The following is a 288,358-nucleotide window of genomic DNA, read 5'->3' as shown; positions in this document are numbered from 1 at the left end:
AAATTAGCAAGTAAGAACATATCAAATTTAAGTATAGGAGCAATTGCAGAATTCTTCATTTTGAAAGCACAACGGGGACAATGAAATTGATTTCTAATAGAGCATAGAATTATCATTAAAATTCTTTTATATTTAATTTACACGAATAAAAATTGGTGCAATCTATTCAAAGGATAAGATGCTATTAGTTCAGTTAGTGGTTATGATAAGTTTCAAATTGGGTAGTAGGCACCCGAAGGCAGAACACCATAACAAAGAAATCCCTGAGGCTACTTATGTGCAGACGCAGATATGATCATTATTAGCCCTTCAGCCATTAGATAATTGTTGGGTAAACAGTGAAATTATGATACAAGGGAATCCCAAATCTATGCTCTTCAATAATAGAAAACTAGGGAAGCATTAATAGCTATTTGTATTAAATGAGTTTAACAAATGACTAATTTTGAGTAAAAACATCTACCTAGTCACTCACCTGCTTTTTCATTCCCCTTAGTGCTACAGTGTGAGTAATACTTTATATTTTATAGAACCCAAGGGAGACTATGCAGGCTACATTCTCAATAGATCATTAGAGGAACCAATATCAGAAAGCACATTGAACTATTCAGCCTCCGAAAGAATTCAAGAGCTTGCTAAACCAAAGATCTACACTGCAGCAGCCAAGATTGAAAATCCATTCATAATTTCCGAAGCAGCAAAAAACGCAGTCGCTTCACCTAGACTGGAAAAGCTTGCCATTCCGATTCCTAGAAAAGTGACGCACAAGAAAACTGGATAAATTCATTCCAAGCTGAAAAACTTCCCCATGTTTCATTTGTCTTTGTACCATTTTGCAACATTTACTGGCTTTTGCTTTCCCCTCCTAGTGGATTGAACTGAAGGTTTGGGTGATATTTTTGAAGAAGCCTTGTTGAGATGTATGGATAGGGTGGTGAAGAAAGCTTTTGGTATGCTGGCTTTTATTAATCAGAGCATTGAGTATAGGAGTTGGGATGTAATGCTGAAATTGTATAGGGCATTGGTAAGGCCGAATTTGGAGTACTGTGTACAGTTCTGGTCACCAAATTATAGGAAAGATGTCACTAAAATTGAGAGAGTACAGAGGAGGTTTACTAAAATGTTGCCTGGGTTTCATCTCCTAAGTTACAGAGAAAGGTTGAACAAGTTAGGTCTTTATTCTTTGGAGCGTAGAAGGTTGAGGGGGGACTTGATAGAGGTGTTTAAAATTATGAGGGGGATAGGCTTTTTCCATTGACAGTGGGGAAGATTCAAACAAGAGGACATGAGTTAAGAGTTAAAGGACAGAAGTTTAGGGGTAACATGAGGGGGAACTTCTTTACTCAGAGAGTGGTAGCTGTGTGGAACGAGCTTCCAGCAGAAGTGGTTGAGGCAGGTTCGATGTTGTCGTTTAAAGTTAAATTGGATAGACATATGGACAGGAAAGGAATGGAGGGTTATGGGCTGAGTGCAGGTCGGTGGGACTAGGTGAGAGTAGGAGTTCGGCACAGACTAGAAGGGCCGAGATGGCCCGTTTCTGTGCTGTAATTGTTTTATGGTTATACAATTATATGTTGCAGTGAATATATACTGAGTGAACTGTAGCCATAACAAGCTGGTGGTGGAGCAGAAGAAAAAGAGGTAAGATTAAGCTATTCAGCCCCTCAAACCAGCATTGCCATTCAATAACAACACACACAAAGTACTGGAGGAAATCAGCAGGTCAGATAGCATCTAAGGAAATGAACAAACAGTCGACATCTTGAGCCAGGACCTTCTTCAGGACTGAGTAGGAAGAGGGAAGACACCAGAATAAAAAAAAGAGGAGAGCTAGAAGGTGATAGGTGAAGTCAGGTGGGTGGGAGAGATAAAGGGCTGGAGAGGAAGAAATATGAGAGGAGAGGAAAGTGGGCCATAAGAGAAAGGGAAGGAGGAGGAGCAGCAGGGGCAGGTGAATAGAGCGAAGGGACCAGAGTGGGGGAACAGAAGAAGAAGGAAGGGGGAGGGAAAAAAATTACCAGAAGGAGAAATCAATATTTATGCCATCAGGTTGGAAGGTACCCAGACGGAATATAAGCTCCTCCACCCTAAAGGTGGCCTCATCTTGGCACAAGAGGGAGCCATGGACCAACACGTTGGAATGACAGTGGGAATCGGAATTAAAATGTTTGGCCACCAGGAAGTTCAGCTTTTGGCAGATGGAGCAGAGGTGCTCAAAGAAGTGGTTCCCCCCCCCCCCCAACTTTATGACAGGTCTCACCAATATAGAGGAGTCCTCATCAGGAACACTAGACTCGATAGACGACCCCAACAGATTTGCAGCTGAAGTGTTGTCTCACCTGGAAGGACTGTTTGGGGCCCTGAATTGAAGTGAGGGAGGAGGTGAATAGACAGGTGTAGCACTTTGACCACTTGCAGGGATAAATGCCAGGAGGGAGATTAGTGGGGAGGAATGAATGGATAAGGGAATCATGGAGGGACTGATCCCTGTGGAAAGTGGAGAGATGGGAGGAGGTAAAAGGTATATTTAGTGGTAGAATCCTTTTGGATATGGTGGAAGTTACAGAGGCTGATGGGGTGGTGGGTAGGGACAAGAGGAACTCTATCATCGTTAAGGCAGCGGGAAGATGGGGTGACTGTGGATGTTTGGGAAATGGAGGAGATGCAGATGAGGGCAGCATCCGTGGTGGAAGAAGGGAAACACTGTTCCTTGAAGAAAGACGACATTTCTGATGTCCTAGAAAGGAAAGTCTCATCCCGGGAACACATGTGGCGGAAGCAAAGAAACTGAGAAAAGGGAGTATTATTTTTACTCAAGACAGGATAGGAAGAAGTATAATCAAGATAACTGTAGGAATCGGCAGGCTTATAAAAGATGTCAGTCGACAGTTTGACTCCAGAGATGGACAAAGAGCGATCGAGAAAGGGGAGGAAGGTGTCAGAAATGCCATTCAATAAGGTCTGGGCTGATCCTTTACCTGAGAAACACTTATGTGCATTAACCCCATCATCTTTGCTTTCCTGAATATCAAAAAGGTATTTTGTCCCCATCTGGAATTTAGCTGGTGACTGAGCTTCCACAACGATTGGGTAAAGAATTTCATTCCCTCAGTCTGGATTGGCTTATCCTTTGATTTTTATATAATTATTAATATATTACTATATTTTATATATTATCATAATTAATAATTTTTTGGGGATAGTGAGCTCTTGGCACTAGATAACACAACCAGCAAAAGTGTCATTGTCGTATCTGCATTGTAAACCTACACAAAAATTTTGTACATTTCAATGAGATCACCTTTCTTTCCTTTAAAGTAAAGAGCTTATGAGGCTAGTCTGTTTATTCTCTTCTCACACGGCTAATCCACTACTCCAGAAATCAATGTCAAGAAGCTTCACCTATCACAAGTTTCCATTTCTTTACATAAAAAAACCTGTATGTGATATCATAGATGAGGTCTCTCCACTGTAATCCAAGCGTGACTTCTCTGCTGTTGTAATAAGGGCCAACTTGCTGCTTAGAAACATAGAAGAAAACATAGAAGACCTACAGCACAATACTGGCCCTTCAGCCCACCATGCTGTGCCAAACATGTACTTACTTTAGAAATTACCTAGGGTTACCCATAGTCCTCTATTTTTCTAAGCTCCATGTACCTATCCAGGAGTCTCTTTAAAGATTCTCCACCTCCACCACCGTTGCCGGCAGCTCATTTCATGCACTCACCACTCTCTGTGTAAAAAACTTACTCCTAACATCTCCTCTGTACCTACTTCAAGCACCTTAAAACTGTGCCCTCTCTTGTTAGTCATTTCAGCCTTGGGAAAAAGCCTTTGGTTATCCACACGATCAATGCTTCTCTTTGCCATTGCTCCAAGGAGAAAAGACCAAGTTCATTTAACCTATTCTCATGAAGGATGCTCCCCAATCCAGGCAACGTCCTTGTAAATAGTCATAGTCATAGTCATACTTTATTGATCCCGGGGGAAACTCGTTTTCGTTACAGTTGCACCATAAATAATTAAATAGTAATAAAACCATAAATAATTAAATAGTAATATGTAAATTATGCCAGGAAATGAGTCCAGGACCAGCCTATTGACTCAGGGTGTCTGACCCTCCAAGGGAGGAGTTGTAAAGTTTGATGGCCACAGGCAGGAATGACTTCCTATGACGCTCTGTGCTGCATCTCGGTGGAATGAGTCTCTGGCTGAATGTACTCCTGTGCCCAACCAGTACATTATGTAGCGGATGGTAGACATTGTCCAAGATGGCATGCAACTTAGACAGCATCCTCTTTTCAGACACCACCATCAGAGAGTCCAGTTCCATCCCCACAACATCACTGGCCTTACGAATGAGTTTGTTGATCCTGTTGGTGTCTGCTACCCTCAGCCTGCTGCCCCAGCACACAACAGCAAACATGATCACACTGGCCACCACAGACTCGTAGAACATCCTCAGCATCGTCCGGCAGATGTTAAAGGACCTCAGTCTCCTCAGGAAATAGAGACGGCTCTGACCCTTCTTGTAGACAGCCTCAGTGTTCCTTAACCAGTCCAGTTTATTGTCAATTCATATCCCCAGGTATTTGTAATCCTCCACCATGCCCACACTGACCCCCTGGATGGAAACAGGGGTCACCAGTACCTTAGCTCTCCTCAGGTCTACCACCAGCTCCTTAGTCTTTTTCACATTAAGCTGCAGATAATTCTGCTCACACCATGTGACAAAGTTTCCAACCATAGCCCTGTACTCAGCCTCATCTCCCTTGCTGATGCATCCAACTATGGCAGAGTCATCATAAAACTTATGAAGATGACAAGACTCTTGCAGTAGTTGAAGTCCGAGGTGTAAATGGTGAAGAGAAAGGGAGACAAGACAGTACCCTGTGGAGCCCCAGTGCTGCTGATCACTCTGTCGGACACACAGTGTTGCAAGCACATGTACTGTGGTCTGCCAGTCAGGTAATCAAGAATCAATGACACCAGGGAAGCATCCACCTGCATTGCTGTCAGCTTCTCCCCCAGCAGAGCAGGGCAGATGGTGTTGAATGCACTAGAGAAGTCAAAAAACATGACCCTCACAGTGCTCACTGGCTTGTCCAGGTGGGTGTAGACACAGTTCAGCAGGTAGACGATGGCATCCTCAACTCCTAGTCAGGGCTGGTAGGCGAACTGGAGGGGATCTAAGAGTGGCCTGACCATAGGCCGGAGCAGCTCCAGAACAAGTCTCTCCAGGGTCTTCATGATGTGGGAGGTCAATGCCACCGGTCTGTAGTCATTGAGGCCGCTGGGGCATGGCGTCTTCGGCACAGGGACAAGGCAGGACGTCTTCCACAGCACAGGAACCCTCCAGAGCCTCAGGCTCAGGTTGAAGACATGGTGAAGTATTCCACATAGCTGAGGGGCACAGGCTTTGAGCACCTTCGTACTGACACCATCCGGCCCAGCAGCCTTGCTTGGGTTGAGACATTTCAGCTTTCTTCTCACCTGTTTAGCTGTGAATCTCCTCTGCACTCTTTCTATAGTTTCCACATCCTTCCTGCAGTGAGGTGACCAGAACTAAGCGCGGTACTCCAAGTAGGGTCTGACCAGGGTCCTATATAGCTGTAACATTACCTCTCGGCACTTGAACTCAATCCCATGGTTAACGAAGGCCAATACACCATATGCCTTCTTAACCACACAGTCAACCTGCTTGTCTTCCTGATGATTGCATGTTAGCTGTCTGTGATTCTAATTACTAATATCTTTCAGTCTCTCATTATTTTAAAAATACTCCATTTATCTATTATTTCTACCACATACTTTTGCACTTTATATCCTATCTGTGCAATCTTACCCATTCAATTAAGCTGTCTACATCCCTTTGAAGCTTTTCTTAATTCTCATAGTCAAGTAAATTCTGATTTGTTGAAGAGTTTGGTCCCAACATATCGGTGCAGCTATAAAGAAGGCAAGACAACGGCTATGTTTCATTTGGAGTTTGAGGAGATTTGGTTTGTCATCTTAAACACTTGAAAACTTCTATAGGTGTACCATGGGGAGCATCTGACAGGCTGCATCACTCTCTGGTATGGGGGCAGATGGCTACTGCACAGAATGGAAAGAAGCTACAGAAATTTATAAACTTAGCCAGCTCCATCTTGGGAACTAGCCTCAATAGTAACCAAGACAACTTCAATGAGCGGTGCCTCAGAAAGGCAGTGTCCATTATTAAGGAATCTCATTACCCAGACACGCTCTTTCCTCATTATTATCACCAAGAAGGGGGTGCAGAAGGCACACGCTTTGCGATTCAAGAAGAGCTTCTTCCCTTCTACCATCAGATTCCTAAATGGGCATTGAACCAATGAATACTACCTCACTTATTTTATATTATTTGTTTTTGCACTATTTTTAATGTAACTATCTGATATACATATATATACTTCCTGTATTTGATGTATATTTTTTCTATATTATCAGGTATTGCATTGTGCTGTTGACACTAAGTTATCAAATTTCACAACATACTGTATGCCAGTGATATTAAACCTGAGTTTTCTCTCCAAAGAAATGTTCTGAGAGGCAGCATATGGACAGTTTTTAAATTATAAATTGTGTTATAGGGTAACTGCTGGTATTTTCAAATTCCATAAGACCATAAGATATAGGAGCAGAACTAGGCCATTCAGCCCATCGAGTCTGCTCCACCATTCGATCATGGACTGATTCAATTCTTCCAGTCATTCCCACTCCCTTGCCTTCTCCCCATACCCTTTGATGCCCTGGCTAATCAAGAACCTACCTATCTCTGCCTTAAATACACCCAATGACTTGGGCTCCACAGTCATTCGTGTCAACAAATTCCAAAGATTTATCGTGCTCTAACTAAGGTAATTATTCCTCATCTCTGTTCTAAATGGACATCCTTCAATCCTGAAGTCGTGCCATCTTGTCCAAGAATCCCCTACCATGGGAAATAACTTTGCCGTATCTAATCTGTTCAGGCCTTTTAACATTTGGAATGTTTCTATGAGATCCTCCCCTCATTCTCCTGAACGCCAGGGAATACAGCCTAAGAGCTGCCAGACGTTCCTCATATGGTAACCCTTTCATTCCTGGAATCATTCTCGTAAATCTTCACTGAACCCTCTCCAATGTCAGTATATCCTTTCTAAAATAAGGAGCCCAAAACTGCACACGATACTCCAAGTGTGGTCTCTTGAGTGCCCTATAGAGCCTCAACATCATATCCCTGCTTTTATATTCTATACCTCTAGAAATGAATGCCAACATTGCATTCGCCTTCTTCACAACCGACTCAACCTGGAGGTTAACCTTTAGGGTATCTTGCACAATGACTCCCAAGTCCTTTTGCATCCCTGCACTTTGAATTCTCTCCCCATCTAAATAACAGTATGCCATTTATTTCTTCCACCAAAAGCATGACCATATACTTTCCAACATTGTATTTCATTTGCCACTTCTTTGCCCATTCTCCTAAACTATCTAAGTATCTCTGCAGGCTCTCTGTTTCCTCAACACGATCCGCTCCTCCACCTATCTTTGTATCATTCGCAAATTTAGCCACAAATCCATTAATCCCATAGTCCAAACCATTGACATATATCGTAAAAAGCATTAATCCCAACACTGACCCCGTGGAACTCCACTGGTCACCGGCAGTCAGTCAGAATAGGATCCCTTTATTCCCACTCTCTGTTTTCTGCTGATCAGTCAATGCTCCACCATGCTAGTAACTTCCTTGTAATTCTATGATCTCTTACCTTGCTGAGCAGCCTCATGTGCAGCACCTTGTCAAAGGCCTTCTGGAAATCCAAGTAGACGCCAAGTACACTACGTCTACTACATCTCCTTTGTCTACCCTGCTTGTAATTTCCTCAAAAAATTGCAGTAGGTTAGTCAGACAGGATTTTCTTTTCAGGAAACCATGCTGGCTTTGGCCTATCTTGTCTTGTGCTTCCAGGTACTCTGCAATCTCATCCCTAACAATCCATTCCAACAACTTCCCAACCACTGATTGTCAGGCTAACAGGTCTATAGTTTCCTTTCTGCTGCCTCCCACCCTGCTTTAATAGCAGAGTAACATTTGCAATTTTGCAGTCATCCCGTACAATGCCAGAATCTATCGATTCTTGAAAGATCATTGTTAATGCTTCCGCAATCTCTCCAGCTACTTCCTTCAGAACCCAAGGGTGCATTCCATCAGGTCCAGGAGATTTGGCCACCCTCAGACCATTAAGCTTCCTAAGCACCTTCTCAATCGTAATTTTCACTGCATAAACTTCACTTCCCTGACACTCTTGAATGTGTGGTATACTGCAGATGTCTTCCACTGTGAAGACTGATGCAAAATACACATTCAGTTCCTCTGCCATCTCTGCATCACTCATTACAATATCTTCAGTGTTATTTTTTATTGGTCCTATATCCACCCTTGACTCTCTTTTACCCTTTATATACATCAAAAAGCTATTAGTATGTTCTTTGATATTAATCACCAGCTTCCTTTCATAATTCATCTTTTCCTTCCTAATGACCTTCTTAGTTTCCTTCTACAAGTTTTTAAAAGCTTCCTATTCCTCTATCTTCCCACCAGCTTTGGCTTCCTTGTATGCCCTCTCTTTTGCTTTTACTTTGGTTCTGACTTCACTTGTCAGCCATGGTAGTGTCCTTCTTCCATTCAAAAATTTCTTCTTATTTGGAATATATCTGTCTTGCACTTCCCTCATTTTTTTCAGAAACTCCAGCCATTTCTGTTCTGCTGTCCGTCCTGCTAGTGTCCCTTTCCAGTCAACTTTGGCCCGTTCTCCTCTCATGCCATGGTAATTTCCTTTATTGCACTGAAATACCCATTCTCCTTCTCAAATTTCAAAGTGAACTCGATCATATTGTGATCCCGAAGGGTTCCTTAACCTTAAGCTCTCTTATTGCCTCCAGATCATTGTACAACACCCAATTCATCCAGCACAGCCATTCCCCTAGTGGGCTAAACACAAACTGTTCTAAAAAGCAATCCCTTAGACATTCTACAAATTCTCTCCCTTGAGGTCCAGTACTAACGTGGTTTCCCCAATCCACTTTCATGTTAAAATCCCCAACGATTATCATGACACTGCCCTTCTGACACTCATTTTCTATCTCCTGCTGTAATTTGTAATCCACATTCCGGCTGCTGTTTGGAGACCTGATTACAACTGCCATTGGGGTCCTTTTACCCTTGCCATTTTTTAACTCAACCCATAGAAACTCTACATCTTCCGATCCTATGTCATCCCTTTCTAATGATTTAATATTATTTCTTATACACAGGGCCACACCACCCCCTCTGCCTACTAACCTATCTTTTCCTGAAAATTCCAAAGGCCACCATTCCTTGGAATCTTCTTGGACTTCTTGCTAACACCCTGTAGCTTCACAAAATAACATTCCTCTGAAACTAATGTGCAAGAGACAATACATACATATATATATAGCTAGGGTGCCTAACACTTTTGCACACTACTGTAGAAGTTTATGTATTGCACTGCATTGCTGCCACAAAAAAAAACTAATTTCATGACACATGTGAGTGATTATAAACCTGATTCTGATATGGGTCTCTGCTGTGGAGTGAGAGTGGGAAGGAGGCTGGGAGATGGGAATCATGGTTGGGAAGAGGGAATGGGAGAGGGGAGGGAGTGGGAAGCACCAGAGAGTCATTCTGTAATGATCAATAAACCAGTTGTTTGGAATCAAATAACCTTACCTGGTATCTTAGGGCTGGGTGTGCTCGTATCTGCACCACCCAGCTCCCCCGTACTCCTTCTCTGCTGTCTGTCCCACACTCCTCCCACAGTGGTCCACCCTTGCCATTTCCAACATCCTTTGCTCCTGCTAGATTTACAAATTTTCTCTCCACTCCACATTGTCAAGCACAATACTGTATATTACATAGAGCATATAAAATGATGTTAATATAATAATATTCATCATCATCATCATTATTATGTGCTGAGTCAAATGATGTAGGCGATCATGGTCTAATGATCATGATTGTTCTTGGCAAATCTTTCTACAGAAGACCTTCGCTATTGCTTTCCTCTGGGCAGTATCTTTACAAGATGGGTGACCCCAGTCATTATCAGTGTTCTTCAGAGATTGTCTGCCTGGTGTCAGTGGTGGCATAACCAGGACTTGTGATATGTACCAGCTACTCATAGGACCATCTGCCACCCGCTTATGTTGCTTCGTGTGACCTGGATCAGTGGGGGGTGGGGAGGCGCTAAGCTGCTGTTAAACCTTGCTCAAAGGTGACCTGCAGACTAGCAGAAGGAAGGAGAATCCTACACCTCCTTTGGTAGAAACATATCTCCACCCCAACATCGAAAAATAATATTAACATTAAAAAATTATTCTGTAGATGTACAAGTTGACATAAAGTGCATATACAACATATAATTAAATATATAACAGTATACTGCCATTGGCACTCTAATAGATAATGTGGTTCAGAAGTTTCACAACCTGGTGGAAGAAGCTGTTACCCAGCCGAGCAGTCCTTGTTCTTATACTGCAGTGTCTTCTGCCAGACAGTAGGAGGACAAAGAGATTGTGGGATAGATCCCACAGATATGTGGGATTAGTGCTGGGGAACCTGTCTTCTTAAACAGCATCACAAGACAAGATCACAAGACAAAGAAGCAGAAGTAGGCCATTCGGCCCATCGAGTCTGCTCCACCACTCCACCATGAGCTAAACTATTCTCCCATCTAGTTCCAATTTCCGGCTTTCTCCCCATATCGCTTGATACCCTGACTAATTAGATACCTATCAATCTCCTCCTTAAACACCCTCAGTGATTGGGCCTCCACAGCTGTATGTGGCAACAAATTCCATAAATCCACGACCCTCTGGCTAAAAAAAATTTCTCCTCATCTCCGTTTTAAATGGGTACCCTCTAATTCTAAGACTGTGGCCTCTTGTCCTGGACTCACCCACCAAGGGAAACAGCCTTTCCACATCTACGCAATATAATTTAAGTCCAATAATTCATTCAGTGTCAAGAAGAGGAACAGCTATGAGGTAGATTTGCAAGTTTCAAAATGACACAAGAGACCGCAGATGCTGAGATCTACAACGAAAAAGAAAACTATTTTTTAAAAGTCTGAGAATTCTTCAGAAAGTCGAGCTAAGACACTAGAAATCTCCCAAAAAATTTTAGATCAACAAATAAACTATCTGCTAGGGGAACTCAGCAGGTCAGGTGGTATCTGTGAAGGTAGATGAATTGTCGAAGTTTTGAGTCAAGATTTTCAACAGGGCTCTGCCTCGACCCAAAAACGCGATCCATTCCTCTGCCTCTACAGAAGCTGCCTGAACTGTTGAGTTTCTCCAGTCACAAACAAGAGAAAATCCGCAGATACTGGAAATCCAAGCAACACACACTAGGTGTTGGAGGAACTCAGCAGGCCAGGCAGCATTTATGGGAAAGAGTACAGTTGACATTTCAGGCCAAAAACCCTTCAGCAGGATCCCTTCAGTTTTTTTTGTTTCAACTGTTTTTTTGGTGATAAGTTTACTTTGAATAGCTCCCAAATGTTTTAACAGCATACGTTTTTTAAAATTACTTCTGAGTGATTTTTAATATTTGTGAAATCACACCTTTATTCAAGCTGTTTGGTGATTGTGGCAGCCATTTCAACTTGAGGACAAAGCTTTCCCTCAAACTCAGCAAAACAAAAGAGCTAGTTATTGACTTCAGGAAGGGTGTGGTATACATGCTCCTGTTTACATCAATGGTGCCAAAGTTGAGAGGGTTGAGAGCCTCATATTCCTCGGCATAAACATCACCAATAGCTTGCCCTAGTTCAACTACACTGTTGCAACTAGTTCCTCAGGAGACTGAAGAATTTCAGCATGTCTCCTTTGACCTGCACCTATTTTTATAGGTGCACCATATAATGCATCCTGACTGGATGCATGATGGCTTACAGACAAAGATTAGGTGTATTTTTCCCATGTATATCAAAATATACAGTAAAGTGAGTCATTTTGCATCAATGACCTACACAGTCCAAAAATAGCACTGGGGGCAGCCTGCAAGTATTGCAATGCTTCCATTGCCAGCTTGGTATGCACACAACACATTAACTCTAACCCATACGTCTTTGCAATAGAACATAGAACATAGAATAGTACAGCGCATTACAGGCCCTTCAGCCCACAGTGTTGTGCCGACCCTCAAACCCTGCCTCCCATATAACCCTCCCCACACCATAATTCCTCCATATACCTGTCTAGTAGTCTCTTAAATTTCACGAGTGTATCTGCCTCCACCACTGACTCATGCAGTGCATTCCACGCACCAACCACTCTCTGAGTAAAAAACCTTCCTCTAATATCCCCCTTGAACTTCCCACCCCTTACCTTAAAGCCATATCCTCTTGTATTGAGCAGTGGTGCCCTAGGGAAGAGGCACTGGCTGTCCACTCTATCTATTCCTCTTATTATCTTGTACACCTCTATCATGTCTCCTCTCATCCTCCTTCTCTTCAAAGAGTAAGGCCCCAGCTCCCTTAATCTCTGATCATAGTCCATACTCTCTAAACCAGGCAGCATCCTGGTAAATCTCCTCTGTACCCTTTCCAATGCTTCCACATCCTTCCTATAGTGAGGCTACCAGAACTGGACACAGTACTCCAAGTGTGGCCTAACCAGAGTTTTATAGAGCTGCATCAGTATATCGCGACTCTTAAACTCTATCCCTCGACTTATGAAAGCTAACACCCCATAAGCTTTCTTAACTACCCCATCTACCTGTGAGGCAACTTTCAGGGATCTGTGGACATGTACCCCAGATCCCTCTGCTCCTCCACACTACCAAGTATCCTGCCACTTACTTTGTACTCTGCCTTGGAGTTTGTCCTTCCAAAGTGTACCACCTCACACTTCTCCGGGTTGAACTCCATCTGCCACTTCTCAGCCCACTTTTGCATTCTATCAAAGTCTCTCTGCAATCTTTGACAATCCTCTACACTATTTACAACACCACCAACCTTTGTGTCGTCTGCAAACTTGCGAACCCTCCCTTCTACCCCCACATCCAGGTCGTTAATAAAAATCACAAAAAGTAGAGGTTCCAGAACAGATCCTTGTGGGACACCACTAGTCACAATCCTCCGATCTGAATGTACTCCCTCCACCACAACCCTCTGCCTTCTGCAGACAAGCCAATTCTGAATCCACCTGGCCAAATTTCCCTGGATCCCATGTGTTCTGACTTTCTGAATAAGCCTACCGTGTGGAACCTTATCAAATGCCTTACTAAAATCCACATAGATCACATCCACTGCACTACCCTCATCTATATGCCTGGTCACCTCCTCAAAAAACTCTATCAGGCTTGTTAGACACGATCTGCCCTTCACAAAGCCATGCTGACTGTCCCTGATCAGACCATGATTCTCTAAATTCCCATAGATCCTATCTCTAAGAATCTTTTCCAACAGCTTTCCCACCACAGACGTAAGGCTCACTGGTCTATAATTACCCGGACTATCCATACTACCTTTTTTGAACAAGGAGACAACATTCGCCTCCCTCCAATCCTTCGGTACCATTCCCGTGGACAACAAGGACATAAAGATCCTAGCCAGAGGCTCAGCAATCTCTTCCCTCGCCTCGTGAAGCAGCCTGGGGAATATTCCGCCAGGCCCTGGGGACTTATCCGTCCTAATGTATTTTAACAACTCCAACACCTCCTCTCCCTTAATATCAACATGCTCCAGAACATCAACCTCACTCATATTGTCCTCACTATCATCAAGTTCCCTCTCATTGGTGAATACCGAAGAGAAGTATTCATTGAGGACCTCGCTCACTTCCACAGCCTCCAGGCACATCTTCCCATCTTTATCTCTAATCGGTCCTACCTTCACTCCTGTCATCCTTTTGTTCTTCACATAATTGAAGAATGCCTTGGAGTTTTCCTTTACCCTACTCGCTAAGGCCTTCTCATGCCCCCTTCTTGCTCTTCTCAGCCCCTTCTTATGCTCCTTTCTTGCTTCCCTGTATTCCTCAATAGACCCATCTGATCCTTGCTTCCTAAACCTCATGTATGTTGCCTTCTTCCACCTGACTAGATCTTCCACCTCACTTGTCACCCATGGTTCCTTCACGCTACCATTCTTTATCTTCCTCGCTGGGACAAATGTATCCTTAACATCTTGCAAGAGATCTCTAAACATCAACCACATGTCCATAGTACATTTCCCTGCAAAAACATCATCCCAATTCACCCCTGCCAGTTCTAGCCTTTTAGCCTCATAATTTGTCCTTCCCCAATTAAAAATTTTCCTGTCCTCTCTGATTCTATCTTTTTCCATGATAATGCTAAAGGCCAGGGAGTGGAGGTCACTGTCCCCCAGATGCTCACCCACTGAGAGATCTGTGGCCTGACCCGGTTCATTACCTAGTACTAGATCTAGTATGGCATTCCCCCTAGTCGACCTGTCCACATACTGTGACAGGAATCCTTAACAACTTAACAAACTCTGGACATACTTAACAAACTCTGCCCCATCTAAACCCTTGGACCTAATCAGGTGTCAATCAATATTAGGGAAATTAAAGTCACCCATGATAACAACCCTGTTATTTTTGCACCTTTCCAAAATCTGCCTCCCAATCTGCTCCTCTGTATGTCTGCTGCTACCAATGTGGGAGAAAACCAGAGCACCTGGATGAATCCAATGCGGTCACAGGGAGAACATACAAGCTCCTTACAGACAGCGGTGGGAATCGAATCCCGATTGATGGTCACTGGCACTGTGGAGTGATTGCATTAATCGCCACACTACCAAGCAGCCTGGTACCCTACTTGGTATGGCATCTGCTCTGCTCGTTATCGCAACAAAGTGCTGAGAGTTATGACATGGTGCAGGGCATCACAAAACCCAACCACCCCTCCATTGATTCTGTCTGCACTTCTCACTGCCTCAGTAAAGCAGCCAGCATAATCAAAGACCCTACCTACGCTACACATTCTCCCTTCTTCCCTCTCCTGTTGGGTAAGTGATACAAAAACTGAAAGCATGTACTACCAGGCTGAAGGACAGCTTTCTATCCTGCTGTTATAAAACTATTGAATAGATCACTAGCATAATAAGATGGACTCTTGACCTCACAGTCCACCAAATGGTGACTTTGCATTTTATTGACTACCTGCGCTACACTTTCTCTCTAATGTCAATACTTTATTCTGTACTCTGTTATATTGTTTTACCTTGTACTACCTCAATGCACTGTTGTAATGAATTGATATGTATGAACAGTATGCAAGACAATATTTTTGCAGTAGCTTGGTACATGTGACAATAGTAAATTACTTTACAAATTTTCCTGGTTGCTTACGGAATCTGCAAATGGAAGATCTTCCACTGTATCTCATCGATCAAGTCAAAGGTGGCTACGGAGAGTGTGTTGCTGTCAGATCAGCTGCTTCAGGCAAATTGTAGCTAGAGAGCAAAGAGCTCAGGAAATATGCTGTTCCCAGGAGATCCTCAGCGAAGGTGTTTCCACCTTTGCAGGAATCTAAAATTAGGGCTCAGCTCTTATTTGTAATGGAATTTAGAATGGATAAAATGTCAAACTTTCTACCATGTGGATTAGTTAAAGCAAATTGAGAAGGTGTATTTAAGGAAAAGCGAAATAAATCCAGGAAAAAGGAACAGAGAGGTACTGATTTATTTAGAGATACAGTGCAGAACACATACTTCCGGCCCAATAAGTGTCCTGTGGGGGCGTGGCTTATTCTGCTTGTTAAAAGCTGCGTCCATCGTGATTGGTTAGCTTAGAAACTGCATCTGTTCTTCCCATTGGTTGGCAGTATAGCATCCAGTTTCAAATATCCTGGGTTTAAAGAGTGCACATGTGGGAGCTACTCTCTTTGTGGTAATGCACTATCCAGCTGGGTGCCAACCACCGTAAAACAAGAAGAAGAAGAAGCTTCTCTCTCTCTTCCTTTGTCTAAGGCATGCTGTGCAGAACCCTTGCAGGCATACTTCATGAGCACTTTTAACTAAGTATCTGTTTATTGAATATTCAGCTTTGTAGGTTGTGTAACTTGGGGGAACATGAATGGTCAATCAAATCTTTACTGTTTGTAAATAAATATAATTATTCACAGTTGGTGTTTCTGTCTCACTCACCAAACCTGTGATCCCGCTTCAATGTTATAACAAGCTGCACTACCCAGAAACCCACCCATTTAACAGTAGCCTAATCATAGGACAGTTTATAATGACCAATTAACCAGTACATTTTTGTGGGAGGAATCTGAAACTGCCGGAGGAAACCTACAAGCTTGCGGGAAGGATGTATCGACCTCTTGCAGATGGTGTCGGAATTGAACTCTGAACTCCGACGTCCTGAGCTATAGTAGTGTCACGTGTGCTGATGGGGTGACATGGGGTGACCAAAGTACAAAAGGAGCAGCAATCACTCAACCAGATCTTTCAGACCAAATCAATAGTTTCTTCATTGTAGATTCAATGTAAAATGAGCATGGCCTTGGGCATTTTCTCCACAGTGATCATGTACTGCATCCTATTTTAATGAAGCTACAAAAAGCCTCATGTACTGCTGTGATTTTTTCTCTGCTTTTTTTTTTGACCTCTTGCTCCTTTTCTCTGATGCTTTCCCAAGGACTCGATGTGGACAATGTTTTATTTTTTTTTTGAGAAGATGAATTTCATCAGCTAGTATGGATTAGGGACTCTCAACCTTACTCAGATCCCAGGATATGGCATTGAACGTTGTTCCAAAAATTATTTATTTATTTCATTTAGTTAGAGCAGGGTTTCCCAACCTTTTTAATACCATGGACCAATACCATTAAGCAAGGGATTCATGGACCCCAGGCTGGGAACCCCTGATTTAGAGATACAAATTGGTAACAGACTCTTCTAGCCCAACAAGCCCATGCCACCCAATTACACCCATGTGACCAGTTAACCTACTCACCTATACACCTTTGAGATGTGTTCTTGCCATATTCTTGCCATAGAGGGAGTACAAAGAAGGTTCACCAGATTGATTCCTGGGATGGCAGGACTTTCATATGATGAAAGACTGGATCGACTAGGCTTATACTCGTTGGAATTTAGAAGATTGAGGGGGAATCTTATTGAAACCTATAAAATCCTAAAGGGATTGGACAGGCTAGATGCAGGAAGATTGTTCCCGATGTTGGGGAAGTCCAGAACAAGGGGTCACAGTTCGAGGATAAAGGTGAAGCCTTTTAGGACCGAGATTAGGAAAAACTTTTTCACACAGACAGTGGTGAATCTGTGGAATTCTCTGCCACAGGAAACAGTTGAGACCAGTTCATTGGCTTTATTTAAGAGGGAGTTAGATATGGCCCTTGTGGCTAAAGGGATCGGGGGTATGGAGAAAAGGCTGGTACAGGGTTCTGAGTTGGATGATCAGCCATGATCATATTGAATGGCGGTGCAGGCTCGAGGGGCCGAATGGCCTACTCCTGCACCTCTTTTCTATGTTTCTATGTAGGAGGAAAATGGAGCACTCAGAGGAAATCCACGTGGACACAGGGAGAAGGTACAAACTCCTTACAGACAGTGGTGGGAATTGAACCCAAGTCACTGGCACTGTAAAGCATTGTACTAACCAACACGCTGCTGCACCACTCCACTTGAATACATTTGAATTTTTTGGGAACAACCAAAGAATGCTTTTATCCTTTAAAAAAGAATTGTCTAGTTTTTTTTTTTGCTCAGGTAGTACTGTGTCTGTGATTAGTTAGGAATGCAATTTCATGTTCAAATTTATGAGTTTCCTTTTGTCTGGAATTGCAAGCTGTTAACATTGCAGTGTGAGCAAAAGGCATCCATGAAATCAGCTTGTATCTGCTTAACCAATCAGATTAATGGACCGTGAAATTAACAGCACAGGAATCAAGAACGAAGAAATATCAAATCAGATACAGAAAGAAATATTAAGAAAGGAAATATCAACATAAGAGAGAATTAAAAAGAGGTGGATAGGAAGAATTAGAAATGAGAGGATAGATTAGGGAGGAATTGGTCTCCACAGGGACCAGAAAGACAATGGAGCTAGGTGATATGAGATCCCAAATAAATACAACTCATTTATACAAACGTGTATTTACCAGGATGAAGACATGAAGGCCAGAGGGAGATAAGGGAGGTCTTTATTAACTTTCTGGAGTATGTCAGTATCAAGTAAAGGGAAGTGTTAGTTTATATTCTGGAGCATGTCAGTATCAGGAACAAGACATGCTCAAAATATTGAAGCACGTTAGGGAGGATATATACCCAATGATCTAAAGATGATGTTTTTATCTATGTTAGCAATGTGTGAGGTACCAATGTTTGTAGTTCAAAGTAAACTTATAATCAAGGTACATCTATTTCACCATATACAATCGTGAGATTCATTTTCTTGCAAGCGTTCTCAGTAAAGCCAAGCACCACAATTGAATCAATGAAAGACTGCACCCAACAGGGTGGACAAATAACTAATGAGCAAATGACAACAAACTGCAAATACAAAAGCAAAGAAGTAATAATAATAATAAATAAGTAAACAATAAATATCAAAAACATGAGACGAAGAGCCCTTGAAAGTGAGGCCATGGGTTGTGGGAACCAGAAGATTGGAGGGTAGCTAATATTGTTCCTTTGTTCTAAAAGGGAAGTATGGATAAGTCTGGATACTCCCAAGTCTGAATGGACTATACATCATTGGTAGAGAAATTGTTGGAGAAAATATTGGGAGAAAGGGTTGATGTTCACTTGGAAAAGCAGGGTCTGATTTTAGGAGTCTACCAATGCATTGTGCAAGGTAGATGCTGACTCACATATCTGTTTAAGGCATTTATTGAAGAGGGGAGAAAGAAATTGATGAGAGCCAGGTGGTTGATGTAGATTACTCGACCTTAGTAAGGCTTTTGACAAGTCCACAGGTAGGTTTGTCCATAAGGCTAAGACACAAGGATGTGTAGAGTGTTGGCAAACTGGATCCAAAATTGGCTGGGCAATAGGAGAGAGACAGCAGTGATGGATGGGTGTTTTTCAGACTAGATGTATGTAACTAGTGGTATAACATCAGGATCAATACTTGGACCTTTGTTGTTTCTAATATATACTGTATAGATAACTTAAATAAGAATGTAGGAGGTATGATAAGTAAATTTGCAGATGACACCAAATTCGCTTGAGCTATAGAAAGCAAAGAAGGTTGTCTAAGGATATAGATCAGCTGGAAGAGCAAGTAGGGCAGTTGCCGATGATGTTTAATCCAGATAAATGTGGGGAAATGCACTTTTGGAGGTCTCATTCTGGCAGAACATATAGAGTAAATGGGACCTTGAGAGTGTTGATGTACAGAGTGTCTTTGGGGTTCTAGTTCATTGCTTCCTGAAAGTCGTTAAGCTAGTGAAAAAGGTATTTGGCATGATTCTCTTCATAGGTTAGTGCATGGAATATAGGATTGGGATGTGATGTTGAAGTTGTACTGCACTTAAGAGTATTGTACAGAGTTCTAGTCACTGCACTACAGGAAGGATGTGGTAGCTATTGAAAGAGTGCACAAGAGATTTACCACTGCATTGCTTGGAATGTAGTTATGAGGACAGATTGAATAGGTTGTGGGCATGCTACGTTGACGCCAGAATATGTGCAGCACTCTGGGCTGCCGCCAGCCCATCTTTAGGAGTGTAGTTTGTTTCCACTACAACACATTTTGCTAAATGTTTCGATGTACATGTGATAAATAAATCTGGGTTTTAATAGAGATCTGAATCTGAATCTCATTCTCACTGGAGCACAGGAGGGTGAGATGTGACCTTTACGGATTTATAACATTTTGAAAGGCATAGATAGTATCATGTCGTGCACTGCCAATGACTAAAACCAGGTGCGGAGGAGTGACAGACTCCCACATAGAGACGGAAACAAGAGTTTATTCATAGGAATTCCAACAGAGTATCGGTGGCTTGACTGAGCAACACTGTGAGACGAATCATTCTCTGAAAACAAGGACCCCTAAGCGCTAATTTAGAGTTCCCTTTAAATAATTACAGTACGTGGAAAACCCATGCCAATCAAAATAAACTTAACAAGATTAAACAGAAAGCGCAAGAGCTTATCGGCTCTAACAAATACAGATGCACAGGCCTGCAGGGCTGATGACAGGTAGGACAGGTATTTTCCTGAGTATTTTACCCAGGGCAAAGGAATCTAGAACTAACAGGCGCACATTTAAAGGAAGAGGGGAGAAGCTTGAAGGAGGTCTGAGGGGGTAAGGTTTTCACACAAAGGATGGAGAATATCTAGAACAAGCTGCCAGAGGAGGTAATGGGGGCAGAAACAATTACAATAGTTAAAAGGTGCTTGAACAGGTGCTTAGATAGGAAAGACAGAGAGGGATTAGCACCTAATGTGGGAGAATGGGATTAGCATAGATAGGCATCATGGTCAACATGAACAAAATTGGCCGGACCATCCGCCGCAAGCGGGACTTTCCCACAAGTGGCCAAACTGTTTAATTCTAATTCCCATTCGTGTTTCGACATGTCGCTCCATGGCCTCCTCTTGAGCTAAGATGAGACCACCCTCAGGGTGGAGGAGCAACACCTTATATTCCGTCTGGCTAGCCTCCAACCTGATGGCATGAATATCGATTTCTCCTTTTGGTAAACAAATTCCACTCCCCTCCTTCCTCTATTCCCCACACTGAACTCTTGCCTCTTCTCACCTGCCTAATAATTCCCCCGGGTCCTCTCCTCCTTCCTTTTCTCCTTTGGTCCACTCTCCTCTCCTACCAGATTCCTTCTTCTCCAGCCCTTGACCTTTCCCACCCACCTAACTTCACCTATCACCTTCCAACTAGCCTCCTTCCCCTCCCAATACCTTTTGATTCTGGCAGCTTCCCCCTTCCTTTTCGGTCCTGAAGAAGGGTCTCAGCCAAAACATTGACTATTTCCATAGATGCCGTCTAACCTGCTGTGTTCCTCCAGCATCTTATGCGAGTTGGTTTGGATTTCCAGCATCTGCAGACTTTCTCATTTTTACGAGTTACTTCTGTGATCTACAGTTCTATGCTTAATGGATGAACTTTAAAAATGAAATTAAAAGTTCATATTTTCAGATTCTCATGCAACAATTAAAATCTGAAAGTGATCCACGTAATGGTAGTTAATTTATATGCTAGAGTTTATTAACAACATCTACTATATCATAAAGTGTACATAGCATTTGTTTCTGATACGGAGTGTTTCATAGCTAGTCCAACACAGGTATGTCAGGCTGCTCAGTGAATTTTCATAGTGAAGCAGATTTTTGGCTATCACTGAGTACACATCTGCCTCTCTCTTGTAGTTGCGTTAGTATTTATGGCCAAACAACAGGAGCACCATTTCCCCTCCTCAAATACTGATTCCAAATTCTGACCATTAAGGGTGTGAGTTATGTCGATGCTAATGTCAGAAATGCCTAAGTGTTGGATCTCTTTAAATCACAGCAGTCATAAATTTAAATAATGTTTTTCTTTTTTTTTCTCTCTGCAAGTTCAAGTGACTGAGGCCAAGAATTAAAATGAACAGCTACAATTTTTTTGTGTGTGTGTGCTTCATGTAAATGCTGAAGGATAGCCACAGAATGGGTTGACGTCATTTCTGACTAACTGCTGACTTGGTTTCTATGGTGAGACTACATGTGGGTGTTACTTTGCTGCAGCGAATCATTTGAACTAGTTTTCACTAAAAATGAAATAATACATCGTGCATAACGAGCTGATGTAGTCTGACTGTCAGCTGAGGAAGAAAGGCAAAGCATTGTGGTGGTGACGACCAGGAAGATGATATGGATCATGATTTGAAGATTTTGGTGAAGCAGAGGGTTTTTTCTCACAGTCAAAATAAATGGCAGGTTTCAAGGATCATCTTCATGAGTTTTTGGAAAGGAATACTTTTTGATTTAGATTATTTATTATCTTTTTTCCCAGACTACCTAATGAGAAGGAGAAAGAGGGGGCAGGGGATTGATTCTCGTACCTCTTTACTCCTCTGAAGAAAGATGCGGTGATGTCCTTCTCCAATGTTATATGAACTGAACCAAACTCACAAGAATCAGAAGTACAACCCTTGACCCTCTGAGAAATGTCCATGGGTGACATTCCGGCTCCTCCTCTTACCACTTCTCTTCTCTTCCCCTGCCTATCACCCTCAGCTTTGGTGCCCCTCCTTCTTCCATTTATCCTATGGTCCACTCTCCTCCCCAATCAGATTCCTCCTTCAACCCTTTATCTTTCCACCTACCACCTTCATGCCTCTCACTTCATCTTCCCTCCCACACCCACCTACTGACCTCCCTCCTCACTTGGCTTCATGTTTCCTTCCCCCCCCCCCACCCCCACCTGCTTATTCTGGCTTCTTCCTCCTCCTTTCCGGTCCTGCTGAAGAGTCCCAGCCCAAAACGTGGCCTCTTTATTCCTCTCCATAGATGCTGCCCGACCTGCCGAGTTCCTCCAGCATTTTGTGTGTGGGTGTTCCTCTGGATTTCCACCATCTGCAGAGACACTTGTGTTTATGATTTTCAGTACAATGGAGATGCAGGAGTCATTGTGTATGAAGCAAGTTCACACAAAGAGCTCTGAAATTTGGAGGTGACGTCTAAAGGAGGAATATTGGTAAGGCACTCAGAAAGCTTGCTGCTTAAATGACATGTTTAGCATTCTCATGAATTGACCTTTCAGTTAATGTATCCTCTGAAGAATAACACTCCCAGACAAAACTACATTAAAAAACCAGAGAATGACAGAAAATCCTGATACAAATTGAATAATGCACTCTATGGCAACCCAACAAATTGTGTTAGTGAGCTGTGTGGGTGGCAATATCACTTTAAGAATGAGAATTTTCTTGCATAGTCATTTAAAGATATTGTTCAGTCCCTGTTTCTGAATGGTAAATACTCATTTAAATGGTTCAGTAATCCCACCTGCACCTCAATTCTCCCTTCTTGAAGTCTGTGTTTGATGGTTATTTTGAAAGAAACTATGTGCCATCTGTTTAACATTATGCCAATCATGATTCAAGTACAGGTAGTAATCGAGTCAGCTATTTCAGAGTGTTTACTCTTAATCTAGTCCATTAATCATGGCATACAGTATGGAAGCAACAAATAATAGTCCTGCTGAAGGGTCTCGGCCTGAAACATTGACTGTACTCTTTTCCATAGATACCATATTGCCTGTCCAGCTGAATTCCTCAAGCATTTTGTGTGTTACTTAAAAAATAGGAAAACGAGTCTGCATTACCATTCAATGAGATCTTGGCACTATGATCTTGGCCTTATACACCTCATACCCCATGCACCTTAATTTCCTTGAACTTTAAAAATCTATCCCTGCCTTGAATATATTAAAAAATATCATGACTTTGACAATTCTGTGGCAGAGAGTATTCACAATCCACACTGCTGTCCCACACAGGTGCCCACCACCATGAGAGGGAACATTCTTTCTGTTTTTACCCTGGCAAGCCAACCCCACCCCCTCAGAAATGTTGAGTGACACACAGAAAATGTAGAAGGAACCCAGCAGGTCAGGTAACATCTATGGAGGAAATTGGCAGTTAATGTTTCACATCTTCATTAGGAATTACTGAGCTCCCACAGCACTTTATGCCTGTTACTCAAGATTTCAAGCATCTGCAGAATCTCTTGTACTCATGAGGACCATGCATGTTTCAATAAAATCACCTTGATGCTTCTAGAATTCAGAGGATAGAAGTTGATTTGCTTCAGGGGTCTGCAGGAATAACAACAACGCTTCAGGTATCTGAAGCAACATCACAATTAGTTTGCCAGATTCTCACATTACTGAAACCAAAATGATACAAAATGCAATGTACCTGTGACAGATAATGCCAATCTTTATCTTTAAAAGTTGTAAGCTGACCATTGCTTTGCAATGATTCTTGAGTGAGGAGATGTCCAGCACTCTCATCCGGACCTGCAGCAGTCCATCGGGGCATTAAAATGAAGGTTTCTTCCACAACTGACTGGAACTTTTCCACAGTTTAAGTTGTTACATCGATAAGTTGTTAATGTTTTACTGCACCAGCTGTGAGATTGGGGTTCAATTCTCTCTGCTGTCTGTAAGAAGTTTGTACATGTTCCCCATGACTGTGTGGATTTTCTCTAGTTGCTCCATATGTCCCATATTCCGAGATGTACCGGTTAGGGGTAGTGAGTTGTGGCATGCGACACTCGTGAGCTACCCATCACAATCCTCACTGATTTGATTTAACGCAAACAATGCATTTGGGAGGCATGGTAGTGTAGAGGTGAGCACAATCACCTTAGAGTACCGGTGATCACCAGCTGGAGTTCGATTTCTGTCACTGTCTGTCTGGCGATTTTATAATCTCCCCATGACCATGTGGGTATCCTCCAAATGCTCTGGTTTCCTCCCACAGTCCAAAGTCATACGGTTAGAATTAGGTTTAGTAAGTCGTGGGCATACTACCTTGGCAACAGAAGTGTGGCGACAATCCTCGCTAATTTGATTTGATACAACACATTTTATCGTATGTTTCGATGTACATGTGACAAGTAAAGCTAACCTTTATCTTTAAAATCATAAACATGAGAAAGTCTGCAGATGCTGGAAATCCAAAGCAACACACACAAAATAACAGAGGAACTCAGCAGGTCAGGCAGCATCTACGGAAGTGAAGAAATATTCAACATTTTGGGCCAAGACCCTTCTTCAGTCCTGTGAACTCATAGTGAACATAAAATTCTTTGTGATTCTGCTGCTTGTTCAACTGAGATTGAATAACTTGTGCCGAATGCCAGCTGTTTTCGACCCAGTGGCACAGGTAGATCGCGCCGATCCCCAGCAACACTTCCTGCTCCCGCCCAGTCCTAATGAAGAGTCTCAGCCCGAAATGTCGTCTGTTTATTTGTTTTTGAAAAACTAGAAGTTTTGTGCATTAAGTAAAACTCTAGCAATGTGAATGGCATTCTAACATGTTATATTGAAGCTTAAATAATTCCAGTGTGTTGATCTTTGGCCTCCTCTTGCGACAAGATGAGGCCATCCTCAGGGTGGAGATGCAGCACCTTATTGGAGAGTACACTCCAACCTGATGGCATGGAATTCGATTTCTCCTTCCAGTAAATAATTCCACCTCCACTCCCCACCCCACTTTCCTCTATTCCCCACTATGACCTTTTAATTCTTCTCACCTACCCATTACTTCTCCTCGGTCCCCTCCTCCTTCCCTTTCTCTGATATTCCACTCTCCTCATATCAGATTCCTTCTTCTCCAACCCTCAATCTTTCCTACCCACCCGACTTCACCTACCACCTTCCAGCTAGCCTCCTTCCCTTCCCCCCACATCTTCCCCCTTCTTTCTCAGTGCTGAAGAAGGGTCTCGACCCAAAAGGTGGACTGTTTATTCTTTTCCATAGATGCTGCCTGATCTGCTGATTTCCTCCAGTGTTGTGTGTGTAATGCTTTCAAAGTTTTATTCACACAAAGAAATGAAAACTTACATTTATAGAGTCAGTGGCTGCTTTTTTAGGTACCTTGATCCTAATAAAGTGACCACAGATTGTGTATTTGAGGACTCCTGCTGCTGTAGCCCATCGGATTAGTAAATTTGCTGATGACACAAAGGTTGGGGGTGTTGTGAATAGTATGGAGGGCTGTCAGAGGTTACAGCGGGACATTGATAGGATGCAAAACTGGGCTGAGAAGTGGCAGATGGAGTTCAACCCAGGTTAGTGTGAGGTGGTCCATTTTTGTAGGTCAAATATGATGGCAGAATATAGCATTAATGGTAAGACTCTTGGCAGTGTGGAGGATCAGAGGGATCTTGGGGTCCGAGTCCATAGGACACTCAAAGCTGCTATGCAGGTCGACTCTGTGGTTAAGAAGGCATATGGTGCATTGGCCTTCATCAACCGTGGGATTGAGTTTAAGAGCCGAGAGGTAATGTTGCAGATATATAAGACCCTGGTCAGACCCCACTTAGAGTACTGTGCTCAGTTCTGGTCGCCTCTCTACAGGAAGTACATGGAAGCCATAGAAAGGGTGCAGAGGAGATTTACAAGGATGTTGCCTGGATTGGGGAGCATGTCTTATGAGAATAGGTTAAGTGAACTCGGCCTTTTCTCCTTGGAGCGATGGAGGATGAGAGGTAACCTGATAGAAGTGTACAAGATAATGAGAGGCATTGATCATGTGGATACTCAGAGGCTTTTTCCCAGGGCTGAAATGGCTAGCATGAGAGGGCATAGTTTTAAGGTGCTTGGAAGTAGGTACAGAGGAGATGTCGGGGGTAAGTTTTTTATGCAGAGAGTGGTGTGTGTGCGGAACGGGCTGCTGGCGGCAGTGGTGGGGGCGGAAACGATAGGGTCTTTTAAGAAACTCCTGGATGGGTACATGGAGCTTAGGAAAATAGAGGGCTGTGGGTAAGCCTAGGTAGTTCTAAGGTAAGGACATGTTCGGCACAACTTTGTGGCCCGAAGTGCCTGTATTGTGCTGTAGGTTTTCTATGTTTCTATGTTTCACTTCAAGGTTTGTCATGTGCATTCAGAGACGTTCTTTTGCACACCATTGTTGTAATGATTGGTTATTAAAGTTACTATCGCCTTCCTGTCAGTTTGAAACAGCCTGACCACTCTCTCTGACCTCTCTCATTAACAAGGCATGTTTTCCCACAGAACTGCTGCTCACTGGATTTCTTCTTTTGCTTCTTGCACTGTTTTCGGTAAATTCTACATACTATTGTGCATGAAACTCTCAGGAGATCAGCAGTTTCTGAGATACTCAAACCATCCTGTATGGAACCAACATTCACTCCATGGTCAAAGTCATTCAGATCACATTTGATTCTTCACTCCGATGCTTGGTCTAACATACATCTGAACCTCTTGACCATGACTGCATGCTTTTATGCATTGAGTTGCTACCACATGACAGACTGACAAGATACTTGCATTAATGAGCAAGAGTACAAGTGTACCACCGATTAACATTCCTTTCGGGATATCCAGAATGCTTTAGAAACATGGGATTATTCCTGAAGAGTTGTTTTTACCATGGTGTAGGAAACATGACAGCAAGCTCTCCTGTAATCATGTAATGGTAGCAATTGTGTGATCACCTGACTTGAGTATAATGTTCTCCCAAGGGATTGTCTATTAGTGGGTCCTCAGCTAGTTGCAGAGACCAATCCCAAATCCACATATTCTGGTGCAGTGAGGGCAAAAATAAGCAGTGGCTATGGTTAATGGCTGGGTCTGCTGGTTCCTCACTCTCTCCTTGCACAACTGTCACCTGTTCTCTGTGGCACAGCAAAGATCATTCTCACATGGCCCATCTCCCTCTTGAGCAGATTTCCTCCAGGTGTATCTATTGAGTGCAATGACTTCCCAGTTTGTAGATGTACAGTAATGTTGAATTTCTTGAGGTTGATTTTGATGTTATATTTGAAGTGTTTCCTTTGCCCACCTGGGGCTCACTGGCCTTTCTTCAAGTGGGAGTAGAAGATCTGTTTGGGGAGATGTGGGTTTGGCATCCAGATGACGTGACCAATGCATTGAAGTTGGTACTTCCCTAACATGGTGGAGATGCTGTTCACATTGACATCCTTCAGTACGCTGGTGTTGGTGTGTCTGTCCTTCCAGCTGATGTAATGATGATAAAATAACCAACCTTAACAATGTGAAATGGAGGATAAATATTGACCAGCAGAAGCTTCCCCTGTTCTTCAAAATTGTGTCATATGATCAAAATGGTCCTTCACTGGATGTCCAATCTGAACGAGACCTGCACTGCATTGAAGTGTCAGCTGAGATTTTTGGATCCGGATTCTCGATATTCAAATTTCAAAATAAAGTTTATTATCACCATATAAAACCCTGACATTCATTATTCACGGGCATACTCAATAAATCTATAGAATAATAACTATAACAGAATCAATGAAAGACCACACTAACTAGGTTCAATCATCCTGCAGAAGACAGCAAACTGTGCAAATACAACAAGAAAAAGTAATAATAATAAATAAATAAACAATAAATATCAAGAACATGAGATGAAGAGTCCCTAAAAGTGAATAGGTTGGTCGTGGGAACTTTTCAATAATGGGACAAATGAAGTTGAGTGAAGTTATCTACTTTGGTTCAAGAGCCTGATGGCTGAGGGGTAATAACTGTTCTTGAATCTGGTGGTGTGGGTTAACATAGAAACATAGAAAACCTACAGCGCAATACAGGCCCTTCGGCCCACAATGCTGCGTCGAACATGTACTTACTTTAGAAATGACCTAGGGTTACCCATAGCCCTCTGTTTTTCTAAGCTCCCTGTACCTATCCAGGAGCCTCTTAAAAGACTCCGTTGTATCCACTTGTACCTCTTGTACCTTCTTCCTGGTGGCAGCAGTGAGAACAGAGCATGTCCTGGGTGGTAGGGGTCTCTGATGATGGATGCTGCTTTCCTGCAACTGTGTTTCATGTAGATGTCTAGTTGAAGCTACAACCATTTGACCTGGAAGCAAAAACATTACACACAGGGCAGCAAGGTAGTACAGCTAGAAAAGCCGCTAAACACAGTCCTGGAGATCCGTGTTCAATCCTCACTCTGTGGAGTTTGCACATTCTCCCTGTAAGGGTGTGGGGTTATCCGCAGGTTCTCTCTTTATTCTCCCATGTCCCTGAGACACTAAGGTTGGTAGGTTAATTGGCTTCTGTAGATCGCCTCTAATTTAGTAGATGAGTGATTGAGTCTAGAGGGAGTTGAACAAAAATACTGAGATAACATAGTGTTTTTGTAACTAACCGTTTAATAGCCAGTGTGTACTTGGTAAGCCACAGGGTTTGTTTCCATGTTCTATTTATGAGCCTATGAATCTATTTGCCTAAGTGCAGTGACTATCTTTTCCTGAATTGAGGATTTGATTAGAGCTGCCGCTAGCTTTTCTACCTCACTTTAAACATCTTTATTGCAAGTGGATAGATTTTCACCTCTTCTCAACCATTTATTGAATTTCACAAACTTCTTTTTAATTTCATGCTATATATAGAGGATATACTTGATCTCTAATGTAGCTCTGGCTCAATAACTCTCCTGTACATCATAGAGGGCTGGAGGAAGAAGTTGCTACCAACATGTCATTACAATGTTGGTAAGGTAATCCGAAGTACGCAGTCAAGGTCAGTACCAGTGAAATTTACACTTCAAGCCTGGGAGCAAAAAAGCTTATATCTAAAGCATGGTCTGAGAGCTCAGCTTCATAAATTAATGTATACTTTTAAATAAAAGCAAAGTTTGCAGGATTTCGTTCAAAAAGGGAAATTAGTTACTTCAGTATAAATGAAAAATAAAACTCCAAAATACAGATTTTAAAAAAAGATAGTGTTTCCTTTATCTTCATTATTCTTTTTAAGAGTTATTAACATTTGGAAAAAGTGAGTATCTGTTTTCTATGTACTCCTCTCCTGAGAGAATTGACACTTTGCTGGAGCATTGTTTGTGTTTTCTAGTTGTATGCAACTACAGGTTGAGCACCTCTTACCTAAAATGCATGAGGCTGGAACTGTTTTGGATTTTGGATTTTTTTCAAATTTTGGAATATATAATGAGATAGCTTGCGATTGGCATTAATTCCAACTCTGAATTGATGTGCTACTGGTAAGCAGTCTTTGTCTTACACTTGTTCGTCACTGATTTGTACTTAACAGTAAAAATTGTATATACCATTATAATGAAAATATAATAGAAACATAGAAACATAGAAAACCTACAGCACAATACAGGCCCTTCAGCCCACAATGCTGTACTGAACATGTACTTACTTTAGAAATCACCTAGTGTTACCCATAGTCCTCTATTTTTCTAAGCTCCATGTACCTATCCAAGAGCCTCTTAAAAGACCCTATTGTAACCGACTCCACCACCATTGCCAGCAGCCCATTCCATGTACTCACCACTCTCTGAGTATAAAACTTACCCCTGACATCTCCTCTATACCTACTTCCAAGCACCTTAAAACTGTGCCCTCTGACTAGCCACATGATCAATGTCTCTCATCATCTCATACACCTCTATCAGGTCACCTCTCATCCTCCGTCACTCCAAGGAGAAAAGGCCAAGTTCACTCAACCTATTCTCATAAGGCATGCTCCCCAATCCAGGCAACACCCTTGTAAGTCTCCTCTGCGCTCTCTATAGTTTCCGCATCCTTCCTATAGTGAGGTGCCCAGAACTGAGCACAGTACTCCAAGTGGAGTCCGACCAGGGTCCTATATAGCTGTAACATTACCTCTCTGCTCTTCAACTCAATCGGTTGATGAAGGTCGATACACCGTATGCCTTCTTAACCACACAGTCAACCTGTGCAGCAGCTTTTAGTGTCCTATTGTCTGGGACCCCAAGATCCCTCTGATCCTCTGCATTGTCATTAATACTATATTCTGCCACCATAATGTGTGCAGGGTATCAAAAGCAGCACATCGGCATCGGAAGAATAACTGAAACAATAAATAAAGGTAGATTTCTGTCTCCAGCAACAATACCATGTTTTGATCAAAAAGTTACAGAACAATGTGATTGTATTTTACTTTTTTTTTAGGTTATAAGGAAGAAAAACAATCAGCAGTGTAGATTTGTTCTGGTGTTAGATTTTCATCAGAGACGATCTTGGCAAACTCATCAATGAATTTCTCTGCTGCTTTGTGAACAGCAGACACTTGATCACTACAAATCTCTGAAAATCTAATTCCGTGCCTTTTCTTAAGATTGTTGCAACTAGCCTGCAGAACATTCACAAGTACCTTCAACTTCATCGTGATAGATCTTTGCTTGTTTCATAACGTTAAGTGGCACATATTGACTCCGGCACTCAATAACTCTCTTGTACATCATAGAGGGCTGGAGGAAGAAGTTGCTACCCACATGTCATTTCAATGTTGGTAAGATAATCCGAACTACAGAGTCAACATCAGTACCAGTGAAACTTAAGCACTTCACTCCACTCTTTCAATACACATTCAAGATCTTCATTTTTCGTTTCATGCAATGTTTTTCTATTTTTCATTAACTTCTGTTCATTACTGATGTGTGGTCACTTCTCAAAACTGACGTGCGCATTGCCTGGGAACCTTCCAAGGGCCTTGTGGAATTTTCCATTTGGGACATCATGTCAGCACTCAAAAAAAATTGGATTTCAGAAGTTTGAGGATTTTCAGATAAGGAGTACTCAACACACATTATGCACATGTGAGACTTGACACTGAATCACAGATTTTCCAGCAACACACATAAAAGTTGCTGGTGGCAGGCCAGGCAGCATCTCTAAGAAGAGGTACAGTTGAGGTTTCAGGCTGAGACCCTTCGTCAAGGCTAACTGAAAGAAGAGCTAGTAAGAGATTTGAAAGTGGGAGGGGGAGGGGAAGATCCGAAATGATAGGAGAAGACAGGAGGGGGAGGACTGGAGCCAAGAGCAGGACAGTTGATTGGCAAAAGGGATATGAGAGGATCATGGGACAGGAGGCCTAGGGAGAAAGAAAAGGGAGAGGGGGAGAAAAGCCCAGAGGATGGGCAAGGGGTATAGTGAGAAGGACAGAGGGAGAAAAAGAAGAGATGAAAAGAATGTGTCTATATAAATAAATAACGGATGGGGTACGAGGGGGAGGTGGGGCCTTAGCGGAAGTTTGAGAAGTCAATGTTCATGCCATCAGGTTGGAGGCTACCCAGATGGAATAAAAGGTGTTGTTCCTCCAAACTGAGTGTGGCTTCATCTTTACAGTGTAGGAGGCTGTGGATAGACATATCAGAATGGGAATGGGACGTGGAATTAAAATGTGTGGCCAGTGGGAGATCCTGCTTTCTCTGGCGAACAGAGCGTAGGAGTTCAGTGAAACAATCTCCCAGTCTGCGTCGGGTCTCGCTCCTGTCCCGTGATCCTCTCATATCCCTTTTGCCAATCAACTGTCCAGCTCTTGGCTCCATCCCTCCCCCTCCTGTCTTCTCCTATCATTTCAGATCTCCCCCTTCCCCTCCCACTTTCAAATCTCTTACTAGTTCTTCTTTCAGTTAGTCCTGAAGAAGGGTCTCGGCCGGAAACGTTGACTGTACCTCTTCCTAGAGATGCTGCCTGGCCTGCTGCGTTCACCAGCAACTTTTACGTGTGTTGCTTGAAGTTCCAGCATCTGCAGATTTCTCCGTTTTTGTCATAGTCATAGTCATACTTTATTGATCCTGAGGGAAATTAGTTTTCGTTACAGTTGCACCATAAATAATTAAATAGTAATAAAACCATAAATAATTAAATAGTATTACATAAATTATGCCAGGAAATAAGTCCAGGACCAGCCTATTGGCTCAGGGTGTCTGACCCTCCAAGGGAGGAGTTGTTAAGCTTGATGGCCAAAGGCAGGAATGACTTCCTATGACGCTCAGTGTTGCATCTCGGTGGAATGAGTCTCTGGCTGAATGTACTCCTGTGCCCAACCAGTCCATTTTGTAGTGGATGGGAGACATTGTCCAAGATGACATGCAACTTGGACAGCATCCTCTTTTCAGACACCACCGTCAGAGAGTCCAGTTCCATTCCCACAACATCACTGGCCTTATGAATGAGTTTGTTGATTCTGTTGGTGTCTGCCCCAGCACACAACAGCAAACATGATAGTACTGGCCACCACAGACTCGTAGAACATCCTCAGCATTGTCCGGCAGATGTTAAAGGACCTTAGTCTCCTCAGGAAATAGAGACGGCTCTGACCCTTCTTGTAGACAGCCTCAGTGTTCTTTGACCAGTCCAGTTTATTGTCAATTCATATCCCCAGGTATTTGTAATCCTCCACCATGTCCACACTGACCCCCTGGATGGAAACAGGGGTCACCAGTACCTTAGCTCTCCTCAGGTCTACCACCAGCTCTTTAGTCTTTTTCACATTAAGCTGCAGATAATTCTGCTCACACCATGTGACAAAGTTTCCTACCATAGCCCTGTGCTCAGCCTCATCTCCCTTGCTGATGCATCCAACTATGGCAGAGTCATCAGAAAACTTCTGAAGATGACAAGACTCTGTGCAGTAGTTGAAGTCCGAGGTGTAAATGGTGAAGAGAAAGGGAGACAAGACAAGAATTTTTAAATTCACAGATTTTCCAGTGGGATTGCTAGATATACAGTACTATGCAAAAGTCTTAGGCAGATACTGTGTATATAATGTGTGTATCTGTGTGTGTATGTATATATATATATATATATATATAGATAGATAGATAGGGTGCCTAAGACTTTTGTACAGTACTGCACATGCATATCGAAGTGGGAAGATGCCCTGTGATCCATGGCTTGTTCATCCATTTTACATTCACTTGAATTTTGTGTGAATAGAGCAAGCCTTCTTCTCAGCTAACTCAACCAGGTAGACGTTGATGTTTAATATTAATCTGAGGACAGCAACATTCTGCACAACATCTCCGCATGTTGAACGATCAAAATAACAAACCAGAAATGTGTCTTGTTTCCCAATTCAGTAGCCACTTTATCAGGTACACATGTACATTTGCTCATAAGTGCCCATATCTAATCAGCCAATCGTGTTGCAGCAACAATGCATTTGTTGTTCAGACCAAACACCAGAATGGGGAAGAAATAGGAACTAAGTGACTTTGACTGTTTGTGCCAGATGGGGTGGTTTATGTATCTCGGAAACTTCAGTTCCCCTGGGATTTTCATGCATAACAGTCTCTTGAATTTATAGAAAATGGTACAACAAAACAAAATATCATCCAGCAAGCAGCAGTACTGTAGGCAAAAGTGCCTTGTTAATGAGAGAGGTCAGACAAGAATAGCCAGACATAAGTAACCACACGTTACAACAGTGGAACATCCCTGAAAGTACAACGTGTTGAACCTTTAAGTGGATGGACTACGGCTGTAGAAGTCCACAAACACTACTTTATTAGGCAGTGGCCACTGAGTGCATGTTTCATCCAGACTTTTCTTTGGCACATCCATCAATGTCCATCTTCTTGGAATTACTAATCCAATCCTCACAGTCAAGACATTCCACATATTAATGCCATAATGCAAAGAGGTGTGGATGAACTCTACTGAAATAGTTCCTGAAAATTGTTTAATTTAGAACATTCAGAAATAATCAAGAAAAAAAAAGCAAATCTATCAAGCTCGAGTTGATTTTTTTTAGAAAGAAAAGTTTAAATATTTCAAAAATGGCAAGTAACTAAAAACCTTGACCTGAGACCTTCACAGATGTTGCTCTGTATTCAAGGAAATGGTGACTATATAACATGTACTGGGAAGGGATTCCCCAGGTGAAGAAACTACTTCAGATTCACAATCCACTGCATTTCTGTTGGAGAAATCCAAAGCTGGAGCACTCAAGAAAACTATGAAGAAAAAAGTCATAAATTTCGAGACTTTGATGCTTTTAGAAATATGCAGTGATTCCATATGTCATGCATTTCCCCATGAAATCTGGACCAATATTATTTCTAACACACCCCCATTTGGTTAATTAAACAATTCCGGTGGTAGAATGCAAGCATAAACACCATGATGATTGCATGCCTAACACAGGACTAAGGATGAATTTCTACCTCTGATGAAGATTTTATTAGGAAGAGGTCACTGCAATCTGCCATCTACCAGAAGGCTGCTCCAACCACAGAAATGTGACTGGACAAATCTGTCTGTACCACTGAAGGTGAAAGAGGCCCTCAACATAATGCCAGAACAATTTTTAAATGTAACCGGGTGACCTTCGAATCTTATTCATTATCGTTAAAAGTGTACTTAGGCATCCATCTGGGTAATGCCAGAATAGTTGCCTATGCCTTTAAGTGAAAATGGTGATGTCATTACGCACGCACGGGATAGTAAGGAGACCATTTTTGTTTTCGCAGAAGAAGCTGGTGGGCTTTTGGGATTAAGTTCCTCCCAGAGATACTGGGCATGGTGAGGAAAGGTAAGTATTAATTGACGATATCCGTGTGAATTCGTTTATGCTTGTTGGCGAATCGAGAATATCGGTAATTTGACATGTTTTACATGTGGATGCTTTAGATTTTCACGAGTGAAGGCATCGGCACTGGATAGCGTGGCTTGTGCAAAGTTCCTTACCAGCCAAGTAGGTCAGTCTTCCTGTAATTTAATTACCAGGCAATAACTTGTAAAAGTTGTGCTAAAGTGTACCTTTTGTCTAACTTCATTGAATCATGACTGACTGTGAATGCAACAGCATAACGTGAATGTTTAGTCTCTGTTTGGAAGCTTAGCAAGTGTGTACTAAAAGGGAGTAGACGTCTTAGATGAGATGTGTTAGCTTACATTTTAACTGCTATGTATAAGGTACAGAGTTGGTGGGATTCTAATGTTGTTTGTATTGTGTTCTTTTAGAATTGCCACTACTGTATTAGTACTGTATTAGTTTTGTGCGGTTTGCTTTATGTATTTTTATACTGCATAAGCAATTTGTCGATACACAAGGGTGTGGATCGAAAGTTAAACTGAGATTGTAATGGCAGGAACTGGTTGTAAATTCGTTTGTTTTGTTTTGAGACCATCTTCCAGCACTAAAACATCTAAAACAGATAAAGGAATTAAAACCCTAAAAAGTATTTGTTGTCCTGAGTGTGTATTTTTCCCCTGGCTACAAAATTTGGTACCAGGAGTGGGGTTAATTCCAAGCCAGGTTAGAGGCTCTCTGATTGTTGTATGCAGTATAATATACAATACCTAATACGGTAGTGGTGAAGACCAGGACCACTGTTCCCGTCGGGCAGAAGGAGGGAGCACCTGTTGCTATGTGGAGAGCGCGGTAGAGCCTTGGGACTGGGCTGGGACGTCAGCGACTGCTGTCAGGACACAGAACAGAGTCGTGGATCCAGGGAATTGCAAGCCGTGAAGCCATTGCGTTTGCAGCAAAGGACGGCAGCAACTCCTTTTGCAGGCTTGTTGTGAAAACTTTAAAGACTTAAGCTTTTATTATGTTACACTCAGAGGACACATCAGTTGAACTTGATTTGAATGAACGAATTAGGGAATTGCATAGTAGATATGATGAAGCCATGGCAAGCATAGATAAATTAAGTAAAAGGTCCTATGTATATGTCCCAAGGGAAAGACACATTGTTCCATTTACGGGGGATGTTGAGTAAGATGGGAGGCCTGTTGATGACTTTATTGAAGAAGTACAACATGCACTTCATAGTAGAAATCAGTCTGATCAGGATCAGTATGACTTTGTTATGTCCCTGCTCAGGGGTGCAGCCTTAGAGGAAGCACATATATGCAGTGATCCTGAGGAAGACCGGGCTGATGACTTGTTCACCTATCTCAGGGAAGCTTTTAGAGACAAGCATAGAACACCCCAGCTGTTACGTAGCTTCTACAGTCGCAAACAGCTTGAGGGTGAAGATGTAAGAGAGTTTTCACATGCCCCAGCCTAAGCTCTTAACTTGCTACTGAAGCACTCCCCTGATGCCGTGACCGATAAGAGGGTGGTGATAAGAGATCAATTTATAGAGGGGATCAGGGATCCTTCCCTCAGAAGGGAGCGTTACAGATTCGTGCGGGGCCACCATGAGTCCTCAATGATAGAAGTGCGAGAGGAAGCTCGTCTGTGGCTCATAGAAGAGCCCCTGGGAAATACAAAGTCTGGAAAGTCGAAGTGTAGCAGTAGCCAGGCACAGTGCTCGATTCTTAAAGCTCGAGAATCTGAGTCTGTCACACTTGGTTCCGTCCTTAAAGTAGTCGCAGAGCAGGGCAAAACCCTTTGTGAATTGACTCAAGCAGTGAAAGATCTCACTGTACAGAGGGATTTTACACACGCTGCTAGCAGTAAGAACGTAAGCTACAGCCTAGGTTCACAGAAGATGGGCAACCAATATGTTTCAAGTGTCAGGTGGGAGGGCATTTGGCCAAGAATTGCCCATGGAAGCAACAGTAATTCCAGATGCAGAGGGATTTATGTGTCTTAGAATATAATTTTCAAAAAGGCAAATGTAAAGGTAAAGGTTCTAAGGTTCAAAGGTTCGTTTTATTGTCAAAGTATGCATGTACAATACAACTTGGATATTCATCTTCACCAGATAGCCATTAAATACAGAAAAAGTATGGGTGTTGATGAAAGAAAAGACATTAGCTCCCCAAATGGTATGAAAGAATAGAGAAACAAAACTTGCAAATCTCTAGATCCTCCATCACCCGCAGCAAAAAACAGCCACAAAATCAATCAGCAATCCTTTACACATAACAATCCCCGACCCCCTCACTCACAGAAAAGAACAGCAACAGTAGCACCAAATACACCCCCCCCCCGCCTTACACACATAAAATTATCAGGTCATCCACCTGCCAATCGACCACAAGAAGGAAAACACTGGAAGGCATCAAACTGAAAGCTCCCGCGTACAAACTCGCCTTGAGTGGTGGGAAACTGGAAGATTGGGAAAACTTTAAAAAACAACAAAGAACCACTAAATGAGCAATAAAGAAAGGGAAGATAAACTATGAAAATAAACTAGCACAAAATATGGAAAAGGATAGTAAAAGTTTTATAATTATATAAAGTGCAAAAGGTGGCTAAAATGAATGTAGGTCCCTTGAAGGACAAGAAGGGGGAATTGATATTGGGTAAAGAGGAATGGCCAAGGCTTGGAATAACTATTTTGTGTCGGTCTTTTGCACGTCTAATGTGCCAAAGTAAGATGATATGGATGCGATGGGAGGTGAGAACCTTGATACAATAGCTATCACTAAAGAGGTAGTCCTGAGCAAACTTATGGGCCCAAAGGTAGACAAGTCCCTTGGTCCTGATGGAATGCATCCCAGGGTACTGAAAGAAATGCCAGCAGTTATAGTAGAGGCTTTGGTGATAATTTACCAAAATTCTCTGGACTCTGGGAAGGTCCCGGTGGATTGGAAGAAGGCAAATGTCATGCCACTATTCAAAAAAGGATGTAGGGCAAAGAGCAGGTAATTTAGCATCTGTAGTTGGGAAAATGCTTGAAGCTATCATTAAAGAAGAAATAGTGAGGCATTTGAAAGAAATGGATCCATCAGGCAGATGCAGCATGGATTCAGCAAAGGCAGGTACTGTTTGACAAACTTACTGGAGTTGTTTGAGAACATAATGAATGCAGTGGATAGAGGGGAACTGCTGGACGTTGTTTACTTGGATTTCCAGAGGGTGTTCAATAGGGTGCTCGATAAAAGACTTATCCATAAGGTAAGGATACATACAGTTGGGGGTGATGTTTTAGCATAGACAGAGGATTGTTTAACCAATAGAAAGCAGAGAGTTGGGTTACATGGGTGTTTCTCTGGTTGGCAATCATTGGTGAACATTGTGTCGCAGGGGTCTGTGCTGGGCCCACTACTGTTTGCAATATACATTAACGATCTGGAAGAGGGGACTGAGTGTAATATATCTAAGATGCTGATGACACCAAATTCAGTGGAAATGCAAATTGTGTGGAGGATATGGAGGGTCTACAGAGAGATATAGATAGGTTAAGTGAGTGGACAAGGGCCTGACAGGTGGAGTACAATGTTGGTAAATGTGAGATCATCCACTTTGGAAGGAAAAATGGAAGATCAGATTATTATTTAAATGGTAAAATATTGCAGCGTGATGCTGTGCAGAAGGAATTGGGAGTGCTTGTGCATGAATCACAAAAGGTTGGTTTGCAGGTGCAGCAGGCTATCCAGAAGGCAAATGGAATGATGGCCTTCATTACTAGAGAGATTGAATTTAAGATCAGGGAGGTTATGCTACAACTGTACTGGGTACTGGTGAGGCTGCATTTGGAGCACTGCATGCAGTTCTGGTCTCCTTACTTGAGAAAGAATATATTGGCTTTGAAGGTGTTACAGAGGAGGTTCACTAAGTCGAGTCCAGGGATGAGGGGGTTAGACTATGATGAGAAATTGAGTTGCCTGGGACAGTATTCACTGGAATTCAAAAGAATGAGAGGAGATCTTATAGAAACATATAAAATTATGAAAGGGATAGTTAAGATAGATAAGCAGGAAAGTTGTTCCCACTGGTAGGTGAGAATAGAACCAGGGGACATAGCCTCAAGATTTGGAGGAGTAAACTTAGGACGGAGATGAGGGGGAACTGCTTTTCCCAAAGAATGGTGAATCTGTGGAATTCTCTGCCCAATGAAGCAGTTGAAGCTACCTCAGCAAATATATTCAAGACAAGGTTGGACAGATTTTTGCATAGTAGGGGAATTAAGGGTTATGGGGAAAAGGCAAGTAGGTGGAGATGAGTCCATGGTCAGATCAGCCATGATCTTGTTGAATGGCAGGGCAGGCTCGACGGGCCAGATGGCCCACTCCTGTTTCTGTTTCTTATGAAAAACTGAAGGAAACCAATATGAAGTACAATCCAATAATCACATAAATCTCAGAATAGGGAAATGTCTTTTTGCTGTATACGAGAAGATCAGCCGCACGAACTCAAACCTGTCATAAAAAGTGACTGCCGACCCAGGTCCTAATGCTGCCAATCCGGAGCAGAATGCCGCACACCCTGGACCAAACGTGCTGAACCGGGTCTGAACGCCGACTCGGGGCCGAATACGCCGATCCGGATGCCGACCATCTCGTGCTGAACCGTCGCTGACCCCTCCGTATTCACTCCACATTCATTTAATGTTAGCATTTACTGCATATAAAAATAGGGAGATCAAGCTTCAGTGATGCGGGGCATTGGTTTATCCACATTTGGAGTTTTATGTAGAGCATTGGCCTCCTTATTTAAGGAAGAATGTGAATCGATTGGAAACAGTTCAGAAAAGCCTTACTAGAGTAATACTTGAAATGGCCGTGTTTTTCAAGGGGAAAAGACTGGATAGGCTATCATTGCGTATGCTGAAGTGTATGAGACTGAGGGAAGGGGTGGTATGACATTAGAATATAACATGCTGAGAGCTCTCGATAGGGTGAATTTGAGGACAATGATTCCTCTTGTGGGAGAATCTAAAGCTGAAGGTCACTATTTAAAAAGAAGAGATTGCTCAGGATTATGAGTCTTTGGAACCCTCAAACGCAGTGGAAATTGTATATTTTAATGTAGAGGTAGGCACTTAGTACGCAGTGGTTGAAAGTTCATTGCAGATAGACAGGAAAACTGAGACAAGGAGACAATCAGATTAAGCTATGATGTTATTAAAAGGCAGAGCAGGATTGGGAGAATGGTCTAATCAGATTCGCAAATCCTAATCATCTGGGCCATGTCAGATTCACATTGTTACCATCAGGGAGGAGGTACAGGAGCCTGAAGACCCACAGTTAACATGTTAGGGACGGCTTCTTCCCCTCCGCCATCAGATTTCTCAATGGTTCACAAACCCATGAACACTGCTGGGCACATCGTCCTGCTCTGCATTTCACAATTCCCATATCCTTTTCTTCTTTTGTGTCACTCCCAATTGCTTCCACTCACTCATTGACCAGATACCTCATTTACAGTTTATTTCCATGGTCACCCTGGTTTTAATTTTAACCTATCAGAGACATACCTCGCACCACACACCCTGAAGCTTGACAAGCTTCCTTTGTCTCCTTCCCCGTTCTTACAGAGTCTTCGACCTAAAACATTTTATTTCTCTTCTCACAGATGTGTTCTGTCCTGCTGAGTATTTCCAGCATTTTATGTTTTTTATATGAAGTACTGCTGCTTTGATCTGTCAACTCATGGTGACTTCGATTAGAGCAGTGAGCGAGAGGTCAGGTGGGTCAGGTGGGGGGGGTGAATGTTACAATAGACGAAGGTACAAAAGTCTGTGAAAGATGTTCGAGCCTACGTTGCCAGCTTTGAAAGCAACCCTGCTAGACTGGTTGACTGATGGGCAGCACTTTAATTATTTAGAAGGTTCTGAAGAAATAAAGTTTCCTTAACACCTTTTGTTTAGCTTTGTGGGCTGGAGAACCAAATAGCAGTCATAATGCAGGAGGTGTTCTGGCTCACTCGGAGACTCAAGCACAGATGCATGCATCCTGAAGTAAACAGAGTTCACTAATAAATGACTAGCAGATGCAAAAAAAAACTATCTGGTGTATCTATCTGGTGTATCTATGCTGCACTTTCTCCAACCTTGATGTACGGTCAGTGGCCATATTATTAGGTACAGGAGTGGAACGCTGTGTGGCCTTCTGCTGCTGTAGCCAATTCACTTCAAGATTCAACATGCTGTGTGTTCATAAATGCTTGTCTGCACACCAATGTAGCAGACAATGTACATGCTACAATGTACAATGTACGTACAACCAATGTAGCAACGTGTGGTTGTTTGAGTCACAGCCGCCTTCCTGTCAGCTTGAATCAGTCTGGCCATTCTCCTCTGACTTCCCTCACTAGCAAGGCGTTCTTCCCCCTCCCCAACAGAACTACTGCTTACTGGATGTTTTTTGCATCATTCTCTGTAAACTCTAGAGACTGTTGTGCGTGGAAAAATCCAGGAGATCAGCAGTTTCTGAATTACTCAAACCACCCCGTCTGGCACCAACAAGCATTCTACAGTCAAAGTCACTTAGATCACATTTCTGTCCCATTCTGATGTTTGGTCTGAACAACTGAACCTCTTGACCATGTCTGCATGCTTTTATGTACTGAGTTTCCGCCACATGATTGGCTGATTAGATATTTACATTAACAGTCAGGAGTACAGGCGTATCTAATAAAGTGGCCATTGAGTGCACTTATCCAGGGGTGACCTGGCTGGAAATGAACACACTACTTCAAGCAGAAAAAAATTCAAATCCCCCATGTGTTCCAGTCTTTTGGATTGTATAAAGACCATCATTTACTGTACCTACTCAATATATCATAATGATTTATCTACACGGGATCTCAAGTCTGTTTGAGCATACACTTTGCCTAGGTTTTTACCATTTAGCAATTCACTATTCAGTTTATAATGTATTCAAAATAAATAACCCATATTTACCTGCATTGAATGCATATGCCACAGTTTTGTCAATTTCTTTAATCTATAAATGGTTCTTTTTAATTTAATACTTCCACCCACGTTGTTCACAAGTGGCTTAATTTTGTGTCACTAGCAAATTTCAATAGTTAAAGTTCAAAGTATATTATGTATAAATTAAACCTTGAGATTAGTCTCCTTACAGGCAGCTGCAAAACAAGAAACCCGAAAGAACCCATTAAAAAAGACAACAAACACTCAATGTGCAGAGAGAGAAAAAAAACGCAAATTGTGCAAACAGCAAAAGCAAGCAACAGCATTCAGAATGAAAGCGGGTCCAGTCACGAAGCTCAGAGCAGCTGGAGCAGGCCCACAGCCTCAGCTTCAGTTCATCACACAGTGGAGCAGAACGTCACAGAGCTCGCAGACACGAAGCTTGGAGCAGGCGGAGCAAGCCCACAGCCTCATCGCCGTGGAGAGCAGTGTAAACGTCGGTCTTGCCTCCGGTCCTGACACCCTGCCTTTTCAATCCATTTATCCTGCCATTTAAATCCTGTCCTCCCATAACCCAAAATCATTTATAACTGTTCCATAGAGTTGTATTGCCGATACAAATCATGTAAGATGCCATATCATGCCACTTTAAATAGCTGCCCTCTCCACATTCTGAATCCTACTGTTTTGAGAGTTTTAATCATAGACAATAACATAGAATAGTACAGCACAGTACAGGCCCGTTGGCCCACAATGCTGTGCCGATCCTTAAACCCTGCCTCCCATATAACCCCCCACTTTAAATTCCTCCATATACCTGTCTAGTAGTCCCTTAAATTTCACTAGTGTTTCTGACTCAGGCAGTGTATTCCAGGCACCAACCACTCTCTGAGTAAAAAAAACCTTCCTCTAATATCCCCCTTGAACTTCCCACCCCTTACCTTAAAGCCATGTCCTCTTGTATTGAGCAGTGGTGCCCTGGGGAAGAGGGGCTGGCTGTCCACTCTATCTATTCCTCTTAATATCTTGTATACCTCTATTATGTCTCCTCTCATCTTCCTTCTCTCAAAGAGTAAAGCCCTAGCTCCCTTAATCTCTGATCATAATCCATACTCGGTAAACCAGGCAGCATCCTGGTAAATCTCCTCTGTACCCTTTCCAGTGCTTCCTCATCCTTCCTATAGTGAGACAACCAGAACTGGACACAGTACTCCAAGTGTGGCCTAACCAGAGTTTTACAGAGCTGCAATATTACCTCACGACTCTTAAACTCTATCCCTAGCTAGTTTTCTAGCTAGTTAATAATTATTCTTCAGATTCATGAGCTTTAATAAGCGTCTAAAGAGCCTTTTATTAAAAACATAACATTACCATTTATTAAAGCCTTTTTAATTTATTTGAAGCCTTTTTATTTAATGCTGTTAAATAAATAGTATTCATAAATCTGTTACTATCCACCACTTTAGTCACGTCAATGGAATCAATTACGTTCAGTAGGCTTGACCCATCCTTTACAAACTTTGCCATCAAGAAATCCTCAATTATAAAGGGATTAGGGTAACTGATTATAAATCCCTCATATCCAATTGTCCTAATGTCTTTGTAATTAAGGATTTTCAGCTGACTAAGTCTGTAAACAAGATTGGTGCAGTGGCAGACGACATTCAGAGAGACCATTGCATCATCACTTTTAAAAGTGGGTGCTATCCCTTCAGACTTTTTCTCAAAGAAATGTAGACACCAAAAATAAATCCCGTCTCCTGTTTGGAAGTTATTTTTTTCCTTAATATAATGATATATACAAAATTTTATGCATGGCAGCAGTTTTTATTCTTGTAAATGATGTTAGTCATGCAACACTGAATGTCAAAGCAGTATTTCAGTATATTTCAGAGCACAGTTTCCAATCACTGATACTGTACTTATTACCACTCCTCTGTATCTTGCATTCGGGACCCTACACCTCCACGGTAGTTCATACACCCTGGATGGATTCATAACGTTACCAAGACTTGGATGTACTGTGGATATCAATTCAACATACTTACAACTCCTTGGTCTTTTACGCCGGCACATTTATATTTGCTTCTCTGCAGATTCAAATAGAGGAAATTCCAGACTTTGAAGTGGAATTCATTGGAGGCTTGGCTCCATGTGACTTTAGTTATGTCACCAGCAGGGTTTTATTACCCTTATTAAGATTGAAAGTCAGCAGAGGAGATCAGCCGGAAACCTAAAGAGAGCTCTAACTTATAATTGCTACCAATCCTCCACTTCTAATGGTCTCCACGGAAGGAAGGGGCCACGTGGGCAATTTTATTTGTTTGTGTTTAAAAAATGATAAACAGAAAAGCAAATTAAATCTGAAAGATGTTCTAGCAAGGTTTACACATGCCAAAGGACAATTAACATCCAATTGACTACATAAAACTATTCACAATAATGGAGGTTTGCTGTTTTAATGAGGTGGAACATGTCAGATACACTTACACCTGAATGACAGAATAATTTATGGTCCAGAATAAACATTAAGGATTAACTTTATTTGGCACATGGAACGCCAGAGGGCAGGACCAGATTTAGGCCATTTGGCCCAACGACTATGCTCCACCATTTTATCATTTCCTTCTCAACTCCGTTCTCCTGCTTTCTCCCTATTACATTTCAAGAACCTGCCAACATCCACCTTAAGTACATCCTATGACCTGGCCTCCACAGCCACCTGTGGCAACAAATTCCACAGATTCTCCACACTCTGGCTGAAAAAATTCCCTCTCATCTGTTCTAAATGGACATCCCTCTATTCTGAGGCTGTGCCTCTCTGGTACCAGACTCCACCACCTCTCAACATACACGCTATATAGGCCTTTCAACATTCGAAATGTTTCAATGAGATCCCCTCTCATTCTTCTAAGTTCCAGCGAGTACAGGCCCAGAGCCATCTGTCACTCCTCATACGATAAGCCTTTCATTCCCAGAACCGTTCTCATGAACCTCCTCTGAATACTCTCCAATATCAACATATCCTTTCTTAAATAAGGGGCCTAAAACTCCTCACCAGTGCCTTATAAAGCCTCAGCATTATATCCTTGCTTTTATATTCTCGTCCTCTCAAAGTGAATGCTAACATTGCATTTGCCTTCCTCAGCCTCGACTTAACCTGCAAATTAACCTTAAACGAAGCCTCCATGAGGACCACCCCAAGATCCTTATCACCTCAGATTTTTGAATTTTCTCCCCATTTAGGAAATGTTTTTATTCCTTCTACCAAAGTGAATGATCATATACTTCCTGACAACATATTCTATCTGCCACATCTTTGCTCATTTTCCTAGTCTGGCCAAGTCCTCCTTGCTTCCTCAACATTATCTAATTTAGCTACAAAGCCAAAAAATTCTGTCATCCAAATCATTTACATACAATGTAAAAAGCAGTCTCAACTCAGACCCCTGTGGAACACAACTAGTCACGAGCAGCCAACCAGAAAAGGCTCCCTTATTTCCCACTCTTTGCCTCCTGCCAATCAGTCAATGCTCTATCCATGCTAGTATCTTTCCTGTAATACCCTGGGCTCTCATTTTGTTAAGCAACCTCATGTGCAGCACTTTGTCAAAGCCCTTCCGAAAATCCAAGTACACAACATCCACCAAATTTCCTTTGTCTATCCACCTTGTAATTTCCTCAAAGAATTCTTAGAGGTTTGTTAAGGTAGAATTTTCCCTTAAGGAATCCATGTGTAACAAGAGAGCTATGGATGGTGACGAACCCAGGTGCAGAGAAAGGTTCAGACTCAGAATAGCCACAGCAACACAAACAAAATCCAAAGGCAAAATCACAAGCAGTAATAGTAGAAATGGAACTCCCACAATTGAGCGCTGGGTGCTCAGCATGAGGCCTTTGAGTACAAACTTCCCATGAAGGACTGTGGCAGGAAACGATTAGCAGACTGAGTCTTAAAAGGGACAGTGGCAACTAACTATACTCCGGGGAATTGGAATACCGAAACTTGGATGCCTGCCGCTGTTCAATTACGACCATGGCAGAACAGCAAACCCCCCCCCCCACCCCTCACTTCTATGGCCAGCTCCTGATGGCCCAGGGTGATCTGGATAATGTGATCAAAGTCCTAGATCAAGGTAGGGTCCAGAATGTCCTGTGACATAGAACATAGAACGCAGAAATTACAGACCCTTCGGCCCACAATGTTGTGCCAATCAGGTAAGCTACTCTAGAAACTGCCTAGAATTTCCCTACTGTATAGCCCTCTATTTTTTTCTAAGCTCCATGTACCTATCTAAGAGTCTCTTAAAAGACCCCATTGTATCCGCCTCCACCACTGTCACTGGCAGTGCATTCCATGCATCCACCACTCTTTGGGTGAAAAACTTACTTCTGACATCCCCCTTGTACCTACTTCTAAGCACCAAGCATCTGTGAAAGAATCCATCTTCTTTCTTCTGGGCCATATTCTTCCCAATCCACAAAATACTGCCTTTTATATCAAAAAATGCGGGTGTCCAAAAGTTGCCGGACTGTGAGGGCGGGCTGAACCTCAACAATTCTGGCAGGCGGAGAAGGTTTGGGAGCCAGACCCAAGGGGTTGGCACTCAAGGGCTTGCAATGGGATACATGGAATGTGGGCTGAATTCGCATAAGACCATAAGACATAGGAGCAAAATTAGGCTATTCAGCCGATCGAGTCTGCTTCGCCATTCCATCATGGCTGATCCCGGATCCCACTCAACCCCATATACCTGCCCTCTTGCCATATCCATTGATGTCTTGATGGATCAGGAACAATCAACTTCCACCTTAAATATACGCACAGACTTGGTCTCCACCGCAGTCTGTGGTAGAGCACTCCACAGATTTATTACTCTCTGGCTAAAAAAATTCCTCCTTACCTCTGTTCTAAAGGGTTGCCCCCTCAATTTTGAAGTTGTGCCCTCTAGTTTTGGATACCTCCACCATAGGAAAGATCCCCTCCACATCAACTCTATCTAGTCCTTTCAGCATTCGGTAGGTTTCAATAAGATCTTCCCACGTTCTTCTAAATTCCAGTGAGTACAGGCCCAAAGCTACCAAACACTCCTCATACATTAACCCCTTCATGCCTGGAATCACCTTGTGAACCTGTCCTGGACTCTCTCCAATGACAACACATCCTTTCTGAGATATGGGGCCCAAAACTGTTGACAATACTCCAGGTGCGGCCCGACTAGTGTCTTATAAAGACTCAGCATTATCTCCTTGCTTATATATTCTATTTGCCTTGAACTAAATGCCAATATTGCATTTGCCTTCTTTACCACAGACTCATCCTGTAAATCAACTTTCTGGGAGTCTTACAAGAGGATTCCTAAGTCCCTCAGCACTCTGATTTTGAACCATCACCCCATTTAGATAATAGTCCACACTATTGTTCCTTTTAAACGTATCATCATACATTACCCAACACTGTATTCCATCTGCCACTTTTTACCTATTCTTCCAATTTGTTTAAGCCCTGCTGTAATTGCAGTGGTTCCTCAGCACTACCTACCCCTCTTTGCATCATGTGAAAACTTTGCCACAAAGCCACCATTTCTATTATCTAAATCATTGACAAACAATATAAAAAGCAGTGGTCCCAATACTGACCCCTGAGGAATGCCACTAGTCACTGGCAACCAACCAGACAAAGCCCCCTTTATTCCCACTTGCTGCCACCTGCCTGTCAGCCATTCTGCTAGCCATCCCAGTATCTTTCCTGTAACATCATAAGATTTTATCTTATTAAGCAGCCTCATGTGTGGTACCTAATCAAACGCCTTATAAAAATCCAAGTAAATGACATCCACTGCCTCTCCTTTGTCCACCCTGCTTGTTACTTCCTCAAAGAACTCTAACAGATTTGTCAGGTAAAATTTCTCTTTACAGAAATCATGGTGACTTTGACTTATTTTGTCATTAGTTTCCACAGTGCTCGGGAGTTGGAGACAATAGGTAACTAGGTTGATATGACACAGGATTTTGAATGGATTGATGTAAAGAGGGGCCAATTGTCTGGATTCAACCAGCATTGGGAGATCTCTAGTCAAGAGCCAGACCTGCTGACTGGAAATTAGTGCTGGACCCTGTCTTCTCCGGCGTTTGTTGGTCTAGTTGTTGCCACAAATTGGCCAGCAACTTCTCTCTCACCTTAACCCATTTCTGGTGACATCTCCAGTTGAGTTAGTCCGCTGATGGAAGCCCCAATCCCATTTCTTTATCCAGGAACAACAGAGGATACTGCCCAAATTAGCATTTGAAAGGGAAATCCTGGGGGAAACTATGAGTCCTGAAGAGGTGCTGTGACATGAACTTGGTGGTCTCTGAAGCTGATGGTAGTTTGGGAAGGGTACAAAGTGGCAGGCCTTGGAGAATCAGTCTATAGCCACCATGATTACCTCAAGATGCTGGAAGACCAGTGACAAAGTCCACAAAAATATGGGACTAAGGGCGAGTAGGAATGGGGAGAGGCTGAAACAGACCTTGAGATGTGCTTGGAGTTCTTTATTTTGTGTGCAGACATCACACGCTAAGACATATAACTGGACGTCTATAGTCATGCCTGGCTTCTTGATGAACTTTAGGGTGCGGGCCAGCCCTGGATGCACAGCCAGGTTTAAAGCATGTCCCTGGTTGAGTATCTCCAAATGAAGAGGTTGGGGAACAAAGATACATCCGGATGGACCGTTGCCCAGCTCTGCCCCATGTTGCTCTTGGACTTGGTACACTACCAAGTCTATGTTCCAGCAGATGTGCACCACCACTCTAGAGCTGGAAATTATAGTTGAAGGGTTATTTTCTCTGCTAGGTGCTTCAAACTGTTGAGAGAATGTGCCTGCTTTTTATTTTTTGATCCTGGGTGGCAAGTAATCAGAAAGTTGAAACTATTAAAGAATAGGGACCAGCGTATCGGCCTAGAATTCAAAATCTTCACTTCCTGGATGTAGGCTAGGCTTTTATGGATTGTCCAGGCACAAACAGATATTTAAACTTCTCCATCTCATGCCTCCATTCCTACAGTACCATTTTAATGGCCAACAATTTCCAATTCCCTCTGTCATAGTTGCCTATGCAGGAGAAAGACTTCTTGACGAGAAGGCACAGGGATGCAGTTTGTTGCCTGAGGCAGGTCATTTGAACAAGATGGCCCCTACACCCATGTCCAACGCATTGACCTCCTCCAGAAAAGGTAAGTCCGGGTTCGGTGGAACCAGTATGGGTGAAGGTGTGAACCTTTGTTTTAACAACTCAAAAGTTGCCTTGTCCTCCAGGGTCCAAATGAAGAGCCCAGCAGATTTCTTGTTGACATTGGTGAGCGGTGTTGCCACTGAACTGAAATTGTGGATGAACTGCTTATAAAAGTTGGCAAAACCTAGAAACTGCTGCAATTGTTTCATGAGGGTGGGTTACGACCAGCTCCACATGGACTGGGTCTTTGTGGGGTCCATTTGTAGGTTGACATTAGATATAACAAATCCAAGGAAGGAGACTGTATATCCATTGAATTTGCTCTTCTTGAGCTTCATGAATAGTTGATTCTCAGGAAGCCATTGTAGAACCTGCTGGACGTGCTGGACATATTCTTGAGTGGACTGGGAGAAAATGAGTATATTGTCCAGGCAAACAAAGATGAAATGGTGTAGCATCTCCCAGAGCATGTCATTGATGAAGGCTTGAAATACCCCTGGAGCGTTTGACAACCTGAAAGGCATGACCCGGTATTCGTAGTGACCCATAGGTGTAGCCCATCTGCCCACAAATGCAGACTAGGTTGGAGGCACTACCGAGGTTCAATTTGGTAAATATTTTAGCTCTCTGGAGAATCACAAAGGCCATGTTCACGAGAGGGAGACAGTACCAGTTTTTAAACAGTGACCTTATTTAGCCCCCAGTAGTCTGTGCAGGAACTTGGTCCACCATCCTTCTTGGTGACAAAGAAAAATCCAGTCCCATTGGGAGATGTGGATGGTTGAATAAACCTAGACACCAAAGCTTCTTGGATGTAGTTCTTCATGGCCTTTCTCTCTGGGACTGATAAAGAGTAGAGCCGTCCTGAATGAGGAGAAGGATCTGTTAGCAGATCGATGACGCAGTCATCGTCCCTGTGAGGTGGTCGTGTGGTGGCCTTTTTCTTGCTGAAAATCTCCAGTAGGTCCGAATATTCTGGAGGTACTCTAGACAAATCAGATACACTGAGGTTAGAGGTGGAAGGTTCAACAGGTAATTTGGGAGGCATGTCTCAGAGGAGATCTCGGAGTTAGTTCTGGAAGTAGTTGGAGAAGACATATTTTGCTCAGGTTCACTGTTTCAGTGGAAAAAGCAGTGACTTGCAGTAGTTTGGAGCTTTGAGCAGTGGCCAATCAGCATTCGGGACTGATTGTAAAGAACAAGTTAAAGAAAGACAAGGGCAAGTGGAACGGCCATTGTCAGTGTGGTCATCATCGGAATGGTCAGTATTATTGTTAGAACAGAACACAGAACAGTACAGCACAGTAACAGGCCATGTTAGAATGGAGATTTTAAGGCTTTAGCTCTTCGACGCTTCAGCAAGGAGAGGGTTGATTGAAAGAAGGCAAAAAAAGCTGTAGGGGGAGTTTTTTCTCTACCACAGTTTATTGTTTTTCCTTCTTTATAATTGCTCAGTTAGCAACAGTAGAGATGCCAAGCAGGGTAGTGAAATGCTCCTCTTGTGGGCTATAGGAAGGCAGGGAGACCTATCCAACTGGAACTTCTTACTCTACATGTTAAGGAGTTGGAGCTGGTACTAGATGAACTCTGGATCATTCGGGAGGCTGAAGGGGTGAAAGGTAAGACAAATAAAGAAGTAGTTACACTCAAGGCGCAGGACACAGGAAATTGAGTGACAGTCAGGAAGGGGAAAGGGGTTAAACAGCTTGTACAGAGAACCGCTGTGGCCATCCCCCTCAACAACAGGTATATCACTTGGAATACAGCTGTGGGGGGGGGGGGTAATCTAGCAGAGGGAAGCCACAGCAGTCAGATCTCTGGCACTGAGTCTGGTAATCCATACATGGATCCAAAAGAGATGGGAAGATCTTAAATGCATTTTTGCATGTATATTTACTCAGGAGATGGACACAGAGACAATAGAAAGCAAAGCAGCATCAGGTTCATCGACTCTATACAGGTTACAGAGCAGGAGATGTTTGCTGTCTTGAGATAAATGGGGGTGGATAAATTATCCAGGGCCTGACAAGGTGTTCCCTTGGACCCTACGGGAGGCAAGTGCAGAAATAGCCAGGGCCCTAGCAGAGATACTTAAATCATCCTTAGTAATAGGTTAGCTGCCGGAGGATTGGAGGATAGTCAATGTTTTTCTATTGTTTAAGAAAGGCTCTAAAAATAATCCAGGAAATTATAGGCCAGTGAGGCTGACATCAGTAGTTGGAAAGTGATTGGAAGGTATTCTAAGGGACTGGATATATGAGTATTTGGATAGACACGGGCTGATTAAGGACAGTCAGCATGAGTTTTTTGAGGAAGTTACCAGGAAAGTTGATAAAGTCAAGGCAGTAGATGTTGTTTATATGGACTTTAGCAAGGCATTTGACAAGGTTCCACACGGGAGGTAGGTAAAGAAGGTTCAATTACTTGGCGTTCATTTGAGGTAGTAAATTGGACGAGACATTGGCTTTATGAAAAAGGCCAGAGAGTGATAGTAGATGGTTGCCTCTCTGACTGGAGGCCTGTGACCAGCAGAGTGCTGCAGGGATTGGTGTTGGGTCCATTATTGTTTGACATCTATATAAACAATCTGGATCATTATGTGGTTAACAAGACCAACAAATTAGTGGATGATGCCAATATTGGGAGTGTATTGGACAGCGAGGAAGACTATCATGGCTTGCAGCAGGATCTGGGCTAGCTGAGAAAATGGACTGAAAAGTGGAAGTTGATGCAAACAAGTGCAAGGTGTTGCAGTTCAGTAGGACCAACAAGGATAGGTCTTACACAGTGAATGGTAGGGCACTGTGGAGGGTGGTAGAAGAAAAAAATTTGGGAATACAGGCCCATAATGCATCGACAGTGGTGTCACAGGTTGAGAGGGTCGTAAGGAAAGCTTTTGGCACACTGGTCTTCATAAATCAAAGTATAGCATACAGGAGATGGGACGTTATGTTGAAGTTGTGAAGGATGTTGCTGAGGCTGAATTTGGAGTATTGTGTGCAGCTTTGATCACCTACCTACAAGAAAGCTGTAAATAACGTTGAAAGAGTACAGAGAAAATTTGCAACAATGTTGCCGGGTCAGGAGGACCTGAGTTATATGGAACAACTGAATGAGATAGGTGTTTACTCCTTGGAACATAGAAGGACAAAAGGTGATTTGATAGAGGTATACAAAATTATGAGGGGTATAGACAGGATAAATGCAAGCAGGCTATTTCCACTGAGGTTGGGTGGGAATACAACTAGAGGTCATGGGTTAAGGGTGAAAGGTGAGAAGCGTAAGGGGAATATGAGGGGAAACTTCTTCACTCAAAGGGCCATGAGAGTGTGGAACAAGCTGCCAGCATAAGTGGTGCATGTGAGCTTGATTTCAACATTTAAGTGAAGTTTGGGGTGGTACATGGATGATAGGGGTATGGAGGGCTATGGTCCAGGTGCGAGTCAATGGGAGTAGGCAGTTTAAATGGCTCAGCATGGACTAGATGGGCCAAAGGGTCTGCTTCTGTGCTGTACTTTCCTATGACTCTATAAGTAAGCTCAGGAGGTATTTCAAGAGGTAACTCTGAAGGTATCTTGGGCCCCTTTCTGAAGCACTTCTGTTTGCACTCATTTGACCAGCCCAGAATGATGCCAGAAGTCCAAATTACTCTCAGGTCGTGGGATGACAGACAGGGATGACCCACAATGAGTGGTATTTCTGGGGAATGAGAAGGAGCTGGATTGATTCCACATGCTGACCATTCTTGAGCTTGAGTGGGATGTTTGGTGGTTGACCTGCCCCGGGACCAAAGGTCTTCCATCCAGGACCATGACAATGACCCACTAATTGAGATGTTAAAAGGGGATCCAAAAATTTCCTGGATGCATCAGAATCAATAAAGGTGTCTAGGCAATAATTTTGGTCTACCCACAAAAGTGACACAAGGAGCACCACTCTGGAGGGAGCTGAACTAGGATTGAGGCTAACAATGGCCACAGCCCAGCCTTTCCTGGGCATTTCCAGGCTTTTCCCAGCAGCTTGGGACAAGTGGTCCAATAATATCTCTTAAGTGACTCTAAAGGCTGTCAGTTTGTATGTGTCCTGAATAAAGACTTTTATATCTACCAGCTGCATCTCCCTGGTGATTGCATTCACAGTCATCACATTTGGGGGCTCGTCTGGGATATGTTCAAAACCCATTGTGTGGTGGACAGTGATCTCAGCAGTCTAAGTGGGTGAGTATTTTTAAGATGAGTACTCACGCTTGGATCTGTTCAGGTCAATGACCATGGGATCACAAAGTATCACAAAGTCACCAGAGAGACGCAGCTGCGGGAGAGATAGAGAGATAGAGAGGGGAAGAGAGAGAGAGAGAGAGAGAGAGAGAGAGAGAGAGAGAGAGAGAGAGAGAGAGAGAGAGAGAGAGAGAGAGAGAGAGAGAGAGAGAGAGGGAGATAAACCTGCAGTGCTTGAAATTTTAGTACAGAAGCTTAGAGTACAGGACTAGGTGTTAATCGGAGAGTGGAGAACTCCACCATTAACTAAAGGGCCCATCCTTACTGGGGCTGCTGTTCACAGCGAGGAGGAGATTTTATTTATCTCTTATGATTGGAATCATTCTGCTTTAATATAAGTAAGTTCTTTCATCCAATTACAGAATCATTACAACAAAGGAAGAGGCCAATTTGGCCAGTTAAGCCTATGTACTTCAAATAGAACATCCTCCACTTTGTCCCCAGTGCCATACAAATTATTTTCTCTTGCCCCTATCTAACTCCCTTCTGAGAGTCCTGATTGACAATATTTCCACCTGTATTATAGAATGAGTTCAGGATCTTAAATACTCTCTGAATAAAAGCAAAATCCTCACATCCTTCCTTCATCTTAAGCCCAAAATTTGAATTCTGTGCTTCTTGGCCCTTGAATAACCAAATTATGGGATTGCAAATCCAGCTGTAAACTGGTTTGATTGTGTATCTGACTGTACATACATGGGTACAAAACAACTATATATACAATTTTAGTCTTTGGGCAATATCCTCCCACATTTCCCCTCTTTGTTGCTTGTGCATTGCTATGGAGATGCAACTTAATGATTTTTACTCCCTTGGATGTAAGTAATAAATAAACAAACAAACAAATAAATGCAAACAACAGGAATTCTGCAGATGCTGGAAATTCAAGCAACATACATCAAAGTTGCTGGTGAACGCAGCAGGCCAAGCAGCATCTATAGGAAGAGGTGCAGTCGACGTTTCAGGCCGAGACCCTTCGTCAGGACTAACTGAAGGAAGAGTGAGTAAGGGATTTGAAAGTTGGAGGGGGAGGGGGAGATCCAAAATGATAGGAGAAGACAGGAGGGGGAGGGATAGAGCCGAGAGCTGGACAGGTGATAGGCAAAAGGGGATACGAGAGGATCATGGGACAGGAGGTCCGGGAAGAAAGACAAGGGGGGGTGACCCAGAGGATGGGCAAGAGGTATATTCAGAGGGACAGAGGGAGAAAAAGGAGAGTGAGAGAAAGAATGTGTGCATAAAAATGAGTAACAGATGGGGTACGAGGGGGAGGTGGGGCCTTAGCGGAAGTTAGAGAAGTCGATGTTCATGCCATCAGGTTGAAGGCTACCCAGACGGAATATAAGGTGTTGTTCCTCCAACCTGAGTGTGGCTTCATCTCCACAGTAGAGGAGGCCGTGGACAGACATGTCAGAATGGGAATGGGATGTGGAATTAAAATGTGTGGCCACTGGGAGATCCTGCTTTCTCTGGCGGACAGAGCGTAGATGTTCAGCAAAGCGGTCTCCCAGTCTGCGTCGGGTCTCACCAATATATAAAAGGCCACATCGGCAGCACCGGACGTAGTATATCACCCCAGTCGACTCACAGGTGAAGTGATGCCTCACCTGGAAGGACTGTTTGGGGCCCTGAATGGTGGTAAGGGAGGAAGTGTAAGGGCATGTGTAGCACTTGTTCCGCTTACACGGATAAGTTCCAGGAGGGAGATCAGTGGGGAGGGATAGAGGGGACGAATGGACAAGGGAGTTGTGTAGGGAGCGATCCCTGCGGAATGCAGAGAGAGGGGGGGAGGGAAAGATGTGCTTAGTGGTGGGATCCCGTTGGAGGTGGCGGAAGTTACGGAGAGTAATATGTTGGACCCGGAGGCTGGTGGGGTGGTAGGTGAGGACTAGGGGAACCCTATTCCTAGTGGGGTGGTGGGAGGATGGAGTGAGAGCAGATGTACGTGAAATGGGGGAGATACGTTTAAGAGCAGAGTTGATAGTGGAGGAAGGGAAGCCCCTTTCTTTAAAAAAGGAAAACATCTCCCTCGTCCTAGAATGAAAAGCCTCATCTGAAACATTCAAAATCTTGTACTTTTATTGGAATGCTGTTATTGCAAACCCGATTCTGGACAGTTACATCTAATGGCACAATGTCTCATCATAAAGTACGAATAGAAACATCAGGGAATCAATGAAAAGTATATAGAATCTGTCTCTACTACACTCCCTGACATTCAAAGGCAAATGTACCCTAAATCACCTCCATTGGATGACATGGTGCTTTGCACTGGAACCGCTATTTTAAGAACCAAGGTGGGACACAATAGACAATAGGTGCAGGAGTAGGCCATTTGGCCCTTTGAGCCAGCACCACCATTCACTGTGATCATGGCTGATCATCCACAATCAGTGTCCAGTTCCTGCCTTATCCCCATAACCTTTGATTCCGCTATCTTTAAGAGCTCTATCCATCTCTTTCTTGAAAGCATCCAGAGACTTGGCCTCCACTCCTTCTGGGGCAGAGCATTCTACATATCCACCACTCTCTGGGTGAAAAAGTTTTTACTCAACTCCGTTCTAAACGGCCGACTCCTTATTCTTAAACTGTGGCCTCTGGTTCTGGAGTCACTCATCAGCTGAAACATGCTTCCTGCCTCCAGCGTGTCCAATCCCTTAATAATTTTTATGTTTCAATCAGATCCCCTCTCATCCTTCTAAATTCCAGTGTATACAAGCCCAGTCGCTCCAATTTTTCAACATATGGCAGACCCGCCATCCTGGGAATTAACCTTGTGAACCTACGCTGCACTCCCTCAATAGCAAGAATGTCCTTCCTCAAATTTGGAGACCAAAACTGCACGCAATACTCGAGGTGTGGTCTCACCAGGGCCCTATACAGCTGCAGAAGGACCTCTTTGTTCCTATACTCAATTCCCCTTGTTATGAAGGCCAGCATGCCATTAGCTTTCTTCACTGCCTGCTGTACCTGCATGCTTACTTTCAGTGACTGATGAACAAGGACACTTAGATCTCGCTGTGCTTCCCCTTTTCCTAACTTGACTCCATTTAGATAATAATCTGCCTTCCAGTTCTTACCACCAAAGTGGATAACCTCACATTTATGCACATTAAACTGCATCTGCCATGCATCTGCCCACTCACCTAGCCTGTCCAAGTCACCCTGCATTCTCATAACATCCTTCTCACATTTCACACTGTCACCCAGCTTTGTGTCATCTGCAAATTTGCTAATGTTACTTTTAATCCCTTCATCTAAATCATTAGTGTATATTTTAAACAACTGCGGTCCCAGCACTGAACCTTACGGTACCCCACTGGTCACCGTTGGCCATTCCGAAAGGGACCCGTTAATCGCTAATCTTTGTTTCCTGTCAGCCAGCCAATTTTCAGTCCATGTCAGTACTCTGCCCCCAATACCATGTGCCCTAATTTTGCTCACTAATCTGCACATGGTGCAGTAATGCATATTTTATGCATAAATGCTTACTGAAGATTCAGTATATGTGATTCTAACATCTGCTTTGCATTGCAGGTCCACATGTTGGCATGTCGCTCCTCAAAGACTTTGATGAAAAACACAGTTTGCCCCCTCCACACACCCTCCCCATTTATATAACATCAGCCTAAGATTTCATCTGCAGCACAATTTATTCATTTGTTATCTAATAGGCCCTGAAATTCTGCCAACAATAGTTGCGTCGTCAGCAAATTTATAGATGTCATTTGAGCTGTGCCTAGCCACACAGTCATGGGTGTAGTGACAGTAAGGCAGTGGGCTAAGTACACATCCTTGAGATGCACCAGTGTTGATAACCAGCGAGTTGGAAATGTTATTTCTGATCCATACATACTGTGGTCTTCCGGTGAGAAGTGGAGGATCTATTTGCCGAAGGAGGTACAGGGGCCCAGGTTTTGGAGCTTTTTGATTAAAACTGTAGGAATGGTTGGTTGTGTTAAATGCTGAGCTGCAGTCAATAAACAGCAGCCTCACATAGGTATTAGTATTGTCCAGGTGATCCAAGGTCATGTGAAGAGCCAATGAGATTGCACCCTCTGTAGAACTATTGTGGGGAAAGGCAAATTGCAGTGGGTCCAAGTCCTTGTTTAGGCAAGAGATGATTCTAGCCATAACCAACATCTTAGAGAACTTCATCACCATATATGTGAGTGCCACAAACAAACTAATTTAATTACTTCGAATATATTCATAAACAATTACACAAATTAAAGTTGTGAAATCAATTTATGTAATCCTCGGTTGTCGCCAGGAACACTCATGGCAGATATAATGTATTCTGAATATGCAGAATTGATCCAATACAAAGTTTCTTCACATTAAAATATTTCAGATCAACAAAGTTGAATGCTACAACTGGTCAGTTATAATACTGATTCATCTTAGAAGGCTCTCACTGAATGTCACCTGTCAAAGAAAATTTGGTGTTGTCAAGTAAATGTCTCTATAACTGCATCAACTAATAGCAGGGATGGACCTCTAAAAACATTGAATTGGGTTTGACAACAGTGACATGCAAGATCTGATAAATGAACAACAACTAAAAAGCAAAGTCTCTTTAGATTTGGGAGATCTGATATCAGGGAATATGCTGGAAATACACAGCAGGCAGCTTATGTGGAGTGGGAAATGAAGATCATGTCTCAAGACTGATGAATAGTTAGTTAGGAACTTGAAACATTGACCATTTTGCTCACCACAGATGACTCTTGCCCTGCAGTATATTTCCAACATTTCTAATTTGAATGAAAGTTGGACTCTTTATTTTGGTCTCTATAGACAAGGGGGGAAATTAAAGGTTCATGAAAGACTTTCAAATAATGGCAGGGAGGATCTTACGTGCAGTGGTGTAAGCAGAAATGTTTCAATGCCAAGAAATGGATTAATGAACATTCTGCCAACCTAAGCTTCTAGAAGGCAATGCAATAAAGCAGGTAGTCCAAGTCACCGTTGGGGATGACTGTGATAGTGACTTATGTGCACAACACAGGATATACAGGGCTTTGCAGTTTTCAGGTAGTGCCCTAGAGACGTTGTCAAAGGATGTGGAGAGCATCTCTGAACACACAACTTGTCAAACTTTGGGAGCTACAGCAGCAAAAAATAAAACCCACAAACATACACTCTGTGGCCATTTATTAAGTACAGGAGGTACCTAACAATGTGACCATTGTGTATATCCTGACCAGCTGGTGGTGTGCACTGGACTTCAAGGTGGGTGGTCCTGAGTTTGAATCCGGCCAGGTCCCAACCTGAGCAGCAGCAGTATCTGCACAGAAGAAAACTCTGGCAATCTACTTCTGAACCTTGCCATGAAAACCCAATGAACAATCATACGATCTATAGGGTCACCATGAGTAAACGCCAGCTCAACAACACTCAACAGCAAATGTATATCACTGCACTTCCTCTTTCTTCTCTTTGTTTATGTTCCATAAACCTTGCTGTTCATGGTGCACATCAACCTCAATACTATACATACCTTTTCTTCATGGGTTTCTGTTACCAATATTGTCCATATAAGAAGAAACTTTTTGATTGATATTGTTCTGCCTTGCATTTATGGATCTAGCTTTAAAACAAATAAAATGTATATGCCCTTTGTTTTATCAACGAATCAGCATGGAAATGTCACTCAGATGAGCAATTAAATCAAGAGAAAGAAAGTCAACATTAAATACCAAACGGCCCAACCTGCCCTATGACATGAAGTAATCATTCAAATCTTTCCCCTTTGAAAAGTTTAAGTGGATCTAATACCGTCTCTGCATCCAATATGATATTTAGGTCAGAGTTGCCACAGAGAATGAACATCCCTTGGTATTTGAAAAGATATTCTGGAAGTTTCATGAGCAGAAATATGTTTAAGGTTGGAATTAGACATGCCAATAATTTAACTTGAAGAAGAGATACACAAAATAAAAATAATCAAGTAATCAAGATCAGTAATTAACTTTTGCATGATTTTTAACTTTTAGAAGACATAGTCAAAAAGGAAATGGAAGATATCCTTGAAAATAAGGATAAAATAAGGACTGGAGGAAGAAGAGAGATTAGCTCAGAAAATTAAGCAGCAGAGTCATTTTGGATGGAGTTTATGTGCAACAAGGAAAGACTACCAAAAGATGTTGGTGTTCAGAGAAACTTGAGTATCTTTGCACGTGAAGTCACTGAATGCTGAGCAGGCAAATCAGAGGGCAAGTGGCATGATGGCCTTTACTGCAAGAAAGACTGTGTATAAGAGAAAATATATCTTACTAAATTTATAAAAATCTTGGTGGGGCCACTTTTGGAATATTGCGTACAGATTTGGTTTCTTTACCTTAAGAAAGATATGGTGTCAATTGATGTTGTGCCACAAAAGTTTCTGTGATTGATTGATTTTTGGGATAAAGATTTGTACTGTAAGGAGAGATTAGATAGATTGGACCATACTTTCTGAAGTTTAGAATATTTATAAATTATCTCAGTGCAACATGGAAAATTCTTACTACGTATTAAAAGAGAGCAGCACAGATGATATTTTTGCTGGCTGGAGTGTTTAGAACCAGTTACAAAGTAAGGGGAACATGATCTGAGACTGAAATCAGATCAACTGTACACGCAAAGGGTAGTGAATATTTGGATCTCAACTAGATAGTGCTGTTGATCATTTGCCAAATATATTTAAGACAGATGGATAGTTTTGGATTAAAGGAATCAAAAGGACATAAGGCTGGTGCAGGAAAATAACACTTAGGTAAAAAAAAAGTTCAGCAATGATTTTATGGAATAGTAGTGTGAATATATGGGATCAAATAGCTTACAGCTGCTTCTATTTCTTATGTAAAGTTCCAAAACAGTAACTGCATCCTTGTGCAGAAAGTAGTAGCTTATTTTGGTCAGCACAAAATTCAAATTAATTTTCCTGTCAAATAGACCTCCTGACAGGACTCAATCAGATAATGGTCCACAGTTTCAGTCACTTCAAATTGAACAGCTTGTGAAATGAAAGGCTACCACGCATTACTTTGCTTCTCATTAGGGTTTAACCACGCAAAAAAATGAGCAGTTGAAGGTTCAGTAAGCATAGTGAAAGAGACACTAAAGGTCCATATCACACAAGGTAATCAGGTCTTACTAGGAATACTCTCATAGGCTTCTTCTTAACTGCAGTTCAATGCCTCACCTCGCCAATTTATGTTTTGATGTTTCAAAGTACATGTGACAAATAAAGCTAAACATTAATGTTTTAATTTGTTGATGTACCATTTATCTCTGGTCTCATAGAAGTTGTCACTTCTTAACTCTCCGCAGTTACGTTCAATGCCAAATCAAAGTCCATAGTCAAAGTAAAATTTATTATCAAGGTACATACACGTCATCACACACAACGCCGAGATTCTTTTGAGATTCTTTTTCAGTGGGCATACTGTGTATCTATAGAACAATAACTATAAGCTGTAAATATCTGTAAACAAACTATGGATATAAATAAATAGTAATAAACAATGAGCACGAAATAATAATATAACAGAGTCCCTAAATGAGTGTAGCTCAGTAACTGTTCTTGGGCCTGGTGGTGCGAGTCCTGAGGCACCTGTACCTTCATATTAACCCATGATACAACTCATGTCTGAAGTCCCTTTAAGGTCATAGTATGTCTTTGGTTTATTGGGTCTGGTTTGGGATGAAAGTCCTGCAGAAATGCTGATGCACAGAGTCAGATGACTCAGGGAGAAAAAAGACAGTTATGTACAGGTATAAATTGTGAGCAGGAGTGGTCTTTTAGCCAGTTGAGCCTCTCTTCTACTTTGTTATAGATTTATTATTGTCATATATACCAAGCTTTTGTTTGCGTGCCTTCCAGTCAGATCATGCCGTACATCACGGTAACGCACACAAAATGCTGGAGAAACTCAGCAGGCCAGGCAGCATCCATGGAAAAAAGTACAGTCAACCTTCCAGAGTGAAACCCCTTGGCAGGAATGAAGGGTAGTAAGGTAGTACAGAGAGCAAATCAGAATGCAGTTAGTCCTGACGAAGGGTCTCGGCCTGAAACGTCAACTGCACCTCTTCCTACAGATGCTGCTTGGCCTGCTGCGTTCACCAGTAAATTTGATGTATGTTGCAGACTATAGTGTTAAGTTCCAGTGCAGGCAGACAAATAAAGTGCATGCACCATGATGAATTAGATTGGGAGATTAAGAGTTCATCTTTTAGTGTGTCAAAGGTCTGTTCGGGAGTCTTAATCTAAACTCTCCTTGAAAGTTGCATTAAAGTTGTTCTGCTTGTAACCTTCCCAGCTGTCACCTTTCACCCTCTTGCTTGTTAAATATTTATCCACTTTACCTTAAGGATATATGAACACCCTGCTTCCACCACTTTTTGATGTACAGCATTGCAAAGATTCACAACCATCTCAGAGAAGCATAGCGAACATCATAACACATAGTAAAAAGGGGGAAAGATTCAGATTATATGATAAGATTTATTTGCTGACACAACGAGGCAGGTCAGAGATGACACAATTGAATATTGAAGAGATTGTAGAGATACAAAGTTCTAGGAAATCTTATCTATCAGAGATGTGAAATTCAAAAAAGCCTGACTTAAACTATTCCACCCCAGAGCAAGACCCAATAGACCAATGACATACCTTGAACTTAAAAGTGCTTCAGACATGAGTTGTACTGTGGTTAAATTTGATCTGGCATTGAACTTAACTGCAGAGAGCTAAGAAGTGACACCATCAATGAGACGAGAGATAATTGGTACATCAAAAAAATTAAAAGATTAAAGATTACAAAAGTACAAAGAACAAAATAAATTTTATTATTGAAGGACATATACAGCCCCGATTCATTTTCTTGTGGGCATACTCAGCAAATCTGTCGAATAGTAACAATAACAGGATCAATGAAAGATCAACCAGAGTGCAAATTTATTTGTCACATGTACACTGAAACATTGAAACATGAATTGGTTGTGGATCAACACAAGCAAGATTAGTATAATAACAAAGATCAAAAGGTATACAAAATATGATGAGTTGGTTAAATTTATAAATTTGTAAATATTCTTAAGCTATTTTCATTATTTTAAAGGAGGAAAATAGTGTAGTCTAAGGAAATAACTGTTGTTACTAAGTGGCTTTGGACGGGTTATTGGACTGGATAGACACATGATGGATGAAATACAGCTTGACTACCGCATATCCAAAATGCTTGGGGACATAAGTGTTTTGGATTTTGGATATTTGTGGATTTTGGAATATATGATGAGATAGCTTGGGATCACTATAGTTTCCAACTCTGAATTTATATGTTACCATAAAAAGTCTTTGTCTTACAATTGTTCATCACTCATATGTACTTAACAGTAAACATTATTAAGTACCATTAACATAATGAGAATATAATACAGTGGTTAGCAAAAGCAGCATTGGGAGAATATCTGAATCATCTGTTGAACAACAAACAATGACAGTCTTTCAGTCTGCACCTACAATGTCATGATTTGATTAAAAGGTTATAATACACTGTATTTGCATTTTACTTTTTTTTAGGTTTTAAGTAAGGTATAAAATTAATCAGTATTGCAGACTTGTTCTAGTATTGCATTTTCATCAGCAATGCTTTAAAAATATAATACCATTATGTAAGGCATAAAAACAATCAGCATCGTAGGCTTGTTCTGGTGCTATATTTTTGTGATCAGCAGATGTTTTAAAAATTTACTGCCATGCCTTTTCTTAAATTTCTGCAACCAGCCTGCTGAATATTCACAGTTACCTTCAATTTTTAGATTATGAAGACACGCAGTTCTCTTTTATTGTCATTTAGTAATGCACGTTAATCATGATATCTCTTTGCTTGTTTCATGATAAACATACTGGTAAGTGGCATAGGTTCACTCCGACGCTGATGGTACATGATCAAGATCTTCATTTATTGCTTGATACAGTGTTTTCCTATTTTTCATTAACTTCTGTTCATTACATATGTGAGGTCACTTCTCAGAACTGTCTGTTGTGCGCAGAGACCTGAGCAGCTCCTGGGAACCTTCCCAACGTCTTATGGAATTTTCCATTTGCGAAGTCACGTCAGCACTCAAAAAACATTTGGATTTCATGAGTTTTAGGATTTTGGATTTTCAGATAAGGAGTATTCAACCAGTATAACAGGGGGAAATGCCAGTTGTTACATTTAGTAGGTAGATTGAGTATAAAATAGAAGGCATAACTCTGAAAGGAATTTCAGGAAGAGAGAGTTCTGGGCATACATAAACATAAATCATTGAAAGTGGTAGAACAAATTGAGAAAACTATTGAGAATCATTTGAGAACCTGGGTTTTGTAAATAGCAACAAAAATACATAAAACAGGAGGTCATAATAAACCACTGTAAACCATTGGTTCAGCAACATCCACTGTGTCCCACTTTGAGCACTGTAATTCTGGAAAGATATGAAGGTTTCAGAGTGAATAAAGAAAGTATCTACTAGAGTAACACCAGAATGAAGGACTTAGGTAATAAATTGGAGAAGATTGGATTGCTTCCCCTTGAAGCAAAGGAGATTGGCAGAGGGTATCTGATAGGTATGACAAATAATGAAGAAATCAGATTATACTACATAGAGAACAACTGTTCCAACTGGTATTGGGGTTGAAAGCCTAAGAGACTCAAATGAAAGTGGTCAAGAAACCAAGATTGTGGATTTTTGTGGAACAAAAAACATGCAGATTTTACTTTACACATAGCAAGTGCTTAGAATCCTCCATGATCTGCCAGGTTAGTAGTGAAGACAGATTCATTGATGGTGTTGTAAAGAGAACTGGATAGGAACTTCAAAAGCAGAAAAAAATGGGTCAATAGGGAGAGGACAGGGCAGTGGGTCAATTTGCAATTTATCATTGGAATAGTTCTGTATAGAATTGAAACAGACTCACTGTGCTCAATGGGCTCCTCTGTTCGATAATTTTACACTTGATTCTGTAAAAGAAATTGATGAAAATAAATTGTCATGAGTAGAAATATTTAAATGCAAGAGCATAACATCTTTTGTAAGCATTTTGGGATGAAAATATAAATGGAATCTATTCATCCTCATGAATATTTTATGTATTTTAATCTAATGCTTAAAGTCCTAAAAGATATTTAAAGTAACTGTGCCATTCAAATTTAAAACATTTGGTTTTCTCTGGGTTTGGTATTTAAAATGTCAAAGACACTGTCAGGGATTGTGAAATATTTTGGGGTTTAGTGACTCAATTATTCCAGCCAGTAAGGGCAGACGTGGTTCATCTCACAGAGTATGCTAAGCTTCATCTTTGATCAGACTTCCTGTTGTATACCACAACTGCCAGCTTATTTTACAAGCTGAAGTATTGATATGTGTAATGAGTGTTCTTGTAAGTTTGAGATGCCATTAGATATTGCTGTCGCTGTGGTGATGCCTGTAAAGCTGGTCTGCTAAGTGTTAATTTTGCACATCCATGCAGTTTGACGCTCAGAAAGAATGAAAAGGATTTTAACTGTATGGTGCAATTTTGCACAAATTAATTATATTAATTATTTTCCCAAAATAGAGGTTTAGTCAAGTTATGAGTGCTCAGCTATCCCCTGAATCAGCTCACTGAATCATCAAGAGAGACCTCGTCATGATTTAAAAGTGTCTTCTCCCCTGCCAAAGTGTATCCTGTATTATTTTGGTTGTTGTCCTGTTTCTATATCTTAAACACCGTTCATGACTAACATCTTAATCAATCCATGAACACACTTTGGGTAATCGTTGCACCAAAACTCAAAGTTCAAAGTAAATTTATTATCAAAGTGCATATATCTCACCATATATAACCCTGAGATTCATTTCTTTGCAGGTATACTCAATAAATCTATAGAACAACGACCATAACAGAATCAATGTTATGACCACACCAACTTCAGAGTTCAATCAATGTGCAAAAGACAATAGACTGTGCAAATACAAATGAAATAATAATAAAAAGAAATAAGTAAGTAATAAATATCAAGAACATGAGATGAAGAGTCCTCGAAAGTGAGTCCATGGGTTGTTGAAACATTTCAATGATGAGACAAGTTGAGTGATTGAAGTTATCCCATTTGGTTGTAGAGCCTGGTGACTGAGGGGTAATAACTGCTCCTGAACCTGGCGGTGTGGGACTTAAGGCTCCTGTACTTCCCTCCTGATGGCAGCAGTGAGATAAAAGCATGATCTGGGTGGTGCGGGGTCCCTGATGATGGATGCTGCTTTCCCGCGACAGTGTTTCATGTGGATGTGCTCAATGTGGGCTTTACCCATAATGAATGGGGCTGTGTCCATGACGTTTTGTGGGATTTTCCATTTAAGGTCATTGGCATTTCCGGACCAGGCTGTGACACAATTGGTCAATGTAGTCTCCACTACACATCTACAGAAGTTTGTCAAAGTTTTAGATGTCGTGCTGAATCTTTGCAAACTCCTCAAGATGAAGAAGCGCTGCTGTGCTTTCTTTGCAATTCCATTTACAAGCTGGGCCCTGGACAGATCCTCTGAAATAATAACACAGAGGAATTTAAAGATGCTGACCCTCTCGACCTCTGATCACCCGATGAAGACTGGCTCATGGACCTCAAGCTCTTCCTGTGGAAATCCAAGCTATATACACTCTGTGGCCACTTTTTTAAGTGTGGGAGGTACAGCACTGTTGTAAAACATGGTTATTTGAATTACTGTTGACTTTCTGTCAGCTTGAACCAGTCTAGCTGTACACCTGTCAATAACAAGGCATTTTCACCCACAGAACTGCTGCTTGCTTGGTTTTTACACCATTCTCTGTAAACTCTGGAGACTGTTGTTTATGAAAGTCCCAGGAGATCAGCAGTTTCTGAGATACTCAAACCATCCCGTCTGGCACCAACAAACATTCCACAGTCAAAGTCATTTCGATCACATTTCTTTCCCATTCTGATGCTTGGTCTAAATTACAAGTGAACCTCTTGAGCATGTCTGCATGCTTTTATGCATTGTATTGCTGCCACATGATTGGCTGATTAGATATTTATGTTAATGAGCAGGTGTACAGGTGTACCTAATAAAGTGGCCACTGAATGTAGAAAATAACAATCTTAAAACATTAACATTATTTTTCAATATTTTGTTATTAACAACCAAATATAAATTTTTATTTGTGATTAACATATTGTTAAAATAATCTATTCTTTTGCTATTTATCATGACTAGTTCCTTTATACATCAAAGTGTTTTAGAGCAGAGATTCATTTGATTGTCTCACACTCCAGCTGGTGCAGGATTCTTCTTTGTCAAGAAGAAAGATTGGTTCTTCCTCCCTACATTGACCACTGTGTACACAACAAATTCACAATGACGAACTGTTATTCTCTCCCCAAGATGGACAATGCATTCAAAACACTCCATGGGATCCAGATCTTCACCAGATTGGATCTTAAAGGACAACCATAATTATATGATCTAGCAACTCAATATGAATTTCCTGTGCAGGATTACAATTAGATTCAAGATGTTAGTTCATTTAGCACTGATATTTTCTTGTATTTTTCTTACATTGTTCAGAAATGCAATTTTTAATTTTTTAGATTACATTTGTTGATTATACTCTTCCATATTATTCTTATCTACTTTTGCATTTCAACTAACACCAGTATGATAAGCACGATTGTGTTAGCTCCAAGTCAGAAGAGTTTAGATCAGAGGTTACAATGGCTGGGGTGCTACTTCCACAGACTTACAACGTTCATAGGCTGTTCTTCATGAAACATTAGTCAATTTAGTTATGCCATCTTTCAGACATAAATTTTTACTTCTAAGGAAGTGAGCTTTAAGCCATTATTATATCGAACCTGTCCAATTTGTTATAAGTGATGCACCAATTGGCTCTTTATCTATGCTTCAAACATGAGACAATTGGCCAATTTATTTGGTAAAATCAACTCATTTATACACAGAATTCCAAAATATCCATGACTGCAATGGTGCCATGAATTGGCATGATGTACTGTAATGTGAGCATTATTACCTCAGATAGATGCTGGTCATTGTCCTCTGGGGTTAATGCACTGAAGCCTCAGGAAATCACTATTCTTCATATCTCCATTATACAGCTATATTACAACACACGTCCATGTTAGATGTTCTTCTGTTCCATTTCCCCGTGTCACTTCTCTTATTTCAACCTCCCTAATATCTTGATTTAAAAAAAAAGTTGTTGTCAACAATTCATTATCAACTGTCTCTGCGGCTGTTAAATCATGGGTTGGTGGTTCGAGTCCGTCCATGGATGGTGAGTCAAGGTTTTCTATTTTGAGGTGGCTTGGCAGCGTAGCGGTAAGCGACACTTTTACAGGTCAAAGAACCCAGGTTTAATTCTGCCACTGTGTGTAAGGAGTTTGTCCATTCTCCCTGTGACTGTGGGATTCCCCCACTTTCCAAAGATGTATGGGTTAGTAGGGTAATTGGTTACATGGGTGTGATTGGGTGGCAGGGGCTTGATGGGCTGGGAGGGCTTTCTATCATGCTGTATCTCTAAATAAAAAAGAATATACAGTTCACTTAAATCATTGTACGGCCTAAAACAAAATTGCTTATGTACACAACCACTTAGCCTTAATTGAATATATCTCTCTAAATTTATCCATTTAGTCAATATTGACATATTCTTCCAAGTCATAATTGTCCTCTCAATGTACCACTTTGAATAAGTTTTGAAATCTTGGTGGTTTAAAGAACAAATTCACAGTGGCAGGAATGAACCCTTCCCACTAACCCTCGAGTGATTGCTCATTTTGCAACTACATTTCCTGTATTACAAACACTTCAATGCTAGTTAAAAAGCAGTTTTTGGACCTCGATCCAGGAGTTTAATTATATCACAGCATCTGATTTATGAATCACTAATCACAATCATATATACTGCATAAATAAAGGTCCATTATCATAGTCATGCAAATAGAGTAACTTAACAATATTGTGGTAATTAGTCCAACATGCAATTTTTTTCAAAGCTATATAGAGCACAGATATTTCCTCAGCTGCTTGGTTTCACAAAAGCAGTGCATTTCCTCTCCACGAAAGCACTACAGATTTTATTGGAATTTTATTGCTCCAAATGAAACATGAATATATAAACTTAATTCTAGGTGCATAAATGTAACTCTAAAGGCAGTATATGTAGTCAGCAGCTTTGATAGACTATTATGATGCATTACAGAGAAGCGAATGAGAGATAGAGAACCTCAATTATATTACAGCAAGACCACCATTGGAATAATTAATTGCAACAGACAAATTCATTTCATTAAAAGCAGGTAAAAGTTATTATTTCTTATTGGTAGGATCTATTAGTTTAGTTCTTATATATTAATGATAATGTTTTTAATGTATTAATATGGCAGCTGAATCATTTTAACTATGTACTTGGGCAAAAAACCAGTAGAACTGTTTCTGTACAACTGGTTAACTCACTCCACCAAAGATCTTCTGTCCATTCTGCATGCTGCGGGTGTTAATGTGTTTAAAATAGTTGATCGTGTGCCTGCTCTTGATGTGTATTGAGGAATTAATGTACATAAACCTTCATACAAGAATAAATTGACAACAGGAGAATTATATTGTAAACAATGAGTTCAAGAACATTTTGCATTCAATATACCATTCACATTCTTAAGTGTTCCAAGGAGCATTATCAACATTCAAAGTTCATAGTTCAAAGTTCAAAGTAAATTTACTATTAATGTACATGTATATCATCATCTACTACCCTGATATTCATTTGTTTGGAGGATTTAAACAAAAGTACAATAGAATCAATGAAGAACTACATACGGAGACTGGCAAGCTACCAAAGTGCAAAAGACAATCTGTGCAAATACAAAAAATGCAACTATTAAATAAACACATAAATATTACTGAGAACATGAGTTGTAGAGCCCTTGAAAGTGAGTCTATAGGTTGCAGAATCAGTTCATTGTTGACATGAGTGAAGTTATCCACACTTGTTCAGCGGGCTGATGGTTAAATGGTAATAATGCTCCTGAACCTGGTGGTGTGGGACTTAAGGCTCCTGTACTTCCCTCCTGATGGCAATAGTGAGATGAGAGCATGGCCTCTTCAAATGAGATTGAGATATGCAAAGAAGTATGAGAACAAGTGAATAAAATCCTGTTCAAGAACATTGGGTTTATAAGGAGTATCTTAAATAAGAGGCAAGAGGTTAAGAGGATGAGAATCAGAGGCAAGGAAATCCAGACTTTAGGATAGTCATCAATGCAAGGAAAAGACCATGGATGACATAGATGAAGCTAAAATATTTTGGTAGGCTAGACAACAGGATCATCCATGGGCTGGAGAGCACGTATTAAGGCATATTGATAAAGCAGATCTTTTGGTCTAAAAGTCATGTCACTGGATGGTGTGGTGCTGTAGTCTTCTGCAGTACACAAAGCCTAAGGTTTTGGGTGCTGTGGTTTTGGATTGACACATTTGTTTTGTGCATTTTGCCTTTATATGATTTGTGGGGACCAGATGCTAATTTCACTTAAGATCATTAGCAAGGTAAGGGGGAGAAGACAGTTGCAACCAATTGGTGTTGGTGTCTTCCGTTGGTCAGGGTCCACCATGTATATTGCATCCTAGCTGTCACGTGATGCACCAGACAGATATGCAAGCCAGAGAGTACTAAATGGAGAGCAAGCTGTTGCCCATGCAGCAGGTTCTCCCTCTCCATGAATCCAAAGGAAAGGCTGATACCAATATAGTTTGGCCCCACTGGTGTCGCTGGAGTGCCAATTCAATGTAGGACTGCCTTACGGACTCCAGCTCCTGATTTTCCCTTGGGGTTTACTCCCAAAACCTTTCCCATGAGCGGATAGAGCCACAAGGCAGCAGAAGTTTGATATCCGAGTTTTCATTCTCCTGGATAAGCTGCCAACCACAGATGCATCTGCCCAAAGTGACTGGTTTTATGGTGTCAGTAATCCACTTTTGCCACTTCTGTCAGTAGAAACAGTTTTGTTGGGCTTAGTAGTTAAGCCACATGTGAATGCCAGAAGCTGAACTTGGTTGTCTGGGGCTATTTGAGATGCATGCCACTGGGAGCATTTAATAGGTAGAGGAAGCTTATCTCCACAACCACACCCTCCCCCCACCCCGGCTATGGCAACCTTAAGTGTGCATCACATACAAAGTGTAGCTTCAGGAGTTCGTTAGGAAACCACCTTCAGCCTAGTCATCATCTTCTGGGCAGCATATTGGAACTACTACCTCAGTCACTATCTATGTGGAGTTTGCATGTTCTCCCAGTGACTGCGTGGGTTACCATTAGAGCCTGTGTTTTCCCTTCCATCCCAACAATGTGTGGGTTGGTAAGTAAACTGGCCACTGTAAATAGTGGGTGGGTGTTGAAATCTGTGGGAAAGCTGATAAGAACGTGGGGAGAACAAAACCTGAGATAAATGTAGTACAAGTGTAAAAGGGTGGTTGATTGTCAGCATAGACACGATGGGCCAAAAGGCCTGTTTCCCTGTTGTATGTCTCTATAATTGCTTCTCCAATTACCTCTCATCCAAGGATAGGATGCAGGGATATCTTCTGACCATTCTGCACAGAATCAAAACTCTTTAGTTGTCTTTCAGTAACAGTATGTGGATATTATCCAAACATGGACTGAGAAGTGGCAATTAACACTCCTGCTACATATCTGGTAGGTAATTTATTCCATGCAAGAGAAAGCCTATCTATCTATTTATCTATTCCTTGCTTTACAATCACTGAAATTTCAACCATCAACACCTTTGGACTTCCATTAACTCAGGGATCCCAACTTAGGCTCCATGGAATCCTCAGTTAATGGTAGAGGTCCATGGCATAAAGAAGTTTGGAAACTCTCGCATTACTGGAAGCTAAACAGTATACAGAGTACAGCAAAGAATAAGATGCACGGTTAACGTATTTAGATCATGGCTGACACTTAGCTTAAGTCTACTTTCATGTCAAATCTCATATAATTTCATGATCTTAATGTGTAAAACAGCATTCATCTCATCCCAAAATATTGTTAATGACTGAGTATCCACAACTTCGGGCGAAACTGTTCTAAACACCTGCAACCCCGATTTTTAAAAAAATCTCATCTCAATTATAAGTTTACTCCTGAAGCCTTCCCCATGAGGTGGTATAGCCGCAAGGCAGCGGAGGTTTGAGATCAGAGTTTTCCTTCTCCTAGATGAACTGCCAAACATGGCTGACAAGCCCCATCTGCCTGAAGCAACCGGTTTTAAGGTGACAGAAACCCACCTTGTGCCTTATCTTGTAGGTAGAAATGGCTCCACCAGTCTTAGTAACTAAGCCCCACGTGAAGGCCAGGAGCTGGACTTGGTTGTCAGAGGCTATTTGAGATGTTCATCTTTGGGAGCATTTAATGGGTGGTTGGAGCCTATCCCCCACTACCTCCCCGGTTATGATAATCTTAAGGAACCTGTTAAGATGACATCACATGATATTAATACATCTACCAGGATATGAAAACTCAGTAAGTTTTAAAGACATTTGTGCACAGAACCAGTGAAAAATCTAAAAGGAGCACACAAAATGCTAGAGGAACTCAAAAGGTCAGAAAGTATCTGTGGAAGGAAATGGAAAGTTGACATTTCGGGTCAAGACCCTTCTTGGTACTCTCATGTCTCCATGAATCTAAGAGGGATTGTTATCCAAGAATTCATTAAATAATACTTCTTAACAGAAGAAATTTGCAACCCTTTTGATATCAATGAGCTTTAACAGTTCTTTCTCATACATAATTTTTAGCTCTAGTAGAAAACCCTTCAAATCGATCAGATTTCAAATTTTCAAATTTTGTAATAAATTTCAAAGCTTTTACAGCCAGTGTTTCTATTCACCTAGAACACACCTCCCCATGCCTCCAATCCCACAATACTCATTAAAAAAATAAGTTTTAGGTTATGAGTAAGTTCAGTCTGAACAAAAGTGTGTATACAGTACTGCATTTTTAATGTCATTCATACACTGACATAAAACAGGAAGAACATGGTTGAAACAAGGGATTTCTGCTGGTGTTGTCATCAGCCTTTGAAAACAGAAACTCACTGAACATGCTGTGTTGTTGAAAAGGTCAAGTAAAAACAGAGATGCAGACTTTACTCAGCAGTACAAGATTATGGGCTAGACATCTGTTCACCTAACTCCAAATAAAGGGGACTGTGTTTCTGAAAATTGGGTTAATCTCCATTGGAGAATTTCTGTGCTTGCATTGTTTTATGCATTGCACCTTAGTGTGCATTTTCATTGTCCTTTCTCTTTTTTTTACCATTCTAAAGCTCCTCCAAATTATGTCAACAGTTGGACAACATGCTAAATTTAACTAATGAGAGATTTTTTAACCTCAGTGGTCTGAACCATAACCTATTTACTCAAAGGACAACTCATCCTGTTTTCTTGAAACATTACTATGTAAAGAGTCAAAATTCGAACAAAATTCGTTGCCTCATTAGGAACTGGGTCTTCCCACAAACCAGATACTTAACTTACACATGAACCTTGATTGTTCTGCCCATGAAGATCAGAGTTTTTCATTGCTGTCATCTCAGGACTATCCTGCGATTGATCTCTGCCATGCCTCACAGTTTGTTGATCACTGCTCTATTACAGAGGTAGTTCAAACTATATTTTCAAGAAACTTTGTTTTCTTTTCCTTCAGCACATAGAAGAAAGCAGAGTAGGCAGATGCATTCAGAACTGTGCACATGTACTTCCTGTAGTGTATTTAATATTGCAGTAATATTTGAGTAATATTGTAAGTATATTGTTTGACTAAGCATCCTTTATTTGCGTCGATCATTCGTTATGGGTTATATGCTAGAAGTATGTGAAAGGCATACAGTAGGTCATCATGCCACCATGCGAGCACCTCACTAAATTAAAATGAAGTAGGCACCATCATCCTAACTCCTGTGTCTTTCTTTCAATTAGATTTTGGAATTATAAACAAGAAAGTTTTAAAACATACTCAAGATAACTACCTGACTTGTTGAAGCACAGCACATCTTTGTTCCTTTGGAAGAAGAGAGAGATGCCCAAGTTAAAAAAAAAGTGCAGCATATGTTCCCTCGAAAGTGGAGAGAGACATGCGAGTTTAAAAAAAGGCAGAAATGGATGAAATGCCCGGGTCATAACAGTGAATACTGGGTGATAGATAATGAATGAATCAATCAATCAATCATTCAATCAATAAATAAATGGACAAATAAATAAACAAGCAAGCAAGTAGAAATGGCTGGCTACATCAGAAATATAGATGCATTTGATTGCTCAACAAATAAATGGGTGATGCATACTGAATGAATTGAGCAGTATTTTGAAGAAATTAAATAGCCAATCAAAAGCGAGTGCTAGTGTGTTACTGAGCACAACAGGTGGAAAAGCATATTCCTTGCTTAGAAGTTTGATTGCTTCAACCAAACCAGCCAAAATGTGTGTTCACGAAAGTAATGCAGGGACATTTAAAATGGAAGCCATTGTTGATTACAGAATGCTTTAGTGGAATCAAAAGGAAAGGGAGTCTATTTCAGCTTATACGGATGAATTGAAACAATTGTCTGTGCACTGTCAGTTCAGTGATGGGCTTAATGATACACTGAGAGATAGTTTGGTTTGTTTAAATTTACACGAAAGCATTGAAAATTTGCTCCTAATTTAAGTACAACTCACATTTAAAAGAGCAGTTGAAATCACTGTATCAATGAAAGCAGTGGCCAGATGCAATTGAATAGCAGTCAGGAATGAAAGTGAGCTTGAACAAAGTTGTAATGTTAAAAACAAAAACCTGCCTGGCCAGACAAATTGTGCTACTGTTGTGGCAGGGGCTCATATACACCAGACCAATGCAAGTTTAAAGGAAAAACTTGCAGAAAATAAAACAAAGTAGGACACGTATAAAGAACATGTCAAACAGACAAGAATAAATGGACTGCACAAGGAACAAAAAAGATAAAAAGTCAAGTTGCAGTTTCAAAAAGAGCACTAATCTACATGCAGCGAATGAAAAATCCGATAATGTTGAGTGTGACAGGGGACTGGATAGCCTTAGATTGAGAATGTGAAAAATAACAAGAGACAAGCAATATGGCTTACACCAGAAATGAATGGCAAGTTAACTAAAATGGAAATTGACACTGACCCGGCTGTTTCAGTCATTCCAAAAAATGAGTTTGAATAGCATTTCGAAGATATTGAACTGCAGTTAACTCCTGTGGGAATCACATTCGTAACAGTGAAACACAACAACCAACAAACCACTCACAAACAAGAGAGGATCTGAAGATGCTGGAAATCGAAGCAACACTCACAAAATGCTGGAGAAACTCAGCAGGCCAGGCAGTATCTATGGAAAAGAGTACAGTTGATGTTTCTGGGGTCTCGGCCCGAAATGTCAGCTGTACTCTTTTCCATAGATGCTGCCTGGTCTGTTGAGTTCCTCCAGCATTTTGTGTGTGTTACCAACAAGCCACATTGGGCTCATATGTGGTAAAAGCAGAAGGGCCAGCATCGTGGGGCCGTGATTGACTGAGACAGCTACAACTTGATTGGAGCTCCATCCACCATTTACGTGCTAATCCCTGCAATACATGAAAACACCACACCCAAGTTCTACAAAGCCCATCCAATTCCTTGCTCCGTTTGTGATAAAGTAGCCAGTGCGCTAGATCACATGGAGGTTGAAGGAACTGAGTGGAGCCCATGGGCAATAACAGTTGTCCCAGTAGTCAAGGTCTTTTAGGATCTGTGGTGATTTTAAGGTCACCATCAACCCAGTACTGAAAATAGATCATACCCAGGATAGAGGATATCTTTGCAGACTTTTCTCGAGGGAAACACTTCTGCAGAATGAACTTAGCTGAGCCCTACCTTCAGATAGAGATGGTAGAACAGTCCAAAGTGTTTCTCACCATAAACACCCGGAAAGGGCTTTATTGCTATAATAGGCTTATTTCTGGAGAAGAATCTGTACCTGCACTCTGCAGAAAGCTATGGACCAGGTGCTACAAGACTGCCCAGGCATTTGGCAAGGATCCGCATGGTAGGCTAGTAAAGAAGGTTCAGTCACTTAGCATTCAGAATGAGGTAGTAAATTTGATTAGACCTTGGCTTTGTGGGAGAAGCCAGAGTTTCGGGTCAAAATACCCTCCATCAAAGCTCAATAAAGCTTTGAAACAACGTTACATCAAATTTGATTACCGTGCATTTGTGGAACCAAGTTATTATTTTGTTTGTGGCAATTCTTTTAACAACAACTAATATCATATTTGAATAGATAAGAACAGAACCTTGCACGAAATTCTGTCATTACAAAGGGTTAGTGAGAGAGTCCTTTTAATCAGTTTATAAGGTTTAACCAGTAATTTATATGTAAGTGCAGGGGGCACTGAATCTTGAAACTTACAGTAAGTTCTTAAAGCAACACACATCAAAGTTGCTGGTGAACATAGAAACATAGAAAATAGGTGTAGGAGTAGGCCATTCGGCCCTTCGAGCCTGCACCGCCATTTATTATGATCATGGCTGATCATCCAACTCAGAACCCTGCACCAGCCTTCTCTCCATACCCCCTGATCCCCGTAGCCACAAGGGCCATATCTAACTCGCTCTTAAATATAGCCAATGAACTGGCCTCAACTGTTTCCTGTGGCAGAGAATTCCACAGATTCACCACTCGCTGTGTGAAGAAGTTTTTCCTAATCTCAGTCCTAAAAGGCTTCCCCTTTATCCTCAAACTGTGACCCCTCGTTCTGGACTTCCCCAACATCGGGAACAATCTTCCTACATCTAGCCTGTCCAATCCCTTTAGGATTTTATACGTTTCAATCAGATCCCCCCTCAATCTTCTAAATTCCAACGAGTACAAGCCTAGTTCATCCAGTCTTTCTTCATATGAAAGTCTACAAGCCTAGTTCATCCAGTCTTTCTTCATATGAAAGTCATAAATGTTGTTTGTGAAACCCCAGCAGATTTTTTATGGCTACAGTCGATGCCTCTCCCCTTTTAGATACAATGCCCTAAGTGATCCTGGTCTACATCTGCCAACTAGACTCACAGACTATGTCGCCCAGCTTTTCTGTTTGCAAAGGACTCACTCTCCTGACCCTCAGCACTGTATAATATCTCAGCAAAGAAGACAGATGCTAAGTGATGAGGAGTACCACTGAAGTCCATTCCCAAAGCACCCTGACAGCCTTTACAGAATTCTTCTGAATGTTCCAAAGTCAAAATCAAAGTCGAGTTTATCATTAATAGTCACCAGTATATGTATTATATGTATGCAATCAGAAACTTACTTGCAGCAGCGCGTCAGGCACATAGGAGCAGCCACATAACATAACTTATACACGGAGGAACACGAGTAGAGCAAAAAATGTTTCTGCTAGTTATTTTAAAGCATTACAATGTTTAAAATTAAAAGCATATTACATTGCAAGCATGCAAATAAAAGCAGTAAAATAAAGTGGAATAACTGCTCCATTTATCCATGGGATTGGTAACGGTTCAAGTAAACAAAGTTGACCTTTGTATGCCAACTAACTCCAGTGAGGTTGATGGATGTAAATTGCATTCAGATTCTTTCTCCATTACATAAGTACCACTGGGATCAAAGGTAAGTTCAGCGGCAGACATTAAATGCACTGGTACCAGAACTTTAGCTAATCCCGGACTTTGGCATTTGGTTAAGTGCGAACGGATATCTGAGATGAGACAACCTGGGTTGCAAATGGCTGATGCTCAGATCAATTCAGCCCGATGTGTTGTTCTTATTCTGTGACAGGCGATTTGGCTCAAGCTTGTAAATAGGTACATTTCCCATGAAGTGCACTGTGCAAAATGGCTAAATTGAAAATTAATGCATCTGTACTGACCCTTGGAAAGTTAACTAAAACAGAAAAAACAGTTGAAAGGGAAGAAATCCAACATTTGAGGGACTGATGTGTTTTACTTTCAGGGATGCTGGCCTACACACACACTCTGGATAATCTGGCAGCACACCTGCAAGCTGAAAGGGAGCAGCCAGAACAACATCAAGGCTCAGGCTGGGTAGTGGAGGACTCCCACTACGAGCTCTCCCTTCAGGATTAAATATTGTTTTCTTCTTTCAAAGAACAGGGCATGAGTAATGATCAGAGTACTAAATGCAAACCTTCAGAAAATTTAGGCAGTTGTGCTTTCCCAAATTTATCTAGTATCTACTCTCTTTAATCTTTGGAAAAAATTTGGAATCTTTGGAAATAAGCGTAGTGGTTTCACCAGAATCACTGTTGCAGAATGCACATTATTTGCCTATGCTCTCAGTCGCAATATTAGTATTTCTGTAATAATTAGTGTGGCTAAGCATTAATTAAGTAGGAGCATAAAAGAGATAAGTGTATAAGATGATAAGAGGCATTGATCATGTGGATAGTCAGAGAATTTTTTCCCAGGGCTGAAATGGCTATCATGAGAGGACACAGTTTTAAGGTGCTTAGGTACAGAAGAAATGTCAGGGGTAAGTCCTTTATGCGGAGAGTGGTGAGTGCTTGGAATAGGCTGCCAGCAACGGTGGTGGAGACAGGTACGATAGGGTCTTTTAAGAGACTCCTGGATAGGTACATGGAGCTTAGAAAAATAGAGGGCTATGGACAACCCTAGCTAATTTCTAAAGTAAGTACATGTTCAGCACGGCATTGTGGGCCACAGGGCCTGTATTGTGCTGTAGGTTTTCTATGTTTCTAAAAACATGCCGAGGCAAGCAAAAGAGGTTTAAGCTACCTCCCTGCTTTAAAAGAGATCAACAATCGTTGATTATTCCAAAGAGGAAGAAAAAAATGAACAGCTGACTCTGAAGGGGTGTGGCAAATGTGCTTCATACAATGAATGGATTTAACAGGGTGGGAAGCAGGAGTTCAAAAGGAGTAGAAATAGAGGAACAAGTCGTAACTTATGAAATTGAAACAGATCAATTAAGCAGCTATCCTGTATTGTTTAGTAATACTGATGGCAGTTTCAGGATATTTTCAGATTGTCAAGTGTTCAGCTATGTGCCAGAATAAAAACATGTTAAGATTTTCAGCTTCTTTTAAAAAAAACATTAATATTTTCAGCTTCTAGAATAAAAACATATCAAGATTTTTTGTTTCTTCTAGAATAAAAACATATTAAGATTTTCTCTTCTTCTCTGGTGATCAGATGGAAAACATGAATGCAGTCCTGTGACCTGTTTTCGTGCCATCTGCACAACGATGAACCATTGACTTATTTAATCACCTTCTGTCCCAATATCTACTATTCGCCCTCCAAGCATTGAAAACATCCTGAATACCAGTTGGAGCATCAAGGGAGCCTTCAGTACCAGAAATGGCCTGAAATGGTAATAGTGGATGGAGATCTGAGATAGCAATTTCAGTCCCGATTTCAATCCTAGACAGATGTCGTTAAGTATGTTCAAAGTTCAAAGTAAAGTTATTATGAAAGTATGCATACGTTACCATGTACAACTCAGAGGTTCATTTTCTTGTGAGCATACTTAATAAATCTATAATAGAATTAATGAAAGATTGCACCATCTTGGGTGTTCAACTAGTATGCAAAAGACACAATCAGTGCACAAAAGAAATAACAATAATAAATAAACAGTGAGAACATGAGATGAAGAGTCCTTGAAAGTGAGTCCATAGGTTGTGGGAACATTTCAATGATGAAGTAAAGTTATCCCACTTGGTTCAAGAGCTTGATAGTTGAGGGGTAATAACTATTCCTGAACCTGGTGATGTAAGTCCTGAGGAACCTGTACTTTCTTCCAGATGGCAGTGGTGAGAAGAGAGCATGTCCTGGGTGCTGGGGCCCCTGGTGATGGATATTGCTTTCCTGCAACAACATTTCATGTAGATGTGCTCAGTGCTCTACCTGTGATGGACTGGGCCGTATCCATTACTTTTTGTAGGATTTTCCATTCAAAGGCATTGGTGTTTCCGTGCCAGGCTGTGATGCAGCCAGTCACAGTGCGCTCCACCACACATCCATAGAGGTTTGTCAAAGTTTTACAGTAGATGTCACGCTGAATATTCACAAACTCCTAAGGAAGTAGAGGCACTGCCGTGCTTTCTTTGTAATTGCACTTCGTAATCAATGTTATCAAATTCTAAAATAAACATGGCTTGCTATTAGCATTACTATTGGTGCAATGTCCAAGTTTTGTTTCTTATAACAGAAGTAGTGGACGAAGATACTGCTGGTACCCGAATTGTGCTATTCTAAGGTAGATATGAGTGTAAACTAGCAATAAAACATATAAGGCTGTAAACAATCAGGCCACAAACAGAAAAAGTAAAACAGAGACAATAATTCAGACCCAAGACCACCCTCTCCACCCTCACTAAAAGAATAAGAAAGTAAGAAACGAGTTTCAGTTTCAGAGAGGGTCACGGATTTATGGACAGGAGACATCTTTTCCTGCAATTGTTTACTTAACAAAATTTACTTTGAATACATTATGCAGGTACTTTCTGGATCATCTGGTATCAACTGTACACTCAGACAGTCCAGATACAACATAATATAGTGTCCAAAAACTCTCAGCAGTCAATGCTGTGGTTAATATATTACACCTGCTACATTTCTAGATACCACAAACTCAGAGATAACTATTCTTATTTTGTATTCTGTGAAAGCTTTGCTTTCATGTTGCCTTACATCATAATTCCAACTTTGACTCACAATAGACTTTAGACCTTTGTCCTTTTCTGCTCCCAAATTCACATTCACAAGTCAATTCTGCTGACTTTTCCTTCCTGGATTATCGCCAAGGCTTTTAGTTTTAAAATCAGTTTTTTTTTGCTTACCATCTGTGATGTATTGCATCGGTGTTAAGTCCAAGCCTGCTGTGATGTCTTTTAATGGACCTTAACAAGTTAGAACTGCTTCTACTGTGCAATAGTATTCTGTTCAAAGCATCTAGCTCGATCTGTACTTGATCCAGGCCACTCACCAAGTCTGCAAATAGCAAGAGTCATATGGGTATTGAGCTCATCCCCAGAACTTGCACAGTCTGAACTTATCTATTTTTATTGCCTTTACTTGGTCAATCAATCAATCATTATAATGCCCTGTGCTGAGCCCATTGCTGCTCTCTGGTTTATGGACACTTGAAACTCTATTTATGAAGTCCTCTAGCTTGAGTGGCTCTGTCATATTCTTCAAAGAGATTGTAGAATCTTTAAGTGAAGAAACTGCTATTGTGAACAGCCTCACTTTTATTGAAGTTGCTATCAAAGTGACTCCCTGGACTCAGGCTGTTTCTAATAGATTCACATAGTCACAGTGTTGTGCAGCACAGAAGGAGGCTTTTCAGGCCATCTCATCCGTGTTGACGTCATTTTTCATTGACACCAATCCCATTTGCCTCAACACATTTGGAACATATCCTTCTGTGCTTTGCCTATTTAAGTGTCTGTCTAAATGCCCTTTTAACATAACAAATATATTTTATTCCACCACATTTTCTGTTCTATATTCAAGATATCAAGCAATCTTTGTCTAAAAAAACTTACCCCTAAGATCCCCTTCACATCCTCTACCACTCACATTAAAAATTTATGCTCTATTGTTTTTGATATCCCTGCCATAGAAAAAAGATTTTGACCATCATAAACTATGCCTCTCATAATCTTGCATAATTCTTTCTGCCTCCACTTAAACTCCTTCACTCCAGGAAAAAAAAAACAAGTCTTTTTAATCTCCTCAAAGCTAGAGTCCTCTAATCCAGGCAACACCATGGCGAGTTTCCTCTGCACCCTCCCCAGTACAGCCATGTTCGTCCTCTATTGTAGTAACCAGAACTGTACACATTACCATCTGTCTGGCATCAACTCAGTTCAAAGACATGTTTCCTCTGGGACCCTCTACCGTGGTCTAGTTCTCTGAACTACTCCAACTAGTTCTTTCCACCTACTTTGTTCCCTACAGGAAAAAATCCAACTCCTCGAATGGCAGATGAACGGAAGTCGTTTTTCCCTGCCTTAATAATATGTTTATACCGCTTGAGTCTTAAACTGAAGAAAAACTGCAGTAACCAAGAATAGATTTTTGTGCAAGTTCTGTTGATAGTTGGAAGTTGCTGTAACAACAGAACAGCTTGTATTATCAAATCATGGAATTATAACAGCACCAAGGAGGCCATTCAGTTCATTCAGTATATGCTGTCTACTCTTAGAGCAGCCACACTGCCCCACTCTTTCTCCAAGGTCTGCAAACAACTTTTCTTCAGGTACCTATCAGATCCTCTCCTTAAAGCCCCATTTGATTCTGTTTCCACTACTCTTAGCAGTATGTTCGGATATGGCGCAAGTGCCGAAAGAGAGAGACTGAAGCAGATCGAATGTTCACAGACTTCCATGCGAACAGGATTCTAAGGGAAAAGAGACCAATAAACGCTAGAAAAAACAGGGCCATTAACTAAAAGTCTCAAATGGAAAACGAGATGCCAACACTGCAGCTGAAAGGAATATCTAAATATAAAATGAATATTGCTAGTCCTCAGCGTCAGTCGATTCGATAGCCTACTTTCTCAGACAAGGCCCGAATGTAAGCAGTCGGCGTAATGTTGCTGTGCTTTGATCAGGTCTCAGCTAGCGCTACAATGAAAAGAAGGGAGTTAAGTACCGCCGTAATGAAATAATAATTAGCTGACACTTGCATATTCACAAACACAATTGTAGAATCCACTGCGCAGCCTGCCTGTGGGGAAATGGGGAGTGTAGATCCTGCAAATAAGTCCACGGTTGTGACAACTCTTCCAGGCAATGACCGTAAGACCATAAGACAAAGGAACAGAATTAGGCCTTTCGGTCCATCGACTGTGCTCCACTATTCCATTATGGCTGATTTATTATCCCAGTCAACCTCCTTCTTCAGCCTTCTCCCTGTAACATTTGACAACCTCAATAATTAAAAATCTATCAACCTCCACTTTATATATACCCAATGATTTGGCCTCCACAGCCAATATTCAATAGGTTTCAGTGAGTTCCCTATCATAACTACTCTCATATGCCCCATGAATTCTTTGCCCCAAAAGTTTAAATCACTGCTCCCTAATCTTTAGCTCATTTACAAATGGAAATGGGTTTCCTCTCTTTGATTTACGTAAGCCAGTCATGATTTTGTTAACTCTAAATTTTAAATTGTATAGTAAAATATTAAATGGGACATCGCAGACTATCAATTTCAGTCCTTCAAGAATAAGAATTACTTACAAATTTTAATTAAGCTGATCTATTCAGAACAGAGGGAGCAGGAACAAAATCTGAGAATTCATACTTGTCAGCAGAAAGCGTGGCATTATAGCCTTGCTGTTCCCAAGAAATGTCATATTTTACATGATATCTGTAAAATATAGATCCATCAAATGTTATGAAGCAGACTGCGGGAGTAACATTCGCTGGAAATAATGTGCACAATCATACAGTAAAGGTAGCTGTGAATGTAATGTAACATGGCACTATGAACTTTATTTGGTATTTTAAATAATATCCCTGCAAATATAAATAAAGAATTCTTAGCAAACAATTTTTATACTCTTTCACCAATCAATTTCCCGGCTCTTTACTTCACCCTCCCCCTCTCCTGGTTTCACCTATCGCCTTGTACTTCTTCCTCCCCTCTCCCCACCTTCTTACTCTGACTTCTCATTTCTTTTTTCCCCCCAAATCCCGATGAAGTGTCTGGGCCCGAAACATCAACTGCTTACTCTTTTCCATAGATGCTGCCTGGCCTGCTGAGCTCCTCCAGCATTTTGCATGTATTACTTTGATTTCCAGCTTCTGTGTGTTTTCTCTGGCTTGTAATTCTTATGCTATGTGCCTTTGTCATTATTTATGTTTTGGTAATACAGTGAGGTCTCACTTGTAATTTGCTTGCAACCCAAAAAATGTGTTAATTGTGCCAAGTGAGATGATGATAATAAAACAGCTGTCACTCCCACAGGATGGCTCCCTGAGGAAAGTGTTTGATTATAATTTTTTAAACTATTATTTCATAATTATTCATTTGTTTGCAGTGTCTGTTACTATGATTTGTAAACATTATGATTATATTACCAATTTAAAGGAGTGAACTGTTCCTTGGAGAGCTTCAGGTATACCCAGGCATCTGGCTTGTAAGATGCCAGGAACTGAACTCAAAAGAAAATATCTATGACTACCCAGCCCCAAACTGTAAAGCACTGCATCAAGACCATAAAATTAAACATTTCCATTTGGCCTTTTTACCACTTTGTGTAAAGACTAACAGGAAAGCTCACCAGAACCTTAACTTTCCCAGGAGACTAATAAAATTTGGCTCGTTGCTTTTGACCCTCACTAATTTTTATCAATGCACCATAGAAAGCAGCCCATCTGGATGCATCACAGATTGGTATGGCAACTGCTCCACCCATAACTGCAAATAAAAACCAACAAAGTTTCGTGGACTCAGCTCAACACGTCACAGAAACTAGCCCTCCTCCATGGACACTGTCAACACTAATTGCTGCCTCAGTAGGACAGCCAACATAACCAAAGATCCCACCCATCCCAGATATTTTCTCTCTTCCCACATGGCAGAAGATGAAAAAGCCCGAAATTGTGCACCACCAGGCTTACGGGCAGGTTCTATCCCACTGTTATAAGACTATTGAATGACATTTGACCCCTCAATTTACCTCGTGACCTTGCACTTTACTGACTACCTGCACTGAACATTCCCAGTAGCTATTACACTTTATTCTGCAATCTGTTATTGCTTTACCTTTACTACATCAGTGCTCCATTGTCATGAATTAATAGAAACACAGAAACATAGAAAATAGGTGCAGGAGTAGGCCATTCGGCCCTTCGAGCCTGCACCGCCATTTATTATGACCATGGCTGATCATCCAACTCAGAACCCCGCCCCAGCCTTCCCTCCATACCCTCTGACCCCCGTAGCCACAAGGGCCATATCTAACTCCCTCTTAAATATAGCCAATGAACTGGCCTCAACAGTTTCATGTGGCAGAGAATTCCACAGATTCACCACTCTCTGTGTGAAGAAGTTTTTCATAATCTCGGTCCTAAAAGGCTTCCCCTCTATCCTCAAACTGTGACCCCTCGTTCTGGACTTCCCCAACATCGGGAACAATCTTCCCGCATCTAGCCTGTCCAATCCCTTTAGGATCTTATACGTTTCAATCAGATCCCCCCTCAATCTTCTAAATTCCAACGAGTACAAGCCCAATTCATCCAGTCTTTCTTCATATGAAAGTCCCGCCATCCCAGGAATCAATCTGGTGAACCTTCTTTGTACTCCCTCTATGGCAAAGATGTCTTTCCTCAGATTAGGGGACCAAAACTGCACACAATACTCCAGGTGTGGTCTCACCAAGGCCTTGTACAACTGCAGTAGTACCTCCCTGCTCCTGTACTCGAATCCTCTCGCTATAAATGCCAGCATACCATTCGCCTTTTTCACCGCCTGCTGTACCTGCATGCCCACTTTCAATGACTGGTGTATAATGACACCCAGGTCTCGTTGCACCTCCCCTTTTCCTAATCGGCCACCATTCAGATAATAATCTGTTTTCCTATTTTTGCCACCAAAGTGGATAACTTCACATTTATCCACATTAAATTGCATCTGCCATGAATTTGCCCACTCACCCAATTTATCCAAGTCACCCTGCATCCTCTTAGCATCCTCCTCACTGCTAACACTGCCACCCAGCTTCGTGTCATCCGCAAACTTGGAGATGCTGCATTTAATTCCCTCATCCAAGTCATTAATATATATCGTAAACAACTGGGGTCCCAGCACTGAGCCTTGCGGTACCCCACTAGTCACCGCCTGCCATTCTGAAAAGGTCCCGTTTATTCCCACTCTTTGCTTCCTGTCTGCTAACCAATTCTCCACCCACACCAATACCTCAAGCCCAATACTGTGTGCTTTAAGTTTGCACACTAATCTCCTGTGTGGGACCTTGTCAAAAGCCTTTTGAAAATGCAAATATACCACATCCACTGGTTCTCCCCTAGCCACTCTACTAGTTACATCCTCAAAAACTTCTATGAGATTCGTCAGACATGATTTTCCTTTCACAAATCCATGCTGACTTTGTCCGATCATTTCACCGCTTTCCAAATGTGCTGTTATCACATCTGTATGGATGGTATGCAAGACAAGTTTTTCACTGTACCTCAGTATATACAACAATAGACCAATTTACCAATTTACCAATTTAATTTAACAACTATTTTCCAGAAGTGTTGGCACGTGGCCAAGTGGTTAAGGCGTTCGTCTAGTGATTTGAAGGTCGTTAGTTCGAGCCTTGGCGTGTGTGTCCTTGAGCAAGGCACTTAACCACACATTGCTCTGCGACGACACCGGTGCAAAGCTGTATGGGTCCTAATGCCCTTCCCTTGGACAACGTCGGTGGCATGGAGAGGGGAGACTGCAGCGTGGGCAACTGCTGGTCTTCCATACAACCTTGCCCAGGCCTGCGCCCTGGAAACCTTCCAAGGCGCAAATCCATGGTCTCATAAGACTAACAGATACTTATATTTTTTTTTCCAGAAATTTTGAATGCTGAAAATTGCATTAATTTAGAAAATTTAATTAGCTGCTTACAGAGAGTTGTCAAAAGTGAGGACATGATGAAGGGTCTCAACCAAAGATGTTGACTCTATTCTCGGCCTGGCCTGCTGAGTTCCTCCAGCATTTGGCTTGTGTTTCTTTTGATTTCCAGCATCTGCAGAATCTTTTGTGTTAATAATTGAAAGCATTTATTATAAAACTTCATTTTGTTCCTATAACCATGCTTAATTAGGAATTATTGCAATTAACAATAATACATTTCTCTAACATTCTCTTGCTAATTTAAGCAAGGTAAAATACACAAGGTGTAATGGTACAAGGAAAATATTTATGAAAACTATATTAAAATTAATAGGAAAGTAATCTCAAGCATACATATTAAGTGTTTGCACATTATTATCTCACAGGGTATCTGGTGCTCATTGGCTACATTTTGTGATGCAGTACTAATGTGTCACATACAAGAACAGATTCTTAAGAATTATGCATGGACCTCACTTGCATTCTGTGAAAATTTCTATCACTAATTATGTGATCAAAATGTTGTGGTAAACCAGGTATATAGGTTGCAACTGGGTTACCTGTCTGGACACACCTCTCTGCTGACTGCTCCTGTGGCTCCTCCCACAGACCCCTGAATAAAGGCGATTGTGTCACTGCTCCTCCCTCAGTCCAGGACAGATATTCAGCATGGCCGTGGGTCCATTTACTGTTAATAAAAGCCTTTTAGTATTTACTCTATTTCCAGTCTTTTGGAGTAATTGATAGTGCATCAAATGTGGAACACCAATACCTTTGTTTTGTGGAGTTTTACACCAGGAGCACGAGATTTTATATTCATAAGGAGACACTGCATGGATAAAGGCCTGATGAAGGGTCATGGCCCAAAACATTAACTCTTTATTCTTTTCCACAGATGCTGCCTGACCTGTTGTGTTCATCCACCATTTTATATGTGATGCTATGGAAAAAGGTGCTTGATTCCACTGAGTCTACACTGACCATCAGCCACCTACTTACACTAATCAATACTTATCTCACTTTTATACTTCCCATATAACCCTTAACTTCCCCCAAATTCTACCACTAACCTGTACATGAGGCGCAGTTCACAGTGGCCAATTAATCTATCTTTGCACATCTTTGGGATGCAAAAGACAATTAGAAGAAGCAGAGGAAACTCTCATAGTTATTGGGAGAATGTGATGACGGCACACAGACAGCAGTCAGGGTGATGATTGAACTGCCTCGCTGGCTTTGTGATGCAGTGGCTCTGTTAGCTGTATCACCATGCTGCTATGACAGGCAAAAGCTGAACCACAAGGTCGACAGCTGAGGGCATTTTGCGTTGAAATGGAACTGAATCCCAGTCTCCCGCACGGCAGGCAAGAATTTTATCTCTACACCACCAATTCTGACTAATTTTTGGCTGCTGTGAATTGATAATATCATGTTTTCATAAATTTGCAAACCTCACACCATGAGGGGAAAAAGAGCAATTTGGGCCATTTCCCAGCCTCACTTCACCCCACTCACTCTCCAGGTCCCTGCCAACTTTTCTGAACAAATTCTTGATAGCCAGCAATTCCCTGTATATTCAAGCCAAGATTTCCAAACTAACAAGTCTAACGATGTGACTAACACTGCACACTCCACCTCTTTACTCAGTGGTTGGTGACTAATTATCAATAATGTTGTTTCCGGTGCCTCTGCTCACACAAATGCAATGCTCATTGATAGCCGCATTTTCTAAGCTGATTTAAATATCCAGTGATTTTTAAAAAATCAACTCAAAATTACTTTCGATTTTCACAGGGTCAACATCTCATCGCTATGTTTCCCCATTTTTCTGTCAAAGTCAACGTTTCAGCTTCCTTCTTTTCTTGCCATAAAGTCATACTACATGGGAACAGGACCTTTGACTCACCAAGTCTACACCGACCATTTACAATCCATTAGAATAGAACTGATTCCACAACCTGTGGAACATACACAAATGCTGGAGGAATTCAGCCAGTTGGGCAGCATCTATGAAAAAAGTAAGCACACGTCGTTTCAGGCCGACACCCTTCACCAGGACTGGAAAGGAAGGGGAGAAGTCAAAAACCTATGGACCCATTTTCACAGACTCTATAACTCATGTTCTCAGGATTATTCATTTACTGATTTATTATCATTATTAGTTTTACTTTTTCTCACTCAAGCTGGTACAGACATAACCAAGCACACTCATTTGTCAATTGCGAGGAACTTTGGACTATTCTAGTGGTGCTTAGCATTGTGGCTTTCTGAAGATTTACATAAATCGGGTCTGGAGGACCTGACCTATAAGAGAAGATTGAATAGGTTACAACTGTATTCTTTTAGAATGTGGAAGATTGAGAGGAGACTTGATAAATGCATACACAATTATGTGTGGTTTAGATTAGATTAGATTAGATTAGATTCAATTTTATTGTCATTGTGCCGAGTACAGATACAAAGCCAATGAAATGCATTTAGCATCTGACCAGAAATGCAAAGAATAGTGTTATCTACAAAATAACTGCAAATAAAAAAAGTGCTACAGCGCACAAATATAAAAGTACTGATACAGTACAATATGGATGCAATACTGCTTAGCACTGTGATGAGAGGTTCAGCAGTGTCACAGCCTCAGGGAAGAAGCTCTTCCTGTGCCTGCTGGTGCAGGAGTGGAGGCTCCTATAGTGCCTACTGGATGGGAGGAGAGTAAAAAGTCCATGGTTAGGATGAGATGCATCCCTGATAATGCTTTTCGCCCTGTGCAAGCAGGCTTTTTCCACTGAGGCTGGGTTAAGGGTGAAAAGTGAGAAGTTTAAGGGGAACCTGAGGGGAAACGTCTTCACTCAGAAGGTTGTGAGATGAGCTGCCAGCACAAGTGGTGCATGTGAGCCCGATTTCAACATTTAAGAGCAATTTGGATAGATACAGGGATATCAGCGGTATGGAGGGCTATGGTCCCAGTGCAAGTTGATGGCGAATAGCTTCAGCACAGACCAGATGGACCAAAGTGTTTGTTTCTGTGTTGTACTTCTCTATGACTCTACAAATGTCACTGTATAGGCCTAATTGTTTAATGCTATTATGTGGTGACTTTGAGATGACAACAGTTGTAGATATTACTATTGGGACAATGTATAGCCTGTTCATGTTCCATAGTCCTTCAATTTCCTCTTTTAATTCGACATATTTCTGGCGTTTTTCACCAATTGATTTCTGGGTGTTCTGTGTGTTTGGAATGGCAATATCTATTAAGTACGTTGTTCTTGCTTGTTTATCCTGTATTATTAAATCCGGACTGTTATTATGGACTGTCCTATCTGTAATAATAGATCAGTCATAATATAATTTGTAGGACTCTGACTCTAATATTGGACCAGACTTATATTATTATTATTATATTGTTATTTTCTTCTCAGCTCAGACTGGTAAAACCTAAGGTCCAGACACGGCCAAGCACACTCATTTCTCAATTGCTGGGAACTTTCAGACTATCTTATTGGTGTTTAGTATTGTAACTTACTGAAGATTTACAGAAATATTGCTGTGTAGGCCTAATTGATTAATGCAATTATGTAGTGACTTTGGGATAATACCATTTGTAGATATTACTATTGGAACAATATGTAGCCTGTTCATGATCTATAGTCTTTCAATTTTCTCTTTTAATTCAGCATATTTCTGTTTTATTCACTTATTGATTTCAGTATGTTATGTGTGTTTGGAATGGCTATATCTAATAAGCAAATTGTTTTTGCTTCTTTACCTTGTAATATTATATCCAGATGGTTATTATGAATTGTCTTATCTATAATAATGGATTGGTCGTAACATATTGCAATTTGCAATACTCCAACTCTAAAACTGGATCAGGCTTGTATTTATAGTAAGTTGGGGTGACTTTTATATGTTTGGATTTTAAAGCAAGATTTTGGTAAATGATGTTTGTCACTTGATTGTGCCTGTGTAAGTAATCAGATTGAGTTAAACTGCTGCAGGATCCTGTAATATGCTGGATTGCTTTTGGTTTCTCTTGGCATTTTCTGCACATATCATTTTGAATTTGTTGGTTTTTCAGAATGTATTTTGATCATTTTTTGCGTGAACCACCTGGTCTTGTATTGCTGCAACAAATTCCTTTGTTTCTGGAAAGAGGTCTCCAACTCTGAGCCAGGTATTTGACCCTTCCTTGTTGAGATCTAGTCTGCTTAGATCATGGGGATGTCTTCCATGGAGGATCAAACTCTTCCATAGTTTTCTTCTATAGTGATAATTTCTTCATTTTTCTGAGTTGTGCTTTGGGTTTAGAGGTGTTTAATTCTTATCAGAATTGCACATGCTCGTGTGGAGTACTGAATCTTGTTTTCATTGATGAAAGTATATCCTTAGAAGCTTAATCTGTCTGTTGTGTAATTTTTTTATGTCTGTTATTGCTCTTCCTGCTCCTGTCCTGGGTAGTGTTAATCTAAGTGTGTTTGAGTGTACATAGTGTTTTCTAACATTTGTTACTTCAGTTCTTATTTTTCTTTGTAATTTTTCCAGATTGGTTTCAGACCAAGATATTATGCCAAAAGAATATGCAAATATGCCTATAGCAAAAGTGTTTCTTGCCCTTGTTATATTTTTACTATTGAACTCTGGCAGATTTTCTTAAGCCTTGAAGTAAATTCTGTCAAAAGTCTTCCCTTTATCAAACTGAGATCTATTTTCTTTGCTTGTTGATATTCCAGATACTTATATGTTTCATATTCATATTGTATCTTGTTTTATAGTCGACTAATTCTATTGCATCTTTCTTTATGTTTAATGTTCTGTACTTACCTAGTCAAAAGTTCATGTTTATATCTTTAGAAAATGGTTCTACTATTTGAATTAATTGCTTTAAATTTACTGATTAAGGAGCATATCATTTCAAATCATCCATTTATAGAAGGTGTATCAAGGTATAATTCGTTTGGTTGTCTTAATTTGATATCCTATTTTCGTATGATTCTATAAACGAGATAGTGGGTTTAAAGTTAGACAAAGCCATAGTGGGCTTAGAGAGTAACCATGTATCACTTACTGTTCAGGGCCCCAAACAGTCCTTCCAGGTGAGGCAACACTTCACCTGTGAGTCGACTGGGGTGATATACTGAGTCCGGTGCTGCCGATGTGGCCTTTTATATATTGGCGAGACCCGACGCAGACTTGGAGACCGCTTTGCTGAACATCTACACTCTGTCCGCCAGAGAAAGCAGGATCTCCCTGTGGCCACACATTTTAATTCCACATCCCATTCCCATTCTGACATGTCTATCCACGGCCTCCTCTACTGTAAAGATGAAGCCACACTCAGGTTGGAGGAACAACACCTTATATTCCGTCTGGGTAGCCTCCAACCTGATGGCATGAACATCGACTTCTCTAACTTCCGCTAAGGCCCCACCTCCCCTTCGTACCCCATCTGTTACTTATTTTTATGCACACATTCTTTCTCTCACTCTCCTTTTTCTCCCTCTGTCCCTCTGAATATACCTCTTTCCCATCCTCTGGGTCACCCCCCCCTTGTCTTTCTTCCTGGACCTCCTGTCCCATGATCCTCTCGTATCCCCTTTTGCCTATCACCTGTCCAGCTCTTGGCTCTATCCCTCCCCCTCCTGTCTTCTCCTATCATTTTGGATCTCCCCCTCCCCCTCCAACTTTTAAATCCCTTACTCACTCTTCCTTCAGTTAGTCCTGACGAAGGGTCTTGGCCTGAAACGTCGACTGCACCTCTTCCTACAGATGCTGCCTGGCCTGCTGCGTTCACCAGCAACTTTGATGTGTGTTGCTTGAATTTCCAGCATCTGCAGAATTCCTGTTGTTGTCACTTACTGTGTTTAGTGCTCCTGGTGTGGCCTCCTATAGTGAGACCAACATAGATTGAGAGATTGCTTCGCTGAGCATCTACGCTCTGTCTGCCAGAACAAGCAGGATCTCCCAGTGGCCACCAATTTAATTCCATTTCCCATTCCCATTCCGATAAGTCCATCCATGGCCTTCTCCATTGTCATGATGAGGCTCCATTTAGGTTGGAGGAACAACACTTTATATTCCATTTAGGTAGCCTCCAAACTGATGGCATGAACATTGATTTCTCAAACTTCTGGTAATGCCCCCAAACACCCCCCCCCCCATTTCCCATCCCTTTTTTGGTCGCTCACCTCAGCTCCTTGCCTGCCCATTGCCTCCTTCTGGTGCTCCTTCCCCTCTTTTTCTTTCTTACATGGCCTTCTGTCTCTTTCACCAATCAACTTCCCAGTTCTTTACTTCATCCCTCCCCCTCCAGGTTTCACCTATCACCAGGTGGTTTTCTCCCCTCCACCCACCTTTTAGATTTACTCCTCAGCGTTTTTTTTCTCCGGTCCTGCTGAAAGTTCTCGGCCCGAAACGTCCACACTTTTTTTCCATAGATGTTGCCTGGCCTGCTCAGTTTCTCCAGCATTTTGTGTGTGTTAACCCCGGAAAATGCCTCAGCTGATTTTGATAACAGTGGTTGTTTTGTTTTGGTTGTTAATAGATTGCGGGATCATAGTACATCAATGCTTCATCAGATGTTGTAGGATTTTCACAAGTAGTGTGTGTAGTTTATATGTATTAAGAGCTCCTATTAACCATGAGTGTGGGACAGAATCAAATGCCTTTTGATAGTCAATATAACAACATGAAAGATTTCTACTTTTCCACCATGCTTGATTTAGAATTACAGAGTCTATTATCAGTTATTCTTTACATCCTTTCATACACTTGTGGATACTTTTTGCTCTTCAGTAGGTATATTACGGCAAGAAGTAATTACTTGTGAGATGCATGATGCTACAAATGTATATATAGTTTGTAAACAAGTAACAGGACAATATTTTGATGTATCAATTTCATGTATCGATTTATTCTGGCTTTGTATGCACCAAGCTTTTGCTTTAATGTATCTACAAATTCTACAACGCTTTTGTTAGGTTGATCTTATCTTGTGTGGACCTCATATTTCCTTAGCACTTCCTTAGCCTTTCTCTTAATTTCCTTGCTTGTGTTATCCATTTTATATTCTATCGGGTGAGCTATTTCTGCTCTTAAGGTTTCAATTTTGTTTCTTAATCTCTTCTACTATTTTGGTGTTTGCATTTCTGTGTTTTGAGTTTCTATTGATCAGTGCCTCTATTTTGCAGCTATTGCACTGCACTGCTATTAATGCTGTGTAGTATGTTATGGTGTGTAGTTCCTCAAATGTTTCAAGCTTTCTTAAATATTGCATTAATATAATATACTTGAGAATATTAACAATATATGCAAATTTTGGTAATGTCCTTTGTTTTGGTATGTAGGTTCCTTTTGTTGGGTCAGTACCCATGTATTCTGTTAGTATGGTGTTAGATGTTAGGATAATTTTGTCTGTAAGCTTAGCTTCTTCATCAGCATACTGCAGAGGCTCTACATCTGTGTTGTTGCTCATACCCATCAGGTTATGGAGCATTGGTTGAAGTAATTCTATTTTCATCAGTGCATCAGGGGTGGCCTCTTCATTATTTTCTTGTATAACATTGTGGTGGTCTTTAGGTTGCTTTCTTTCTAGCTCTTGTACAACTTCATGTTTATTTGGTTTAACATGTCTGTTTTTTATGATCAATCTGCTATTCATTGTGCATTTACTTGCATGAAGGGATATTGTGCTAAAAACTGTTGAGGAAATTTGGCCCTGTATGCTGTCATGTCAGTCTCAAGTTCTGTTACTCGATAATATATAGACATTATGAATGTGTTTCTTCTAATGACCATTTCAAAAAACCATAAGATATGGGAGCAGAATTAGGCCATTTGGCCCATCACATCTGCTCTGCCATTTCATCATGGCTGATCCAATTTTCCTCTCAAACTCCTGTCTTCTCCCCATATCCACTCATGCACTGACCAATCAAGAACCTATCAACCTCTGCCTTAAATATACATAAAGACTTGGCCTCCACAGCTGCCCGTGGCAAAAAAATTCCATGGATTCACCACTCCCTGGCTAAAGAAATTCCTCCTCATCTCCATTCTAAAAGGGCACCCCTCTGTTATGAGGCAGTGTTCTCTGGGCTTAGATACTTCTACCTTAAGAAATATCCTCTCCACATCCACTCTATCAAGTCCTTTCTCATAGGTTTCAATGAGGTCACCCCTCAATCTTCTAAATTCCAGTGAATAAGGCCCAGAGTCATCAAACGCTCTTCATATGACAAGCCATTCTATCCTGGAATCATTTTCGTGAATCTCCTTTGAACCCTCTCCAGTTTCAGCACCTCCTTTCCAAGAGAAGGGGCCCAAAAACTGCTCACATTACTCCAAGTGAGGCCTCACCAGTGCTTTATAAAGTCTTATCATTACATCCTTGCTTTTATATTCTAGTCCTCTAAAAATAAATGCTAACATTGCACTTGCCTTCCTCACCACAGACTCAATATGCAAATTAACCTTTAGAGAATCCTGCACAAGGACTCCCAAGTCCCCTTGCACCTCAGTTATTTGTATCTTCTTTCCATTTAGAAAACAGCCAACCCTTTCATTTCTTCTACCAAAGTACATGACCATACACTCGCAACACTGTTTTCCATCTGCTACTTTTTTACCCATTCTTCTAATCTGTCTAATTCTTTCTATAGCCTCTCTTCTTCCTCAAAACTACCTATCTTCATATCGTCTGCAAAATTTGCAACAAAGCTATCAATTCTATCATTCAAATCATTAAAATATAATGTTAAAAGAATCGGCCCCAAAACACACCCCTGCGGAACACCAGTAGTCACCAGCAGTCAGCCAGAAGAGGCTCCTTTCTTTCTCATTCTTTTCCTCTTGTCAGTTAGCCACTATTTTATCTATGTTAGAATCTTTCCTGTAATTTCATGGGCTCATAGCTTGTTAAGCAGCCTTACGTGTGGCACCTTGTCAAAGGCCTTTCTTGGGCATCTCTCCCTTCTGGAAAAGTGGAGTGACATTTGCAATTTTCCAGTTTTCTGGAACCATTCCAGAATCTAGTGATTCTTAAAAGATCATTACTAATGCCTCCAAGATCACTTCAGCCACCTCTTTCAGAACTCTGGGGTGTACACCATCTGGTCCAGGTGACTTATCGATCTTCAGATCTTTCAGTTTCCCAAGTACCTTCTCTCTAGTTATGATAACATCACACACTTCATGCCCTTTGACACCTGGAATTTCCGCCATATTGCTAGAGTCTTCCATAGTGAAAGCTTATTGAGTTTGTCCACCATTTTGTTGCCCCACGTTACTACTTCTCCAGCATCATTTTCCAGTGGTCCGATATCCACTTTCGCCTCTCTTTTACACTTCATGTATCTGAAGAAACTTTTGGTATCTTCTTTAATGTTATTGACTAGCTTACTTTCATATTCCATCTTTACATTCTTAATGACTTTTTAGTTGCCTTCTGTGGTTTTAAAAGGCTTCTCAATCCTTTAACTTTAACTAATTTTTGCTCTATTATATGCACTCTCTTTGGATTTTATGCATATCTTTCATGCATGCCTTTCTTCTTTTAACTGCTTGAGCAGTCTCAGTTGTAAGTTATATGTATTATTATTTTATATTTGCGTAGTTTGTCTTCTTTTGCATGTTGTTTTTTGTCAAGTTGTGTGTGTAATTTTTCTTTGTTCTACTGCAAATGCTTGAGAGAAAATGAACCTCAGGGTAGTAGATGGTGACATATACATACTTAGATAATAAATTTACTTTGAACTTTGAACAATAAACCTACAATAATCCCATAAACTGGCCTGGACACTAATTGGTCTTATTCATCTTGGCATACTTGACAATGTAAGTGTAAAACTAAATAACTGACTATTGAATTCAGGAAAATTCCCACTCTACATTGGTGAACCAGTGATTGAGAGGATCAGAAGCTTTAAATTCTTGTCCATATATATATATATATATATATATATATATATATATATATATCAGATGGCTTATCTGAGACCTAACACACAGATGCACCAGCATCTTCATTCCCCAGCAGCATGTCACCAATTATAATTACAATCTTCTACAGATGCATTAATGAAAGTATCCTGAATGGTTGCATCATAGTCTGGTATTGAATGTGCTTCAATGTAATAACCTGGAGAGAGTAGTGGACACAATACACCATAAACATCATATACACACCTATTGAAAGTATCTACATTTGGCGCTGCCTCAAGAAGACAATATCTATCATCAAAAATCCTCAACATCCAGGCCATGCCACATCCTGGCAGCTATCATTGGGCAAGAGGATCCGAAGTCTGGAGTCTGAACCGTCAGGTTCAACAACACTTACTTCCTTTCGACCATTCAGTTCATAAACCTAATCCCCACTCTAAAGAAATACTTATGATCACATTACAATATATTGTATTTTTGTCCTAATTGTGTTCTCTCTTGTGTAATTTACGTTAAATTTATGTTTTTCTTGTGAACGTTGTGTACCATCTGCCTGTGATTTTGCTGCAAGTTTTTCATTGCACTTTTCTTTGCATATTCTTGTGCATATGACAATAAACTTGACCTTGACTTTGACTTGTGAGACTTACATATAATGACAACATCTGAAGCACAGCAGCCATTTCCATATTAATTACTTGCATTTTCTACTTACTATAAAACAGGAAGCATTTGCCGAGGTGAGTGGAGTATCAACAACTCTCAAGAAGTTTGACACCATCCAGGACAAGGTAAACTGCTTGCTTAGTAATCCTTGAATAATACTAAATATCATTCCAGCAGCAGAACATGGTTGTAGTCCATATCATCTAAAAAATTAACTTCAGTTACACACCCAGGCTGCTCTTGCACCACCTCACAACTACTGACAACTATCATTGTGTAGGAGAAGATGCATGGGAATATCATCATCTGAAATTTCCCATTTAATTTGCACAGTGCCCTGACTTGGGAATACATTGCCATTCTTCCATTGTTGCTGAGTTTAAATCCTGGAATCTCCTCATTGGGAGTACCTTCAACAGGGTTCCATGAAGATTGCAAGCTATCAAGAAGACAGCTCACCAGCAGTTTTTTGAGGACAAGTAGAGGTGGACAATAATTGCTGGCTCTGACAGGGGCATTCAAGTCCCAAAGGCGAATTCAGAATGATGCAAGTCAAAGGATCCATTTCGGGGAAATTAATGTTTCAGAATGTAAAGAATGTAAAGACACTTCAAGCCATGATGTTGTACTGATCTTCGAAGATCAATCTAACTCTTCTCTTCTACATAGCCTGCCATTTTTCTCTCATCCATGTGCCTATACAATAACTTCTTCAATGTCTTCAATGTATATGCCTCTTTTGCTGCCCCTGGCAGGGCATTCCACATACCCACCACTCTGTGTGAAAAACTTACCTCTGCAAAAGTCTCTAGTTATAAGTCTCTTGTCATCCTCCTTTGCACCAAAGAAAAAGCCCAAGCTCTCTCAACATGCAACTTCTGCCAAATTCTTTTTTCTTGTTTCTGCTTTAGTCCATAATCTTCACTGACATCAATCTTAGCAGCACAGTAATATACATCTCAGTGGATAATAACTTGCTGTTGCTAGGGGCAACTTGTGCCATGGAAGTGGATTGGGCAGATCTCAGTACATTTGTAAGACACAGGATATCCAAAAGGTAATACAATCAAAAGTAAGATCTAACACTGAAGGTCTACATCCTCTTTGTTCTCTTTCTTGAGAGATACTGTGACAATGTGTAGAATGGGTAAATCTCTCTTGTTGTAACAACAAACCATTTGCTGCAGGAACTTACTGGATTGAGTAGTATTTGTGCGGGGAAAGGATTTGTCAATATTTTCATGTCCATTGCAGGGTTTCAACCTGAAACATTGAAATTGTTTGTTGCTCCAAACTCCAGCATTTTGCATTCTCGTGTCTTCATTGTAGCATGTTTTTGGCCTACACTTTATAGTGTATTTAATATTTCTGTAATATTTGAGTAATATTGTAAATATATTGTTTGATAAAGCATTCTTTATTTGTTTACATAATTCATTACGGATTATATGTAAGAAGTATGTGAATGACATACATCATTACACCACTGTGTCATATGTGAGAGCTTCACTAAAGAAAATCTAACAAGCGAAATTAACAAGTAGTGACTACGCCCATGGGTTCATAAACAGGGTGTCATGAGCAATTATAATAAATTAAAAAGAAAACAAAACTGGCTGGCTACATCAGAAAGACAGATATGTTTGATTGAATAACAGATAACTAGATGAGGTATATTGAATGAATTGAGCAGTATTTTGAAGCAAATGAAATAGCCAAGTGGAATAGTGAAAAAGTGTACAGTTTGCTTATTCATTTAACTGTTCCAACTAAACCAGCTGAAATGAGCTTTCATGAAATTACTGCAGGAATATTTAGAACAATTGTTGATTGCAGAATACTTTAGGTTTCATGAGCAGAATCAAAAGGAACGGTAATCCATTTCAGTTTATGTGGCTGAATTGAGGAAATTGTCTGAATCTTTTCAGGTCAGTGCTGGGCTTAATGATGCACTGAGAGATCATTTAATTTGTGAAATCTTACAGATTACAAAAGTGTTCTGAGAAACTTCAAGTAGTGGTGGATGCCCCAAGGCCAAAGGACATGTTACAGTTGCGGCCCTTTATAGAATTTGTCAATTACTATAAAAAGTTTCTACCAAACCTGGTTACTGTGCTCAACCCCTTGGACATATTACTACAGATTGGGAAGAAATGGCAATGGACAAAGCAATGTGAGGTGGCTTTCCAAAAGGCAAAGGAAATGGTAACGTCAGGCACTGTACTCACCTGAGGACTGGGAGAAATTCAGAGTTCAGCAGAGGAGGACAAAGGGCTTAATTAGGAAGGGGAAAAAAGATCTTGAGAGAAAACTGGCAGAGAACATAAAAACGGACTGTAAAAGCTTTTATAGATATGTAAAAAGGAAAAGACTGGTAAAGACAAATGTAGGTCCCCTGCAGACAGAAACAGGTGAATTGATTATGGGGAGCAAGGACATGGCAGACCAATTGAATAATTACTTTGGTTCTGTCTTCACTAAGGAGGACATAAATAATCTTCCAGAAATAGTAAGGGACAGAGGGTCCAGTGAGATGGAGGAACTGAGTGAAATACATGTTAGTAGGGAAGTGGTGTTAGGTAAATTGAAGGGATTGAAGGCAGATAAATCCCCAGGGCCAGATGGTCTGCATCCTAGAGTGCTTAAGGAAGTAGCCCAAGAAATAGTGGATGCATTAGTGATAATTTTTCAAAACTCGTTAGATTCTGGACTAGTTCCTGAGGATTGGAGGGTGGCTAATGTAACTCCACTTTTTAAAAAAGGAGGGAGAGAGAAACCGGGGAATTATAGGCCAGTTAGCCTAACGTTGGTGGTGGGGAAACTGCTGGAGTCAGTTATCAAGGATGTGATAACAGCACATTTGGTAAGCGGTGAAATGATCGGACAAAGTCAGCATGGATTTGTGAAAGGAAAATCATGTCCGACGAATCTCATAGAATTTTTTGAGGATGTAACTAGTAGAGTGGCTAGGGGAGAACCAGTGGATGTGGTATATTTGGATTTTCAAAAGGCTTTTGACAAGGTCCCACACAGGAGATTAGTGTGCAAACTTAAAGCACACGGTATTGGGGGTAAGGTATTGGTGTGGGTGGAGAATTGGTTAGCAGACAGGAAGCAAAGAGTGGGAATAAATGGGACCTTTTCAGAATGGCAGGCAGTGACTAGTGGGGTACCGCAAGGCTCAGTGCTGGGACCCCAGTTGTTTACAATATATATTAATGACTTGGATGAGGGAATTAAATGCAGCATCTCCAAGTTTGCGGATGACACGAAGCTGGGTGGCAGTGTTAGCAGTGAGGAGGATGCTAAGAGGATGCAGGGTGACTTGGATAGGTTGGGTGAGTGGGCAAACTCATGGCAGATGCAATTTAATGTGGATAAATGTGAAGTTATCCACTTTGGTGGCAAAAATAGGAAAACAGATTATTATCTGAATGGTGGCCGATTAGGAAAAGGGGAGGTGCAACGAGACCTGGGTGTCATTATACAGCAGTCATTGAAAGTGGGCATGCAGGTACAGCAGGCGGTGAAAAAGGCGAACGGTGTGCTGGCATTTATAGCGAGAGGATTCGAGTACAGGAGCAGGGAGGTACTACTGCAGTTGTACAAGGCCTTGGTGAGACCACACCTGGAGTATTGTGTGCAGTTTTGGTCCCCTAATCTGAGGAAAGACATCTTTGCCATAGAGGGAGTACAAAGAAGGTTCACCAGATTGATTCCTGGGTTGGCAGGTCTTTCATATGAAGAAAGACTGGATGAACTGGGCTTGTACTCATTGGAATTTAGAAGATTGAGGGGGGATCTGATTGAAACGTATAAGATCCTAAAGGGATTGGACAGGCTAGATGCGGGAAGATTGTTCCCGATGTTGGGGAGTTCCAGAACAAGGGGTCACAGTTTGAGGATAGAGGGGAAGCCTTTTAGGACCGAGATTAGGAAAAACTTCTTCACACAGAGAGTGGTGAATCTGTGGAATTCTCTGCCACAGCAAACTGTTGAGGCCAGTTCATTGGCTATATTTAAGAGGGAGTTAGATATGGCCCTTGTGGCTACAGGGGTCAGGGGGTATGGAGGGAAGTCTGGGTTCTGAGTTGGATAATCAGCCATGATCATAATAAATGGCGGTGCAGGCTCGAAGGGCCGAATGGCCTACTCCTGCACCTATTTTCTATGTTTCTATGTTTCTATATTATGTTCCATATTGTCCAGTGAAGCTTGCCTGTGATGTCTTGCCTTATGTTATTGGAGCAGTCATGTCACATGCTATGAGTGATGGAAGTGAACGCCCCATAGTCCTTGTATCACATTCTCTTAAACAGTACCTTTATGGGAGAGAGTTTACCCTCATTACTGATTATAAGACCATGAGACCATAAGGCAAAGGAGCAGAAGTAGGCCATTTGGCCCATTGAGTCTGCTCCGCCATTTTATCATGAGCTGATCCATTTTCTCCTATTTAGTCCCACTCCCCCGCCTTCTCACCATAACCTTTGATACCCTGGCTACTCAGATACCTATCAATCTCTGCCTTAAATACACCCAATGACTTGGCCTCCACTGCTGCCTGTGGCAACAAATTCCATAGATTCACCACCCTCTGACTAAAAAAATTTCTTCGCATTTCTGTTCTGAATGGGCACCCTTCAATCCTTAAGTCGTGCCCTCTCGTACTAGACTCCCCCATCATGGGAAACAACTTTGCCACATCCACTCTGTCCACGCCTTTTAACATTCGAAATGTTTCTTTGAGGTCTCCCCTCATTCTTCTAAACTCCAAGGAATACAGTCCAAGAGCGGACAAACGTTCCTCATATGTTAACCCTCTCATTCCCGGAATCATTCTAGTGAATCTCCTCTGTACCCTCTCCAACGTCAGCACATCCTTTCTTAAATAAGGAGACCAAAACTGCCCACAGTACTCCAAGTGAGATCTCGCCAGTGCCTTATAGAGACTCAACATCACATCCCTGCTCCTATACTCTATTCCTCTAGAAATGAATGCCAACATTACATTCACCTTCTTCACTACTGACTCAACCTGGAGGTTAAATTTAAGGGTATCCTGTACGAGAACTCCTAAGTTCCATTGCATCTCAGAACTTTGAATTCTTTCCCCATTTAAATAATAGTCTGCCCATTTATTTTTTCTGCCAAAGTGCATAACCATACACTTTCCAACATTGTACTTCATTTGCCACTTCTCTGCCCATTCTTCCAATGTATCCAAGTCTCTCTGCAGACTCTGTTTCCTCAGCACTACCGGCCCCTCCATCTATCTTCATATTGTCAGCAAACTTAGCCACAAAGCCACCTATTCCATAATCCAAATCGTTGATGTACAATGTACAATCAACCACTAGCATCCATTTTCAATCCATAGACAGGTGTTCCAGTGACCGCATGGTCAAAATTAATACAGAGATGGGCTCTGTTTCTTGGAGGATTCAATTACAAGATCGAATTCAAGAGGATAACAAATCATGGAAATGCTGATGGATTGTCCTGCTTCCCCTTGGAAAAGGAAATACCTGTAAGATTTACAAATACAGTACACTCCTCTTGATGTATTCGCCCTAATGCATATTAAGAGTGTCCCGATAATTGGAGAGATGATCCAAAGGGAAACCAAACAAGACCCCACACTGTCTCAGGTCTGCAAGGCAACCCAGAATAGTTGGAATGTGCAGCAGAAACTCCAGTCCCCACAGTTTTACCAGCGCAGGAATGAACTTGTCCTTGATGGAGGCTGCCTTCTGTGGGGATTGAGAGTTCTTGTACCATCCAAACTGAGAGCTAAAGTGGTGGATGAGCTACATACTGGTCTTATAGGTGTGGTCAAAATGAAAGTATAAGCTCGAAGCTTTGTCTGGTGGCCTGGGATAGATCTACAGGTTAAGCAGCTTGCCATGCATTGTTTGGGATGCTAACATGTCCAGGAGATGCCAAGAACAGTGCCTTCTCATCCCTGCAAATGGCCTGCATCGCCCTGGCAGAGGATCCACGTAGATTTTGCCAGACCCCTCGTGGGCACAACTTCCTTGGTTGGAGCTACAAAATGGCCAGAAGCGTTCCCAATAGCCTCCACTACAGCTTGCACAGAGTGGATGTGCTAGGAAGCTTCTTCTCAAAGACAGGTGTTTGAGAATACTTAATCAGTGACAATAGACCACAGTTTATTACAGAATAGTTTCAGTCAATCCTGCAAAATGAATGGAATAACACCTACGCTCAGTCCTCTAGAGAAAGCAGGACCGCTGGTGCTCCCCTCCCCCTTTCTTTCTCCCTAGGCCTCCCGTCCCATGATCCTCTCCCTTCTCCAGCCTTGTATCCCATTTGCCAATCAACTTTTCAGCTCTTAGCTTCATCCCTCCCCCTCTTGTCTTCTCCTATCATTTTGGATCTCCCCCTCCCCCTCCCACTTTCAAATCTCTTACTATCTCTTCTTTCAGATAGTCCTGACAAAGGGTCTCGGCCCAAAACGTCAACTGTACTTCTTCCCGTAGATGCTGCCTGGTGTGCTGCGTTCCACCAGCATTTTGTGTGTGTTGCTGGAATAAGACATGTTACCACCCAACTACAAATGGCTTGGTAAAAATGTCTGTCCAGAGTCTAAAGAATGCCTTGTAAGCAATGTCAGAAGAACACAACACTAGATCAGAAGGTCGCTAAATTCCTCCTTGCATATTGTAACAACTCACCAGCTACGCTGTTCCTGGGTCGTCCGTTGCCTTCACGTTTAGATCTCCTCAAACTCAATCTCAGAAGGAGTGTGCAAGACAAACAGCTGAGACAAATTGAGGGCTCCTCAAACAATGAGGTTTGTTGTTTTACTCCTGGCAACTGATTACTGATATGCGTATATGACCAGAAATCAATACATTACATATTTGAATTGGAATGCATTCGATATTAAGTTGGAGCTTTTAGATAAGCAGGAAGGAGTGTTGTTTATTTAATATTTCACTAATATCTGAGTAATATTGTAAATATATTGTTTGATTAAGCATTCATTATGAGATATATGTAAGAAATACATGAATTACATACACCATTACACCACCACATTGTATGTGAGTGCCTCACCAAAGAAAAGAAAAACATAGATGACTATCCTGGCTCCCTTGTTTTTCCTTCGATTGGTTTCTGGAGTTACAAAACATAATACCCTTAACCTGCAACGCTCACACAAATCAGCAACTTCTTGCTTATATTTATTTTAAAGGTTATGGCCAACAATTACACTCTGTGGTTACTTTATTAGGTACCTCTTGTATTAATAAAGTAGCCGCTGAGTATCCGCTCATGGTCTTCCACTGCTGTAGCCCATCCATTTCAAGGTTCAAAGTGTTGTGTGTTCAGAGATACTCCCCTGCACACCACTGTCATAACATGTGGTTATTTGAGTTACTGTCACCTCCCTGTCAGCTTGAATGAGTTTGACCATTCTCCCCTGACCTCTCTAACGGAACTGCAGCTCACCGAATGATTTACGTTTTTCACACCGTTCTCTGTAGGTAACAACTGAACCTCTTGACCATGCTGACCATGCCTGCATGCATTTATATTTTGAGTTGCTGCCACATGATTGGCTGATTAGATTTATGCTTTAATAAGCAGGTGTACAGGTGTACCTAATAAAGTGGCCACCGTGCGTATTTCCCACCTTTAATTTCCCTTGAGAATCATACTGTTTTGGATGGAGTTCCAGAATTTAGTGAAGATAAAATACTGGAGATATATTTCCAAATGGGGGTGGTGTGGTGTAGGGGAACTGCTCTGTTGGTCACCCCCCACCACATCAAATGATGAAATTTGCCTCAGAGTTAATACAGAAAATGCGACCATTTCAATATCCAGTATGGCCCATGGCCCACTGTAATTTAACATCTTAAATAATCTGTTGATGATTACTCTTGAATTGTGGCTGCTAAAATATATATATTGATGGTGTTGATGACTAGTTAATTGCACAGGACAGGATTAGTGAAGGTGACCTATTAGAAAAAAATGCATCAATACATGACACCATTCTGTTTTTTTTGGAAATAAGACAAAATGAACAATAAGTGGGAAAAGGCAATTTATTGATCTATAATATGCTGGCACTAATGCATCGTACTGTTAAAATTAGAACAACTGTCCATTAATAACTATTTTGTTTCAGTTAATTCCTGCTATCGGACACTAAAATCCAACAAGGAACAAGATATCTCTCATATGAATTGCTGTATGTATTAACTTTACATGGAAACTACTTGCAGCTTTTACACTGAGAATATGAAAGGATACCAGGCTACTATTCCATTAATTCTCCTGCTATCAAACTTAACTTCTGTGGCAATTAATCTATTACATGTAACTAGATTTGACATCTTTTGTAACTGGTTTACAAATGGTCAGATGCCTACTCTAAGCATGACCTAATTTTATATTTAAATGCCTTTAGTGAATATGTCGAAATCATTTCAGTTCAGCTGAAGAAAAGGGAGAATGTTATCATCACCCACTCTCAACATAGAGGCATATTGGTTAGCAGGGTGTGTCAGTAAATGGGGTGGAGGTAAGTATGACCACAAATTCATGGGTGTGACTTGCAAAGAGGAAAACAGTAACGGTGCGTGTTTACTGTTACAATAAATGAAACCCATGCAGCCTCCAGTGTATGCACATGAATAGTTAAATGCCAAAACTAGAGGGTGTTGTTGGTGATACCTTCCTCACCTAAAGTTGTTTTACAGGTTTCCCGAGCAAAATCTGCAGGAGCTGACAGCAACTTAAAGATGCAGAAATTTGTCTTTTGTTGCATGTTCTAACGCGCAATATACCAATACTATACATGTGCATTGAATTTTCCTTCAGAAATTGGCTGCAACGTCTTCAATGAAATCAAACTTTGAAACATATTTTGCATAAACAAGATTTTTAGGAACTATTTTCACAAAATGTGATGCCATTTTGCTTGAGTTGCAAGTGAGATTTTGATTGTATCATTTCTACTAGTTAAAATCTGTAGGGTTCATTTTGTATCTTTGGATTGTCATTCTCTCAGAGAAATATTTCAAAATTCCATATTGTTTAAAATAACAAAAATGTTATTTGTTAGTTGTAGAGTCATACAGCATAGAAGCTAGTCCCATTTGGTTGATATCTTTCTAAATATTTCCCATCCCTGCACACGTCTAACTGCTTTTTGTAAGTTATTACTATACCTGTCTCAACCACTTCCTCTGGCAGCTTATTCCATATCCTTACCACCAGCTGTATAAAAGTTACCCCTTGAGATCCTATTAATTCTTTCCCCTCTCACCTTAAATCTACGCCCTCTAGTTCTAGTTCAGCCATGGGGTGGGAGGGGGAAACTGAGTACATTCAACCCAATGCATGCACCTCATGATTTCATACTCTTCTACAAGATCACCTCCCAACTTTTGCTGCGCTCTGTCTAGTTTACTACCATGTTTACTACAGCACAGTGACCAAAAATTGAACTCAGTACATGAGTGTCTTGCTCAACTGCAACATAACCTCCCAAATTCTATATTCAATGCCCTGATTGATGAAATGTACATTATCTACCTATGTCAAGGAAACATGCACATGAACTCCAAGGCCCCTCGGCTTAAACATCCTCCAATCCCTATGATTTACTGTGAAAGTCCTGTCTTGATTCACACTTAACTGAAATGAACTCCATCTGCCATTTCTAAGACTACTTACATCAGTGATGCGCAAGTAGAACAGGTCAAAAGCTTTAAGTTCCTTGGGGTCAGTATCACAAAGGACCTGACCTGGTCCAACCAAGCAGAGTTCAATGCCAAGAAGGCCCACCAGCGCCTTTACTTCCTGAGAAAACTAAAGAAATTTGGCCTGTCCCCAAAAACCCTCACTAATTCTTATAGATGCACTGTAGAAAGCATTCTTCTAGGGTGCATCACAACCTGGTATGGAAGATGTCCTGTCCAAGACCGAAAGAAGCTGCAGAAGATCTTGAACACAGCGCAGCACATCACACAAACCAATCTCCCGTCCTTGGACTCACTTTACACCACACGCTGTCGGAGCAGTGCCGCCAGGATAATCAAGCTCACGATCCACCCAGCCAACACACTTTTCGTTCCTCTTCCCTCCAGGAGAAGGCTCAGGAGCTTGAAGACTCGTATGGCCAGATTTGGGAACAGCTTCTTTCCAACTGTGATAAGACTGCTGAACGGATCCTGACCCGGATCTGGGCCGTACCCTCCAAATATCCAGACCTGCATCTCGATTTTTTTGCATTACCTTACTTTCCATTTTTCTATTTTCTATTTATGATTTATAATTTAAATTTTTATTTTTACTAATTTTTACTATTTTTAATATTTAATATTTGTAATCCAGGGAGTGTGAAGCGCAGAATCAAATATCGCTGTGATGATTGTACGTTCTAGTATCAATTGTTTGGCTACAATAAAGTATAAAGTATAAAGTACTTACCCTGCTGATTAAGTTACCATTATAATTTTTGGTAATCTTTTTCATTGTTAATGACATTCTTGTGTTCTTGTATAATTTTTTGTCACCTGCAAGGTTACTAACAATGGCTTATACAGTACATTCTCAACCTAATCACAGATATAGATGACAAACAAATTATTTTCGGTTTAGGAATCTTATCTTTTACCTTAGCCCTAAACATATTTATTTACTTCAAATTTACAAAATGTTTAAAAAGATAACTAAAAAAATTCTCTTTGTTTCTGAGTTTACTTTCTGTACAAACTTTTAAACATGATTGGCTGCTGAGCACAATTAATAGCATCACTATTACTGGATAGTGGAAATCCCCTCAGACTGCTTCCCAATAGCAACTAATGTCTGGGAAAAGAAATCATGTCACAGGGATCTCCAGAGCTTTAGAGGCAATTTTCTTTAAGGGCAGCACCAAGCATTGTAATTTCACAGCTAATTGCAAAACATACAACATAGAACTTCCCTTCCTTTGACAGCTAATTTTCACCTCCGGGTACTTCATGAGCAGAGATTAGCTTTCAGAAACACAGGTAACTGCTTTTGTCCATTATGCAATTGCAAAATGCCCATTTCCATCTTGATTAATAATGATTAAACTGCTTATTCACCAGACCTCATTTTTTCAAAATCAAAACTAACTCCAAGGTTGAACCAACTCAGTAAATGTTCTTTTTTATTATTTTTATGCAATCTCTAACTCATTCACGTCTTCCTTGTTCTCCAATTTTCTTGCACGTCTCCAATTTCCATGGCCACAGATATCTATGATACCAGAGAGCAAATTGTGGAAGCTTGTTCAGCTGTCTGGTCTAATATTTATCTTACATTCCTCCTTCAGCTCTCAATAACAAAGTCCGACTGAAATTTCTTCTCTCTAGACTAGAAATCATGCAACTCACCTAGTGGGACTAAGATCAATTAACACAGTGCACAGGCAGAATTCAATCTTATCTCCCTACCCTTAGGCAAAAGGCTCAATTACACACTTCCTTATTAGCTGAGTCATTTAAAGAAATTTGTAACTCCTTCAAATATTGGCAGATATGTGCTACTCTTAGTATAGAATTTCAGTGAATGAAGTTTGTACTGTAATACTTTTATTTTAGTTGCTTAATTGATGTGTATTCACTGGCAAGCCAAGTATTTGTTTTTCGTCCCTATTTGCTTCTGGAACCAAATGGCTTCAATAAGAATCCACCAGTTTGTTGGCGAGATAAGTTCAAGTCAAGTGGAGCAGTTTATTGTTAAGTGCACAAGTACAGTAATGGATGGGTACAATAATAAACTTGCTTGCAGCAGGATTACAGGCAAATAGGTACAGACAACACACAGAATATAACATTTTCTGAAGTTATACCATATGGTGAAAAAGACTGTAAAAAACAAGTCTTTAGTCCTTAGTGCAAGAAAAATACACAGTCAATGACACCCATGGCAGGGCAAGAGGTGGTCAGTAGTGTTCCATTGCTGAGGTAGGATTAGAGTTATGCAGGTAGGTTCAAGAACCTGATTGTTGTGAGAAAGTAGCTGTTTCTGAACCTGGCTGTGAGAAACTTCGGGTTTCTGTACTTCCTGCAGTGAGAAGAAGCATGAGCTAGATGGTGGGGATACTTGATGAAAGGTACCGCCTTATTTGCCTTCAGATTTACTTTGAGGGATACAAGTTAACCAAAAAGACTTTTATGACAATCTGACAATCATTGCCACCATTACTGTATATCTCAGATTTATTTCCCCTAGTTTAATATGAATCCCCCAGCTGTCACGATCAGGTTGAAGCGTTCAGAAAATGGTGTTGACATTCCCTGAATGCCTTGAGCTTTTCTAATTGGGTTACTTTAATGTCTTTAATAGTTTCTGAATGACAGATGTAAAACTGACTCATTTGTAGAGTCCAGCTTTCTGTCTGTCTCCTTGTTAGAATTAGAAGAATTACATTCACCATTTTCCACTCTAATTTATCCTTCCCTGAATGAAATGAAGTTTGGAAAATTGAAACAAATGCATCACCTATATCACTAGCCATCTATTATTCTGGGACAAATTCCATCAGAGCGTAGAGATATGTCAGCCACAGCACTTGTTCAGTATTCTTGTTCTGAAGTTATAATTTTCTAAGTTCTTTCCTCCCTTCTAATTTCCAACTATAAATATCACTTGTAACCTCTATAATGAATGCTGATGCTAAATATCTGCTTAATTCATCTGCTTCATCTTCAAGTTCTACTTACTGCGGTTTTGAATAGGCATTCAGTATTGGGCAAAATGTCAAATGGCAACATTTGATTTTAATTGGTTAATCCCCCATACAAGAGATCATAGAACTCATCTACTGCAAGTTCTTTGTGAATAAAATGTGCTTTGAATGTGCTGTGACATGACATTGCTCGGCCTTATTTCTAGTGGTGACGAGACATCCTACAGAGGAGAGGTTAACAGCTTGCCACAGTAATGCCAAGATAACAACCTCTCCCTCAAAAAAATAAAAGAGCAGATCGTGGATTACAGGAGGAATAGTGATAGGCTTGCTCCGACCAATGTCAATGGGACTGTAGTTGAGAGGGTGATTAGTTTCAAGTTCCTCAGTATACACATTGCCAAAGGTCACACCTGGATTGTACACACCAGCTGTGTGGCAAAAAAAGCACAACAGCATCTCTTCCACCTCAGGCGACTGAAGAAGTTTGGCATGAGCCCCCAAATCCTCAACTCCTTCTACAGGGGCACCATTGAGAGCCTCGTGACTGGCTGTATCATCACCTGGTACGGGAACTGCGCCAACTTGATTGCTGGGCACTGCAGAGAGTAGTACAGACAGCCCAGCACATCTGTGGATGTGAAATTCCCTCCATTGGGGATATTTACAGCAGCAGGTGTGTAAAGAAGGCCCGGAAGATCATTGGGGACACCAGTCACCCCAATCATAAACTGTTTCAGCTGCTTCCGTCTGGCAAACGGTACCGTAGCATTCCAGCCAGGACCAACAGGCTACAGGACAGTTTCTTTCTACAAGCCATTAGACTTATAAATTGACATGTCACTACATTGTGATAGAGTCATAACATAAACATTTTTACTCCCTCATGTTGTGGGATGGATGTAAAGATTAAATAAATTAAAATTCAAATAAAGGGGACCATAGGAGTATAAAATACTTAAGATTTCTAGAAGGCATTTAATAAGGTGCCATGTCATTGCAGAAAATAACCTCGCTGTAGGAGGTAATATACTGGTATAATTAGATTATTTGCTGGCCAATAGGGAAAAGAATTATACCCAGGATCCAAAAATTAAGTTGTAGGAAGGGCTAGATTCCCTGAGATTCAGAAGAGAAAGAAACCATTTGATCAACATTTAAGACATTAAAGGATTTATAGGGAATAAAGTATTTTTTATAATGGTTGTCAAGTCTAGAATTTCAAAGTCAAAGGCAGAGTAAATTTATTATCAAAGTGCATATATGTCACCAAATACAACCCAGAGATTCATTTTCTTATGGGCATACTCAATAAATCAATTAAGAATAATAACCATAATAGAATCAATGAAACACCGAATAAACTTGGACATTCAACCAGCATGCGAAGGCCAACAAATTGTGCAAAATACAAAATTAAAGAAATATCAATAATATATAAATAAGCAATAGATATCAAGAACATGAGATGAAGAGTCATTGATAGTGAGTCCATAGTTTGTGGGAACAATTCAATGATGGGGCAAGTGAAATTATCCCCGGGTTCAAGAGCCTGATGGCTGAGGGATAGCAACTGTTCCAGAACCTGTGGGCGAGTCCAAAGTCTCCAGTACCTTCTTCCTGATGGCAGCAGTGAGGAGAGAGCATGTTCTGGGTGGTAGGAGTCCCTGATAAAGGATACTGCTTTCCTGCGACAATGTTTCATATAGATATGCTCAGAGGTGGTAGGGAGGGCCTTATCATGATGGACTGGACTGTATCCACTATTTTTTGTAGGATTTTCCATTCAAGGGCATTGGTGTTTCCATACCAGGCTGTGATGTAGTCAGTCAATATACGCTCCACGACACATCTATAGACATTTGTCCAAGTTTTAGATGTCATGCTGAATCTTGGCAAACTCATAAGGAAGTAGAGGTACTGCCATGCTTTCTTCATAATTGCACCTTACATGCTGGGCACAGGACAATTCCTCCAAAATAAAAACACCAAGGAATTTAAAGTTGCTGATTCTCTCTACCTCTGATCTTCCAGTGAAGACTGCCTCGTGGATCTCTGGTTTCCTTCCCCTGAAGTCAATAATCAGCTCCATGGTCTTGCTGACATTGAGTTAGAGACTGTTGTTATGGCACTCAGTCAGATTTTCAATCCCCTCCTACATGCTGGTTCATCACCACTTTTGCTTCAGCCCACAACAGTGCTGTCATCGGAAGACTTGAATATGGCCTTGTAGCTGTCAGAAGTGTAAAGCAAGTAGAGCAGGGGGCTAAGCACATAGCCTTGTGGTGTGCTTGTGCTGAAGAAGATCGTGGAGGAGATGTTGTTGCCAATCCAAACTGTCTGGAGTCAGCAAGTGAGGAAATTGAGGATCCAATTGCACAAAGAGGTATTGAGACCAAGGTCTTGGAGCTTATTGATTAGTTTTGAGGGGATTATGGTATTGAATGCTCAGCTGGTGTCGATAAAGAGCATCTTTGGTCTCCGGATGTCCCAGGGTTGAGTGAAGAGCCAATGAGATAGCATCTGCTGTGGACCTGTTGCTCCGTTAGGCAATCTGGAGCAGATCCAAATCACTTCTCAGGCAGGAGTTGATATGTTTCATCACCAGCCTCTCAAAACACTTCATCACCGTGGATGTAAGTGCTTCTCGACAATAGCCACTGAGGCTGGCTACCATGTTGTCCTTTGGCACCAGTATAGTTGAAGTCTGCTTGAAGTAGGTGGTACCTCAGACTGCTGAAACAAGAGGTTAAAGATCTCGGTGAACACACCAGCCAGTTGATCAGCACAGGTCTTCAGTATAGCTAGGTACCCCATCTGGCCTGGATGCTTTTCATGGGTTCGTCCTTCTGATGGCTACTCGCATTTCAGCTTCAGAGACCGAAATCACAGGATCATTGGGGGCTGTGAGAGTTCATGATGGCTCCTCCATGTTTTGATGGTCAAAGCAACTATAGAAGACATTGAGCTCATCTGGAAGAAAAGCCCTGTTGTTACCTCTGTTGCTTGGTTTTACTTCATAAGAGGGCATAATACTAAAGTCCTGCCACAACTGTTGAGCATCCTTTGTTGATTCAAGTTTAGGCCTGAATTCCCACTTCGCCCATGAGTTGACTTTCCAGACATCATACCTGTACTTCTTGTAGCTTTGTTGATCACCAGATTTGAATGCTTCTGATCTGGCCCTCAGCAGATTATGGATCTCATGGTCTGTCCAGTGCTTTTGGTTGGGGAAGACAACTTTTGTGGGACACACTCGTCCACGACTGTTTATTAATAAAGTCCGTTTCAACTGTGGTGTATCATTCAGATCCACAAATGAGATCTTGTACACAGCCAGAACACTGACTTGAAGCAATCCTGTAGCCACTTCAATCCCTCCCACAACTATCTCTAGAGATTTGTTGTTTAATCTCTAGAGCTTGCCTCTTTAGTCTCTACCTGTATGCAGGTAGGAGAAGGACAACCAAGAGATGCAATTTACCGAAATGCATTCGGGGCTTGGTATGGTAGGCATTGCTTATCTTAGTACAGTATAACGATAGACTAGTGTGTTGGGACCTCTGGTGCTACAGGTTATAGCTGATGGCAATTGGGCAGAGTTTTTTCAAATAGTCTGGTAGAAGTTCCTGACTATGATTTGAAATGCATTGGGATGAACTATTTCTTGTTTAGCTACAGCATCATGCAGTGACTCAAGTGTTTGTCAGCCACTGGTAGTATATAAACTGCGGTGAGGATTATGGCGGAAAACTCCCTAGGTAAGTAGAATGGACAGTATTTAACAATTAGGTGTTCAAGGTGGGGGGATCACGAGTTTGACAAAACTGTCACATCTGAGCACTAATGAGAGTTAATCATAAAACATGTCCACCTTTTGCCTTTTCTGAATCAGCAGTTTGGTCCATTCAGTAAATTGAGAAGCCCTTGGGTCTGACCACTGTATCCTGGGGTTATAGAAAGTAGAGCCAAGCCTATTATGAATGAAGCTGGGAAAAAATTCTACATGCAAAAGCAGCTTAAGTTTAAAACCATCTTAACAAACAGCATTTGCTGTTTGATCAGTTTTTAATTTTACCTCCGAGATAGATCAGGTGATATCTATCACACTACCAAGTTCAGGAACAGTTGTTACCTTTCAACTATCAGGCTCCTAAACCAGTGTGGATATCTTCATTCTCCTCAACATTGAACTGATTCCACAACCTACAGACTCACTTTCCACAGTTCATGCTCTCAGTATTATTTATTTATTTGTTTGCTTCTTCTTCTTCTTCTTCTTCTTCTTCTTATTATTATTATTATTATCATTATTCAAATTTGCACAGTTTGTCTTTTGCAGATAGGTTGTTTGTCAGCGTTTTCTGTTTTTCATTCATTCTATTGTATTTATATGTTCTACTGTGAATGCATGCAAGTAAATGAATCGGAGGGTAGTATATGGTGACATGAATGCATTTTGATAATAAATTTACTTTGAACTTTGGTTAAAAGATATGAAGGAATATCTGGCATAAGTGGGGGATAGATCAATGGTGGGATAGGCTTCAGGGGCTAAATAGCCAATGCCTGTTTCTACATTCCCTGTTCCTAGTCTCATGTTGCAAGCTGTAGTAGCATAGTGGTTAGAATCCCAAAGCCTGGACTAATCGATTAGTCATTAGACTAATAGTCTGATCGTATGAATTCAAATTTTAGTACAGTGGTTAGTTGTTTTAAATTCCATTAAGTAACTATATGGTATTAGTAATCAGTATTGGAATATTTTTGATAACAATCTCAGTAATCTCCTTCAGGATGTAGAAGCTTCAGAGAAGGACATATGCCTTTCTTACCTCTTCTAATCTCTGTTTGACACGATATTCACATTGCCGTTGTTACAGAGTTCACCGAATGAGAGTTTTTGGGTGGATCTCTGGTAATGGGTCCAAATTGTCAATATTCTTACTTCATAATTGTTTATAATTAATTATTTGTAATAGTTCATGTATTTTATGAGAAATTTAACAGAAAAGCTTGATATTTTTTAACTTTATCTCAATTGAAATAAGGAGTAAAATTTTAATTTGCATTTCTCGCTGAAAGAAGTTTTATCTGGCTATATCGGGGAACCAGAATCAAGTTTATTATCACCAGCATGTGATGTGAAATTTGTTAACCTAGCAGCAGCAGTTCAATGCAATACATAACATAGAAGAAAGAAAAATAATAAATAAAATAATAATAATAATAAATAAATGAGTAAATCAATTACATTATATGTATATTGAATAGATTTTAAAAATGCAAAAACAAAAATACTGTATATTAAAAAAAGTGGGGTAGTGTCCAAAGATTCAATGTCCATTTAGGAATCAGATGGCAGAGTGGAAGAAGCTGTTCCTGAATCACTGAGTGTGTGTCTTCAGGCTTCTGTACCTCCTACCTGATGGTAACAGTGAGAAAAGGGCATGCCCTGGGTGCTGGAGGTCCTTAATAATGGACGCTGCCTTTCTGAGATACTGCCCCTTGAAGATGTCCTGGATACTTTGTAGGCTAATACCCAACATGGAGCTGAGTAGATTTACAATCCTCTGTAACTTCTTTCGGTCCTGTGCAGTAGCTCCCCACCCCCCACCATACCAGACAGTGATGCAGCCTGTCAGAATGCTCTCTACGGTACAACTGGAGAAGTTTTTAGTGTATTTGTTGACATGCCAAATCTCTTCAACCTCCTAATGGAGTATAGCCGCTGTCTTGCTTTCTTTATAACTACATCGATATGTTGGGACCAGGCTAGGTCCTCAGAGATCTTGACACCCAGGAACTTGAAACTGCTCACTCTCTCCACTTCTGATCCTTCTATCAGGATTGGTATGTGTTCCTTTGTCCTACCCTTCCTGAGGTCCACAATCAACTCTTTCGTCTTACTGATGTTGAGTGCAAGGTTATTGCCATGGCACCACTCCACTAGTTGGCATATCTCACTCCTGTACGCCCTCTCGTCACCACTGAGATTCTACCAACAATGGTTGTATCATCAGCAAATTTATAGATGGTATTTGAGCTATGCCTAGCCACACAGTCATATGTATATAGAGAGAAGAGCAGTGGGCTAAGCACACACCCCTGAGGTGCGCCAGTGTTGATTGAATGAAAATGGTTTTAGAAAATCATTCTGATACTTATTTAAAAAAAAGGACAGGGTGGCTTCAAGGATGAGAGGTACTTATATTAGGTTAATATTATTGATGTAAAACTATTTGATAAATATAATTTGGATGTGCTTTTGGTTAATAACAAGAAATGTTATCCTACAGATTATTACTTTTGATATAAGAAGTGAACAATTTACATGCATGAAAAGCATTTTCCATTATATTATCCAATTAAATGGAAAGATGCTAAGTCATATAGCAATATAACAGCCATTTGATTATGCTTAATGATAAACTATTAAAATTCATATATAATTTCTGGGCTGTTGTCATTCCTGGAAAAATATCTAGTTGTTTATTTCAGCTGCAAGATGCTCATGTTAATTACAGCTCTTCAGTTGTATTATTCCACGTGTGTAGTTCAATAGGTCATGAGCATATAATTGTTGGTCAGATGTGTACAACATGTGACCTCTATAATTCTGACTGTATTCTAGACAATCAATGACTCAGCCTACATTGAGTTGATTGAACTGTGGAACATTAGAGTATTTATTGTAAGTTAGAGGGTGTAAATGTGATTTTAAGCTGTATTAAAATGACTAACCTGGATTTCAATCACATTTAGGTGATTTTCTTCACATGGATCAATATGGTTATTCAAATCATCAAGTTCGAATAGAATACTTGACTAAATATTGTTGAAGTAGCTACAGAATAGTGTGCAGATGGTGCCTTCAAAAGGTGAGCAAAATAAATGAAATTTTCCCTCTTTGTTCTGTATGCTTCCTGAATCTATATAGTATTAATGCATTTTTTGTTAGAAAGCCAAGCCGCTATCGATATATTAATAGCAAACAATTAAGCTATATTTAATATTAAAATTAATAAGCATCATGGAATAAAGATTCTAGTGCATAAGTTATTTTTTTCAGTATGCAAAAGATTTAAAGCCAAAAATCAGTCACAAAATACTGCTCACATCTCTTTGTCTAATTAAAATTGGGCAGTTATACAACACAGAATCAGGCCCTTTGGTCCATCCTATTCAAGTCCCTAACCATACTAATCGTACACTGTGAAGTTGTTCTTTGTGCACATAAATTGATGCTGCAACATTGAAGTGCACTTTTGTGCTAATGAAGTGTAGGCTCAAATAGAAAAGTAGGCCATAGAAGAAAGAAGGTATATTAGTTTTAGGCTAAACATCCTATTCTTATTTGAACTTTTGCTGGTGAGAGAATTTTCCAAGATGACCGTAGAATTTTCTCAGATCAACTTTATGCTATTAATCTTGCAAATAGAAGCTTTGATTTCGTTCAGTGGAGAAGAGGAATTACAGACAAGATTCCTAACCATTCTTGTGTTTCCTATAGACAATAAAACAGTACAGCATGGGAACAGCTCCTTTTGCCCACAACATCTGCGCCAACTATGATGCCAATTTAAACTAATCCCATGCACCTGCACGTGATCCATATCACTCAATCTCCTGCCTCTTCATGTGCCTGTCTAAATGATAATGTTGTAGATGCTTCCACCACTTCCCCTGCAGTTCATTCCAGGCACCCACTGCTCTCTAAGTGAAAAAAAATTGTCTTACAAATCATTTAAAATTCCCTCTCCAACTTACAGCTATGACTCATAGTACTTGGCATTTCTACCTTGGGTAAAAGGTTCCGACTATCTACCCTATCTATGCTTCTCATAATTTTATGTACTTCTCTCAGGTCACCCCTCAGCCTTGAACACTCCAGAGAAAATAATCTAAGTTTGCCCAACCTCTCCTTTACTAATGTGATGTCACCGGGTTTGCTGTCTGTGAAGTTTTGAACTCAAAGATCTTAATCCCTTTCCAGTACAGATAGCTATGGGTACTCTGACTAAAGAGAGGTTATTCTGTCCCCACCTAGTCTTCAAAGGCTAGATCACTTCCCTATTTATTCTCCATCACAAGTTTAATTGCTGAAACCCACTATTTAAACTGTGCCCCCTGACCAAGGAGGACATACTTCCAGCTAACTAAGTAGATTTAAACACAGTTCATTTACTTTTAGTGATATACATTTATTTTTAGATAAAATTCTTGAAACACATTTAAAACTCTTGGAGGATTTCTATCTTATAAAAGGTTTCTAAATTAAAAATGATTTCTAAAACACAAAGGACTTCCAATACACAGGTAAAATTTCTCTAAGCTAAAAAGGCATACTAACAAGTTGCATATGTATGAGTCATTTGTCACAGAATTTGAAAGCAGAGGAATGGATTTTAGTTAACTCATCTTTCTGTCATTCTTCTTGTCGTCCCTTGACTATTTGTAACCATCCAGACTGCTCTCTAACATTTATTCTTTTTTTGCCACTTGGGTGACTTCACAAAGCTTCTGGTGACAGAGCTCCAAAACACACAAAATAAATGCAGTGTGGGCTGACTATCTGAGTACACAATCTCTCAAATATTGATAGATCAGCTGTTTATTGTGCTGGGTGATAGTATCACTCTGATTTGCAAGTTTCCCTGTAGTAAATAACTTAGCCAGTGTTGTCTTGTTCAATGCAGGCCAATTAACATAACCCCATTGTCTTACACTGCATTGCTTGAACAGCCAGAGCATGTGCTCGATAGACAGTGCTGCTTGTTTGCAAATTTGTTCTTTTAACTTCCAACTGATTAGTGCTTGCAATTTACATTAAAAACTGAAGGCTGCTTTTTGTTTATGACAAGAAGCTAATCGAATAATATATTGGCTGTTTAACTCACTTAAAAAAACTCCTTCATCCCCGTAAGTGTCAGCTGAATTGTTAGAAATCTGAGTTTGGCAAAATGGACTCCCAGCCCTGGATAGTGAATATCCTTCGTACTACTACAATCTAATCCAGGCAACATGCTGGTGAACTCTTCTGTACTCTCCCCAATGCCTTCACATCCTTCCAGTAATGCCATGACCAGAACGGTATGCGATACTCCAAATGCGATTTAACCAAAGTTTTATGCAGCTGCAACATAACTTCCTGACTTTTATACTCAATGCCCCAACCAATAAAGGCAACTACAGCTTACACTTTCTTTACCATCCTATTCACTGTGTTTCCACTTTCTGGGAGCTATGGACTTGCACCCTAACTTTCCTTGGTAGAACAGTACTCCTAAGGGTCTTGCCATTAACTGTATACATTCCTATCACATTTGACTTTACAAAGTATAACACCGTATACTTGTCATGACTGAACTTCATCTATTATTTCTCCACCCATATTTCCAACTGGTCTGTATCCTCTTATATCCTTTGTCAACCTACCCCACTACCCAAAACCAATTTTCCTGTCCTCTGCAAACTCACCAGTCAACACATCTATATTCCCATCTACGTCACATAATATAACTGATTTGGACAAATTATTCTTCATTACCCAATCTACCATTTTCAGGGAATTATGGACTTGAACCCCAGGGTCTCTTCTTTTCTTGAATGACTATATTTAGACTATAACGGCTGGGACACTTATTGCTGTTGTGACTAATGGTGTAGAGTGGTGTTTGGGTGGTTAGGAACAGAACAGGAGCAATTTTGATTTCCATAAGTTAGATGTTTTGGAGTTGGAAAAAATGTAAAAGTCACAATAATTGAAAATTCAGCACTGAAGGTGGTCTCTTAAATGGATTCAAACATTCGGTAATCAAACAACTCTTTTCTAAGAAGTGTGTTGATCATATCATATTTATCATACCATACCTCCCAACAACATAAATGACCATTCAGCCCATTGACTCTGTGCCAGCTCTCAGACCATTTCTATCATTGGCCCACTAACTGTTGTGTAACACATTCTTTCACATATCAACTCTCCGTATTCTCTTGGTACCCAGGTGCACTTTGCAATAGTTAATTAATCTGTGATGCAGGAGGTAACAGCACATTGGAACTAAACCTACAGGGCCATAGGAAGAATGTGCAAACTCCACACAGACAAAACCTGAGGTGAGGATTGAATCAGGCTGCAGAGTTGTGCAGCAACAACACTATCTGATGCATTAGTACACCAGTCCCATTTCAACCCCAAAATTAAATTATAATAAATAAAAGGCTTGTATTTTTCACCTCTTCCAGGTTTAACTTTGGAAACCTAGCAGTTAAATGGAAGCATGGATAAGTTTATGAAATAGATAAATGTCACCACGGCTTTACCTTTCCCACCTCAGTGAGAAAATGCATACCTCTACATCAGAGAAAATTATATTGAGAAACTGAGTACCTACCGATTTACTAGATGTACAGAAAATTAATTCCTCCAGTCCAGCAGCTGCAATATATCTATCCACCATGTTTCAGTTTCAGAGATGCATTATTATTCTAGAGTAATATCAAAATAATTGTGAAAATGAACCAATCACATTGCTGCTTAAAGTTGAAAAGCTTAAAAACTAATGCAACTTCCATAATTATAATGTGGAACAAAAACAAACTGCAAATAACCAACCTCGTCTCTAAGATGAATTGCCGTGCTCTTGATTTTTAATGAGCCAGTAACAAATGTGATGAAAATTATTATTATTATTCTGACAAACTCTGCAATTAGACAAACGCGATCATACAATCCTTCTTCTTGCTAAATAGTCTGTTGAGTTGAGGATGATTTCTCTTCACTGCGGTTTTGCGGCGATAAGGTGTTGAGGCCAACGTGAGACTCCCAAGTTTTGCCGCAGGTGAGGCAGGAGATGTTTAGCAGGATGGACATGCGGATAGTTTGTTAAAATGTGTGTTTCTTCTGACATGTATGTTGGATTTCTCTGGGGTCCAATCTGGGGTCCTAGGCAGTCATAGGCCAGCGGCACTTGGAACGAAACAGGGATATTTTTTTTTCAAACAGTCCTTGAGAACATACAGAATCTTCCCTTCCATCCACCTTGACACAGAATTGCTCAATTTACTTGTTCATGGACTGCAGACCAGAAACTTATTGCTGTTGATATTTTACTCTATTTCAAATTCCTTAGAGTGTGGTTGCTGCTGTGGCAGTGATTGGGTGGATAACTAGTTGAAATTGATGTCTTCCTAGTAAATGACACCTTCCTGATAGCAGCAGCAAGAAGAGAGAATGTTCTGGGTGGTGGTGGGGAGGGGTGGGTCAATGATGATGAATGCTGCTCTCCTGTGATGTGCTCAGTGGTGGTGGGAGGGCTTTCCCTGTGATGGACTGGGCCATAATTTTCCATTCAAAGGCATTGGTGTTTCCATATCAAGCTGTGATACAGCCAATCAATATACTCTCAACCACATATCTATAGAAGTTTGTTAAAGTTTTAGATGTCATTCAAAATCTCTGCAGACTCCTAAAGAAGTAGAGGTGCTGCTGTGCTCCTTTGTAATTGCACTTGTGTGCTGGGCCAGGACAGGTCCTCTGAAATGATAATACTGAGGAAGGTAAAGTTGCTGACCCTCTCCACCTATATAATCCCAAAATTAAAAAAGCTATTGAATATTCATGATCACCCCCAAAATATAAATGACTTTGGAAATAAACTTAAAGATAAAAATGCAACCTTCTCCATACACTAAAAAACTACACAACATATTTACTAATCCCAAGTTCCTAGAACACCTACAAAAAGTAAAAGTGCATGAACTTTCTACCCCACAGATTTTGAACACAGGTCCCTACCAGGAGTGGTGAATGAATGCACTTTGTTTACATTTTTAACGAATATGTATCAAAGTATATGTACCATTATTACTGATACATCATCCATATAATGGGTAGTAATATCAGACCATGTAATACCATAAGGAAAAAGGAGCAGAATTAGGCCATTTGGCCCATCAAGTCTGCTCCACCATTACATCATGGCTGATCCAATTTTCCTCTCAGCCCCAATCTCCTGCCTTCCCCCCGTATCCCTTCATGCCCTGACCAATCAAGAATCTATCAACCTTTGCCTTAGGTATACTTAAAAGACTTGGCTTCCACAGCTGACTGTCGCAAAGAATTCCACAGATTCACCACTCACTGGCTAAAGAAATTCCTCCTCATCTCTGTTCTAAAAGGACACCCCTATATTTGGAGGCTATGTCCTCTGGTTTTAGACACTCCCACCATAGGAAACATCCTCTCCACATCCATTCTATCAACCACTCGATAGGTTTCCATGAGGTCACCCCTCATTCTTCTGAATTCTGGTGAATACAGATGTTCTTCATATGAAAAGCCATTTAATCCTGGAATCATTTTTGTGAACTTCCTTTGAACCCTCTCCAGTTTCAGCACCTGCATTGGGCCCAAAACTGTTCACAATGCTCCAGGTGAGGGCTCACCAGTGCTTTATAAAGTCTTATCATTACATTCTTGCCTTTATATTCTAGTCCTCTTGAAATAAACACTAACATTGCATTTGCCTTCCTCATCACAGACTCAACCTGCAAATTAACCTTTAGGGAATCCTGCACAAGGACTCCCAAGTGCCTTTGCACCTCAGTTTTTCATATTTTTTTCTCCATTTAGAAAATAGTCAACCCTTTCATTTCTTCTACCAAAGTGCATGACCATACACTTCCTGACACTATTTCATCTGCCATTTCTTCACCCATTCTCCTAATCTGTTCTTTGGTAACCTCTCACTTCCTCAAAACTATCTATCCCTCCACCTATCTTCATATCATCTACACAATTTACTACAATGTGCAGAGGGAAGTGTATTAAGATATAGACAAGTTTTAGCATAATATTAAAATAGGTAAACAAATTTCAGAAAGATGTAACAGAATGACAAAATAGTGTAAAATGAAATAAGTAGTTCACTTAAAAGAAATGCAGGATACATGTGTGACCGTTAATATAAGAGAAATAGAAACTTAAATACATTGGGGTTGGGACATACTTTCAAAAGCTTGCATTACAGTATGTCAACCGTGTACATCAAAATAACTAACAATATCTACACACGTTTGTATGTCCCAAAGTGATCTGTGATTATTTGCATCACAGTAGTTGTGCAACGTAAATGAATTTATCAGAACTTCTCCAGGATTTACGATTAAAAGTAGTCACTTCTCTGACCATCATACTTTTCTAATCTATACAATTCTTTGTCTTTTTAATATATCAAACGGTTCTTGAACCCATGATATGAAGTATAATTTTTGACTTTACTTCTTATCCATATCTAAGCGTTCATACTTAATGACTTAAGACTACTTAAAATTCATTATTTTAAAAAATTATATTCATTTTCTGTGACTGTGTATTTTGGCATTTTTTGTTTCTTAGGACATCCTTCCTTCTTTATCTCCACAGTTTATTATTTATAAAACGTAAAAGTGCAAATGTTGGAAACACTCAGCTTCTGTTGAAAGTGAAATGGGGTTAATGTTTAATGCTGAGGAGCCTTCATCAGAACAGAGAAAGTGAAAAACAAGCTAGTTTTAAGTCGCAATAAAGGGTGGGAATAATGGTCTGTTCTAATGCAAGGTTATCTACATATCTGCAATATCTACTTGGCTTTTTTCTCTCCACAGATGCTGCCTGATCTGTTGGGACATTTCTGGCATCCATCAGACTTCAGCAACCATTCTGGCTATTCATCTCACGATTGTCTTGAGAAGAAAGCTGATGCTGTTTGTACCTATACTTCTGGAGTATTGAAGAACGAAAATCAGAATCAGAATCAGGTTTATCATCACTGACATGTGTCCTGAAATTTGTTAACTTAGTAGCAGCAGTTCAATGCAATACATAATATTGAAGAAGAAAAATAAATAAATAAATAAATAAATAAATAACTTTATAGTATAAATAAATAGAATAGATTAATATTGTGCAAAAACAGAAATGATTGTATATTAAAAAAGTGAGGTAGTGTTCACAGGTTCAATGTCCATTTAGGAAACAGGTGGCAGAGGGGAAGAAGCTGTTCCTAAATCGCTGAGTGTGTGCCTTCAGGCTTCTGTACCTCCTACCTGATGGTAACAGTGAGAAAAGGACATGCCCTGGGTGCTGGACGTCCTTAATAATAGACACTGCCTTTCTGAGACATTGCTCTTTGAAGATGTCCTGGGTACTTTGTAGGCTAATACCCAAGATGGAGCCGACTAAAGTTACAACCCTCTGCAGCTTCTTTCGATCCCGTGCAGTAGCCCCTCACCTCCACCATACCGGACAGTGATGTAGCCTGTCAGAATGCTCTCCGCAGTGCATCTAAAGAAGTTTTTGAGTGTATTTGTTCACATACCAAATCTCTTCAACCTCTTAATAAAGTATAGTCACTGTCTTGCCTTCTTTATAACTGCATCGATATGTTGGGACCAAGTTAGGTCCTCAGAGATCTTGACACCCAGGAACTTGAAACTGCTCACTCTCTCCACTTCTGATCCTTCTATCAGGATTGGTATGTGCTCCTTTGTCTTACCCTTCCTGAGGTCCACAATCAACTCTTTTGTCTTACTGACGTTGAGTGCAAGGTTATTGCCATGGCACCACTCCACTAGTTGGCATATCTCACTCCTGTACGCCCTCTCGACACCACTGAGATTCTACCAACAATGGTTGTATCATCAGCAAATTTATAGATGGTATTTGAGTTATGCCTAGCCATACAGTCATGTGTATATAAAGGGTAGAGTAGTCGACTAAGCACACACCCCTGAGGTGCACCAGTTTTGTTTGTCAGTGAGGAGGAGATGTTATCACCAATCCACACAAATTGTGGTCATCCAGTTAGGAAGTCGAGGATCCAATTGCAGAGGGAGGTACAGAGGCCCAGGTTCTGTAACTTCTCAGTCAGGATTGTGGGAATGATGGTGTTAAGTGCTAAGCTATAGTCGATGAACAGCATCCTGACATAGGTGTTTGTATTGTCCAGGTGGTCTAAGGCCCTGTAAAGAACCATTGAGATTGCATCTGCCGTTGACCTATTGTGGCGACAGACAAATTGTAATAGGTCCAGGTCCCTGCTGAGGCAGGAGTTCAGTCTAGTCATGACCAACCTCTCAAAGCATTTCATCACTGTAGATGCAAATGCTACCGGGCAATAGCTATTAAGGCAGCTCACATTATTCTTCTTAGGCACTGGTATAATTGTTGCCCTTTTGAAGCAAATGGGAACTTCCGCCCATAACACTGAGAGGTTGAAAATGTCCTTGAATGCTCCCACCAGTTGGTTGGCACAAGTTTTCAGAGCCTTACCAGGTACTCCATCGGCACCTTCCACCTTGTGAGGAATCACCCTCTTTAAAGACAGTCTAACATCAGCCTCTGAGACAGAGATCACAGGATCACCGGGAACAGCAGGGATCTTCACAGCTGTAGTTCTATTCTCCCTTTCAAAGGCAGCATAGAAGGCATTGAGTTCATCTGGTAGTGAAGCACCATTGCCATACATGCTATTGGGCTTCATTTTGTAGGAAGTAATGTCTTGCAAACCCTGCCAGAGTTGTTGTACATCAATGTTGCCTCCAACCTTGTTCAAGATTGTCTCTTCACCCTTAAAATTCTCACTGAAATTTTATTAAAATCTTATTGACTCCTGATGAAGGGTCTTGGACCAAAATGTCCTTTTCATAGATGCTGGTGAGCTGGTGAGTTCCTCCAGCATTTTGTTTGTGTTACTCATTGAAATTTATCGGATTCTGTGATAAGTTGACATGAAAGAAGCTGAAGATATTTCTCAGCTGGGGAAGAATCTAGAAGATAACAATCAGGAAATAGGTTTTTGAATAACGAATGGAAGAGGAATTTCTTCTCTCCGAGGGCAATGAATCATTGGTGTTCTCTTTTCAGAGAGTCTGAAGGGTGAGACACTGAAGAACTACACAAACTTTTCCATATTGTGAGTCAAGATATATGGTGAACAATGTAGTTGTGTAAATTATCAGAACAACCAGGATCTTTTTGAGTGGTGGAACAGGCTCAAGAAGATCACATAATCTACCTGATCACTTCTTTTATGGAACATACATCAAAGTTGCTGGTGAACGCAGCAGGCCAAGCAGCATCTATAGGAAGAGGTGCAGTCGACGTTTCAGGCCGAGACCCTTCGTCAGGACTAACTGAAGGAAGAGTGAGTAAGGGATTTGAAAGTTGGAGGGGGAGGGGGAGATCCAAAATGATAGGAGAAGACAGGAGGGGGAGGGATAGAGCCGAGAGCTGGACAGGTGATAGGCAAAAGGGGATACGAGAGGATCATGGGACAGGAGGTCCGGGAAGAAAGACAAGGCGGGGGGAGGTTGACCCAGAGGATGGGCAAGAGGTATATTCAGAGGGACAGAGGGAGAAAAAGGAGAGTGAGAGAAAGAATGTGTGCATAAAAATAAGTAACAGATGGGGTACGAGGGGGAGGTGGGGCCTTAGCGGAAGTTAGAGAAGTCGATGTTCATGCCATCAGGTTGGAGGCTACCCAGACGGAATATAAGGTGTTGTTCCTCCAACCTGAGTGTGGCTTCATCTTTACAGTAGAGGAGGCCGTGGATAGACATGTCAGAATGGGAATGGGATGTGGAATTAAAATGTGTGGCCACTGGGAGATCCTGCTTTCTCTGGTGGACAGAGCGTAGATGTTCAGCAGAGCGGTCTCCCAGTCTGCGTCGGGTCTCACCAATATATAAAAGGCCACATCGGGAGCCACCAATATATAAAAGGCCACATCGGGAGCCACTTCACAGATGCTGCTTAAATTGCTGAGTTCCTCAGGAAGTCTGTTTGTTGCTCCAAATTCCAGCATCCACATTCTCTCATGTCTCTACATTTTCAAAGACCTGCATTGTCTTGGTTCTTTAAGAAAATTTCTCACCCCCTACCAGATTATCACGGCACTGACCAATGCACTCCAGGAACCTCAGAAAGTGGTCAGTGGTTTCTGCATTTTAAAGGCACTGTGGTTAAAACAAAATTAATGCAAGAGTCACCAATGAGCTTGCATGGTGGAAAATAATATTCTTTCATACATGCCACCATAGTGTTCAGTTTTTATTAGTTAAATGGTAAAATCTTAAGCATTAAGAAGATATATTTGAATAGGTCAAATAGAACAACAGTCTGTATATGAGTAAGGTGCTTTTAAGAGCAGGAGTATGTTGCATATGACAGGTCTGATGCAGTGTAATGCTCGAACTTGATATTGCAATTCTTTATCTGCCCAACCCCCACACCCACCTTAAAGTTGTTGCTAGTAAAAGCGATTCATGGTTTGCCTTATTTCATCTTTGCATACTGTAAAGAGTGAATGGAATGTCTTCCTTCTTATTTCATAATATTCACAATTAATATTTTTAGAACATTCTATTTAAATTTGCATTGTACTTGGATAGCTTGCAGCGATTTCAATGAAATTGGCTTAATTGATGTCATGTACAAGTTCTAAAAATATCTTTTCCCTGACACAGTGAAAATAATTTTGCTCATAAACCTCACTGACATAACTCCAGCAGAAACGTTCTTATAATTTGCTGACATATTGTCTCACCCGAGGTATAAGGGATTTGAGCATAAATAAACACTCCCTCCTGCTACTAGTAATACACCCAGAAGTCATATGCTATTATATTCCCTACCCAGAGGAAGATCTGAATTTATTACAATTAGTACATTTTGTGTATTGTATGAAGCATTTCTGTTTGCTGTCTGTGCAGACATATTAATAATCTATATTAAGACTTACGTCTGCGGAGTTTTTCCATTGTTTCTCCAGATTTCTGATACATCTGAAATTAAGCTGGTCAAAACATTTAAATTACCAATGTAGACAAATGCATTAATTAGATAGCACTTATAATGAATCTAATCTACTTGCACTTAAATTGTCTCTATTCAAGAATAAAATCGGTTCTATCTCAGGTGAGCAATATTCTAGGTTCAGTATAATGGCTAAAATGGCCCTTGTTTTTATTTAGAGATGGTTTGAGATTTATTCTACACAGATCTCCAACCACAACACACACAACTGAAGAAAAACAATGATACATTTCTATGATATATTTGGCAACGATAAAGAATATCATTCTGTTAGGAACACATACAAAATGCTGGAGGAACTCAGCAGGTCAGGCAGCATCTATGGAGAAGAATAAACAGGTGATGCTTTGGGCCTATACTCTTCATCTGGTCACTTATCATTCCGTTAAATTATTTTCTTAGGAGCTGCAAGTCAGTTAAGCACACCTCCAGTATGGCAATTAATCATAAGATTTCAGATTCAATCTGTGATTGAATGTATTTTGTGTTCATCGTCACATATAAGGCATATGGTATGTATAGTTTCAGACAATTAGAAGGTAAGTAGAAGGTAGGAAGAGAATAACTTCGGACTTATAGCTCCAAAGCTTCTAACAACATAAGTTTTCTGGTTGTATTTTCTGCTGGAAACTGCTGGCATTGATTGCAGAATTAATTAATGATTCGCTTCTTCGTGTCATGCAATTACCGAAATGGTGAATTAAATGGTCTCCGATCACCCTCCACCTAGCAGCTCTGATGCTCCTACATGGCTTTAAAATCTATGTAATGAAATAGAGTTAGCTGCAGTACAGAGATGAAAAGTCTGCCAAGATTCTCTCGGCTAATCACAGTAAAGTGAGCCGAAATGGAAAATCATATGTATGAATATCAGCTAAAGACAGGATTATCTTCCACGGTAATTATCTTCAGGTTGAGCAGCCTAGTAATATTCATTGTTCAGTTTAATTTGTGAAGAACAGTCACTTATGCAAGGAAAAGAAGGATTTTTTTTTGTTTTTGCACACAAAAGGCTGGAGGAACCCACCAGGTCAGGCAGCATCTATGGAGAGGGATGAAGAGTTGATATTACAGCCTGAGTTCCTTCATCAGGAGTGGAAAGGAAGGCGGAAGAAGCAGAATAAAGAGGTGGGGCAAGGGGAAGGAGTACAAACTCGGAAGATAATCGATGAAGATAGGTGAGGGGCAAGTTAGGTGGGTGGGGGAGGGGGACGAAGTGTGAAGCATGGAGATATTAGGTGGAAAAGGTAGAGTACTGGAGAAGAAGGAATCTGATAGGAATGGAGAGTTTTTTGTTAATGTTGCTAAGTGTTCCTTCTGGATGGTATGCATGTATCGATATCTACAACTAAATGCTCATTTACTGGTATGTTATGGTTAGCTCAATTATTATCTAAATGATGTTAGTACTTAAAAGTCATAGAACCATTACCACAGGGAAGGAATCCACTCGGCACAGCAAGTCCATTCTGTCTCTCAGTAGGGAAATTCATTCAGTCCCTTTCTCCAAGTGAGTTACCCAATATATGCTATGTTCCTCTGAGCATGTTGCAGTCTTGCAAATTTAATATTGGATTTTACAATTCACTTTCTCAGTCTTTATCAAAATTGACAATTTCCACTGCCAGTCATCCATCTGCAAAACTGACTTAGTTTTTCTCAATGTATTTTACAACGTTTACATTTCTTTCTTTGTTTTTCACACTCTCCAATAAGCATAAATTTATTTTCTCTCTTTCACTAACTGTCCCCATTAATGTATTGACTAGACAGCCTATACAATGCTGTCTTCAATCTATTAGAGATGTTGCATTTGACCTACCCATCTATCCTTCTATCCATCTTCCTACATCTTCTCTGCAACTTCAAATTAACTTGATTTCTCTCCTTTCTAGTTCTGATGAAAGATCTTTAACTGGAAATCTCAAATCAGAAATGGTAACTGTTTCTCATCGTATTGAGTACCGATATTGCCTGATTTAAGCATTTTCTGCTTATTTTATCTAAGTCAAATAGTCTGGTCATTGAATTAATAGTTGTCTATGGGAGTTTCATGGTTACAAAGTCAAATAATTGTGAGAGGAAGTGTCAAATCGATGGCCATGATTTCCACATTGTAAGAATTACTGCACTTCCGAAGTTCTTCATAAGACCATAAGATATAGAAGCAGAATTACGCCATTTGGCCCACTGAGTATGCTCCGCCATTTCATCACGCCTGATCCATTTTTCCTCTCAGCCCTAACCTTCATGCCCTGACCAATCAAAAATCTATCAACCTCTGCCTTAAATATACATAAAGACTTGGCCTCTACAGCTGCCTGTGGCAAAGAATTCCACAGATTCACCATTCTCTGGCTAAAGAAGTTCCTCCTCATCTCCATTTTAAAAGGAAACCTCTCTGTTCTGAGGTTGTATCCTCTTGTCTTAGACACTCCCACCATAAGAAATATCCTCTTCACATCCACTATATTACGGCCTTTCACCATTTGGTAGGGTTCAATTAGGTCACCCCTCATTCTTCTAAATTCCAGTGGATAAGCTCCAGAGCCATCAAATGCTCTTCATATGACAAGCTGTTTAATCCTGGAATCATTTTCATGAACCTCCTTTGAACCCCCCTTCAGTCTCAGCACCTCCTTTCTAAGATAAGGGGCCCAAAACTGCTCACAGTTCTCCAAGTGAGGCCTTACCAGTGCTTTATAAAATCTCTACATTACACACTTGCTTTTACATTCTAGTCCTATTGAAATGAATGCTAACATTGCATTTTCCTGCCTCAGCACTGACTTAACCTGCAAATTAACCTTTACAGAATACTGCACAAGGACTCCCAAAGACCTTTGTGGCTCAGATTTTTGTATTTTCTCTCCATTTAGAAAATAGTCAACCCTTTCATTTCTCCTACAGAAGTGCAGGAATATACATTTTCTGATACTGTATTCTATCTGCCACTTATTTGCCCATTCTGCTTAACTGTCTAAGTCCTCTGTACTCTCCCTATTTCCTCAAAACTACTTGCCCCACACCTATTTTGTAATGTCTGCAAACTTTGCAACAAAGCCATCAATCCCATCATCCAAATCATTGACATGAAACGTAAAAGGAATCGGTCCCAACACAGACCTCTGTGGAACATCCACTAGCCACTGGCAGTCAACCAGAAAAGGCTTCCCTTATTCCCACTCTTTGCATCCTGCCAATCAGCCACTGCTTTATCCATGCTAGAATCTTTCTTGTAATACCATGGGCCCGTAGCTTATTGAGCAGCCTCATTTGTGGCACCTTGTCAAAGGCCTTCTGAAAATCCAAGTACACAACATCAACCGATTTTCCTTTTTCTATTCTGCTTGTTATTTCTTCAAAGAATTCCAACAGATTTGTCGGGCAAGATTTTTGCTTGAAGAAACCATGCAGAGTATGACGTATTTTATCATGTGCCTCCAAGAACCCTGAAACCACATCTTTAACAATTGACTCCAACATCTTCTCAACCACTGAGGTCAAACTAACTGACCCATAATTTCTCTTCTTCTTCCTCTCTCCCTTCTTGAAGAGTGGAGTGGCATTTTCAAATTTCCAATCTTCTGCAACCATTCCAGAATCTAGTGATTCTTGAAAGATCATTACTAATGTCTCCACAATCTGCTCAGGGGTGCACACCATCTGGTCCAGGTGACTTATTTACCTTCAGACCCTTCAGTTTGTCAAGAACCTTCTCTCTAGTAATGGTATCTTCACACACTTCATGACCCGACACCTGGAACTTGCACCATACTGCTAGTACCTTCCACAGTGAAGACTGATGAAAAATAGTTATTCAGTTCAAGTGTCATTTTATTGTCCCCCATTACTACCTCTCCAGCATCGTTTCCCAGTAGTCCAATATCTACTCTTGCCTCTCTTTTACACTTTGTGTATCTGAAGAAACTTCTGGTATCCTATTTAGGCTGTGAAGCATTTTAGAACATCAGAGATGCCAAAGATTCACGAGACTTTCCTTCTTTCTTTTTTTATTTTCTTGATTCTTTCTTACAATTTTCTCTTCCTTATTTTCTTTTTTTTAAACCAGTGAGTACGACTTCTGATCAACTCTATTGCCGTGGCAAGGTTATTTCCTATTTCAACATTAACTGCATTGACACTGGCCAGTGTTATCAACACATTCTCTTCACCTCAAAACTCCTTATCCCTGGTTGTGTTACTTATAAATTTAGTTTCTCCAAGACTCTCTTCACATGTCTTCTGACAAGCTGTACAAACTCATCCTGAAATACTGGATATTCCTCACTTTTACACTGAACCCAATCGCCTATCACCTTGTCATCACTGAACTGTATCAGGTCCTTGTCCTCTGAGAAAATTTAAAACCCTTATTATCTTTAGAGACTCACTCCTTCCTAATGACACAATTTCTGTAACCTTTGCATGTCTGCTCCTCTATTTGATTCTCCGCCGTTTATCTTTCTCTCACTTTCCTTTTATTCCATCAGGTCAGACTATTCAAAACTTGTATTCTGCTTTTCTTTTGCCATTGTCAGAGCTTAAATGTACAAGTTATTGGCCATTATGACAGTTATTATGACTGCAAAGCTATCTGTATAAAAGACCTTCCTTGAGTTGTTAATGGTGCTATATAAAGTCATGTCTTTATTTCTTCAGCTTTTTGTTATTTAATTTTGTGTAGATATCCTATGAGACCCCCATGAAAAATCTTATTACCTCGTCTGATTCATTTTCCATGTTTACTATTCAATATCTCTAACTGACACATGTTCCTGATGACGGGCCTCAGCCTGAAGCGTGGACTCATTATTCCTCTCCATAGATGCTGCCTGACCTGCTGAGTTCCTCCAGCATTTTGAATATTACTCTGGATTTCCAGCATCTGCAGAGTCTCCTGTGCAACATTCCCCCTCACAATTGTTAACTTTGCAACTATGATATACTTTGCCACATGAAAATAAAAGGACAATAATTTATTTTTGTCTTTATCTTTAAAGTAAGTTTTTAGCAAACCGATTATTTCAGAGGGAAGGAAAACATTAACTTCTGCACATAGATGGAACCTAGCATCTTAAGCACTACATGGCCAGATAAAAAAGGACTTTCATGTAAAACACCCATTCATTGTGGTTTGAAAAATAAATAATTTACATTTCAACTATTTAAATAAAAATACAGTTACAAGTTAATTTGCTATTTTATTTTTAAAATGTACCATTTTATTTAAAGACACAGCAAGGAAAAGGCCTTTCCAGCCCATCGAGACACAATGGCCAGCAACTCACCTATTTAACCCTAGCCTAATTACAGGATAATTTACAATTACCCATTAACCTACTAACCTTTACGTCTTTGCAGTGTGAGAGGAAACCCACACAATTCATGTGAAGAAGGCACAAACTTCTTATTTGTGGCACCTGAACTGCATAACACCCAAGCTGTCATGGTGTCGGGCACCCTAGCTGCTATGTTACCATAGTGCCCCTCGAATACAACAGATCTCCAGACAAAATATCATAGTACTAATAAGTTTACTCTCTGAAAACTTGTGTAATCAGGATTCCCAAAGTGCACTAAGAGTTTCCAGTGGTTGACATTTAGGGTTCTTTACACTACCGGTGTTACTTTCCTCTTCCTTTTTTCCCCCTTTTCACGCCTTGTGGCACATCGGGAGGCATTTTTTTTTTGCCATTTCCTTAGCCCTTGTCTGTTTTTTACGAGGTCGAGTTGGTAGTTCAACACGCAACCCAGCATGGATGGAAAGCATGCAAGGAGCCAGCCAGATTTGAACCTGGGACCACTCACCAGGACCCCAGTGCTGTTGCCATTACTTTCCTGTGCTGTCCCATTAACCCTCAAAGATTTTAACATTTAAACATATTGAGTGGCAGTGAACATTCCCACAAATATATTTTTCATGTGCTAACAAATATCCAGTGTGCGTCCAATACTTAAAATATTTAACTCTTGCAGTTAAAGCAACTTGATATTCCAGTGCAGTATTTTGACCTGAAATGGTGACAATTCCTTTACCACTCCAGTTGCATGACCCACTGACCTTCTCCAGCAGGTTGTATGTGGCTAAAATAAAACTTGCAGCACTTTTAGGAGACACAAGAGACTGCTGATGCCTGAATCAAGAAAAAAGCAGGTGGAGGAACTAAGCAGGTGTAGGATTTTGACCGGAAGCATAGATGTTTCCTTTCCTCTGACAGGTGCTTCTCAACCCATTGAGTTCCTCCAGCGGATTACTTGTTGGATGCTTTTTGTACTGTTCATCTCATTCCACACTTCCTATTTGTGATTCTGAGTGTAAGTTGTCATTCCTGGTGTTGTGGAAGTTGTCACCAGGAATAGCTTATCTTAGTTCTGTTTCATGATACAGCAACAATATAACCATATAACAATTACAGGACAGAAACAGGCCATCTTGGCCCTTCTAGTCCATGCCAAACCCTTACTCTGACCTAGTCCCACCGACCTGCACTCAGCCCATAACCCTCCATTCCTTTCCTGTCCATATAGCTATCCAATTTAACTTTAAATGACAACATCGAACCTGCCTCAACCACTTCTGCTGGAAGTTCGTTCCGCACAGCTACCACTCTCTGAGTAAAGAAGTTCCCCCTTATGTTACCCCTAAACTTTTGCCCTTTAACTCTCAACTCATGTCCTCTTGTTTGAATCTCCCCCACTCTCAATGGAAAAAGCCTATCCACGTCAACTCTACCTATCCCCCTCAATTTTAAGTACCTCTATCAAGTCCCCCCTCAACCTTCTATGCTCCAAAGAATAAAGACCCAACTTGTTCAACATTTCTCTGTAACTTAGGAGATGAAACCCAGGTAAGATTCTAGTAAATCTTCTCTGTACTCTCTCTATTTTGTTGACATCTTTCCTATAATTCGGTGACCAGAACTGTACACAATACTCCAAATTTGGCCTTACCAATGCCTTGTACAATTTCAACATTACATCCCAACTCCTATACTCAATGCTTTGATTTATAAAGGCCAGCATACCAAAAGCTTTCTTCACCACCCTATCCACATGAGATTCCACCTTCAGGGAACTATGCACCGTTATTCCTAGATCCCTCTGTTCTACTGCATTCTTCAATGCCCTACCATTTACCATGTATGTCCTATCTTGATTAGTCCTACCAAAATGTAGCACCTGACATTTATCAGCATTAAACTCCATCTGCCATCTTTCAGCCCACTCTTCTAACTGGCCTAAATCTCTCTGCAAGCTTTGAAAACCTACTTCATTATCCACAACTCCATCTATTTTAGTATCATCTGCATACTTGCTAATCTAATTTACCACTCCACCATCCAGATCATTAATATATATGACAAACAACAATGGACCCCGTATAGGTCCCTAAGACACACTACTTGTCACTGGCCTCCAATCTGACGAACAGTTATCCACCACTACTCTCCGGCGTCTCCCATCCAGCCACTGCTGAATCCATTTTTACTACTTCAATATTAATACCTAATGATTGAACCTTCCTAACTAACCTTCTGTGTGGAACCTTGTCAAACGCCTTACTTAAGTCCATATAGACAACATCCACCGCTTTACCCTCGTCAACTTTCCTAGTAACCTGTTCAAAAAATTCAATAAGATTTGTCAAACATGACTTTCCACACACAAATCCATGTTGACAGTTCCTAATCAGACCCTGTCTATCCAGATCATTATATATACCATCTCTAAGAATACTTTCCATCAATTTACCCACTACTGATGTCAAATTCAAATTCAATTGCTAGGTTTACTCTTAGAACCCTTTTTAAACAATGGAACAACATGAGCAATACACCAATCCTCCAGCACCATCCCCGTTTCTAATGACATTTAAAATATTTCTGTCAGAGTCCCTGCTATTTCCACACTAACTTCCTTCAAGGTCCTAGGGAATATCCTTTCAGGACCCAGAGACTTACCCACTTTTATGTTCCTTAAAAGCGCCAGTACTTCCTCTTCTTTAATCATCATAGTTTCCATAACTACCCTACTTGTTTTCCTTACCTTACACAATTCAATATCCTTCTCCTTAGAGAATATCGAAGAAAAAAATTGTTCAAAATCTCCCCCATCTCTTTTGGCTCCGCACATAGCCTTCCACTCTGATTCTCTAAGGGACCAATTTTATCCCTCACTATCCTTTTGCTATTAATATAACTGTAGAAACCCTTTGGATTTATTTTCACCTTATTTGCCAAAGCAACCTCATATCTTCTTTTAGCTTTTCTAATTTCTTTCTTAAGATTCTTTTTACATTCTTTATATTCATCAAGCACCTCATTTGCTCCATCCTGCCTATATTTATTGTAGATCTCTCTCTTTTTCTGAACCAAGTTTCTAATATCCCTTGAAAACCATGGCTCTCTCAAACTTTTAACCTTTCCTTTTAACCTAACAAGAACATAAAGATTCTGTACCTCAAAATTTCACCTTTAAATGACCTCCACTTCTCTATTATATCCTTCCCATAAAACAAATTGTCCCAATCCACTCCTTCTAAATCCTTTCGCATCTCCTCAAAGTTAGCCTTTCTCCAATCAAAAATCTCAACTCTGGGTCCAGTCCTATCCTTCTCCATAATTATATTGAAACTAATGGCATTGTGATCACTGGACCCGAAGTGCTCCCCAACACATACCTCCATCACCTGACCTATCTCATTCCCTAACAGGAGATCTAACACTGCCTCTTCTCTGGTTGGTACCTCTATGTATTGCCGCAAAAAACTATCTTGCACATATTTTACAAACTCCAAACCATCCGGCCCTTTCACAGAATGGGTTTCCCAGTTTATGTGTGGAAAATCAAAATCTCCCACAATCACAACCTTGTGCTTACTACAAATATCTGCTATCTCCTTAAAATTTTCTCCTCCAATTCTTGCTCCCCATTAGGTGGTCTATAGTACACCCCTATAAGCGTTACTACACCTTTCCCATTCCTCAATTCCACCCAAATAGCCTCCCTAGATGAGCCCTCTAACCTATCCTGCCAAAGCACCGCTGTAACATTTTCTCTGACAAGCAATGCAACACCTCCTCCTCTTGCCCCTCCGACTCAATCACACCTGAAGCAATGAAATCCAGAAATATTTAGTTGCCAATCACACCCTTCCTGCAACCATGTTTCACTAATAGCTACAACATCATATTTCCAGGTATCAATCCATGCTCTAAGCTTATTTGCCTTTCTTACAATGCTCCTAGCATTAAAATAGATGCATTTAAGAAACTCTCCATCTTTTACTCTCTGTTTATCCCTAATGGTGTAAACAACATTGTTATCTTTTTCTTCCTTCTCTCCTACATCTTCGGTCTGAGTGCTCCCGTTCTCTGTCCCCCGCCTGTCCTCCCCAACACAGTCTACTAGCTTTCTCTATTTGTGAACTAACCTCCTCTCTCCTAGTCTCTTCAATTTGATTCCCACTCCCCAACCATTCTAGTTTAAAGTCTCCCCAGTAGCCTTCGCAAATCTCCCCACCAGGATATTGGTCCCCCTGCTGGAGGAACTCAGACGGCCAAGTGGCATGTGTGTGTGTGTGTGTGTGTGTGTGTGTGTGTGTGTGTGAATCGTTGTACCTTATGTCTCTCTGTTTGATGATGCTGATTCCAAACACTGTCTCAGCGACACAAGATACTGCGGATGCTGAAATCTGACACAAAGGTACTGGAGGAACTCAGCAGGTCAGGCAGCATCTGTGGAGAGGATTGGGCAGTCTATGTTTCAGGTTGAGACTCTTCAGTTAGTGCCTCATGTAGATACTTCCAATGGTGGGAAAGACTGTCCTTGTGGGCTAAGTCCGCTTCTTACTCATTTCACAAGATCTCCACCATCCAGACCATGTCATTTTCTCACAGCTTCCACAGCTGCAGAAACCTTACAACACCAAGTTCAACAACATCTTGAATCATTTGGTTCTTGAATCATCTGGCACAACCCTAATCATCACCTCAGTGTAACAACACTACGAACAGTTTGCAATAAAATGGGCTCTGTTTTGTTCCGATTGTGCTTTTTCTTGTAAAAATTGTGGTTTATGTTTTTTCTTGTGAATACTGTGATACTGCTGTATGTATTTCATTGCACCTGTGCCTGCGTGTACTTGTGCACACAACAATAAACTCCATTTCGACTTCATTGACTTAGCAGCATTTTTCCGCTCTATTTTAGACTTCTCAAAGAGGTGTGTGTGTGTGTGTGTGTGTGTGTGTGTGTGGGGAGGGGGAAGATATCCTCCTTAAGCGCAAGCAAGGCGCCACTCCGCCCCCGATGACACTGCCGCCTCCTCCCTGCTGATCGGTTGCAATTCCTGTCGCTGCCAGAAACGGCGCTGCTGAGCGCCCGGCGACTTCACATCCGGGCACGGGCGCTCGGATCTCCCAGGCAGAGACAGAAACAATATGGCGGAGGTGAGGCGGCGAAAGAGCTGGTTTTACCCCGATGTGATTTAATGACGGCGGCCGCGTACTTACCGGCTTCCCGAGCGGCCGGCTGTTGAGGTGTAGGTCGAGGTAGCGGAGCTTGAAGCGCTGGGGTTGTTGGATTTTGGAGCCGGCGGGGTGCAGGTATTGACGGCGAGTGATTTTGCATCGAGGGAGGGGGGTGATGGTGGGTGGGGGGCGCGAGCGCCTGTCCCGGCCGGGCTCGAGCTGACAGCTGCCCGCGCGTACTGCGCCTGCGCGTCATCCAACTCTCTGTTTGTAAACTTCGTGCCACATTGCGCTGTGTGTGTGTGTGTGTGTGTGTGTGTGTGTGTGTGTGTGTGTGTGTGTGTTGGAATGAGACCGCGGGTTTGCCTTACGTGCAATGCCGGTAGCTATCTGTATCGTACGCGATTAATTGCTAGTGTAATGCACATTTTGCCGTTTGCGCACACCTAAGTACAGAAGCGAGTGGACGCGCAATACATGTTTTAGTAAATTGTGTGGCCACTTGCATATATTTTATTTGGGTGTGCGCATGTGCATTCAAGAGTGCGTATCTTTAAGAAAATCCTTTTAAAAAAAAGCTGCAATGTGCAATAAAAGCCGGAAATGTTCAGCAGGTCAGGCCGCGTCTATGGAAGAGGAACTGTCAACGTTTCAGATCGAAGACCCTCCGTGTACTGACGTGGGGGGGGGGGAGATAGGTTTAGGGCGAAGGGTCTTCAACACGAAATGTTGACTCTGCTCTTCTCGCAGGTGCGGCCTGATCTGCCGAATATTTCCAGTGTTGATTGTGTATATTTACACCCGGTTGTGTATGTGTGCACGTGTTCATACTTGTGTTGATGTTCTTTAAGTTTGTGTGTACTAACGCACTTGTGGATGAGTATGTGTGCAAACATAAACTGCACGTATTTATTTGCGCATTCCGAAGCAAAAAGGATCTGAGATTTTGCTTGCAATTGGTTCTTAACCAAATGTTGTTAACTCATCAGTGGAATTATCTTTCAATTCATTGTGCATCTGTAAAGTGGCATGATGCACGTGGTAAAATATATGAAAGATTGAGCTTTTTTTGTCGCGATCGACTTCCGATTCTTCTAAAATAAAGCAAAAACTTGTAATCTTCCATTGCTCTTTTCCCCCTCCCAAGAAAGTTCATTTCAGACCGTATTACTTTTCTATACGGCCTGTCTGAGTCTGTGTGTCAAATGTGCGTTGGCAAGGCGATGAGCAATCAACGGGTTGAGAAGAATTTGTTGGGAATGGGAAGAAATTGCCGGCGTTTCTGGTTAAAATCTTTCATCAAGAAGGTTTTTTTGTAAAATTATAGTTGTTAAGAGCGGTAAAGGAGTTTTGAAAACTTGTCTGTTGGCTTGCGATTGGATGACTTATTTCTGTCGCTAAATTCCATTATGTTGTAGTCAATGCAATGCTCGTTGCGCAAGTCTGGTCCTACAACGATAATAATGGACATTATTTCATCACAGTTGTGCGTGATAAACTCTGTCTAGTTGTGTAAATGACGTAAGACAGGCAAACTGAATCGCATTGTGCAGTTGAGTGAAGAAACGTGTCAAAGCAGCTGAAGTACACGTGGTACGGAAGATTGTTACGAGATTCAAAAACCGGTTTAATACGTGAAAGTTGTTTCTATTTAAAAATCATTATCGTTAAGATCCGAACTCTGGAAAGAGCTGCGACATGCGACAGAATGGCATTGTAGAAACGTGAAAGTCCAATGTAAAACCCCTCATGGCAGAGTAAGAAAAATGATTAATCTCATAGTCATTTGATTTAAAATGTGATAAACGATGACGCAGTTGAGTGTGGCGCTAAGGTTCAAATTTCCGACTTGGGTACTTTTGTGTGGAGTTTGTATGTTCTCCCTGTGACTTACCTCTGGGTGTTCTGGTTTCCAACCATATCCGAAAGACGTACGTTTCAGGTTACAAGACCATTATAAATTACACCTATTTATATAAGTAAGCGGCAGATTCTGTGGGGAGTTGCTCAGAATATCGGTAGAGTAAATGGGTGGTTGATAGTTGCTGCGACTGTGTGGTCTAGAAGGGTTTGTTTCCGTGCTGTATCTCTCTGACTCAATGAACTCTATAATCACAACTTATATCAGGACTAGTCATAATTTCCACCAATATTCTAATAGCAGCCTTGCCTCCTGCATCGATGTCTACAGCATAGTTGTTAATGGGTGAAAAGCACAAGGTGTTTTGTTTGTGTTTTGTTGTACAGCTATGCATTTTCATTTTGAGTTTTCTGTAGTAATTATTAAATCATAGTCAGCAAAGGATGCAAAAAGTATGCATATTTGAGTGCACATCTGTGCTGAAATATAAGAAAGCTGAGTTAGATATAATGAAATGGATGTTTTAATTAGCTAACTGACAACCTGGACTAGATTGGTTTGGTTTTTGGTTCTTGATCCTCCAAAATATTCCGCATGGAATTTAAACTGGAGGTGGCGGAGGTAATGATGATAATATTAATAATAATAATATATAGTAATAAATACAGATGATGCAATGGAATCCCATTTCAATCAAAATACACTTTTGTTTGAGGTAACATTAAATCTACATTTATTGAATAAACCTTAGAAGATAGTTGGACCCTCTTGAACTATTACAGTAGCTTGTGTTATAGATTCTGACCCAGCAGCAATAAGAAACAGGCATGGATACCCTTTAAGTTATGGTTTATAACTTAAAGGGGAACTTGTACTGTATATTTTCTTTTCTATAGCAATTGTAGAATTAGAGTTTTAAAATGTTCAAATTCAGACAAATTGTTATAGAATTTCAGACTTGCTCAACTAGTTTTTTTATTCATTCATCTGGTGTAGTTGTTAATATCCTTGAGAAGACACTGGTGAGTGTCTGTCAAGCCACTGTGGTTACAAGTCAATGTGAAGATATGGATTTTGCCCCAGCAGCAATGAATGAACAGTTGTATTTTTCTAGAACTTGATGATATGTGATGTGGAGTGAAACTGGCATTGTGGATCAGCCATGATGAAATGGCGGAGCAGACTGGATGGGCCGAATGGCCTAATTCCGCTTCTATATCTTGTCTTGATATGGTTTTTTTTTGTTAGGTGGCAGATATTACAGATCTGGAAGGCATTGGCAAAATTACCTTGACAAATAATTGCAATGTGTCTTGTAGGTATGGTGCCCCTATTCATGCAGCTAGTAGTGAAGTTGCAGTTTGTAGGGGGTTGGTAGAATGTGGTGGGAGTTATTGAAAATGTGAGGAGAATGGAAGAAAATGAAGTGGAGAGTTTGCTTAAATGAGTTGATGGAGGTTGGCATTTAATGGGTTGACGATGGGATGGTGTAGATGGGTTGATTATGGTTGGTGCAGACTCTGGGCTGAAGGACCTGTTTACATTCTGTATGACTCCATGATGCACACTGTAGTCTCAGTACACCACTGGATGATTGAATATTTTTAACAGATGTAAATAAGCTTCTCATGTTATTGGGGCTGTATGCTTAAAGATGAGCTTTATTTGTCTCACGTACTGTACGTGAAAACATACATTGAAATGCATTGTTTGCATAAAGAGTCGCAGAAGGTGCTGGTGGAATCCACAAGTGTCACCGTTGTTCAGGAGCCAGCATAATATGCCCACAACTTACTAACCCTTAATACCTGGACGTATTTGGAATGTGTGAGGAAACCAGAGCACTCAGAAGAAACCCGCATGGTCATGGAGAGAGCATAGAAGCTCCTCATGGGCAGTGTCGGGAACTGAACCCTTATGCGATCGCTGGTGCTATAAAGCATTATGCTATCCACTATGCTACTGTCTGCACCCCTCCCCACATACACGTTCGTATAAATGAAGTATATTCTGTCACTCTCAATCTATGCCTTCTGATTGATGCAACTTTGGGGAGTTTAGAAACAAGTTATTTGCTGTGTAATGCTCAATTTCTATCTGCTCTTGAAGGGATGGTGTCCGTTGTCTATCTAGTAGTGTTTCTGGTCAATGGAGATGTATTTTGTATGGATAGTGGAAGATGGTAGCATTTTAGTTTATTTAAATCCAAGCTCTGCAATATTAACACATCTGGTCACAAGTATTTTGTAGGTAATAAAACAACTATTTGGTAGAAGTAACTCGGTGAATATTTCATCCTCAATGAAGGTGGAAACTAGTATATGAATATTGAGGAAAAAATTAAAACATTTGCAACCATGTTCATCCAGAACTGCTAACTAGATCCAGTTATCTGCTGATAGCACCTGATCCAGCCAAGACTATGGGACTAAACAACATCTCAGCTGTAGTTCTGAAGAATGCTCCAGAACTAGCTGCACCTCTGGTCAAGATGTTCCAGTACAGTTATGAAAATTACATATATCTAACAATATAGAAGATTTATCCAGGTATCTCCTTTTTGTTGAAAGTAGGAATATCCAGCTTTCAGGCGCTCTTATAGACTGATACATCAGGAAAAATTGGATTACTGCAAAAGACATTGAAGTTTTTATGATTTTGTGCTCAGGTGTTTTTTCCCCTTAGTTCCTCTCATTTCTTACCATTGGCAGATTAATATTGCCTTTCTTGATTTGCCTAGCTTCATCAGCAGTGATGTTATATTGGCTGTTTTGCTCATAGACATTGAGGTGCGCTGCATACGGTAGATTCTGTGCCCTTGTTCGCTTCAGTACTTCTTCCAGATGGTTCTCGATGAGTATGAGTATTGATTCATTATCTGAGGTATGTGGTGGAATCAACAGGAAACTTTGTTACTCAGAATTGGATTCAGATTTAACATCACCGGCATATGTTGTGAAATTGGTTGACTTTGCAGCAGTAGTACAGTGCATTACATAATGCTAGAGGAAAAAGCATGAATTACTATATATAAAATGTTTATGTATATTTAAATAAGTAGTGCCAAAATAGAAATAAAAAAGTAGTTAGGCAGTGTTCATGGGTTCAATGACCATTCAGAAATCGATTGCAGAAAACTCTGCTCCTGAATTGTTGAGTGTGTGCCTTCAGGCTTCTGTACCTCCTTCCTGATGGTAGCATGACCTGGGGGTCTTTAATGATGGATGCTGCCTTATTAATCAATCCTAGAAGATGTCCTGGATACTGTGGAAGCTAGTGCCCATGATGGAGCTGACTAAAGGTTGATTTATACTTCTGTGTCAAATCAACGCTGAAGGTACGGCGTTGCCGCAAACCCTAAGCAGGGCCTACGCGGATCCCTACGCCGTAGCCTGACGCACACCTCTCCCAAATGTAACTACCTGTTGCGGCAACGCAGACTGGAACAACTGTGATTGGTCTGCTTGATAGCATCGCATTTCCTCCTACGCTGCAATAGCTTCCCATTGGGTGACTGAAGGGCAGGGAAGGTACTCTGGCTACAATCCTTCCCATAAAGCTTTACGGACCTCCGAAATTATGGAGGACACATTTTGCTTTTACAAAAAAAGACACTGGCTTTAAACTTGTTTACCCCGAGAAAGACTACCATGACCATGAAGCCTTGCACAGGCAGGTGTGTATGCATGCGCAACGAGCGTGAATTGCAGAGCGACACACACACCAACGCACAAGTATAAATGCTCACAGTGTGCGTAGGCCACTTGCGTAGGTTACGGTGTCAATTTGACGCAGAAATGTAAATCAGCCTTAAGATTACAACTCTCTGCAGCTTATTTCAATCCTGTGCTTTGCCCCTCTCCATACTAGATGGTGATGAAGGCAGTTAAAATGCTCTCCATGGTATATCTGTAGAAATTTGTGAGTTGGTGATATACCAAATCTCAAACTCCGAATGACATATAGTCACTGTTGTGTCTTCTTTGCAACTGTATCGATATTTTGAGTCCAGGATAGATCCTGAGAGATAATTATACCTAGGAACTTGAAATTGCTCACTCTTTCCACTTCTGATCCCTCCATGTGGACTGGTATGTGTTCCCTCATCTTACCCTTTCTGAAGTCCACATTCAGTTCTTTGATGGTATTGACATTGAGTGATTAATATGAAGTGATGTGGACACCCTGGTCCACTCTTCCAAACTGCATCATTGTGTTACTACCTCTTCTACCATAATGAAGCACTGACAGCAGCAAATTTAGGCAGCTCGTCACTTCACGCTTGTGAGAGAAATCTTTTGGTCAACTGGAAGATCTATTTAGTGCATAGTTTAGTGCCGTGCAGCACATTTTTCTCTAATGGGCTGAATGATGCTGATGGCTAATGGGCAGTTTTGAAGTGAACTGCCAGTATGTGCCAGTGGGCATGTCTGCATGTCCCTTAATTAGATTTCACCACACTATAGCACAGATAAATGGAATATGATGGTATGAATGCAAATAAATGTTTTACAATTTATATTTTTAAATTGTGTTTAAATTATTTGAGATTTAACATTTTTAATTCCTTTGGATAGATTACTTCAACTATTTATGGGAATCTCTGACCAAGATGACAGAAGGGCATCTGCAGGGGATCTGTTTGCACTGCCTCAGGCCTAGTTGTCGCTTACAACTAGTCCACCTTGAACAATCATTGCAGTGTGGCTGGAAAATGGGCACCCTGTTGGGAGGTGAGCATAACATACTGATTGGATCCTGCATCTTCCAGCCCAATACCTCACTATAGCATTTTGATAAAACTAATTTTCACAAGGCATTTATGTCAGTCACATTGTGGTGGGTCTGTGGTCACTGGCGAAGTCAGATAAGGACAGCAGATTTTCATGCTTGGAGTTTTTTTTATTGCAGTCATCACTTTTATTGATGCTATCTTTTTATTCCAGGTTGTTTAATTAAGTGAATTTAAATTCCCCAGCTCCTGTGGTGGAGTCTGAGCTCGTAATTCCAGATCTTTCATTCAAGTCTCTGGCATACTAATTCTGCAACTCAATCACTACTAAAGTGTGCACAATCTTTTGATACATTATGTGATGAGGTATTGTTCAAATGAATGGCTTTTATTTTTTAAAAAATTGCTAATGTGTATATTGAAACCACACATTAAAAGTAGGAGAATTAGAATAACACTTCAATTATTTTATTTTATTTTATTTAGAGATATAGCACGGAGCGGGTCCTTTCAGCCCCTTCGATGCACACCACCCAGCAGCCCATGTATTTAACGCTAACCTAATCACAGGACAATATATAATAACCATTTACCTTCTAACCAATATGGCTTGGGACTGTGGGAGGAAACCGGAGGACTCGGAGAAAACCCATGGGGAGGACGTACAGATGATGTTGGAATTGAACTCCGAACTCCGATGCTCCAAGTTGTAATAGTCTCACGCCAACCACTGTACTACCATGGTGCCCAATTATGTTCTATTAAAACACTTTATTTTATATCTTTGAAGAAATAATTAAAGGTTATAATGTGTGTGTACTTTGTCTATCTTGAACAAAGTGGTAAAGTCTGCGTAACAACCTTGCTCCACAGGAGAGTATTAAGCTGGGTACAGTTTCAAGATCTATGGAGTTGCCCCTTAATGAAGGCAGACATTGGTGATAAAATTCATCATCTTCACTGTTAGAAGTGCTTTGGTTGAATTTTGAAGCATATTTAAAAATAGAATTCTCAGACTTGGCTGAGAACTCATAGAATAGGCTTGACAGCAGTGATCCATACCTGCCTTTGTGTTCTGAGACTTGGATTATCTACAGCAGGATCAGAAGGCACTGCAAAAATCTTACTAACACTGTTTCTGTAAAATCCTCAAAATTTACTGGAGGGATAGGTGAACCAAAGGAAGTGACTTCTCTCAGATCAAAGACTCCAGCATTGTGTTAGTGGCCTCTGTCGGTCGTGGTCGACCATGGGTACTGCGCCTTTGGTAGTCACTGGTTGGAGTGGCCTCTCCAGGGCACAAGCATTGAGACCCTGATTACTCACTTAGCTGAGTGGGGCAGACCACCTCACCCTCATGCCTAACACCAGGCTCCTGAAACAGAAACTCTACTTAAAGTCTGTTGTGCAGGGAGGTTACTAGCCAGTGTCAGATGTCTGTAATTTTTGATCCCTGTGTTCTTTTAGGCGTTCAGGAATGAGCGAAAAACTTCGATTCATTGATTCTTTATGATCGTTTATTTTACAGTTAAACAAAGTTACAAAGCATTTGAAACTAAGTGAAGAGCTGAGAAGCAAAGTATAGATTCAATGAAAAGAAGACGAAGATGGCACATTTGAAAAATCTACCACCTTTATACTCAAGAAAATAGAAATTCTTCAGATAGAAATAATTCAGTTAATATGCTACACAATTAAAACAATTATAACAGGAGTATAATGTGCTAATACTTAGCCAATTAAAAATTAAATGGTATATGTAACTGCTATGCCACCATCTGCTAGTAAGGTGGGGACGAACCTCCATACTGTAAAAAAATACTTGAGTTTGTTAAAGGTACAAATTGTTAAAAATATCAATTATGTCAGTTTAAAGGAAACTGTGATTAAAACTATAATTTTAGTCTTGCTTTAAATCAACTAATATCTTATAAAAATATTTAAAACAACAACTGATTCCAACACCAGACAGAAATACAAGCTCAAAGCTTGCTTAAAGTACATCTACAGTGATTCTTGGTGTCCTTTGTTCCATAACCACTCTAAAAATTTATAAGTGCTTGGGCTGATATTAAGAAACTTGAGGCTATACATCTGGAACACACAAAATGCCTCCTAGCCAGTCAAAGGAGCACACACTTCATAAACTGCCCAGCCACCTGCTAGTCTCCTCTTACAACACTTGTGAGGAAGTTTCATTGGCATTAATTAGCCACTTCAGAATCCACAAATGAGGTCATTTGTCGTCAATCTTGAGGGACTGCCTAAGAATATTCAAAGGTTCAAAGCACATTTCTTATCAAAGAATGTATAAATTATACACCTTGAAGTTTGGCTGCTTATAGGCAGCCACAAAGCCAAAAACATTAACCTTTTTTTAAAAAAAAAGGCCAAAAACCACTGTGCATAGAAGGAGAGAGAGAGAAAACAAAACGTGCATCATGCAAACAACAGAAGCAAGCCGACAGCATCCTGAACCAGACTGAATCCCAGATTGGCTCCTGAACAGCTGGAGTAGGCCCAAGCCAAGCCTCTGTTGTCCTTAGTGTTCACACTAACAGTGAGAAACGCACAGCAGCCCTTCAGCTCTTCATTCATGGAATAGTTCTTAGAAAGACAACTAAATGACTTAACCCCTCCCCCCCCCAAACTGTATCTACCACTATTTCCTTGTGAATAATTTTTATCCCACAAATTTGAAATGTATATCCAGCTCTTTTTGAAGTTTGTCCTTGAGGGGGTGAGGGGAAAATTCTTTAAAGTATGGCAGAATGTGTTTAGGCTCTTCCTACTTGGGATAGTTTATTTGGGCCAAAAAATTGCATTGGAGGCCTTGAAAATAAAATGATATGCCACAAGACCATTACCTTAAAACAAATGACCTTCTTCAGTTTTATATTACCGGTTGTTTTATGCTTCGAAGATCCTTGCCAATGCCAGGTTCGAAATGGAGCTCAGAAGGAGCTAATTTTTCAGAACAAGTTGCACTCCCTATTGTCTAATATTAGAATGGAGTTGGAAACTGTCTCTGTATATCATGTGATCACTGTGCTTAAAGTCAGTGGGTACTTCTGGAGCCATGAAATGCAAGTTATTTGAGATCTGTAATAAACAGTTATGGTATCAGGATAAATGATGTTTGAGTTTAACACTGTTACAAAACAATAAGAACTCCACTTCACAGTTTTCTTTCCTTTTCCTGTTTGTTGCAGTATTTAATGTCCTACGTTAGAACTTCATAGTGTACCATAATTGCATTTTAAGTTATCTCAGTCTTGCCTGAGTGGACCATAATTAAAATATATTCTGTGGATGTGCATATACACTAAATATACTATTGCACTCTGTGTTAAGATGAAACTGTTAAAGTTCCTTTCCAACCTTATTTGATTTGTGTATCTTCAAACTTTGTTAAATTCTGACTAAGTAGTTCTGTTGATTCCACATTGCCCTAGGGCACATTGCAAATGTAAAATGAAGCCCCTTCAGAGCCCTTTTTTTTATATTGCAAACCCTGAGTTTAATGTGGTTGATTTCCATAATTTTTTAAAAATGTTATTCAGATTTACAGTGTGCTACAGTTGTGTCTTTGTTACTGTACAGGGAGAGGTTTGATGTCAAAAATGAGCCATAGATATGACGTATAAAATGCCTCACTTTGCAATACCACTTCAAAAAATACTGATGTACAGTTTTCCATTGGGCTTCTTTGATTTAAGATTATCCATTGTTAATGTTGCTTTCAATATCTTTTGTCCATGCTACAGATAGAATTGCTGATATACAGTATATTCTGTAAGTGGCATGAAGTGGGGTGAAAATGGTTTCAAACAGTTGAAATGTGGAGCTTGAATTCTGATTAGTAGCTGGTAGTTATAAGTTGATGCATGGTGTAACCAAGTTACCAAGCATTATTCCATTTTCATGGATTCACAGAATCACTTAGTTGACATGAATGTAAGGAGGAGTTGATAGCTAAATAATAATGCATTTACATAGTGTCTTTAATTCAGTATAACCTCTTAAGGGCCTTCATACGATCATTTTCAAACAATGTTTAATAGGCTTTTGGAGGTGATCTATAGATATTTGGTCAAGGTAATAAACATTGAGGATTATCAAGAGCAGAGCCTGTTGGAGGGGTTTAAGAACCTGGAGTCCAGATGGTTGGAAGCCTTCCTACCAGTAATATATGAGAGCTGTGAATCAATCAGAAGGTGGTAGTACTGGAGGAGGTTACAGAAATGGGGAGGACTTAGGGTCATGAATAAATTTAACAATAGGAAATATAATTTTAAAATATAGTGGATTCTAGTTAATTGGGACATATTGAGACCAGTTCATTTTGGTCCAATTAAGCGGCTGCCACAATTAGCCAAAGTTTCATGGGACTAGTTAAAAAGGTATAAAAAGACAAACTACTGTTTAACTGAGTAACAATATCTGTACAGTGCCTATAAAAAGTACTCACTCCCCCTTGGAGCTTTTCATGTTTTATTGTTTTACAACATTGAATGACAGTGGATTTAATATGGCTTTTATGACACTGATCAACAGAAAAGACTCTCTCATGTCAAAGTGAAAACAAATTCCTAGAAATTGGTGTAAATTAATTACAAATATAAAACAAAATAATTGATTGCGTAAGTGTTCATCCCCTTCAAGTTAATATTTAGTAGATGGGCCTCTGGCAACAATTACAGCCTAGGGTCTGTGTGGATTGGTCTCTATCAGCCTTGCACATATGGACACTGCAGTTTTTCCCCATTCTTCTTTACAAAACTGCTCAAGCTCTGTCAGATTGCATGGGGATCATGAGTGCACAGCCCCTTTCAAATCCAGCCACAAATTCTCATTTGGATTGAGGTCTGGACTCTGACTTGGCCACTCCAGGCCTTTAACTGTGTTGTTTTTGAGCCATTCCTGTGTAGCTTTGGCTTTATGCTTGGGGTCGTTGTCTTGTTGGAAAACAAATCTCCCAAGTTGCAGTTCATTTGCAGACTGCATTAGGTTTTCCTCCAGGATTTCCCTGTATTTTGCTGCATTCATTTTACACTCTACCTTCACAAGTCTTCCAGGGCCTGCTGTACTGAAGCATTCCCACAGCATGATGCAGCCACCACCTTGCTCAATGGTAGGGATGGTGTGTTTTTGATGATGTGTGATGTGTATTGTTGGCTTGAGCCAAACATAGCATTTAGTCTGATGGCTAGAAAAGCCCAATTTTGGTTTCATCAGATCATAGAACTGTCTTTGAGCTGACTTCAGAGTCTTCCACATGCCTTCTGGCAAACTAGCTGAGATTTCATGTGAGTGTTTATCAGCAGTGGCTTTCCCTTTGCCACTCCCCCATGAAGCTGTGACTGGTGAAGCACACTCTCTCTTAAGTCAGTCACTGAGGCTTGTAACTCCTCCAGAGTTGTCACAGGTCTCTTGGTGACCTCCATCACTTGTCCCCTTCTTGCATGGTCACTCAGTTTTTGAGGATGGCCTGCTCTAGGCAGATTTACAGCTGCGCCATATTCTTTCCATTTCTTGATGATTGACTTAACTGTACTCCAAGGGATATTCAGTGACTTGGAAATTTTCTTGTATCCACCTTCTGACTTGTGCTTTTGATTAACCTTTTCACAGAGTTGCTTGGAGTGTTCTTTTGTCTTCATGATGTAGTCTTTGCCAAGATACTGATTCAACAGCAGTTGGACCTTCAAGATACAGGTGTATTTTTACTACAATCAATTGAAACACCTTGACTGCACACTCCACCTAACCAGTTATGTGACTTCTAAAACCAATTGGCTGCACAATTGATGATTTGGTATGTCATATTAAAGGGGGTGAATATTTATTGAATCAATTATTTTGTATTTTATATTTGCAATAATTTATCTCACTTCGTAGAGATCTGTTTTCACTTTGACAGGGAAGAGTCCTTTTCTGTTGATGGTGGTGTCAAAAAAAGGCAAATTAAATCCACTACGATTCAATGCTGTAAAACGATAAAACATGAAAACTTCGGGGGGGAGTGTCTAATACTTTTATAGACACTATATTTAAAAGAAATATAGAAAAAATTCAAACACTATCGAAACTACTATAGTACTATAAAACTGTGTAATAGTTTTGAATAGTTACCGATGGAGGAATTCTTGATTACCTGACTGGCAGACCACAGTATGTGTGCTTGCAACACTGTGTCTCCGACAAAGTGATCAGCAGCACTGGGGCTCCACAGGGGACTGTCTTGTCTCCCTTTCTCTTCACCATCTACACCTCGGACTTCAACTACTGCAGAGTCTTGTCATCTTCAGAAGTTTTTGGATGACTCTGCCATAGTTGGATGCATCAGCAAGGGAGATGAGGCCGAGTACAGGGCTACAGTGGGAAACTTTGTCACATGGTGTGAGTAGAATTATCTGAAACTTAATGTGAAAAAGACTAAGGAGCTGGTGGTAAACCTGAGGAGAGCTAAGGTACTGATGACCCCTGTTTCTATCCAGGGGGTCAGTGTGGACATGGTGGAGGATTACAAGTACCTGGGGATACAAATTGACAATAAACTGAACTGGTCAAAGAACACTGAGGCTGTCTACAAGAAGGGTCAGAGCCGTCTCTATTTCCGGAGGAGACTGAGGTCCTTTAACATCTGTCGGACGATGCTGAGGATGTTCTACGAGTCTGTGGTGGCCAGTGCTATCATGTTTGCTGTTGTGTGCTTGGGTAGCAGGCTGAGGGTAGCAGACTCCAACAGAATCAACAGACTCATTCGTAAGGCCAGTGATGTTGTGGGGATGGAACTGGACTCTCTCACGGTGGTATCTGAAAAGAGGATGCTGTCCAAGTTGCATGCCATCTTGGACAATGTCTCCCATCCACTACATAATGTACTGGGTGGGCACAGGAGTACATTCAGCCAGAGACACATTCCACCGAGATGCAACACAGAGCGTCATAGGAAGTCATTCCTTCCTGTGGCCATCAAACTTTACAACTCCTCCCTTGGAGGGTCAGACACCCTGAGCCAATAGGCTGGTCCTGGACTTATTTCATAATTTACTGGCATAATTTACATATTACTATTTAACTATTTATGGTTTTATTACTATTTATTATTGTGCAACTGTAACGAAAACGAAAACCAATTTCCCCCGGGATCAATAAAGTATGACTTTGACTATGATTCATCCAGTGTACACTTCTGTATTCTTTGATTAACTGTAAATGAACAAAATCAGCACAGATACCTGGTGCAGAGAATGGACTGCGTTCACATAATACTTTTGACAATTGCATCCTCTAAATCTTCATTTTCATTGTAATATTCAAGATAATTATTGAGGCTTTCAAATGCTTTGTAGCTCCTAAATGGTTGAAGTAGTGAAATCGTTTAATTTTCACTTGCTAGCCATCTCTGGCATCTCCAAGCCTGAATGCTTGACACCGCAGTGAGCAGAACAGTTCTGAATTGTCTCTTTGCTTATTTCTCATCAGCTATCAGCGACAAAAATCGCTGATCTTTGAACACAGGCAGACGCAACTGACGCTCTAAGCACATTGTAGTGTCCAACTGCCATACATAAGTGCATTTGATAGACGCGGGTTGTAAATTGTGTAGCAAAGGTCTCCTGGCCCAGTGAAGCGGCATAGAATACCAAATAAATGAAGGGAATCCCAGCTACTTCTCAATCAGTTTTTCTTTTTAAGGTTTCCCAAATAAGCGGGAGCCCCAATTAACCGATGGCCCAATTAACCAAATGCACTGTAATTGCTGAACTGAAGGATGTATGGGCAACTGGCAGTTGGTAATGATGAATGGGTTTGTTGCTACCTATGTTAAGAGCAACAGATATTTGGATAACTGAGAAGCATTTAAATAGTCAAGTTGAGTGATTACAAGAGATGTTGGTATCATAAGAGCTTAACTGAGATGTGTTTCATTAGTGACTTATGTAGATGATGGTCTTGCTAGCTCATCACTGGTCATGTGCTAATTGTCACAGGGTTAAAAAGATCATTGTTAAATGTATGGCTCAAAGATTGGTGCAGGAGAAGTAGGTTTGAATTTTTGGAACATTAGCACTAATTTTGGGGAAGAAGGGAGCTGTTCTGATGAATTGGCCTCCACCGGTTCCATTCTGAGACCAGGGTCCTGGGAAATTACATAACTAGAGCTGTGGACAGGACTTTAAACTAGTAGAGGGTGGGGGTGTGAGTCCAACAGCTCGGAAAAATATGGATAATGTGAAAGGGAAGAAAAAAGCAAGAGAGGTTATTGGAGTACAGAATAAAAACAAAAAAATTAGAAAGGGATAAGAATTTAACTTCAAGCAACAAGGAGGCAAATTGAAAAGAAAGGTGATGAATATAGGGCTGAAGGGTGTTATATTTAAATGCACACAGTATATGAAATAAGATAGATGTAGCATAGTCAGAATTGGCGGGTATGATGTGGGCACCATAGTGTTGTGGTTGACAGAAGATTACATCTGGGAACTTAACATCTAAGGATACACGTCACATCGAATGGACAGGCAGGTGGGCATAGGGATGAGGTAGCTTGATTATTAAAACATTGAATCAAATCCTTAGAAAGAAGTGATATAGCATTAAAAGATATAGAACCCTTGTGGGTATAGTTAAGAAGGTGAAAGAGTAAGAAGACTCTGGGAAGTAGAGTCCACATCCTGGCAACTCTGCATAGTTGCCAGGATGTGGGGTACAAATTATAACAGCTAAGTTTGCGGATGATACAAACCTAATTGGAGTTGGTGGTAGTGTTGAGGAAGCAAGTAGTCTGCAGAAAAACTTGAAAAGAGGAGAATGGGCAAAGAAGTGGCAGATGAAATACATTGTTAGAAGTGTTGGTCATGCACTTTGGTAGAAAGACTAAAGGTATAGACTATTTTCTAGGACCAAAGGACACAGTCTCAGAATAGAAGGACATCACTTTACAACAGAGATGAAGAGGAATTACTTTAGCCAGAGGGTGATGAATGTGGAATTCATTGGTGCAGACGGCTATGGAAGTAAAGTCATTGGATATATTTAAAGCGGAAGTTGGTAGGTTCAGGTTCAGAATCAAAATCCAATTTAATATCACAGGCAAATGTCATGAAATTTGTTTTGCGGCAGCAGTACATTGTAATACATAATAGAAAAAGAGCTAAATTACAATAAGAAATATACAGTACAGTGCTAAAGTCTTAGGCACATGTAAAAAATTCTGAAAAGCAAAGAAGCTTTCAAAAATAGTGAAATGAAAAAATTCTGAATATCAAAAAAATACTATAAAGAGCAGTAAACAGTAAAAAACTAAATCAAATCAATATTTGATGTGATCACCATTTGCCTTTAAAACTACATCAGTTATCTTGGTACACTGTCGTGTAGTATTATAAGAAAATCGGCTGGTAGGCTGTACCAAGCATCTTGGAGAACTTGCCACAGTTCTTCTGCAGACTTTGGCTGTCTTGCTTGCTTCTATCTCTTCAGGTAATCCCAGACTGCCTCAATAATGTTGAGATCAGGGCTGTGTGGAGGCCATACCATCTGTTGCAAAACTCTTTGTTCTTTTCACCGAAGATAATCCTTTATGACCTTAGCTGTGTGTTTGGTGTCATTGCCTAGCTGCAAAATGAAGTTGAGACCAATCAAATGCCTCCCTAATGGTATTGCATGATGGATGAGAACTTGCTTTCACTTCTCAACGTTAAGGATTCCATTAATTCTGACCATATCACTTGCAGCCTCAAACCTGCAGGGAACCTCAGCTGTGCTTTACTGTTGGCTGCAGCAACTCATCCATGTCGTACTCTCCAGCTCTTCTACAGACAAGCTGCTTCCTGTTTGAGCCCAGAATTTAAAATTTTGACTCGTCAGTCCAGAGCACTTGCTGCCATTGTTCAGCACCCCAGTCCTTGTGTTTTTGTGCATAGGTGAGTCTCTTGGCTTTGTTTCCACTTCAGAGGAATGGCTTTTTGGCTGAAACTCTGCCATGAAGATCATTTCTGACAGGACTTCTCTGGACTGTAGAGGGTGTACCTGGGTTCCAGTAGTTTCTGTAAGTCCAGAGCTGCTAGCAGTGCAGCACTACTTCCGATTTAGAAAGGATGTCAGTTTGATGTATCTCTCAGTTTCCATAACTGACTACTGTGTTTTTGGTCCTCAACCTCGCCTGTTTCTTTGTGCTTCTTCAGAAGAGCTTGGACAGCACATCTTGAAACTCCTGTCTGCTGTGAAATTTCTGCTTGGTAGAGACCTTGTTGATGCAGGATGACCACCTTGGGTCTTGATGCTATGGTCACTCCTGACATGGTGTAAGAATTGATGATCTGAAGGTTAAACAGTCACATTGGCCTCACCCTCACCTTCTAGTTTGGTTGTCCTTCATACAGTTTGATTCCTTCTACACCCATTTCTGTTTTAGTTAATCAGTTTAGTATATTCAACTTAATTATGTCATTGATCATTAGCATCCTGTTTGTTGCCTGCAACACATCACAGCAGCAGGGGAGGGAAAGCGGGTGGTGGTTATGGTTTTAGAGGAGGGACCAGGCTGTGGGTCCTCCTCTAACTTTGGCTTCTTTTTCAAGGAGGCGTCGAGATTTGACTGCCTTTTCTTAACTCTCCTCTCATAAAGCAATTCTCTGTAGCAGGAAATCATGTTAAAAACACCTCTTTGCCTTATTGCTTTGCTCCCAGTTGGGGTCATTATTGATGAACTGTTCCATGATTTGTGTGATCATGTTGATGCTAGTGCTGAGGAATTTTGTGGTGAGGTTTCTTGCTGTCCTCAGATTCACTCAGGATGTGTTGCTCTGCCAATTCTTGAAGATCTTTATTATTAAGGCTCTCACTATGAGAATCCAGTTACATGGCCATCATTAACATCCTGTAATCCCGTTTCATTGGCCTGTTCAATGATGGTTTGAATGACTGGTTCGGCCTGAAATACCAGGATGTCATTGCATGCCTCAGGCCATAGATTCTTCCACTCTTCATTCATGCAGTTTGAAGTTACTTTATCCCAGGCTGCTCTGATATTGTCTACAGCTTTCATAACGTTGTAGTTTTTCCAAAATTGCCTGATGGATTATTTGTCTTAACCTTTTGTTTCATCTACAAGTTGATTGAATGTGTGACAAAGGTAGTAGGCTTTAAAATTCAGTGTTACTCCTTTGGCTGGAGTAATGAAGTGGTGTTGGGTGAAGGTGAAGTATACTAAATAAGATTTACTTATTTATTTTTTTATTATTATTTTTTTTTTCTTCTATATTATGTATTGCGTTGAACTGCTGCTGCTAAGTTAACAAATTTCATGTCACATGCCGGTGATAATAAACCTGATTCTGATTCTATAGGAATGCAGGTCTGAAGCGTGTCAAGGTTCTCAGGGTGGCTGGGGCATTATCAAGCGCCAACAATGCTGTGTCAAGATCATGCTCTTTATAATACCATTCATTGCTGGGCACCGTTACGTGTCCACAGTTTTGTTTTCCTGGGAGTCCACGGTTTCGTTTCTGTGACGTATGACGTATGCCGACGGTATAAAAGAAATGACGTTTTGCTGAGAAGGGAGTCGAAGGAAAGAGAGAGAGAGTGAAGACTGCATTTCGAGCTATCCGGGACCAGCTCACGATCAAGAACGGTAGAGTCTAATGCTTACCCAAACCCAAAAGATTGGGTTAATCAGCGGCACACTGTGCATTGTGAAGACATGTCTGTCCTTCGTATAATCCATGGGTGTGGATTTCGTGACATTCACTTTGTGAAATTGCTCTTCGTGGACTTCGGAACGGTATTCCTCAGCTGGGATCTTCAGTAATCATTTATTCGTTCGCTAGCCGTGGAATCTTTGGAATTCGTCATGCTCGCCTCGTCGCTGCATTGTGAATCCGCACGTGTCTCGTCTTACCTATTTCGTGAATTACTGGGACTCTGAACTGCCACTGTAAGATTGTGCTTGAGTAAGATTTGTTAAGAACAGGTTCTAAGTTTGACTGTAAGGGAGCTATAGATGCATAACACTGTTAACTTCTGGTTAAGAAAGTAGTTTATTTAATTTTCTATATTTTTGAGTAGATGTAAATAAATATAGTGGTTTTAATATTAAAACTGGACTCAATTTGTCATCTCTTGCTGCTGGTATGTGACGTAATCGTGACAGCACAAATGTGAAAAGCAATTTTGGAAAACATCAATTGTCACCTAGGCTTTCTTGTTTGATTTCAAAATCACTGGTAGACTTGACTTTAAAATGCCTTTCGTTGCTCCTGGTGTTTCAGAGTGATACACATCATAGGCTTTTACTTAAAGTCACCTTTAGCATTGCCTCCTAGCAAGAGTGTTAACCGATCCTTTGCAGCCTTGAACCCAGATGCATGTTTCTCTTCGCGGGAGATGAAAGTACGAGAAGGCCTCCTTTACCAAAATAGACCCTTTTTATCCACATTAAAGACAAGCTCGGGAGGATAATCGTCCTTTTCGATTATGGCCTTCAGTGTTGCAGGAAAATCGTGGGCTGCCTTGCTGTCTGTACTAGACACTTCACCAGAGATGTGTATGCTATGGAGGTTACTGTGCTGTTTAAATCTATCAAACCAACCTTTGCTGGCTGTGAATGTTACTGGCGTACCTTCCTCTTCTTGAATATGATTATCTGCTGGCTTACAGGCATGTTTTGTTGTGTTTGGTCATCCATCTATATATTTAGTTTATTTTCCATTTTGTCAAGCAAATGGCTCCTTGAACGAGTTACCTTCATTGATGATAACTTTGAGGTCGTTGTTGCAGAAGCTTTTATCTTGTTTGCATTTTTCATAATTGTTCTGATTGTCAATGTAGCCAGTTTCAAAGGGGCGCCAACATCAATCTGATGCTCACCAGTTTCCAAATGCTATATCACTTGCAGTTTCACATCCATGCTAATGCTTTTCCAAGACATCTTGGATGTACTATCCTCGCTGGAAGTTGCAGTCCATTTTCTAGACATTGCGGGTGAAAAAATGGAATAAATTGGCGAGGGAACAAGACGTTTACATGCTGGGGGGGCAGAGCATAAACTAATAAGTGATTGGTTATGAGTGGCTCAGAGTGTATGTAAAGCACTGATTGAATGTTAACTGTTTTAAGTGTTTAGAATGAATTTTTGTCATTTAAAAAAAATTTCAATTAAGAATAGAACAACTGCATTGTATCGAATCAGCGCTCTGTGGGTAGTGTTATGTGGGGTCTGAGTGTTTTTTTTGAAAAGTGGTCTATTACTTAATGTTACTTTCTTTAACAAGATACAAAATATCTCTAACATGTAATATTTTGGAAAATGAATTACCTGAAATCTAAAATTTGCTCTTTTCCACTGACACACTAGTGCAGAAGACAGAAAATAAACACCTAAACAAAGTTTATATAAAAAATCTAGGGTGCTTAATACTTTTGCACAGTACTGTACAGTATATGAAAATTTTGTGATTATTAAGGGTGCCAAAGGTTGCAGGAAGAAGGTATGAAAATGGTGTTGAGAGGGAAAATAAATCGGCCGTGATTGTTCGTGCTCTGATGCCTTATGACACAAGTTTAAGAATTGTCACCCGGAATAATCCAAATGAAACACCAGCTCCAAAATGGGCATTGAGTCAGCACTTTTACTTAGTCTATGGTACCAATCCAAGGGTAAGACGCTATTTAGTCTTTGGATGTATCGTGGGCAAGTTAGGTTTTTAATGGAATTGTGTTTTCAGCTCTTGCTCATTTATTTCTGTCAAGTACACATATGTGTTTTGGCTATAAATTTATAGTTAATTCCTTCAGTATCTTATTAATTTGCAAATACATGAAAAATAACTTTGGGTAATGGTATTCTAAAGAATGCTAACATTTTCTGTTGTGTACAAAGTTAATTGCTGTTCATTTTGTATTTTCAGGCCTCTGTTGGTAGACAGAGTCCTCGTGTGGTGTTGTATCGAACACAGAATCTATGTTCTTTAGAAAACAGAGTTCAGTCTGGAGGAGGTATAGTAATCAAACTGATATGATAACATACACTTTTATATCTTTAATATTTTCTTCTTTGGCAGTTTAATGGTTTTGTTTATACAAGACTTTTTTTTGTAATTGATCGCAGAAAACAAGGGATAGGAGCATGAATGGACCTTTGAGCACGCTTCAGATTTCATCAAGAGCATGACTAAACTTTGACCTCAGTGGCATACCTTTTAATTTTCTTTAGTGTCCAGGAAACCTGTCAAACACTGTTTTGAATGAACAGAATAATTGAGCCTTTTATAATCATCCAGAATTGAGAATTATAAAGGTTTACCATCCTTTAAGCAATGATATTTTCCTCTCATTCTTGTAAACTCAATAGAACACTGTTTTGTCACTTAGCAAAATATCTGGAAATGAGCTAAAGAACACCTGCAGTACTCACTTTATGGCAAGTACATCCGCATTTAGATAAGGAGATCAAAAATATGCACGGAACTCCAGGCACAAAAAAAGAACATGACAAAAGATGGAGCTAGGACATGGTGTGCAGTTTTGTTTGCTGTACTAGAGGGAGGACATGATTGCATTATAGAAGATACAGAGGATATTCCCTAAGTTGTTGACTGGGATGGAATGATTCAGTTGTGAGGAGAAACGGGATAGCGTGGGATTATTTTGCTTCAAGCAGAGGAGGCTGAGGTAGGACCTAATAAAACTATACAAAATTATATAGGAAAATGGGAGTTAGTAAGAAATTTTCCCCATGGAGGAGGTGTCTTCAGACCAGAGAACATTGGTTTAAGGTAATGAATAAGGTGTATAGAGAGGATCTGAGGAATAACTTTCAATGTACTGCCTGAGAAGGTGCTGGAGGTGGGTACTCTCTCAAAATTTATGAAGCATCTGGATGAGCTCTTGAATGAGACTATGCTGGTAAATAGAGTTACTATAGAAAGATACTTGATAGAATAAATACTGGCCTTCAAAGGCCCATTTCTGTGCTGTATGACTTGCATTCATAAGTCCTTTTGCAATTGCAATAAGACTTCTTTACTCCTGTAATCTGATCTCTAACTCATCTCCCTTAATAAAGACTGACATGCTATTTTGTCCCTTGATTGTCCTCCACTGATTTGTGTATGCACCAAAACCCCTTGGAATATCAAAACTGCACAGTCCTCATTATCTAACAAGTAACTGCTTGTCTGTTACTATGACCAAAATGGATAACCTTGCGTTTTTCTATATTGTATTTCATCTGCCATGTGCTTACCCACACATTCAGCTCATCTGTATCCTGTGATACTATCTCAAATTTTCTTTCATACATTGTATCCCACTGGCGATGGTGACAGAATTTATTGAACTAGACAGAATAATATAGCAAAAATAGGTGGTGTAGGTATTAAGACAGCGGTCCCCAACCACCGGGCCGCAAAGCATGTGCTACTGGGCCGTGAGAAAACAATATGAGTCAGCTGCACCTTTCCTCATTTCTTATCACACACTGTTGAACTTGAACATAGGGATGCCAACTGTCCCGTATTAACTGGGACATCCCGTACATTGGGCTAAATTGGTTTGTCCCATATGGGACTGCCCTTGTCCCGTATTTCCCCTGCTAAGGTAGAGCATTCCTATGAAACCTTTCGTGCCGAAATGACAGAAAGCGAAGAAGCAATTACCATTAATTTATATGGGATAATTTTTGAGCATTCCCAGACCCAAAGAAAACCTACCAAATCATACCAAATAACACATAAAAGATAAAATAACACTAACATATAGTAAAAGCAGGAATAATATGATAAATACACAGCCTATATAAAGTAGAAATAATATAGTCGGGAAGATTAAGGCAGAACCGATTTGTGGAAAAAAATCAGCACGCATATGCATGCGCACAGAGGTGTCCGCGCAAGGCTTCGGTAGTCTTTCTCGGGGTAGACCCAAGTGTCCCGGATTTGACTGCTACTTTTGTCCCTTATTTGGGAGTGAGAAAGTTGGCAACCCTAACTGTAAAAGACATTTTGAGGTGAGTTTAACCCTACTTGAACACCCCCCCGTCCCCCCACCGGGTCAGCCGGTCCGCAAGAATATTGTCAATATTAAACCGGTGCACGGTGCAAAAAAGGTTGGGAACCCCTGTATTAAGAAACTTGACCCATGGAAAGGTGCCTAGGATCAGAGGATATAAGTTTAAGGTGAGGGGTATGAAGTATAGAGGAGATCTGAGGAACAACATAGAATTCGTCATTTGTTCCCTTCAGCCAAGGCATTGATTTGAAACACCTGAATTTGTCTTTTGCTGTGTGCCAGGTTGTTCAAATGCTCTATAAGGTCTTTACTGGAATTATACAGGTTAACAATCCATTAATTTATGGAGCTTCAAGAACTTGCATTAAATAGCAAGAGTGTTCAGTTTCTTGGGCGATAATCTTGCTTTTTAGGGGTTCCTTCTGTATACCTATGCATCCTTTGCTATAATCATATGCTTCTTGGGGCTAAATTTTGAAATCAGAATCAGGTTTAATATCACTGGCATATGTTATGAAACTTGTTAACTTAGCAGAAGGAGTACAATGCAATAGATGAATATAGAAAAATAAATCAATTACAGTAAATATATGTATATTAAATAGTTAAAAATAGTGCAAAAACAGAAATAATAAAAGAAATGTGAGTTAGTGTTCATGGATTCAATGTCCATTTCGAAATCGGATGGCTGAGGGGAAGAAGCTGTTCCTGAATCGCTGAGTGTATGCCTTCAGGCTTACCTGATGGAAATAATGAGAAGAAGGCATGTCCTGGGTGATGGGTGCCCTTAATAATGGATGCTACCTTTCTGAAATGCTGCTCCTTGAAGATGTCTTGGATACTGCGGAGGCCAGTACCCAAGATTGGAGCTGACTAAGTTTACAACTTTCTATAGCTGCTTTTTAGTCCTGTGCAGTAACCACTGTCCCCCCCCCCCCCCGCCATACCAGACAGTGATGCAGCCTGTCAGAGTGTTCTCCATGGTACATCTGTAGAAGATTTTGAGTGTTTTAGGTGACAAACCAAATCTCCTCAAACTCCTAATGAAATATAGCTGCTGTCTTGTCGTCTTTACAGTTGCATTGATATGCTGCGACCAGGTTAGGTCCTCAGAGATATTGACACCCAGGAACTTGAAATTGCTCACTTTCTCCACCTCTGATCCCTCTGAGGATTGGTTTGTGTTCCCTTGTCTTATCCTTTCTGAAGTCCACAATCAGCTCTTTGGTCTTACTGACATTGAGGACAAGTTTGTTGCTGCGCCAATACTCAACTGGCTCCTGTATGCCCCCTCATTTCCATCTGATGACGCTTGAGCTATGCTTAGCTCCACAGTAGTGGGTATAGGGAGAGTGCAGCAGTGGGCTAAGCACACATTCCTGAGGTGTTGATCCCTGTATTGATTGTCAGCAATAGGAGCTGTTATTACCAATTTGCACAGATTATGGTCCTCAGGGTAGGAAGTTAAGGATCCAATTGCAGAGAGAGGTACAGAGGCCTGGATTCTATAGCTTTTCGATCAGGACTGTATGAATGATGGTTCAAATGCTTGAATGTCATTTTCTTACACAAATCTCCACCACACAAAAATGTCCCGTTCACCTGTATTACATTCTGTATCAGGACAGTCTGAGACATTTTTTCTTCCCTTTTGATTTCTTGATCTATCAGGGTGTATATTACTTTCTGTCCTAGCCTTTTCACCCATTCTTACCAGGTGGAAATTTGAGAGTCTAGTTTCAGTGACAATAAGGTCTTACAAAGATGGAAATAAGTAGAGATGGAGGAATCCTAAGTAGTTCAGCAAAAATATTGGTTCCGGCATTTAGCACTTGAGACAGAACATAGCCAGAACAAATGAACACTTTAAAGCCATCAAAACTGGCCTTCGTGCTGTAATTTTTCAATAATTAATCTATAATTCCTGCTATCCTGAATAGTAGCCTTAAAGGAGTACCTATGAAAAGAAAATCTGAGTGTTCTAAATACAAAATGTCTCTAATATGAAAATATTTCTTGCACAAATACATATTTAACAATACTTTGCAGCTTATCATACTTGCCAAGATGTTGAGAATTTTCCTTTAAATTTGAAAAACAATTACTCTTTGGAAAGTTGGTGTTTTATATCCATTAGTTTTGAATGTAGAGAATTAGGTATTTTTGTTAGGACTGTGGAAGAAAATATGTAATTGTTAAATTTTGTTTTTGGTCCTGCAGCTGGCTCAATGGGCTCAGCAGATCACAGATTCAACTTGGCCGATATCCTGTCTCACAATTACACTCCTCAGGAAGAAGAGGAAACGCCTGAGGCAGATAAATCGTTTGAAGATCTGGAGAGGGTAATTTTTTAAAAAGTCTCAACTAACCCTGTATATCTTACTGGTATAAGCCTAATGAGTCATTTTTCATCAGTAGGTGAAACAGAATGAATACCAGCAACATGTCTCTCAAATGGATGAATGATGTGATTTTCTTTTCATCTTTGTTTCCATGTTTCCACCACTTATCCCACCCAACCCCCACATTCTCTGCAGCATCAAAATGTAGATGAGAAAGATAGTTGATATATAGAATTCTTTGAATGTAAAAGCACTCTATGTCTTTGTGATAATTGATCACAGGTAAAACAGTTCACTCTGTGTTCAATACTTTAGTTATTTAATCTAATTCCTGGCAAACATAGTTTGAACTGTGTTCTTTATTACAACTGGAATAATTTAGTTGAGATATTAAGCACTACATTACAGAGAACAGCAGAATGAGAATTTGGAGCTCAAAAGTTATTTAACAGATAATTTAAACAAATTTTGGCTAAGATTGTACACTAAGTGTTTTGTAAAATATCTTAATGGTATTTTTTGTATTTGCATTCAAAAGCCTCAAAATGGGGAAAATGAGGAAATATGGTCAATTAATATTTATTTTAAATCTCTTAAGGAAAGTGATGTGCCTCTGGAAGAACTTCTAGCACTTTATGGCTATGAAGCATCTGATCCAATCTCTGAACATGAAAGTGAGGGCAGCTCTCCCAGTGAGCTTGCTGATAACTTGCCGGATATGACCCTGGACAAGGTTAGCAAATCAAAACTCTTAAGATATCAATTGATAAGGTGATCATACAATACAAAGACTGGCTCTTCAATTATCAAGTACCTATCTATACTACTCTCTCTTCAGTACATGATCTATAGCCGCCTTTGCGTTGGTGATTGAAATATTCATCTAGATTAGGGTGCCCAACCTGGGGTCCACAAATTCCTTGCTTAAATGTATTGGTCCATGGCATTTAAAAAAAAAAGAGTTTGGGAATCCCTGATCGAGATACTAATGATTTGTGAAAAATGCTACCATCTGTGGTGAAAGCATTCTTGTATTGCCTCAATCATCACCCTCTTCCCTTAGATCTATTCTGTATAATTTCAGGCATCTCTGCTTTTGAGAGAAGTTCTTTCCTATATATGTTTTTACTAAATTACTGTCACTTTGTAATTTTATTACCTCAAGCAGTTTCTCAGCTGCTCACCCCTACCCCAACTTCCTCTGCTCCAATGAAGACATCCAGTCTCTCCTCATAACTAAAATAGTTCATCCTAGAATTTTTAAATTACTATTGATACTCAGCTTATCATTTACAAAACCATTGTTCTAACTCTCTTGATGCTCTTTAATTAAAATAAGTTCATGGAAGGTTTGGAAGAAGGGAGAGATGCAGAATTTTTGATAAAGTCGTTGAATACTACAACACAGAAACAGGCCACTCAGCCTGTCTAGCCTGCGCCAAACCATTAATCTGCCTAGTCCTATTGACTTGCACCTGAACCGTTGCCCTCCATACCCTCCCATTCATGTACCTATCCAAATTTCTCGTAAATGTTGGAATTGACCCCACATTCACCACTTGAGCTGGCAGCTCATTCTACACTTTCACCACACGTTCTGAGTGAAGTTCCCTGTCATGTTCCCCTTAAACATTTTACCTTTCACCTTTAACCCATGAATGCTAGTTGTTGTCTCACCCAACCTCAGTGGGGGAAAAAAGTCTGCTTGCATTTAGCCTATCTATACTCCTCATCATTTTGTATACCTCTTTCAAGTCTTCCCTGAACCTTCCACGTTCTAGGGAATAAAGTCCTAAGCTATTTAACTTTATCCTACAACTTAGGTCATGGATGGCCAACCTATGGCGCATGCGGCAAATGTGGCGCATTGCACCCCAGTGATGATAATAAAAAAGTAAGCCTACTCATGCAAAAAGTATTAACCAAAAACCGATTCATAGAGAAAAAACTATAACAGGAATTCAAGTAGCTTAGAGCTAGAAATGGGTTTTACTGAGAATAAATCTAAAACTTAGCAATTATTTTTAGCAATTTTATTATTTCGTGTACATCTTTTGGTGAATGTTATCTTCTTTCACATTAATCTGTTTTCAATTTTAAAAGAATGTTCAGTGAGTCAAACTAGGAAAGAAGGACTTTTGTTCTGCAGTCGTTCCATAACTGTTCAATACACGTTTGGTACTTGTTTGATCCTGAGGCGCCAGGCATCTGCACCAGTGGTGCGTCGCAGGTTTTTATCAGTCAGTGTACAATTGACACTCGTGCGCTATGGAGTTGTGCTTTCTTCGTCCTTTATGAACATTTGCAGTTTTGTACTTTTTTGAAAATTAAGCCTTGTTTTTACATGCAGTTACCCATCACAGTGCAAAAGAAAATGAGCAAAAGAAAAGCAGAAAGTGATAGCGTGAATTCAATGAACAGTGGGAAAATTAGTTATTATTTATAGCGGGTCTGTCAGGAAAACAGTTGTGCATTGTTTGTGAAAACATTTTCAGCCATGAAATTGATTAAAAACAAAACGAGGTCGCGATTGACTGATTCAAATTTGAAGAATTCTCTGCTGCTCTCAGTAACTAATTTAACTCCAAACATTAAAAGCTTGGCGAAATTAAACCAGACTCAAAAGTCTCATTAAAGTAAGTAATGTTTATCTTGTTTTTATATTAAATCAATATATCATGTAAAAATGCTAAATATGTCTATATTAACATTTTTACAAGAATTAAATGGGGGTACAAGAGTTGTATGGCGCATCTGAACTCGTGCGTGAAAAAATTGACGCATGGAATGTAAAAGGTTGGCCACCCCTGACTTAGGTCCTTAAGTCCCTGAAACATCCTTGTATATTTTCTCTGCACTCTTTCAATCTTATTTACATCTTTCCTTTAGGTAGGTGATCAAACTTGGACACAATGCTCCAAATTAGGCCTCACCAACATCTTATACAATTTCAGTATAACATCCCAACTGCTGTATTCAGTACATTGATTTATGAAGGCCTATGTGCCAAGAATTTTCTCTACGACCATATCTACCTGTGACGCCATTTTCAAGAAATTATGGATCTGTACTCCCAGATCTCTCTGTGCTGTACCACTCCTTTGTAAAACCTACTGTACCCTGGTTGGTTCTCCCAAGTGCAACACCTCACAGTTGTCTTCATTAAATTCCATATGCCATTTTCCAGCTGCAAGCTTCGATAGTCCACATCGCTACGCTACACTCCCTACCTTGTGTCATCCGCAAATTTGCTGATCCAATTTACCACATTATCATACAGATCGTTAATATAGGTGATAAACAACAGTGGACCCAGCACCAATCCCTGCCGCACACCACCAGTCACAGGCCTCCAGTCCAAGAGGCATCCATCTATGACAACTCTGTAGCTTCTTTCGTGAAGCCAATGACTAGTCCAGTTTACTACCTAATCTTGAATGCCAAGTGACTGAACCTTCTTGACCTGCCTCCCATGTGGCACCTTGTTAAATGCCTTACTAATTTCCATGTAGACAACATCCACTAATTTGTCTTCATCAGTTTTCCCGCTAGAGTCCCTTAGAATACCTTTCAATACTTTTCCACGACTGATGTTAGGCTCACTGGCCTATGATTTCCTGGCTTACTCTTAGAGTCTTTCTTAAACAACAGAACAACATCAGCTGTCCTCCAAGTCTCTGGCACCTCACCCATGGCTTGGGATGTTTTAAATATCTCTGGTAGGTCTCCTACAATTTCCGCGCTAGCCTCCCACAGGGTCCAAAGAAGCATCTTGTCAGGTCCTGAGGATTTATCCACCTTAATTTGCATCAAGACAGTAAACACCTCCTCTTCTGTAATCTGTATATGACCTTGCTGCTGCATCTCCTCACACCTGTAGACTCTGTGTCTGTCTGCCGAGTAAATGCAAATGCAAAAAAAAATTCCATTTAAGAAATTCCCCATCTCTTTTAGCTCCACGTATAAATTAACACTTTGATCTTTTGACGACTAATTTTGTCCCTTGCTATCCTTTTGCTCTTAATATATCTGTAGAAGCTCTTAAGATTCTTTTTCAACTTGTCTGCTTGAACAAAATCATGTCTTCTTTTTGCTCTCATGATTTCTCTTTTAAGTGTTCTCATTTTTTTTTGGTGTCACTTAAAAATAAAGTCGCTGCCAATTTTTTTTTTCACCACTCTTCCCTACCCACTTCTCTCCTGCTCTGGACACATTTGGAACTTGCATTCTATAATGAAGACAAATTTTTTGTTGTTCATGCCCAATTATTGTTGGATAGTGTTTAATGATAAATGTGTTGATTAACATCTGAATCTGCATCTTCGTCAACAAAAATTCATTGCTTCGCTGCAATTTCTATTCTCCACCATCTCTGATGCTGTCTTATCTTTAGCTTAAATGGCTTCCTTCTAAAACTAGATTGATAAAAAGGGAAAAAAAGTGTACCTGCAATTTTCACCATAATCTGCATAATTATCAGCATCTGTTGAAATAGTTCTTATCCATTTCAATGCAAACACCATTGAGTAACCATAAGGTGTAGGATCAGAATTAGGCCATTTGACCCTTTGAGTCCTCTTTGCCATTCAATCATTCTAATTTTTTAAAGCCTCATTCTTCTTCTTACTTCCTGTAACCTTTAACCCCCTTATCAGTCAAGAACCTATCAATCTCTGCCTTAAATATACCAAATGACTTGGCCTCCACTGCACTCAGTGAATTCTACAGATTCATCATCCTCTGGCTGAAGAAGGGTTAAGTCAGGGTAAATCAGGGTGTTCTTGTTGGTGTGGCTGTAGGGCCTATTCCGTGCTGTAAATTCTTGATCACCTCAGTTTTAAAGGATTGTCCATTCATTCTGAGGCTATGATATCCCCTTGTATCCTAGACTTTTCTATTAATGGGAATATCCTTTGCTTGTCCACTCTATTGAGGCCTTTTAGTATCCTGTAGGTTTCAGTGAGATCCTCCCTTATTCTTAATTCCATGGAGAACAGGGTAAGGGACATCAAACGCTCCTCATAGGTTAAGTCTTTCATAACACAATTGAGTTTGATGTGGAAGTAAAAGAGTAAAAAAAAATGTGGCTTGAAATTTGTTGAGGGAGAGGCAGATCATAATTTCTCTTTTTTTTTCATTAATTCACCATACATTAGAGGTGGAAAATATTTTTCTGGCCTAACTATTAACTCTTCCAACTTCTGAAGGACATAAAGGCAAATATATGTTGGTGGCTGGTTTCAGAATTAGTCCAGCACTAAATATAATATGAAAAGAAACTTGAACTATGCAAATCTACTGAGAAAATAAAAGTGAACTGCTAAAACAGAAGCAGTTAATGAAATAAACCTACGTAATAGACCTATTCATTTTGTTGACAGGAGCAAATAGCTAAAGATCTTCTTTCTGGAGAGGAAGAGGATGAAACTCAATCGTCAGCAGATGATTTGACTCCATCAGTTACTTCCCACGAGGCATCAGATCTTTTCCCCCACCCTCTCAGATGTAAGTTCTGTGATATTTTGGTTTATAAAAACCTCAAGAAGGTTGCTATTTTAACTTGTATTTAACTTGCAGTTTGCTAATTTGAACCTCTGTCATTTTAATCCTAATTTCTCTTTTTATTTTCCTTTAATTGACCATACATTAGAGGTGGAAAGGATTTTTCTGGCCTCTCACATTCTGAAAAAAATATGGAAGAAAGATGACTGATTTGTGAATATGAATAATTTGAGGGAAAAGGCCTCCCTACCTCAGTTTTAAACTAGTTATATTCAACAAATAAGCTTTGTCAAGCTGTCAGAAAGCTTGGGGGTTAAATAGGTGGAGAAGAATATTGGTGATAACTCATACTCATTCCAAGTTTTCTTGTGATCAAGTAACATTAGCTATCATTAATCTGATGCCAATGTCCTTTTTTGCTTTGAAGCCCCTTTAAAATTGTGTTCAGCCATCTGGTGTTCGTCGTATGTTTTATTGTGTAGAGATACAGCACCGCCCAATTACACCCCTGTGATCATTTAACCTACTAACCTTTACATCTTTGGAAAGTGAGAGGAACTGGAGCGCCTGGAGGAAACGCACGTGATCGCATGGAGAACGAACAAACTCCTTAAAGTTAGCAGCGGAATTGAGCCTGGGTCGCTGGCACTGTAACAACGTTACACTAACCACTACACTACGGTGGCACCCAAATTGATCAACCTTTTTTTTTAAATAATGCAATCCAAGCAATTTGATCTTGAAAATCTGTGGGGTGTAAACAAATGGGTAATTTCCAACTTTAAGCCTAGAAAACATTAAGTTCCTACATATAAACAAGAGAAAATCTGCAGATGGTGGAAATCCATCAACACACACAAAATGCTAGAGAAACTCAGCAGCCCTGGCAGCATCTATGCAGAAGAGTACAGTCAATGTTTTGAGCTGAGATCCTACTGCAGGACCTATACTTTTTTCCATAGATGCTACCTGGCCTGCTGAGTTCCTCCAGTATTTTGTGTGTGTTATCTCTATATATCTTCTCTTTTGAGAAAGAAGTCTAGCAGTTGAATTTTAAGTCTAAACTCTCTAAAGCCCTAGTATTCTATCTTTTGTGAAGTACTTCCAGATTAATGTTGTGACATACTAGGCAAAGTTTTTTTTTCCAATTTGAATGCATTACTTGACACAACAGATCCTGCTGTACCATTCACTAAGTTATGTTTGATCTGACTTAATCTCAGCTCCACATTCTCAGTTACTTTTCACACTCTTACTTTCAAGAATCTATTCAAGAAAAATATTTAAATACTCTGCATCAATTGCCCTTGGAGGAAGAGGGCTCCAAAGTCTTAATAGCTGAAAAAATATTTTTCTTAATGGGTGATCCCTTATTTTTAAGCAGTGATCCCTAATTCTAAAATCTCGGAGAGGAAACTTTTTCTGTATACCTTATTGCGACCCTTCAGGAAATTGTGTTTCAGTCAAGTTTCCTCTCATCTCTTCAAACTCCAACGGATTGTAGTAGATTTATCTCCGGGCAGCACCGTAGTGTAGTGGTTAATATAAACTTTACAGTACCAGCTATGAGATCAGTGTTCTTTTCCTGCTGCTCTCTCTAAGGGGTTTGTACGTTCTCCCCGTGACCATGCGGATTTTCTCTGGGTGCTCCCGTTTCCTCCCACTTTCCAAAGACAAATGGGTTAGGGTTAGTAAGTTGTGACTGCACGAAGTGCACTGATCTGCAGCTGCTCAGAGCCTGTATTAAGGAACTGGAGCTGCAGCTCGATGACCTTCGCTTATATGGAAAAATGAGGAGGTGATAGAGCTACAGGGAGGTAGTTACAGGAAGTTGCAGGAGGCAGATACCTGGAGGAGTGTCAATAATAAGTATACCACTTTGGGTGCTGTTGAGGGGGATGATTTACCAGGGGCTGGGAGTGGGCGTGCAGTGACTAGGTCCCTGTAGCTCCAAAAGGAAAGGAGAAGAAGAGGACTGCAGTAGTGAAAGAAAATTCCATACTTAGGGGAGTAGACACGAGATTCTGTGGACGTGAAAGAGACACCCAAACGGTATGTTGCCACCCAGGTGCCGGGCTCAGTGTGACGAGAGCACTCGGTAATTGAAGTCCTTAGACATGCGTATTCACTCACACACAAACATTGTGTTGCCAGTCTGCTGCTGTTGTACATCAGTGCCTTCCCTGGTATATTCTATAATTTATCCACTGTTTCCCCTCTGCATTTTTACATACATTCAGAGTCAGACACCAAAGTTTAGTTTAATTTTGTTCCTTATTTGTACTTAACTGTAAGTCCTAAACTGAGCTGATGCTTTTGGGTTGGCTTCATGCTACGTTTCCTGCCATATGTGACAGAATATTCTACTTCATTAGTAATGAGGTTGTGTAAATGTGTATATGTTGTTTGTAATCTGAATTTGAGGTAGATGCTTCTGTTTGTTTTGTAATGATTGTAAGTACGTTGTGGGTTGCAGCATATTCTGATTCATGTGTAGTCTTAAGTTAACTTTGTCGGTAATTAAGTTAAATTTGATGATATCCTGGTGCCCAAAAAAAAGGACTTATCCCTTCAGTATGGGAGAGAGACAGGGGCTGCCAAGAGTTCACAATGGACAAGAATAAGTATGGAGCTATTATTGTGTTTTCGCTGGTAGATATCTTTTTGTAAGTATTGGCATTTTGATTTTCGCTAATTTCCCTAGTTTTTGATTTTTGACACACCTAGCAAACACCCTTGCACTGAAGTGCTAAGCAACTCCAGACATTTTCCCTTTGGCCATAACCCACATTATAACGGTCAGGGACATGTTGGATTGGGTTCACGGCATTCTAAAGGGGGGAGTGTGAGCAGCCAGATGTCTTGGTACATATTGGCATCAATGACATGGGTAGGAACAGGGAGGAGGTCTTGAAGAGAGAATTTAAGAAGTTAGGTAGAAAGCTGAAAAGCGGGACCTCTAGGGTAGCAATCTCTGGTTTGCTGCCTGTGTCACACACCAGTGAGGGTAAGAATAGATGAATGCATGATTGAGGAACTGGGAGCAGGGCTTCAGATTCCTGAATCATTGGGATCTCTTCTGGTGAAGGTAGGACCTGTAGAAAAGGGAAGGGTTACACATGAACCCGAGGTGGACCAATATCCTTGTGGGCAGGTTTGCTAGAGCTGTTGGGGAGGGTACAAACTACTTTGACAGGGAGGTGGGAAAAGGAGTGATAGGGCTGAGGATGGGGCAGTTGGTATACAAGCAGATGCAGTGTGTAGTGAATCACAAACATGAGAAAATCTGCAGATGCTGGAAATTCAACACAAAATGCTAGAGGTATTCAATTGGCCAGGCAGCATCTGTGGAAAAGAAATTAAATTAAATCCTTAGAAAGACATGACATAGAATTGGAAGATGCAGAATCTTTGTGAGTAGAGTTAAGAAACTGCAAGAGTAAAACAACCCTGATGGGAGTTCAAACAGTAACAAGGATGTCGTCTACAAAGTACAATGGGAGATAGAAAATGCATGTTAAAAGGGCAATGTTACTATAGTCATGGGGGATTTCAATATGCAGTTAGATGGGGAAAATCAGGTTGGTGGTGGATCCCAAGAGATTTGGAGAATGCCTATGAGATGGCTTTTTAGAGCAGCTTGTGGATGAGCCCCCTCATGGAAAAGCTGTTCTGAATTGGGTGTTGTGTAATGAACCAGTGTAATAAAGGGAATTACAGAGTCCTGAGAGGAGTTGCCCAAAGTTGATTGGAAGGGTGCACGGGCAAGGCTGGCAGCAGAACAGCAACGGCTGGAATTTCTGGGAGCAAATTGGAAGGCCGAGGATAGATGTATCCCAAAGAAGAAGTAGTATTCTAAAGGCAGAATTGTCATGTTTTGTAACTCCGGAGAAACACAGGAGCCCGAGAGAACATGTACACTTCATTTTTACTTTAATGAGACCGCACATATGATGTGGCGTATTGAAGTATGCCATTCACGTACTTTTACATATAACCCATAATGAATTATGTAAACAACAAAGAATGCTTAATCAAACGATATATTTCCAATATTACTCAAATATTACTGAAATATTCGATAGACAATAAGGATGTCACATCCATGGCTGACAAGGGAAGTCAGAGACAACATAAAGCAAAAGAGAGAATATATAATAGAGCAAAAAATAGTGGGATGTTAGAGGATTGTGAAGTTTTTAAAAACCAGCAGAAGGCAACTTAAAAAGCCACATGGGGGGAAGAGATGAAATATGAAGGTAAGCTAGCCAATAATAGAAAAGAGGATATCAAAAGATTTTTTTAAAAGATATATAAGGAGTAAAAGAGAGGCGAGATATCGGACCACTGGAAAATGACACTGGAGAGATGGTAATGGGGAACAAGGAAATGGCGGACAAATTGAATAAGTATTTTGCTTCACAGTGGAAGACAATAGCAGTATGCCACAAGTTCAAGAGTGGCAGGGACAGAAGTGAGTGCAGATGCTATTACAGTGGAGAAGATGCTTGGGAAGCTGAAAGGTTCGAAGGTAGATAAGTCACCAAGTCCAGATGGACTACACCCCAAGGTTCTGAAAGAGGTAGCCGAAGAGATTGAGGAGGTTTTAGTAATGTTCTTTCAAGAATCACTAATTTCTGACATGGTTCCAGAAGACTAGAAAATTGCAAATGTCATTCTATTCTTCAGAAAGAGAGGGAGGCAGAAGAAAAGAAATTTTAGGCCAGTTAACCTGACCTCAGTGGCTTGGAAGATGTTGGGGTCAATTGTTAAGGATGAGGCTTCAGGATACTTTGAAGCACATGATAAAATAGGTCAAAGTCAGCATGGTTTCCTTCAGGGAAAAATTTGCCTGACAAACCTCTGGAATTCTTTGAGGAAATAACAAGCAGAATAGGCAAAGGAGAATCAGTGGATGTTGTGTACTTGGATTTTCTGAACGTCTTTGACAAGCTGCCACATTTGAAGCTGCTTAACAAGATAAAAGCCCATGATATTACAGGAAAGATTCTAGCATAAATAGAAGATTGGCTGATTGGCAGAAAGCAGAGAATGGGAATAAAGGGGACCTTTACTTGTTAGCTGCTGGTGACTATTGGTGTTCTGCAAGGGTCAGTGTTGGGACCACTTTTTTTCATGTTATATGCCAATGATTTGGATGACTGAATTAATGGATTTGTGGCCAAGTTTGCAGATGACACAAAGATAAGTGGAGGAGCTGGCAGTGTTGAGGAAATAGGGAGTCTGCAGAAGGACCTAGACAGATTAAGAGAATGAGCAAAAACATGGCAGGTGGAACGCAGTGTCAGGAAGTATATGGTCATGCACTTTGGTAGAAAGAATAACAGCATAGACTATTTTCAAAAATCCAAGGTGCAAGGAAATTTGGGACTCCTAATGCAGGATTCCCAAATGGTTAACTTGCAGGTTGAGTTGGTGGTGAGGAAGGCAAATGTGAAGTTAGCATTCATTTTGATAGACTAGAATATAAAAGCAAGGATGTTATGCTGAGACTTTATAAGGCACTGGTGAGGATTCACTTGAAATATTGTGTGCAATTTTGGGCCCCTTATCAAAGAAAAGATGTGCTGGCCTTGGAGAGACTTCAGAGGAGGTTCACAGAAATGATTCCAGGAATGAAATGATTATTGTATGAGGAGCATTTGATGGCTCCGGACCTGTACTTGCTGAAATTTAGAGAAATGAGGGGATCTCATTGAAACCTATCAAATTTTGAAAGGCGTAGATAGAGTTGATATGGAGCAGGTGTTTCCTATGATTGGTGGTTCTAGTACCAGAGGGAACAGCCTCATAATGGAGGGACGATCATTTAGAACGGAGATGAGGAGGAATTTCTTTAGCCAGAGGGTGGTGAGTCTGTGATATTCGTTGCTACAGGCAGCTGTGGAGGCCAGATCATTAGGTGTATTTAAGGTAGAGGTTAGTAGGTTCTTGATTAGTCATGGCATGAAAAGTTACGAGGGGAAGGCAGGAAATGGCATTGAAAGGGAACATGGATGAGGCATGATGAAATGGTAGAGCAGATGTGATGCCTAGATCTTTTTTTAGGTAATTATGTTTTTAACCCTATGCCATTCAGCAGGACAAAGATTATTATATTTTGAGCTTGTACTTAATTGTATACCTAAAATGTGATCAGATCTTCACGCAAGCCCTAAAGCTAGATAAAGAGAACCAATTAAATAAATAACACAAAAACATTATACTTTTTCATTTATTTATTGAGAAAAATTATCCAATATTATATGTATTTGTTCGATAAACTACATGAACCTCTGGGGTAATGCCTTCTACAAAAGCTATGTGGAGTCAGGTGTTCCAGTCAACAAAATGAGATTGGAGGTGTGGGTGGTAGAGGTGCCCTGCCTTATAATAAAAGACACATAAAGTCAGGTTACTGACAGAGCCTGCTCTTCTCAAGAAAGATCTGTTTATGTGCAACATGCCTCGATCAAAACAACTAACAGAGGACCTTAGAAGAATTGTAGAGACGCATGAAGCTGGAAAAGGCTACAAAAGCATTTCTAAAGACCTGCATGTTCATCAGTCCACAGTAAGAGAAATTATCTACAAATGGAGGAAACTCAGTACTGTTACTACTCTCCCTAGGAGTGGGTGCCCTGCAAAGATCACACCAAGAACACAACATGCAATGCTGAAGGATGTGAAAAAGAATCCAAGGGGAACAACAGCAAAAGACCTGCAGAAATCTCTATAACTTGCTAAAGTCTCTGTTTATATGAAAAACACTGAACAAGAATGCTGTTCATGAAAGGACACCATGGAGGAAACCTCTGCTCTCCAAAATAAATATTGCTGCATGTCTCAAGTTTGCAAAAGACTGCCTGGATGTTCTACAACATGCTGGGACATTGTTCTGTAGACAGATGAGACAAAAGTTGAACTTTTTTGGCAGATGTGTGCATTGCTATTTGTGGAGGATAATGAGCACTGCACACCAACACCAAAACCTCATCCCAACTGTGAAGCACGGTGGAAGCATCATGGTTTGGGGCTGCTTTGCTGCCTCAGGGCCTGGACAGCTTGCAGTGTTGAGGGAACAATAATTCAAAATTATATCAATTTTACGGGAGAATGTCAGGGTAGCAGTCCGTCACCTGGAACTTAATAGAAGTTGGATAATAAAACAAGACAGTGATCCAAATGACAAGAGTAAATTAACAGCAGAATGTTTAAAAAAGAAGAAAATCCATGTTTTGGAATGGCCGACTCAAAGTTCTGATCTTAGTCTTAGGGAAATGTTGTGGAAGGACCTGAAACAAGCGGTTCATGCAAGGAAGCCCACTAACATCCCAGAGTTGAAGCAGTTTTGTAAGGAGGAATAGCCTAAAATTCATCCAAGCTGATGTACAGGACTGATCAACAGTTACTAGAAACATTTGGTTCAAGTTATTGCTGTACAGTGGGGTGGGGGGGGGGGGAGAAGCAGGGTGGTCACACCAGTTACTGAAAGCAAAGGTTCACATACTTTCTCCAACAAATACATGTAATATTGTATCATTTTTCTTAATAAATGAAATAAGTATAATGTTTTTTGTGTTATTTATTTAATTGAGTTCTCTTTATCTCATTTTAGGATGTGTGAAGATCTGATCATATTTTCGGTCATATTTATGCAGGATTAGAGAAAATTCTACAGGATTCACAAACTTTCTAGTACCACTGTAGATGCTCATTCATGAAACTGACTTGGCATCTCTGGAAATGCGGCACGTTAGCCACTCGCTGACAGCCATTGGATTCCGCGGCAGGAAACCCACCTTTCTTAGGATTCATACGTCTAGGGTGTAAATGACTTTGATCCTGCCTAATCCGTGAGTTTGGGATGTCTCACCCCCTCAGACTCTGGTTTGTGTGAATGCCGTGTGATTTACTGACCCCGGCAATCACCTGTCGGCAAGAAATAACAGATTGTACACTGCCTACAATTATAAGGAAGTGTGTTTTAAAATGTTAACTTAAGCAATCAGTTATTAAAGGAAAGAAAGAAAACAAAAAGGACCCATTATACTTAAACAGTCAAATGTGTACGGTGGAGTTCAAATGTTGAACTTGTCTGTAACCCGCGTACTGGACCCTCTGTCTGCGTGATGTTACGTACCCCGTAACTGGGTTGCCAAACCAGCAGAAATGGACCACTTAGTTGGAGTCTGGATTACTGGAACTAAGAAAGTTTTATTAAAGAAATAAGTAACACAGTACTCTAATAATAAGGATATAAATGCAACAGGTTAGCAATGAATAAACACACATGTACACAGAACTAGGATAATAGGATCAATCAAGCTCTATCGCAGTCTAGGGGTAAAATATTAGTCTCAAGTGACACAGAGTTCAGTTCAGTTTCAGTTCGCAGTAATCGCTGTTGTGCCGTTGGGGAGAGAGAGAGAGAACGAATGCTGATATTCAAATCGGATTCAACAGACCTTTGATATTCCTCGCAGTTAGCTTTCGGCGCGAGCCCTTTTTAATGTCTTCTGAGGTCACCGACTGTGACCCCTCCGTTCCGGATACAATCGTTCTTCTGCGGTGAACCCGGCACCCAGGCAAGGGTGGACACACACACCAGGTTCCCACCGATCATACCTTCTCACCCTGTGCATCTATGGTTGGTCCCGCGACCAGACCTCCAAAACTCCCACCAACCTGTGGGGGCACACCGCTTTTCCAGGGTCGCGTTATCTCGTGGTGTCGTGGCGTGTCTTGCCTTAGTGAACCTGTTCCTTTTATCCCCCTGCTAGGGTATCGCCTGTCCATCAAACTTCAAACAGTTCAGGTTCAAAGCAACCGGTCTAAACAATACTCGGAACTGTGTCTCTCTTCGTTAATCTCTCTCGTCTCTCTCTTATTAGCATTTTGAATGTTTCCCCCATTTGTCTCTTTCTTATCTCTCTTATCGGCATCAATCTTCTGATAACTTGGTCACAGTGAAAACACACCACCTTCTGAAGGTCGCTCGAAATCCAGCTTGAACAAAAGGGTATTGGTGCTTCCTCCTCAAAGCCATTCATCTGCACAGAGAGAGCACCTTCTGCAACAGGGTTGGCATCCTCCACCATCTTCCCTCCTGTCGTCTCCCAGCTCCTGCAAAACAAAGATCTCTCTGCCCAGCGTTCTCTAGAACCTTCTCTGAATTCTACCATCTTGATTGGCTGACAGCACATTCCTAAGTTGAACAACAAGCTTCTCATCTCAACTCAAACCCAAGCTAGCTGATTGCTGAACAGATTGCTTTTACAGAACTGCTCAAATGAAATACCTAAAGCACTGTAGTAAAAATCTTAACCAAGGTATTACATACAGACTATGCAGACCATCATTTCTTTATCTTTCATCTGTTTTTGGTAACTACATGACAGAATTCTTTTCCTTCCTCTCCAGTTCTCAGCAGATATCCTTAACTCTTGGCATTGGGGCAGGAAGCACAACTTTGTGAACGCTTGCTGTTTTTGCAGAGAATAGTATCTCTCACAGTAGCCTGCACCACTACTAATATATATTCTTTGCTTTCCTCACTTGAATGGCTTTCTGTGTCATTGTCATTCAATCTGCATTTGCCCCACTCTCAGCCAAACAAGCTAAAAGCCACTTTTATAATGTCACAGACAGTCTCCCACATCCTATCATTCTGGTTCCCTTAACTATCTCATTTGCAGTTGGACTCCCCAGCCACTGACCATATCCGAAGACCATATCTTACAGGTGTGACTGTCTCCTGGTAAAAGGAGATAACTTTTCCCCCTCCATGATGTGTTGCATAGTCTGTAGCTTACTGCACCCCCCAGTCCCCCCACCCACTCTTGCAAGCCAACTCACAAAAGGAGCCAAAGATCCTTGAACTACAAACATTACTTTGGAAATGTATGCTCAGATTTCTAGGTATCCAGGAGCTCCTTTGTGCTGGAGTTGTGACATGTCACCAATCTTTAACATGTATTAACCATTTAAAATACTTAATAATAGAGAAGTTACCTTTTTATATTTATTACTGCCAGATCTATACTTTAAAATCTTACCAGATAGTCACCAAACAACATGTATCTTTCCCAACTTTTGGTACTCAGCACAATAGCGTAGTGATTAGTATAGTGTTTTACAGCACCAGCAACTGGAGTTTAATTCACGCCATGCCTGTAAGGAGTTTGCGTGATCTCCCCATGACCATATAGTCTTCCTCTGGGTGCTCTGGTTTCCTCTCATGTTCCAAAGACGTATGGGTTGTTAGGATATAATGGTGGCAGACGCAAATACTGATAATGTATTTGTCTTTGATGCAAATAGTGCATTTCACTGTATGTTTTGATGTACATGTGACAAATAAAGCTAATCTTTAAATATTATTGCTAGAAATTAAGTAGAAATTTGTCAAAAAATTCTTAACAGCTATTCATCAAATCAACTACCTAATTTGCAACAATACCAGTTGTTTCTGTCTTTGCTCATGATCAACCCTACCTCGCATCAACCCACACTCTGAGAATCATTTGTTCCAAGCTATGTTTTGCTGCAGAAGTTTCATTTCTAATACCAGCTATTTCAACTGACTTAAGTTGACTTGTTCCTGATTGTATCTGGGAAGGCTTTTACTATGGAATAGGGTCTGCCTTTCTCAAGTTTCTTATAACTAACTGAAAATGCAGCTTTTTATTATGGTGATAGGAGGTGGCCTCCCTCAGGCTTGTTTGAAGAAATCTCTGGCCAGTTATTGGCAATATGTAACTTGCAGCACTGGGGGTCCCAACATACTCAACCACTGCTCGTATTCTGTGCTTAGGAATGCCTACTGTTCCATGCCTAGACCACATTTAAGGTAGTCCGATATCTTGGCTGTCCTTCTCCTATCAGCATACAGGCAAAGGCTAAAGAACAAAGTTCCAGAGATAAGGACAACAAAAAAGGTGGTTGTGGTAGGCAAAAGAGTGGCTAAGGAATTGATGGATTGGGCTATGTTCATGGACTGATAAAAGTATCGGAATGAATATACCAATATTAAAACAGTCATGGACAAGTGTGTCACCACAAAGATCATTCAGCCTTCCCCCAACCAGAAGGCCTGGATAAACCATGAGATCCGCACTCTGCTGAGGGCCAGATCAGTGGCACTCAGATGGAGTGACCAAGTAAGATGCAAGAGGTCCAGATATGATCTCTGGAAAGCCATCTCACGCGCAAAGTGGCTGTTACCTCTCACAAAGTGAAACCAAGCAACATAGGCAACAACAAGGCTTTGCTCCTAAGATGAGCTCAGTATCTTATATACTCAACTTGATCATCAAAACATCAAAGAACCTTCACAGACTCCCACAGCCCTGGATAACTGTGATTTCAGTCTCTGAGGCTGACAGAGCATCTTTCAGGAGAGTGAATCAACGGAAAGCATCTGACCAAGATGCGATACCTGGGTGAGCACTAAAAATCTGTGCTGATCAACTGACTGGAGTGTTCACTGATATCTTTAACCTCTCACTTAGGCAGCCTGAGGCACCCACCAATTTAAAGTAGGCTTCAATTATACTGGTGCCCAAGAAGAACAAGGTAACCTGCCTCAGTGACTATCATCCAGTGTACTTGCATCCATTGTGATGAAGTGCTTTGAGAGGTTGATGATGAAACGTATCTACTGCTTGGGAAGTGACTCAGATCTGCTTCAACTTGCCTACTGTCACAACAGGTCTACAGCAGATGCCATTTCATTAGCTCTTCACTCAACCTGGGACATCTGAACAGCAAAGGTGCATACATCAGGGTGCTTTCATCAATTATAGCTCAGCATTGAATACTATAATCCCTCAAAATTAATCAATAAGCTTCAAGGCCTTGGCATCAATCCCTCCTTGTGCAGTTGGATCCTCGATTTCTTCACATGCAGACCCAAGACAGACCCAATTGGCAAAAACATCAACACAATCTCTGTCGGCACTGTTGCACCATGCAGCTGTGTGTTTAGCCCTCTGCCCTAATGTTTTAGACTTATGACTGTAAGGCTAAGCATAGTTCCAATACCATATTCAAATTTGATGATGACATCACTATCTTTAGCCAAATCAAAAATAGTGACGAATTAGCATATAGGAGGGGAGATTGAAAATCTGGGGGATTGGTGCCACTATAACAACTCTCTCATAATGTTAGCATGACCAAAGAACTGATTATAGACTTCAGGAGGAGGAAACCAGAGGTCCATGAGCTAGTCCTCATTGGGGATGAGAGGTGGAGAGGGTCAGCAACATTAAATTCCTCGGTGTTATCATTTCAGAGGATCTGTCCTGGGTCCAGCACGTAAGAACCATTATGGAAAAGCATGCAACGTCTCTACATTCTTCGGAGTTTGGGAAGGTTTGGCATGACGTCTAAAGCTTTGACAAACTTCTGTAGACGTCTGGTGAAGGATATATTGACTGGCTGTATCACAGCCTGGTATGGAAACACCAATGCTCTTGAACAGAAAATCCCACAAAAAATAGTGGAGATGGCCCAGTCATCATGGGTAAAGCTCTTCCCACCATTAAACACATCTATACAGAGCGCTGTTGCAGGAAAGCAGCATCCATTAACAAGGACTCCCACCACTGAGGCCATGCTCTCATCTCGCCTTTGCCATCAGGAGGAAAGTACAGGAACCTCAGGTCCCACACCACCAGGTTCAAGAGAAGATATTACCCCTCAACCATCACACTCTTGAACCAGAGGGTATAGCTTCATTCAACTTCACTTGCCTCCATCACTGAACTGTTACACAGCCTACCGACTGGCTTTCAAAGATTCCTCATCTCGTGTAAGACATTTTTTCCTCAGCTCAAACTTGTAAAACCTGAGGTGCAGGCATAGTCAAGCACACTCATTTTTCAATTGCTTTGAACTTTTGGACTATTCTAGTAGTGTCTAGTATTGTGGCTTTCTGAGGGTTTACATAGATACTGCTGTGTAGCCCTAATTGTTTAATGCTATTGTGTAGTGCGTTTGGGATGAAACCAGTTGTAGATATTGCTGTCAGGACATGTTCATGTTCCAAAGTTTATCAACTTCCTTTTTTAATTCAGCATATTTATGGTGTTTTTCACTTATTGATTTCTGTAAGTTATGTGTGTTTGGAATGGCTATATCTATTAACCTTGTTTATCCAGTATTATTTCTGGATGGTTATGGATTGTCCTATCTGTAACAGATCGGTCGTAATATAATTTGTGGGATTCTGACTCTAAAACTGGATTAGGCTTGTATTTATAGTAAGATATGATTTCTTTTATGAGTTTGTATTTTAAAGCAAGACTTTGATGAATGATGTTTGCCACTTGATTATGTCTGTGTAAGTAATCAAACTGCTACGGGATTCTGTAATGTGTTGGATTGTTTCTGGTTTTTCTTGGTATTTTCCATATTTATCATCATGAATTTGTTGGTCTTTTACTATGTATTTTTGATTTTACCACTCGTATTGCCACAACGAACCCTTCTGTTTCTGGGAAGAGATCTCCAACTCTGAGCCTGGCATTCAGCATCTCCTTGTTGACATCTAGTCTGCTCAGATTGTGGGGATCTCTTCCATTTGTTAACTTTTTCTTCAACAGTGATAATTTTTTTCCAGGTTGCACTCTCAGTTAAGTATAGTGGTCTGTACTTCGTATCAGAATTGCATATACTCATGTGGAGTGCTAAACCCTGTTTTTGTTGATGAAAAAAGTAGTAAGGTGAAAAGTAAAAGTGACAGGTCGGCAAATCCAGGGCAAAAATCAAAAAGGGCCACTTTTCAACATAATTGTATAAGGGTAAGAGTGTTGTAAAAGCAAGCCTGAAGGCTTTGTGTGTCAATGCAAGGAGCATTCGTAACAAGATGGATGAATTAAAAGTGCAGATTGTTATTAATGAATATGATATAGTTGGGATCACAGAGACCTGGCTCCAGGGTGACCAAGGATGGGAGCTCAACATTCAGGGATATTCAATATTCAGGAGGTGGGGTAGCATTGCTGGTTAGAGAGGAGATTAACGCAATAGAAAGGAAGGACATTAGCCGGGAGGATGTGGAATCGATATGGGTAGAGCTGCATAACACTGAGGGGCAGAAAACGCTGGTGGGAGTTGTGTACAGGCCACCTAACAGTAGTAGTGGGGTTGGGGATGGCATTAAACAGGAAATTAGAAATATGTGCAATAAAGGAACAGCAGTTATAATGGGTGACTTCAATCTACATATAGATTGGGTGAACCAAATTGGTAAGGGTGCTGAGGAAGAGGATTTCTTGGAATGTGTGCGGGATGGTTTTTTGAACCAACATGTTGAGGAACCAACTAGAGAGCAGGCCATTCTAGACTGGGTGTTGAGTAATGAGGAAGGGTTAATTAGCAATCTTGTCGTGAGAGACCCCTTGGGTAAGAGTGACCATAATATGGTGGAATTCTTCATTAAGATGGAGAGTGACATAGTTAATTCAGAAACAAAGGTTCTGAACTTAAAGAAGGGTAACTTTGAAGGTATGAGACGTGAATTAGCTAAGATAGACTGGCAAGTGACACTTAAAGGGTTGACGGTGGATATGCAATGGCAAACATTTAAAGATCACATGAATGAACTACAACAATTGTTCGTCCCAGTTTGGCAAAAAAATAAAGCAGGGAAGGTAGTGCACCCGTGGCTGACAAGGGAAATTAGAGATAGTATCAATTCCAAAGAAGAAACATACAAATTAGCCAGAAAAAGCCGTTCACCTGAGGACTGGGAGAAACTCAGAGTCCAGCAGAGGAGGACAAAGGGCTTAATTAGGAAAGGGAAAAAAGATTGAGAGGAAGCTGGCAGGGAACATAAAAACTGACTGTAAAAGCTTTTATAGATATGTGAAAAGAAAAAGATTGGTTAAGACAAGTGTAGGTCTCTTACAGACAGAAACAGGTGCATTGATTATGGGGATCAAGGACATGGCAGACCAATTGAATAACTACTTTGGTTCTGTCTTCACTAAGGAGGACATAAATAATCTTCCAGAAATAGTGGGGGACAGAGGGTCCAGTGAGATGGAGGAACTGAGGGAAATACATGTTAGTAGGGAAGTGGTGTTAGGTAAATTGAAGGGATTAAAGGCAGATAAATCCCCAGGGCCAGATGGTCTGCATCCGAGAGTGCTTAAGGAAGTAGCCCAAGAAATAATGGATGCGTAAGTGATAATTTTTCAAAACTCTTTAGATTCTGGACTAGTTCCTGAGGATTGGAGGGTGGCGAATGTAACCCCACTTTTTAAAAAAGAAGGGAGAGAGAAACCGGGGAATTATGGATCAGTTAGCCTAACATCGGTGGTGGGGAAAATGCTAGAGTCAGTTATCAAAGATGTGATAACAGCACATTTGGAAAGCGGTGAAATCATCGGACAAAGTCAGCATGGATTTGTGAAAGGAAAATCATGTCTGACGAATCTCATAGAACTTTTTGAGGATGTAACTAGTAGAGTGGATAGGGGAGAACCAGTGGGTGTGGTATATTTGGATTTTCAAAAGGCTTTTGACAAGGTCCCACACAGGAGATTAGTGTGCAAACTTAAAGCACACGGTATTGGGGGTAAGGTATTGACGTGGATAGAGAATTGGTTGGCAGACAGGAAGCAAAGCGTGGGAATAAACAGGACCTTTTCAGAATGGCAGGCAGTGATTAGTGGAGTATATGGGGTGTCAGGGAGGGGTAGCACCTCTGGTGGGGGAACATGTCGCATCCTTTTCAGGGCGGTTAGTCCACCTTTGGTCCCCACCTGGCACTCAGCTCTCACCTGTGGCTCCCCGTAGCTGTTTGCATGCGACAGCGGCCACACCCCGGGCAACGGCTTCAACAAGCCGGCTAAACCAGGTGAGGGTAGCTGACGGGTCTCAAACCCTCGGTGAGATAGGGAATTGTCTATCCCAGCATGTGAAGACAGACTCCGGCGGATTGAGCGGACAAGACCAATGGAAGGTCCAACAGTCAAGAAGGCGGTCTCTGCAAGTGTTGTGGAATGTGCAGAGCAGGACAAGACACAGAAGACGTCCTGGCCATCCATTGCGCCTAGTCCCATCTCCAGCCGTCTAGACTCTGTCTTGCCACTGGATCCAGATGGGAATTGGGAAGAGAGAGTGAGGCTGACACTGCGCAATTCTCCCTCACTTAAATCCAAATCACGCTCTAGTCTCGACACCATCATTATGGTGTTGAGGTCCTCATCGACGTCAACGATGGACGAACAACAACAACAACAACCGCAAGGCTCAGTGCTGGGACCCCAGTTGTTTGGAATATATATTAGTGACTTAGATGAGGGAATTAAATGCAGCATCCCCAAGTTTGCGGATGACACGAAGCTCGGCGGCAGTGTTAGCTGTGAGGAGGATGCTAAGAGGATGCAGGGTGACTTGGATAGGTTAGGTGAGTGGGCAAATTCATGGCAGATGCAATTTAATGTGGATAAATGTGAGGTTATCCACTTTGGTGGCAAAAACAGGAAAACATTATTATCTGAATGGTGGCCAATTAGGAAAAGGGGAGGTGCAGTGAGACCTGGGTGTCATTATACACCAGTCATTGAAAGTGGGCATGCAGGTACAGCAGGCGGTGAAAAAGGCGAATGGTATGCTGGCATTCATAGCAAGAGGATTCTAGTACAGGAGCAGGGAGGTACTACTGCAGTTGTACAAGGCCTTGGTGAGACCACACCTGGAGTATTGCATGCAGTTTTGGTCCCCTAATCTGAGGAAAGACATTCTTGTCATAGAGGGAGTACAAAGAAGGTTCACCAGATTGATTCCTGGGATAGCAGGACTTTCATATGATAAAAGACTGGATCGACTAGGCTTATACTCGTTGGAATTTAGAAGATTGAGGGGGGATCTTATTGAAACGTATAAAATCCTAAAGGGATTGGACAGGCTAGATGCAGGAAGATCGTTCCCGATGTTGGGGAAGTCCAGAACGAGGGGTCACAGTTTGAGGATAAAGGGGAAGCCTTTTAGGACCGAGATTCGGAAAAACTTCTTCACACAGAGTGGTGAATCTGTGGAATTCTCTGCCACAGTAAACAGTTGAGGCCAGTTCATTGGCTATATTTAAGAGGGAGTTAGATATGGCCCTTGTGGCTAAAGGGATCAGGGTGTATGGAGAGAAGGCAGGTACAGAGTTCTGAGTTGGATGATCAGCCATGATGATACTGACTGGCAGTGCAGGCTCGAAAGGCCGAATGGCCTACTCCTGCACCTATTTTCTATGTTTCCATGCTTCTAAAATATATCCTTAGAAGTTTTATCTGATTGTTGTGTAGATTTATTATTATTATTTTTGGATTTTCAGTTTGTTGTCTTGCAAATTGGTTGTTGTCCTTCCTGTTGGTTGTGAACTTCTATTGATTCTACTGTATTTCTTGGATTTACTGAGTGTGCTCATACAAAAAAATAATTTCAGGGCTGTGTATAGTGACGTATATGTACTTTGATAATAAATTTACTTTGAACTTTGTATTTTGAGCATAGATATAAATTTGAATAAAATAGTAGTACTTGTACAGTCTTGAGCAGTATTGTAGGTATATTTGTAAATCCAATGTCAGCAAGCTGATTGTGGACTCCTGGAAGGGTAAGAGAAGGGAACACAAACCAATTCTCACAGAGGGATCAGAAATGGAGAGAGTGAGGCTACGTCCTCACTACGCCAGATAATTTTGAAAACGCCGGTTTCGAGTAAAAACGACAGGCGTCCACACTGAGCGTTTTTCAAAATATCTCCGTCCACATTAGACGGATATTTGGGCGAATCTCCTCCTACCGGTCATGCGCAGGACACACAGAAAACAAGCGAAGAGGAAACAGTGTACGGTGAGTTTGTTCAGTTACAGAGTAGAAAGACTTAAAAGGAATTGCTCTTGGCTCTCGCGCAGGAGGACTTAAAACTGAAAAAAAACAAATACTGGAGCGTATGGAGGCAACCGACAGGGAGTTCACGGACAGTATGACCCAGCTGACAACGAACATTGAAAAACTGACTAACTCTGTTGCATTAATAAAGCACCTTGTTAAATGTATAAAACGTCTGCATCAGAGTTATCTTGCATTTCCATACGATGTTACATTAGGCTGTTACACATCTATTGTCAGAGAAGTACTTGCATAAATAGGTGAACCACCTTCATACAAGCAAGGACAGAAAACAGGGCAAAGTGAGTATACTTATTTATTCAGTAAGCTATGGGTCAAAGTATTTGGTGAGTACATTTCTAATCCTTCTGGCTTCAGTCTCGTTGCCATCTGTTTTGAAATTGTTAGGTGGTTGCGTTCAAGAAAACAACGAAATGCCACGCTGCGGCGATCTGTTCCGACACGTCATGACAGTGTTTTTAAATAGTCAAAAAAGCTCACTTTACAATTTAACTCTCACGCCATTCACACCAACTGCGCATTATAGCAGCTTGCGCAGTACTAAGCAGAAGCAGAAAAAGCATTTTTGTTGTGGTGTTGTCATGACAGCGTTTTTAAATCTCTCCGGTTACTCCGTACACACTACAATGGATATTAGGCGTTTTCAGATTTATTCACTCTGGAGATCGTTTCTGAAAATCTCTGTTTTCGGGGGATGAAAACACCGTTTCAGTTTGGACAGAAGGTCAAAACGAAGAGAAAAAGCTTCGTTTTCAAAATTATCCGGCGTAGTGTGGACGTACCCTGAGCAATTTCAAGTTCTTGGATGTCAATCAATATTTCTGAGGACCTTGCCTAGATGCAACATGTTGATGCAGCTACAAAGGAAGCAAGACAGCAGCTTTATTTCATTAGTAGTTTGAGGAGATTTGGCTTGTCAACTAAAACACTTGAAAACTACAAACGTACAGTGGAGAGCATTCTGACTGGCTGCATCACCATCTGGGATGGGGGTCGCTACTGCACAAGATTGAAATTAATTGCAGAAACTTGTAAAATTAGTTAGCTCCATCATGGGTACTAGCCTCTGTAGTATCCAGGACATCTTCAAGGAGCGCTGCGTCAGGAAGGTGGTGTCCATCATTAAGAATCCCCACCACCCAGGACATGCCCTCTTCACACTTACCATCAGGAAGGAGATACAGAAGCCTGAAGGTACACACTCAGCGATTCAGAAACAGCTTCTTCGCTTCTACCATCTGATTTCTAAATGGACATTGAACCCATGAACACTACCTTGCTACTTGTTTTATTTCTGTTTTTTTTTGCTCTACTTATTTTAACCTAACTATTTAATCGACATATATATACATACATATACATATGGTACTGCGGCTATAAACTTAACAAATTTCACAACATATGTCTGTGATGTTAAATCTGATTCTGAATTAATCTGTGTATTTAATGACATACAAATCTCTTCTAGTAGTTGTTAATAACCAGTAAATTGCATGATTTGGTGTATCCTTAAGCCACACTCATCTTCAAGATTCAAGATTCAAAAAACGTTATTGTCATTCTAACCGTACATCAGCTCTGCAGGGCAGAATGAGACAGGGTTTCTCAGGAGCAGCGCAATCATAACATAACAAATGCAACACTAAATAGTATAACAATAAATAGTAAAGCACAACAGCCACATGTCAGTTAAAATCAAGTTATAAGTGACCAGTGCAAGTTAAAAGTGTCCAAAGCAGGGTCAGGTAGAGCAGCTACTTAGCAGTCTGACTGCCTGTGGGAGGAAGCTGTTTAGTAGCCTTGTGGTTTTAGTTTTGATGCTCCTGTAACGTTTGCCTGATGGCAGAAGAACAAACAGTTCATGGAGAGGGTGCGAGGGGTCTTTAATGATGTACCGTGTCTTCTGGAGGCATCGACTCTGAAAGAGGTCTTGGACAGAAGGTAGGGGACCGCAATAACCTTCTCTGCTCCCCTAACCACCCTCTGCAAGGCTTTTTTGTCAACAGCACTGCAGCTGGAGTACCAGGTTGTGATGCAAAAGGTCAGCACACTCTCAACCACGCCTCTGTAGAATGTAGTTAAGATGTTAGTGGTGAGTGATGCTTGTTTAAGCTTCCTCAGAAAGTGCCATCTCTGCTGGGTATCTCAGTCAGATTCTTTCATTGTTTCTGCTTCTCTGAACTATGTTTTTGTTCCCCTTTTTTAAAAGATGTGTTCTTTTTGCTGTTGGTGATTTTAAAGTTGTAAATTATAGAAGAGACTTGACTAGATTTGTGCAGCTTTGACTTAACCAGAAAACTCTGAATGTCCTGAAGCCTGTGGTCAGGGTGGATTATTACAGGTGCAAGACTAAATCCACTGTTAAAATATTACAAGTGGAGAGAAGCAGTAACTTAGAAGAGCTGAAACTATCTCATGCTCTATAGGGCTATGTTTTCTGAGTATTTTTTTTAACTACTTGACATTATTAATTCATGCCAGCAGTGAAAGTATTCAGTAATGTAGACTTAACAAATGGCACCAATTCCTAGTGGAGCCATCCCTGCTTTTGTGTGTCTAAATAAATTAATCAAAAAAAATGTTAGCACACAATTACAGGAAATAATTGTGAAGGCTAATGAAATGTTGACCTTTATTGTAAGGTGTATAGAAAATAAAAGTAAGGATTTAGATGCAACTGTTTAGGGCAGTACTGCGGTATTGTGCACTGTTGCTGTCTCAGTATGATGTACTTGTGATTCCTGGTACGGAGCATGAAGAAAGTCTGAACAGATTGGGCCTCTCCCTAGTGGATTACAGAAGAATGAGAGATGTCGAAATATAAGCTTCCAGAAGAATTGACAGAGCCCACGCGGAGATAATTTTTTCCCTACTGGGAAATAACCAGAGTTTTTCATTAGTGTAATTTACCCTCAATAATGTTAATTTAATATTGTTGTTTAATTCTGTGTTGCATTAAATACTGAGTCATTTAGTTTAGGCAGTTATTAGTCTTCAGAAATCACTTTTTATTCGTCTGGCAAAATTAGATCTGTGAACTTTGAGTAAAGCTACATTTAAAGATGGGTTCTATTAAATTAATTTTCTTATTCATTGTGAAAAATAATCCATTGCGTTTGAGAGCTGGTGAGGTGGTAGCTGAGGACATGGAGAATCTTGCCTGTATTCTGAGTGGGTGATGTGTTGCTGAAACCAAGAGTGCAGGGGAAGAAAGACCAGAAATATTTGGTAATCTTGGCAACTTTTGTGAGGGAGAAATCTGTTGAAAAAAATAAATTGTGCCAGAAGCACTGGTGTAGACCTGTATGGTCAGAACAGGCAACAACTGAGATGGAGAAAAAGGGAAGAATAGAATGGACTTCAGTAAGGCCTTTGACAAGGTCCCACACGGAAGGTTGGTTAGGAAGGTTCAATCATTAGGTATTAATATTGAAGTACTAAAATAGATTCAGCAGTGGCTGGATGGGAGACGCCAGAGAGCGGTGGTGGAAAACTGTTAGTCAGATTGGAGGCCGGTGACTAGTGATGTGCCCCAGGGATCTGTACTGGGTCCAGTGTCATTTTTCATATACATTAATGATCTGGATGATGGGGTGGTAAATTGGATGAGTAAGTATGCAGATGATACTAAGCTAGGTTGGAGTTGTGGATAATGAAGTACGTTTTCAAAGCTTGCAGAGAGATTTAGGCCAGTTAGAAGAGTGGGCTGAAAGATGGCAGATGGAGTTTAATGCTGATAAATGTGAGGTACTACACTTTGGTAGGACTAATCAAAATAGGACATACATGGTAAATGATAGGGCATTGAAGAATGCAGTAGAACAGAGGGATCTAGGAATAATGGTGCATAGTTCCCTGAAGGTGGAACCTCATGTGGATAGGGTGGTGAAGAAAGCATTTGGTATGCTGGCCTTTATAAATCAGAGCATTGAGTATAGGAGTTGGGATGTATTATTGAAATTGTACAAGGCATTGATGAGGCCAAATTTGGAGTATTGTGTACAGTTTTGGTCACCGAATTATAGGAAAAATGTCAACAAAATAGAGAGAGTACAGAGAAGGTTTACTGGAATGTTACCTGGGTTTCATCACTTGAGTTACAGAGAAAGGTTGAACAAGTTGGGTCTTTATTCTTTGGGACGTAGAAGGTTGAGGGGGGACTTGATAGAGGTATTTAAAATTATGAGAGGGATAGATAGATAGAGTTGACGTTGATAGGCTTTTTCCAATGAGAGTGGGGGAGATTCAAACAAGAGGACATGAGTTGAGAGTTAAAGGGCAAAAGTTTAGGGGTAACATGAGGGGGAACCTCTTTACTCAGAGTGGTGGCTGTGTGGAACGAGCTTCCAGCAGAAGTGGTTGAGGCAGGTTCGATGTTGTCGTTTAAAGTTAAATTGGACAGCTATATGCACAGGAAAGGAATGGAGGGTTACGGGCTGAGTGCAGGTCGGTGGGCTAGGTGCGAGTAAGAGTTCGGCGCAGACTAGAAGAGCCGAGATGGCCTGTTTTCGTGCTGTAATTATATGGTTATAGAATGGAATGGAATGTTTCAGGAAGCAGGAGGAAATTCAAATAAGGTAAAAAGGTAAATTGGATCTTGGTTACTAACCGTAAAAAAAAAGAAGAGTTTGAGCTGGAACGAGTGAAAGTGAGAGCAGGGTAGAAATCAAGATTAGCAAAAGGTAATGTTTGAGTGGAGGATTGGAGTGTGTAACAACACCAACATACTAATGTACTGGAAAAGAGGCAAGGGAAGGTGCTTAAGTGAGGACAAGAAGTGCACCATGTATTCCATAAAGAAATTTGGGTAACTTGGATCATTATGGGTTGAAAACCATTGTGGCTATCATTATTGATTGAAAAGCAGTACATGGAATTAGAGAAGTTGTTCAGTGTGATCATTTCAATTAAGCAAAGGAATCTGGTGGTGGAAGGAAAACTGGTTGAGCCTCTATTCAAAGGGGAAGCAAGTCCAAGAAGATGGGAGGCAATAGCTGGTTTAGTTATGGGGCATGGACTAGGGCAGTGGTAGGCAACCTTAAGCACAAATGATTTTCTAGCATGCGCTATTCATTAATTTGAGGCAAAACATAATTAGATGTATTTAAATGGATAATTCCCATATTTCCAGTTTTTTATGGCATTTATCTGGCCTACCGTTCACTTATTAATATGCGATCCGGCCCACAGAGGCAAAAAAGTTGCCGACCCCTGGACTAGGGCATGTGGAAAGAATATCAATGAGAAGGTATTCTATAGGTACCGACCATAATTCAGTTTGACGTTAACATTGTTGTGGTAAAAGTTAGGAGTCAATGTGCACAGGTCCACAGAACCTTCTGCATAGGTTAGGTTGCAGGAGAGGTCAATATGCCAATTAAAATGACATATGCTATTCTTATCCTCTATTTATTGAGATACTGACTACAGGTCGACCTTCACTAATCTGGCTTAATGGTTTTATGCACACATTCTTTCTCTCACTCTCCTTTTTCTCCCTCTGTCCCTCTGAATATACCTCTTGCCCATCCTCTGGGTCACCCCCCCCCCTTGTCTTTCTTCCCGGACCTCCTGTCCCATGATCCTCTCGTATCCCCTTTTGCCTATCACCTGTCCAGCTCTCGGCTCTATCCCTCCCCCTCCTGTCTTCTCCTATCATTTTGGATCTCCCCCTCCCCCTCCAACTTTCAAATCCCTTACTCAGTCTTCCTTCAGTTAGTCCTGACGAAGGGTCTCGGCCTGAAACGTCGACTGCACCTCTTCCTATAGATGCTGCTTGGCCTGCTGCGTTCACCAGCAACTTTGATGTATGTTGCTTGAATTTCCAGCATCTGCAGAATTCCTGTTGTTTGCGTTTAAAAACAGTACTTGGATGATTACTTGGAAAAGCTGTTACTTGTAGCTGTGGAAGGCATCATTAGGCTTGGGAAATTTTTCTGTCTGCCAAAGACAGAAGTTGTTAAATAATCACCACCTATGGTGTATTTTCTGATTTTACAAGCAAAGGGTTCACAGGCTATAATGTGGGATGGCGTGTGAGAGTATTAGGTGAAAGAAAATCAGCTGGTTGGAACCAATAATGTAGAAATAGTTGAAGTACTGAAGATGTCAGAAAACTTTGTAGATGGAGATGGGAAGAAGCTGGAAGACATGAAAGAGGATAGACCACAGTTAGAAATAAATTAATATACTAAGCAAGAACTGGCAGTACTGATTCTACTGGTACAGTACTCCTTTAGACAATAGGGAGAGGTCTGTATTGAGGAACAAGGTTGGAAGCTGGAAGGATGATTACTAAAATGTAAAGCAGAGCATGTCAAATGTGCACATAACTATTAAAGTGCATATGTATACATTGTAAGAATGAGTATTATTTACAAATCAAAAGTACTAGTACCCTAATAAATTTGCATTTTTTTAATAGAATGACTGTTGCTAAAATCATTTTTAAAGAGAGATTAAGGAAAAAAAATGCACAACTTTCATAGATCATTCTTGGATTGCTCCAAATTTCCTAAGTCATTGAAGTACCTTTTACCTTTGTAAGCAAGTTTGAAAACTTACTTGCTCATGTAGCATTGCTGTCAGATAAATGACCAAACATTGATTGTATGGTGGGAAACAATAGTCAGATTGACTAGGAGGTAGAGACATGGTCCACAAGGGAGAAATTAAAAGCTTTCAAAGCTATTTTTCACTGTGTAGGTCCCTAATATTAAAAGTCATTTTTAATAGCTGTCCTAAATTAAATAAAAAGATGTACATTTTTTTGTTAGTTTTAAGGATTATGACTTACTTTTTGGAGGACTGGACAGGTATTAAAATCCCTTCATAGGCTCAATTCTTCCAGCATTCCTGAAGAATTCTCCACTGGAGTTTCATTAGCCATAAATACAAATTATTGATTTGGAATGTGAACAATTCACTATGTCACCTAAAAAAAAAAAGATTTGTTTGCTTGCTTCCAGTTAGTTTTAAAATGATTTTCAATGCTTGTTCTAATTTTACATACCATCATTTTCTCCTTTTTTAAAATGGGCTTCTTTATAAGTGTAGACCACAGTCTTCGCATCAGTAGTGCAGTAGAAGTGAGCAGTATTGTTTGATCACTTAACTATACCTGGTCAAGTGATAATCCTATAGTTTACGTGGACTGGTATAATGCATCACTCATCTACACTTCGAATTCTATTTCTGACATTGATGTGAACTCCAAAATCAGCTTCAAAACCTAGAGAAACAAAATTTCACAAATTCAAGAACATTTCCTTTCATCCAAAGGCTACTAGATTTTAATAGCCGGTGATTGACTGTTTGAATAATTTAAGGGATTTTTATGGAGGTAATCTAGAACTTGTGGGAGATGTTCTTTGAGAGGAGGAAATCACCTTTTGACATGTGGAACCCAGACATTTAACTTGAGAGAACTAACAAAATGATCACCAGCTTTTACTGTGTACATTATGATATGCTGAGTTTCCACTGAAACCAGCAATGGAAAACAATGTCACAGTGTTATATGTGCTTGCATGCTATCTGCTTGACAGAACAGTCAGTGAAAAATTAATCCTTGAGTAAATAGCCATCACTGACTTGGGTGCAAACTTACTTCAGTGCTGTGGGTTGAAGAAACTTTAGAATAGGAACACAAGTTTACAATTAAAATTTTGGCAAAAAGAGCCAAAAATGCTTCAGTTGGGTTCTTGCATCACAAAAATAGGCTGTTTACAAGTTACATAATTTACCTCTTGGAGCCTCTTCCAATCACCTAATTTTGCTGGGATTTTCTAAACATTTTCCTTTGTGCTTGAAAAATTTCCCTTAATGCATTTATGCTATTTCTATCTCCATGCTTACCATATTGAGTCCCTTAATAATTAAAGACTGTATTGAGCCTTAATTTATTTGTTCTTTCCAGATAAATATATTCCTCATCTGTGGCATCATTCTAGTAGATCTTTGCCTGGACTCTGTCTAGTGCCTCTGTCCTCTGTATAATTTGGACTTAAGATGTATACATGCTTTAGTCAATATGTCATCTAGTATTCACTATTCACAGATTACAGAATAGAATGGAAACCTGTTACTTTGTGCATCCTAGCAATGTCAACCCATTAATGCAAAAATAGGAATAAGTAGTGATAACTTAGATTAGAAATTTTTAGCCAATATTAAGGATAGTCAAGGTACAAAGAAGGACCCCCTTGGTGCTTGCACTACAATTCACCAGCCTTTTATTTTAAAAAACTGAGGAAACATTGGTGGGTTAAGATCCTATTTAGAATGCTCCCGAATTATTTAAAACCTTCAGCCAAGTATATTCCTTTGCATGTTTGTGTGGTTTGAGAAAAATTGGCTTCAGTTTTTGATGAGTTAACTAGTATATAACTACGAATAAATTCTTCTCAAGCTTCCAACCGGGTACAGGTATCAATTATAACCGATGTTTCAGTGACAGACTCTGCCACCTTCACCGGGGATGATGCCTGAAGATAGTAGTGTTTGTCATCGAAATGTTGGTTGTAATTGATATCCGTACCCAGCTGGAAGCCCAAGAAGAGTTTATTTGTCAGATACGCCGGGAAAGTGTTAGATCCTAGTAGCTAACTGTTTCAGCTATTAAGTATCTACAGATGACTAAGAGAGTCCATTCTTGAATTTCACACCGGTAAACCTGCATGAAGTGAAAATAAGTTACTGCTCCTGTCAATTGTATTTAATTACTAAATTTGCATATTAATCACCGATTTTATTTGATTTCTAGCAAATTCTATTGAAGATGATAAGGAACTTTCATTAACGGATGAGGATTCTGAAGAAGATGATTCCATTTTGTCAAATGACTGTAAAAAGGTTTGTGCATGCGAACATGAGACTGATAAAGGATGTATGCTACTGTAGATGTTTAAGTTCAGAAGAGATACCGCCATTACAGTATATGACATTGGACAATTTTTGTAACTACAATAAAATGCTTGTTCTTGTCACGGTTGTTCCATCTTTTACATCCACTTTGTATCATTTTTATCTTTCCCCACTTTCGTTGTTTTTGATAACACTTCACGTTGTTGAGATGGCATATAACTGTGATACTCATCTTGCAAAATCTGTGTTTTAATTCCAACCCATTTCTTCATACCTTATATCTGCTAAGATGCCAGAAGTTGCATCGTTACTGAACTAAGACATGGATAATAGAAAGGAAAGCATAAAAGCTTTCATTATATTTTGAATGGTAGCTGGATATATGAGGTGGACAAGTGATAATATTTGTAAGGTTTATTTTACTAAATTGTTGACTGCAGTATGAAGTTAAGGTAGTAACATATATGGGTACAACCTGAATAATCCAACGTGCTCAGGAATTTGATGCCAGGCTCATGGAGCTTCTGGGCTATTGGATCTTATTTTTTTTTAAACTGTTGCACAGTGTTACAAGAAATTTTCTAGAAAATCCAATAGGTCTACAGGGAGTACAGGAAATGGGATCCTGCTCGGTTTAAACAGAGCACAGGAAATGGCCCTACTGGTGTGAATGGGAATCTGGGAATCAAGGCCCCTTTGAAACCTCTGAGGGGTGAGTATAAACAGTGAGGGAACTGGAGCTCTAGCAAGTCAGAAGGGAGCAGTGGTCTGGGTGAGTGAGGGGGGCCTGGCAAATGTTACCTGGAAAGCCAGATGCTGAATTGTTGGGATTTCCAAAAGATTGAATAGCAGATTATAGCAATTTTGCTGTACTGGGTTTTGTTATAAGAAGTTTAGATTATAGAGATGGCTGTCTAAATTTATTCTAAATCTGTCTGAAACCTACTAAGAGGTATGATTGAATAGGTTAAAATAAAAGGCTATAGTAAAGATGTTCATTGTGGGTGTAGAAGCCGTGTATCTATTTTTCAATTTGAAGAATCCATGTATCTATTTTGTGTCTTTATTGTATTTTTGCAGTGTGTTTATTATGGGTAGTCTGTCAGGTGGGTTGGGGCATGGTAGAATCAAATGAGTATCGTTATGTGTTCACGCTTTGGGTTAGTTCGTTGTTAGCCAGAGGAAATGAGCCATGGGATATGACATTTTTTTGTTAATGGCTTAAATACGCTAACTTTGCTAATTGGAATGCTAATTTAGTTTGACTGCTGATTATGTATGGTATCCTTTATGGAAAGGAAAGGCAGCAAGTCCTGATTAATTAGTAATAGAGCAAATTATCACCCTTGAAGGTTATGGAATTGAAAAACTTACTGATTTAATCAATGACATTTATGAGACTGGAATAATACCAGAAGAGATGAAAAAATCAGTATTTATCGCTCTTCCAAAGAAACCTGGAGCAATAGAATGTGAATTACATAGGACCATGTTTAATGAGTCATATCACCAAGGTACTTCTAAGAATTTTGATGACAAGAGTTAAAAGTAAGATACAAGCTGAAACAGGCAAAGAACAATGTGGTTTTGTGAAAGACAAGGGTAGAGGAAACACAATATTGATGTTAAGGATACTATCAGAACGAGCTATTCAAGTGCAAAAAGATTTGTTTGTTTTATCAACTACACAGAAGCATTTGATAAAGTGAAGCACAACTCTGAAATATTACAGAAAACTCTAGATCTAGATTCAAAATTTCCCCCTGGAATCAATAAAGTATGACTATGACTATGAAAGACCTCCGCCTAATCAGAAATCTGTACTGGGAACAAACTGCCGCAGTAAGAATAGATGAAGAAGTGAGTCAGTTTACGAAAATCAAGAGAGGCGTTAGACAAGGGTGTGTTTTCTCCACTGATTTGTATAATGTGTACAGTGAAACAATATTACAAAAAATAAGAGACATCTTGGGAATCAAAGTTGGCGGTGAAAACATCAATATTTTCAGATATGCAGATGACACTGTGTTAATTGCAAGTACAGAGGAAGAACTACAAAACTTAATTGATATAGTTGTTGAAGAAAGTGCAAAAATGGGTCTATCTATCAATTGCAAAAAGACAGAATGTATGGTGATAGCCAAAAAGAAGGAGAATCCTATCTGCAGGCTGAGAATAAACGGGGAAGACAGAAAACAATTACAGAACTTTTGCTACTTAGGAAGCTGGGTGACATCAGATGGCAGGTGCGATATGGACATCAAAAGAAGAATAGGGATGGCGAAATTTCCTTCGTTTGTAGATAATTTCTCTTACTGTGGACTGATGGATATTGGAGTCCTGAGAAATGCTCTTGTAGCCTTTTCCAACTTCATGCATCTCTACAGTTCTTTTTCTGAGCTCCTTTGAAAATTCTTTTGATCGAACCATGGTGCACATAAATATTTCTTTCTTGAGAAGTGCGGGCTTATGTCAGTAACGTGATTTTGTGTGTCTTTTTATAGGGCAGGGCACCTCTACAACCCACACCTCCAGTCTTATCTCATTGATTGGAACAGCTGATTCTCAATAGCTTTTGTAAAAGGCATTATCTCAGGGGTTCACATATTTTTTTTGAACCTAGACTGTGATTGCTTAGATGGTGTTCTCAGTATTGATGATAAGAAGCGCAATTGTTCATGTGTTATTAGTTTAGGCAGATTGTGTTTGGCAATTATTGTCTTTAAGTGAACATCAGACCACATTTTTGAGTAATTAATGCAGAAAACCAGGTAATTGCAAAGGGTTCACAAACTTTTTCTTGCAACTGTACATAAAATAGGATGATTTTCTGCTCTTTTACATTTTCTTTGGCAATTGAAACCATCCATCAACTGGAAGACAAGTTTATTGCCCATTCCTAATTGCCTGTGAACTGTATGGGTTATTTTGGAGAGCATTTAAGAATCAAGCAAACTTATAGATCTGGAGTCGTATTTATGTTGGATGACAAACCTCCACTATTGGGTATAATCCAGTCATGCCTGATTTTTTATAAAAAACTGAAAAATATTGTCAATTCTATGCATTTAAAAAATAATTAAGAATGTTAAATGAATATATAGTCCTCAACCTCCCTGACTGAATTTAAACTCTAATCTCCAGATTGTTAGTACAACCTGGGTTACTAATTTAACTGCTGTGTTACCTCCATACCCAATGGGGTTGATTCTATGTTTGAGTGACTACAACTTGTCCTGTATATTACAAATCTAAGCATTATCTTGACCTTAGTGAAGATTCCTAATTGTGTAATAGGCTTTGGTTAGATGCAGTTGTGTATTAAATCCTTTGGATAGAATTTGAGAATGTATTTTATACCCTGCAAGATAACTTGACAAAGTGTGTGTTTTGATTTACTTTAGGAAATTATGATTGGTCCTCAATATCAAGCTCCAATTCCACCTTTTATAAGCAAATATAGGCAGAATGAAAAAGGTAAGATCAGAAAATGGTCTAAGTTCGTTCCTGGTTACGGTTTTTAACAAATTACTTTGTTTCCTCAGCTTTGTAGTTCTTACTATTGTGGATTGATGTGGATGAAAATATTGTTTTGTTATAGAAATGAAAAAAATTGGGAGCAGGAACAGGAGCAGACAACTTGGCCATCTAGTATAGTTGTGACTAATCAGTCTTCTGTCTTAATATCACATTCCTACTATATCCCCATACTCCTGATTGCTTTTTATATCTAGAAATCTAACTCCTTAAATATTTTCAGCAATCGTACTTGCTCATCCTGAAGCAGAGAATTCCACAAGTTCTTCATTCTGGGGTGTTGAAATTTCTTCTCGTCACAGTCCTATATATCAAAATTGCTAAACTCTAGTGAATGTAGCCCATGCTATCCTTATGTAACAGTTCCATTACTCTTGGAATAGTTGGCAAACTATTGGTGTATTCCCTCCCTGCCAGCTATATCCCTTCTTGGGGATGGAGACCAAAACTGCACACAGTACTCCAGGCGTGGTCAGCGTAATTGTAGCAAGGTCGCCATATCCTGTACTCAAATCTCAATCCAGGCCAAATATCTTCAAATATGAATTGTTTGCTGTACCTACCTGTATGCTTTAAGTGACTTGTTACAAGGACACCCAGAACCCAGAATTTATCTTCTCATTAAAAGAACCTTCTGTCCTCTTTGCTAAATTCTAAACTGTCCCCAGTCATCAGGCCTGCTTTTTTTTTTTACCTTTCTGATATTTATATATCCTATTTCTATCAAATACTATCCCAAATTTTCTTTTGTAAACTGTCTTTCTAAACTTATTTTTGTGCCAGACAGCAATGAAAACTTGTGATAAACCATATTAACATTCTTTAAATATTATCCATTGTCTTTCTGCTGTCAACCCATTTAAAAAAAAACTTCCCTAGTCTTCATAGCTTCTCAGATTAAAGATTAGAAAGAGATTGAAGGCTAGCTTTATTTGCCACATCCAATGAAATGTGTTTTGTGCGTCAGCAAGCGTAACACAGTCTGATGATTGTGCTAGGGACTGCCTGTAAGAGTTGCCACACTTCTGCTGCCAGTATAGCATGCTTGCTGACATTGATCAAACGATCATGTGCTTATTCACTGAATAAGCACATTTTATATATGCCCATTAAATTTATTTTGTTTTGGCTCAGTGGTTGCTGTGTTAATAATTGATAATTAATGATGGCGATTAATATTTAGGGTTTCCTATTATACTGTTAGTGCTTGACATTAAAGTATCATTCTCATTTTGTTTTGTCTTTATATATTTTTAGCAATGCAATTTTTTTTAAATGTAGATTATTTGTAAATGTATTTACAGAGAAACATGCTTCTGTCAAGCTTTGTTCTAGCACGTGAATTGTGAAAATCACATCCCTATATGGTAGGCAATTGAGTTTCAATCAAGTGGTCAATAGTGTCAGTCCATGGTCTCCTCTACTTCCACAATGAAGCCATTCTCATGTTGGAGGAGCAACACCTCATATTGGGTAGCCTCCAACCTGATGGTATGACAGTGATTTGCACTAACTTCTGATAATATTGCCCCCTTTTCTTCACTCTTCTATTCCCCACTCTGGTTCCTCTCTTACCTTTTCTCTTCTCCTCATCCTCCTGTGAACTTCCCCATGGTGCTGCTCCTCCTTCCCTTTCTCTCATGGCCCACTCTTCTCTCCAGTCAAATTTCTTTATCTTTAGCCCTTTACCTTTTCCACCTATCACCTTCCAGCTTCTCACTTCATTCTCCACCACTCCCCAAAACTGGCTTCAACTACCACTTTCTAGCTTGTACTCCTTCACCTTCCTATTCTGGCTTCTTCCCCCTTCCTTTCCAGTCACGATGAAGGGTCTCGGCCTGAAACATCAACAGTTTATACTTTTCTATAGATGTTGTCTGACCTGCTGAGTTCCTCCAGTGTTTGTATGTGTCACTGTGGATTTTCAGCACCTGCAGAATTTCTTGTGTCTATAAATTCCACTTTGCATTCTCCATAATGTTTTTCTTCCTGTTAAGTCCATCATTCCTTCTGGGGCTTAGGCTGCCGACAGCAACCCACCAGAGTCCTCTGTGCTGGACTAGTCTTTCAAGTTGTCCCCAGGTATAGCCCATCTTGCGTCTTCTAGGTGAAGATCCTTCCTCTCCCAGGATTGAGGACTATAGCACTTCTGTTGGTGTTTCTATAGCTCTGGGTATTTACAGGATGGGATTGCTAGCCCCATTCCCAACCATCCTTTCTTCACAGCTGGGTGTGGGACAGTGCATGGCAGAGTTACTCAATAACATTATTCACTAATAAAAGTCGATATAAGCAGTGTGATACCCTAATAGAGTTTGGTGCACAAGTGACTGCAGGTGCTGAAATCTGGAGTAGCAGACAAAGTGCTGGAGGAACTCGACAGGTCAGGCATAGATCCATTGGTCCATTGATGCTGCCTGACCTGTTGAGTTCTGGCAGCTTTTTGTGTGATTCTCCAGAGTTTGCTGCATGCCTGGGCACCATTTCGGTGATTTCATGTGCATGACCTGCAAATAGCCTAGCTTCTCATGAAACCTGTTGTCATATCTGGGAGTGGGAACCTGCGTCGGTGGATAATCTTCGGCAGAATATGAAAATGTGACTGCAATTCTGCCTTGATGCGCTTTCTCCACTTATGTTACCAGTGCCTTTCTTGCATTCCCCTTTCCATGTGACCTGGATTAGATCTGTGACTTGTCTGGTTTCCTTTTCACTCTGCAGTAGCTTGATTTCAAGTAATATGCTTTTAAAAAGGCCTCTTCTTCACCACACAATCCCTTGCCCCTTTTGCTCTACACCTCTACAGAATTTTACTTTGGTGGGCTTTTTTTTTGTAATAATATTTCAAAATTAGCTTCCCCTTCTGTGGAATCTCACTGAAGCTAAATACTTGCCTTCTGCAAGCTAAAATGTTATAAACTTCTCGTCTGATACTCACCTAGGATGTAGAAAGTGTCCATTTTATCAAAATTTCTTAATCCTCCTACTGTAAATATCCACTAAGAACTTAACAGTTTGTGCAGTGTTTATTTCTGCCATCTTTATATGCATTGGATATTGGCATATAGTTGGATTCTGTACAAAGTATTCAAAATCCAGTAATTGGGGTTTGCAGTTTTTATCTGGCATTGATCATGTTGTGAAAAGAGGAACCTATGAAACACAGTGACGCACTGTATTCTCAGATTTTTAAAAAACATGGCTGCAGCTTTTCAGCATCTAACAATTCAAAATCTATTGAAGAAGATTACAAATGGAAAAAAGTAAAGAGTTTGTTAGTAAAAGAATATTTATATTTTACAACTAATTTATTGAATTGAAAGCACTGGAAGATATTGGGATGTTAAAGCACTAAATGCATGTTTTATCAGTTAAGTATGTATATTTTGAGATACCAGGTTCTGTTTTTTACTTAGGGTGAATAATTTTGTTGAGGTTCTAATAACATTGATTCAGTTTTGAATGATTTGTATTTGGTGCATTTGTTCTTTCTTCCACACCATTAGTTTATGATAATGAAGACCAGTTGCTATGGGATCCCTATGTTCTCCCAGAAAGAAGAGTCGAAGAGTTTCTGTACAAAGCAGTAAAGAGATCGAGAGAAGAAAAAATAACAGAGAACTTGCCTGAAGGAATACTTGTAAAAGATAGTGAACAGGTGAGTAACCAGTCAATATACTGTAACTCAACTTCTGTTGAGTCTTGTGCTCCTTTCTGTGTAGGTCTGTTGGTATCTTAAATCCAAGCCGATTCCAAATTAAATAATTTTTTAAAAAGATATCCGGGGTAAATTCTGCTTCAAGAGCACTTCAAAGATAACATGTTGCAAAAAGGATTTTCTTTAATACTAGGCTCTACTTGAAGGGTACTTGTCATCGTAGACATATTCCCAAATATACACAACAGAAAGGGCTTTGTATACACTATTATGTATACACTGTCACTGTTTATTTATGGAAGCCATGAACCAATAACATTCAACCATGTGGAGCAAGCAATTAACTTGCATCCATTTATATAACTTGAAAACATTACTACTTGAAATAAATTAGAGATTTTTAAAGCATGTGTGAGTTGCCATTTGGTTCTGATTGATCTCCCTCCAATCTCCCCAGTTTTGATGTTTGCAGTACTTTCTATATTTTTTAAAATATTTTTATTTATTGAAGATATCAAAGTAATTTCAGTAACAAATATTGCTTATATTACCTTCATCTGATCATTTTTCAGAAAGTAGTGCTTCTGATCTATGGATCAATTTCCAATCTGTCTTTAACTCCATAGGCTTTATATGAGCTCGTGAAATGCAATTTTAATGCTGAGGAAGCTCTCAGAAGACTAAGATTTAATGTCAAGGTGGTACAAGGTATGCTTCCATTTTGTTTTGAATGCCTTTTCTAATCACTAACATTACGTAAATTATTCAAGTTGGATGAGATATCTGTCACTAGTGTTTTCCACGTGGTATCACTTTTAATGCTAATTGTGTTTAGAGCAGTATGAAGAATTGAAAGACCTTTGGGGTCCTGCTTTTCAGCTTTCTTCCTAGACTCCTACATTCACCCTTTTCCTAGCTGTGTCATTGGTACCAATATATACAACTCCATTCCCCTCCTCCCCACCATGCTTCCCTCTGAGCCACAGAGCCAGTCTCAGGGCAGAGACCTGTTCGCTGTAACTTCCCCAGGTAGGTTACTCACCCCCTCCATCAATGATATCCAGAGCAGTATACTTGTTATTGAGAGGAACAGCCACAAGGGTACACTGCACTAACTGCCTATTCTCTTTTCCCTCATCCGACAGTCACCCACCTATGTGGTTCCTGCAACTTAGATGTGAGTGCCTCCCCATAGCTCTTACCTTTCAACTCCTCATTCTCCTGAATGATCTGTAGGTCGTCCAGTTCCAGCTGTAGTTCACTTTCCATAATACAGCCTAAAAAGAGTTGTAGCTGGATGACTTTTTGCAGGTGTAGTCATCAGGGACACTGGAGGTCACCATCAAACTTCCCACATTATACAAGAGGAATGCACATTCCCTGGGTTCTGTTCCTGTTCAATACCTGTTAGAGTCAATTGTTAAGGACGAGGTGATGGGGTACTTGGTGACACAGTCAGCATGGTTTCCTTCAGAGAAAATCCTGCCTGTTGAACCTGTTGGAATTCTTTGAAGAGATTACAAGTAGGATAGATTAAAGGGGATGCAGTGGATGTTGTATATTTGGGCTTTTTAGAGGGCTTTGACAAGGTGCCACACAGGATGCTGCTTACCAAGTTAAGAGCCCATGGTATTACAAGAAAGTTACTAACATGGTTAGAGCCTTGGCTGATCTTAGGAGGCAGCGAGTAGGAATATAAGAATCCTTTTCTGGTTGGCTGCTAGTGACTAGTGGTGTTCCGCAGGGTTTGGTGTTAGGACCACTTCTTTTTATGCTGTATATAAATGATTTAGATTATGGAATAGATAGCTTTGGTGCCAAGTTTGCAGATGATATGAAGATTTGTGGAGGGGCAGTTAGTGTTGCGGAAACAGGTAGGATGCAGACGGACTTAGACAGATTAGGAGAATGGGCAAGAAAGTGAAAAATGGAATACAATGTTGGAAAATGCATGGTCATGCACTTTGGTACTAGAAATAAATGTGTGGACTATTTTCTAAAAGTGGAGAAAATCCAAAAATTTAAGGTGCAAAGGGACTTGGGAGTCCTTGTGCAGAACACCCTAAGGGTTAACTTGCAGGTTGAGTTGGTGGTGAGGAAGACAAATGCCATGTTAGCATTCATTTCAAGTGGTCTAGAATACAAGAGCAAGGATGTGATGCTGAAGCTTTATAAAGCACTGATGAGACCTCACCTTGAGTATTGTGAGCAGTTTTGGGCCCCTCATCTTTGAAAGGATGTGCTGGCATTGGAGAAGGTCCAGAGAAGGTTCACAAAGATGATTCCAGGAATGAAAAGGTTTTCATACTAGGAACATTTGATGGCTCTGGGTCTGTACTCGCTGGAATTGAGAAGAATGAGGGGGGATCTCATGGAAACCTTTCAAATGTTGAAAGGCCTAGACAAAGTAGATGTGGAAATGATGTTTCCCATGGTGGGAGAGTCTAGCACAAGAGGGCATAGCCTCAGGATAGAGGGGTGCCCTTTCAAAACAGAGATGCATTCTTTAGCCAAAGGGTGGTGAATTTGTGGAATTCACTGCCACATGCAGCTGTTGAAGCCAGGTCATTGGGTGTATTTAAGGTAGAGATTGATAGGTTCTTGATTGGACATAGCATCAAAGGTTATGGGGAGAAGGCCGGGAACTGGGGTTGAGGAGGAGAAGAAAAAAGGATCAGCCATGATTAAATGGCAGAGCAACTTGATGGGCTAGATGGCCTAATTCCGCTCCTACGTCTTATGGTCTTATAGTAAAGAGAGAAAGAGATACTTATCAGAAACTCACTTTAGCCCCCGCCTCTTCTTGTCTCTGCCTCTTGAGTCAAAACCTTTACTCCCCACTCTAACCCTGTTAACTCCAGCACTTGCCACTCCACTTAAACCTAATGTCTTTTTATTGTCCCTTACTGAAACTCACAAGCAACAAGTGCTCGTTTCAGTGTTTCCTGCTCTTTCACAGATCTCATTCTCATTCATAATCTTTCAAAGTGAAACTCATGCAACGAGATTTGCTATTTTCACTGCCTTCTGCTCCCACTCATGATCTGGTATGTGAAACTGGCCAGCAAGTCCTAAAACTACCCCTTAAAATTTTGTCTTTGTGTGTATGTCTCTCCTTCTCCCTCGCCTTCTCTTCCTCTCTCCCCCGCCCCATAACTGTTTCTGTATTAATATGGATTGCAAATATTTTAACCATGTTTTAATTTATCATGCAGTTCTCATTCTGCATTGATTAAAGTGCCATGTTTTTGCATTTGCAGATGAACTGTGTTCCTGGAGTGAAGAGGAATGCAGAAATTTTGAACATGGACTTCGTGTCCACGGGAAAAACTTCCATCTGATACAGGCAAATAAGGTAATAAGAAATACAAAGAAGATTGCGGGTGCTGGATGCCTAAAATAAATACCAAACTTTATGGAAATAATATATAGGTAGTTCAGGTAGATTTGGTCTGGGGATGATCAAGTACTGATATACAAAAGGAAGTGCTGTCAGTGTGTCTTTGTGATGTGCGAGGAAATAAACACTTGAAGAAAACATACAGCCATGGGGAAAGTGAGTAAATTCCATGCAGCGTACCAGGGATTAGGATATGCTGATAGATAGATAATTGATCACGCAAAATTACGCTCCGTATAGTTGGATGATAGGTGAACCAAGGTGGAGTCACTAGGTAAGTAAGAATAAATGATGCACTTTGGGAAGTTAAATAAGTGTATGCATAGTAAATGGTAAGCACCAAGAAATGTTGATGAACAGAGGGGTCTTGAGGTTCAAATCTGTCAATCCATGATAGTTGCAAAGCATGTAGATGGGGTGGTGAACAAGGCATATGGCAAATTCTTTCTCCCTTGGGAGGGCCATGAAAACAAAAGGGTGTAAGCTTAAGGCGAGAGGAAGGATTTTTAAAGGGGACTTGAAGGGAATGTCTTTACAGAATGGTTGATATTTGGATTTGCTGTCACAGGTAGTGATGGAATCGGTTACATTGAAATGGACATTTGAACAGGCAGTGCATAAAAAGTTACAGGCCTAATGTGCAAAGCCGAGACATGTGGGCCTAAGAGCCTGATCCTTTCCTGTACGACTCATTGACTATAATAGGTCATATGGAAATAATTGAGGATTTGGAATTGTTTTGTAAGTGCTTTTGTTGAATGGGCACCACCTATGTCTTAAGGTCAAGAGATTTGCAGTCAGTTGCTCTGCCCCTGCAATTTGGCTAGCACTGCATGTTATAGTACAAGGGCAAAATATTACAAGTGTAAGGAATCTTAGAAAAAAAGAACTAGAAATACTTATCAGGGACTATATTATCTTTGGGGAGAGAAAATGACAATATCTTAGACCAGTGACATCTTTGTTTTGGTTCAAATTATTCATTATATATATATTAATGAGTTTTTGTCAAAATTAGCCAATCTCATGTTCAACAATTCCACATGCAGAAAGAAAATATGAAAATCATTGTGTGTAAATAGAATTGACAACTTGGTGTTTTGGCTTGTCAATTCTGTTAACCAGTTAAATTAGCAAATGTACCAAGCAGCTGCTGCTTATGAATTCCTAAGGATTTGGAATATCATTTTGCAGCCAGAACACTTATGCAAGTTGATCATTTTTTTCTTTGGCCTGTAACAAAGCTGGTTATTTTGGGGCATTTCTTTACGTTTAACAATACACAGTTAATACTCTTAAAGTAACACTGATTCCTTATGGCGTAGAGGTTATTTGCCCCATTGAGCCTTGGCTAGCTCTCAGAGGAATCCCATTTCCCCCACTTTCTTTTCTGTAACCTGTTGTCTTGCACACTTGTAACTCCCCATGCCTACTCTTGTAGCAATTCACAGTTGCCAAAGAACTTACTGGCCAGCACACCTTTGGGATGTAGGAGAAATTGGTCCACATGGTCACAAGGAAAATGTGCAAATAGCTCTGCAGGTCAAGATCAAGCACGAGTGGTACCTGCTGTACTACTTTACCTCATGTTTGGAAATGGAATGTGGTAGATGCAGCTAAACAGTTGACTGAAATTTGCTTGGGAAACTATTTCACATCCTCTGTGCTAAAACCATGCTCCCAGATTCACTGAAGGACTGAAAGAAATTTATTTTGCAAATACATTAAATAAAATAAATTGAACTTCCATTGCCCGTATGTTATCAAAGTGGGGAGAGATTATTCACGAAAGAAGAGTTCTTCTCATGGAGGCAGAAGGTATAAATAAAGTAAAAGATGAGTTGCTTGCATGGACAATTACTGCCAAAGATCAGTAAAAGAAGATGATAATAACAAATAGATTAAATATGTAAAAACACTTGAAATAATTGGTAGGAAGAAAAGAAATTGGTAAATTAGTTGCCATGTACCAAATTACAGTAAAGAACTTGCGTACTATTCACACAGAACATTGCATTGAGGTAGTACAGTTCAGGCAATAACAGAATTCAGAATAGTATTTTTGATAGTTTTTTTTATAGAGAAAAGTGCAGTGCAGGTCGACAATAACAAGGTAGATTGAGGACAAGTGCCCATGCTATCATACTAGAGTGCTGCTCAGTAGCCTTAAAAGCATGATGGAAGTTGTCAAGCTTGGTGGTATAATCTTTCAGGCTTTTGTATATTCGGCCCTTTGGGAGCAGGGAGAAGAGAGAATGTCCAAGGTGCTTTAGGGTGATTGATTATACTGACTAGTTTACCAAGGGAGTGAGAAGTATGCTGGTTTCGATGATGTACTGAGCTCTGCAATTTCTTGTGGTCATGGGCTGAATAGTTGCCAACCAGTCTGTAGCAGGATGATTTTCTGTGGTATATCAATTTAAAAATTGGGGAGTATCAAAGGGGACATGCCAGATTTCTTTAACCTCCTGATGTAGTAGAGGCAGTGGTGAGCTTACTTGGTTGTGCTGTCACTATAGTTGGACCAGAACACACTATTTGGTGATGTTCATTCCTAGGGACTTGCAATTCTTAAATGTCTTGACCTCCATACTGATGATGTAAGCAGGAGCATGTGCACTGCAACCCCCCCCGCCCCCAACGTCGCTGAAGTCAATGTCCAGCCCTTTTGTTTTGCTGACATTGAGGGAAGTTTTTCTGTCATGATACCATGCCACTAGGCTAACTCCTTCCTGTCCTCCAACTCATCAGTATTTGAGACGTGGCCCACTAGGTGGCATCATCCACAAATTGTTGAATTGAATTAGATCAGAACAGGACATGCCGTCATGAGTGTACAGGGAGTGGATTAGGGGGCTGAGAACATAACCTTGTGGGTGCCAGTGTTGAGGATAATTATGGTGGAAGGGTTGCTGTTTATGAATATAGTCTGTTGGCCAGGCAGTCAAGGATGCATTTGCAAAGGAGTCCCTAGTCTAGAAGTCTGGAGATGAGGTTTGATTTGACTTACAGTATTAAAGGCAGAGCTGTAGTCAACTAATGAATAGTCTGACATGTCTTTATTGTGCAGATGCTCCAGAGATGAGTATAGGGCCGGAGACATGATGTCTGCCATAGACCTGTTTTGATGGATAGGTGTATTGCAGTGGATTGAGGTTGTCTGGGAGGCTGGAATTGGCATGTGCTATGACCAGCCTCTCCAGGCACTTGATGATGCCAGAACCACAGGGTAGTCACAAAAGCAAAATAGCTTGTTTCCTTAGGTACTGGGCTGATAGTTATCCTGATGGATAATAGAATTAAATAGAATAATTATACAGATGGGATCCATCCTAATCTATAGCTACAAGTGAGTTACTTTATTGCTTGGTGCTGGTGAATGAAGAATTACAAAAGTAAAAGAGCTACAAGTAGATGAGAGCAGTATAATTGATGTTGTGCTTGCACGGATTTCCAAAAGATTTCTAACAATGGAGTTGGATACAGAAAACAATACTAGTGAGGTGCTTTTCAGACTGGAGACAAATATATGCTGATGTTTCTTGAGGAATTAGTTTTGATTCCATTATTATTTTTGATATGTAATATTCCAGAACTTGCTGAGTGTAACTCACTGCTAAGATATGCAGTTGGCCCAGGCTCACCTTTATGCTAGAAATTTGCAGCTAGTTGGTGAAGATATAAGAGATTGCTGATGCTGGAACCTGGAGCAACAAACAATCTGCTGGAGGAATTTAGTAGATTGAACTACATCATTTGTGGGTGAGGGGTTGTCGGTATTTCTGCTCGAAACCTTGAATCAATACTGAGAGTGAAGATGGGGTCTCCATAATGACAAGAGTGGGAGTGGTGAAACAGGAGCTCGATGTGTTTGATGGGCCGAGGTGGTTCAGTGCAGAATTTAGAAGGGGCATAACTCAGAAATAAGTAACTGAGTTTGGCCAAGAAATTGGGGCTTCTGTGTCCTTGTAGGGGCCCGATCTTTCTGGCATTTATGCTAAGAAATTCTGGCTGTTTTGTTTGCAACTGGTAACATTTGTCAGCAAGCTCTGACTCTTCATAGAAGCACAACTATGGCAGATGGTGGAATTCTGAAATTTAAACATAAGATCCTTCAAACACTCAGCAGGTCAAACTGCATTTAACATAAGAAATAGGAACAGGAGTAGGCCACCTGGCCCATTGAGCCTGTCCTGCCAGTCAATAAGACCATGGCTGAGCTGTCTGTAAACTCAGCTCCATCTACCTACCTTTCCCCCATAATCCTTAATTCCCTTACTATGTAAAAACGTATCTGACTGTTTCTTAAATATATTTAATGAGGAAGCCTCAACTGCTTCCCTGGGCAGAGAATTCCACAGATTCACCACTCTCTGGGAAAAACAGTTTCTCCTCATCTTTGTCTTAAATCTTCTCCCCTGAATCTTGAGGCAATGTCCCTTAGTTCTAATCTCACCTACCAGTGGAAACAACTTTCCTACTTTTATCTTACCTATCCCTTTCAAAATTTTGTATGTTTCTATAAGAAATCCTCTCACTCTTCTGAACTCCACAGAGTATAGTCCCAGGCAACTCAATCTCTCTTCATAGGTTAACCCCTTCATCCCTGGAATCAACCTGGTGAACCTCGTCTGCACTGCCTCCAAAGCCAATATATCCTTCCTCAAGTATGGAGACCAGAACTGCACACAGTACTCCAGGTGCGGCCTCACCAGTACCCGGCATAGTTGTAGCACGACCTCCCTGCTCTTGAATTCAATCCCTTTAGCAATGAAGGCCAACATTCCGTTTGCCTTCTTAATAACCTGTTGTACCTGCAAACCAACTTTTTGCGATTCATGAACAAGCACTCCCAAGTCCCTCTGCACAACAGCATGCTGCAATCTTTCACCATTTAAATAATAATCTGCTCTTCTATTATTCCTTCCAAAGTGGATGATCTCACATTTACCAACATTGTATTCCATCTGCCAGACCTTGGCCCACTCACTTAACCTATCTATATCCCTCTGCAGACTCTCCAGATCCTCTGTACAATTTGCTTTTCCACTCAGTTTAGTGTCATCAGCAAATTTTGCTACACTACACTCAGTTGCCTCTTCCAAATCATCAGTGTAAGTGGTAAACGGCTGTGGGCCCAACACAGATCCCTGCGGCACCCCACTCACCACCGACTGCCAACTGGAGAAACACCCATTTATACCAACTCTCTGTCTTCTATCAGTTAACCCATCCACTATCCATGTCAATACACTTCCTCTGACTCCATGCATCCGTATCTTATTTATAAGTCTCTTGAGCGGCACCTTATCGAATGCCTTCTGGAAATCCAAGTATATGACATCCACCTGTTCCCCTCTATCCACTGCACTCATTATGTCCTCAAAGAACTCCAGTAAGTTTGTCAAACAGGACCTGCCCTTTCTGAAACCGTGCTGCGTCTGTCTAATGGAACCACTCCTTTCTAAATGTTTTGGTATTTCTTCCTTAATGACAGCTTCAAGCATTTTCCCAACTATATTTGCAGAGAAAGCAGCTGTCAGCTTTTCACGTCATTATCTATCAGTAGTGTGATAATCAGAAGCACGCTTGTTTTAAGTTGCAGAAAGGCAGGGCGAGATGGACCAGAGAGAAAAGTAGGAATGTCCGTGATTGGGTGCTAGAGAAAGTTTTCAAGGTAACCAGTCATCAGGTTGAACACCAGTAGTTTATCAAAAGGGGAAAGATGGAACAAACCGAAGCTGAAATTCCCAGCCAGATCTGTGAAGAAGAATATCCAAAATGGTGAACTACTGACGACTAGAGCATGGCCAAACTGAGGATGAGGTTATGTTCCTGAAAATTCTTTCTTTTTCAATTTTTTTTTTATTAGTTTCAACATCATACACATGACAAAAAGTAAGTACAGAGTAATTGGGATTGTATTAATTAATAGTACAGGTGTCCCCCACTTCTTGAACGTTTGTTTTACGAAACCTCACTGTTACGAAAGACCTACATTAGTACCCTGTTTTCGCTGTCAGAAGGTGTTCTCACTGTTAGAAAGAAAGGCAGCGTGCGATAAAAAATCAGCACGCGAAAAAATCAGCGCACGCCCCGAGCAGCCGCTCTGCCTCCGGATTCGGAACGGCATTGCTTAAACACGTTGCATTGAGCAGCCGTTAGCAAGATGAGTTCTAAGGTGTCAGAAAAGCCTGAAAGAGTAAGGGTGTTACACTTAGCGTAAAACTAGACATAACTAAGCGTTTCGATCGTGGTGAACGAAGCAAGGACAAAGTGAGTTTGGCTTGTGGAGGCTGACGAAGATGATGTTGAAGAGGTTTTGGCATCCCATGACCAAGAACTGATAGATTGAAGAGCTGATGCAATTGGAAGAGGAAAGGATAACAATCGAAACCGAATGCAACGGAATGCAGAAAGTGAAGCAACTGCATGAGATTTTCGCTGCAATGATAAAGTACGACTTTAATTTTGAAAGGGTATGTAGGTTTAGGGGATATTTGCAGGATGGTTTGAGTGCTTACAAACAACTATGATAGAAAAATGCGCGAGGCTCAGCAGGCAAGCAAGCCTTCCACATCAGCCACAGCAGACAACGAACCTCGACCTTCGACATTGAGGCCGGCAGTCATAGGAGAAGATGAGCTGCCTGCCCTGATCGATGATGAGATGACACCCCCGTGTCCCACCACCCCAACACCCGGGCCCCGGACAGGTACTGTACCGATTTGCGAAGAACGCAGCGGTAGCTGGGAGGCACCCAGCACATCTTTAAAAAAAAAGCCGAAATAAACTTGCTAATTCATTAGGTGCCGCCTAGCATGTAATTGTCGGCCCAGATCAGAGGCGATGCAATCGGCAATTGCCTCTGATCTGCGCCGACATTTACGTGACGGGCAGCATCTAATTAATTAGCATGTTTATTTCGGCTTTTTTCTTAAAGATGTACTGGGTGCCTCCCAGCTACCGCTGCATTCTTCACGGCAATGTATCGGGTCGGCGGCCCGGAGGGTGGGGGCCACTGCACCACCCAGCCTGCGACAACTCAGTCTAACACACCGTCATCAATGTGCTCGGCGCTATTTTCCCAATTCCGGTAAGTGATACTACACTGTACATACATTATTTCTACTTTATATAGACTGTGTATTTTTACGTGTTATTTGGTAGATTTAGCAGCTTCATAGTTTAAAGGTTACTGGAGAGTGCGTTTATGCCAACAGCGCTTGCGTGAGATTTTCTGCCGAGAGCGCTTGCGTGAAATTTTAGCTACGGAGCTCTGTGCAGGCAATCGTTGTAGTGAAGTATTTCTACTTTATATAGGCTGTGTATTTACCATATCATTCCTGCTTTTACTATATGTTACTGTTATTTTAGGTTTTATGTGTTATTTGGCATGATTTGGTAGGTTATTTTTGGGTCTGCGAACGCTCACAAAATTTTCCCATATAAATAAATGGTAATTGCTTCTTTGCTTTATGACATTTTGGCTTACGAACCGTTTCATAGGAATGCTCTACCTTCGAATGGCAGGGAAACCTGTAATTATAAAAGTTTATAGTCAGGTAACACATAGTTAGTAATCATCCCAAAATCACACATATTAACAAGAAAATATATAAAGAGTATACATAAAATACAAAAATATCATAAAAAAACAGAAAAAGAAAAAAAATATCCCCCCCCAAAAAAAACTAATCTACCCAAACTAAAAGAAAACTAAGGAAAAAAGAAGAAAGGGCTGTTATGATGCCTCAGATAGAACCAATAGTGCCGCCACTTCCGCTCTTCTCCCCATATATTGAAATCACAAGGGTCAAATTACATCATGTGGAAGTATTGAATAAATGGTCTCCAAGTCTCATCAAATTTAATAGATGGGTCAAAAATGACACTTCTAATTATTTCTAGATTTAAACAAGATGTAGTTTGAGAAAACCAATGACTAATCTCTTTCCAATTCAGTAGTATAGATCTTCTCGCCATTAGAGTAACAAAAGCAATCATCCGACAAGCTGAAGAGGTCAAATGATGTTTTCCTATCATTGGCAAACCAAAGATGGCAGTAATAGGATAAGGTTGTAAATCAATATTCAAGACAGTGCAAATAATATCAAAAATATCATCCCAATATTTCTTTAATAAAGGGCAAGACCAAAACATATGAGTTAATGAGGCTACCTCAGAATGACATCTATCACATACAGGGTTTATATGAGAGTAATAACGAGCTAATTTATCCTTAGACATATGATCCCTGTGTACAACTTTAAACTGTATCAACACATGTTTAGCACAAATAGAGGAAGAGTTCACTAATTGGAAAATTTTTTGCCATTTCTCAGTAGGTAAGGTAAGCTTAAGTTCTCTTTCCCAGTCATTCTTAATTGTATTGGAAACATCTGGATTTATTTTCCTTATCATATTATAAATAATTGCTATTGAACCTTTCCGAAAAAGGTTTAAATCCAAATTTTTTTCCATTATATCAGTAGAATATGAAATCGGAAAGGTAGTAAGAACAGTATTTAAAAAGTTTCTAATCTGTAAATATTTTTAAAAATGTGATCTAAGTTATATTTATTAGATAATTGTTCAAAAGACATAAAACAATTATCTGAAAATAAATCAGAAAAACATATTATACCCTTTGTTTTCCAGACCAGATATGCTTGATCCAAAAAAGAGGGTTGAAAAAGAAAGTTGGATATAATAGGGCTAGTTAAAATAAATTGATTCAGTCCGAAAAATTTTCGAAACTGAAACCATATTCGAAGAGTATATGTAACTATTGGGTTATCTATTTGTTTGTCCAATTTAGAAAAGTCGAAAGGAAGTGGGGTCCCTAAAATAGAACCCAATGAAAAACCTGTAACAGAATTACATTCAAGATTAACCCATTGTGGACTTGAAACTGTGTCCCAATTCCATGTCCAAAATTTTAAATAACGAATATTAATCGCCCAGTAGTAGAATCTAAAGTTTGGCAATGCTAAGCCACCCTCCTTTTTGGGCTTCTGTAAATGTCTTTTACCTAGTCTGGGATTTTTATTCTGCCATATGTATGAGGAAATTTTTGAATCAACATTATCAAAAAAAGATTTCGGAATAAAAATTGGCAATGCTTGAAATAAATATAGAAACTTAGGTAAAATAATCATCTTAACAACGTTGATCCGACCAATTAATGACAAAAACATTAGTGACCATTTAGTAATCAAACCTTTAATCTGATCAAGTAAGGGTAAAAAATTAACCTTAAATAAATCCTTATGCTTCTTAGTAATTTTAACTCCTAAATAAGTAAATTGATCAGTAACTAATCTAAATGGTAAACATTTATAGTTTGAAACCATCATATTTAACGGAAAAAGTTCACTCTTATTAAGATTCAGTTTATAACCAGAAAATTTACTAAACTTATCCAACAAGGATAAAGTTACAGGAATGAAATTTTCTGGGTCAGAAATATATAATAGTAAATCATCTGCATATAATGATAACTTATGTATCCCTTTGCCACGAGTAATACCACAAATATTTGGTGAATCTCGAGTTGCAATTGCTAAAGGTTCTAAAGCAATATCAAATAATAAGGGACTGAAAGGACAACCCTGCCTAGTGCCACGAAATAATTGAAAAAAGGGAGATCTTTGATTATTAGTAAAAACTGAAGCTAAAGGAGTACGATATATCAATTTAATCCAGGATATAAATATCAGGCTAAAATTAAACTTCTCAAGCGTAGTAAATAAATATGGCCATTCAACTCTGTCAAAGGCTTTCTCAGCATCTAATGAAATAACACATTCTGGAGTTCTCAGTGAAGGAGTATAAATAATATTTATTAATCTCCTAATATTCAAAGATGAATAACGATTTTTAATAAATCCAGTTTGATCCGCAGAAATAATTTGAGGTAATACCTTTTCTAACCTAGATGTTAATATTTTAGAAAAAATTTTTGAATCAACATTCAATAAAGATATTGGTCTATATGATGCACATTCAGCACATTCAGTAGGATCCTTTTTTTAAAATTAATGAGATGAAAGCTCCATAAAATGATTGTGGTAGTTTACCTATAATAATTGCATCTCTAAAAACTCTGCACGACTGGGGAGAAAGAATAGAAGAAAAAAACTTTAAAAATTCTGCTATATAGCTATCTGGGCCAGGTGATTTGACAGAATTCATTGAGGAAATAGCACCCATTATTTCTTAATCCATAATAGGTGTTTCTAACTTTAAATGTTCTTTGGGTGTTAATTTCGGAAAGTTCAAATTTCTTAAAAAATTTTGCATCTCCCTAGGATCATGAGGAAATTCTGACTGATATAAAGATGTATAAAATTCTTGAAAAGATCTATTAATCTCATCATGATCAACTGTTGAAATATCATTAGGTTTACGAATTTTAGTAATTTGACGTTTAACCGAAGCTGTTTTTAATTGATTGGCTAGTAATTCACCAGATTTATCACTATGTATATAAAACTCACTTGTTTTCATTAATTGATTTTCTATTGACGATGTTAAGAGTAAACTATGATTCGTTTGAAGTTCAACTCTCTGTTGGTAAAGCTCCTCATTAGGAGCAATGGCATATTGTTTATCGATGTCTTTAATCTTATCAATCAACACAAGCATTTCATTCCTAGTGCATTTTTTCAATCCAGCCATGTAGGAAATGATCTGACCATGGATATAAGCTTTAAAAGTGTCCCATATAACCCCACTGGGAATTTCATCCATAGTATTGGTTTAAAAAAAAGAAGTCAATCTGATCCTTAATAAATTTTACAAAATCTGAGTCTTGAAGTAAGTTGGAATTAAAACACCATTATCTAGAATTAGAAGGTATATCCCATAACTTAATAGAGAGATTCAATGGTGCATGATCAGATATGGCAATGATATCATAGTTACACTCAATTACAGATGGAATTAAACGAAAGTCTATAAAAAACAGTCAATCCTAGAATAAGTATGATGTATGTATAAAAAGAAAGAAAATTCTTTATCCTTGGGATGTAGAAATCTCCCAAATCTCGGAGATTCCAGAATCAATCAAAAACGAATTGATAAGAGTGGCCGACTTACTCGGTAGTGCCTGAGTTGGTACAGATTTATCCATCGAAGGATTTAAGCAGCAATTAAAGTCACCCCCCATTATCAACATGTAATCACTTAAATTAGGAAAAGAGGTAAATAATTGTTTAAAAAATTCAGGGTAGTCCACATTCGGGGCATAAACATTAACCATAACAACTTTCTTATTAAAAAGTAGACTGGTAATTAACAAGAATCTACCATTCGGGTCAGAGAAGGTGTTGTGATGTACAAATGCAATTGAAGAATCTATAAAAATTGAAACTCCTCTCACTTTAGCTTTGGAGTTTGAATGATACTGTTATTCCTTCCAAAACTTAAAAAAACGCTGATTATCCTCTTTCCTCACATGAGTTTCTTGGGCAAAAATAATATGGGCATTCATTCTATGAAATACTTTAAAAATCTTTTTCCTTTTAATCGGATGGTTTAGTCCATTTGTATTCCAAGAAACAAAATTAATCCTCTGAGCCATGTTAACCTTGAATCAATCTTTTGGTATATAAAGAGTTAACCAGAGTATAAACTCACGTACCCGGAAGAGGAACCAGCATTTGGAAAGGAGACGGAAGTTGCGACAGTGCAGACATTGTTGTAGTTCAAAATTAGCCCAATGAAAAAAAGAAAAAGAAAAAGCCCCCCCCCGCACCCACCACCGAAGAAACCCTAAAACTAAGCCAAGGAAGGCCAGAAAGCTAGCTAAGACTAAATCTACCCCCATTTTTCCAGAAGGTGGCTCCCAAATATATGTTGGTAAAAAGACCACCAAAAAAAAACTACAGTATAACAGTGAAAAAGACAATAAACTTAACAAATACAGTAAAATAAAATACCTTGTACCTTAGTGATTATAAATAGTATTATAATCACTAACATGCTAATAAAATAAAGAGAAAAAAAAGAGATACCAATACGTATTATTCAATATAAAATATTTGTAAGGGAAAACAGTTAAATGAAAAAGAAAAGGTGTATCCGGAAAGAAAAGTATTATGGGAAGAACCCAAAAAGATGGCGCGGTAAAAAAAAGACAAAGGTATTATGGAAAGAAGAAGACAAAACACCATCAAGGTTATACCACAGGGAGAAAAAACATGATATCCCCCCACATACAATAATAAAAAAAATACAAAAAATAACGATAACAACGGTAAAATTAGGTATAAAGAATACCAACACTACCGATCAAAACTACAAGTCTTATACTTATAAAAGTCAATCTTCAAAAATGAATCGCATGATTAATAGAACTTGAGAAAAACCGAAAAGCCAAAGCCAAAATCACAAGAATCGTATATTAATTAAACCGTGGCGGCTGATTCAAGTTCTTCCAGAAAGCTTCGAGCTGCACTTGTAGAGTTGAAGAAAAGTCGCTGGATGTTTGGAGGAGAAATTTTTAGGCGGGCAGGATACAGTAACGCTGGTTTGAGATCTTTTTGGTAGCATTCCATCATCAGAGATTTGAAAGCCATTCGTGCTCTCATTAATTTGGGGCTGAAATCCTCATACAATTGGAATTGATGGTCTTGAAATTTAATCATTCCCTGCCGTCAGGCTACTCCTATGAGTTGCTCTTTAACATGAACATAATGAAATCGGATGATTACTGGTCTCAGTTTAGATTGAGAATCTGATTTATTCCGAAAAATACGATGCGCGCGATCGAGCAATGGAGGATCATCCAGGAATTCAGAGCTAAATGCAGTCTTTAAGAGTTCAGAAAAGAATACTGAAGGGTCTCCTGTCTCAACTCCCTTGGGGAGACCAATTAAACGTAAGTTCTTTCTTCTGGAGGTTTTCCAGATCAGTAATCTTAAATTTAAGACTCTCCAGCTGTTCATCTGTCCAAGAAACTTTTTGTTCCAGACTCTTGATTTTTTCATCTTTCTTTCATGCATCCTCCTTCAGTTCGGTGATAGTGTTTTGTTGCTGTTGAACTTGATAGTCAAGCACACCATAAGTTTGCGTAATTGCCATAATCTCTTCTTTAACGCCTCGGCGTATTTCATCAGCTTGTTCACGAAACAAATTCATCAACAATTCATAAGTTATCTCAGGATGTTTAGGATCCGGTTTCTTTTTTACGTCGCCATCGGCATCTTTTGCAGGTTTAATGTCTCGGACTTTAGGTCTTGCAGCTGTTTCTTTACTCATCTCTTCAAAGTTCAAAATCCAAACTTAAAAGTAATTTAAATAAAGGTGATCATAGATATAAAATGTAAAAGTAACGGAGCGAAGCCGAGAAGTGACCTCACTGCATGAGCGCCATCTGGAAAATCCACGTTCCTGAAAATTGTATTTGGTATCTTTGGAATCATATAGGATTGGGATGGAGGATGAAGTAATCAAACTACTAGAAGCTTAGGGTCACCCTTGCGGACATTGAATGAAGGTGTTCTGCAAAGCAGTAACCCAATTTGTATTTAGTTTTTCAAAGTGGAGATATGTACACTGTAAGTATTGAATAATGCACTAAACTGGAAGAATTGCAAGTAAATTGCTTTATTGAGTCCCTGGATAATGGAAAAGAAACAAGTGCTGCAACTGGTGTTGGTGTTGCTGCTCCTGTACTTGTATGGAAAGTACCTTGAGAAGGGGAGGGTTAATGGAAATGCAAATCAGAGTCACAAAAGGGACAGTTCCTTCACAATACTAAAAGAGAGGATAATTGTTACTACTGATGTAATCCTTTTGGTGGCCAAAATTAGGGAGGATGACCTTATTGAATGTGGAGGCTAATGCAATGGAAAGGTCTCGGCCAGAAATGTCAACTGTACTCTTTTCCATTGATGCTGCCTTGCCTGCTGAGTTCTTCCAGCATTTTGTGTGTGTTGATTATATCCTTGTTCTGTGTAACTCAACTGTACTAACTCCCAATCTGCTTCCTGTAATGACTCTTTCATTTTCCCAACATTTCTGTTCGAGTGGAAAGATTTAACGTTCCAGTGTCTTTTAGATATCTTTCTTCACTCTATCATCATTGTTAGAGTAGTCAACTCTGTGTCTCCTCTGTTTCCCCACTGCTGTTCTCACATCTTCTACCAGCTGTTTCTCCTTCCATGCCACCAGTATCCATTTTCAATGAATCATTCTTTGTAATTTCCACCACCTTCAATGGAATTGCAACACCAGATATCTTTTTCCCCCCCTCCCCTGCAGCATTCTAAAGGAATTGTTCCTCCTAGTGGAAATGTAGGAACCTTCATTACTCTATTCATGGTATTTTCCCATGCACCTGAAGTAAATACAACACAATCTTGTATCTTTTTTCTTCCCTCTCACCCAGGAGCCAACCAGTTGTTCCAGCTTGAAGCAGCAATTCACAATTTGCACTTTTCTAACTTGATGTATTGCTTTTAGTGCTCATGGTGGTACCAATTGATACCAAGCATGGGTTGCATGATCACTTTGCAAAACACATCCATTCAGTCTGTAAGTGTGAAACCTGATTTTCCTATTGTTGTCATTTTAATCCTCCATCCCATTTCCATTCCAACATGTCTTTGGTCCATTGGATGGTGTCATATATGCCCAACATGATCTAGTGGAACAATACCTCATCTTCAGTCTGGGCACATTGCAGTCATCAGGGCACAATTTCAGCTAACTTATTTTTTTTTCTCTCTGCATAGATAATGCTGAGTACATTTTCTTTGTCCTTTTCTGTCTCAAGCTGCTGGTATTCGAAGTAATGGTTACCTTGACAACTTCCTTATGCATCCTGTCACTGACGTTCACCACCCTTCACCTTTCCTCCAATTTAAAATGTGCTTGTTTTCTCACTGCATTGGAGCTGAAAATATCCTGAAACTTCAACTGTTGTTTCATCCTCCATAATCTTTTGACTCCTTCCAGCATTTTCTCTTATTGTCAGACTCTTAGTGTGGGCATTGTAAACATATTTCAATGTTTACAGATGCATCAGATTCATAAATACAGTGAACAAAGGGAATCATTAAGGATTTTAAGATCATATAAGAAACATTGAACAAGAAAAATGCAAAGTGATAAATTTTGGTATGAGGAATCCAGAGAGTCAATATAAACTATTGTATATATCTAATGGGAGCACCCAAACAGTAAATAGTAGGAGCGTAGGTAATCAAATCATTGAAAGTTAATCAAGCACAAAGTACAATAGTAAGGAAGTTTTAAAAGATTAGTTTGTCATCTGCTTGGGGATATTTGATTTTGGATGGATCTTGGTGTAGAGGTTTAGTGGAATTTTATTCTTTATAGAGGGATCAGATGAACAAGATTGATTATTCTTGGTGCAGAGAAGGTTAATAAGAGCTTTGATTGATGTGTTTCAAAGCGCAAATCAGTAAGCAGAAAGTGTTTTCAGTGGTAGAAAAGTCGGTAATCAGGAGATGCAGGTTTTGTGTTCAGGGGTAAAAAGAAACATGAAGATTTGGCCTTATGGTTTGTAATGTGTTGCTGATGAAAGGAAAGTAGAAACGGTTTCAGCAAAACTTTCAGAAAGAAATTAGATAATTAATTGAAGGAAGTAAAATCACAACGTTTTGGTGGCGGGGGGGAGTGGTGAAGTGGAACAACGAACCAGCAAATTGATGAGGGTTCACTTGTGCTGTATCATACTTTGAATGGCTAAGAAATTTCAGGATCAGGTTTATTAAGACTGATATATGTTGTGAAATTTGTTATTTGTACAATGGAATATATAAATTACAATAAGAAAAAAGAAATATAAATTAAATGATATTTCTTTTTTCTTATTGTAATTTATATATTGCTTGCTAACGTAAGCACCCCTAGTCTAAATGTTTGTTGTTTTTTTTGGAAAATAGAGAATTAACACAAGTAAAGGGAAAGATTTGGGAAAGGGATAAAAAGAAAATGAAAAAATTAAGTAAATAAGTACATAGGGATTGGATAATTATGTCTGCGGGCAGGAACAAGCACGAACAAATTGGGATATAAACACCTACAATGGTTGGTATATAGGCTTGTATGCAACATTTTGGACCAGTGGAAATGGTCCAGAAGGGTTGTATGGAAACTATTATTACCATTTTTCTTAACAACTAATTTCATTACTTAGCCTAATAGGTTAGATTTACCACAGTACATAATTATCTATTTAAATGTTTATTTTGCTTTTATATCATCTCAATGTGTACTTAAGAATGTATAAATAATTGTAGTTTTATACATATAAAAAAATGGAAAAGGTTATATGTGTGAAAAAAGTACATGATAATTGTGAACTCCTTATCCAAATAAAAATAAAATTAAAAAAAAATTAAATGAGAAGTGCAAAAATAATGAGGTGTTCATTTGTGTATAGAATGTACATTGTTTCAAAATAGGATTTTTTTACACTGTAAAAACTTGATCAATGAAATTGTAAATTTGCTGTGACTCAACCTTTTCAACATTTTGAATGCATGCTATGTGACTAGGTACGAACACGTTCTGTTGGCGAGTGTGTTGCATATTATTATATGTGGAAGAAATCTGAACGTTATGACTATTTCGCTCAGCAAACAAAGTTTGGAAAGAAGAAGTACAGCCTTCACCCAGGTGTCTTGTAAGTATTAATCAGATATATAAACTGTGCAAACAATTTTTAACAGTCTTAATCAAGTTCAAGTTCACTGTCATTCAATCGTATATCATTATACCAACAAACGAAGCAACATACCTCCAGACCAAGGTGCACAACAAACACAATGTATATAACTCACACACAACACAAGGTAATAGTACCTCAAAGACGTAAAATATATTCTAGATGATTAACATTTAGCATAAGTTACATTTATGACACAAATTTGAAAAGTAAACAGTATAATACTAGTGGCGCTTCTTAAATGACAAGACCTGGATGGTGGCAAGAATGTAGTCTCACGGCCCGGAGCTGTTTTCCATCCTAACAGCCTTGTCCTATTACTACGGTACCTTCTGCCTGATGGTAGGGGTAGGGGGATGGATGACAATAATGTAGCTGTTCAAGGACATTTAAGCTGGGAAGTTCAATTTCTCATTTGTGTCACCTTTACTCACATTCTGATTCAGAAAATTCAACTTGTGCTACTTTTGGTGATGAGGTTTGCATTATGGGCTTTTCTATGTCGTGAACTATTACTGATGTTTCATTGGTTCAGCTAGTTACTTTAATACTTGCTAAAATGAATGTCCCTTTTGGGAAGCAACAACATCAGTGATATTGCTTATCTTTCGTTAACTGCCTAGAGCAAGGGTCCCCAACCTTTTTTTTATGCCATGGACCCCTACCATGAACCAAGGGGTCATTAGACCCCAGGTTGGGAACCCATGGTCTAGAGGGCTTTATTTTCCTCAGGTTTTTCCTTTGCATTAATTTAAAAAATAATGGAGATATTTTGTGCTATTTTTGTCATTTCAGAAAGGAAATGTTAGTTCCATCATACAGACTAATTGTTTCCAGAGTTTTAACCTCTAATGCTTTATTCTGTTGACTGTTACTAACTTGAATCTACTGTCCCTCATACTGCTGTTTAATTGAACTTCAATTAAAAGTGGAGTTTACTTTCTTCCAAATACCTTTTATAGATTTAAGATTAATTTTCTAGTGCCCCCTTCCTGGAATGAAAAGTTGAAATTTGCCTAAAGTCATAACCAGGATCTCATCCCTTTATTGACCTTGTCTAGTTGATGACAATTGTATGGTCTGTCCATATAAAACCAAAAGAAAACTTAAACTATGTCACAGATGCAAATGTCTTTGTAGATTAGTGATCAAGAAGAGTAAAATACGACAAAAAATGATTTTGAGACCATTTCCTCTAGCTGGAGAGTCTAACCCTAAGAAGCATAAGCTTAGGATAAGAGCTGGCCATTAAGGACTGACGTACAAAATTTCTATCTTTTGTAGGTTAATCTATCTCAAGTGGCTTTGAAATCTTAGGCATTGAAAATATTGAAGTTGAGCATAGACATTTGAGCACAAAATCAGAAAAAATCTTATTAAATAGTGGAGAGAGTGTCTCTAATGCCTATTCCCTATTTCCGTTTGTTATGTTGTATTAAAATCTATTCTTGTAATTTGCAAGTGGCAGAATAATGAATTTACTAAAATGGACACAGCTTACAGTTTTCAGGAATTTCTGAAACATTATTTGCAAAGCACGAAACAAAACTGGTCACAGTTCAAAGAACCTTTGAAAATGTAATGAATTTGCATGTACCCCTTGATACCTCTCACTGTGTATAATCAACTAGACCAAGATGAAAGATTGAGGTATATCTGTTAAGAATAAAAGCGTGTGGCGCAAAACAGTGCTAGAGATGTCAGCCAATTGTAAAATGGGATTCAAGCCAGTGAGGGTGTTAGAGTAGAATTAACCACATGCAAATTGATGCTGAACAAAAAACTGGCAAGAATTAGCTTCCAGTGTTGTAAATTGTCCTGAATTGTTAAGTTTTATTTATTTCAGAAAGCCAAAAAGCAAGCACACTGCTCCTAGATTCATATAAGCACCCTCTGGTCTTTTTTCTTTGTAGGGCTTGCATATTTTTTATGCGCCACAGTCCCAAGGAAACATCAGATTGCCTAGGGAGAGAAAAAGTTTAAAAGGAACAAATGGGGGCAGTTGGCACTTTTTACACATCACTGTTCCAGAGAAGACATTGTAGAGTGCATAATTAGGCACATGGCAAGGACCAATAAAAAGAAAATGACAGGAATTCTGCAGATGCTGGAAATTCAAGCAACACACATCAAGGTTGCTGGTGAACGCAGCAGGCCAGACAGCATCTCTAGGAAGAGGTACAGTTGACTGTACCTCTTCCTAGAGATGCTGCCTGGCCTGCTGCGTTCACCAGCAACCAATAAAAAGAAGTTAGGTTTAAGCGGAGCAGCGATTGTGTGAGTGGGGCAATGTTAGAATAGGGAATTGAAGTTTTGGCTCATCGAGGCTTTGGAGAGGGGAAGGCTTAGGTAGATTTTATTTTTATTTATGTATGAATGTTGGATGAACTCCATTGTCCCTGATGACTACACCTGCAAGAAGTGTATCCAGCTGCAGCTTTAATAGATCATGTTAAGGATTGGAGCTGGATCTGGATGAACTCTGGATCATTCAGGAGGTTGAGGGGTTAATAGGACATACAGGAAGGTGGGTACACCCAAGGTGTGGGACCCAGGTAACTGGATGACTATTGGGAGGGGGAAAGGGGATTGGCAACTAGTGCAGTGTACCCTCTGTCCATTCTCTTCAACAACAAGTATACCGCCTTAAACACTGTTTGGGGGTGGGGGGGTGGTGAGGGATGACAGAGTAGAGGAAAGTCACAGCGGTCAGGTGCCTGGCTCTGTGGCTCAGAAGGGACGGTGGGAGAGAAGAAGCTAGGTGTAGTGATGGGGGACTTATTGGTTAGGGGAACAGAAAGGAGGTTCTGTGGATGAGAATGAGATTTCCAATTGGCTTGTTGCCTCCAGGGTGCCAGGGTCAGGGATTTCTCGGATTGAGTTGGCAACATTCTTACGTGAGAGGGTGAGCAGTCTGAGGTCATGGTCCAAGTCAGTACCAATGGCATGAGATCTTGTAAAGTGAGTTCAGGGAGTTTTGTGCTAAGTTAAAGGACAGGACTTCCATGATTATGACGTTAGGATTGCTACCCGTGCCATGTGCTAGTGAGGCCGGAAATAGGAAGATCTTACACTTTAACACGTCGCTAGGAAGTTAGTGCGGGAGGAGGGCTTCTGATTTTTTGGATCATTGGGGTTTCTTCCAGGGAAGGTGGAACCTGTATAGAAAGGGCAGTTTGCCCCTAAACCGAAAGGGGACTAATATCCTAGCAACAACACAGCAGGTCAGGCAGCATCTCTAGGAAGTGGTACAGTCGACGTTTTGGGCTAGGACCCTTCAACAGGACAATTTCCAGCATCTACAGATTTCTTCGTGTCTAATACCCTAGCAGGATGGTTTGCTAGTGCTGTACTGTGGGGAGGGGGGGAGAGGTGTGGTGTTAGGGGTGGGTTAAACTAGAACTTCAGGGGAATGGGAACCAGAGTGCCAAAGCAGATGCTAGAGTGGTTGTGGAGAAAAATACTGTTATGCCTACAAAGTCAAGAAAAAAAAGTTGAGCATGGTTGGACTAATGATTTGAGCTGTGTATATTTCAATGCATGGAGTATTGTCGGGAAGGTTGATGAGCTTCAACCTGGATCAGCATGTGGAATTATGACATTGTAGCTGTTAATGAGGCTTGGTTGCAGGGGCCCAGGACTGGCAGCTCATTGTTCAGGTGTTCCTTCGTTTTAGACGTGTTGGAGCGGGAGGTATTAAAGAGAGAAAGATGGCATTATCAATCAGGGAAAATGTCACAGAAGTGCTCAGGCAGGAGAGACTGGAGAGCTTTATGGGTAGAAATGAGTAAGAAAGGTACGCTCATATCGTTGGCATTATATTACAGACCACCCAACAGTTTGCAAGATTGTTGATAGATTGCAGACTGTTGCAGGAAACATGAGGATGTGATGATCGGTGATTTTAACTTTCCACATATTGACTGGGACTCCCATACCGTAAAAGGGCTGAATGGGAAAGAGTTTGTCAAATGTGTTCAGAAAAGTTTCCTTAATCGGTATACAGAAGTCCCAGCTAGAGAGAGTACGATACTAGATCTGTTGTAAGGGAATGAGACAGGGCAGATGACAGGAGTTTGTGTAGGGAAACACTTTGCATCTAGTTATCAGAATACCATTAGTTTCAAGTTAATTATGGAAAAGGATAGGTCTGTACTCAGGTTGAGAATCTAAATTGGAGAAATACCAATTTTGATGGCCTCAGAAAGGATCTGGCAAATGTGGATTAGGACAGGTTGCTTTCTGGCAGAGGCGTACTTGTTAAATGGGAGGCCTTCAAAAGTGAAATTTTGAGAATACAATGTTTGTATGTTCCTGTCAGAATAAAAAGCAAGGATAACATGTTTAGAGAGCCATGGTTTTTGAGAGAGATTGAGGATCTGGTTAAGAAAATGAGGGAGGTGCATAACAGGTATAGGACAGAAGGAAGAAATGAGGTACTTGAGTATAAGAAAAGCAAGAGAACACTTAAGAAGGAAATCCGGAGGGCTACAAGAAGGTATGATGTTGCTGTAGCAGACAAGGTGAAAGAGAATCCTAAGGGCTTCAACAGATATATTAAGAGTAAAAGGATAGCATGGGACAAAATTGGTCCTCTGGAAGATCAGAATGGTAATCTATGCATGGAGGTGAAAAAGATGGGGAAGATCTTAAAGCTACACACATAAAAGTTGCTGGTGAATGCAGCAGGCCAGGCAGCATCTCTAGGAAGAGGTACAATCGATATTTCGGGCCGAGACCCTTCATCAGCATCTGCATTTACTTGGGAGATGGACTCAGTGTCTATAGATATCAGGCAATTCAGCAGCAAGGTCATGGACCTTATATATACTACAGAGGAAGAGCTCTTTGCTGTCTTGAGATAAATCTCCAGGGCCTGATAATGCGTTCTCTCAGACCTTGTGGGAGACCAGTGCTGAAATTGTAGGGGACCTAGCAGAGATAGTTAAAACATCCTTAGCTATAGTTGAGGTGCCAGAGGATTGGGGAATAGCTAGAGTCATGCCATTGTTTAAGAGCGTCTCTAAGAATAAGCTAGGAAATTATAGGCCAGGAAGCCTAACATCAGTACTGAGAAAGTTATTGGAAGGTATTCTAAGGAACCAGAAGTATAAGTATTTTGATAGACAGGGACTGATTAGGGATAGTCAGCATGGTATTGTGCGGGTTAAGTCATGTCAAACCAATTAGAGTTTTTCGAGGAAGTTACCAGGAAAATTGATGAAGGCAAGGCAGCAAATGTTGTCTACATGGAATTTAGTAAGGCCTTTGACAAGATTCTGCATGGGAGGTTGGTCAAGAAAGTTCAGTCGTTCAGCATTCAAGTTGAGGTAGTAAATTGGATTATACGTTGGCTTTGCTGAAGAAACTAGAGCAGTGGTCCCCAACCACCGGGCCACAAAGCATGTGCTGCCGGGCCGCGAGGAAGCGATATGAGTCAGCTGCACCTTTCCTCATTCCCTGTCACGCACGGTTGAACTTGAACATAGGGTTGCCAACTGTCCCATATTTGCTGGGACATCCCGTATATTGGGCTAAATTGGTTTGTCCCATACGGCAGCGGTCCCCAACCACCAGGCCGCAAAGCATGTGCTACCAGGCCGCGGCGAAACGGTATGATTTGGCGATAGGAGTCAGCTGCACCTTTCCTTATTCCCTGTCACGCACTGTTGAGCCATTACGCATGCAAGGTCATGACCCGTGCATCATCCAAGTCAGTGCAGGAAGGAGATCCTGCAATAACTCCTCGAGCTTGCAAATGATGACGGGCTGAAAAGTATGTTTGACATAACATCTCTGCCAGCATTCTGGATCAAAGTGAAAGCTAAATATCCTGAGATAGCCACGAAAGCACTGAAAACGTTGCTTCCATTTCCAACATACCTCTGCAATGAATGCAACGAAAACTAAATTGAGGAATAGACTGGACATAAGGAACCCCGTTCGCGTATTGCTGTCTCCCATCACCCCTCGATGGGACTGTTTTGTTGCAGGAAAACAAGCCCAGGGCTCTCACTGATTCAGCGATATTGATGTGTTGCAATGATTTTATATGTTCATACGGGGAAAATATGTGCTGTGTGTTTAATATCCAAATGTTACTTAAAATGTTATGATGCTATTGACTTACTTATATAACCATATAACAATTACAGCACGGAAACAGGCAATCTCTGCCCTTCTAGTCTGTGACGAATGCTACTCTCACCTCGTACCACTGACCTGCACTCAGCCCATAATCCTCCATTCCTTTCCTGTCCATATACCTATCCAATTTTTCTTTAAGTGATAGTATCGAACCTGCTTCTGCCACTTCTACTGGAAGTTCGTTCAACACTTACTTCAAGCTCCCATGTCCTCCCCCGATAATTGACTTACCACTATATTCATGCGAGGAAAATATGCGCTGTGTGTTTAATATTAAATTCGTTAGATAAACCCCTTAAGAAACGAAATTGAGTGTATTAGCCACTTATCACCTATATTCCGGTCGTGATTAACATCGCCCCCCCCCCCCAAACAGAATCGCTAAAAAGGATTTGCAGAAAAAAAATTGGCAGGCACACGCATGCGCACTGGTGCCTGCGCAAGGCTTCATGGTCATTGTAGTCTTTCTCTGGGTAAACAAAGTATTTGACTGCTACCCTCGTCTGTTGGCAACCCTACCGCCCGCGCCCCCCCCCCCCCGCCCGGGTTGGCCGGCCAGCAAGAATATTGTCAATATTAAACTGGTCTGCAGTGCAAAAAAGGTTGGGGACCCCTGAACTAGAGAGTTGTTGTAAATAGTTTCCTCTCTGACTGGAAGCCTATGATGGGACTAGGCAGATTGATGGTTCAGCACAGACTAGATGGGCTGAAGGGCCTGTTTTTGTGCTGTAGTGTTCTATGACTAACAAAAAGTCTTGTTTTTAGAACCTATGCTTCTGGAATTGTGGTTATGGAAAATTTATTTACAGTATGTCATTGATGCTGGAGTAAAAAGTATGTTAGTAAATGTAGTACTAGAGATTTGGAAGCTATTTGCTATATATTAGTACAAATCACTAGTTTCAAATGGTGTCACTGCTAATATTGGCTGTGATCTTCTCTGCTTGCCATAGATTTATCAGTGCTTTCTTCAAGAGAATAATTATTGTTTTGTTTCGAGGTGAAGACATTCTAGGTGTACAATGGGGATATATTATTATAGTGTGTCAACAGAAAATTTATTACACCAACAGGGTTTAGAGATGGTTTCCATTTCATCATGCTATAATTAGTGTTGAAGGAATTTGAGAGGAGATTTCCACCAGAGTGTAATTTTTCAGTGGTTAGTGAGGCACAGTGCACACAGTAAAGTTTTCAGGATTTCTTTCTGCAATGCAGAAGATCATGCTATTATCTCTAATTTTACAATGCTATATTAAATATTTGGAGATTCAGTTTACAAAAGATGTTCATAAAGACATCAGTAAATACTATCATTTGAGATCCCATTACATTATTAATATAGTCTGGAAGAAATGGACTTTGTCTTGACCCTGCTTGAACAAAATTGCAGGATGCCCATTGAATATACAACATGTACAAGGTCTTGCATCTTTTTATTTTCAGGATATCATTCACTGCAGCTAAAAAACAACTTAAATAAACATGTTACTTTTCTGTAATTGCTTTCAGCTTCTTCCCAGACCCTTCATTCCCTAACACGCGCACACACTCTCTGACACACACATGCACGCTTACACACACAGTCATTCACGCTCACACACTCAAAGTGATAACTACAACAGGTACAGATTCTAACTGCCTAATGTAGCGAGGTGAAAATGCCCTTGTTTAAAATGCCCAATGTAGAAAATAAACATAACCCAAATCTAAATAGTAACAGTATTAATCATGTAAGCGATTACAATCAGCTATAATGAAGTCTCACTGTAGCAGGGAGATGTACACTGATCACAGATAATCTATAGAAGTGCCCTGGGTTCCGTTGCATAGTGTGACAACTGTGCTCAACCCTAATGAATTATCAGAATATTTTTCTTTTTGCACCATATCTTCAAGGTTCCTTTCCCCTCCAGAATTCTAACCTGACAAAATAGCTGACAGCAGGTGATTTTTTTTTTTGGCAAATGTAATAAGCACTCAGAGGATATGGAGGCAAAGAGGATCACAATCGAGCTTGTTTAGTTTGTGTATGTACTCAACATTGGGGATTTTCAAATTCAAGTTCAAAACAGGAATTCTGATTATTATATTGAAATGTGGAGAGCTTGAATTATTTTGCTTTATTTATCCACATTAATTTTCTGCATTTAAATTGGTTCTCATTTCCCTCCTTGCAATTTTCCCTCTTGAAAGAGATTATATGGATCAGGACTTGGATGGTATGGAGGGTGAAAGTTGCAGCCACGCACCAAGCTCTCCACCCATTTCCTCTACTACCAGCAGACTGGATTCTGAGCAGGAGTCTATTGTGCTTCATAACTCAGGTAATCCTCCCTCAACAGTATTTTTTTGAATTTCTAATAAAGTAATTTATCAAGATAAAATTTCAGACTGCTTCAGAATAAAATTACATTCGTTGACTGGGAATGGTGTCTATTGTTAAATGTTTAATTCAGGTTGAAATGTCATGGTTGAAACTTCATCTTAGAACTCCTGCGGAATATAATCTATGAATGATGTCCATGTGCAGAATCCTGATTAGTGTCACTTGGACTGGTGGTTTAATCCAGTGAAACCTCTTGTATTTTAAAGTTGATTTTCTGAGATATAGTATGGCGGTTAAAGTATTCTTGCCAGAACTTTGGCTAGACCTCATAGTTCTACATTCCTTTGTTCTTCAAGTATCTGAGGGATCCTGGATTTAGATCCCTATTGTCTTGTTTTCACCCCATGGCTAATTACAATATTTATCAGTCTGTAATCTTAATTTGCTATAGATATCAAGTGTACATTAGTACAAATTATTCTGTTTTAATATTCTTATTCCCTCCCTCATGCATACATTTTTTCTTACAGAACAGCAAGATGTTGAACTTGACACGAGTGCTAACAGTCAGATGTTTGAGTACCTCAGTCCTGCAGTGAACCGACCTGAAATGAATTGTTCACCGGATCCTATCTGTGACCAAGCAAGAGTTGCACCCACACACGACTGTGATGCTGTTCCTTTAGGGCAAGCTGAACCTGGATTTTTCCAGCTGGAACTGGATCAAGTCATTCTGGACAGACCAGCATTGGAGATGTCCACAAAAAAATTGAAGATGGATTTCTCATTGCCTAAGTCATTTAATGATGGGCTGCCTGACAATCCCAGCAATGTGGATTTTGAAAATCACGCTTCACATATTGCTCAAGCAAAAATGTCTGTTGCTGTGACGAATTTTGGAAGTATTGATGTTGGAGATGTGAACAGTTTGCTCAGTGCTCATACATTGCACCACTCCGCAACTATTCAGTCGGAATCTTTATCTCAGTGAGAGCTAGACGTCTTGCAGATTATTTTATTTATATTTTACTTTAAAAGTTACTGGAAAACTATTTTTTGGCATGACATCAGTGATGTCTTCTATTTATTTACAGTACATATTTGTTTCTCAAGAGGATGGAACCATTTATTTTTTGGGCCCAGGTACATGAATGGGATCTAAACTTTTGGATGTCACATGAAGGAGACTTCCCCCACATTTTTACAGAACAAAATCTTTTTCATCTGTTAAGTTTTTGTATTCATCTTGTCAGTGAAATTGGATTCATAACGTTATCACCAACAAATCTCATTCATGGCAGTTATTCTGGTCATAAACATTTTTATTATTGTGCATGGTGTTTAAAGTCTAACTTTAGTCATTTCCTACATCTCAAGAAATTAATCAGTGTTCTTTTTAGATAAAGATGTGTGCATTTTGTGTGTGACTGATTTCTAGTAGTACATTATTTAACCAAACCATCTGGTAAAGGACATAAATAGCTGTTCCTTTGGTTTGGGAAAATGTGAGCTGATTGATTGGAGGAAACCCCATTCCATATCAATTGTTTAACTATCTCCCTTTTGATCTAATGAGCCAATCTTGAACTATTCTAGGCTGATACAGAACAGTGATCTGGGTGTCTGAGAGGGCACCTAATATTCTGGTCATTCACTACAACCAGAATAGTACTAGGGATTGATTAAGGTGGATCCCAGGGATTCCTTATACCAAACTGTGAGCCAATTGCTGTGTGGACTTTATGTCACTAGGTGATGGTTTGTGGTAATACTTTGCTGTACATCTAGTGTTAATAAAGGGTATTGCATGGACCAGATATAATTTGTTCTTAATGAAGTGAGGGCTGTAGAAATCTGTTCTTTTCTTCAAATTCGCAGGTGAGATGAGCAACTGCCCCACCCTATCCTCAACCCATCAAATAAAAGTGCAATTCCTGTTGGATAGCTGCTAAGTCTCTTAAAAAGCAACCAGTGTATTTTCCTAGATTTTCATGCTATGGTCCAATTGGAATGCAATCGCCACCTTGCTGCTGGCCTGTAAACTGGCCATTAAGTTAAGCATTTAGAACTGCCTTTATTTTAGAAGTGATTTTAGTTGGAAGCACATCTTGATTTTGCATATCTGAAAGACAAGCTGTCAGTACATTGCATTTATCCACATTGGGAAATGATGATGATCAACCTGGCATGCATTGTGATTGAAATCCTTCTCCAAAAAATACAGCCAAAACATTTTAAATCATAAAACTGCAATGTCCTTTGTAGAACACAAAGTGAGAAGAACGTTGTATGCTGCCATTGAGTTGCACCTTAATTGAGACAGTGCAACATTGAGTAGACAGGTGTTGCAATAATAATAATCTTTCTGCATATTTTATAAGGCAACACTTTAACAGTCTTGCACTGAAAAGGTCTATGCACTCAAACATTAAATTTCTCATACATTGTTACACTGCAATAAAAAGCAATCCCCATGTGTTAGGGAAACTGGTTTGGTAACTGTCTCTATTGAACTAATAAAGACTAAAGCACAAATTGTATACATTTGAAGCCATTTGTGCTGTATTTTTATTTATAAATGGCACTGAAAATCTTAGTGGTTATCAGATCATTTTACCCTCCTTTCCCCATACTATGTCAGGTGCTGTGCAATTTCTAAGTTGTTCTGAGCTCATCCTAAAGCCCTAATTGATGTGAAAGGACCTCTTCAGTGTTAATATGACATTGCTTGCTACTCAGTATTTTTAGATTATAAAAGTTACATTGGCAGACAAATAACAATTACTTGTAGTTAATAAGCCCATTCAACAGTCAAGTTGAGAAGAGCGCAATTTCCAATTCTCTTGATGTTTACTTTAGATATCTTACTCAAAAGTTTTCCCTTTTTCTGTGACTTTTCTTAAAATATATGCTTTACAATACCTTTTCATTAAGGTGTTAAGTTTGATTATTTTGTTTGAATGAATAGTCTGTAGTATTTTTTTATTGTCAACTGACTTCCTGGTGACTTTAGTGATGATTCTTTTGGAGCTCTGTGTGAAAAGTGCCTCTTCAGTTTGCACATATTAATCAATCTTCTTTTGTATTGATGTCATCTTGGCTCAGTGGTAGTTCTCTGAGCTCTGGAACACCATTCAAGCTCAAATTTTAGGGCTTAAGCGCGTAATTATAAGAGAATTGTTGGGCATTGAGGGCATACTACTTTGCTTGAGGTGTTGTCTTTCTGGTGAAACATTAAAACAAGTTTCCATTTGTCCTCTTTTATGTGAAGGGTTTCTTAAAACTATTCCAAGAATAGGTGAGTTTTCCTAGTGTCCCTGCCATTATTTAACCATCTGCCAGTATCATTAACACAAATTGTCATGTCATCACTGGCTGGCAAAATGATACAGGTAGATAAACTGGTAATTCAATTAGATCTAGCTTTACAAGAGCCACATTCTGAAATATTTATATTATTTCCCCAAGCAAATACGAAGGTGGTATTTTCATTTGTCTAAAATGCCAAGTATTTAAGTTTTATATTGTAACTTAAATCTAGAAGGTGACAGTCTGTTATTTGTAAAGCAATTTTTAGTTGAATTGCTACCCTCTTCAGAACACAACCGTTAGTTAAAATTCAGATTTTGAAATATAAAAATATACGGTATCCTGCAAATTGCTGTCTGACAGTAGCTTTTCAATGTTAGTTCCTTACATAAATCATTTACTAATTTATATCCTTGCCTAATAGTGAGAGGGGCTTAGTGTATGAAACTCTATCATGTCTATGCCAAAGTACTTTGCAAAACTTTTCCTACAATAATATTACTTTTGTTAATTCTGTTCCTTGCAGATAATGCACAATACATGCAGGATAGTTATTCCTATCTGTAAATTATGCATTATGCCTTTTATGGCTCTGGGCACAATATTTTAAAAAAATAATCTGATAAGATTGAACCGGGAAAGAGGAATTTGTTCAGTTTCTTGATGTGGAGAAATTAATATTAGATATTTAGTATGAATGAGTTACCAAATGTATCTAAAAACTTTGCATTCCCCTAGTAATGTTACCATATCATGTCTACTGGAATAAGGTTCTTGATTTCTTGGAGCAAAGTCAACTAACCAAAGTTCTGCATCTACATTAGGAAAATCTGTAAAAGGATCCTCCGTAGTGAAAAAAAAATCACCCAATGATTAGAAATAGTATCTGAAACAGTTAGAATCCTAAATTTTCTCACAGCTTTATATGTCATGTTTGGCCACTATTTTGGGAAATGTATTTTAACTGGAATGCTAAAAGAGATAAAATCATCCTTGAGTATTAGTGTTGTGAGAGAATCATATAATTCCCACTGCCTGACGTTATAGAGAGGAGTACTCTAGCGATAAATGTATTTGCAGCTGTGTGGCACTGGAAATCAAGGTTAAATTTCTACAAAATTGTGCTGAGGTTTTGTACAAGCCACAAGCAACAGTTGAAAATGTCAACTTCAAATTATTCCAATAAGTTCAAATTTGCACTGTTTCTACATAAATGAGAATGACCTCTGTTAAAATGAAATGAAAATGAAAATGAGGGAATATTGTGAGCAGTGGAGCAGTTTTACGTTTTAGCATTTGTCCAAATCTTTGCACTTTCTAGGAAACAGAATTTTTTTAGATGAGCCTAAAAATTGTCTAAACTGCGGGTCTATTTGCTACCAATGTGCACCATCAACTGTCAAATTATAAAAATAAAGCTTTCCTACAGCCTGATTTTTAAATATCTCTTTCACCATTGCTATTATTGGATTAATGCCCTCCTTAATAAACTTAAACTTATCAACTGATCTGATCTCTCATATTTTTGTGAAGCAAAAGCTATAATTAAGTTAGAACATCTGAGTTCCTTGTGTACTTCAGTAACAGACCATTTGTAAAAGTACACTGATAAACTCGTTGGGATAATTTTACTTTCACAATTTTTGCACTTTTCCTGCTTTTTGTTGTAGTTGAAATGTGGAATTTCATTTTTTTAAAAACAACCCACTGAAACAGACTTCCTTTTGGTGCTTTTCTATGAATGTAATGTTTCTTGCTGTCAGAGATTGGTGAGTTTCATCAAGCAGAAAGGACAACTGGTATTCAAAACTGTTCAGCCTTTAGTTTCATGTTTAGAACTACTGGATGGACAGGCATGATTTTTATACTCTTGAGTTTGCTTTATGATTAGATTAGTGTGAAGCATTGTTCCAATTGTGTTACCTTCTTTACTGTTTGTGTTCATAGACTTGCTTTCAAGTTGTTAACAATTATATGGCTCCAAAGACAATGATCACATTAAACGTTCCTCAACTCAGTCATGTTGGGCCTGGCTATCCTTGTTCATTCATCGTATTATGCTAGCTGTTTTATGTACTGTATTTTACCATATAATTTATCATGCATTCTGTGTACATTTCTTAAAATCTTTATTTGCCATTCTGGTTTTCTTCCTTTTATTTTTTGTTTGTGCCACAAGTTTCCCCTGTGCATCAGTTAACCGAGTAATGCAGTATCAAACAAAGAGTCTGTCTCCAAAAATAAATTTAGACTTTTTTGAGGGGGAAAAGGAAATCTTCTTGCAAAATGGGCAAAACATTTGCAGTTTATTCAAGAATTTTCCCAGGAGGAGGGGGTGGAAAGTGTAGGGGTAAACATCTTTACCTCAATCTACCCTAGCTCCAAGGTTTTTTTTGCAGGTAAGTTCAAAGCTCTATCATTGTAGCACAGTAATAGGTAATTAAATCAATAAATCTGGTTAACATTGAGGACGACTTACTGTACTTCACATTGGTCAATTCCAGTCAGCCAATTGAAGAGCTGGACTTGAATGGCGGGTATAAATGGGGAAAAAAATGTGTGCATTTGAGTGCCATTGGGTAAAAACTGCCTTCGGAATTGGCCAGGCAAGTAAAAACAAAGTATAGTAAAGGTATAAAATGGATTGTATCAATTGTTGCAAACCTTGCCAACTTTGTATTTCTGAAACCAATAATGGCTATTTACTGGTGCCACAAGCTTCATTAAAAAAAAATCTACAGTTGTAGGTACAATGGATAGAGGCAGCAATAAGTCACCATCCCATGATGTATTATAATGAGAGAGAATGGTATTCTATTCATATTGTGTAGTATAACTTTGAACTAATAGCAAATGTATTTTTGTGAGAATTTCATACAAGAATGTTGAGTTACAATGTATAATACTGTGGCATTGATAATTTCTAATGGAACAACAACCGGATATTTAGATGGTTACTGCATAAAATCTGTGAGGCATTTCTAATATATAATGACTTGATACTCTTTGTCATTGATGGACTGATTTGGAAGATAAATATGTATATTTGTACATTTTCAGCCATGTATTTTAATCTCTCCAATCTTTTAGATACATACCTGAATGGCATTGAAACTGTTGACAGACCTGATGAATTTTTAATAGACTTAACATCAGCCTAAGTTCATCTTGTTCAAACCTACATTGTTTTAATGACAGAAAAGTGGTTAAAGTTTACTAATCTGTGTACCCAATATCATTTAGAATTCTGGTGGATTGAGAAAGCAGTGCTTGTCATTTCGGTAGACAAAAACAAGGATGTGCATACTGTTGTAATCGGCATTATGAAAACCAACTTAATTATTTAACTGCAATCACCAAACCCTTTGTATTTTGGGGTTCCAACCAATGTTAATCAGCCATGGAGAGAACAAGGAATTTGGATGCATAATTGTGGTCCAGAGTCTTAGGGTTTTGCTTCAAAAAAATAAGATGTTACTGATATTTTCTTCTCAGCTTTTTGACTGTTCTTGGGTATTTTAATCAAGAACACACAAAAATTATGCATTTGCAAATTTTTGTACATTATGAAGTGTTAGATTTCATTATGTTAGTACAATTACATTGGTTGTACTAATTAAAGGAAAGTGTTTAGTTGCCATTGAAACTATTAAGTTGTAGTTTTAGAAGAAAATAATCTCATGCTGCTGCTACTGTTCCAACCTGTTTCTTTGCATCCTTCTACTAGCTCTTACTAATGTTCAAGCTGTTTTTACGAGGTGGGCACAAACTGTATAAAATCTTAATCTTATGGTTTGTTTGAGGTTACAGAAATCTTATATTTGGATGTTTTGCCAATCCTTCCACATCCTTTTAATCATATGTATTTTTTCCTAGTGTTTTTCTTTTAAATTTCAGCCGCTGATGTCAATCTTTTGCACTTGGTCCATTTCAGAGTAGTTAATGAACCAAAGATCAAGGCTGATTGAATAGTTCCAAGTGCAATTTTTGGTGTAAATGTGTTTTAAAATGATCAGATATGGAAACTACTTATGCCCTCTACCTTTTGGCATGCATACTGGATTTTGATTTCCTTTGTCCAGTAATCATTAAGCATATTAACAAATGTGTGTACCCCCCATGGTAGCACGGGAGTTTAGCACTACACAATTATAACTTGGGGTTTAAGGGTTGGGAGTTCAATTTTGACACCGTCTGTAAGGAGTTTGTATGTCCATCCCATGAGTGTGTGGGTTTCCTTTGTGTGGTCTAGTTTCCTTCTAAATTTCAAAGATGTTCCAGTTAGTAAATTATCCTATGATTAGGGTAAGGTTAAATAGGTGGGTTGCTGGGTGGTGTGGCTTGTTGGGCCAGAAGGGCCTGTTCATAAATAAAACCATTTAACTATTATTCACAAAAGTAAGAATTTAAGAGTATAAATTAAAAAATGACATGTGACTCCTTCAAAGGAGAAGTTATATGATACAATAAGTTACTCAAATCCCTTGTTCTCAACTGATTGATCTACCAAGCCATTTGCATAGGTGCTGTGGTTGAGGAAGTCAAAAGTGGTCATACTTTCTAGTTTTGAAACCCATCAAATGGAAATGTGCAAAATCTGGTGAGGACATAACTCACAGATTAAACACATCATGTCCTGATTCAGATTTGTAAACATCACCACATGGGTGATGTTTACAATTCCAGTTGGCAAATGAAACTTATCTAGGAATGAAGGGCATTTACAATGTTTTGATTATATTTCATGGCTTTTTCTCATGTATTTTTATTCTAAGACATTTAAACCATGCATGCATGTTTTAAAAAGTTGCATTCATTATTTGATATTTACCCTTGATAACAATTTTTTTACAAATTCAAGCTTTCTTTCATGATTTTCAAAAACAAAATTGCAAATCGCAAATGATTATTGATGTGTGCATTCTCCAGAACATGTTTTAGAAATAATACAAAAGGGTTAAATATGTTTTGACATAGAATAAGTAATTTTTTTTATACTGGTACTGAAAATAAGGCCAATTGTTGTTTGTCACGAATCAATTGAAAGATGCCTTTTCTAAAGTTAACTTGAGCAGAGGAAGTCTGTATGTATCTTTAACACTGCATTCATGCATGTTACACATATGTGACTTCAGATAAATTAACGATCTGGTGATTGGATAGCCAATACCCATCTGTAAATTGTAACATTCCTTGTATGAGACTTCTCTCATTACTCTCAGACTCGTACAGCTTGGCACTAAAAGAACAAGATGGCATATGAAATTCCTGTAGTAAAGAAGAAAATAGTGGTAAAATATTTTTGATGTTTCCTTGTAAATATAACAAGACTACGATGCTGTAATAATGTTAAACCTTCTGTAGTTTGTATGTTGTAGATTTCCTGAAATGCCTGGATGTTTGAAAGAAGCAGTCTGCTGCAAAGTAGGAAGTAACCACTAGATGGTGAAACATGTTTATTTTTGTGGTCATTTAACTGGAGAAGTCTACACTACACTTTATAAGGTGATAATGGTTAACAACTTTGTGTGCCTGTAGATTTTATATTCGGACAATGAAAGAACTTCCATGATTATTCACCTTTTGCATATCTGCACAGGCTGATTTCCAGAAATCTGTTTTATATTGCATTGTATTTTATACTGTATTGAGAATGATTTGCCCATCATACATACTTTGAGATAAATTTGTATATGTTGTCAGCATGTTTTTATCAGTATCACCTCTGTTTTGTGTGGACAGATATAATATCATTCTTCTTATCGATCGCCTTTTACAGATTTGATGTTTTACAATACTTCAGATTTTGAATTGAAATGAGAGATTTGGTTTGCAATGTAAATTGTTATTACATTATGAACCAGCCTTTAAGAATCCTCCAAAACATTTAATCCCAGAGAAAAACAAAAAATCCTTTCTTAATTCAGACAAAGGCAATGCTATAAACATTCCAGTCGGCATTACTTCCTTTTGTGTAATAAAAATTAGTTTTTGGGGTCAGTTTCAAATTGACTTGGCTTGATGTCCCAAAAATACTTTGAACTATTTAAAAAATAATAGCTAATGCCTTTAAATTTGCACAACTACCAATTTGTCCAGCATTTTAAGATTACTGTGTAACATAATAGTCTGAAACTTTTAAAATGTTGAGAACTTTATGCAAATACAGAAAACCTTGTCATTCTATTTGTCGGGCCTAACCTGTCTTGGTCTGTACTATATTGTAGTTATAATGAACTCTGAATCCAAGAATTGAAAATCCAATACACTGGTGAAAGCAGGTATCTTTCAACTATTTACAGTCTTTATTTTTACCTCATGTTGAATATAATCTTGCAACTGTTGGTTTGAAAGATTATCAGTCCACCCATTTCTGAAATGGCATTCCGTGAAAATACAATGTGAGTACACTGGCCATAAATAACTGTTAGTGATTTTAATAATAAAAATAATTGCAGTGTTGAGTTATGTGAGAGACCATTTTGATTTCCATAAGCAGCTAATATTAAAAGTTTGGTGCTCTTGCAACAGTTAGAATAAATATATTGTTTTCATTTATAGCATAATGATACAAATATTGAATTAAATTCACAAATTGGGAAGAAAAAAATGTCATCTGAAAGCAGGAGCTTAGGGGAATGTTCAAAACATTCTTGTGTTATATTCATCATATATAGTGTTCATTTACTGGAAGTGTGCCTTTTGAATAAAGGTCACTTGTAAAAGGGATTATGTGTTGAAGTTTTGAATAGATTAAAGGAAAATACCAACATGTTCTAATAGTTCAACCCAATTTAAAAAATGGCAGTGAAGATATCTGAACACTTTTGAGTTGTGGGAATTTTTTTTACCGACATAGAATAATGTATTTTTGAAAATATCGTGGTGGTATTTTTAGTCAATGCTGGCCTTGCTTACTACATGCTGCACTGGAATATGAAGATATAAAACTGAATATGGGATTTTTATTTGAAATCTGAAAGCTTGTTACAAGTATTGAAGATCTGATTGGATATACTTGGGGAGAGATTAAAAATCCCTTTTTAATTTTCAAGAAAAGAAAAACAATTTGTATTAACTAGTTTTCAATTGTGAGAAGCTATTTCAATTACTAATAGGCACTAGTTTTGTATGAAATCTCCCAACTTCTGAAGACTTAGTTACTTTTTTTGCTCTTAATTTTCTGTCATGTGCAATGAGGTTTTAAAAGAACATCCTTTAGGAGTCTATAAAAGGGTATAATGAGAAGTGACCTGAAAACCTTACCTACCCCTCAGTAAAAAAAACTGCTGCACTACACTTTTTTTTTATCCCACTGAAGTCTCTTGAAAGACTTTATAATTCCAGAAATTGAACTAAATATGTTTGCAGTGCCTGTCAGCCAAGTGATGATATGTCATGTGACAACATAATGTTTATGTACAGACAGTCTCACCAAAATTGCTTGTTGCTAATTTAGCTCAAGTATTTGTATGACTGTTGTGCATGGACTGTGACTCTATCCCAAGTTTCACAAACAGTTTTGAAAAGGCTAAAAGTGTAACTACTGGCAATGTATTTGAAGTGTAGAGTATTAAGATACTAGGTGTTGAATTGACACTCCTTGTGAAATTAACTGTGCCTAGCCAATCTGATTTAATAATTAAAATATCCCCAAAGCAATCTTGTTTCATTATAAATGGGAATACTTGTATTAACCATTCTTAATGTACTGCAGATGTTTTCTCTGAATTTGGTTAAAAAAGTTAAAAGTAATGCAGACTTCCCTCTCAATGAGTGACCAGTTTAGTATTGTTTGTCTCGTGTGAAAACTTTTGTTTGTCATTTTGTACAATACAATAAAACCTTGATAAATAAAGTCACTTTTCATGCTTGTTTTACTGGATGAATAACAATCTTGCAGCGACTTCCTTCTTTCCATTCCTTATCTCACCTGCAGGAAAAAATACTGAGGCATTGAAGTTGACTGGGAAGAAATATATGTGTATCTTTTTTCTACATGAATGCAATGTTTGATGCTACACCGTTGAAGCAGTCAACCTCAGGAATATTAGTCTTTATTAAACTGCATTTCACTTATCTAGAACTTGTTGCTCAAGTACTTAACTTCATACTTCTTCCTCTATGCATGTAATGGGCAGCAAAGTGGTGTGCCAGCACTGCCTCACAGCTCCTGGGACTCTGGTTTGATTCTGTCCTCAGCAGATGTCCATATGGATTTTCGCATTCTGTTTGTGATTCCATGGGTTTCAGATTTTATTTCTTCCCGTGTCGTGAAAGGTTAAGTAGCTTCTGTAACATACTCTTCAGTGTTGGTAAGAGACAAAAGAAAGTGCAACTGATGGGCATGTAACAGAAGGAGTTGCAGTTGTACAGGGAAGTGACGATAGTGGGAATGTGGCTGATGGGATTAGGCTGTTGGTATGGTGTAGACCGACTAGCTGTTATTTATATTTTATTTTCTTTCACTTAATCCTTTCCAATTGGACGTTTTTATATTAAGTATCCTGATGGGAATGACTACCGTGCCCCCCTGTAATATGTTAGGCTAGCAGTCCTGCCCTAAAAATCTCCCTAAGTTGTTCAGTTCCAGTTTCCCAGACATCTTGAGATTTATATTTCTAAAAGCACTTTTAATAAATATCCTTCACTACCTTCTTGAATCCACTTGTGATGATAATTTATTTAGCTCCAAACATTCTTGTTAAGCTCATTTGAAATCTAGCTCTTTAAACTAGCCAAAGAAGAACTGAGACTTATTTCAAATCAGTTGATTTAATATGATGCAAATGAGGCATTTCTGTATGTTTCGATGTACATGTGACAAATAAAGCTAATGTTTGTCTTTATATGATTAGATGCCTCTGTGTGGTACTTTGCATGTCAACAATGTACTTGAAATGACATTGATCTGAGGTGCTGATGGAATTGCAAGGGAGAGCACCCGTGCAATCATCATACTGCATGTATTGACATCTCCCAATGGGGCAAAATGCAGCTTTAAATATAACCTATTTTTAAAATTCAAGTGGTTCTTGGTTATGTGGTTTAGTCCCATTTTATTTAGCAACAAACCAGTGTCTTGGGCCTCTTCGTTAAGAGCTCAGTATAATTGCAAGGTGTTTTCATGAGATGCGCAGTGACCATACATATGGAGTCAACAGTCTTCAATCAAACAATACAGGTCACCAATGGAGTTGATAAAAACTACTCAAAAATTGCAGTTTGTGGGAGCTAAAACTCATACAACTGGAAAGAATAAAACTTAAATATTCTCCCACCGAAGACACTGAGCATCAGAAACATTGGTAAGGCAGTGCCTTCGTGAATCATGTTACCTTGGATTTTAAAAAGGTTTTAACCTAACTAAAGGAATTGGGGAGGATCAGTTGTTGAGAGGAAATGAGAAAGGACAAAGCAACACTCTGGAGTAGTAAAATGGATAAATGATTACCAGAGTCTGTCAAGAAGGTAAATAGCTTACAAGATAACGGCATGCCTCCAGTTGGAAACAGAGAACACTGGGTAAGAGACAAAACTGAAAGTTCGTTTATGATGGGACTTTGACCTTTTGGCTTCAACTGCTGTGGTTTCCTCCCACAGGCCAAAGACGTACTGGTTAGCAGGTTAATTGGTCATTGGGCTAGGTTTAAATGGGTGGTTGTTGGACGGTGTGGCTCATTCTGTATTGTATCTCTAAATAATAAAAAAAATACTTTATGCATAAACATGAGAAAGACTGCAGATTCTAGAAATCTGAAGAAAGGTCTAACTTATGGCAGGTTAGTTTACTTGTCGGTCGAAAGCCGCCCCTACCGTGCCGGTCATCGATTGGACCGTTTCAAGTACGTAGCTGCTCTTTCCCATCAGTTACCCTGTGTGCCACGGCACCAGTGACCTGTTAACAGGCACCTCGGGTATAAGAATAGCACGTGCGGGAGGCTCGGTCTCTTTCATCCCCAGGGCGCGAGTGCCGAAGAACCACTGGTAAATTATGTTGCAAATATAGGGGAGCCCACGTGCACTCTTAGCGAAGTATCTGTTCAATATTTAGTTTTGCAGTTTGTGTAACTTGGATGCTAGGTGGAATCTTTCACTACTTGTAAATTGATGATCAATGTTCTTATTCGTAATCAGTGTCTCCTGTCTCACTCACCAAACCCATGAACCTGCTTCCATGTTACAGGGTCTCGGCTGGAAACGTCGACTGTTTATTCATTTCCATAGATGCTGCCTGACCTGCTGAGATCCTCCATCATTTTGTGTGTGTTATCTATATGCATGCTGTGTTTGTAACCAGGTAGATGAATGGAGTGAATAGAAATAAATGGGTATGAGCTAATAAACATTAAAATGATAGAGTTGTAAGTGGCCAAGGAAATTTGACCTTTATCAGGAAGAGGCAATAAATAAGAGGAAAGGTAATAAGGAACAAGAAAAAGCTGGAAGTGAGAAAGAATCAAACCTCAGAAAATCAAGAATCCAAATCAGTTTGGATGGAGCTAAGTAACAGAAAGAGACAGAAAATATTGATGGGAGTTGTAGGCCACTGAAATATTGTAGTACTGTTGAGCATATTCATACCAATAGAAGCACACGTAACACCGGTAATTCAATAATCAAGAGAGGCTTTACTGTACATATTCACTGGGCATACCAAATTGGCAGTAATAGCAATAGATGTATCCATGCACTATATAAGAGGTAGTTTTCCAGATCAGCATATTGAAAAACTAACTGGGAACAGAGTATTTAAATCTACTATTGTGCAATGAGGAAGAATTAATTAATACTTGAGGAGATGAAGTTCCTTTGAGTAGAGAGGTTATAATATGAGGTAAATATTTGCCATAAAGAAGAGGATTTATTCAAGAACAATTAATGATATACAATAATAGAATCTGAAATTGGGGCATTACATCTAGATACAGCAAAGGTGCATGATGTGAGGCTTGCGTTAGTTTTAGCAAATTCAGAAAATACATTTAAAAATAGGAAAAATGAAGGCTAACACTTAAAAAATTAATATATGCAATCATTTACAATAAGCATATATCTCTTTAGAGCAAAGCTCCAACTACTTATGATGAAATGAAGGATTTTTCTAACCTTGATGGCTGTGGTGAATCAGTTGTTGAATTGATTCTAAACCAAGAGCTCCCAAAATTTTTATACCATGGATCTCTACCATAAGCCAATTGAAGGTTTCAAGCCTCTATTCTAAACAGAAATCAATGAATACATGGATATTAAAGGAATCAAAGAATATGGTGATACTGCAGGAATAGGGTGCAGAAGTAGATCAGGCATGATCACGATGTTTGGCAGAAGAGATTGGAAGTGCTGGATGGCCTGTTCCCACATGATGTATAAAAACTTTTACCAAGTCAGGCAGCATAAGTGAAAAGAAAAGGCATTAATGCTTCCAGTCCAAGACCTGAACTGCTGATTGTTCCCAGAATTTTCCATTTTTACTTGAAATTTCCAGCATCTGCAATTTTCCTCCTCCCATTTCTTATATTCTTAAGTATGGTCATGCTGAGAATGCGCTTTGGATATTGCAAACAAATATGGTCTTCCCACTGAAGAAAAAATATATACTTGTGAATGTGGGAGTGCAACAAAAATTCAGCAGACTCATCCAGTTGGACCAAATGGCCTGTTTCTGTGATGTATGATACTATTTAATTCAAAAGTACAAAAATTCTTACAAATTCAGCAGTGCATCTGCAGAGGTAATTTTTCTTATTGAATGTTTACAATCAAGTTCATAGTGTCAGAAAAAAAATTAAACGGTTATTCTTATATGATGACTTCAGTACAAAAGGGAAACATATTTATTCTAGGATTCTGTAAATTAATATAATGTACTAGCGTGAACAAATATTTGCCTCATCTTTTTCCACATGCCTATCAAAATTTACAGTAATTCCCAAAATATGAGAAATGTAGCTCAGAACCGAGATTAGTTAAATTTCTCTTGAAAACATACACCTACAACTTAAATCATGACATTAAAATTTTGTTTTGATTTTAGCTCAAAATACTTTGTGCTATGTTAATTAATCATTTTACTTCAACTTATTCTTATTTGTTTACCAAGTACAACAAATAGTCTCAAATTAAAGGGACGATGATCAAAAAGATTTGAGATATGAATGCAGACATTGCGGATGATTTAATTATCTCTAAGTGCTTGGCATAATTATATGCAGCTTTGAAATTGCATACCTAAGAGGACCATAGTTTACAGTATCTCTTTTTGTCTTGTTAATGGGTAATTGTTCAGTTTCTTAATGAAGACAGTTAAGTAATTCCTCAGATTTTCAGAGGTATCAGCTTCAATGTGTGAGATCTTTAAAGAAGATAAAGGCTGATGGATTTGACGCCAAATTAAATGGTTAGCACCCAAGTTAGATCTTAGATCTACTTCATTAACTGGGATAGCAGATAGCTCACTGTGACATTGCTTCAGTGAGGTGGGTTCAGTTATAACTTCCAGTGCTCTCTTTGAGGCTTGCACATTCCCTTTGTGGCTGCTGGGTTCCCTCAGGGGTGTCTAGTTTTCTCCACTAACCAAGTACCTGCTGGTTGGCAGGGTAATTGGCTACTGTGACTTGCTCCTAGTGTAGATTGGTGGTACGTGCATCAGAGGCTGCAAAAAGGCATGTGAGATAGAATAGGTTATTGGCAAATATATGCCAATTGGTTGAGTGGTGTCACAGCAACAACCTTGCACTCAGTGTCAGCAAGTTCGAAGAGCTGATTGTGGACTTTAGAAAGGGTAAGACGGGGGAACGCAAACCAATCCTCATAGAGGGATCAGGAGTGGAGAGAATGAAAAGTTTCAAGTGTCTGGGTCGCAGTATCTCTGAGGACCTAACCTGGATGCAACATATTGATGTAGTTATAATGAGGGCTATGCTTCATCCAGAGTTTGAGGAGATTTGGCTTGTCTACTGAAACACTTGAAAGCTTCTACAAATGCACAGTAAAGAGCATTCTGACTGGCTGCATCACGGTCTGGCATGGGGAGTTGGGAGGCGGGCTGGGGGAAGGCTACTTCACAAGATTGAAGTAAGTTGCAGAAACTTGTAAAATTAGTCCGCTCCATCATGGGCACTAGCCTCTGTCATATCCAAGACATCTTCAAGGAGCAGGGCCTTAGGAAAGTAGAGTTCATCATTAAAGAACCCCACCACTCAGGACATGCCCTCTTCTCATTGTTACCATCAGGTAGGAGGTACAGAAGCCTAAGGGCACACACTCAGCAATTCAGGAACAGCTTCTTCCCTTCTGCCATCCGATTCCTAAATGGACATTGAACCCATGAACAAATGAACAATACTTCTTTTATTTCTGTTTTTTTTCCCTAATTAACTATTTAATAGACATATACAGTGCCTATAAAAATATTTCACCCTGCCCCCGATGTTTTCATGTTTTATTGTTTTACAACATTGAATCACAATGGATTTAATTGGCTTTTTTGACACTAATCAACAGGAAAAGACTCTTTTGTGTCAAAGTGATCTAAATTAATTACAAATCTAAAACACAAAATAGTTGTTTGCGTAAGTATTCACCCCCCCCCCCCTTTAATATGACACCCCAAATCATCACTGGTGCAGCCAATTGGTTTTAGAAGTCACATAATTAGTTAAATAGAGACCTGTTGTTAGAGACTGTGTGCAGTCAAGGTGTTTCAATTGCTTATAATAAAAAATACACCTCTATCTGGAAGGTCCAACAGCTGGTGAGTCATTTTCCTGACAAAAACTACACCATGGGTACTGCCGAAGGTTCTCAGCCTGAAGTGTCAACTGTACTTTTTTCCATAGATGCTGCCTGGCCTGCTGATTTCCTCCAGCATTTTGGGTGTCCCATGAAGACAAAAGAACACTTCAAACAATTCAGCAAAAAGGTTATTGTAAAGCACAAGTTAGGAGATGGATACCAGAAAATTTCCAAGTCACTGAATATCCCTTGGAGTACAGTTAAGAATATCAAAAACAAGAATATGGTAAGAATATGGCACAGCTGTAAATCTGCCTAGAGCAGGCTGCCCTCAAAAACTGAGTGACCGTGGAAGAAGGGGACCGGTGAGGGAGGCCACCAAGAGACCTATGACAACTCTGGAGGAGTTGCAAGCTTCAGAGGCTGAGATGGGAGAAAGTGCATATACAACTGTTGCCTGGGTGCTTCACCAGTTGTAGTTTTATGGGAGAGTGGCAAAGAGAGAGCCACTGTTGGAAAAAAAACTCGCGTAAAATCACAGATAGAGTTTGCCAAAAGGCTTGTTGGAGACTCTGAAGTCAGCTGGAAGAAGGTTCTGTGGTCTGATGAAACCAAAATAGAGCTTTTTGGCCATCGGACCAGATGCTATGTTTGCAGACCAGACCTCAATCCAATTGAGAATTTGTGGCTGAACTTGAAAAGGGCTGTTCACTCACGATCTCTGTACAATCTGACAGAGCTTGAGCAGTTTTGTAAAGTAGAATGCAGAAAAATTGCAATGTCCAGATGTGCAAAGCTGATAGAGGCCTATCCACACAGGCTCAAGGCTGTAATTGCTGCCAAAGGCGCATCTACTAAATACTGACTTGAAGGGGGTGAATACTTGTGCAATCAATTATTTTGTGTTTTATATTTATAATTAATTTATCTCACTTTGTAGAGATCTGTTTTCACTTTAACACGAAAGTCTTTTTTTCTTTTGATCAGTGTCAAAAATAGCCAAATTAAGTCCACTGTGATTCAAAGTTGTAAAACAATAAAACATGAAAACTTCCAAAGAGGTGAATACTTTTTATAGGCACTATATATACTTACTGTAATTCAGATTATTTTCTCTAAATTTATTAATCATGTATTTCATTGTACAGTACTGCTGCCATAAAGTTAATGCATTTCATGACATGCCGGGGATATTAAACCAGTCTCTGATTCTGATTCTGAATGGGATTAATGAGGTTGCTCTAAGAGCTGCCATTGATTTGCTGACCAAATGGGTGGCAAGGTGGATTACAGGTAAAGCAAGCTGTTCTTCTGCAGGGTCTTCTCCTGAGAATAAGAATGAGGTAGAACAGGGATAAATGTACAGGCAAGCCAAGGTACTGAAAGTAAAACCCATAAATGTGGGCAGAGCCTCGGAATACAAGGATATCTCTATGGAACAATGATGAGGAGGGGATTCGTTAGCCAGAGGAGTAGTGAATTTTGTATCTTTATGGTCTGATGAACCTTATCATTTCTAATTCTATTTTAGTTTTATGTATCAACTATATATCTAGGTTCTCTATCTGAATAAGTAAATTATTATTGAGTTACATCTGCCACCCACAACACCAGCAAAACATACAGCATTACTATAACCATATTACAAAATATAACTTCAATGTATAACAAGCAGAGCCTATAGCTGTTGAGCTCAGATCCTCTAAGGCAGAGGTTCCCAACCTCTTTATGCTATTTACCGACACCACTAAGAAAGCAGTCTGTGGTTACCCCTGCTCTAAGAGGATTCCAACAAAACAACTTTTATTTCCCTTCAGTTTGGGCAAAACACACATATTGAAACTAGATTTGTTAAAGATATTGTCATGCAAGCTTTCTTGATGTGTGAAAAAAGACAAATGGCTTCTTAATCTTTTCAGAACGGTGGGAGGAGAGAGAGCAGTGTGCCATGCATGCGCAGCCCTCCAGTGAAAAATGATATCGTATCCGTTAAATAGGGGCCTTGGACAATTCTGATTTGATGGAGACAGACGTGAAAGCACAGAGGGACATCTGGAGAAATTTCTGAAATGCCAGTTCGCTGCTATTGTTACTGCACGATCGAGAATCTTCCGGAGGGAAGGCCTCAAGATCCCTGGCTTTGCCTGCTGTTGGCGACTGAGATTGAGGTCGAATCATTCGGACAGAGATGGCGCTCAGTACTCGGTGTCGGAGAGCTGATCGGAGGCTCAAAGTTTTCGGATGACTCAGAGTCAGACTGTGGTTGGGCATGGCAGGGAGAGTTTTTCTGCGTGAGATCCCGTCTGCGTGAGATGTGGGACATTTGAGAGACTTTGAACTTTTTACTGTGCTCATGGACCTCTTCATCAAGTTATGGTATTGTTGCACTGTTGTAACTATATGATATAATTATGTGGTTTTGTTAGTTTTTTCAGTCTTGGTCTGTCCTGTGTTTTGTGATATCACACCGGAGGAAATATTGTATCATTTCTTAATGCATGCATTACTAAATGACAATAAAAGAGGACTGCGTGTCTTCATAATCTAATCGAATCTAATTTTTTTTCATTTTTCAAAATATTCATGAAATTTATGATTCTATCTGCCAGGAAGTCACTCTACAGATGCTCAAATTTAGAAATGATTTTTTTAAAACTATAAACTTACATTCAGTATTATATTCAGCTTGGACGCCACGCCACACTGCCCCGGTGCTCCAGTGGAGTACATTGACTCCAACATTTCTTTCCTGGGCAGGTGACATCACAGCTTGAGGCCTCACCCTTGTTTCAGCGAGGCCATGCAGCTCCCTGCCCTCTGCCCCCTACCGTCCGCTAAGAAACCAGTGAGTCAGATTTGCGGCATTCCATATTAATGGTGTCCAGCTGAGTTTTGTGATCACAAGAAGAGTGACTAAGATGATCATTTGGTGTCAGACTGTACTCATCTCTGTGCACTGACGACTTCGACTCTTCCCTGACGCTGGTGCTAAGGCGCGATTTACGCTAAATCCAGATCCTTCAGTTTCTCCAACAGTGAGCGAATCACCGGTGGGCTAAACCTGCAGTACTTTAAAATTTTAATGTTCAGCAGGATCTTGTGATCATAAAAAAAATGTTTTAAATAGACGATAACACTCTTGGTTGGCCCCGTAGAAGCCACTGCGATCGATCGTGCCACCACCCTACCGGAAGGTCAGAGTGCTCTGTGGTAGAAAGCTGGTGATCCAAGACCCTGTTGGGTTGGGAAGCACTGACGATGAAGACCAGTGATGCCTGTGGTCAATGTCAAAGGTCAGTGGGCCTTGTGGACGAGGTTTGGTGAACTCCCAGGTCAGCCTGTCTGAAATTTGGAGATGGGTGTGGGCAGGAGGCATAGAGCTGCTGACACCCCTCTCCCCCCATTTCAGTGAGTTGCAGAATTGGAGGTCTGTGCGAGTCCAGAGTCGGAGGCCTGGAATTCAAATTCCCGTTAGTGAGTTGAATGGCTGCTTTCCATGCTATAACCCTTTTGGTAATTCTGTGTCTCATACACTCTACTTTTGTCAAAAAAGGCCAAATCAATGGAATGCAGTCACCTTTGTCATCTTGATTGAGACATACCCTGTCATTAATGTTATTGTCCGAGTCAGTGACTTCACTGATCTAGCAAATAGTACAAGTATTAAATAATCTACTTGAATGCAACTTTGTTTTCTTGGACTTGTGGGTGAGTTTGATCACTTGTGAATATGGCACACAATAGGATAGTACTTTAGTTCTTTAGAAACCCTGAGTCATATTTAATGACCTTCATTCATTCTTGGTTTTTAGCAACATGGGAGCTATTATTCTGATTAGAAACTCAATCCATGAGTTGTTAAATTTTCCAATTAATGTTCAATTAAAATTTGGCATTGACTGAACAATGCAGAAATTTATTGTTTCATCATTCTTAAATACAGGATATAAATAAAGAAACAAAACGAGGCTTTGCACATTGTCTCACTCCAAACAATGGCTGTAAGGTTAATGCTTTATTCTGAAGGTAAATGAAAGGTGATAAAATATCTGTGAATATATTTTGCTCTGCTATCATGTCAAACATCAAAAACACAGGCTTTGTGAAGTGTAGATTCAAGGACACATTATTAAGAATGATAGAACCATTTGCGAATACCCTTTTAGTGTTACACTATTTAAAAGTTTAATTCAGAAGTGCAAAAACACAGAAGTTAGCTAACTACCTAGATTTTGTCACTAGTCAGTAGACCTCACTTTTCTGGTTAATCTTCAGAGTCATGTGAAACTGCCTGGTTTCATTGGCTGCTCGAGTCTGGAGAAGACAACCTCCGGCCTCTGCCGAACTGGTGGGATTGAGGTGCTCTCCCACCCCAAGCCCCGGTTTGTATGGATGCTGGGTGATTTACTACCAGGTTACAAAATGGTGCCACGAAATAGCAGACAGAACACGGCATATGATTAAAGGAACTATATTTATGAACCTTAACTTAACTAAAGGGTTAGTAAAGAATAACAAAAAGAAAGAAACCCGTTCTAATTAAACAGTCAAAAATGTCCACAAGTTGGAGCTCATCTTGAACTTCCCTGTCACTCACGCGCTGGGCCCTCGGTCAGTGTGAACGCCCACACCACCTTCCGAACGTCGCTCGCAATCCATCTCGAACAAACGGGTCTCCCACCGGATCGTATGCTAACACTGGTTCTCCCCAGCGACTCCTCTCCTCATCTCCCGCCGAACAAAAGCCCAAGACCAACCCTATTGTCCCTCACCAATAAAACCTCCTGCTAAATGGATGGCACACATTCCACATCATCCCTCATCTTCAACAGTAACCCAAACAAGTTCTTACAGAACTGCCAAAATGAAATACATGCAGCATAGCAGTAAAAATATGAACCAGGGCATTACACGTGTCTTCAGGGACGGAAAATTTAAACCTACAATGTGCAATGCTTCTGTCTTCTTCTCAATCTAATCTATGTTTGCAACCTACTCCAAGTCTCTTCATTCTTCCACTCTTAACTTCTTTTGCTTTTTCCATTTTCCTTAGGCTGTCAATAGCAGCGGTGCCTTCAGTAACCTTGACCCAAAGTTTATATCCCTCTTGTAACTCTTCTGCTTTGGCTTTAAACCCCTGTAACAGCCACTCAAACGGACCAATGTTGCTCTTAGAGAAACACACATCAAAGTTGCTGGTGAACGCAGCAGGCCAGGCAGCATCTCTAGGAAGAGGTGCAGTCGACATTTCAGGCCGAGACCCTTCGTCAGGACTAACTGAAGGAAGAGTGAGTAAGAGATTTGAAAGTGGGAGGGGGAGGGGGAGGGATGGAGCCAAGAGCTGGACAGGCGATTGGCAATGAGAGGATCATGGGACAGGAGGCCCAGGGAGAAAGAAAGGGGGAGGAGGGGAAGCCCAGAGGATGGGCAAGGGGTATAGTCAGAGGGAGAGAGGGAGAAAAAGGAGAGAGAGAGAGAAAGGATGTGTGTATATAAATAAATAACGGATGGGGTATGAGGGGGAGGTGGGGCATTAGCAGAAGTTAGAGAAATCAATGTTCATGCCTTCAGGTTGGAGGCTAAGCAGGGACAGTTATCCTGTATGATGCACCTTCTGATCCAATCCAATAATAACGTACAAAAATTTGAAGTGTATTTGATCCTTTATTAGCAACAAGCAAAACATAGCAATGAAACTAAATCTTCAACATACTTAAAGCGGACTTAAAGCGAAGTTAGGTAAATTTAAGTGATTTCAAATTTAATTAAGCAGTCAACAAAAGATAGCACACCTGACAGTCCCCAGCTCTAAACTGCCAAAAAAAAAGTATGTAATTTATTCCCTTCACCTTTTACCACACCCCCACCCATGTTAGTAACTACTGAAATAAACATAACAAATGTGCAACACAGAATATGGTACAGATAGAAAGCAGATGTATGACTCCTACATCCCAGCCCCCTAATTATTATACCATAATTACAATTACATACTACCAAAACACAGGAGACATGAAATCTTAACATTCGCACAAACATCCTCTTAACTTCTTTCATTTTCTTCCAGACATGCATTCAACACTCATCCAGGCCAGAGGTTACCAGCAGTACAGAGTGCCCTTTACCACCACTCTCAGACAAAAAAAAGAGTCATGAAGCTTCCAGAGCTGTAATCTACAGACTTCTGTCCTCTCTAGGAGGCAAATCTTTGTTATAGGCCGACCCAAACAGGTGGACTTGGGCTTGATGAGTACCTGTTACACAATCCTTTTCCATCTTAAAAAAACTTTAATGGTTCTTCCCATGACCCATGCGTTTTGATGCACTGTGTCATCAGCTATAAGAACAATATCTCCTGGGAAGACATTTTGTTTTGTTCTTGGCCATTTCTGGCATTCTTGTAGCTGCAGTAAATATACCTGATACACCATTTCCAAAATAAGTCTGACATGTATTGGACTTGCTTCCAACTATGACAAACATAAACATTTTCCTTTCAGAACTCTTCTGGTGGTAAGGTTAATAGGTCTTCAGAAGCAGCAGATGATTTGGTGTTAACACATCCAAATCATTGGGATCAGATGATTCTTTAGTAATTAGACGACCATTGATAATAGCCTCTACTTCACAAAGAAATGTCTGCAGACTCTCTTCATTAAGATTCTTCACCTTCATGGTAGAATTGAGAACCTTCCTTATTGATATAATCAATCTCTTCCATGATGTGAGCCAGCCCTGGGGTTAAGAATCCACTTAATCTCTTCCTGCACGTCAGGCTGAGAGTAATCAATATTCAATTGCTTCCTCTTCCAATTAAGAAACAAGAGCAGATTCTTGGTCCTAGGAATCCAGGCTACTGTCTTCCTCAAATAGGTCCAAGACAAGAAGTGATGGATATACATGTCACTGTGTCCCACTCCTCTTCAATCTGCATGGCATTCATTGTAACAATCTCCTTGACTTCTAGATCATCTACCAGATGTTCTTCAGAACAATACTGATTCATAGGCCATTCACGTTTGGGCTGAAGTTATTGAGGTCCTGACACCCAAATCTTAATTCTTCAGAAAAGCCTCACCTTCAACTGTCTGGAAGCCACATCTACTGGGTTGCTTGAAATATTCACATACCTCCATTGAGATACCTGTGAAACCTTAAGAATTTCTGAAGCTTTGTTAGCAACGAAAATTCAGAACCTGGAAGTTTCATTCTTAATATACTTCAACACAGAAGGACTATCACTCCAAAAAACTGAGTCCAGAAACAATTCCTTCCTCCTCGATGTGTCCATATGGCTTGCTATCATAGCAGTAATGAGCTCCATACAAGGCGTAGAAACCAACTTCAACAGGGGTACCTTAGATTTTCACATAATAAAAGTGCACCTGTGAACCCTTGTCATGCAATAATAAGTAGGATATTAATCCATAGCCATCTTCACTCACATCTGTAAAATGGTGTAACTGTGCAACAGTAGCTTCACCAAAATCTAAGGGATTCAAACTTCTATCTACCTTGAAGTCTTCCAACTGGCAAAGTTCTCCCAGCCAACTTGTCCACTCATGAGCAACTGATGTTGGTATAGCATCATCTCAACCAAGCCCTTTCTTGTATAGGTCTTCTTGGATCTTCTTAGCAGATAACACCACCGGGCTCAAGATTTCTAAAGGATCATAGATTAAACTAACTGTGGAGAGGATCTGCCTTCTGATAAATGGTCTATCTTGGATTGTAATATTAAACTTAAAAGTATCAAACTGAATGCACCACTGCACCCCCAGTTTGCTCTCCACCGAAGGTATATCTTGATCCAAATCCTCCATGACTTTGCTGCCTGGCCTGCTGCATTCACCAGCAAATTTATGTGTGTTGCTTGAAATTCCAGCATCTGCAGATTTCCTCGTGTTTGCCTCCATGTCTTTCACTCTTTGTTTTTTTTCTAGTAATACAGATAGCATACCAAGTCTGTTACTTACCCACTTTTTGAGCTGCAGAATGCCTTTAGCACAAATGGGTACAAGGTCATGATAGAAAGACATTGCTTTTTCTTCAGAGGACACTGACACCATGCATTCATCAACACAGAAGCAAAGCAAAACCTTATCCACGGTCTTGTGGCTAAACTGTTCGTTATTATCTTCTGCACACTTCCCAAGAATGAAATTGGCACAAGTCAATGAAGAAGTTGCTCCAAAGAGATGTACCACCATTCTAAAGTCCACCATAGTCTGGCTGAGGTCATTATCAGGCTACCAGACAAACCTGAGTAGGCCTGCATCTTCCTGATGAAACACTGATTCAATAGCCGCCATAATCACACCTCGTTCTTTTATGACTTCAATCAAAGAACTAGTACCATCTGGTCCCTGTAACAACTATGCACTAAGCGATATTCCCTGAAAAGTTGTTCCACAGTCAAACAGAATGCAAATTTTCTCTTTCCTGGGGTGATAAACACCATGACATGGAAACATACAAGACTTTCATATCACTGTGTTCCAAATCCTCTGCTGGTGCTTTCTCAACATAACCTTTGGAGATGACATTCTTCGTGAAAGCTGCGTAGTCAGTGTGAAATGACAAATCCTTCTTAAACCTCTTCCTTGGATTCAAAGCACACTGTTCAGCAATCTTCCTGTTATTAGGCATGTTAACGTCCTCGCAACACACTGGAGGAACTCAGCAGGTCGGGCAGCATCCGTGGAAACGATCAGTCAACATTTCGGGCCGGAGCCCTTCGTCAGGACTGAAGAGGGAAGGGGCAGAGGCCCAATAAAGAAGGTGGGGGGAGGGTGGGAAGGAGAAGGCTGGTAGGTTCCAGGTGAAAAACCAGTAAGGGGAAAGATAAAGGGGTGGGGGAGGGGAAGCAGGGAGGTGATAGGTAGGAAAGGTGAAGAAGGAACAGAGGAAAACACAATGGGTAGTAGAAGGAGGCAAAACCATGAGGGAGGTGATAGGCAGCTGGGGGAGGGGACAGAGTGACATAGGGATAGGAGAAGGGAGGGGGAGGGAATTACTGTAAGTTGGAGAATTCTATGTTCATATTAAGGGGCTGGAGACTACCTAGACGGTATATGAGGTGCTGCTCCTCCAACCTGAGTTTAGCCTCATCATGGCAGTAGAGGAGGCCATGTATGGACATATCCGAATGGGAATGGGAAGCGCTTCACATATATAGAAACCCTAATGCAAGTGATATACTGCGTCCGGTGTTCCCAGTGCAGCCTTCTATATATTGGCGAGCCCCGAGGCAGACTGGGAGACCGTTTTGCTGAACACCTACACTCTGTCCGCCAGAGAAAGCAGGATCTCCCAGTGGCCACACATTTTAATTCCACGTCCCATTCCCATTCTGATATGTCCATCCATGGCCTCCTCTACTGTAAAGATGAAGCCACATTCAGGTTGGAGGAACAACACCTTATATTGCGTCTGGGTAGCCTCCAATCTGATGGCATGAACATTGACTTCTTTAACTTCCATTAATGCCCCTCCTCCCCTTCTTATCCCATCCTTTACTTATTTATTTATATTTATTTTCCCCTTTCTTTCTCTCTCTTTTTTCTCTCTCTGTCCTTCTCACTATATCTTCCTCTGATGCTCCCCTCCCCCTTTCTTTCTCACTAGGCTTACCATCCCATGATCCTCTCCCTTCTCCAACCTTTTATCCCTTTTGCCAATCAACTTTCCAGCTCTTGGCTCCATCCCTCCCCCTCCTGTCTTCTCCTATCATTTTGGATCTCCCCCTCACCCTCTCACTTTCAAATCTCTTACTATCTCTTCTTTCAGTTAGTCCTGACGAAGGGTCTCGGCCCGAAACATCGACTGTACCTCTTCCTAGAGATGCTGCCTGGCCTGCTGCGTTCACCAGCATTTTGTGTGTGATATTTCAATATGAGACCATTCCTGAAGATCCCTCTGATGAGGAATGTTCCTTTTGTGGACAGGCGTACTTTCCTGTGTATAGATGTTAGGCAGTTCCCAATAGTTTACATTATCTAAGCCAGCCTGTTCCAAACCTGAAATGACGTAGCTGCGCACAAACATCTCTTGACCCGTGTTGCATAAAAGAATATGTGTTCTTTTTCCAGTCAGCTTGATCATGAGTACAGAACACTGCTGTACTTCCTTGATCTAGGAAAGCATAAGTAAGCACTGCCTTGTTAGATTTCACCTGAACTTGAATTATAAGAAGTTTACAATCATGATCACCATTAAGATACACGGCATTCCTCACTGCCGTGTTTCATTCTTTCACAGCTTGTTTTAAATCTGCACTGTTTTCATTGGAGTGATTATAAAGTATGTTGGAATACTTGCCCCTGCATACCTTGCATGAAAGATGTTAACCAGAGAACGCAGAACACAGAACATAGAAATTTACAGCACATAGAAATCTTCGGCCCACAATGTTGTGCCAACCATGTAACCTACTCTAGAAATTGCCCAGAATTTCCCTAGCACATAGCCCTCTATTTTTCTAAGCCCCATGCACCTATCTAAGAGGCTCTTAAAAGACCCCATTGTACCTGCTTCCACCACCATCAGCGGCAGTGCATTCCAAGCACCCACCACTCTCTGTGTGAAAAACTTACCCCTGACATCTGCTTGGTACCCATTTCCAAGCAACTTACAACTATGCCCCCTTGTGTTAGTCATTTCAGCCCTGGGAAAAAAAAATCTGGTTATCCACACATTCAATGCCCTACATCATCTTATACATCTCTACCAGATCAACTCTCATCCTCCGTTGCTCCAAGGAGAAAAGGCCAAGTTCATTCAACCTTTTCTCATAAGGAACGCCCTTCAATCCAGGCAACATCCTTGTAAATCTCCTCTGCACTCTCTCAATAGTATTCACATCCTTCCTATAGTGAGGTGACCAGAACTGAACACAGTACTCCAAGTGAGGCCTGACTAAAAGCTTCCCAATCATCCAACTTCCCATGCACCTTTGCTACCCTTTATGCCCTTCTCTTGGCTTTTATGCAAACTTTTACTTCCTTTGTCAGCCATGGTCACCTACTGCTGCCATTTGAGACAGATCTATCCTGCACCTTGTGAACTATTCCCAGAAGCTTCAGCCATCTCTGTTTTGCCATCATTCCTGCCAGTATCCTCCTCTAATCCACCCAGACAAGCTCCTCTCTTTAAAATTCTTTAAAGTGTTTTTAAAATTCCCTTTACTCCATTGTGATACTGATACATGTGACTTATGCATTTCCCTCTCAAATTCCAGTATGATTTCAATTATATTATGATCACTGCCTCCTAAGGGTCCCTTTACGTTAAGCTCCCTAACAAAATCTGGGTTATTACACAACACCTAATCTTAACTAGTCTTTCCCCGAGTAGGCTCAAGCACAAGCTGCTCTAAAAAGCCATCTCATAGGCATTCAACAAGTTCCCTCTCTTGCATTTCAACACCAACCTAACTTTCCCAATCCCCTTGCATATTGAAGACCCCCATTACAAATCTGTCCTTATCCTTATTACATGCCTTTTCCAGCTCCCTTTGCAATCTCAACCCCACATCTTGGATACTATATGGAGGCCTATATATGATTCCCATAATTTTTTTTTACCCTTGCAGTTTCTTAACTCTTCCCACAAAGATTCGACATTCTCTGAACCTATGTCACCTCTTTCTTTAGATGTAATTCCATCTCTTACCATCAGAACCACACCACCGTCTATGCCTTCCTGCCTGTCCTTTCAATACAAAGTATATCCTTTGTTGTTAAACTCCCTGCTATGGCCTTCTTTCAGCTACGACTCAGTGCTGCCCACAACGTCATACTGACCAATCTCTAATTGCGCCACAAGTTCGTCCGACAACTTATTCTGAATGCTACGTACATTTGTATACAGCACCTTCAGTTCTGCATTCTTTGCCCTTTTGAATTTTGCCTCTGTGGTACAATATAACTCTTGGCTCTCCTTGTTTCAGTTGTTTCCTGTAATCCTTGCTGATGTATCCTGTACACAAACAACCAAAGCCACAATAATGGCAAAGCTGCTTTCTTTAGAAACGTAGAAAACCTACAGCACAATATGGGCCCTTTGGCCCACAGAGTTGTGCCGAACATGTCCCTACCTTAGAAATTACTAGGCTTACCCATAGCCCTCTATTTTTCTAAGCTCCATGTACCTATCCAAAAGTCTCTTAAAAGACCCTATCGTATCCGCCTCCACCACCGTTGCTGGCAGCCTATTCCACTCACTCACCACTGTCTGCATAAAAACTTAACCCTGACATCTCCTCTGTACCTACTGCCTAGCACCTTAAACCTGTGTCCTCTTGTAGCAACCATTTCAGCCCTGGGAAAAAGCCTCTGACTATCCACATGATCGATGCCTCTCATCTTTAGCTTAGAACATGTGACTTAGTTTTGTTGACACCTTTGCTTACTGGCGGTGAAGTAGTGTCATATATATTCCCAAACACTAGACGTGTAGCAAGCTTTTCTTGCCTTTCACTAAAATCAACAATGTCAGTGAAAATAGTCTTACGGTTGTGCCTTTCTTGTAGTTTACAGACCACCTTTCTCCATTTATCCCTAAGCTTATGGGGCAAATTCTTTACGGTAATCGCCATATTAGCAGGCATGTCCAGCTCAAGTATGTACTTCAATTCTTCCATGGTATTGCAACAGCCTCTAAGAAAAAGACTGAAGTCTTTGAAGAGCTTTCCCATCTTCAGATTTGATATGCAGCCAAGGAAGAGCCTTTCTCATGTAAGCCGCTGTAAAATTCCCAGTCATCACCAAAAATGTTCTTCTTGTAAAGTTTTGATCTTTAAATATCCTACTCTGGGTTGGCTTGCTGGGAACCTTTGACAAGGTCTCTGCCGTGACCTCCAGTGAACTGTTTGAGGAAATAGAGACAGTCACCATAATCTCCAGTCTTACCTTCGCCACTATTTTTGAATACCCTCATAAATACATAATACTGCAATAGATCACCATCGAAGATTTGAATCTCTCTTTTAGGCAGAGATGCGATGCCTTATTATTGAACCACTAAGCTTGTTATTTCCTTTCATGTACTTATAGTTTCCAACGCATTATTTAGACTTCTATCGTCTGAAACATGAGTGTCACATTTCTGTAAATTAATGTCCCCAAAAGCACCTTGTGCTATTAGATATGGCGTAAGTTCAGAGTGCCTTCCAAGTGCAGGCTGAGAGTGAACACCCTACACTATCCTTTGGTTTCCTAACGTGGCTCATAGACATTGTATCCACAATGACATTGAGTATGTTGGATTTTCACCGCCACGTCAAAATAGGAATACACACTATAGAACTGTCCTGCTGGATCACCTTTAGCGCCAATAGCACTTCAAGTCTTCAGCGCTTTCCCTATGGCCATCTTGGCTGCAATTTCTTTCTGCAAGTTAAATTGCTCCACCTTTCTTCATATCTACTCCTTTCCTCTCATAAGTTGCTCTTCGTTTCTCCGAAGCTGTTCTTCCATCTACTCCTTTTGTCTCCAAAACTGCTCTTCTATCTGCTCTTCTTGTTCTTCCTATGCATGTTTATCTATCAATTTTTGCATAACTCATTGCATAATTCATCTAAATCAGCCTCTATTCTAATACATGGGACACATGGGACGCTTTGCTAGGAATAGAACCTGCTGCACGTGCATTAGGCACATTGTCATCCTGAAAATCATTAGCTTTATAATAGCCAAAACATGCCCCGGAACTTAATAAATATTTTCATTTGCACCAGCAACTTGACCTGCAATATTGCCATTTTCGTTTCAGCCATTGTTCAGCCTCTGCTCTAACTATACTAGTAAGAGCCTCAATATTTGCAAAGCTTTTGGTTTGTTTAACTTGTTCTGAGATAGGAATTAAAGACAATGTTATGTTGCTTAGCAACATCTTCACAAAGATTTTTCAAATGATCCAAATAAAACTACTTGTGAGACATTTTGCTTTCTTGCAGAAAACTTCTAATTAATGGTATTAAAGCTTTAATCTTCTTAATAAGTTTTTTATATTCCTTTTGAACATTTTCAATTTTTCCTGCTAAAGCTTTCTCGGTGAGCATATTTTTTTAATTTAGCCCTGACTTCAAGGATACTACTTTCAGCTTGATTCATAAATGGCATTCAATTCCAATATTGGCAATTGAAATATTTCAGCACTTCAACAGAATCAAGCAACAAACTCTCAGACAAGCATTACACTACAGAGTTTACTGTCAGTGATGGCCATTCCAAACCGTGTTCCGGGTTGGAATGGCCAAACACACAACGTAAATCAACAAAAGGTCATTACTTGCCACAAGCTACTCCTGGTTGCATTGTCTCTAATTTCACTGGCATGTCTAACTACTGATGTTGTTTGGTACAACTGTTGAAATATTTTGTTGACAAAATGTAGTGGAAACTTCAACAAACCAACGCTGCTGTTAGAGTCCAAGCATGGGGAGTTATCCTGTATGACGTGCCCTCTGATCCAATCCAATAATAATGTTCAAAAAGTTGAAGAAATGTATTTGATCCTTTATGAGCAACTAGCAAAACATATAACCTTGAAGCAATGAAACCTAAAGCTAACAATATTAAATGTACTTAAGTGAAGTTAAATAGAGTTGAGTGATTTCAAATGTAACTAAGTAGTCAACAAAAGATATCACACCTGCTGGTTCCCAGCTCTAAACTGTCTAAAAAAGGGCATGAACTTATTCCCTTTGCTCTTTGTCACACCCCACCCATGTGACTAACTACCAGAATAAACAGAATAAACGCATAACACAGAATACGATACAGATAGAAAACAGATGCATGGCTCCTTCAGCCCCAGGCAAAGCCTACCTCCTCAATAAAAAACTCAATCTGCCTCCACAGCCTCCTTCTTTTTGATATCAATTAACCTTCTTGGAATCCTGTACGATTTTTGTGGAACTAAATGCCAATGAGTCGACTGTACCTCTTCCTATAGATGCTGCCTGGCCTGCTGCTTTCCACCAGCATTTTCTGTGTGTTGCTTGAATTTCCAGCATCTGCATATTTCTTCGTGTTTGAGTTACCTAGGGTAATGTTATAATATTAAGAATAATAAATAAATAAATATTATTACTAAAACAAGGAGGGAGAAGATGGCAACACGACGTAGCTCGCAGCGGCCACTCCAGTGGTGATGTCTGTTATTTATCAAGTAGGGTGCCGTGTACAATCCTGATTTGATGGAGACGGACGTGAGAGCACGGAGGAACATCTGGTGAAACTTCTGAAATGCCTGTTTTGCTGCTGCTGCTACTGTGTGGTCCAGAATCTCCGGAGGGGAAGGCCCCGAGTCCTCGGCTTTGCTTGTTGCTCGGTGGCCGGGGCGGGGTCAAAGCGCTCGGCAGAGGACGGTGCTCGGAGAGGCTGTGTCGGAGGGGCTGGTCGGAGGTTCAAAGTTTTCGGACGGACTCAGAGTCCACTGCGGTCGGGTGCTTCCAATGGTGCTGCATCAGCAAGTTTGCAGCACTTGGAGATTCATGGCAAGGAGATTTTCTCCCTTCTGCCGCCTGTGTGAGATGATGAGTCTTTTTTTTTTACCGTGCCCGTGGTCTGCTCTTATCAAATTACGGTATTGCTTTGCACTGTTGTAACTATATGTTACAATTATGTGGTTTTGTCAGTTTTAGTCTTGGTTTGTCCTGTGTTTCTTGTGATATCATTCTGGAAGAACACTGTATCATTTTTTAATGCATGCATTTCTAAATGACTATAAACGAGGACTGAGTGTCCTCATAATCTAAAAAAAAGTAACTCTCTGGTTTAAGACTCTAGGAAGGGTCTGAATGTTGTGGGGCAGAAGGTTTAGACTGAGGTATTCAGCGATATCTTAACTGTCATTCAATGCCTCGTACAAACAGAAAGTGTGAACATTTGTGATAAAGAATTAAAACACATATTGAATGGCAAACACAATGATGAGATTTAATCAATTTAAATGAACTTCCCGAGGGCCATTTTTTTTCACATAGAGGGTGGTGATTGCCAGAGGAAGTAGTAGAGAGAGTTACAATTCCAACATTTAAAAGACGTTTGAACAGGTATGTGGGTAAGAAAGAATTAGAGGAATATGGGGCAAATGGGACTAGCTCAGGTAGTCAAGCTGTTTGGCATTGATGAGTTTGGCTGAAGGGTCTGTTTCTGTGCTGTATAACCCTATGATTCAATACTCAGCAAAACTCTGACCCAGTCTTGTTTTTGAGTATGTGCTTCTGTGTCTGTGCAGTTAGGTCCCTGAAGGTGGAAAATGGTTGGATGTAGAAATACACTCTACTCTGTACAGTCAGAAAGGACGTGGAGGCCAAATCCTTTGGTATATTTAAAGCGGAGTTGATACATTATTGATTTGTAGGTTAGGGGGAGAAGGCAGGAGAATGGGGTTGAGAGGAAAAATAAATCAGCCATAATCAAATAGCAGAGAAAACCTGATGGGCCAAATGGCCTCATGCTGTTCCTGTGTCTTATGGTCTTATGGACCCAAATTAAATTCCTGGGAAGGCAATGCATCAATATGAATGATGCATTATGTTTTTTGGATTGCAGACATCTTACAGTGTTATTCTTCAACATGGAAGCATCTACTTAAGGCTTGAAAATGGTGCATAGATCCTCTCCTGAGATGTATTTAACTAAAGTGAAATGCAGACAAAGGCAGAACTGTCTGTCAGTCATTCTAAACATTTACTCTCAACCACACCAGTAAACAGTAACTGCAGTCTATATTGGCTACCAAATGTAGTATATGGGCTACCAAAGGCATTGCAGATATTTACTTACCAATAACATTTCCCAAGCATCCATCTACCACCAATGGAACCAAACGCAAGCAGCAAGGCTTGGTACGTTAACGGGCCTCTGTAAATTGCCCTAGTGCAGAGTTGGTGAAGCTTTCTGAGATCGTGTGCACAAGTTAGCAATAATTTTCTTAAAAAATTCTGTTGCAGAAGGAAGATATAAAATTGCTGCAGGCCCTCTTAGCGGCAAGTAAGAAATCAATCACTAGAAAATGGCTAAATCCAATACCACCTACATTAGAAGATTGGTACGAAATTATCTTGGAAATATTTAAAATGGAAAAGTTGACCTACTCCCTGAGAACTCAAAAAGAAACATTTTATCAAATCTGGAATAAATGGATTGAATATATAACCCCAATGCGAGCAGACTTTAGATGACTATCCTAATGATTTATATTGCTCTTCTCATCAACACAGTAATATTGCTAACGTAAGCACCCTGAGTCTAAATGTTTGTTGTTTTTTTTTGGAAAATAGAGAATTATCACAAGTAAAGGGAAAGATTTGGGAAAGGGATAAAAAAAAATGAAAAAATTAAGTAAATAAGTACATAGGGATTGGATAATTATGTCTGCGGGCAGGAACAAGCACGAACAAATTGGGATATAAACACCTACAATGGTTGGTATATAGGCTTGTATGCAACATTTTGGACCAGTGGAAATGGTCCAGAAGGGTTGTATGGAAACTATTATTACCATTTTTCTTAACAACTAATTTCATTACTTAGCCTAATAGGTTAGATTTACCACAGTACATAATTATCTATTTAAATGTTTATTTTGCTTTTATATCATCTCAATGTGTACTTAAGAATGTATAAATAATTGTAGTTTTATACATATAAAAAAATGGAAAAGGTTATATGTGTGAAAAAAGTACATGATAATTGTGAACTCCTTATCCAAATAAAAATAAAATTTAAAAAAAAAATAAATTCTGTTGCATGCCATTATCATTAACATTTGGTAAAATGACAGCAGGTAACAAGCTGTGCCTCCCGTAATAGTGAATAACATTTCACTGACCCTTTAGCCAGAAGGTGGTTTCATCATATTTCATCATATCAGTGGAAAGTGGAAAGTCCTGTTGCTTACTAATGTTTATTCATTGTTTTACCATTAATGAAAGTATAACAGAGACAAACAAATAAATGAAGTAATTTAAGAAAACCTGTTTGAAAATTAAAAGTATTATTTTTTTTTTAAAAATGTCAAGTGAAAAATAAATATTCATGGAGCATCTAAGCTACACACAGTATTCATTGTTTTTATCACGGAATATCTAGTTTTCATCTAGTGTGAAAACATATCACTGCCCTCAAGTTGTAAAATTCCTTTCTCTGCTCCATTTGGCAGTAAAGATAATCATTATGTATTTTTTAAATTTTGGGTAGAGCTTAAAGAATTGAGGGGTGGCCAACAATTTTTTTTCACGTGTCATCCTGGACATGTGTCCAGAGATTTGCCACCCCTGCCCTAGTGTGTTGATTAGTGGTAGAACACGGGGAGAGCTAACGACAATGTAACTGAGTGCTTGATGAAGGGTCTGTTTCTATGGTGTATGACGGTATGGGACCATCACTGTTAAATGGTTCTCCTCCAAGTCACACAGCATCCTAAGTTATAAGAATTTCACCATTCTTTCATTGTGGCTGAGTTTAAAACCTGGAGCTCCCTACCCAACAGCACTGTAATAATGTCTCTATTGAAGTTACTTCGAACTCAACGGCTGTGAAGGCGGATGAAGGCTGCAACAAATCCATCAGCTCCAATCGTCATGGTTTCCATGCCATTGGAATCAGTTGGTTGATTTGTGAAGTATCGTGTGCTTCTTGGAGTGCAACATCAAGTACACGTTAAACAAATACACGCACAGGCGTCTTCGCTCTGTGGGCCACTTCTTCAGAACGAAGACCATCATCCTCGACCTCGAGGGATAGCCACGATGAATGTCTCTATCAGAAGCACTGGAATGGTTCAAGAAGATGATTCAGACCCAGTTTTTCAATGGCAGTTCAATAGTTCCATTTATTATCAGAGAATGTGTGCAATATACAGCCAGAAATTTTTGTTCTTCACAGATATCCATGAAAGCAGAAGAGTGCCACAAAGAATGAGTGACAGTAAAAATATTAGAACCCCAAGACCCCCTGCTCTCCCTGCACGCTCAAGCAGCTGCAAAGTACCGACATCCACCTCCTCATTTACTTCAGCAAAAAAGCATCAGCACCCTCCAGCCAACAAGCAAGCAAGAGCAAAGCCCCCGAGAAAGACCATGATTTGCTGTAAACTAATTGTTCTCCCGACAATTCAACATACCACAGGTTCTCTCCCTAATAGGGAGATGTCACACAGTCAAGGCAGTAACATTGTCCTTCTTAAGACAACCATATCCTGTAAGTGAATACAAGAAGAGACAGAAAGTTTGTTCTCAATTTCTACTTCAAGAGCTTTTGAGTCCATTATTGGCATATCTGACATAATGTTCTTGATCTGGTCTTCTGGACCATCAAGCAAGATTACGAAGTCAAAGTCAAATGCAGAAGTACATGTATGCACAGGTGCAATGAAAATCTTTCAGCAGCTTCACAGGCACATCACATGAATTAAACAACATTCACAAGAAAGAAATCATAGATTAAACACTTTTTTACAAGAAAGAGTCCACTGGAGTGCACAGTGATCAAAGCAGCCATAGTGTTACTATACTGAGGTAGACATTAGGGTTGTGAAGATTGGTTCAGCAACTGGATGGTTGAATGGCTTACCCCTTTATGCTTGATTTACACACAGTGAAGTGTGCAGGAGGATTATTTGCCACATTAAATGGTTTGACATTTTCTTCAATCACAGATAAGTCCAAACAACCTGTTTGGCAAAAAAATTCTGTACAAAGTGAGGCCAATATTTTTTCTTAGAGTGCAGATGACAAGGGGAAATACTCATCCAAAATTACTACATGACCTGAAGAACTGAGTATAGACACTAGAAAATAAATGTAGGTGTAGTCTACTTGTCTCCTCATGTCTATTTTTCTATTCAATATGATCATGGCTCAGTTGCCCCATTCCTCCACTCGTCTTTTGTGCCAATTGCCCCAAGCCTCAACTCTCAACTCCTCCTCTGTACCAATTACACCAAGCTCAACTCCTCCTCTGTGCTAATTACACTAAGCTCAACTCCTCCACTGTACCAATTACACCAAGCTCAACTCCTCCTCTGTACCAACTACACCAAGCTCAACTCCTCCTCTGTACCAACTACACCAAGCTCAACTCCTCCTCTGTACCAACTACACCAAGCTCAACTCCTCCTCTGTACCAACTACACCAAGCTCAACTCCTCCTCTGTACCAACTACACCAAGCTCAACTCCTCCTCTGTACCAACTACACCAAGCTCAACTCCTCCTCTGTACCAACTACACCAAGCTCAACTCCTCCTCTGTGCTAATTACACTAAGCTCAACTCCTCCTCTGTACCAACTACACCAAGCTCAACTCCTCCTCTGTGCTAATTACACTAAGCTCAACTCCTCCTCTGTACCAACTACACCAAGCTCAACTCCTCCTCTGTACCAATTACGCCAAGCTCAACTCCTCCTCTGTACCAATTACACCAAGCTCAACTCCTCCTCTGTACCAATTACACCAAGCTCAACTCCTCCTCTGTACCAATTACACCAAGCTCAACTCCCTTTCTGTGCCATTGCTCCAATCTTAACTCCCCCTTTGTGCCGATTGCTCCAAGTACAGCTCCTCCTCTGTGCCAATTGCTCCAAGCTCAACTCCTCTTCTTTTTTTTTATTTTATTTTTTCTTTCTTTTTTTTTTCCAATTAATATATTTATTTTTATTGAAGGAATGACACAATACAGAATATATAATGGATTACATTTTCCTCCATTTTGCTTTAGTACCATACCCCCAAAACAAACCTCCCCCCCACCCACCCTCCCCGAACATATCATGGCAGCTAATATATCTACAACACAACAATTCACAAATACAAGTATGGACATTTCACAACCGTACCCCCACACTACTTCAATACGACAGCTCATACACACCTGCAACATGTCAGATGATCCAAAATACACTCATATTTACAATTCATCAACCACCCTGTGAGGTAAATTATAAGTGTGTTAAATGGGAGGCAACTTCCTAAGTACAATCAAATGCCCTCACCTAGTAGGTAATTCCTTAAGACTCCCAAAATATGATAAGAAAGGTCATTTCGAATAGAACTTTTTCACAGACCCCCTCAAAGTGAATTTAATCTTTTCTAATTTCAGAAAAAACATTACATCTTCTAACCAAGCAGCAGCAGTTGGGGGAGTGGCAGATTTCCAAACCAGCAAAATTCTCCTACGGGCCAATAGCGATGTAAATGCAATGATATCCGACTGGCTTGCATTTAAACCCAAATCATCATCTGCCACACCAAATACAGCTATAAGCGGGCAAGGTCTCAGTGTCACCCCCAAAACCTCACTGATAATTTTAAAAACCAGTGCCCAATAGTCATCAAGCCGAGGGCATGACCAAAATGCATGTATTAAACCAGCCGGAGAGAAGGAACACCTGTCACAGCCAGCGTCTGTCCCAGGGTATATGTCTGCCAGTCTGGCTTTACTTAAATGTACCCTGTGTAAAACTTTGAATTGTATGAGCCCCAGTCTAGCACATGATGATGAGAAATGAACCCTATTCAATACTTTTGCCCAATATTCTTCCGCAAGGTCCATACCGAGGTCGTCCTCCCACCTACTCTTAGTTTTGTTTAGATCTTGAACTCCCAAAGACATCAGCTGAGAGTATAGTTCAGAAATCAGCCCCTTATTGTTAAAGCTAAGAGTGAATTTTTCCCATAACATAGCAGGTGGTAGAACAGGAAAAGAGGGAAATTTTTCCTTGACAAAGTGGCGAATCTGCAGGTATTTAAAAAAATGATTATGCAGAAGGCCATACTTACCGTGCAGGTTATCAAAACTATCAAATATGTTATCAGTATACAAATCCTTAATGCGCATAAGACCGTTCAAACCCCAGTGTCTAAAAGCTGAATCGAATGTGGAGGGAGGAAATAAATGGTTTTTATGAATGGGGCCCAAAACTGAAGCTGATATGAACTTATAGTGGCAGCGAAATTGATTAAAAATTTTGAGGGTAGAGAGCACGACCGGGTTAGATGTGAATTGAGAGGATTTCAATGGTAAGGAAGAATACACCAAAGCTGGGAGAGACGAGGAGTGGCAAGACCGTGACTCAAGCAGGCACCAGATTATATCTGGCCGGTGAAGCCAAAATAATACTTTTTGAATGTTCGATGCCCAGTAATAATGAATAAAGCTGGGAAGACCCATTCCACCTATGTCACGACCTCTTTGAAGAATGCGCTCATTAACCCTTGGGACCTTATTTTCCCAAATAAAGGAGGTTATAGCTTGATCAACTGATTTAAAAAATAACTTAGATAAGAAAACTGGCAAACACTGAAACAAATAGAGAAATCTAGGAAGTATAGTCATTTTCACTGACTGAATTCTCCCAGCTATAGTAAGGGGTAAACTGCGCCATCTCTCGAAATCAGCCTTCATTTGGTTAACCTGAGGCCTGTAGTTAGCTTCAAACAGAGATGTAAAAGAGCGAGTAATATGTATTCCTAGGTATACAAAACCATCTTGAGATAAAGGAAAGGGCAAGGATTCCTGTCGGATCTGTAGGGCCAAGTTATTAATGGGAAAGCATTTGCTTTTTTGAAAGTTCAGTTTATAGCCAGAGAAGGCTCCAAATTGAGCTAATAATGACACAATAGCAGGACTACTACCTATAGGGTCGCTAACATAAAGTAAGAGGTCATCAGCATATAGGGAAACACGGTGTTCCATGTCCCCTCTTATAACACCTTGAAATAATGTTGTTGACTTAATTGCAATAGAAAGAGGCTCAATTGCAATTGCAAAAAGAGGGGACAGTGGGCAGCCTTGGCGAGTGCCACGTTTTAATGGGAAATAGCCAGATCGAAAATAATTTGTCTGTATACACGCTGAAGGCGAGTGGTATAATAGCTTAACCCAAGCTATAAATATTCTGCCAAATCCAAATTTCTCCAAAACACTAAATAAGTATACCCATTCCACTCTATCAAATGCCTTCTCCGCGTCCAAGGCGATAACAACCTCTGGACTTGGAGAATCACTCAGTGAATAAACCACATCAGCCAGTCGACGGATATTAAAAAAAGAATAGCGATTTTTAATAAAACCTGTTTGATCATCTGAAATTATCTTGGGAAGGGGATGTTCTAAACGACATGCAAGCACTTTAGCCAAAATCTTCACATCTACATTCAAAAGTGAAATGGGGCGATATGATCCACATTGAGTCGGGTCCTTGTCCTTTTTAAGAAGTAGTGAAATAGCTGCCTGTGAAAGAGAAGGGGGTAAGGAGCCATTCTCCAAAGATTCCTGAAACACTTCTAGAAGGACCGGTGTGAGCTTATCCTTAAATTTCTTATAAAATTCTATTGGATAACCATCAGGACCTGGGGACTTACCACTCTGCATAGCCATAATGGCATTATTAATCTCTTCCTGCCCAAGAGCCCGATCTAGGTTCTCCACTTCCTCTGGTTCAAGAGTTGGTATTTCCAAATTATCTAAAAAACGTTCCATATTTGTTTTATCTGAGGGGAACTCTGAGGCATACAGAGAGGAATAAAAAGTTGCAAAGATGTTATTAATCTCTTTTGGATTGCTTGTCAAGTTCTGTTGCATGTCTCTTACCTGAGGAATAAGTCGTGATGCAGCTTGACGTTTCAACTGATGAGCCATAAGCCGGCTCGCCTTGTCACCATATTCATAATAGAGGCTACGTGTCTTAAGAATTAATTGTTCTGATAGGTTTGTAGATAGAAGATTAAACTTCGCTTGCAAATCAACCCGGCTTTTATATAATTCCGCAGTGGGTGCCTCAGAGTATTTTCTATCCAGGTCCCAAATAGATTTCAATAACACTTGCATTTCCTTCCTACGCTCTTTATTGGCATGTGAAGTATAAGATATTATTTGACCCCTCAAGTAAGCTTTTAAAGTTTCCCAAAGTAAAGAGTACGATACCGACTCAGTTTTGTTAGTCTCGAAGAATGTGTCAATGTTAGCCGATATATAACTACAAAATTTCTCATTAGAAAGCAAAAGGGGGTTAAGTCTCCACAGAGGCCGTTCTCTAACGTTTAAAGGAAAACATAGGTCCAGTTTCACGGGCGAGTGATCAGATATAACTATAGCAGTGTATTCAATTTGTCTAATCATAGGTATCAAGGAATTATCTATAAAGAAATAGTCTAGCCTGGAATAGGAGTGGTGAACACGAGAGAAGAAAGAGAATTGCCTAACTGATGGATTCAAAAATCTCCAAGGATCCATACAACCATTTTGTTGCATAAACATCGAGAAGGCCTTTGCCATACCAGAAAATGTTCCCCTAGGGCAAGACCTATCAAGCAGTGGGTCAATAGCACAGTTCAAATCTCCGGAAAAGATTAGCTTATGTGTATTCAGGTTAGGTATTAATGACAAAACCCTATTTGCAAATTGGACATCGTCCCAATTAGGAGCATAAACATTTACCAAAATAACAGGTATCTGAAAGAGAGAGCCAGAGACTATAATAAAGCGACCATTAGGGTCACTGATTACATCAGATGGTGTGAACTGCATTCTTTTGGTGATTAATATTGCCACCCCCCTGGACCTACTATTAAATCTGGAATGAAAAACCTGACTAATCCATGCTTTACGAAGTCTATTATGGTCCTCCACTCTTAAATGTGTCTCTTGTAGAAATAGTATATCAGCTTTTAATTGTTTCAGATGAGAGAAAACTTTAGCTCTTTTAACCGGACCATTAAGCCCCTTTACATTCCAAGAAATAAACCTCACAGGGTGGCCTCCATCAGCTGCACTCATGTTAACCATATCAAAAGACACACAGGGCCTACAATCCAAAACAGTGCGAGGGTATAAGTTGCACACAATAACGCACAATAAAAAGAAAGTCTGATCAATCCGTAACACACAAAAGAATAAACTGCCATGGTAATCCCCCAAAACACTCCCCCCACCCCTTTACGCAAACAAAAAAACCCAATTAACCCCCGAAGCCTAGATCTACCTCCCCAATTGAGGATGATCGCAGGCAGTACCCAACAAAAAACTTCCAAGGCGTCCCCCATACAACCCAATTTTCAATCTAATCTAGGGTGGCTCCCCTCCCTAAAATTTATCCTATCACTTATACTACCTTTAATATAACATATAGGCTAAAGATAACACAGCTCAAGCTAAGCATTAAAAACAAAAAAAAACACACACTGGGCAACTTAAACACCCGAGATATAAATCCCAAATATTTACATTTTGCTGGTTGAAAGTTTTTGTTAATCAGTTTCGGCAGCATAGCTGTTCGACCCGATCGCGTTCCACAAATTAAACTGGAAAAAATGAACAAAGAAGTGGATTGTGAAAATTAACAGTTTGCTTCGGCATGAGGCCCCTTCAATGCTGCACGAATAACCTAAAAAAAAGTCATTGCTCTTCTCGTTCTTGTTCTCCCCAGCGTGCATGGTAAAACTCTTTGGCCGCCTCTGGTGTATGGAAATAATGCTTTTTACCTTCATGCATGACCCGGAGCTGGGCGGGATACAAGAGGCCGAACCTGACCCCTTTCCCGTAAAGCAGGGATTTCACCTCCTTGAAAGCTGCTCGTTTTTTACCCAGCTCCGCACTAAAATCTTCATAAAAAAACACGCGGTGTCCGCGGAAATACAGCTCCTGCTTCCGTCTGTTGATGATGCGTTGCTTATCTTGAAAGGAGTGAAAGCAAACCAGGAACGTTCTGGGTCTCGTTTGCTTGGCTCCAGAGACACCGGATGGTTTACGTCCGACTCGGTGAGCACGCGAAAGTACGAGAGGACTTGGGAAAAAAATCTGCCCCCAGCACTTCGTCAAAAAACTCGGTCATAAATTTAACAGGGTCCGAACCTTCCAAATTTTCAGGAATGCCGACCACTCTCAAATTAGATCTCCGCGACCGATTTTCGAGGTCATCAAGCTTTCCCTTCAGAACTGCGTTTTCGCTCTGCAACGCTGCAATGGCGGCTTCGGCGCTCACCAGTCGATCACTGTAATCATTCAGGCCGTCTTCAACCCCACGAATGCGTTCGTCGTGTGTCTCGTAAGCAGACATAATTTGTTCCATGGTAGCAGTCACTGGTGATAAAGCATCTTCAAGTTCCCTTTTTAGGGCAGAATGCACGGCTTGCGTCATGTCAGTAATAAGCACTAAACGAAGCCTCTCCAAGGCATCGGGTAGGGCAGGTCCGGGTCCAGCTCCAGCAGCGTGCAACGGCGCCATTACTGTAACATCCGCCTTCTTGCTCGAGGCTTCGCTATCTTTTCCCCAGCTTTACTTCGAAGGTACATTCTACTTGCCATTTCAATGTCCAGCTATGTCCTGCGTTGTTCACAATGGTAAGTATCCAGTTATCTCGAGCATACGGCAAAGATAAACAGGTAGATTTTCAATAAAAATCGGGAGCCACACTCACATGCACCAACTCACTCCATACTCGACGCCGGAAGTCTCAACTCCTCTTCTGTGCCATTTGCCCCAAGCCTCCACTCCTCCTCTGTGTCAATTCCCTATGCCCCTCATTACCCTAACCTTTCTGCATATCTGACTCTGTTTTAAACACTTCCAATGTCACCCTCCAGAAATCTTGGTATGAGGTAAAGAAATCCAAAGAGTCACTACCGTCCAAATTTCTTTCCTGGAAGGGGATTAGTGAACCAGCTGTTTCCTTATAATACAGACCAATATTTTTTATGGTCACCATTGTTAGTACCATCTTTTACTCCAGATGTTATTTATCAAAGCCCCTGTGGAACTTGACTTCTGGTCAATATTTGGGATCACTATTAACCAATTAAATTAACGAATCTGCCACATTCAACATCTGAATGTTATGCTTTATGCAAAGCACAAATTCCGGCACAAAATACTCTGTTGAAAAACACTCAGAGCAACAACTGTTTATGTTCTTCAAGTTTTACAAGATTGTAGCTATGCAATTAAATGTGACTTTTCAGCTGCAAGAGATTTCCACTTAGTTGTCTATTTTTGGCAAACGAATCAATTACAGTTCTCACAACTCACATCAAAGTTGCTGGTGAACGCAGCAGGCCAGGCAGCATCTCTAGGAAGAGGTACAGTCGACGTTTCGGGCCGAGACCCTTAATCAGCTCATCAGTTTTTGGCTGAGTCTAGTTGTGTACTAGTGGGATGAAATTGTACCGGTTATGTTAACTCAATTTTGGAATACCTTTATCTTTTAGGCTTAAACACACATTAGAACATAGAAGATTGCAGCTCAGAAACAGGCCATTCAGCCCACAGTGTTGTGCCAAACCGGCTAAGAAACAGATCAAAAACACCGAAACACTAATCCCTTCTACCTACACCACATCCATGTCCCTCCATCCTCCTTATATCCACATGCCTATCCAAACATCTCTTAGAAGTCTCTAATGTATTTGCCTCTACCACCATGCTGGCCAGTGCATTCCAGGCATCCACAACTCTGAGTGATAAACTTACCCCTCACATTCCCCTTGAACATACCCCCTCTCTCCTTCAATGCATGCCTTCTGATATTAGACAATTCAACCCTGGGGCACAGATATTCTCTGTCTAGTAAGGAGGTGATTTGTAGTGTGAGATGTATTTAATTGTTTTGAATCATTAATATGAAGCAAAATAGTTGAATTTTCCATCCTAAATCTGGACTATCATTTCATTTTGTTATTGAATTGACTTTATGTCTTAAATCCTTCACATAAATGAGGAGTAAAAATTTACATTACACCTCCGTTTGAATGTGCAATGTGGAAATTATAGCAACTTCTAATAAATAGTACATACAGTAAATATACAACTAAACCATCAATATAGCTTAGAAATACAATTGTGTCAGCGTGAATTAATCAGTCTGATGGCCTGGTGGAGGAAGCAGTCCCGGAGCCTGTTGGTCCTGGTTTTTATGCTGTGGTACCGTTTCCCAGAAGGTAGCAGCTGGAACAGTTTGTGGTTGCGGTGACTCGGGTCCCCAATGATCCTTCAGGTCTTTTTTATGTACCTGTCGCTGTAAATGTCCTGAATAGTGGGAAATTCGCAACTGCAGATGCGCTGGGCTGTCCGCACCACTCTCTGCAGAGTCCTGCGATTAAGGGAAGTACAGTTCCCATACCAGGCAGTGATGCAGCCAGTCAGGATCATCTCAATTGTGCCCCTGTAGAAAGTTCTTAGGATTCGGGGTCTCATGCCGAAACTCTTCAACCATCTGAGGTGAAAGAGGTGTTGGTGTGGTTTTCTCACCAAGTAGCTGGTATGTACAGACCAAGTGAGGTCCTTGGTATTGTCAATTCCAAAGCGTTTTTATAGTTCCTATGTGTGAGTTTTTAAAAATCTCAATTATTAACTCAGAACAGAAGCTCGTATAATTCTATTTATAAATGTACTATTCCTTGTGTGTTGCCAGGATACTGAGCACCAAGGGGTGTGTGACCAAGCCCAGGAATCAAAGAGTCATAGAGAGACATAGAATAGAAAAAGGTCCTTTGGTCAACTGAGTGTACATCAATTTACACTAATCCTAATCTTTCTCCCCGTATTCCTATAAATCAGAGGTTCCCAACATTTTTTATGCCATGGACAATGTTCCCTCTAATTTGTAATGACCAGTATGCACAAAAATCTTGTGCTGTGCAACCTCTTTTCCAGTGACAGCAACATGTGTGCACTGAATAATTTCTTCAAAAATAACAGTGTAAATAAACCAGTTCTAAAGTCTGCAGACAAGTATTCGCAAATTCCATGTTGTCAACACCATCTGCACCGGAAACCGGAAAGGGATATGTGATTGTGTACAATTGTGAAATATACTTAACATGCCAGTGAGGTAGAGGGTGACAAGCTTTTGTGTGCAATTTAAATTCCTTTGTGCGCCGGTAGCAGAAAATGTGTGTACATGAACACCTTAGAGGGAACATTGGCTGTGGGCCCTTACCATTCTCCAAAGGGTCCATGGACCCAGGGTTGAGAAACCCCTACAACAAACCTTCTCCAGATTCTACCATTCATCAACATACTAGTTACAATTTTTTTTAGATTATGAAGACATGCAGTCCTCTTTTATTGTCATTTAGTAACGCATGCATTAAGAAATGATACAATATTTCCTCCGGTGTGATAACACAAAACACAGGACAGACCAAGACTGAAAAAACTAACAAAACCACATAATTATAACATATAGTTACAACAGTGCAACAATACCATAACTTGATGAAGAACAGTACATGGCACAGTGAAAAGTTCAAAGTCTCTCAAATGTCCCACAGCTCATGCAGACGGGAGAAGGAAGAAAAACTCTCCTGACCACAGTCCGACTCTGAGTCATCCGAAAACTTCGAGCCTCCGATCAGCTCTCTGACACCGAGTACCGAGTACCATCTCTATCCGAACAATTCGACCTCAATCTCGGTTGCCGACAGCAGGCAAGGCAGGGGATTTTGAGGCCTTCCCTCCAGAAGATTCTCGATCGTGCAGTAACAACAGCAGCGAACCTGCGTTTCAGAAATTTCTCCAGATGTTCCTCTGTGCTTTCACATCCATCTCCATCAAATCAGAATTGTCCACAGCCGCTATTTAACAGATACGATATCATTTTCACCGGAGGGCTGCTCATGCGCGGTGCGCTGCTATCTCCTCCTCCCACCTAATTAACACACCAATCAGCATGCCTTTTTGATGTGGGACAAAATCAGAGCACCCAGGGGTGGGGGTGGGGGTGGTGGTGGAGCCCATTCAGTCACAGAGGAAACGTGCAAAATCCACACGGCAGATCAGGATCAAACTTGAGTCTCTAGAGACGTGAGGTGGCAGCAATCTAGTTGTGCCATTGGACCACCCAAGTTGAGTAGGGTAGATGTCTCTTACAGGAAATACACGGGCCACAGAACTTGGTTCCCACAGCATAAGTTTATTTGAGGACTGAAGTGGTCCAAACTGTAATGGAGATGTGTAGATCCACAAACATGAGACAATCTACAGATGCTGGAAATCCAAAACAACACAACAATGTGCTGGAGGAACTCAGCAGGCCAGGCAGCATCTATGGAAAAGAGTAAACAGTCAACATTTCAGAACAAGACCCTTCATCAGGACTGGGAAAAAAAGATGAGAAGTCAGAGTAAGAAGGTGGGAGAAAGAGAGGAAGGAATACAAGGTGGTAGGTGTTAGGTGAAATTGGGAGAAGGGGAGGGGATGAAGTAAAGAGCTGGGAAGTTGATTGGTGAAAGAGATAAAAGGCTGGAGAAAGAGAAATCTGACAGAAGAGGGTAGAAGACCATGGAAGAACGGGAAGGGGAGGAGCACCAGAGGGAGTTGATAGGCAGGTAAGGAGATAAAGTGAGAGAGGAAAACGGGAATGGGAAATGTTGAAGGCGAGGAGGGGAGGGCAATTACCAGAAGTTCGAAAAATTGATGTTCATGCCATCAGGTTGTAGGCTACCCAGGCAGAATATAAGGTGTTGCTCCTCCAACATGAGTGTGGCCTCATGGCGGCAGTAGAGGAGGCCATGGACTGATATTTCAGAATGGCCTCAAACCTGTTGGAATAAACATCGATTTCTTAAACTTCCAGTAATGCCTCTCCTCACTTCACCATTTCTCATCCCCTTGTACCTCTCTCATGTTATCTCCTTGCCCATCCATTGCCTCCCTCTGGTGCTCCTTCCCTGCCCCCCGCTTTTTCTTTCTTCCATGGCCTTCTGTCTCTTTCACCAATCAACTTGGGAGATCCCACTTTTTCTGATGGATGGAACACAGGTGGTTGGCAAAGAGATCTCCCAATCTACGTCGTGCCTCACCGATATACAGGAGGCTACACAGGTAGATTAGATACAATAGACTGTATGGTGATAAAGATTGTTCTGTGCAGTTAACATTCATTGCTAGATTATGTATGTTAGCAGCAGTTAGCATGTATCAGCAAACTAGCATTTAGAGTTCAACACTCTAACTAATAGCCTCTTAACCTTGAACAGAGGGTCAAAAGCAGAAAGGATTCACTCACCAATGACATTTAAAGGGATAGTCAAACATTTCCAGTTTAGTTATGGATTAACTTCAATAGTAGCTGCTGTAATTGTGCAAGTGTTTGGTAACTTTCAGGAGATCTTCAGAAATTTGATGAAGCCTATAGAGAGCAATAAAACTGAAGTTCTTTGCCCCAAGATCTTCAAGAGACAGATGCTGCCCCACTCCCATTGCAGATGTGTTCCCTTTGAAGTAGAGAACATCTTGGAGAATCGGCTGAGGACTTGCAATGCAGAAGTTGATGCTGGAAAGACAGAGGAGAGTAAAGAAGCAGAGAACAGGAAGCTATTACTGCGAAAAGCTTTATCTGCCCAGGCCATTCATGGTCAATCTCAAAGGGCAAAACCAGTCAGGAATAATGAGTAAGATGTCTGCACTTCTGTAAACATATGTACACTGAAATCTATCACAACTATAACCTCAGAGTAGGGCATCTTGGCTGAAGGAAGGCATTTATGAACCAAATGCCTTCCAGCATCACCCAATAAGGAGTTCAAACCAAATTTGCATAAAATTGTCTCTTAATAACTCTTGTGCATTACTTCGGAGCCTCTCTTCAAAGTTCCACGGTTCTTTACATTCATGTTCTCAGTATTATTTTGTTATTTGCCCAGTTTGTCTTATTTTGCACACTAGTTGTTTGTTAATCTTTGTGTATATTTTTTCTTAAAGAGTCATTGAAAGTGAGTCTGCAGGTTGTAGAATTAACATGGAGGTGAGTGAAGTTATCACTGTTGGTTCAGGAGCCTGGTGGTTGCAGGGTTAAAACTGGCTGTGTGGGATCTAAGCCCCTGTACCGGCTGCATGATGCCTGTCCTTCTGACTGGCTTTGCTGGATCTGGGGTAGGAGGCAGCATTTGGCCTTGAACGTGGACACTGAGCAGCAATGAGCTAGAAGGCCTGGTCGTAGATTGAATCATCGTGCCAGGTAAGCAGCATTTTAGCTCAGCAGACAGCCAACAAAGAGGGCATTCATTAAAGAAGAGTGGTGGAAGCTCAGGCTCCTTACAGACGGTGCTGGAATTGAACTCTGAACTCAGACGTCCCAAGCTGTCATAGCGTCGCACTAACTGCTGCACTACGTGGATTTCCAGAAAGGCTTTGACAAGGTGCCACACTTGAGGTTGCTTAACAAGTTAAGAGCCCATGGTATTACAGGAAAGACACTAGCATGAATATAAGATTAGCTGACTGTCAGGAGGCAAAGAGTGGGAATAAAGCGGCCCTTTTCTGGTTGGCTGCCAGTGACTGGTGGTGTTCTGCAAGGGTCTGCTTCTTTCCATGATATATATCAACCATTTGGATGATGGAATTGAAAGTTTCGTTGGCAAGTTTACAGATGATACGGAGATAGGTGGAGGGACAGCTAACATTGTGGAAGCAAGGAGTCTGCAGAAGAGCTTGGTCAGATTAGAACAGTGGCAGGTGGAGTTATAGTGTCAGGAAGTGTATGGTAATGCACTTCCGTAGAAGGGGGAAAAAAAGCCAGACTATTTTCTAAACAGGGAGAAAATTCAAAAATCAGAGGGGCAAAGAGACTTGGGAGTCCTCGTTCAGGTGTATGGGGTTGAGTGGGGTCTGGAATCAGCCATGATGGGATGGCAGAGCAGATTTGATGGACCGAATAGCCTAATTCTGCTCTTATATCTTATGGTCTTATGATATATTTAATAAATCCAGTTTTGATCATTTTGATGTTTGAAATTAAGTGCAAGACCCTTAATTAGAAGATTGAATGAATTTATTTTTATAGCGTAATGATAAACTCTGCCATTAGGTGTGTGTTTATTTATTTAGTAATTGGTAATAATTCCTGCCAGTAATTTCTCCATCTAGGCATAATCTGCCTAAAATTTCACTACTCAGTAGTTGTTCTTTGAGTGCCCACGGGTAACTGTACCAGCTTGGACCTAAGCAAGGCAATGACTTACAGGCTCATCCTGTCATATCCCTTCAAGTGTAACATTGCACTGGAACATGTTATGGAGTTTAATTTGATTTCCTACTCCCATGAGGCCACTCACTATGTCCCCCTTCACTTCCAGTCCTGTTAAAATGTCTCAGCCTGAAACATCGACAAGTGACAAGTAAAGAATGGTAAAAATCACACAATGTTAATTAATTACACAGTCTCATGTCCAAATGGAGTCCAGGATTAATTGTGTGAACCAGGATATAACCAAGGCATTAAATTTTGTAAATATGGTCGTTTTCAGAGATGTGGCTTGGTCTGCTGAGTTCCTCCAGCATTTTGTGTGCGTTGCTTAGTATGTTAGCTTCATTTTTCCCATTTAAGAGTGTCCAAAAAACGTCCTTGTTAGGAATTTCTTTTGAACAACAGAAATGAAGTTTGAGGGTATAGTTACAGCATGTACATTTACATTTTATTATTATTATTTTATTTAATGCAAAATGTGGACCATGTGGTTCCTTATTAAGGTTATCATAGCCGGGTGGGGGCCAGTGGGGATAAACTCCCACTACCTATTAAATATTCCCAATGGGGTGCCCTCTCACATAGCCTCGAACAGGAGAAGGGGCAAAGGCAGGTTACTGGCATCTTAAAACCAGTCGCTCCAAGCAGGTGGGGCTCATCAGACATGGTTGGCAGCTCATCTAAGGAGAAGGAAAATACCCACTCATGAGTGAGGCTTTGGGAGTAAACCCTGATGAAAAATCCGGAGCAGGAGTCCTTCAGGCAGTCATACACTGAGTTCAATGTTGATTGACAACTCCTGTAACACCGCTAGTGCCAAACTGTATCAGTCTCTGGTGTTCCTTTCAACTCATCAGTTACATGGAGCACAGGAATCTACTACATTGGTAACAGCTCGCTCTCTATATCATATTGCCCTGGGTTGTGTATACAGTATGTGGACAACTAGAGTGCAACATCCATGGTCAACCACCAAACAATGAGGAGACAGCCCCCCCCCCCACCCCCAACCATATTTACAAAATTTAATGCCTTGGTTATATCCTGGTTCACACAATTAATCCTGGACTCCATTTGGACATGAGACTGTGTAATTAATTAACATTGTGTGATTTTTACCATACTTTCCTTGAGAACTTACTTGTCACATGTTCAAGAGCTTTGTAACTCCACCTATCCCTTATGCATAGGTGTATCAATGCATGTGTGGTACATCTTATGCTGGGGAATAGAACATGTCTTGAAATGGAATTAAACATCCTCATTACAAATTGAAAATGGGTCAGCTATGATTGCCTCTCTCATTCAGCTCTTTCATATAGATTCAAATAAGCACGTCTCACTGAATAAACATGATTCTTTGTGCTACTCCTCTGAGTAGTATAACAATTGTCTGCAATCGTCTTGCCAGGCTCACAGCATTTAGAACTCTGTAGTCATTAGATAACTGCGTGCAGTTGGTCCTGCTGCTAGCTCAACTCTTCCAACTGGGATTGGAAAGATGAAGCAAACTTTACACCTGAGTTTACTTCTATCACCTGCCAGGCACGAGCAACTTCTAATGTGTCTGAAAATCATTCTTATATTTCACAGTTTCCTCTCTTAATAGCATGCAACAAAAAGTAAACATCTTTATAATTTTTTGTGGAGAGTGCAAATATGACTCTGGATGATAATATAAAATTGACCGTGAATTGTTATAAACCACTTACAATTTCATTTCCATTCCTCCATTTCGGTGTAGTTTTATCCCCAATAACCCTCACAACTAATGCTACAGGAGGGAGAGTGGAAACTGCAAAAACTACTTCAAAGAAGTCAAGGATTCAAAGTACATTTATTATCAATGTACATATCACAACTAATGCTACAGGAGGGAGAATGGAAACTGCAAAAACTACTTCAAAGAAGTCAAGGATTCGAAGTACATTTATTATCAATATACATGTGCAGTATACAACCCTGAGATTTGTCTTCCCACGGACAGCCCAATACAAAGATCATGGACCTCGTTCAAAGAAAAAACACCAACCCCTCCCCACACGCAAAAACAAGTCGCGCAAATAGCAACAAGAAAGAATGAGTGAAAACGCAGGATATAAAACACAAAATTGAAATAGTCCATATTCAGCTTAGCTCAGTGTTCATTATCTGCGGGCCGCCCCAATTCAAAGTCGCCCAAAATAGCAACAGAAAAGGGAGCAACCAGGAACTACCGTGTAATCCATAATCCATAGGACCATAACTCAAGCACCATTCTCCGACAGCATCGAGGGAGAGGGAGAGAGAGAGAGACCATTTGAACACAGGAGCCTTCCTCTGGGAGCAGTGAGCAAAGGGGAAACAGAGGCCATCACATGCAGACACCTTCCTCCGGCAGCAGTGAGCGAAAGGCTGGTAGACAGCGCTAAACACTCGCTCGCCTTCTGCGCTCACCTCAATGTGTTCAATCTTCCTTGACACTGAGATCGGCGAGAAATGGAGTCAATCATGGGGTCATGCCCCATCTCTAAGCTGCTTGGCCTCAAGTCCACTCGCACCCCGGAATCTTCTCAGAGTCAGCAAAGTGCCAGATTGCACAATCGGCCCGAGAACACAACATCAAACTGTAGATCACAGGCCCAACAGTACCAGGACCACATTTGAAAGAAAAAGACGACAGAAAAGAAGTGAAAGAAACCGTTTTGTGTACCATCTGGTGGATGTGACCCACGGTAGTGTTGCTCACTGGGACCATCTTCATAGACAGAACAACAATTGCTTGTAATTTTTCACAGACGGGAAGTTTTTGATCTAAAACTCTGTCACCCATCACAGATACTGCCTGATCTGCTGAGTAATTTCAGAAGTTCAAAAATCCGTTTTATATTATTGCCCAACATCAAAGTTATTCTCATGGAGTAGTAAGCCCCTCTTTCCCTTATACTCTTGAGGAGGTGATGGTGGTTGGAACCGTTGCATTTGTTACGTGATGGAAATTAAGTCTTGGTAGCAATGACCATGAAACTATTGAACTGCTATATAAACAAAACCAACTGTTTAATGAAACAGTTTGCAGGAAAGATGTCAGCCACCATTACTTGCTCTGATCTATAGGTGGGAGACTTCAGAATGGCAGCAATGTCATTGAATCTTGTCAAAGCTCAGAGTAAATTCTTTATCAAAGTACACATACATCACCCTATTGCTGCCCAATATGCCACTGGGTTTAGGGCAGCAATGAAGGTCCTCCATCTCCAGCAGTGTTCAGGGCTTCTGACATCATGTCAGCAGCTTCCTCTCAGTTTTCACTTCTGTCAGTCGTGCAAGTCCCAGATGGAGACTCAGGAATACCATCACACTCAGATGTAGAAGGATCCTTCATTGCTGTATCTGTAACAAATTTGTTTTACAAGTCAGCGCTGTTAGCCCTGAGCTGAACCCCCGAATGTGGAAGACCAGTGGGCCACTCAGTCTGACCTCTACCCTTTGACCTGTTTGGCATGGATGACCCTACCAAGAGCCAAAACATAAAGCCCTGACTCCAGCCAACATAGCTCTCCGGGTCATTGAGGAACACAAGCCTCCAAACCCAATGAGAAGCTTGTGGTCCTCTTGCAGGATATCACCACACATTACCCTGAGATTCATTTTCTTGCAGGCATTCACATTAAGTACAAAGAATCATTGAAAAAAAACTGCACAAACAAAAGATGGACAAACAACCAATGTGGAAAAGACAAAACATTGTTCAAATACAAAAAAAAAGAAATAATAATAAGTAACTACTATTGAGAACATGACTTGTAGAGTCCATGAAATTGAGTCCATAGGTTGTGGAACCAGTTCAGTGTTGGGGTGAGTGAAGTTATCCATTCCTGTTCAAGAGCCTAAAGGCTGAGGGGTAATAACTGTTCCTGAACCTGATGATGTGGGACTTGAGACTCCTGTATCTTCTTCCTGATGGCAGCAGCAAGAAGAGAGTCTCCCTGTTAGAGTAGTAGAATGCAATCATTCGAGTTGAGTATGGTGTTTTCCTAATGGGCTGTCTATTGTTGGGTCTTCAAGTGGCTATCAAATTCCACTTTAAATCTACCCAATGAATTGGCCTCCATAGTCCTCTGTGGCAATGAATTCCAGAAATTCACTACTCCCCGGCTGAAGAAATTCCTCCTCATCTCTGTTCTAAATGGATGTCCTCCTATTCTGAGGCTGTGCCCTCTGGTCCTAGAGTTCCCTATAACAGGAAACATCCTCTCCACATCCACTCTATGTAGACTTTTCAATATCTGTAGGTTTCATTGAGATCCCTCCTCATTCTTCTAAACTCCAGTACTCCAGTGAGTACAGGCCCAGAGACTTCAAACACTCATGTGTTAGCCCTTTCATTACAGGAACCATTCTCATAAAACTCCTTTGGACCCTCTCCAATGCCAGCACATCAGTTCTTAGATAAGGGGTCCAAAACTGCTCGGAGTAGTCCATGTGAGGTCTCACCAATGGCTTATAAAGCCTCAGCATTAAATCCTTGCTTTTACTTTCTGGTCCTTGTGAGATGTATGCTAATATTGTATTGGCCTTCCTAACTGCTGACTCAACATGCAAGTTAACCTTTAGGGAACCCTGCACAAGGACTCCCAAGTCCCTCTGCATCTCTCATATTTTGAATTTTCCCCCATTTAGAGAATATTCTATGTTTTAATTCTTTCTACTAAAGTGCATGAACATACACTTCCCTACAATATATTCCATATGCCACTTTTTTCCTCTATCTCAATTTTTCTAAGTCCTTCTGCAGACTCACTGCTTCCCCATCACTACCTGCCCCTTCATCTTTCTTCCTATTGTCTGCAAACTTGGTCACAATGTCACCAACTCAATCATCCAAATTATTAACATATAATGGAAAAAGAAGAGGCCTGAAATCTCCCCCTGCAGAACATCACTAGTCACTGGCAGCCAACCAGAAAAGACCCTCTTTATACCCACTCTTTGTCAGTCAGCCAGTCTCCTATTTATGCTGGTATCTTCCCTGTAATACTACGGGCTCTTAACTTGTTGAGCGGTCTCACATACAGCACCTTTTCAAATGCTTCAAAAAATCCAAGTAGATGAAATCTACTAACGCTTCTTGTCTATTCTGCCTGTTATTTCCTCACATAATTCCAACAGATCTGTCATGAAAGATTTCCCCTTAAGGAAACTATACTGACTTTGGTTCATGCAACATACATCAAAGTTGCTGGTGAACGCAGCAGGCCAAGCAGCATCTATAGGAAGAGGTGCAGTCGACGTTTCAGGCCGAGACCCTTCGTCAGGACTAACTGAAGGAAGAGTGAGTAAGGGATTTGAAAGTTGGAGGGGGAGGGGGAGATCCAAAATGATAGGAGAAGACAGGAGGGGGAGGGATAGAGCCGAGAGCTGGACAGGTGATAGGCAAAAGGGGATACGAGAGGATCATGGGACAGGAGGTCCAGGAAGAAAGACAAGTGGGGGGGTGACCCAGAGGATGGGCAAGAGGTATATTCAGAGGGACAGAGGGAGAAAAAGGAGAGTGAGAGAAAGAATGTTTGCATAAAAATGAGTAACAGATGGGGTACGAGGGGGAGGTGGGGCCTTAGCGGAAGTTAGAGAAGTCGATGTTCATGCCATCAGGTTGGAGGCTACCCAGACGGAATATAAGGTGTTGTTCCTCCAACCTGAGTGTGGCTTCATCTCCACAGTAGAGGAGGCCGTGGACAGACATGTCAGAATGGGAATGGGATGTGGACTTTGGTTCATTTTAGCTTTTGTCTCCAAGTACTCCAAAATCTTATTCTTAATAATGGACTGCAACATCCCAACATCCCAACAACTGAGGTCAGGCTGACCAGCCTATAATTTCCTTTCTTCTGCCTGCCTCCCTTCTTGAAGAATAGAGTGATATTTGAAATTTTCCAGTCCTCCAGAACCATTCCAGAATCCAGTGATTCTTGAAAGATTTAATGTTTCCACAATCCCTTCAGCTATCTCTTTCTGATTCCTTCTAAAAATCTAAGTAAATAAAATCCATTGGGTGTAGTCCATCCAGTCTTGGAGACTTATCTACCTTCAGACCTTTCTACTTCCCAAGCACCTTCTCCTTATTGATAGCAACTACACTCACTTCTGCCCCCTGACATACTTGAATTTCAGGTAAACTGTTCGTGTTTTCTACAGTGAGAATCAATACAAAATACTTATTAAGTTCATCCTCAATTTCTTTGTCCTCCATTGATAACTTTTCAGCATCACTTTCCTGCAGTCAGATATCTAGTCTCGCCTCTCTGAACTCTTTACATAACTGAAAAAAACTTTTGGCATCCCCTTTTGTAATTATTAGCTAGCTTGCATTTATATTTAATCTTTTCTCTCCTTATGGCTTTTTAACTGGTTTTTGAACGTTCCCAATCCCCTTACTTCCCATTAATTGTTGATATATTGTATGCCCTTGTTGCTTTTATGCTGGCTTTGACTTTCTTTGTCAGCCATGGTTACATTATCCTGCCTTTAGAATACTTTGTCTTTGGGATATATCTATGCTGTGTCTTCCAAACTGCTCCCAGAAATTCCAGCCATTGCTGTTCTGATATCATCCCTGCAAGTGCGCCTTCCAATCAACTTTGGCCAGCTCCTCTCTCAAGCCTCAGTAACTACCTTTCCTCCACTGTAATACTGATATATCTAATTTTAGCTTCTTCCTTTCAAACTGCGGGGTGAATTCTATCATATTAAGAGATCACTATCTCTTAAGGGTGTCTTTACCTTAACGCCCCTAATCAAATCTGGTTCATCACACAACACACAATCCAGAATTGCCTTTCCACTAGTAGGCTCAGCCACAAACTGCTTTAAAAATCCATCTTGTGGGCATTCTACAAATTCCCTCTCTTGGGATCCGGCACCAATCTAATTTTCCCAATGTACCTGTATATTAAAATCCCCCATGACTATCGCAAAGTTGCACTTTTTACATGTCTTTTCTATCTCCCTTTGTGATTTGTACCCGTTTGGAGGTCTGCATATAGCTCTCATCAGGGACGTTTCACCCTTGCAGTTTCTTAACTCTACCCATAAGAATTCTACATCTTCCGATGCTATATCACCTCTTTCTAAGGATTTGATATCAAATTTTGCCAACAGGGCCGCCCCACCCCCTCTGCTGACCTGTCTCTCCTTTCAACACAAAGTGTATCCTTGGATGTTAAGGTCCATCTAGGACCCTCTTTTAGCCACCACTCAGTGATGCCCACAATGTCATACCTGCCAACTGCGCTACAAGATCATCTACCTCATTCCATACACCAAATGCATTCAAATATAACAGCTTCAGTTCTGTATTCATTATCCTTTTTGATTTTGCTCCTCCCATGTTACATGTCAACTCATCCAACTGACCTCAATTTTGCCCTATTCTCTGCCTGTCCTTCTTCATTATCTCACTACACA

General features: G+C 40.2%; 1 protein-coding gene and 2 long non-coding RNA genes across 7 annotated transcripts in view; 1 reads left to right on the top strand and 2 right to left on the bottom strand.

The window, feature by feature from the left end:
• Positions 1-120,177: 120,177 nt before the first annotated feature.
• On the bottom strand, positions 120,178-137,096 carry LOC134337408 (uncharacterized). The gene is made up of 3 exons (XR_010015982.1): positions 137,015-137,096; positions 127,318-127,371; positions 120,178-120,503 (listed from the first exon to the last, which is right to left on the bottom strand). It is a non-coding gene; the product is annotated as an uncharacterized LOC134337408 (long non-coding RNA).
• A 683-nt stretch (positions 137,097-137,779) lies between these two features.
• On the top strand, positions 137,780-242,634 carry LOC134337406 (mesoderm induction early response protein 2-like). Of its 5 annotated transcripts, none has more exons than XM_063032375.1 (15): positions 137,780-137,845; positions 144,305-144,460; positions 145,988-150,277; positions 158,382-158,469; positions 162,703-162,824; positions 163,423-163,557; positions 168,206-168,329; positions 195,013-195,101; positions 198,518-198,590; positions 202,157-202,308; positions 202,935-203,016; positions 205,569-205,663; positions 222,244-222,371; positions 230,757-230,887; positions 231,420-242,634. In XM_063032375.1, exons 5-15 carry the CDS (start codon positions 162,711-162,713, stop codon positions 231,878-231,880), a joined length of 1,584 nt encoding a protein of 527 aa, XP_062888445.1. In that variant the 5' UTR covers positions 137,780-137,845; positions 144,305-144,460; positions 145,988-150,277; positions 158,382-158,469; positions 162,703-162,710; the 3' UTR covers positions 231,881-242,634. The 5 variants fall into 5 exon arrangements, with proteins under 5 accessions (XP_062888445.1, XP_062888442.1, XP_062888444.1 ...); XM_063032374.1 differs by having other exon boundaries at positions 137,814-138,001; XM_063032376.1 differs by lacking the exon at positions 145,988-150,277 and having other exon boundaries at positions 137,814-138,001.
• Positions 242,635-278,410: 35,776 nt separating this feature from the next.
• LOC134337207 (uncharacterized) overlaps positions 278,411-288,358 on the bottom strand; it is a 13,829-nt gene continuing 3,881 nt past the window's right edge. Inside the window, exons 2-3 of the long non-coding RNA XR_010015947.1 lie at positions 284,088-284,284; positions 278,411-278,486 (exon numbers count right to left, since the gene is read on the bottom strand). This is a non-coding gene — a long non-coding RNA (uncharacterized LOC134337207). The remainder of the gene's footprint in view (positions 278,487-284,087; positions 284,285-288,358) is intronic.

Source organism: Mobula hypostoma, chromosome 24 (genome assembly GCF_963921235.1).
Source record: "Mobula hypostoma chromosome 24, sMobHyp1.1, whole genome shotgun sequence".
In the NCBI taxonomy this organism is placed as follows: Eukaryota; Metazoa; Chordata; class Chondrichthyes; order Myliobatiformes; family Myliobatidae; genus Mobula; species Mobula hypostoma.
The sequence above is the reverse complement of the archived record's forward strand: the minus strand, read 5'-3'. Positions and strand labels throughout refer to the sequence as shown.

What these genes read in the sequence shown, in the direction of transcription:
- LOC134337406 (XM_063032372.1), top strand. An exon ending in CGGATATGACCCTGGACAAG is followed by an intron (nt 163,558 to 168,205) that starts GTTAGCAAATCA and finishes TTTTGTTGACAG; the next exon opens with GAGCAAATAGCTAAAGATCT. An exon ending in ATCTGATACAGGCAAATAAG is followed by an intron (nt 205,664 to 222,243) that starts GTAATAAGAAAT and finishes CTATGTGACTAG; the next exon opens with GTACGAACACGTTCTGTTGG.